Source organism: Xiphias gladius, chromosome 14 (genome assembly GCF_016859285.1).
Source record: "Xiphias gladius isolate SHS-SW01 ecotype Sanya breed wild chromosome 14, ASM1685928v1, whole genome shotgun sequence".
NCBI classification, from domain to species: Eukaryota; Metazoa; Chordata; class Actinopteri; order Istiophoriformes; family Xiphiidae; genus Xiphias; species Xiphias gladius.
In genome coordinates this window covers 21,688,215-21,936,544 of record NC_053413.1, presented here as the reverse complement: position 1 = coordinate 21,936,544, position 248,330 = coordinate 21,688,215, and the positions used below count along the sequence as shown (strand labels likewise).

The window sequence follows — 248,330 nt, the reverse complement described above, 5'->3', positions numbered from 1 at the left end:
GCTGGAACAGCTCTTTCCACATTTGTATAAATTGTAATGTTTGCACTACAATCCCTCTTAACTAGTTAAGCTGACATGCAGAAAAAGATAGTACACGAATTGTAGTTTAGCAAAAATAAAAAATCAACGTTGCCTCGGTAGCGGCCGCTCAGAACTTTTCCACATCCTGACAAAGTGGGCTGGAGGTGCAAGGAGAGATGGGTAAGGTAGTCCCTGAGGGATTGATGTATTCACAGGGATGTTTCCATGTGTGTTGCTGGCTTTTCAGAGGGAATAGAGAGAGTAAGAAGCTACACAGACACGTGGTTTTAGCCTGTGTCTTGGTCTTGTGACTAATATTTTTAAGTGTTTTTGTTTTGATGTTTTTCCTTTGAATTCAGATACAGTTTAGAGAAGAGTGTGTGAGTCTCCCTTTGTGGGGGGAAAGGTGCGGGAAGGTTTTGTGTGGTATTTGAATGACTCAGGAAACTTTGATCGGCTCATTTCTGCTCCATTTGTCAGGCTTTTTACCGCAGACTTGCTTCGAGTTTCATATCAAATTAATAGAGAAACGTCTCCATAAAAATCCTGCTTGAAGGGGACGTTTGTGTTTTGTAGAGAAGGTAAGCGGCTTTGAATTTATGATTTGGCAGTTTGTTTTGGACCGGTATGGGAATATATCACTATGGGATACTTGCACATTTTCAAAAAAAAAATGAAGCTATGCATGTTAAGCCCTCCTTTGTTCATAGACATTAATACTCATTTAATTCTTTCGTCTTTGTTGTTTTTGTTGTGAAATTGATGCAGTATGAGCAACGTAGCACTGGGGGTGTTTCTGGGGTTTTTTTGTTAAATGTTGAAGTAGAAGTCTGAGGGTGAGGAAAGACGAGTTTATTCAAGGACCTGATTTGGAATTAACCAAACTGACTTTCTCTAGGTTAATTTTTTTTTTTTTTTTTATTGTTTAAGTTTTATGTTAAGGTCAAGCTTTTGTGGACTTAAAATGGCAAATTATATATTCTAACAAATGAAAGGCTTCATACCACAAGAAAAATGTTGAAAATGTGAGTTTTGCCAACCAAACAGACACTGACATCTGAGCACATCTTGCAATAAGATTATCAGACGGCAAACAACCTCTGCATACAAATGTATCTCCAGTTTAGCAGTTCTATCACTTGTGTCTTGAAAGGGTGAGTCGTGATAATTTCTTCGGACATTGTTTTTTGGAATGAAACTTTCACCATCTGTCCCCCCCCTGACTTTTAGCATTTGCCACTAACCCTGTGGTCTTTGTTTTAGTAGCCAAGCCTTATACTACTCAGTGTTTTAAATATACATTAAAAAAAATGCTTTTATTTGAAATGTGTATCCTTTAAGATGGAAGACTGTACTTTGTATTAAACCTGTTTTAAGTCTTTGAAGAGTTTTGGCATGTTTAAAGTGGATTTGTGGTATTTATAACTCGTGGCATTCTTGAACTAATGAAATGCAATTAAAGAAATCTATATTTATTACCAGATTACGGTTGTGATTTTTACTGTGTGACTATGTGTGAACCAAAATTCACTGAAAGATGCTGTAGAAGAGATGGTTTTACTTCATAGCGCGGATTAGAAATTGGGGAGATTGGGCGCTTGAGGACAAATAGATCTGACGATCTGATTGTCATAAGATTTTCCATAGCAAGAGGTGAGTATTGGTTCCTCCTGAGTGCGCCTCTGGGGAGAGTGTTCAATAGCGAATAGTGTGTGTATACTGTGTGTGTGTGTGTGTGTCAACGGGGCATGCGCACCGAAGCGTGTCAGACCTGGTCCCGCCTGGTCCCAGAGAAAACGAGGGGTGTGCTTGAGTTACTTGTGAGGCGGCAGCGCATGCGCCCCGCAGAAAATCACGGCCGTCGAGCCTCACACCGCAGCGATTGCAGATCTTACGTGCCGGAGAGGAAGGAGTGGGGAAGGGGGACGAGAGACGGGGGCCCAACAAACACACACACACACACACACACACACACACACAGCCCGCTGAAACTGAGGGATGGAGACCCGGTGTGCAGAGGAAGAAGAGGGCCGATGTGACTCCGACTGACTCCTTTCTCTTCAAGCTGAACCTTACAAGCCCTGTCTGCAGATGCAACCTGTCTGTCATCCCACCAGCCCCAGTAATCCCTTTTTTTTTATTTTTTTTTAATTCATTGCAGCGTTTCCTTCAAGGGGGCTACGGGCAGAGGGGACTACAATGACAACCTGGTGAATGCAGACAGGATGGAGTAAAAACATCCAGCACAACGCAGGATGCGCATCCCCAGCCCGACAAGGAAGAAGGTAGAGCAACCTGGCTGTTTTTCTGGTGTCGCATGTCCGAGATTTTCCGCGGTGCTGTGGATTGATCGTTTCCTTCATCGCCCTCCTGCTGCCGGTGTCGGTGTATAATGGAGAGCTCCAATGGCTCTGGCAGCGACACCAAACCGCAGAACCTCCAGTTGGAGAAGAAGCGACTGAACCGAGCGCCTTCCCCGGCCAGACCTTTCCTCAAGGATGTGCACTCCCGCTCCAACAAGCCACCTGCCATCGTACCCAAATCCCCCAAGCTCAACAAGCAGCAGCAGCAGCAGCAGCAGCAGCAGTCGGTCACAGTGCCCTTAGCCCATCCGAACCGCAGCTCCAGACGCAACGCCGCCGGGGCGAAAGAGAAACCGGCCGCGCTAAAAAGTAACACCAGGTCAACTGTCGCGAAAAAGCCCACAAAGGTGCCCCAGCATGCAGCAGCCGAGCCCAAAGCCGCCGGCAGCAGTCCGATATTCGCCAAAGGCAAGAAGGGGAAACTAGCCTCGGGGTCCCCGGGCCCTCACGTCCATGGCTCCCCGATCCGGGTGCCGACCGGAGCGCCCCTCGGCCGGGTCAGCCAGACCGACAGCAGCTCAGACCTGTCGGACTGCCCGTCCGAGCCGCTGTCGGACGAGCAGAGGATGGCACCGGCCGCAAGCAGCGACACCGAGTCCGGCACCGGCTCCAGTGACCGGGATCAGGTGGGAGCCGATAATCCGCTGCGGGCAGAAGCGACCGAGGCGGCTGCTGCTGCTGCCGCCGCCGCCGCCGCTGCTGCTGCTGCTGCTGCTGCTGCTCCTCCGCTGCGCACAACAGAGGCTTCCGCCGCCAAGGGAAGCATGTCTCAGGCTCAGCCCGCTCCGGGGGCACACGGAGAGAAACACAAGCCGGAGAAGCCCTCAACGAGCGCACAGTTCAAACTGCCAGGCACCCGGGATGTCAGTGAGGACGACCTGCTGCGGGAAATTGAGGATTTGAGATCTGAAAACGACTACCTCAAGGTAAGGCGATGTCGTGTCAACAAGTAGCAGGAGAGGCAGTGGTGGCGGTTATTTGTTGCATGTGCTTTACGTAACCACCGTATTCAAATTTACATTTTAAAGACAGACTTTTTTTTTTTGCTGCATCATTAAATCCCAGGAGCATCTGGTTTCCAAAGGAGACACAAAACTGTCCGGTTAAAGGAAAGTCCCGGGTTTCTCACCACCCCCCTTTTTTTTTTTTTTTTTTGAAGTGTCCTTGAGCAGTTTCCACCTGCTCAGCATCTGAAAGCATAATCTCGCTGAATAAATTACCGAGGTTCCCCTTGATGCCCAGCTGTCATCCCCACGTAGACTCGCTCTCCATCCATCATCTCGCCTCTTTAACCTTCCCGGGCATCACCGTGGATTTGACCTTTGGTGATGGGAACTTTTATTGATAGTGGCTTCACCCTGTGTCTACATCAAGTGTCTTTTTCAAAAAATATTGTTGCCGTCAAGTCACCACAGTCTGTTCTGACAGAAAGACTCAACATTTTGTCCCCTGCCCCGTTACATTTGGGAGATGCGGAGAACCACGTGATGTGAACAGACGGTACACAGGGACACACTTGCTCTCATTCAACATTAGATTTTTCTCATTGAACACCTCTGAGACACTGTATTTAACACTCTGAAGTTAGTGTATCATCTGTACAAAGACATGAACCGGTGCACCGACACCAGCCAGACAACCGTGGGCTGTTTAAGAGGGAAGATACCGAATTTCCAATGTCTTCATTGTAGTTTCTTCTTCAGTGTTTTGTTTGCCCATGTGCCATCGTTCTTTTTTTTTTTTTTGTTGGCTGAAGATCCTGCTTGAAGATTTCATGCAGGATCCCCCTCCCCCCTTCTATAAGTACTCTATCCCCATAAGTTGGGGAGGGGAGGCAAACAGATAATGCGGCAAAACAATCTTGCAGGGTTTTTTTTGGTTTTTTTTGTTTGTTTGTTTGTTTTTATTTCATTTTTTTCAGCTGGTTTCATTCGCATGTTGCTGCGAGTATTATTTCAAACTCGATCGCGCATGTCTGCGTGTCTCTCTCCGCGGCACGGTGAAAATACAAGCGAGTTAATCAGCTTTACTGGCTCTCGCTGTAATGGCTTTATCCCCCAGGACTCGATAACAGTCAGATGTCCCATGTGTGCGGGTTTCAAACGCTCTCCTGCCCGGGCTGTCAGCCTGCCAGCTGGGTCTCTGAGGTGAACCCCCCCCCCCGCACGCCCCAAAATGTCTGCGGGTCCCTGCCACTGCTGCCTCTTAGTCACGTTTATCACGTTTATTTTATCAGGGGTGACACCTCTCCATTTTATTCTAGTATCAATCTATTCTAGTTTGACTTATTCTATTATATTTCAGGTATTTCGTTCTCTTGATTGCATTAAGAGAAGAAACGACAGAAAAGATGGGGGTGGTGTGTGACAAAGGTCGTGAAGGGGATTTAAACCCTTGTTGTTTTCATCCACATCACTCCATCACTGCAAGGAAGCTGATTTTTAGGGCTGCCACTAAACGTTATTTTCATCACAGGATAATCTGCTGCATACTTTTTAGTTAATCAGTTAATTGTTTGGTCAATAAAGTGTCAATGCAACAAAAAAAAATACCCAGTGCAATGCTTGTCTTGTTTGGACAACAGTTGTAAACCCAAACACATTCTGTTTAACCCCTCAAATATAAAATAACCAAAAAAAATTGGAAATCTTCACATTTGAGAGGCTGAAACTAGCAAACATTTGGCATTTTATTCCTAAACGACTTAAACGATTAATCAATTATCAAAATGATTTCCACTTAAATTTTCTGTAAATTGAGCAATAGATTAATAAATTTACTCTTTCAGTTCTACAGATTTTCAAAAACCTGTGGCTACAGGTTATTTGATTTCTATGAATCGACTGACAGAAAATTAACGTGCAACTATTTTGATAGTTTGCTGTAAGCTTCTTTAATGTTAAGATCTGCTGCTTTATCTATTCAATGTCTTTAGTAACTGAATGTCTTTGGGTTTCAGACTGACACAAAAAAAACATTACCTAATTTTATTTAACGTTGTTTAGATTAAGCAATTATTGGATGGATGGTTTGAAAAAGTCATCAGATTAATCGATAGTGAAATTAAGTGTTAGTTGCAGCTCGAAATGTTTTCATTGACATAATCAGCTGATTACTTTTCAAGTGATAAAGTAAGTGTTTGGTCTGTAAATGATCAGAAAGTAGTAAAGCAAAAATGCCATTCATAAGTTGCAAGAGCTCAAGGTGACGTCTTCAGAATGCTGGTTTTATCCGAAAAACAGTTTTAAACTGAAATATATTCTGTTTACTACCATATAAGACAAAAGAACGCAGCAAACCTTCACATTTGTGAGGCTAGAACTGGCAAAAGTTAGGCTTTTCTCCTAGAAAAACGACTTACGTGCTTAATTGATTATCAAAGTTGTTGCTGCTTGAATCTTCTTTGAATCGGCTAATCAACTTATTGTTTCCGTTCTACTGAATTTTTGGAAAGCCTGTGTCTACAGTTGAAACAGTACAGTTGATTATAAATTAGTTAGTTGACAGAAAATTAATTGGCAAATGTATTGGCAATCAATTAATTAAGATTTTTTTTTCCGTTAAAGCAATAATACAATCTCCATAAACATCAGTGATATTCTCTAAATATACCTGCTCCCAGGATGCTGTTCTGTATCTGGTTCTGCTTTTAACCTGCCCATCGATTGGGCCGACCCCGTGCGAGGTCATTAGCTCCCTCCTCAGATAACAATGGGCTCTGTGCCTTTCCAAATGGGGATAGATTTAGTTTTCATTAATTGACACACTCCTCCCTCCCTCCCTCCCCCTTTCAGTATCCAATTGTCTTTTCATCAGAAGCCAGTCTAGCCCTTGGAATATCCATCCCGGGGGAAATCTACTAAGCAAACTGATTCCCCAGGATAGCAAGCAAACAGCTACCCCCCGAAGTAACCAACCAAACTATCGCAGTATCTCAGTACTACAGATGAATCTCTCTCTTTTTTCCAGACTGGGCTGTTTCATGTTGATAGGAGATGGGGAACATGAATGGATCCAATCCAAGAGATAAGATGCTTACAGCCAACTAGTGACGTTGCATCATCAGCACTAAGAGTACTTGCATTACTGGAACTCATATGTAATCATATGATAGTATTAGCATGATCTACAAAGGTATATTTACAAATATTTTACTTTCTAACAGCTTTATAACTGGTACCCATAAAACTGCTCAAAAGTTATGTTGTGGAATGAGTGTACTTAAACGGTCCTCGGTGTCTTGATCCGTTTTTTTATTCCAAGACCTGGGTCCCCAGGAAGATTTACAAAATGACTTTTTGGTGACACCCCATTAGCTTTCACCGTGTGCCGCTCTCTGGTTAAGTCAAATTCATTTATATAAACCAAACTTTGCCGCACATTGTTTTACAATCTGTACAACATACGAAAACCCTATATCCTTAGAGCCTCAGGTGAAAACCAAGGGCTGCGTTGGGATGATAGTGTGCATTGTTTTACATGAACTTTGCTGTGAATTTTCATGATGCTCAGGGGATGAATGTTGATGTTTTTGGTGATCCCCTGATCTGTCCTATAAGGGCTCGACATGCAAAAATTTTACCCTTTCACGTAAGAAAAATCGAGACCTAACGTGCAGAATGCCATGAAATTTAACAGACACATTCTTGCTCCCCAGAGGGTGAACCCTCTCACTTTCTTTGGGTGCTCTTCTTTCATAATCCTCGGACCAAAATGACAGTTTGAACATGATAGATCACAAATTTCAAGTACATACAAACAGGCAAATGTACAGAAGGAGCCAAAGTCTCCTGATTGGCAAGAAAATTGGTGAGCACATTATTTATTTTATATCCCCATGGTCCTTTCTGTAGCACAATTTTTAGCACAAGGCTTTTTGATTCTCCTGGTTTCTCTCCTGGTTTTAAAGAGTTATTTGTTTGTCCAGCACTTTCACATTGCAGGTTTAATGAATATTGCATCCTCTAGGGGCGACTAGAGCGGCTGTAGACCTTCAGTTTTACGTTTCTGTGTCAAAACTGCTTCACAGATATAAAGATCAGCGACTTAATGACTGTGGAGCCGCTAATTGATAATTCTCCTTCCTACCAGAAAAAGTACTGTTGCTACAGAACTGGACAGTTTACCTTTTATGTCAGTAGCATTTAAAGGTAGATGTTTCCTTAAACCTAAACCCAACTCATCACCTTTGAGCATTATACACAGAAGCTCAAAAGTACACTAAAGTACGTCTTTGCTGCTTGCAAAGAAGAATCATAACATTGATTATAAAATAACCATTGCAGTCAGCACTCCTCCTCAAGGGTATATTTTTTCCTTTTCACATTTGTTGCACATTTCACCCTTTAAAGAGGAGAAATTCGCAAGTGTTGGATATCAACATTGTCGTTGAAGTAACAGCTGGGACCTGCTTCCTCTATGTGTCTCAGGATGAAGTGGACGAGCTGCGGGCGGAGATGGAGGAGATGCGTGACAGCTACCTGGAGGAGGAGGTCTACCAGCTGCAGGAGCTGCGGAGGGAACTGGACCGATCCAACAAGAACTGCCGCATCCTGCAATACCGCCTACGAAAGGCCGAGCAGAAGAGCCTGCGGGTCGCACAGACCGGCCACGTGGACGGAGAGCTGCTGCGTAGTCTAGAGCAGGACCTGAAGGTCTGTGAGCGCGTCTCATTGTCTGTATATGCAGTACAACGTGTCTTTGCTTTTTTCAGTATGTATGATTGTTTCTTTGCATTAGGCTCTGACCAGTCAACACTGCCAACAACTTTGTGCTTTAGATTTAACAATTTTCATACCAGAATGTTCAAAGTATCCCACAAGGCAGCAAATTAAACTAATTAAGAAATCATTAGATTTTATGAGAAAACAGATCAAATTAATATCAGTAACAAATGAAAGAAATAAAAGTAAGAAAGAAATAGTCAGTTTAGTCTATAAAATGAAAAAAAGAAAAAAGAAATAAAGGCAATCATCATTTTCCAGAGCTCAAGATGATGTTTTGAAATAGCTTGTTTGGCCAAATCAATAGTCCAAAACCCAAAGATACTCAGTTTACAATTATTGACTATTCACTTCAGCACTACACTGTTTTAAAGTAGTGGTCAAATTAGCAGTGGACGACAGGATTGTGGACATTTGATTGAGTCATTTTTAACACAGGTAATGGCCTGATTTGTTGGTCTAACCCTGTTGTGTCTAAATGTGTGTGCTGGCGTGCCAGAGGAAGCCCATGTATAAATACATAAACGGTGTATCACCTGTGTTGAAGGCACATATAATAAAATACTGTACTCGTTCTGTACTATGTAGATAAATGCACGTGTTTGTTCTTGAAATCAGGTGGCCAAAGATGTGTCGGTGCGTCTGCACAATGAGCTGGAGAGCGTGGAGGACAAACGCAGCCGAGCCGAGGACGAGAACGAGCTGCTCCGACAAAAGATCATCGAGGTGGAGATTTCCAAACAGGCGCTGCACAACGAGCTGGAGAGGACCAAAGAGGTAGAGGGATAATAATGCTCGGATTCCGGTTGTTACAATGTTGTCTCAGGTCACCGCCACACATTCACTTCCACGCACACTGAGCCATGTTGTTATCTCAGTAAACAGTGATTCTTTGGCAAACTTAAGATACAAAATCATTAAAAGAACCCAAGAACTTCACTGATTTTAAGCGAGATAAACAAAACTACCTCTGTTAATGGAAAATAACATTAATTGCAGATTTTTTTCCGGGTTTGTGGTAAATGTATGATGATAATACAGTATTAATGTTGGGAGGTTGGTCAGTACAGCAGTGAAAATGATTATAGTGGAGGATGTAATTACAATGGTAATTGAATTTTGTCAGTCGCTTTGTTGTCTGCACAAGATGAATTTCCAGCCTATGATTTTATGTCGGCCAATTTTGTAGCCTCTTGACTACAAGCATAAGATACAGACTGGGGGGGGGGGGATCTCAGTTAATGTGATGCTATTTCAAATCAATGGCAATCAACGGCCCGATCAGCAGGGTCACTGCAGTGAATTAATCTCATCGGTCGCTTAACCCCCCCCCCCCCCCGACAGCCCCTTCAAAACATTTGCTTTGTGCAATGATGCACCGACTGTCTGAGCAACCTCAGTTCACAGGCATGTCAATTTTAACACCTTACTTAAAAAAGGCAATCACTATTTTAACTGCAAGGAGGTTAGATGTATCCTCATCTGCTAATTGCCTTGTGCTACCTCAACACTACTGATATTCAGATACAGCTACAGGGCTACTCAATACTACGGGAAGTTGTGACCACCCCCTCCGCCTCACAGCAAAACATGACATTCAGTATCTGGAAAGCGGTTCAACACATTCTTCCAGCCACGACTCTTTCCTCCTGGTTAGCTCCAGTCCAAACCAGGTCCTCTACAGTTTTTTTTTTTCGCTGCGTAAACAGTAGTTTGTTTGAACCTTAAACTGTCGTTGCTCGGGTTTGACTCCCTTTATTTACAGGCTAATGGCATAGTCACTATGTTTTAACCAGGCTTGTCTCATGTTGTTATCCTCAGAATGAGTGGCTGCTCAGAAATCCAGTCATTTGGCATTTTTAGTGGTACTAAATATAATCCAGGACAGTTTTTATGAAACAAAAGTTCTACACAATTTTAGATAGTTCAGAAATTTTGCTGGTATCTCCAAAGGTCTTTAACACACAGCAAATATCTGTATATGAATATTTAGAGAAGAGTGTCAGTGTTCCAGGGATATGAGAACCATAGAGGTTTAGTGCTCCCACAAAATGATGTGTACATCGAAAAAAAGTTCATTTTCATGCATTTTGTTCCTGCTGTTGTTTTTCTTTTTCCTCTTTTGAGGAATATGGTTGGGGCTTTTGGCACTACAGTTCCCATCATGCTTTGGGTGATGTAAACAGGGCGTATAACATTGCCACAGAGTCAGTTAGTAGCCGTAGCCGTAGCTGTGAGCTGCACCTGAGCCTATTTGCTGACATTTTGGTTGATCTGCGGTGGACAGACACACCTCAGATTCATGTTGTGTCATAATCAGGTTCAGATTCATTCAGTTTACTTTAAATTAATGCATAAGGAGGACTGGAAGTTTTTGCTCCCCTACTTTACAATTCAGACTGTTATCTATGAACTGTTGTATCACCGTTCCTCTTATGTTGCTCAGTGTAGAGAGTATTCGCTTTGAGAGAAGTGGAAGAAGATCTTCTCACAGGTAATAAGATGAGCGGATGCTGTTCTCAGTGCTGCTCAAGTTCAGCTGCTTAGATTAATCGATTTTGACAACAGCGGGTAACATGCCGTCTGGCAACAAAGAGAAAGTAGGCTAATACCCAACCAGTCAGTATGGACATGGGGCTTTCTTTTGGCAGCTGGTTGACACCGATACTTTGTCACTGACATCATGTGTGTCGCAGTGTCTCCATACAAATTGGCTCAGTTTCTGTTTGCATGCCTCCGTCTGCTCTCCAGCAGGTCATCCACTCGTTGAAAGTCTATATTCTGAAGCCATTCGTGACCTTAACTGTCAGTGCGTGCAACATTGTTGTTTTCGGATGCAACTTATCAGCACCTGACCTGAGCTGCATGTGCTGGGACGGAGACGGAAAATCCATGTCTGGTCTGGATGTGCTATTGCAGCAAATGCAAACTCCAGTTTTTGTTGCCGTCACTCTACTCTGGTGACTTCTCGAAAGAAAATAATGGGCGAACAGTGTTACTGAAGTGAGAGGACACTGCGCATGAGGAGTTTTTTTTTTCTAGCTTGCACAGCAGTTTTAGCATCGGCGTTGGCTCCAGACCCTCAACTCTGAGCAGGAGTGTGATGCGTACGAGCGCAGGATGACACAGGCTTTCTCGTACACACAGATACAGTGGGGGAAGTAGGAGAGAGGCTGAGATAGCGGCTGCTCCAAATGATTGTAGATTTTTTTACCTTCCCCCGAGGTTTGTCCCAGAAAAACAAAAGCTATCTCTGAATCTGCACTTCGATATCACGTGACCCCCCCCACCCACCCCTTCCCAGAAGCGTGTCTTTATGATGCAGCACCCCAACAGTTTCATTATGTTGCATGGAATCCACTGTTTCTTTGTCCAGGATTTTTCCAGGAACTATTAACCGTGTGCTAATTTTAATTTGAATTCTTCCCTTTGAAATTCATAATGCACAGTGGGAATCCGTTTATTCTTTTTATTGTTGATAGCGGCGGTTGATAGGAGTGTTCACAACCAGGCTAAAACCATTTAGTTCGGGATGAATTTAATTGGCCAAATCTCACAATCTGACCCCCTGCTCTTGGAGGTGCTCAGTCAGTGAGCTAAACATCAGTGACATAGGAGAGAGGAGGAATCTGCTTAATGGCAGGAATGTAGTTCAACTGGACTGAAAGGCTGTTCCTTTTCCACTATAATTAGACCTTGTAAAATTGTGACCCAGGCGTAATGTAATGCAGTGAAAATCACAAAGTCCCCCACACTCCTTTGGTTTATAACTGGATTTTAGAATTCCACTCCTGGCACTCCTTTCCTCTTTTAATTTGTTTTCTTAAATTATCTGTGCTAACATATATTCTGAATACAAACAGGCTTCTTCAAGATTTCAGGATGAAACAAGGTGTCGTTACTTTTCCTGCCAGCAAGTTAGTCAGTTATTTATTGTGTCATGCACATACAAGCGCCCAACCCACACAGACTTATAAGACACCAAAAAAAAAAAACATACTGCTGCAGTGGGGAAGCATTTGTCAGACATGAACATAACTTCCTTTGTCTTCTGTGCCAGGCTCTACAAATAAAATCAGCCACATAAAAGGTCTCCTTCCTATTAAATTAAGGACATTTTACGAAAAAGAGTACGCCTAAAATCATCATAATGAGCAATAAACATGAAAAGAACTTCATCTACAATCTCACATGAATCAAATCAGTCACAAACATTCAATTTCTCTACAGGGAGACCAGTAAACCTGCCTGTTCCTATAGCTAAAGGGAATTAGTTCAGCAATCTGTTTTGAATGGTCATAAAAAACCAAAAACCTGTCAAAGTTTTTTACCATGGTGGTAAAAGGGCAACTGACCTCAGATAGTTTGAGCATCTCTGGCCTTTAAAGCCCATCTCCTCCTGTCCCTGTGCCTGTTCTCTGCTGTCAGAGGCTACACACTGTGACTCTGGCCCAGAGCTTGGCACCCCTGCATGGATTAATCCAACAAGAAGGCCTGTTATAAAACATGCTGGCGTGTTTTCCTGCGCTCTGACGGGAGGGGGAGAGGAGGGGAGAAAGAGACAACGAGACAGAGAGGGAGAGTGGCAGAGTGGCAGAGAATGGCTGTAGATGTCAGCCTGCGATACGGCCACAGATCCACACCTTGCAGACTTGATGCTAAACAGTTTGAGAGAGCTGGTTGACAGGACCTTCCGCTGTTACAGTATTGTCCCAAGGAGCGAAATGTCCGCTGCTGCTTCTGTGTGGTCACTGTGACGGCGAGCGGCGAGCGGTCGAGAGATTTTTCATTCCTCTGACGTTTGAAGAAAGGCCCACTGATACGTGCAACGAAACGGAACTAATGAAACGTCAACGTGCATAACGTGAGCGTCAGGTGATTTATTAGGTGTTCCCAGTCCCCTGTGATAAATTCATCTTTCATTACAGCGAAATTATAATCCTTTGTGCACAGCTTTTCCCCGTCAGTGAGCGCATGGTATGTCTAAGGTCAGATTTCTTCCGTTGACACACAGAAGCATCACATGAGGACGATGTGCAGAAAAAAGCCAAAACCTACACATTATATAACCCATTCTGAAGACACCCCTCCTCAGCGGAGGTGTGCTAACTCACACTCTTTCATTTTCCTGGCACCAGTCAGAACATGTATACATTGAAGTCACTTTCTTTAAAGGGTTGATTCACCCAAATTGTCAAAAAACATGTTTTCTTACTTACATGTGGTGGTAAGAAGCCATGTAGACAGTTTTCATGGGGACTTCTGTTAAAATGTAGTTCCAATGAAAACTGTTCACTGCCAGGTTCTGTGGATTATCTTGCATAAACAGGACAGTGTTTCTGGGAATCCACATTGTTATGGACGTTTTCAAATGCTTGTCAGTTTTCTTGTCATTTCTGTCTGTCATTCCAGTTTAAGCCACATAATTTGAAGAGGTCGTTAGTTCGGAGTGGGTCGACGTTTTGGGAAATCCGCTTATTTGCTTTCTTGCTGAGAAATTCATCGACTTTCTGGTCGATTAGTTTCACATTTCTCAAAGCCTTAGGCGATGTATTTATATACATTGTTTTTATTCAACCAAATGTCCAAAAGGAACTGACTGAATGATTAATCAGCCAATCGTTGCAGTTCTAATCGATATCACTCTTGTATCTGTACGGTAAATATAAAGCCACTCTCAGCCGCTAGTTATCTTAGCTCAGCATAAAGACTGGAAACGGGGGGAAACCGCTAGCCTGTCTCTGTCTGAAGGTAATATAATTTGCCCACCAGCACCTACTGAGATGTAGCCTCTAAACGTTTAAAGCGTTAACCAGCGCCGTTGTCTTAATCAGAGTGTCGGCAGTATTTGCATTTTTGCACGCAAGTAAAAACAGGAATCAGCGGTATCTCCAAGAGTGGCTCCGGTCTTGAGTCTTTTGTTATCAGCGTGTCACTACTACAAAGGTTCGCGAGGGGAATGCCTGCATTGTTAATGAGTCACGACAACAACGTCTGAGTGAGAGTCACTGCAGACATCGTCATAGGATCTCGCAGAAGAAATGTCGGCTTTGAAGAACCTCCCGATCCTCCTCTTCTCGTCCCCGCTTCCCACCTCTCCTTCATATTGTACCCTCTCCTCTCCTCTGCTGTGCTTCCCTGTTGGAGGAGTGTGAAGGAATCTCATTGACCTAGTTAATATCTTGTGTCTGACTGCACCAATGGGATGGAGAGCAGGCGTGAGGAGAGGAGTAGCGTAGGGACTGTGCTGTAAGTTGAAATCTACTGCAGTGACACACATCCATATAAAGCTTTTCTTAATTTACGTGAACGGGAGAAGGTGTTTATTTAAAAAAAATATGACTTTTATTCAGGGAGACACTGCATACATACAAAAATTAAAAGATTAAAAGGTCAGACCTGTGTTGTGAAAATATGAAAAATTACTCGACAATATCATAAACGCAAGGAAGTCAATTTTAGAGCACTCCTGAAAAAAACTTGTTTTTTTTTTGCGGTAAAAGTATTGTTTACACTTGATAACAATAATATTTAAATAGGTCTTAAAGTGAATTAGATTTGACCAGGCCAAAGCTGAACGATGCGGTCGTAAAGCATTTTAGCAGCAATGATGTTGCTACCCTCAAGGCAAACTATCCCCAAACCAAAAGCAAAACGGGAAATCACCGATTCCTCATGAAACCCTGGATTGATGTGTTATAATCTGAAGCGGCGTCCTCTGAAGTGTAAAACCCTTGAAAAATGAAATTCCTCCTCCCCGTGGACGTTTTTTGATGCAAATGAACATGTTTCGCAAATGTTTTAATTTACAGAAGTATCTGCCGCTTTATAATCATAAAACCTCCAGAGGCGTTTGCTGTTGAAGCGATCAAAGGCACATCGGGGGACACTTCAAGGCATTTCAAAAACGCATGTGTGGTCATCTTAAATCTTCAGAAGTGATGAGACTTGACTTTCGTTTTTAATTTTGATTTAAAGCACCAGTTTAACGTATGAAAGCTGAAAAAAATGCTACGTCCATTTGGCTTTTTTTGTAGAAAGCCAGTCAGGATGTTTGTCTTTAAGTAGTAAAAATATGATAACTTACTAAATAACAGGAAATATACTTTTTGTAATAGTGATACTAAATAGTTTTTGTAATGTCTAGATATTTTGGACATTAGGTCTTTGTTTCTGAAAGCAAGAAACCCCTGTAAGATGCTTCCTGTATGATCATCTTGCTTGTGAGACACGAAACATTTCTGTTTCCAGCACTGGTACCGTGACTTCAGCCACCTTTTTAGGTCTCTCTGTGAGATGTTTATATCATAAAATAATAATTAAAAAAAATCCCTATCAAGGCCAATGTAATCCAGCATCTTTGCTGTGAGGTGATAAATGAACTCTGACCCAATAATTTATTTGGAGTATGCCTGTTTAATCTGCAGCAGACAGATAGATCACATTTAAAAATGATGATAAAAAAAAAGCCCCATTTATGGTACCGTAGAAGCAGCTCCAGATGAACTGAGGTGTTGCAAGAGCTGTGGTTCTGGGTGTGGTGGTGCAAATGTAGTAAGAATACAGTTGACAAGGAATACTGGAATTAAGTACAGAAAAATATCATCTCATCATCCCACAGTATGCTCATCAACTTAACCTAGATCTGAAAACAGAAGAAGATACACAGTTCGCACCCAATGCCTCTCTTCTCCACTGTAACAAATGGCATTAGCTGTTATATTTAGGCAGGTCGACAGCAGCTTGGCAGGCTGTAGCTCAGGCTGAGTCATTGTGTTTCCCACCTCTCCTTCAAACACAAGGAGCCTACAGGCCATCAGAAAAATAGAGTTCCCGGAAAAATGTTGGAGGCCATAGCCTTGAGTGAAATATAGTCCTCGACAGAAGTGCTTTTGGCCTCGCCAAAGGTTGTAGCGAGTGAGAAGGTGTCGGTTTTGATCTCTGTTGAGTTATATATGAGGAAGGAGTTTGGAACCACTTCCAAGCCTTTGGGATTTATGCCAAGGGGAGAAAAGAGGAGATACAATATGGGGGGGGGTCCAGTGGATCAGATGACTACGTGTAATTTTAAAGGGGTTACTCGTAGACAAACCCACTGATAATTATCATCCATCTCTTTAGATCCCCTCAGCTTTACTTTGATTTATATGTCTCTTTTAGCTATATCTTTGGTCGTATGGTTTGCAAATTCTGCTCTAATTGACCTTGTTTTCAGCAGCAGGCTGCTGCTTTTGTTAAAAAAAAAAAAGCCAGATATTTTCCTGAAAGTCGAGACCAAACAGATCGAAAATGAGAGCGAATATTTGGTATTACATTCATTAGATGTACGGAAACACGACTCTCAAAGGGCAATTGTTTGCTAACGCGCTAGCCATAACAACCGTGGGAGGTGATATGTCACGTGATGTGTGTCTGTCAGCTTTTTCTGGATTTCTACTGCCCCCCAGTGTCCAAAAAAACCCCAACAAATGCAGCTTTAAGTGCCCTGTAGGGAGGTGAGTTAATATTGTAAGTAGGACTGCAACTAATTCTTATTTCATTGGAGCTACAGTAATTAGTCAATAAAATAATGGTCAATCAACAAAAAATGTATCTGCAGCTATTTTTTTAGTTTTCAAGCAAAAATGTTTTTTGGTTCCAACTTCTTAAATTCATGATGATATTCTTTAACATTTCTAATTGTAATGTAGTAATGTAAATGACCTAGGGTCTTGGGATAATTGGCATTTTTTCTGTATTTTTGGACACTTTAGAAAAAAATGAATAATCGAGAAACTAATCTGCAGGTTAAATGATAAATAATTAATATTTGCAGTCCTTATTTTCATTATTAAATGATCTGTCAAATGCTTTTGATTAATTGGTTGTAAAATGTTGTAAAACACTGAAAAACCATGATATGAGACAAAGTTAAGCAGGGAATATTTGCATTTGAGAGGCTGGAAACAGCAAATGTTTGGCATTTTTGCTTGTAAACCTGAACAACAAATTAAAAATTGATCAGTTTATCAACTAATCATTTAATCACTTGTAATTATTGTTGTACTGTGTCGATATCGTCAGATGGAGGAAAGTACGTTAGATGTATTAGTGAACCATGTTGCGTCTTGTCAGGAGGATTCAGAAATCACTGCAGCACCCCATCATATCCAAACTATGCTCATGTAAACAGCAGTTATCACTCCTCCAAAATAATCGTAGCCCGGTCACATCTTCTGTATCAGCCCGCAGTCCTTTATGTCAAAAACTGTGCGTACCCCTGTTCATAGATGACACTGCGGGGTGTGTGTGAACTCAGTGAGTCAGTCAGCGTGGTCTGGCGGACTAAAAGAGTTCATTTGATGTAGCAGGGGGTCAGAGACTGTCTGAGTCACAGAGGGCTGTCACCATGTTCTCGCCAACGGCGGCAGGGTGGTACAGAGCTGTGCCAGCAAGAGAGGAAGGTTTATACAGGAGGCCTAGTTCAGAAAGAATACATGCAACTTATTTGGCACTGCAACGTGGGTATCAATCTTGGCACAGGGTATCGAAAACTTTTAAGCACTAAAAGCTGACACATGCACATCCAGACAATGTTTGGTGGTGCTGCTTAAACTTGCAATGCCTGATTTTTTTTTTGGCCACTTGGAGCAGCAGAAATAAGCTATAAACGGAACACCGATACGGTACAGAAACACCTATTCAATTTGAAATGGCAAACTTGTTATTTACAAATTGGAGATTTGGAGTTGTGGGGTCCTGGAGTTCTGTCCAGGTGACAAATATACATTTAATATTCACTCTCCTTCATATGTCTACTCTTCGTTGCTGGGTGGGTAGGGCACAGTTGTTTTTTTAGACCTTTTAAGCAGAAAAAAAGCTGCCTGCGGAGACGATACTGGAGCAAAATCGTAATGTTTACCCCGATGGGTACTTCTGTACTGACTACAAAGCTGTGAATGTTCTCAAAACGACCCTAGGAATAACGTTTATATATGTCTGTGAAGATTCTCAGTCATCCAGGTCACGGTATTCTGTAAGTGCTATGCGAAGACAACTGGACTTGCTTGAAGTTCTTGAATACGTTTCGCCTCTCATCCAAAAGGCTCCTTCAGTTCTGAACAGTTCTCCAGAACTGAAAAAAACGTTTATATGCAACTAATTTGCAATAACAAATATGTTGGAAGGATCAGATTACATTTTCTATCACCATAATGAGGAAATACTGTTAATTAACATATTTGACACGTTGCTGAAATCCTGAGCCTGAACGTATCAGTAAAATGTTCTCTGACAACGTATTTGTCTTTCGTCAAAATGCCCGATCTTGCTGCACAACATCTACTTCTAGCGACAACAGGATCATTAAACTTTTTATGGTTAGTTAGGCACAGTCTGGTTTACTACAGAAAAATTTTTACACTGACTTCAGACGCAACATTTTTTAGGTACATTTAACCACTACTTCCCCTAACCTTAACCAGGGTGCTTTTGTTGCCTTAACGCAGCCACAGACTGGACTATGGATGCCAACCCCGGTCTCTGGTGTCATAGTGCTGAACTTTGAACGCCCACTATCCACCCTGATCACCTCCCCGCAACTCTGGCACAGTTCATAAAATGTAGCACTTCATTCATTAAAAAAAAAAAAAAGTCAGCGATTGTTGTGGATTGTCAACACGACGTCATTGGGGAAACAAATTTAGTAAGCTACAAACACAAGCTCTAGGGGACAGGTTTGCTCAAGAACCATGACAGAACCTGAAGATCCAGCTCAGTTACAAAAAGGAAATGTGTCACAGCCCTAGAAAATCCACTTTAGCTGGTAGCTGTGGCACCTAATGGACAAACACAAACCCCCTGATGTGGACCACCCCCTGGGCTATCAACAAGTTCAAGTAACGACTCTCTAGATGACTGTGGGCGTCTGCTGCCACCTGAGCTCAGATTTCGTTATCTTTTACAACACTCTGAGGCAGTTTGGTAGTCTGTTGGGATCTGATAATAGCACAGTATTTCAAATCCCACTCTCCTCCTTTATTGGCTCCCCCTCCTACCATTTTCAAGCCACAAAGATGGCATGTGTGCAGAGGCGAAGGCCCCTCCTTCTTATTACCAACCTATTGTGAACCATTTGACACACACAAGGGAACAGTGAAATACTGAGTGGCGCGGGGGTGAAGACAGCCTCATTATCAGCCAGCTGGACAGCCCCGCCATCCTCTTGTACTCCGCTTTTAACCCTCATCCCCCATCCTACACCCTCCCTCAACCCTCCTCCCTTTCAAGCCCCAATCACAAATGAGAATAACGAGAATCTGTTGTCTGGTTCCCATTAGTGAGCAGAGGAAACATGGCTGGAGGTCTCAGATAGACTGATACAAGTCTATGATCTGTTAGGTTTTTATTTATCTGTGGATTGCTACGATAAACCCATGCTTAATGGTCACTGAATGAAAACCTAGACTCTTGAAAAACAGCTTGGTTCATGCTAATCATGAATAGTAGATGATGTTTGGGGTGGCTGCAGTCCCTAGCTAGATGGTTATCATGGTCTGAAGGATAATAAGCTGCTGATAAAGGCTTAATTAAAGCCCGGCAGCCATGGTCCTTGAGGAGGCTGTTCACAGAAACTATCGGACTAAATAAACTTATTGTGTTTTTCACTGTAACACTGGAATGAGATTTGATACAGTGCATTCAATCGTCTGATCTTTGTGATTCTACCAAGGTATTTTTCTGTGTCTACATTATAAAACCCCTGTTTCTTAAGATATGTCTTAAGTTCTAACATTGCAGATTTTTTTCTTTGCTTTTACTTTTATGCATTTAGGGGCATTATTTTATTTTATTTTATTTTTTTTATTATTGAGCCTTTATGAACATGGTCAACTCCCTGTTGAGACAACTCCCTGACTGGCCTTTCAGTCTGTGGACAGTAGCTCCATGTTGGGCAGAGATCACTGAGACGCTCGAGGAGATGGTTCCATGTTAAATCTAATTGTATATTGGATGAGCTGTCAGGAACCAACTACACTGGCCCTGTTCTTTTTAAAACATTTTTTTTTAATATTTTTTGGACAACAGTTGTGTCACAGGGGCATAGGGAGTCTACGGCTGTCACTGTTTCAAAAAGTCATGTTTGGTGCATCCCAATGGCCCCAATCGTAATCTCCCTGGTTCGTGTCCAAGCTGTGACCTTTATGACATGTCATCCCTCCTTTCTCTCTATTAAATTCCTGTCCCCTCTACAGTGTATCAAAATAAAGGCATAAGTGTCAAAGAAAATACTCACATATTGTGCACATACACCACCTCGTTCATTTGAATGCCACCCATGCAGCCTACATCGTAGAACAGATGCCATCTGATGACTTCAGATTTGTGGTAATGTTACTATAAGACAGTTTGCATCTTACAAAGTTGGCAAACCAACCTTTTCCTTATCCATAATTTTGCCTTCGGTGACGTCAAAATGCTTCCTCCCATTACTTCTCAGAAGGTTTGATGTTGTGATTATTTTGCAGCACCACTTGCCAGTTCATCTATTTTCCATCAAGGAAGAAAACAAAAATCCCAGGTTTACCGCTCAATGACCCATGCAAAAGATCTGATAGTGTATTTAACAGACAACCACCCACTGGGGTACACAGCCTGTTACAGATCCCTCTTGATCAAATATGGTGTCTGGTTGCATCAAAGATATGTGAAGACTCCTCCTCACTAAGCTTCTCATTTGAATGGTTATTTCGCCCTTCTGCTAGGCTGCCACACACATCTAGGTCATGGATATCACCATTTTTAAGTCACAGGGAAAGAGAACTAAGTAAATGTAGATGCGGCTGTTGTTAACAATGCTTGCCTTGGCTCACTTGCTAACAACGTCAGCAAACCTGTTCCTCGGGACAGGTAGACTGTCATCACTCATGCGCAAGTGTTACTTGCCAAAATTGAGAAAAAAGCCTGAAAATCTGTCTGCTATAATCAGTTCTCGAGTGGATCAGCTAAGAAAGGTACAGAGGCGGCCTCAGCAGACAACCTCGTGGATACCAACAGTAGCACAGACTCTATCACACTGATCAAATATTTGATTTATTCTCCGCGTTCGAGTGATAGTTTGAATTTCGAATAAACTGTGACAGCTCTAACACAGACTGTCGGGAGGAAAAATTCAGTATTGGTTTTGGTCTTTTGATAACAACAGAAATAAAGATATTCACTTGTATGTCGCTTTGGAAAAATGAATAAATGTAAAGATAAAAAAAAAACAGCTTTATCCTTTAAGTCTCCATTTGAAAGAGAAATTCTTAATCTCAGCTGGACCCAACTGCTCCAAGACAGGTTATGTTGAAAAAAGAGATGATCCCTGTTCTTCACGTGTCTGAGCCAGTGATATTTGTTATGGCAGGAACAGCATGGGAAATGTAGGATCTCTTTCCATTCGAGATTTGTCAACGTTATTTTGCCAGAGGACGCCAGTCAAGTGCAGGTCTCCGATCTTATCTGTCTCCTCTGTACATTATGATTACTGCAGAGCGACGTTTGGCTCTCTCTCTCTGTCTCTGTCTCTCTCTCTCTCTCTCTCTCTCTCTCTGTCTCTCTCCCTCTCTCTGTCTCTCTCTCTGTCTCTCTCTCTCTCTTTCATCTCTTATCTCTGCACATTACACACCACTGGCACGCTGCCAGCCCGTCGTCCCAGAATACTCGGCAGACCTGCTGAGGAGTTTGGAGGCAGATGACATGGCAGCTCTTCCCTCCTCCTGGCCTGTCTCAGCCACAGTGTCATTTATAGCTGTTAGTGTCGCTCCAAACATGAGACGACTACTGTGACACATTGAATTTATTTATTTATTTATTTTAATAGCCTCCTTTTAGAGTGAGGGTGTGAACTGTCGTTGAGAGCGCAGGCTGCTTTAGATGACCTCCAGAGTGAATGCGTTTCAGATATACATTAGCCTCTTTCGGTCACCTGTGTGTCCCTCGGGAAGGCTTCTGCTGAGGCTGCATGCTCTTCTACGGCACCGTCCTGCAGCTCATTTAAACAGTTACACACATTCCCACCCGGGAGCTGCCCACTACAGTCCCCCCGGCTTCACCGACGGCTGTGCGACAACTGTCAAAGGGGAAAAATGAGCAGCTCATTCATTGGTCTCATTTTCAGAGTTGATCTCAAACAAAAATCTTTCAAACCTTCAAGCTATTGTTGCCGCCTACACTTTGCTTTTATTGTCATGTTGGACTTGCAGCCTTCTAGTAAAATGCCTATACCAATACCCCACTTTTGTATAAAAGAGTTAATCCATCTTGTTTTAGAGCTGAAAGGATTAGTCGATTAGGCGATTGACAGAAGAATAATAAGCTAATCGGCTATTTGGATAAGTGATTAATTGTCTCAGTCATTTTTCAACCAAAAGCAGTGTAACAATACCAAATATTCTCTGATTCCAGCCTCTCAAATGAGAGGATTTCCTGCTTTTCTTTGTCCTATATTGTGGTAAACGAAATATTTTTTGATATTTGTACTTTTGGTCAAATGAAAGAAGACATTTGTAAGATGTCGCGTTTGGCTCCGCGAACCTGTGATGAGCACTTTTGACAAGTGTTTAACGTTGAACTGAAAAAAAACCGTCGGCAGAAGGATTGATAAAGAAAATACCTGTTAGTTGCAGCCTTTCTTGTTTTAGTTTTTTATCTAAGTCCACACGAACAGGGTTATCCAACCTGAAGAGAGTTTTCATGTGATATTAACTGATAAATTTGTTCCACTTTTTTGTTTGACCTTTTGAGATATATGCTCATTCACTTTCTTGTCAAGAGTTAGATGAGAAAACTGATACCGCTCTCATCACTGTGTGTTAGTGATGGCGCCGGAGCCAGGAGGCAGCTAGCCTGACTCTCTCTGATGTTTAAAAATCTGCCTACCAGCACCTTTCAGTGTAACTATTTCTTGATGAGAAACAGTTAGTTTGCCAGTCAATTGAACCTGCTTCAGCCTCCAAAACACACCTTAAAGGTTTTCGTTTTGGTTTCCAGCCAGTGTTGGTTTAAAACACTGTTGTGGATGCTTTTCCATCCCTTTGTATCAAAAAATTTAGGGGAAACGCTGACTACTTTACGAGTATGTTAGAGACGTGTTTGCCATGAAAACAATTCGATTCAAAGTTTTAATATTTCACAAAAGCTTGCTGCAATTTAAAAACTTCAAACAGAAAAATCTTCATTAGTCTTCCGAAACCCACATTCATTAGTTTCTACACTGTTTTATAAAAAGGTGTTTAGTACTACAAGTGTTTAAAAATTCTATTTAGTGTGATTTTTCTGTGAATGACAGGTTACACTGTCTACATTGTAACCTTACAGGAAACCCTGCCCGTGCAATAGGAAAAAAAAAACATGTTACAACAAAAATAGTAAGAGCTGTTTGGAAAAGTCTCAGGGCTGCAAGTGTTTTCAAAGTGCACTTGTTCCGTGATGTTGGTTCATCCTGCTGGACCGTCTCCTCATGTCCCTTCTATAACAGAAATATCAATCACCACTTACTCTTTCTGGCCTCTAGCAGTGGAGGATCGGTCTCCCTGATAAACTCCAACACCAGCTCCGTCACAGAGGCACAGGGGGGGGGGTTGCCAGTTCTGCACTTGTCAACCCTCCACATCAGTGAGGGGGTGAAATCAGGCCCACGGCAGCTGACTGTTTATCCTGGCTGCGTCCAGTCTGCCAGATTGCTCTTAAAAGCCACAATGTTTTATGAAATAACGTATCGCATGCAGTTCAGAAATGATTCATTTACAGTACAATCGGGGACTTCCTGTCACTGAGAGACAGGAACATGAACTACAGTAAATGCTAAGTTAATGTTTTTCGTTTTTTTTTTTTTTTTTAAGTTTAAAATGTATCCATTATGTTGAGTTAATTGCACATTTCTCTGCCTGCCCCCCGATCCTGGTCTCGGCCTTTCGATTTCCAGGTCAGATTTTTCGATTGGTCTGTCTGAAACCGTCCGTTACCATGGCAGCCAGTGACGGACAGCCCAGCCAGACGATGGGTCATTAATTGCTGTGAGAAGATTTCCCAGCTTTGCTGCTGTTCACAGGGCACCCGACCAGAGTAGCCTCTGACTCTCTTCTGACGATGGTCAAAAGAATTTATAATGGATTAATACAGGTTTTCTTTTTTGGCTGTACTGGAGTCTGTGTATTCCAGTGAGACTTAAAATGAGTGTACTGGCAGAACGAGCATAAGTGAAGAGTCCCGCAAACAATAGTGAGAAGTGCAAAGGTCAAAACCAGCTTATCTAGAGCAGGGGTTCCCGACCTGAGGGTCAGGAGGTCTCCAAGGGGTATTAGATAAACCTGAGGAGTCTCAATAGGATTTACAGGGAAAGGAAAGAAGACCAAACAGGTTCCGGATAAATAAAATAATGTATTTTTTTCTGGTTTCTTGTGACAACTGGATACCTTTACTTCTTTAGGCTTCTAAAAATGTTTAAAATGAAAGTCAGAGAAGAAAAAAAAACAAATTTGGTGCTACTCGGTACTTATTGACATATGCAAGATGTGAGGAAGAGTCACAAGTAAGTGGTCAGTAGGTACATAGGTCGCGTACCATTGATTTAGAATATAATTAACAAAAAATCCAAAGAAAACATTTAAGTAAATCAAAGTCAGAGGATTATGAGATTATAATATTTCCCACAATCATCTCTAAATCACTTATTAAAATGCATATGCTAATAATTCATACTTTAAATACTTATTTTATTATAAAAATAGAAATAGGTTTGATATTACAAACATTTACTCTCATATATACATAAAAATATACCTACATTTAATTTATAATCCTGTGTCCGTATATTCCTTCATATATATTTTGCTGGTACACTGTACTGACTGAACAACAAAGAAATTTCAGCTAGTTACAGAAGATGATCAATAAGGTGATCGCTTGACTACACGTGACCAGAGTCCATCTTTTTTTCAAATACTTCATCCGTATTTCTTTTTATTTTGAGTCAGTTTCTCCAATCGTCTTAATCCCAAAAAATTAAAGAGTGCTTTATTCATGGGTATTGGCAGTATAGTGCCCGTAGAAACAGCTGCTTGTCACACATTTCATTTCCTTATCGGTGTGGGCTCCGTGATGTGTACAGGTCGCACACTTCGGTAGCCTGACACCATATAAGAAGACTCCACGTGCCCTCCTCCTTATCTGCCTCTGCCCGGTCTAATATGCTCCTATTTCGACAAAGATAACGCAGAATCCTCGCTGCCTCTCCTCTCGCTCTATTTAATCCCCCTTTTTTTTCTACCTCTTCTCATTAAAGGGTCCCAAATATATTGCGAAAGCAGTGTGGCACAGAACTCTTTGTCAGCGGTTACGGGTGCCGATATTTGAATATGTAGCTTCCACTACTGCTTCATGCACTGTAAGACACGCTAAAATAAAAATGCTAAAATGACAGAACGAAAACGAATCCAGCCAGCCTGTGTGTTCTGAGGGGCCCCCGAGGTGGAGCTGATTGTAATTATACATTTCAGAGAAGCCAAAGCTGCTAATGGGAGCGCTCGCTGAAGTATAGCCTCTCCTCTCTCTCTCTCCTGCTGCCTTCTTACCGTGGGATCTGCCGATTCAGCGTTACACACTCGAGGCATGCCAGAACCAGTTTGCCAGCAAGTTAATGTATCATGCATGCCACACACACACACACATATACACACACACAAACACACACGCACACAGTGACTTATCACAAGGCTGATCTTGTGTTAAACTGTTAAACCTGATTCACTGTGGAGGAAAAGGCACTCTAACAGCCAGTTATTTACAGTATGTTTGCTAAATTGCCGAGCCCTTATCATCCAATCAGGAAAATTGCTAATTATTATTAATAGCTGATTACTGTCTCCTGTTGTTTTATTTCAGATCAGCATGAAACAACAACGTTGCTCAGTACTGTACAAGGGATTAGGAGAAAAACTCCTGGGGGAATTTCTTGTCTCACCTAAAAGTTGTCTCAACCTTGTGTCTTTTTGGTTGGTGCCAGTTGGCAGCGTGGCAGCGTGTTTTCTACACACAGCGTGCCAGGCTGCCGGGTCGTTGAGGGAGATTTGTAAAGCATGAGTGAGAGCCGAGTGACACGCCCCATAAAAGCTCCATTGTGCTGCTCTTTAATGCATGTCGGGTCTCAGACTGAGGTCGGGGCTGGCTTAGTGAAGAGGAACAGTATGGGAGTGACCCACCGCTGCTCACACGCGACCTCCTGCAGACACGCACGCACGTACACACACACACATTCATTTACACACACAAGGGCACGCATGCTGTGCTCACGCTGCGGTACAGGATGATATATAACCTGGTAGGTCTCTATAGCTACCAATGGCTATTCCCAGGAGAATGACTGTTTTCTCACTCTATACGCTGCTATAGGACATATAAGTCTTTAGTGGGCAACCAAGAATAGAAGCATTGTTGACACCTCATAAACACACCTGTCAATTCACAGCCTTTATTGCCACAGGCTTATTGCTAAAGCAGTAACAAGGTATATAGTACAGTATATATCACACTGCGAATGGGCTTCTTGGGTCTTTTTTCCTCTTTGTTTGATAACTAGATAACTTGAAAATTTATAATTCGATTTGTTTGAAGTATGGTTGGCAGTTACTCCTTGATCCAATAATCAGTTAATTAGATTTTCGCAATGATACGGATCAAGGACCTTACATATTTTACAATTATAACATTTTGGCCATAATATTATGCTGTATTCATGGAGTGGGAGAAGGTCCTTATTCCTAGGATTTATATAACCGGTTATTCCCATCTCACATTTAGAGCTAGAGAAGAAAAAGCTAACCAAAAACAAAACAGAAAAAAGTGTATTCCAATTCATTGCCATATATATGCATACATATACACTTAAAGTCTTATATTTGTATATATACGTCATTTACACTTGTGTGTATATGTGTACATATGTGCATGTATGTAAAAAACAATTTCATAAAAATAAAATTACAGCAAAAGAGAGTAAGAGGAGAAAGAAAAATGAGAGAAGAAAAAAATACAAATACGGTAGATAAATATTAATGATGACAATACTAGTGTAGCTTAAGAACTAAGGAGAAATCTAAATGGTGAAACATACTCAATCCTTGATTCCCAGCAGCTTTCAAACTTCTCTTGTTCAAGTCTTAAAACAAACGTTAAATTCTACATTACAAAAATATCATGAAGCACATTAATCTAATCAACCACAGGAATTTCTGTTTTCATCCATTTTCCAGTCTATTTCAATATTCCATTTAAATAAATATTTCTCCATAGCAGAGTTAGTTTCATGGTCTACCTACTGAATGACAGAGATGTTTTTCACTGTTCCCATCGGACTCAAAAATCCTTGAAAGTTTTGAGAAAAATTAAATAACAGTATGAAGGTTTCTGAAAAAAGTAAATTGCCTCGAAAATATAATAAAATAAGAACATATCATCCTGCAAGAAACCCAGTCATGGATGTTTTTACTTATATGCCAGCAGGATAAAGTACAGCATCAACATGTGCATTTTTACCACTTGAGGGCAGTAAAGTAAATTGCAAACACAACATTGACTTATTATAATTACCTTGTAAAGTTGTTGTAGCGAAAGTGCTAGAAAATAGTTGCATATTTACAGATCGAACAGGCACAGGGCAACATTAGCTTTCATTTGGAGTCATGTTTGTGTCCATCTGACAAATGTAAATTCAATATACACTCTACTTTTAGCTCTGTTTTGTTCTCCACCATCTCCTGAGGGAAATACCTGACTCCTTAGCCGCTACGTTCACCAGCTAGTCGCTAACTGTGTCGGTGTGCCGTTTATTGCTGAGCAGGTGGTGTACGAGGGGCTTTCAGAATTTTATAACTGAAAACGGCTGCTGCCAATAAAGCCGATGATGAGAGTGAACCAAAACGGTGAAGTTGCGGCTGTAAAAAAAAACAAATGAATGAGCTGAAAGATGCTACAACACGCCGTAGAGCTGAGTGGAAATGCAGGGTTGTATGATAATTCTCAGTAGGTTTTGCCACTACAAGAAGCCCATTCACATTACACACAGTCATTTGATCTATTATTAACATAAAAACTGATAAGTGCAGCTTTAAGATCATGTGTATTAAACCTATGTGATGTCTAATGTTAACCAGTGGTGCGCTTCATTTCGAAACATGCCCATTTTCAAGTTGACCAAATATAAAAACATTCTGTAATGTCCTCGGGTTTGATGTGGTGGAGGTTTCATGTGCAGTCTCATGCCTGGTGTCCTGGCCACAGCTCAGCTGCTGCATTCAAGAGCATGATTCTCTTGCGTCCAACGATAAGGATTTCACATTCACCACAGGGGTTGGAGAGCAATCTCTGGACAGCTACTGATGTCAAGATGCCGGAGCGGTAGAGAGGCCAGAGTTTACAAGATGCCCCTATCCACTGGGGATGGCCTGACATTGGAGTGACCTCAGCGTGCGGCGTCCAGCCTGTCAAACACGTGCACACACTGGGAGTATTATATGAACCCGCGAGTGCTTCATACACGCATGCGGCGGGATGCACTGACAAAAGCACAAAAAAACATGCACCTCACGATCTTAGACACATGTGGGAGACTGACGACTGCAGGTGTAGGCGTGACACAAACACAGGTGTGCACATTGTCTGGGCAGCGCACTCCACTGGGTCACTTTAACTCAGTCAGCTTCGATTGGTTTACGGCTTTTCGAAATATCAATGCCACAGCTATTTGCAGTAGCCTCACTGTAGCCAGCCTGGCGTTTGCGCACCATTTTCAACGGCAAATTGAGTTCCAGTGGGTTGCATGGATCGTATTCGGCTGATGTAGCAATATATAGATGTAGTATATTTAGACCACTGCAGGTGCTGCAAGGCAAAGATTGATCGTCCTTATCACAATAACACGGTGTCGTAAATCATGTTGAAGCCGGAGCTTTAGAAGAAAAAGCTTCCCTGCACCAGAATGTGTCCGTGGATGGAGAAAAATTAAATTAAATGATTCGAAGAGAGTGTTTGACACAACTGCATTCAGTCAAGTGTGTGTGCTGTATTAATTAATTTATTGAAACGGATTACAGTCCAGATTGAGGGCTCATTCATCCCGATCCCACTAATATAATCTGCCTCTAAACATTTCACAGCGACTTATCTCTCTGAGCTCTCCCGCCGGGTGAGCGATATTTATTCTGTTGTGTTGGAGTCTTAGGCTCCTGTGTCAGGATTGAGAAGTGGTTTTTATCTGCATCCAGCGGCCGCCGCAGCTCCTTTTGTGCTCCGCCCCCCCCGTCCCCCGGTCCCCCGGTCCCCCGCCAACCCCTCCATCCCGCCCCCCTTTCGCTGGTCACACCACACTTCCTGTTAAATCCCATTTACCACAGCCAGACGCCGCTCTCTGCGCCGCGTTGCAGTCTTTGAGCAAAAATATTAAATAGGCCAAGCTGTTGAGTACAGATGCGGCCGAAAAGACACTCGCCGTGTTCCCATTCTTACACATCCTCCACCCACAAAATATGTTTTTTTCCCCCCATCAATTGGGAATTTTTCGGTGATGTCGCTATGTGATGTCATGCCGGCACTTGCTCCAAAAGTGCCTCAGTGTCTTACGCAGACAGGCGTGTCCGGGCACACAATATTCCTCTTTTCCCCCCTGAACCCACCAGTTTTTCCAAGATTATGTAGTGAGGCTGTAGCAGCAGGAACAGTGTGTTTTCCCTCGGCGCCAATGTTGCCCATTGAACGCTGTGCTTTTACTCATCTGTTGCATGTATTCCCCTGAGGCTCGGATTGACACTAAGGGACGACAAAACGCATCAGCAAGCTTCACTTCTGTAATTGTAGCAGAGAGTAGGGTAATGCTGGACTGCATTTGTTGACCATAAACAGCGGTGTCACGCACATCTGCGCCGTAACGCGATCGCATGCAAGCATCCTCACACACGCGTGTAACTGGTTTTGCGAGAACCTTCAACTGATCTCTGTCTTAAAGCCAAATCCTTACCCTGAATTTGCCTTGAATTCAACCCTTCTGTGGCCCAAACCTAATCCTAATTCTAATTGTAACCCTGAACTCTCTCCATGAGGCTGCTGCATTGGTAAAGAGGAGGGCTTAAACCTGAAGTTGAACCCTTGTCAACTATCGTTGACAATGTTATCTAGCAGTGCACTGGCTTGGGCAATCAAATATACGGTGGCCCTGAGGCTCAACTCACTGATTCACACAATATAAGAAAACACAAGCAAATAGTTGTGTTTTCTCACTTTGCAGCTTCGATGGAGCGTTGATATTTTTGGTCCTGACGCTGCCTAACCCCTAAACTTCTAACTAACCTAAATCTTCACCTTGAAGTGCTGACACTGAATCCTTATCCTGTCCTGAACCTTGTCCTAACCCTAACCTTCATCTTAAGGTCAAATCCAAAGCTTAAACTTACTTCCACCTCATCCCTACTTTAAACTTAATCAAACCGTAATACTCATCTTAACCTTCAACCTTAATCCTTACCTTAAAATTTAGGCCTTCGTGGCTGAAGTCCAGCTGGTTCTCAGAGGGACAGGATAACACACTAGTGAGCGCACAGACTCACTTACATTAGCAGCCCCCTACATTTCACATGTCCTTCACGGGTGATGTGTGAGGCCAGAGTAAGAGGAAGGAGATGTGGAAGAAAGAGAGGAGAGAAGAAGAGGAGAAGGGAGTAGAGGAGGGAAGGAGTAAGACAGAGTAAATTTAAAAAAAAAAAAGGGGATGAGGGGGTCCAGGTAGGCGGTACAGGAGAAGTCCAGTGAAATACAGACCCGTCAGTCATTCAGTCAGCGAGGGCCCACAGCGCCTGCTTCGGCGCCTCGGTCCCAGCAGTGTAACGACTGTGTAACTACAATCTGCTAATCCCGCAGTCTGGCAGATGCCCAGGGGAGTAAAACCAGCCGTACCAGTACTACGGCCAGCTCTGACACCAGCTGGAGCCGCCTGCCAGCCTGCATGACCGACTGCCACCAACCCAAGCCAACAGGCCTGTGAGAGCACTGCATTCAAATGATGATGGCGAGGGAAGCGAGTGCGCGTCTGTGCCTGTGTGGGCTTATTTCCGTGTGCATGAGTGCAGTTGTGTGTTTAAGTGGAAGAAATGAAACACTGGAAGTGTGTGTGTGTGTGTGTGTGTGTGTTGCAGATTGAGGTTTTAAGGCGGAGCTGCTCAGGAGACATAATCTCATTGGTTGAGTGTAATTGTAGAGCAATAGTCGTGCAAAGTACCTGGTTGTGTCTCGCCATTAGGGCTGCAACTAGTGATTATTTTCATTATCAATCAATCTGTTCATTCTTTTTTTCGACTAATCATTTGGTCTATAAAATGTCAGAAAGTAATGAGAAAATACCCATCGCAATTTCCCAGAGCGGAAGGTGACATTTTCAGATTGTTTCTTTCGTCCAACCAACAGTTCAAAACCCACAGACATTCAGTTTTCAGCGATATAAAACAGAAAAAAGATAACATTTGAAAAGCTTGAGCCGAACAAATGATTAAACAGGTATCAAAATTATTGTAGATTCATTTTATGTAAATCAACAATGGGATTCAGGATTATTGAATTATTTTCATTGCATATCTATGAAATTCTGTTGTGCAAATTAATCATCCCAAGAAAAATTAAATTAAAAACTAACAAATGAGTTATTAGGTTGTTTGTTTTACACTATGTCTGATTTAAAGCAAAACAGTGGTGCACAGTTAATTGCAGTGTTTTATTATAATGTTAAATAAAAATATATTTAAAAATAAAAAACATTTTCTCGTTAATATTGTGATATTGATCCCTAATATCTGGCAAATCTTAAAGGGGAACTCCTTGGTTTTTACACATCAAAGTCTGTTTACAGGTCTAGGGGAAGTACCACTGCATTTGGGAAAAAAAGTTGTATAGCATAACACAACCGAATCTCCAACTAGAACTGTGGACGGTCAAGTTGCATTGTGGGTAATGAAGGCGGCAGCTTTTGGACAGGGAAGACGAATGCGTGGAATAAAAAAAGACGATATCTCTGGTTTTGTTGCATCAATTTTGATCCTTTTTAAAAAAAAAAAAAAACTGTCCATTGATCAACGACGTTGCTGGACTCGTGTAAAGGTCAATAAATGGAAAGGAAGGAAAAAAATAAAAATGGGATTGACACACACCAGTACTGTTCTCACCATGAATGAGGGTTGAGGGTGCGTCAGTATGGCGATACCCCAGCTGTTACAGGGAAAGACCTGTGACCTCTCTATTGCACTTCTGTTCCTCCAGTTGCACTGCTTGTGTGACCTTCCTTTGTAAAATGCTAATCTTATTGATCCTGTACACAGTGATTAGGATTGTGGTTGTATACGCGGGGTCCCGCCACTAAAACTTAAGTCTTCTCTCTCTCTATATATTTGCATTGAGCTGCAACTCCACTCAGGAACATTGAAAAATGTGATCCCAGCAGCGCCACTGACAGTTTTACCGCTCCCGTTCAGCAGCGCCAAATGTAACAACCTGTAATGAAACCATCTATTACCGGTCGGAGGGCTCATGCTCATGCCGTCAAATGGAAGTTTTTAGGTGTAGCTGATGCTTGAGTTCATGAGGGGAGTACGCGATATGTTTGGCAATAAAGCGCCTCAGGTTGTGGCAGTGCTGTTACTAAGTGACTGGCAATACAAATGTGAATAATTTAATTTTCAACTTTAATGAGTTTGGCTGTTTTATGAATATCAGTGTTTTTTCCCTCTTTTTTCAGTTTTATTCTTCTTTCATTTGTTTTATTCAATTATTTATTTACTCCCTTCCTTCCTTTTAAGGTCTCTTTGTACTCATTGTATTTAGTTCCTATGATTTGTTTTCATGATATACATTTTAAGTGTACTTAAAATCGGATAAATGTCAAAGTGCCTGTAATTGTACGGCACTTTATGACATGCTGGAGTTAAAGTAAATATAAGTTTAAAAAAAACTTACACAACATGCTACTATAGTTTGTGTAACTGCAGAAATGGGTCAGACATTGAATGAGTTGCTTCTTGTAAAGTCTCAATATCTCTAGTACCAAAAGAACACCAAACAGATATACGGGGGCATTTTTCGATTGGTATTGTGTTGTATTTGCAGGTTATGGCCCAGACAATCTCTCTGATCGGTTTATCTTCAGTTCCTTTACTCTCTTATCACACTGTTTCTGTGATCAAATTGACTCCTGTACACAGTAAACAGCGATCCCCCTGTTGCACAAGATGCTCTCTAATCCGCTGTCTCCCCAGAGAGATTAGCTCTGTCACCAGGACTGGGAATTAAAGTATGACTGGTGCTGGAGATACTGGCCTTGGGAGTGTGTGTGTGTGCATGTGTGTTTGTGTGTTCATGTGTGTGTGTGTGTGTGTGTGTGTGTGTGTCTTTGTGTTTGTGTTTGGGGGGGGGGTTCGCACATCTTTGGTAGCTGCAAAAAAATTGAGTAAACAATGAATTACAATGTGCCATTGTCAGATAAAAACAATTATAGCCTTGGAGAGGATTCCTGCAGCTGATGTGGCTTAAAAATGGAGGGATTGTAGGAAAAGATGAGCAGAGGTGCAGTTTGCACAAGGTGAACAATAGCAATGTGTCATCACGCTCAGTCGTTTTGACGTGTAACTATTTGGAACATTGAAAAATTGAATTTGACAAGTTAAATATGGGTATGAACAAATCTGTTTACTTTCCTTTGAAGGGAAAACCAGTCAGTTCGTGCTGTGACTAGAACGAGCAACATGTCAAACACATTGTGTAAATGATGCTGGGCAAGGGTCTCCCCAAAGAACTCCATGTACTGTTAACCCAGCCGCATTCAGCTCAAAGCAGATTGATCTTTCTTTAATGCAGAGGTTGAGTTTGGATCAGACACAGAGACTTCAAACACCGTGAAGGCTACGTGAGGCAAGACAGAGAAACTCTTCTGTGTGTCAGAAAGCCAGGGAATGCTTTAGAATAATGTAGGTAAAAGACAAATGAGAAAATATTGACCATGAAACACACCTCAGGAGAGAACTATGCCAGTAAATTTGATTCAGCGCTGCAGAACCCTCATCATCTGAAAAGGCAAGGAGAAAGATGTTGGGCACGACATTCATTTTACAAAACATTCACAGAACTGGAGACAAAAATCTCTTTCTGTAACTGTCAATGCCCATAGTTTGGTTATGTTCGTGTTTTGGTGGCGTTTCTAAGGGGGCGCTTCCTTCCTGTCGCAGAGCCAGCGGCTGAGTCAGAGTCCGCTCCTGCTCCAGGCCAAACAGGCTCATCCTCACACTTTCCATCCGTCTGGCCATGAATGATTCACACTGTCCGACTGGTCTTATTTTGGCCGGCAACAGAGCTTGTAGAGCGAAGAGGTTGCTTTATACCAGGTAAAAATGAGTAGAGAGAAGTATAGGAAGTACATTGTGGGCTAAAACTGCAGCGGCTGAAACAGTGACGAATAATCTTCCGTTCGGAAAAATTCACTTCATTTCATGTTATTCATTTCTCAAGAGGCGATTTGAGGCGAAAAGGTTTGCGAACAGTAAAACTCACAGTTTATTCACATTAATAAACAGCCAAATCTAAAAATGCAAAATGTGATAATGTAAAGTGGAAATAGACAAGTAGCCAGTAGCTAGTTGACCAGCGGTATCCAAAATGATGAGAGCACATTACAGCAAAAAGTCAATCTAAACACAAGTGAGCTGACCTTCTCGTGTACCGCGACCGTTCACAAGTCCTCTGGAATGAAACCAGACTTCCTTCTGTTGGTTTCACATAAAGCCGGTGCAACACATCGGATGGCCTTAGCTGTAAAGGGCATATGTGGGGTCATCAGCCCCTTTCCAACATGCACCCCTTCGTAATGATCTGATCAACCCTGTCTATTACGTTGTGGTGACAAACATAGTTGCAAGGTGGATGTTCAAAGGCATCCTTTTTTTTTTTTTTTTCAGTGAACGAAGCGCTACATTTTTTAGCGTCACTGGGTGGTGGTCAGGGTGGATGGCCGTCGTACAAAGCATAAAGAAAGCATAATAATAAATTTACAGTATATATAATAATAATAAAAAAGGTGAAACATGCTGTAGGCACCACAACTGTTTATTGTGCTGAAAGATCAGATATTTTGGCGGGAAACAACTGAAGCATGTTGCCAGTGAACATTTCACTGGTAAGTTCAGTATCGACATTATTGGGTCTTGCCAAATAAAGTAGTTAACAACATTTTCTCATTATCTTAATAGAAAATGTAATCTGGCCACAGCTGTGTTCCTCTCAAAATTTATTTGCTGTTGCAAATTGGTTCCTGCCCTTTTGACAAAGAGATGTAAACCAGCAAATACATGAAATAGTTAAAATATCGTCATCAGTCTACAGTCAAATCCAAAGGAGGATTTTGGGCTGAAACAATTTGTTTAGTAAACGATTTACCGATAACAGTTTTGATCATCAATTAGTTGTCATTTAGATTCTCAAATGCAACAATTTGCTGATTTTTTTAAATTATAAATTGAATATCTTTGGGTTGCGAACTGTCAATCAGAAAAAATAAGCAATTTGAAGACATCACCTTAGGCTGTTGGAAACTGTTGCAGGCATTTTTCATTATTTTTTTGCATTGACCTGATTAAGCAATTTTGTTTGTTTTTTAAATCAACAGATCAACCAATAATCAATCATCCATCACAGCGTTATTGAAATTGTTAATGGTGGATTGTCCTGTTGAAATTCTCGTGAAGTAGGACCACACTGAAATACGATTACGACTTTGAGATCGGAAATATTAATATCATATTATGCTTCCTAGAAAGGAGCCTGGCTGTGGCTTAACTTAACATCAGGACCTTTAAATAACTCTGCCGGGGCAGCAATCTGTTCCTGGAAAAAAGGTTCACACTTGAAAGCTCTGCACTCTACATTAATATAGGGGGAATTTCTTCTTCTCCCTCTCTCCTCCCTTCATTTCCTCTCTCCCTCCCTCTCTTTCACTGCTTGTCTATCTTGTCCCTGGCTTATGGAGCTGCAGCTGATTCTGTAAGAATCAGACTTGATAAAAATGAATGATTTTCTTCGCGGGTAGGACTAAGCTGGCGTGCAGAAGGCCCTGTTTTATCCGGGCTTTGCGTGCGATGCCTACTGTAGATTTAGCTACGGGACAGATTTCCCCACCGGACGGGCAGATGCTTTCCCCTCAGAGCGCCGTGGAGGCGCCATGTGCCGCTGAGTCTGAGCCGGGATAAGACGTCCGTCGCACCGAGCTCTCAGGGGGATCTAAAGCGCCCCGCTGCATCATACCACAGAGGACACCACAGAACATCCTCGTCATCTGTGCGCTGAAGCATCTCTGAACTTAATACTGAGCAGAATTTACACGACAACGTATAAATCACATGCAGTATCCATTCACTCTGCCCCTCCACGCACTCGCACTAAGACTCGCATGGTAACCAGATGTTGGCCAGTGGTACAGGCTATTACCGTTGCTATGTGTGTGAATCAGACAGTAATTACGTCCTGTGATCTGCAGTTTGTATTAGAGTAAGTGCTTCCTACCTGATGGAAATGTTATATAAGAACTCCCCAGAGATTGGTTTTCCTCTGGCCTTTTGGCAACGTAGATGTAAGCCAACACATTTGTTCTACCGCATTGCTGTTATGAGGTTTCATTACTGATTATTACTATTATTATCATTATTACTGACTGTCAGGTATTGCACATGTCTGTGTAAACTCTGGCATCGTGATATATGAAAAATATCAATTGCATCTCAAAAATGCTTCTTCTTTGCTCTTTTCCAGACTGCTCTGAGGAGACGAGGAAGCAGGGAAACATTTAAAGACAAGAAATCCACAAGTCAGGTAAAAAAATAAAAAAAATCATTGAATATTTATGTTAACGGATACATCAGATATATATTTTTTATTTTTCTTATTGTAAAAAAATCCCATGCAAAGACTGTAACACTGCACCGGGTGCATGTTCCTTTAGTAACAACATCGGCACTTTAATACATTTTGACTCAATCCCATACACACATCATCCTGCTGTCGTAAATACTCACTATAGCACCAAATGTGTCTTTATCCACGGCTGAAATTAGTCCCTAGCAAATGCACTATTCTCTCCTGTTTTAACTGTATATCTGCAACCTTTTTTTTTAAAGATTTTCATCTTCCCTAAGAAGGAAATGGCTTGAGGTTGAGAACAACAGATAGGCTTGGGGAAGTCAGAGAGTTTTGAGAGACAGTGGGATTTCCAGACAATAACATTAGTATTAGTAATAATATAAAACACAGCCAACTTTATTCCTTTAAAGCTGCTACAATCTATATCTTTTTTTATAAAATTCATGTATCAAATGACATGAAATGAAGAGAAAACATGGAAGTGTGAAAGGTGTCGCTTGTTGAAATGGACCTACAGAGAATTATCATCCGAATCGGCAGCTCCACTCGGTTTTACGGAGCTCAATAGTGTGTTTCACCTCACTGTTCAGGTGTCTGGCCTGCAGCTTTACTGTTTTGTCTCTGCTCTCATAGCGTCATATTTGGCTGCAGCAGGCAGCTGTTTTCAGTTATAAAGCTCCAAAAACCAACTGTTCAATGCCACAGTTAGACACAGTCAGAGACGAGCTGGTGGACAAATTGAAGCCAGATCTTTCCCTCAGGAGTTGGTAGACACCAAAAACAAAGCTAAAATAGAGTGAACAATGTACTTATTTTATCAGGTTACCAGACTCACCATTCCGCATCAATGACAATGCTGCTTCATAACTGGTAGATGTGTAAATAATTAACAGTTGCTAAGAAGTTCACATTCAACTTTAAGGGTGATATGTCAATGTTGTGTCCACAACTTCTTTCTGCTGCTCCCAAGTGGTCAAAAAATCCATTATTTCGGTTTTAAATTTTTTTTTTCATCGTGTCATCCTCATCTTTATCACCCTACTAGGAGGACAGTGCAGACCTCAGGTGCCAGCTCCAGTTCGCCAAGGAGGAGTCCAGCCTGATGAGGAAAAAGATGGCGAAGCTGGGCCGGGAAAAGGATGAACTGGAGCAGGAGCTGCAAAAGTACAAGTCTGTCTACGGAGACGTGGACAGCCCCCTTCCTCTGGCTGAATGCTCTGGCGGGGGCCCTCATACCACTCGAGAGGCTGAGCTGCGCTTACGGCTCAAGCTGGTGGAGGAAGAGGCTAACATCCTGGGCAGAAAGATTGTGGAGCTGGAGGTGGAGAACCGCAGCCTGAGGGCAGAAAACGAAGACATCCGGTGTCAGTACGAAAGGGACTGCTTCGGGCGAGAACCCTTCTCCAGCATGCCCTCGTCGCCGTATGGCGGTGACACGCTGGAGTCAGCCAGTGAGCTACGTCGCCATCTCCAGTTCGTGGAGGAGGAGGCTGAGCTGTTGCGCCGCTCCATCTCAGAGATTGAGGACCACAACAGGCAGCTGACATCTGAACTCAATCGCTTCAAATTCGGCCCCAGCAGCAGCTCTGGGCCTGTTGGAGAGGAAGGTAGTGAAGGAGGACTGTTTAAACCTGGGAATGGGGGTAACGGAAATGGCTCCAGTAGCGGGATGATGATGGAGGAGCTAAAGTCAGCCAGGATGCAGATCAATGAGCTGAGTGGAAAGGTGATGAAGCTGCAGTACGAGAACCGCGTTCTCATGTCAAACGTCCAGCGCTGTGACCTTGCTGCACACCTTGGCCTGCGCACTGGCAGCCCTCGAGAGAGCGATGCAGAGAGTGATGCGGGCCGGCGAGAGGCTGCTGAGGACGAGGAGACAGGGCGTCTTCTTCTTCTCCATCCCAAGAGAGAGGGCCCTATAGGAGGTGAGAGTGACTCTGAAGACATGTTTGAGAAAACAACAACCACCTCAGGGTTCGGAAGCATCAAACCCTCAGATGGCAGCGAGCTCAGCGCCACCGAGCTGGCGAATCGCAGGAGGGAAGAGCGGGAGTCATTCAGTAATGTGAAACGAGAGGCAGAAAGGCTCGGGAAGACGGTTGACCGACTGATCACGGACACTGACAGTTTGATCTTTGAGGGCAGGCTGCTGGTGACGACAGGAGAGAGCCTGGAGGGAGTGGCGGCACCTGGATCCAAACCAGACACCCAGGTCCTGGACACCATCAACACTCGCATGAAGGCTTTCCGCACTGAGTTACACATCTTCATGGAGAAGTTGGACCATGTAGGGGAGGGGCTGAGAGAAAGGACAGACGATCTATCACCCATGCCAAACCTCACAGAGTCCAGCAGCTTCCTGTCCACAGTCACCTCCATGTCCCGTGACTCTCCCATTGGCACCTTTGGAAGAGACCTGGTGACTGACTTCCAGGTAAGTTCAGTGAATACACTTCCTGTAACCTTTTTCTACTGCTTTGAAGGTTACATCTTTTGGCACGTTTAGATGTTTTTTTTTGTATCAGAAAAGTATCAGTCACAGAAGGCCAGCCAGTTAGCCATGAAGGAGGAAAAAGTCAATACTTTTTCTTCAGTTGTGGCCATTGCAAACAAGACGTTCTTTTAAAATCTTGCATAACAGCATTGATTAGCATTCAACCTCAAAATCATCCTTCCTGGGTGTCCAGACGATATCGTGCCGCAGGAAAGAGAGGCTGAAGACAAGAAAACATCATGCCGGATGGCTTCAGTGCTTTACCGCAGCAGGAGACAAAATTAAACTGCTTGCAAAATTATGTTAAGTAGCCGACAGAATCTAGATATAGAGATAGTCATGAGTAAACCCCCTGGTGTATATGTAAATGTGATAATTTATTTAGGTTTGATTTAAATGGCCCTAAGTGTGCAGTCATTAGTAGACCATTTAAGGCCAAAATAAACTAAATGTGATCCTAAGTTAACACTGTGTGCAAAAAATCAACTCTAAGTAAAGACGGTGGCAGCGCCATACATCTAAAGCACACACACTATCCACAGCCAAGCCTGACAAGGGGAATCTCATTAAGTTGTAGGCAAACACGGCTTAAAGGACAAGTTCGGATTTTTTCAAGTCCGTCTCAATAAAAGACTTGTAATCATTCCTCCTCTCCACTACTCGCTGTAGTAGGACTCCACTGCAAGAAATGACGGACAAAATCCACAGTCCATCTTCTGGGCAAAAATGTGGTCTTAAAGGGGGAGTGCGCAGATTTTAGACATCAAAGTCAATTTTACGGGTCTTAAGGAGTACTGCTACATATGTGAAAAGAGTTGTATAAAGCCCTTTGTGGCTCCAGAGGGAGCAGATGTTTGAAAATGAAAAAAAAAAGATCTCAGGGTGTGGAGTTGGAGGGAAGTGAGAATTGAGTTACCAGATCTCTGTAAATAACTCCTCATCTCCACGTGAGGCAAAGTGTCGCTGGTCAAGGTGCGTTTTGGGTAATGTAGTCACCAGGTTTTGGCAAGGAAGAAGAATGTGTGGGGGGAAAAAAAAAAGTCGATATCTCTGGTTCTGTTGCATCGATTCCAATGCCTTTTTAAAAACATGTCCAAGTCTGACAATGTCATAGGAGTGCAATGTTAAATCGCTGGAGTACTCTTTTAAATTCAGCCAAAGCTAATATGAGGCTTCAGTCGGTCTTTTTTGCACATATTTCCATGTGTGTTTTTCCCTGTACTGTGTTCCCGGCCGAGCCATGGTGGAGGTAAAAGTCCCACCTGGATGAAGATATAAACTTGATTCGGCTAGCTCAGACCTCTGAAGCCTCATATTAACTTTGGCTAAACATAAGACTACATTTTGGAACAGAGTGAGAACTGTAGATTTTGTCTACCATCTCTTATGGTAGAGCTGCGCTACAGCAGGTGGGGAGTTTGACTGGGGCGGTGGACCTGGCAAATGGCAACACAAGTGCCTGAAGGCGAGCTCAGGGAAGACTGAAACCTTTCGTGGAGTGGAAGGGCAAAAGCGCACCTGATCTTGATTTTCAGTATCAACACAGACCATGAAAGCGGGGTATCCGGATCCTTCAAACTTTTTTGGTTTTACACATTAGGTGTCGGAAAAAATTACCACATGGAAAACTGGCTTGTGGTGGCCAGGCGTTCATAGCGACGTTGCTTTTCGATCCTTTGATGTCGCCTGTTTATATCATTGTGAAGCAGAATTCACCCAGTGCTGGACTGGTCACCCAGTGACAGTGACGCTTGTGAGAGGTTAGATTGACACGAAAAACTCCGAACCTATCCTTTAAAGCCTCAACAGGTAATTGAGTTGGAGAGATTCCATAGACCCTCCACCCCCTCCCCAGACCTTCAGTACCAGCACAGGGTGACATATCTGGCCCCCCTGCTCCGCCATGAGCCACCCAGCTCTACCACACTGGCACCACTGCCACCGCTACCCCTCCACCGAACCCACCGCCACCACCATCGCTTCCCGCTGCTGCCACATTCACATCTGCATCTCCATGCACATCCTCATAGCCAGCAGCCCCGCCTGCCTGCCTCCTTCCCCCTGCACTTACTGTCTGCAGCTGCCCTACTTCCAGTCAGCCAGGGCCAGGGGAGGATCCCTGGAAGGGTGCTTAGGAGGAGGGTGCTTGGTGTGAATGGAGTAAGTACTCAAGTTATGGCAGCTTCTTCCATTTGGCTCGATACGTAATTTTTCGCTCGATTCAGTAAATTGTTGCATGATCAAGTTCGGTAAACAATTTTCCCCGTACAGCTCAGCTACACCATGCTTTCATTTGTATGACTCATTATGACATATAAATGGTGTAGCTGTTATGTTTGGGAAAAACATATCATCACACACACACACACACACACACACACACACACACACACACAGACACATGTGGGTTTGGTTAATCCATGGTGTTGCCAAGGAAACGGGCCACTGAAATGTGTTCACTGACTAAAATAAAAATTGGTTCAACAAAAAAAGAGTCTAAACCAGAGTTGCATGGCGCTGTGTGAGTTGCCTGTGGAAGAACCTCGCTGGCTGGCATCCTGCTTTCTGTCCTTGTTTTATTGCAGCTTAGTGAAAGTCAACATGTCGACGCACTGTGAACTCTTCCGAAGCAGGTTCATTACCCCCGCGCTGCACGATCAGGCAGACGTGTTGGCTGTCTCATCTAAAGTGCCAGGCTATCGTATGGAATGAAACAAACAGCTCTTAAAACATTTCCCCCTACCAAGTGGGATCCACCCGATCTGCCTTGTAGAGATTATAGACGGAGGCTGCCTCCACACTCATTCTATCCAATGACTTGTTTCTGCTTTGCTCCTCTGCCCGTAGGACTCACTGGTTAGTCTGGGTGAAGCTGGGTGGTTTAGTCAAAGCTAGCCACTATACTAACAACTCACACCTGTTTAAAGGAATAAAGCCTTCGTCCATTGAGAATTGAGGACAGACAAGACTATTGTAGGGAACTTTGTTCAACTTCTTCAACAAGAAGTTGAACAAAGTTCCGTGTGATAGTTGTTGTGGAGAGTTAGAGTTTGAGATGTAGAAGGCCGCAGAGCAAAAACTGTGACTGCAGCAGCAAAGGGTAGGGAATACAGTAGGTGCAAATACACTAAATAAATACAATAAATACATTATAAAAAAGATAGTGTATGTGTGGAGAGGTTTTCTTGTAATTATGACTTCTGAATCTCTTCTAGCATCTTGTAATTATTGGATTTGTGTCTTGTAATTGCAAGATTTCTATCTGGAAATTATCTCATTAAAAATTGGATGTATTTTTTCAGGATTATGACTTCTATATCTATATATGTTTATCTTTTAATTAAAGAGATCTGTATCTCTTTATTACAAGACTTTTATTTGGAAACTATCCTTTAAAAATTTGCGGTAGCTTTTAGTTATGACTTCTCATCTTCTAACAATGTTTTTCTTGTAATAACGAGCTCTGTATCTTGTAATTACGTTATTCCTATCTTGCAATTATCTTCTAAAGACCTCACGTTTTCATCCTATTATGACTTCTGTATCTTGTAATTATGTCGAAACATCTTGTAGTTAAGAGAACCTGTCTCATCTCAATATGATTATCTTTTAATAACAAGATATGTATCTTCTAAATACGAGATTTTTGGTGTGTTTGGAAACGTTTTGCAGTTACGACTTCCAAACTTAGTACCATGTAATTATGATAAGCTATCTCATAGTTATGATATGTTTATCTTGTAATAAATCAAGTATCTTGTACCTCCGGTAAAATTCAAAGATACGGATTTTGTGATTATGAGCTTTGTAAGAGGTAACTATCAGATTAAAGTGTTAAATAAGAGATAGGATAGATTCTCTTTAATTTGAGATGTTTATCTTATAATAACAATTTATGTCATGTAATTACAGCATTTTATCTAGTAATTATCTTGTAAAGAGTTTGAAATATTTTCTCGTAACTATGACTTTCGTATCTCGTAATAATGACAAAAGACTTGTCATAATCACACGATATGGCTCTTGAAGAAACCAAAGAATTCTGCACGCTGTTGATAATGTTTTACTCACCTTAGTTATTTTGGTCTTCAGACGTCAGACCATCAGATCAAATGATATGTTACAACAGTTTCTCATAATTACAAGATTCAAAAGTCAAAATTACAGCAAAACTTACCAATTTTTTTTTTTCCTTTGCTGAAGGCTATACACTTTTGTAGATACTTCTTTGACATGATAGTATTAAGTTGCTGCTAACTAAGAAGAATCCTCACACCAAGAAATAAAGTGTGGGCACTGCTGCAAAGGCGAACAGCTAGCATGGTGCTACCTTAAAGCTCGACTGAAGCCTCAAATGCCTCCGGTGTATTGCAAATGCTGTAACGTCTGAATGGCTCAAGATTCAACTTTCTTTAGTGAACTGCTTCTACAACACACACGGCTGTGCACGGGCATGTGTTGGAAACCTTTAGCGTGCTAGCTCTCGCTCTGCAGTTTGCCGTGGTATCTCTCAGCTGTTGGTTTGGACTCATGTATCCCTCATTGCATGCGCTTCATAACAAGTGTTTTGCATTCTTTTCCCCCCCGATTCCCTCTCTTTGTTCCTCTTTGTGTTCCCGCCAGATGTTTCAGCCCATGATTTTGTTCATCCTCATTCTCGTTCTCTTCTCATCTCTCTCATACGCCGTCATCTTTAAGTTGGTCTTTCTCTTTGCGCTTTTCTTCGTACTCTAGTCCGTTCGCTCTTCTCCACACCGTGTAGTCTGTTAGTTAATTTTCCCCCCTCTGCTTATATTCTTTACCCATTTTCTGTTTTATTTTTGTTTGTTTTCCCCGCCCACTTTCTTTCCTCGTCCCCTCACCCTGTTTGTTGTCTTCTGTCTGTTTGTCCACAATCAACCTCACATATTTCCCCACCCAACACCACCACCGCTACTATCTGCACCCCTGTATCCTGCACCTGTCACCCATCGACCTAATCCCTCACAACCATCGTCCACACTCACCCCCTCAACCCCTTTCGTTCCCCTTCCCCACCCCACGTCACTCACAGTCCGGTCAGAGGGATGAGCTGGAGTGGCGTCTAGGACAGGAGCGAGGCGTGGAGCCCCAGAGCCAGAGCCAGGGTGGGGGCCAGGCCCAGAGCAGGGGAGCCACGGGACTCACTAGGTACCACAGGCCCCTGGCTTTAAGAGCAGAGGTCAGTGCCTCCTCCCTCCTCCATCCCCCCTTCCACCTGTGGGACTGAGTTAACACTGGCTCCTCTGTGAGCCCCATACATGGGCCTTCTGTGTAGAGTCTAAAGCATTAATCTGGACTATTTTTTGACCCGGACACTGTTTTCTTAAAATACCTCCCTCAAACCAAAATCTTACCACGTTCTTAAATGTAGAGCAACAAAACTTTTGCTTCCCAGGGTGAGCAGCTGTCAAATGCAGCTCCACAGGGTGAATGGACACTCCAAAAAACAACCCCAAAATTAACGGAAGCATGTAATTTTCAACATACGGATGCATGCACAGCATTTACGCATACTGATAAACTGGTATGTGCCAACCTCACGTTTCAACTTCCAATATTGATTCCAGTCCTTTTTATCTGAAGCAACATGAGGCCAGAGATTGCTTTGGTGCTAAAATCGGTTGCCCACCTTGAGGGACTGAATGTAGCCGATAGCAGCAGAAAGACTGAATTTTATAATGATAAAGAAGCTGTATGTAATGCGGACACTGGCACATCCCTACTACTAAAAGAATGTGAAGTTGTCTGGTCATAGACAAACCTAAAAGTAACAAGATTTAGTCCCAGCACAGAAGCAGTGTTCTGGGGTTTATTTTTGGAGTGTTTGTTTGTCTGTTGGCAAACAACAAAGCGATTAATGTTGCTCAACAGCGAAGCATTTGATAACATTTACATGTACAGGTCAAATGCGAGGAGTTTGACTTTACAGATTGTTTACTGGAGACAAAGGAAAAAAATGAAAAAGGATGAAAGAGAAAAAACTGACAGTCTCAAATCTACCTACTGTACATGTATATAGATGTGTTTTTCAAAATAAATTCTGAAAATGATGATAGCACATCTCAAGCAAAACTCCATAAGGTGTTTTCGAGTATTTTTGCAGCATAAATTAGTCTCATTTTGTAAGTATGGGGGATTTAATTTTTCATACCCTTTCATATCGGGTCTGTTATAATCAGAAGGCTCAGTCCAGCATGTCTAGTGACACTCCAGCCACAGTCACTTTTTGATGCTGAACACGATTTCACTTCATTCACTCACTCTACCTTCACACTAAAATACCACTTCCACAGCCACTGATGTTTTATTTTCAACTTTAATTTAGCATTTTTGTCGTGCTTTTGTAATTTGTACCATATGCCCCTGGACACTTTGTGATTGATTTACTTCTTCTTGGAAGAAGAAAGTAGATTGCATAGAGCTTGGGAGTTAAAAGAGATAACCTGTATTGTACCAATTTGGAAATTTTAGCTCATTTATCACGTCAAATTTGTCGATCGTATGTTGTGTTTCTAAAAAACTGATATGCTGTTGGTCAGTTTGTGGCGTCTCTGTAACAGTGAGACAGTAGCCATGCACGGCCACCGTATATTGACATGACTTCTGAGGCTTATTTATGCACTTCAGGGCTGCAACTAATGCTTGTAAGCTGCCAATTTTTTTTTCAATGAATAGATGACTTGTTTTATCTATAAAAGCCATAAAATAAATTTTAAAAAAAAAATGCCCGTTATGATTTCCAACAGAGCAAGGGGATCTTCAGATGTCTTGTTTTGTCTGACCAACACCCCAGAACTCGAGATATCCAGTTTAATATCAGGTGTGACAGAGAAAAGCATCGAGAAAGCTAGAAGCTGCAGATATTTGACATTTTCCTGTAATAATAATTCGCTTGTCAAAATAGTTGCAGATTAATCAGCTAATCGTTGCAGCTCTAATGCACTCAGTGTATCACGGCTGTGTCTGCGCACAGTGCACTCCGTGGTGGTGCCCTCTGGCACCGGTTCATCACTACCGGCCGTACTGTCATGTTGACTCAGCGAATTACGCGCATGTAAAAGTGCGGCTTACGCACCGGGTGTCACAGTGCACGTGAAGCTCCCGCGCACACCGAGGGAAGTCAGAGACAGCGCAACCACAGAGGGGAGTGGTAACGTTGCTGCAGCACACATCGGTGACTCGGCTGTTTAATAAACCGGCCGTGTAATCGCAGCCTCATGTTTTGTCTTCGTAGAGAAAAATTGCCCGCTGTTACGTAACGCAGAGCGCCGGCAGCTGTGATGTGACACATGACTGTTACAGTCACAGTCATGGCACATGCGTGCGGATTTCTTTTTGTCCCCGTGCTTTCTGCCGCAGCGTAAATCTGTGAGGTGAAATGAATGAATGGGAAAAGCGGCTTGGATATGGCAGGATTAGTGCTGCACCGTGGGCCTGTGTGATTTGCATTTGACATTGGGCTGACAGGGAGGCGATCCAGGGTCAGTACACACGGAACAGCTCGACTTGCAGTTGGAGGGCACGGTAAAGGCCCGGCCCATGGTAGAGAAAAGGGATCCCATTATAAACTGCTGTAAGTCCCAAATTGGGAGTCCGCTCTTTGGGTTTTTTTTTTAGAAAGAAAGACACTCCAGGGATGTCTTGTAAACAAGTTGACAACTGGAGGAGTATTATTACATTCAAAACCATACACATGTGCATCTCATTTCCCTTTGAGCATTTTTTTCACCCTTAGTAAAAAAAAAAAAAAAAAAAAAAAATCAAATGTCCTATTTCAATTGTTGTTTTTGGTATATAAGATTTTATGTTAGTTAATTGCATTTTTTGCGATAACACCCGATACAAGACAACTAACAGCGTATTCGTAATGTTTAGTGAATTTTATTTTCATGGTATAAACCGTTTTTTAGGTGAGGGCAAGTTTTAAAGCTGAGGTAAATGCTTCATATGTCTTGTCAGATTAATGGAGTTCCAGTAGAGTACACTCACTTTCTTAATATATAGCGTCTAGGGGACGACAGTTTCACTGTGCTCTTCACGGGGCTCTAGTCAATATTCTAATAAACCAAATGTACCTCTTTGGTATTTAGTCGGTGTCTTATTTGAAATAGATCTTTCTAGAAACATGCTTATTTGCTCTTTTGTTGAGAGCTAGATGTGAAGATCCGTACTACTCTCTGTGTGTATGCTAAATATGAGGCCGGACCCAGGAGACAGTTAAGCTTAGCTTAACATGAGGACTGGAAACAGGGGAAAAACCAGCTAGCCCAGCTCCGTCCTAAGCTAGCAGAATCCACCTGTCCACCAGCACCTCTAAAGCTCACTAAATTCTAGTCCGTGCAAAAATCTCATGTAAAATTGACAATTATCAAAGTGTTATTTGGTCAGTGTTAGACGTCCTGGTGGCCCGACCTTTGGATAGAGCCAGGGTAGCTCTATCCCTGGTTTCTAGTCTTCATGTTAAGCTAAGCTAACACGCTGCTGGCAGCATCTACATATTTACTATACAGACGTGAGAGAGTCATCTAACTCCCTGTGAGACTGTAACTAAGCGTATTTCCCGATATGTCAGACTGTTCCGTTAAGAGTTGGATGTTGCTAGATGAGGAAATACTTAGTCCAGCCTGAAATGTGCAGCATTAAATTATAATCATTTCCTGAGATGATGCAGAAGAGGTTATAATGGATTCGGTATAATAGATCTCATTTGAGGTTATTCAGTCCTTCTCTGTGAATTCTTTTTTTTTTTTTTTTTTTGCTGCAGAAAATGAAGAGAACAAATATAATCAAGTGTAATCATCTCACACTCAAATCCTTGGTCGTGTTTTAGTGAGGTAACTTATCCAAAGCATTGGTCAAGTAACTGTGTACTGTGCTGTTGTGGGTCCAGCTCCGGGACACGCCGGCCTCTGACATCCAGTTTCGTCTGGATCACGAACGAAGGCTGAGGGCAGCGACAGAGGAACGGGAGGCTGTCGTCTCTCTGCCTCAGGTACAAGTAACGCGGCCATTCACGCCACGTTTGAGTTTCTTTAGACTATGGACATGAACACAAGCCCACCGGTATCACACTTCACTGGTTCTGCTGTCTTTGCTTAACTTCGACAATGATTTTAATTAAATCCTCCACTTGGGAGGGAAGACAGCTCTGGATTTCAGTTTTAATATTCATACCTGTAATTCGTTTTAGACCGAAATTTAAATTACACTGTCTTCAATCTGACACGTGCAATTTCAAGAAAACCCCTTTTTTTGTTCTCGCAGCGAGTCGACCTGACATCGTTCACGTAAACATAAGACTTTAAAGTATGATCAACATGACATCTACTACTAAAGTAAACCCCCAAAAGCAACAGCATGTGCAAGTACAGCTCTTTTTGTCATGTTAAGCAAACAAAGAGTACAGTGTAATTCAGGGCTGACACAAGAATGCCAAAAATTCTCTGATTCCTCCTTCTCGAATGAAAATATTTTCCTAGATTTCTTAGCCTTCTGATATTAAACTAAAAATGTTTGGGCTTTGAGCTGTTGATTGGCCAAATCGAGCAAATCGACATTTAATGGACCAAACAATTAAGCGATAATGAAGATAAGCGGATACAATACAATTGACATCATACATTTTTGCTAAGAACTTTCAATAACAGTTACATTTTTATAATAGAATATAATCATTTTTAAGTAATGATGATTAAGGGGTAAGCTAATCCAAAACCAATAACCCTACACAAACTGATGAGAGACAGCACATCCATAATAAAGGAAATGACAGGATACATGGTTAACATTACTGTGACTTACATGACAAAAGCACCATTAAAAAGTATTAGTATATGACAGTTTTTAATCAAAACTTTTGTCAAGTATGTTTCTCGGTTTTTTTCCCCTAACCCGTTTCACAACAGGAAGATGACCTTTTGCGTCTAGAGGCCCAGCGTGGCGGTCTGGAGCTGCAGGGACTTCAGAGTCACGAGGTGCCCTGGGCCCAGGAGAGGGCCGCGCTGCAACAAGAGCTTCGCCTGTTCAGACGCAACACCATCATCTTCTACGTGAAGCTCAGGTGGATCCTCATGCACTGGAGGCTCAGCCGCAAGGACGACTCCGGAGAGGAGACGGTGCACCCGGAGGTGAGCCCGAGGTTTGATAGGCTGGGTTGGACGCACATTTAGGCGTTTCCTAGTTACATGATTGTGCACAGCGTTTCCCTGCATCTCTCCACTAACCTCCCCCTCGTGCACATACTGCAGGTTTTTGAGGTATTACTGTATTTTTTTTTTTTAATTGGATCAGCTGTGACACCACCCAGCTCCTGACTGTCCTAGTCACGACTTATGAGCTCAGAGCCGGGGTAGTTCAACAAGTCACACGAGGACAGCAGCTATCCATCCTGGTGTTCGAGTTAACCCCGTGGTGGAAAATAGAACCTCCCGGCTGAGTCTCCCAAAACAATCTGAAGATTAGGGTGGTGACGGGGAGATTGTGGGGTCGTACAAGAGCACTTCTGATCGACAACATGAAAAGACCACAGATGTCTTTGAGGAGCAGCAGCCACCAGCTGATTATTTCATTGAGCCAAAGTTCTCGCAACCCAGAAAGCTATGGCAAGGTGCATAAGATCAATACAAAGAGACTCAGACCGAAACATGTTGGGCCAGACATGATGATGTGAGAATTTGTGAAGGAGAGGAACTCTAATATTGTGGGGGAAGCTGAAGAAAACGGAGAAAGTTAGAGAGGGAAAAAATAAGAGAAATTCTCTAACAGAGGAATAGATGAAAAAACCCGAGAGAGAAAACCTTTTTTGAAGTTTCATTTGCAAGTTGTTGCAGCAGATTCTGGGCAGCTGCTCCTGTTCCGTGCTAATTGGAATATTTTTCTATATTCATACATATTTATTTTGATCAGTCGACAATCAGACATTGGCAAAATTTGTAGTGGGAGAATTTCATACCAAGTTATCTTTAAAGGATCTACCTTGTCCGGAATCTGAACACAGAACGACGTTAGACTCTAACTCTAGCTGTGTTTCATGTTGTGTCATCCATTAAGATACACAGATATTCTTTGTCTCAGATGTGTCTCTGTCTCTCATAATAATTCTCAGGTCTCCCCAGTATTCGATTTAGATACGTTGAATGGTAAATCAATTTCCAGGGTTTAACTCCTCTGTTCCTTTGGCTCTTTTGTTGAAGAATTGTACTTTGGCCTGTAGATACTGCGTCAAATGTCAGAATAATCCTCAGTACATGGGTGACATACACTCAGTTACCAGCTTATTAGGTACACGGTACTAATGCAGTCTAATACAACAGTCCTGTATTAAATCCGATCCCCATGAAAGTTATACTGTTCAGGTTTTTTTAAAACTGTTTTACAGAGGTGTTGATTTGGAGGTTGCAGTTTGTGGTGCTGTCGAATTGAACTGACTGTTTCTATTAATTTGTCCACCCTACACTGTCAAACCCAGTTCCTTCTGTTAATTCGAAACAGACTCCTTTTATGATCGTCATAATACTCGATACTGACTTTAACACTGAATCTCAGTTTATTCATGCAGCATCTTGTTAAGAAACCTAATGTGTGCCTGCAGATGGTGCAGCAGTGAGGAGTCCACGCGTACCTTGCTGGATGTCTACCACACGTCCTTGACTTGACATTGAATCCTAACAAAGCATTTAATCACTGTGTGAATGAAATGATGCCTATCAGATTTATATATATATATCCAGTATTTAGTATATATAGGTATTAGCTCTGTGATGGGCTGGTAAAAGGCTGGAGACTCATCCAGGGTGTTTTCTCTGCCTCTCACCCATTGCATGCTGGGACGGGCTCAGTGACTTTGAGCCTGACTGTATCATTGTTGGTACAGAAAAAAAAGGAGTGCATGATTTAAACCACGGCTTTTCATGGCTGTATCATCTGTTCCAGTTTGAGAAGTTGGAGGGCATCCCAGAGTTGGGAGAGATAATGGATCAGGCGGAGGGGGACCCAGATCGCGACGACAGACTGTGTTTGGCACAAACTCCAGGGGACGTCCTGGACCCCAGGCCAATCATCCCTCTGCCGTCACCTGATCAACACCTGCAGCATCAAAGACAGGTACCCAGTTATTTACACCATCTTCACCGGTCTTTAGACGACAGAGAATTTAACTGAACTCCAGCTTCAGTGCCTGCTCTCGGTTGGAGAATGGTGAAATAGATTTTTGTCCATAAAACTCAACACAGTAAAGTTTTTCATTAGTCAGTCTTGTTGCGTTCCTTCAGGCAGATAAACTCACCAACCTGCACACAGCTTTCCAGCTCAGTAATTGTAAGTGGTCTGAGTTTTGTTTCATTTCACTGTCCTTCAGGAACAAAATATTCAGTGTTTTATATTGCTGTGTTTTAAAGGGGGAAGGGATGCAAACTCTTCGAAGGTTTTTCACCTTTGCTACATGTTTTTATTGAGCAGACAAATATTTTCTAGGTTGCAGGTCTTGAGATGAATTATTCCCTAAATTAAATATTGGGTAGAGCTGCGGCAAAATGCAGGGGTGCAGTGGATTTAACGGTTACGTTACAGTTAAAGGGTGTTCCATCACGACGTGATCAGACACACAACGCAACCAAATTTAAATAATTTACAACAGTGTGGCCAGTTTGGGGCCGTCAGACATTGGGGCCCCTAAAATACATCTTAGATCAGTGTCTGCATTAATCCCCACCAGAATACTCGGGCATTTACGCTTCCTTCCTTGATACTTGGCTGAACCAGATTTTTTCTGAATTGGAAAACTACAACTCCAGTGAAATGTCTACTTTTGGCTGGAGAATGTGAACTTTTTTTATTATTATTTCAGTCATGGGGGACGGAGTCTCAGTCATTTATTTAACATGAAAATCTTCAAATTCAAGAAAACATGCGACTCAGTCAAAAATTTCATATCATTTTCCAATTTTTTCCCCGACAGCAATTTTGTGGTAGCTTACATCGTTCAAGGTTTTTTTCATCATTAAGCTTTATTGTCATTTTAAAATTCAGGATTGCATAATTTAATGCAGTTGTAGCCCCTCCATAAAAGAAACGTGTATTAAAATAGAGTTTTAAAAATAAGTTAAATACAATAGAAACACTAAAGTAATGGAAGCTAGGTAGATTACTCTACTACTGTAAAGTTGTAGTGCAAAGAAAATAAGTAGTAGTTACTTACGTGTATATTTCGTCTAGTGAATTAACGTCAAAGTCGGATTGGACATCTACAGTAGCTCCATTTTTAATCATGTGTCTCATTCATTTTCATTGTGCACAAATGAATGTTTGGCAGGCGTTCATCAGAGCTGTTTGGCATGGTATGCAGATGACAATTTTGACCCAAATAACTATTTAGACCAGAGGCAGCAATTACTTTGAGCACACCCAGTTACATGGTTATTGTTCAAACCAACAGAAAAAAAACAAAAAAAAAAACGACTCTTAGCTACATTGGAACGAGACAAAAGGAGCTGTGTTTCTACTCAGACACAGCGTGTGTTGAGATCTGCTCTCGGTACCTCTGTCGAGCACTTTGCTTTCAGTTAAAGTAAAGAAAGTATGTAAGCAGGATTTATCAAGCAGCCCTAAGTGCTCTACTTTGTCTTATATTTAGATTTTTCCACAACATCATAAAAAAGGGTTTGTACAGCGATCTGATATCGTTGCTCTACCCTCTTTGCAGTTATCCAATTTTAACAAGCATGCCCAGTAGACTATATTAAGCCTTATGCGCGAGGGCAGAAATGCAGACTTGCTTTAGTAAGCATTTGCACACATGGCTACTACAGCAGAGCAGAGCAAGCACAGATAATAATTCCTGCCGCCAGAGTGAGATAATAGCATGTTAAGTCGTAAATAGTTTACTGAAAGTTTTCATTGAAGACTTGGTAAGAATTTAGCGACAAAGTGGTGAGGGGAAAATCCCGATTCATTCATCCTGGCACTGCCAAAGTGTTGAAGTATATATAAATACTGTAAATATGGTAGATGAGTTGTTCTTCCACAGTGGTTATGAACTTTCATCACATTTGGTGTAGAGAACTCATTAGAATAAATGTAAAACTAGTAATATTCCAACGGTTTAATGAGGACTACATAGTTCTATCTATATTTCAAGAGAAGCACTTTCAATAGTTTGAATTTAGCAGTGAAGTCATGGAGCAGTGACCCAGTAGCTCAGCACTTTCACTTCACTGCAGAAAAAGGCCCCTAAGTTTGAACCAGACCTACCCAAGCTAACACATGGGTGGGCTTCCTCTGGTTCCTCTGGTTCCCTCCCACGTCAAAATGTGCATGCATGTGAGTTATTCGGAATACACCTGCAAGAGTGCCTTCATATTTCACTGATACTACTTTACCTCTTTGTGCACCAGTGTTGGACATTTTCAAATTCCTGCAAAAAGGCTGTGCACAGCCACATCAATCGGATAGCTTCTATAGTAGTTATTTCTGCCACCATAAAAAAACAAACAAAAAAACAACAAGGTTGTAAGTTCCGCGTCCTTCCTGGGAATTCTGGACTGACGTGTTATGGCCTTTTAACACCTGAGCTCATATTGTTTTCTCAGCTGAGGTGGTGATAACTCGAGGCGATGTTTTACTCACAGCCTCCTTTGTGTTTCACTGCTTTCTGCCAAGACCTGAAGACTCTCCACGGCAGGGCCACCAGAGGCAAACAACCCTCCACACACACCTCTCTGATCAGACACTTCTGGGAAAACATGCTGTTGATTTTTTTCTCTGACGCTCTGGATATCACTGCTCATACAGCCTCCAGCCTTATGAACACCTTAGGTGTATTTGCTTTCTCAAAACCCGTGCATCATAATTGAACCAGAATAAAATCAGAATTGTAGTTGTCCAGCAGGTTTCTGTTGCGTGGTTTTTGTGTTTGCAACCTTCCGTGTGTGCATCTCTTCCTCAGTGCCAGGAGTTGAGAGGGGATAGATGGGAAAGGACAAGCAGAGCAGGAGACAGATGGGAAACAGGATGTTAGAGTCAAATTGATTTATAAAGCACTTATAGAGTAGGTTCATCCTAAAGTGCTCTGAAGTGAAACAAAGGACACATAGAGATAAAAACTAAAGACAAGCTAATCACTCATTTAAAGATAAGGAAAGAACTTGCAGAACTTGCTGTGTGCCTTAGTGTGTTGATTAGCCTTTCCCACACGTGTGGCTTTGCTGTTTTGTTTTGTCTGAATCCTCTCTGTGCAGTTTGGGGAGAACCGTCGGGTGCTGCAGGCCCTGCGGACGCTGCTGGAGGAGTTTCGGGAGGAGCTGCAGGAGGAGGAGGCGCGGCGAGGGCAACTGCAGCAGTCCTACGCCAATGACAAAGCCGCCTGGGAGGTTAAGTGGGCAGAGATGAAGTGCCAGGTTGCCCAGGTACAGATGGCGTCTCAGTGCCCACTTTTTAAAGGGACAGGACACAATCTGGTTTAGAAAAGTACTTGAGCATTCAGGAAGGAGCAAGACGACGGTAAACACATTGTCTCTTCCAGGGATGAAATCCCACTCGGGGCACATTAATAACAAGTAATTTTAGCTCCCTCCTTGCGCCAGTCAATGTCATTTTGAAAATTTAATAATAAGATGAATAATAGCTTGAAAGTTGTGCCTCATGTGTCAAACAAATGGACAGAATTAAACTTATAATCGCCCCTGAACCATTAAGTTGAAAGAAGGACAGCATCCAAGAAAAATACCAAGGAGTCGTTTTCTTGGCGCTGTATAATGGGTATATTCTGTCATTGTGCAAACTAATTAATTCAGCATTGTGCCTAATTTTTCAATGTTCATCTAAGCATTTCTTATTGTACTGAAGACAGCAGTTAAGGCGCTGTCTTATATTCCTAACGGGAGTGTAAATACTTCAGATTAGGAACAAACTGTGCAATTCGGCTGATATGAGCGCATGAAAGCTGATACCAGTCATTTTGTACAGAGGCTGCTGCAGCTCTTTTTGTCAAGATCAAAATTATTTAAATTTGCAAATACAGTAAAAGCCTCCAAGATTACAACTGTTCACCATTTCTCCCAAATTGGGACAATAAAACTCCACACAGACATCCCACACACCAAAAACAGCACACCACTAAAAAACACAAGGGGGCTGAGCTGACGACACGCAGCCCGGAAAGGCCAATTTTTTTTATGTAACAGATCCAAGGGTTTAAAGGCTTGTCAGATGCCAAGACACTGCAAAGCGCGATTTTACAACTCTGGAAAGTTATCACAGTTATAATGCCCAGTATCCCAAAATCCCAATTGTACATAGCACCTGCCATTCATGTCACAGCAGACAAAAGGATCAGTACTAAGTTTGCAGTGAGAGGAATTGAATTTGTAGGATGTGTGCATTAGCGTGGCACCGAGGGATATTGACACCGGGCGTGTCTTTTGGGGTACAGATGAACAATCAACTTGAGGGTTTTCGAATACGTTGTTTCTCGACCGCGTTGTCCGTGTCGGTAGGTGACATCGAAACCCGCAGTGTCTCATCTCAGCCTTATCTGATGAGAAGGAAGCTGCAGCTTTGGGAACCAATAAAGAGGTCTGAGTAGTTGGAGGAAGATTATCTGTTTAACACTCGGGCTTTTAATCTGTCGAGCGTTTACATGGTTGTTATCCGTCCGCAGAGCATAGATTGCTCAGGGCCTCAATGACAACTAATTTACTTTACGTTTCTTCTGATAATTCCATGCTGAGATCTTTTCTTGCTCCACTGTGCTTTGGTCTGATTAAGACTTCAGAAACATACCCCAAATTTGCTGTTTTTTATCCATGATTACTACACAGCCCGGTAGAGCAGAGCAGAATTGGGAATTTCCCTCACCTGTGTATTTATATGTGGGTATAAGTATTCTTTTAATCACTATTACCAGATAATAACATCGTTGCTCAGGCTGCCTCATGTTTCATGCTCTGGCTTGGTCACTTCTAAATAACTGTCTATATTTAATAATGTCTTGGCGTGTGTAATCAGACAGTTTTAAAACCCAATATAGAATAAGACAAGACAAACATTGGTGAATGGGAGCTGTGTAAGCTGATGTTTGAAGCAGCCTCGACTTGCTCCTCACACAGCTCCTATTCTGCAGACTCTGGTCTGTTACATGTTATGTTATGGGATGAAAGCCCGTCTGAAGCTTGCAAAACTCAGTACTGCCTTGAAAAGAGAAGCTTCCAGAGTGGCTTCCCTCTTCTCACTCTTCAGCTTTGAAGATTTCTGGAGTACATCTGAACCCTCGGCCGGCGTTCGGTTTGAAGTGTAAACCACAACAAAACGCTGCTCTGGATTAAATTTCTTCTATAAATGTGTTTGGTTGTTTGTTTGTTCATCCAATACTCATGAAATCACAGACACAGCTTCATTAATTTTGAAAAAAAACCATCTCACTTTCAGCATTTTTAAATCTACGCTGATCAGTCCTACTCATTGTCAGCTCATACATTCATACATTTTGATAATTTATAGTGTGAGGAGTTTGCATGTAACAACCTATGGCCTTTATCACACACCTTTTTCATTCATTCCAGCAGTCATTTTCGATATTTATTTATCATTCGTGGGTGTGTGAGCACTTGGTTGCACTGTAATGTTCTTTTTTTGTTTAATTGATCTCCAAGAACAAATGAATATTATAAATTCAAAAAATATAAGATCAGAAGGGAGAAACATTGGTCATATGTCACGTACAGTATACATACACTACTGTTTGGATTGTGGCAAAACTAGTATTTCCAATGAAAATTGTTTTGTAATTTGGGTGAACTGACCCTTTAAGTGGACCCTTTTTCACCCACACTGGTCCAGATTGTACGTTCATTATCTCTTTGTAATATACTGTACAGGTTGGTATTGACTATTGTCAACTCAACATCCCCGTGTCTTTGCTCTTTGACCAGTTGGAGGAGGAGGCACGAGGCAAGGTGCGAGGTGAAGCACAGGGAGTTGAAGGGGAACCAGCCGGAGACCCCGAGTGGGCCTTGAAGCAGGAGCGTGAGGAACACCAGCGGCTGCTGGCCGAAAGCCACAGCACCTCCTTGGACCTCCGCTGGAAGCTGCAGCACGGAGAGAAGAGGTGGAGCCGCGAGAGGGCAGAGCTCTTGGAGCGCTTCGACCAGGAGCGACAGGAGTGGGACGGCAGCATGAGAGAGCTCCACCGCAAGATGGAGAGGGTAAGGGAATGATAATGAGAAAGAGAGGGAATGATTTAAAAAAAAAAAAAAGGCTGCATTTAGTAGCTTTAGTAGTTTCACTAAAACTTCCACAGTTGTCATGGAATTGCAGATGTTCAGATTTCCATTTTTTTGAGTACTTTAAGGACATCTCATTTCATGTCGGTTTAGAAGGTTCAAATTTCATACTTGCCACCTTGGAAACAAAAACTGATAAAACAATCTCAACACAAGGGCCATTTAGTAGCTGTTCTGGAGCTCTCTATCGTATCACACATCCATTTCCAAGATCAAGAACAAACTTTAAGTCTCAACTTTTGAGCCAATATGGGTGAGAAGTCCTGAAAGTGCTGAGACAGATGGAAATTTGAGCATTGAGTTCCATCACAACTAATCAACTCCATTTATGTAGGAGGATTGCATCGTGTAGTACGACTAAAAGCTACTAAATGGACTTTGCAATGAGACTGTTTCGTGACCTGCTGTTTCCAAGGTCAAGAATGAACTTTCACTCACAAAAGCTGTTGATAATCGAGCAAAAACACCAAACATTGTCTTGTTTCAGCTTCTCAAATGTGAGGTTTTGTTTAGAGCTGCAACTAATAATTATTTTCATTACCAATAATCTGTCAGTTATATGTTTTGCATTAATTGGTTCATTGTTTAGTCTATAAAATGTAATTCCATCACAATTTCCCAGAGCCCAAGGTGACATCTGATTAACCATCAGAAACCCAGAGATTTTCATTTTACAATCACATGCAGCAGAAGAGCAGCAAATCTGGTGTTTGGCTTTTTTGCTTGATAAGACCTAAAATTATTAATATTGATTATTAATTGAATATTAAATCAATTTTCCGAAAACTGACATTGATTTATCATCTCAGCACTAGATTTGCTGCTTTGTATTCAATCATTCATCATTAATGATTGTGATTTGATATTCTTTTCTCTTTTCTTACTTTTTGAATCATTGATGACACCAAACACATAATTTATAGACATCTCCTTAAGCTCTCTGACTTTTTGACGTTTTTTTTCTTCAATTTTCTTTTTTAATTTTATTTTATTGTGATTCTTAAGGCATTTTATGCCTTTAAAGAGCTGACAGTAGATAAACCTTACTTTAACCAGGTAAGTCCCATTGCAGTTGAAAACCTCCTTTGCAACAGAGACCAGGCCAAGATGGCAAAATAGAACTTTAATTTAATCAGGTAATTTCACTGACATCAAGATCTCTTTTTCAAGAGAGACCCGACTACAGCAGAGAGAATAAAGGTGGAGAGAAAAGAGAGCGAGAGATGGAGAATTATGGGGAACTATTTTCAACTATTTTCCCATTTTTATTACAAGCGATGAATCATTAAACCGAAAAGATAATGAACAAAATAATGGGTAATAAAAGCAATCTTTAGTTGCATCCCTAGAACCACTTTTAACTGATAGCTTTCTTCACAAACTTTCCAGATCAAACTAAAAAAACTTAAAGATCTGCAGCCTCTGCTTGATAAGCTATGTACAGTACGTGTGTGTGTGTGTGTGTGTGTGTGTGTGTGTGTGTGTGTGTGTGTGCGTGTTTTTGAATAGATGTGTGAGAGAAATGGTTACAAAGCACCCAAGGCGATTATCCTCTCAGTTGTTTGGCACTTCAGAATTGTCAAGGCAAGATATAGTAAATACTGAGGATTACTTAATAATTAATGTCCTTTGTGAGATTTAATTAGATGAATTTAAGCGTCTCACCTCATTTGTGTCTTATGTTCAGGGCAGGAAGTGGGAACATGCACGGGTTAGTATTTAATGAGTGTGAGAGTATTAACATATAAAGCAGGGAGAGGAACTCTCTGAATACAGCTTGCGTTTACCAGCTCAGAACAAAAACTGCTGATGCACCGGAGACACAGAGCAGGAAGCCGAAATGCATTATTCAGCAATGTTGCAGCCAACTACAAAGCACAGGTCACAAACTGAGCTGCTCAGACAGGCAGGGTGAAAGTGAAGAGTAATGTGGCTGTACCCGTTTAACTCCGAACCTGGAGCAAGGCGCTTAACCCCGAATGTTGCAGGTGCGTTGCAGAGTGTCGAGGAAAACACTCCAAGAAGCAGGGTGGGGAGAGTGTGGGGAGCAGGGAAGGCAGCGGTCTTGGGAAGCTGGAGAAAGAGTAGATGAGCATGCAGGCAGTTGGGCTTTTGAGGGCTGGTAATATATATATTGATCGAGACTCATCATTCACAGGAGTTTACACTATTTTTTGCTAACCCTCTACTTAGTATTTTTCAATTTTTGCTCAGTGGTTCCAACTTGTGATTTTGACGGCTGTAGAAGCACCATTGGACTACATTCTTTCCCTTCAGACCCTCATATGACTCGGCACTCGGTACATTTGCAAGCGGCGTTTTTCACAAGAGTGCTATTCTAACTGCATGCTCGGCTCTGAGAGCTCCGGCTTTTGCCATTGCTGGAGCCAATGACTCAAACTGATAGGGCTTGGGACCTCCATAGTACTCCACACGCAATGTCCCCTTCAGGGGATTCTGGAGTGGCAAACACCTCCACTTCCAAAGAGCCCTCTAAAAAAGGTGCCTGGCGGTCACTGAGCAACTCCTGCCACACACATGCCCCCCCTCCCCCCCAATTTAACATTTGGTAATTAGCACTAAACACAACGTAAAGCTGAGGAAGATTGGATAGTCATTACTTTATAAACTTAAGTGTAAGACAAACTGACATTTTTTTACTTGATGGTGGCGCCAGATGAAAAGTTACTACAATTCAATCTGAGGGGGACATGGGTGTCTGTACCAAATTTCATAGCAATCCATCCAATAGTTGTTGAGGTATTTCAGGCGAGACCAAAGTGGTGGACCATCCAACACTGCCATCTATAGAGATACGCCGCTATTGGGACTAAAAAAGATTAATAAATGAGAGCACCACATTCATTTTCAGAATTCTGATTATACCTCCAACATAGGCAATCAGTAAAATAAGCACAGAATATCTGGAAAAATTATTTAAATTTCAAGAAAGAGACATTTTTCCACAATTTTAAACCTCTTTCCTCAGGTGTCAGGCAGAAGGAACGGTTTATATAAAAGATCTTTTACGTTAAAGTATGTTAAAGTCTGGCTATCCCAGTCTATGTTGATTTCATCCACTGGTAGACAACCTTCAATTCTCTGACTGATCACTTCATGTGTTCCTCTATGTTTTTCTACGTGCAGATGCAGAGAGAGCTGAACAGCCGGCGAGGCGAGGGCATCGACGTCAAAGACGGCAGCTCGGGCCACAAAGGCGCGTTCTCTCCTCATGACAGTCCCTGTCACGCCCCCCGGTCGCCTCGCTCCCCACGCTCCCCACGCTCACCCTGTACGTCCACCCCTGTCCTGGCCCCCGCCACACGCTCTCACTCTGACTCTGAGGCCATGCTGGAGGAGCAAGGGGCTGCAATGAGGCTGAAAGGTCCAACGGAGAACCTCTTCCTGGACGCTTTGTCTCTGGACCCCCTCAGCGGCCTGGAGGTCCCTCCAGCCTCCAGGCTGGAGAGTGAGAAGAGGTTCCCCTGCATGAAGGAGGTAACACACACATCAGTCAAGTCAAGACAAGTCACCTTTATTAATGTACTGCTTTATCACATAAAACCAATTTGCACCAAGGTGCTTCACAAAATAAGTTCAGTATGTTGCACAGCAGGGAAAAAGGAGGCAGAGCTTTGAACAGCGGCACAATTATTTAGGTGTGATGTAAATAAGAGCATGGTTGAAACTAGAGCTGAAATGACGGGTCAGTGAATGCCATTGTTGATCCGTCCGTCACTTTGGTCCAGACCAAAACATCTCAACAATTACCAGATGGATTGCCATATGGACATAAGACATTCATGGGTCCCAGAGGATGAATCCTAATGGCTCTGGTAAGCCCCTGACTAGTGTCACAGTGAGGGTGACATTTTTGGTTTTGAGTGAAATATTTTGACAACTATTGGATGGATATCCACTTTTTTTTTGTCATTCCTGAAATTTTCATATGACGCCACCACAAAGTCAAAACTTTAATGTGTCCAGGACTTTGGTTTATGACCAAATACCCACAAAACTAATGACATTCCCACCAGCCTCAGCTGTACTTAGTGTTCAGAGCTAACTAGCAAATGTTAGCATGCTAACACTCTAATCTAAGATGGTGACCATGGTAAATATTACACTTCCTGAACACAGCACTCGGCTCAAAACTAAGTACAGCCTCACGGAGCCATTAGCATGACTTTAGACTCTTATCCTTGTTTGAGAAATAATGTGAACCATTTGCTGGTTCCAGCTTCTCAAATGTAAGAATTTGATGCTTTTCTTTGTCATATCTACACATAAACTTAATATCGTTGGGCTTTGGACTGTTGGGCAGATAAAAAGAGCAACATGAAGTGCGTTGCTCGTTGGCCATTATGTAATGGAGGTAATGACAATCTTGATTAGTCAATAACTAATGACAGTGTCATTCATTTCAGCCTGAAGTCTTGTCAGTGAAGGAGTACGCAACTCAGAGGAAACAAATAATGTCAATTAAATTTCTAAAAAAAAAGGTAGAAGTTTTTTGTATCCATCCAACTATCAGGAAAAAATGACTATTACTGTAGGTGCTCAAGTGGAAACTCTTCTTCTTAATAGATATTCCTCTAAATGTAAATTTTCACTGAAATGAGTTCACATTGGAACAGATGCCTTACACCATGTTTTAATTTTGGCTGAGAGAAGTATCGTCATTACCAATTGTGTATTCATTATAAACCAAGTTTATTTCTTCTCATTTTACTTTTCTTACACTTAATTGCACCTGCTTTACCAAAATAAATTGAAGTAACCAACAATCTTGAACAATCAATCAGAAGCTTCGATAATCAAGTGAGACTGTAATGAGTTTTAGTTAAAGTATATTAAAAATCTGTCTCTCAAACTGATTATTCAGCATCCATATGTCATTAACATCCAAAAAGAGATGTAGAATATTTGGCATAAATTATGGTTCTAAAATGAGCCCAAAAGCTCTTATAATTTGTATAATTTAGTTTTTACAGGTTTCCCAGTTTTCAAACAACATTCACTGATTTTAGAATGAACTAGTAATTATTTTTTCTTTCTTAACTAATTTATTTTTAACTATTGTATCCGTTGTGTTTCAGGCCCTGAATGAGATTTTGGAAAGAGAAGGTGCTCCTGCGTACCCAGAGGAGGAAATCAGCGGTGGGAGTCTGCTCAGGTAACCTGTGTGAAAAAGCTTCAAGTCAATTTGAGTTCAAAGAGTATTTTAACGGGCAAATCTATTCTTTAAAAAGCTGCTGCATTTTAATAGATGTCAACAGTAAATACATCACCAAGAACTGGTGTGACAGGCTGCTGATTATTCAGCCTCCTGCTGCATTTCTGTTGCTCATACATACTCATCGATCCCTTGGGAAACCGGCTGTAGATTCTAGTAACTGTTACTTGAAGTGACAGTGAGTTTCCCCCAGGGGATTTTTCTGTGGAAGTTTCACTTATTGAGAAGAAGTGATCCACTTACTATGCTGCTAAATAATTCAGATAGTTTTAAAATACTGAAAGGCAATGAGTTGCTTTAAAAAAATATGTACCCGCGTACTTTTTCTGCAGTGGGAATATAAAGGAGATCATGATTGGGTTGTAATGTTTGCTGTGATGTTTGGTTTCAATGTCTCGGTTTATTTTAATGGGCCCTGTGTGTTTTTTTGTGTGTGTGTTCTCTCCAGAGCCAAGTCAGTGTGCTCCATGAGTGACTTCCAGAGGTTGATGGACAGCTCGCCTTTCCTCCCCGACAAAACTCGCCATGGGGATCAGGGCCAGGACGATGTGACTCCTCCTCTGTCCCCAGATGACCTCAAGTACATTGAGGAGTTCAACAATAAGGGCTGGGACTTCCCATCATCCACGTCTGGCCCGGTCCCTGCCCGGGAGGTGTGGATAGACAAAACCTCCGAGCCCCGGGGAGGGGAGCCCGTTCCTGATCCATTCCAGCCAGCCTCCTGGTTCCTCACCACCAGCGCCACATTGACCACCAGCACCCTGAGCAGCCCTGAGCACTGCCACAAGTCCCCGCTGAGGGGCAATGGAGCAGGGGCGGCAGGGGTGGGAGTGGAGCACTATGGAGTGCACATCCTCCACAGCCCCACCAGACCTGGGGCAGCTGAGCGCCCCACTGCCCAAGACCCGGACTTCATGTATACCAAGGGGACCAAAGCTAGGGGTGGAGGAGAGGCTGGGGTGGGAGCCGGCGGGCCAGATGAGGTGTTTAGTAGTGGGAGGTGGCCATGTGGTCTTCTGGAGGGTGGGGGGCTGATGACTTCCCCTAGTCAATCTCCTATCTGCCCTACGGTAGGCTACGCCTCCTCTCTGGAGCTTCAGCTTTCCAGAAACATGAGTGACGACATGAAGGAGGTGGCCATCTCTGTGAGGAATGCCATCCGCTCTCCACCAGGGCCTGTTGTCCGGGAAACTGCCTGCCAGACCAACGGATTCACCACACGAGGCACTCAGACCACCCAGACCATCAGTGTGGGTCTGCAGACGGATTTGCTGAGGAACCTGACCAGCAGCCCCCACCGCTGCCTCACCCCAAAAGGTGGCAGCACGCCCATCTCTTCCCCGTCACGTAGCCTGAGGAAGGTTCAGTACTCCCCTGTGGTCCAGAGCAAGTTTGAAAGACCCTGTTGCTCGCCAAAGTACGGCTCACCCAAACTTCAGCGCAAACTGTCTACGACCAATAAGACCGACCTACCCAATACCAGCCGCGCCCCCACCCCCACCACACCCCAGAAGGGCAACAATGAGTCGGCATGGGCCCGCTCCACCACCACTCGCGACAGCCCCGTCCACACCACCATCAATGACGGTCTCTCCAGCCTCTTCAACATCATCGACCACACCCCCGTGGTCTATGACTCCATGCAGAAGTTCAACAAGTCCCCCAGTCGCTCTCGCCCCACCCCGCCCTCCACCACTGAGCCCAGCCCTGCCCACGGGGCTCTCGCCACGGACCCCAGAAACGTCCAGGAGTGCTTGCGGACTGCTCGAGGGCGCTCACCCAGCCCTGTGCAGCTGATAGTGGAGACGCAAGGGGACAAAAATCCGGAGGTGGTGAGCATACGGCAGGACCTGTCGGCCCCACCAGGCTACACGCTGGCTGAAAACGCAGCCCGGATCCTCAATAAGAAGCTGCAGGAGCAGAACTTTAGAGAGGAGAGGAGGCTGCAGGCTGGAGGACAGAGCAGCCACGGCAGCAGGCAGACCGACTCAGACAGAGGACAGTCTGGATGTATGGAGGTAAATATACAGACGCACTGGATTCATCGCTTCATCATTCATTTGATATGGGGCCCATGTTTTATGACGCAATGATATTTATGACTTTGGCTTGGATTTTTCCTTGTAACAATTGATGATAAAAGGATGTTTGATTGATCAAAAAAAACAAAAAAAGCTAAGCAAGAAATCAACTTCATTATATTGTGCACAATCACTAAAATGTTCATGCTTTTTTCTCAGATCAAAAGCACTGACTGATGCAATGGTAATGTTAAAATATTTAACCTTCCTCAGTAATACTGAACTTTCCTTCAGCTCTGTACATAGAGACTCTTAAAGGTTTCCTCTTCTTTTTCTGTATTTTCTTCTTCGCTGTAGTGACTTCCTTGTAGTTTGGCTTTTATTTTTCTGTGCTTTAATAATCACCAAGGCCTGACCAAATCATGATTCATGATTATAACTGCAGAAGTGTAATTGATGTCTCACAGTTGTGTTGCAAGTGGAATCATAGCTACAAAGTTTGCTTAATTATTGATTATCAGCACCCAGAATATTATGTGGGTCCTGTTTATGAGGCGATTTGATCTTCCATTTACCAAATTAAACCAAGGAAAGCGCTAATTTTACTTGATGAAATCAGCGCTCTGACACAACCGGTCGGGCCCTTTTGACCACCCATTAAGCTGACCTGTGGGAAAAATAAATAACAGATCCATCCAAACCATCTTTCTGGTCATGTTTAAATGATGAAAACAGAAAAAAAAATGCATTCAGCGTACTGTATGTACTGGCACCCCTCTTATTTGGCTCTCAATAGAAAAATACCTATTGAGAGAAAACTTCAGAAAAGCAGGTCATGCTGTATTAAAGCTGTACATTAAAACAATGTACCCGAGACAAATTGTATATTTAAATCCATTACACGTGCAGGGAGCAACATAATCCCACACATGCTGATTAATATGTCCAATAAAATCAGGTTTTCACCAGCTGCTGTTGATCTGCAGAACAGACAGAGTGAGATTAGAGTCTGATAAATGATTTTATGGATGATAGCGGAGTGTGTGTTTCCTGCATTCACTAAGTGATGCAGTGACTTCTTTGGACAATGGTCACAGCTTGAACAGAGCAAAATAATGGATTGCGATGGTACTTAAGCACACAATATGTCAATATTGTAATATAGACCTGAGTTTGGAACATATTTTATTGTTGCTTTGTATGATTTGAATGGATAGATACACACAGAACAAATAAATGTCTGAGAAAAGAAGAAATATCATAAAAGAGCCCCAACAAAACCATTTAAATTTATGATTGGTGAGACAAATGAAAAAATAAATTTGGTTTAGGGATGGGCAATATGAATTCCTTGTAAAACCTTGCATTGAGGTCTATCTAATTTAATATTACAATGGAAATATGTATCATGATACACATAATGTTCTGGAGATTCAATTGAGAAACCAGTCATGGGTAAATGATCAGATGCAAATGTCTGTTTTTAGCTAATTTACTGAATTAGGGCTGCAACTAGTAATTATTTCCAATTAAGTTGCACCAATTTTACACTTTTGTGTAAGATTTTGACAGGGAAGAAAAATGCGTGGAATAAAAAAGACGACGTCTCTGGCTCTACTGCGTCGATTTTGATCCTTTTATAACTGTCGATCACAAATCCAGAGTACTCTTTTAATCGTTTAGTCTCTAAAACACCAGAAAATTGTGAAAAACGTAAATCACAATTCTCTCCAGCTTTCAGTTACACCCTTAAATTTTTTTTTTTTTTCGCATTTTGTCGATCGAGAACTCAGAGGTATTCCATTTACAATCAGCAACAAAATCCTAAAATTTGAGAAACAACAGTAGAACCAGAGAATGTTTGACATTTTTGCTTAATAAATGACTTAAATTGAATTCTTATGTAACTCTCATATCTGTCCGTTCAACATGAATGACAGCCAGTAGCCAGTTAGCTTAGCTTAGCATAAAGACAGCAAAAAATGGGAAACAGCTAGCCTGGCTTTGTCTTAAAGTAACAAAATCCACCTACCAGCACCTCTAAAGCTCACTAAGTCACACTTTAAATCTCGTTTACTTAATCCATACAAATAGCAAACGTAAAAATGACAAGATGCAGTTTTGTACAGGACTATTTCTTGGCCGGGAGCGTTTACGTCCTGGAAAGAGGATGGTGAGGTTGTTCTCTCTCAATCAGCAACGTGCTCCCAGTGCTTTTTGCTAAGCTAAGCTAATTGGCTGCTAGCTCCAGCTTCATGTTGAACAGACAGAACAGAGACTGGTTAGCTTATGATTAAAGTTGTTGCCTGTGTTTTTTCTTCTGCGTTACAAATTGATTAATGGACTTAGCCTAGGGTGAATGAAGTACCTGTTAAATTAAGGTACTTTATCATATTCAAGTAAATAAAATCTCAATTACTATAAAACAGTCCTGTACATTTGAGTTGCAGCATTGCCCACAACAGTATAATACAACCAGAAATATTAAAGAGACAGCTGCCTCGGTAGAAATTATATAGCAAATTCTCTCTCTAGTAGACAGATCTGTTATTTTAAAGTGTATGTAGTCATATTGTCCAACCCTATTTTATTGTATTATTGGCATTTGAATTTTTGATGATCTCCAATACTAGCTGACCAGCCTGTGTGTATCTACACCAAGGTCAACCTCCCCTCAGATCTTGTGTTTTTTCCAGGTCTAAAGTGAATGGGTGTGTGCTTACTGCTCTCTATGTGGTCTGCAGGCTGAAATCAGCCACCTCATTTCTCCTGGTCAACCTCTCTGCCTTTGACATGCCAGACTTATCGTGTATCTCCTCTTCCTCTTTGTCCGATTTTACCGATTAACATCTCCCGCTCTATCTTCCCTCCTCCTCCTCCTCCCTCTGTCTTCCCCTTTGGGCTTTATCTCTCCCTCCTCCTCTCTGTCCGCTGTGCTCTGATCCAGAACCACACTGTCATACTAACAACTCCTTGGGGACTCTAACTCTGCTTGTCTCCGTGATGTAAGTTCCTCCTCTTCTTCCTCCTCTTCCTCTACGACCTTTGGCAGTGGGTTCACCAACCACACGGACCTCTCACCTCACGCCCTGCAGACCTCCCCCTCCTCACCTTGTTCATTAATGCATGCTTCACAGGACTGCAGAGTGACAGTGTGTGAAGCCATCGGAGTGGTGTCAAAAGTCGTGCAATGGCTATGCATCTGTTTTCTTTGTTTTAATGCGCGCATGTTTATTTGATATAGACCATCTTTTTAAGGGACCATACTGGTGTTTTGCATGTTTTAGTCCATTAACCATAAATCACATCTACTGTTTTCCAATACCATAACACATTTTTAAATTATTTGATTTAAATTAATTTGCAGCCAGTGCGGTATGAAAATCAACTTCAAGAGAATTCCATTAAACTGGTAAATTACAGGGAACATTTATTAAGCTGTATTTGTATGGGTGAGGTCCATCGCAGCCGAGAGCATCAACTGTTTTGATAACTCTTCTTGTTACTGACAGCACAGCTTCATAAACTATAGTCAAGTTTCCATCCAAATTCAGTGCAAATTTGAACAGAATTTCCAGAAAAATCAGCAAAAGAAGAGTATTGTTTTTCATCTACTACTGGTATGCGAATATTAGTAGTATATTATGTGTATTATCTTACCAAGACAGTTGGTGGCACAAGTTCTCCAGTCTGGTGCCATTAAATCATTGAGGAAGAAGAGGGTGGAACAACATGACGTAATAAAAAAGAGCACCAGTCAAACCACAAAACAAACAAAAATGATGTGGAAAACAGAAATATGACATTTTTGTTTGTGTTATCTAATCATTTGGGGTGATGATGATTTATCCGCTGCTTCCATTGCACTTTTATGGATACACCAACTTTTCCACCTCAGCCAAGCGTAAAATCTTATTTTGCAATATTTCAACTTCTTTTTTGAATTTCCAGCATTTACACAAACATTTTTTAGAGCAAAAATTCAAATTCTGCACAAAAACCGGTGGATGGAAATGCACTATTGGTTGACAGGTAGTTCAGGATATCAGCTGTGTTTGAAATCATTAACTCATTCACTTTTCTCTACTCACTATACAGGGAATACTAGAGCCGATTTTAAAAAAAAAGCCTAGCTAACTCAGCCTCTAGCCAGCAAGCGTTGGCTGAGCTGACAAGCGAATGTGGCTGCTGACATTAGCTGGATTGGTTCTTAATCTGGGCAGACACTGTGCAAATTTATTGATCTTGTACGTTGTGTTACTAGTCGGGCGCCACTGATTCAGGGCTCAAATCGGGCCCAATCTGTACAATGTCTGCCCATCTTTAGAGACAAACGTGGAAAACGATTATAAGCACACATCAATTTTGTGACAACAAAAACAGTTTTGGACTCTATTGCATTTATTTATTTATTTATTGTCTTCAAAATGTATGATGTTAGCTAAATCTGGTTAGTTAAAACCTGGTTAGTCATCATTTATTGTGTGCTACATTTTACGCTGCATTGTGAGATAATTTTAGTCCACTATTTGGATATTAATAATTCTTACTAAACTTTTGAACAACACTGCAAAGTGGGAAACATACTTATTTCTTATCAGCTAGATTTCGGACACAGCTACTATCTGTTTATTGCACTGATGTGAAAATAATCCCAATTAATATCACATGTTCATGAGCTAATTTAGCCGAGAGAGGTCGAAAGTCACACACTATTTTTTAAGGACTATTTGTACAAATGTGAGACATAACATTACATCCATTTATTGTCAAATGCTGGCCAAGGTTCTGTAGGATATATCCAGGGTAACTAAATAACTGTGGGAAGTTACTTGATCGAAAAAACATAGCTTACAATGACATTAGCCTGCAAGCGTTAGCTGAGCTGACTACTAGCTAACATAGGATGCTGACGTTCGCTTGGATAGTTCTTCTAATGAGCAAAAACTAATTTTGTGATTCCAAAAACACATTGTCTTCGGAATGCATGGTGTAAGTGAAATCCTGGTTAGTGACCATCAACTGCGCACTACTTCCTACACTGCATATTGGTATGATAACAGTCCACTATAAGGATTGATATTTCTTACTAAACATTGAAAAAAACACTATAGACTGTATGTTTACTATATTTTTGACTAATCTCTCATCTGTAAAACTAATTCCCCACCATGTCCTAGTGAGCTAATATTTACCTAGACCAAAAACTAAAAGTTGCACGCAATTTTTACAAAAAATATTTGGAAAAAATTTGAATTTTTGCGCCAGTTATTGTCACATGCTGGCTTAGGCTGCTGGCTTAAGTGAGGTGAGCTAATACTCAGTGTAACTAAATTACTCTGGGTAGATAATTGATCAAAAAATCGTAGATAACATTGACATTAGCCAGCAAGTGTTACCTGAGCTGATGTGTAAATGTTTATTACTAGCTAACGTAGGCCAGTGGCCAAGGCTGGTTCTTCTTAGAGACAAACCTTAAAGACAAGCATTAGGCAAACATCAATACAGTGAAAAAATAATGTGAACTTGAGTTTCTTGTTTTCAAGACCTTAATGTGCCGTTTTCCAATGAGCACTTTAGATTACAAAAAAGATTTTAAGAACAATTCCTGCTCTCTGCACTAGAATAATATGGGATGTTGTGATGGCAGCATTACTTAGACAAAAAACTGAAACATTATTTAAAATGGAATATCCATCTAAAGCAGTTTTCGAGTTTCAGCAAGTTGATTGTCATACCTACAGTAAATAAATTAAACCGGTTTGGCGGTAATGTAAAATATATATATATGATTTGTAATAAATGGGATAGATCCTGTAAAACCACTGGTATGGTCCTTTAAAGCAAACTCACAAACTCAATTCATGTGACTCAAAGACTCATCAGATTGTGTCTTGGGCCCCTTTTAAACAGAGATCCCGCTATATTGCCGTTATGAAGACACCTCATTGTGCCGGCTTTACTTGTTTCCACTGAACCCAACAAAGCCGGAATAATGCGTGCCAGCGTCGTTCTGGAATCAGACGCGTGATGTGTCACACAACAGCGTCGGCGTCTGCCCCCCGCCACGGGGGGCCCTCCCTTTTACACAGATGTCGATTCGGCTCTGTGACTACTTCTGCTGCCGGCTTAAAGACGGAACAGCAATGCCCCCCGTTCTGTGTTCGTACCTGGTAAATAGAACGGTGAGGCAGAATAACGGCGCAACATTCCCGCCTTGAACAGGCTGTATAAAAGGGGCTTTGATTACTGATAGCGTCTCACACTTTCGGACGTTTCAGCACAGGCTAATTGCTGTCTTTTTGGGCTGCATTCGGCCTTATCTGGATTACTCTAACATTGTGTTTCTACCAGGTCTTCCTCTTTCTGTCACCATGTGTGCGACTGGATGGACTGTGATGTTTTCTTGTGATGTTTTTTTTTCACTTTTTTGTCCATGCAGTGCTTTCTTTCCTTTTCCTACAGTTCCCCCTCACCATTTCCTCTCACACTAACCAGACCTCCAAAAGATTAACTGATGAAGACGGCTGCTAACACTCATCACTTCCTGTGCACTCTCACCTTTCTTGGTTATGCTTGATTTCTGGTGGAGATTAACTGAATATTCTGGTACGCTTTGCATGCTTAAAGGAAAGATCCACCTTGGGATACGATACACTTTTATGCAGTGAAATCCTCACCAAGTATTACACTCCTGCAGGTGTTTAGCGATCAAGTGCTGGAAATTAGTTTTCTGGTGGTCCCGCTCACAGATTCTGATATTTCCCGAAATGCCTTTGCAAAAATTTGAGAAAATCATCCTAAATTTTTTACTCATAGTTATGGATTACAGAAATACCAGAACTCCTGGGCTTTAATCCAAAAGTGCTTTAAAATTTTGCAAATTACTTAAAATCAGACCTTTGGACAGACTATGCTGCCCAGTTCGCTCCATTTTTCTAGACAGGGGTGGGAAATTTAAATAAAAAACAACATAATATTGTTGTTTATTCAATATTTTTGTTTTTAGTGGCCTTAAACCCCATTTCTCATAAGTCTGCGGCGAGTTAAACATGACCAGCTAGACAGACTGAGGCCAGGTGAGATACTCTACTATTTTACTTTTACTATTTTACTTACATACTTACACTTACTATTTAAGAAGAAAAAAAAATAATTCAAAAGCATAGAAAAAGGTCAAAAAAGAGTCTGTAGGTGGATATCATGGACAGGGAAGAAACATTTAAAATTAAGAAATTAAGAAATGCTAACAAATTAATCATGTAACTTTGCTCTAATCACGAAAGGGGATTTGGTTCAGCCTAGAGAGAAGCTCTCGATCTCAGTGATTTACAAAGCCAGAGTATTCATCACTGTCAAAGTCCACTGTAGTGTACTGTAAAATCTCAACTCCTACTACGTTTTGCTTATTTTTCATGGCGATTTAAAAAAAAAAATGCGGCCACAATGGGAAAACCCCTTTTTACAAAAATGTCAAAGTGTTTTAAGGTGGATTTTTCCTCTAAGGCCAAAGCATCTACAAGGAAGTCAGGGTTGATGTGAATATGTTCGGGTTGCTTTTTTCAGTAGCCACTCCTGTACTCTGACTTCCTGTACACATTACTGGTGCATGATCTGTGGCGTTGTGTGATTTGATGTATTAGCATCACATAGGGAATCTTGTATTAACCCACAAGCCGCCCATTAAAAAAACGACTTGTCTGTATTTTCCGGTGTGTACGTTATCCATCGGCTGTATTCATGAACAAACGATTTACTGATGGAGACGCCGATTTGACGCAGACGCCTCCCATCATTCCCTTTTACTTGTTCTCCTGTCAGCTCATGAGGACTTCCCGCAGGTTGTCTAACACATCAATCAATGGTGGATCCATCCGTCCATTCGTCGGACTTATTTTTCCCTTCATTTCATCCTCTCACGCCACCACAGCCTGTCTGCCGTGAATTTTTAGCAGAACTAGATTTTGTTGCTTTGTGGGCTCAGTGTCCCCCATCCGTCAGCTGAAATCTCACGCCTGGTGATGAACCATTTGTGAATCAGGCCAGTGGTGTGATGTCCCCGTATGATCGTTCACCCACTCACACTCTGACATTATTCTGAGGGGGAGAGAAAAGAACTCATCCACAGACTCTTTTCTCTCCTCTTATCGCCCTCCTTTCCACCCTTTTTCTTTTTCATCCAGGGGACAAATGCGTAAAGCCCCCTCGTAGCTCCAACGCCATCAAATTGTGTACGTACCCCAGCAGGAAAATTGAACCAGATTTCTAAACCCCTACGTCTGCATCGTTCTGTGTTATACATCTCGGTCATCGTGAAATTGCGCCCACGTGCATAATCCATCGCCTTACAGTGTTAAACTTATATGTCTTTACACACCCGTAAATGCTGTGAACACATGGACAACAAGAAGCACACTGACCTGAAAAGCCCTGATTCAGCTGTATGCTAATTTTCTGAGGCTGTAGTTTGTGGTGGTGTTGCTCTCGACTGAACCCTATTGTGAAAAGGCTGCTTCCTTTGCATTTCGCTGAAGCCGTATGTCATGTGGGCAGGATGGTAGAGATGGACAGAATCCCCATGTTTACAACTTGCGAGCATTCAAGTGATCGGACAGCTCAGGGCGGTTGTATGACCACAGAGTTAATCGTTTGAGAGCCAAAAACTACTGTGCGCTGAGGTTAGACATTATACATTAAATATTACATCCACTGAATTTGGTTTGAGTTAGCTTGAGCAGTGGACTTTGGCCGACATGAGATGTCTGTGTTTGGTTTTCAGGCGCTTCCGCGTGATTAGGCAGCCAGTCAGATATATCAGCACTTTCAGGGGGGAAAAAAAGGTGTAACTGTGACTTCAATTTTTACGTGAATGATATTTACAAGTTGGAAACTGGTAATTATGATCATGTCAATATGACTTGTCTGTGGTACAAGCCCTACAACAGTATTTTTTGTGTTAAAACATTCATCTGAGTCCAGCGTTTCTGCCAGGTCATCTGGTAATTTATTAGCTAAGTTATTCAAAGAACGGAATAGAGGTTGTGTCGTTTTATTTGTGATCTGTTAAAGTTTTGTTTGTTTGTTTTTTTTCTGTTGTGCTGCTTGTGGTGCTGCTGCAGGTTGTCTCAATCACTGACAGTGAAAACAGATGTGCATCAGTAGGCCCTCTGAGCGATTAACAACTGAGAAGCTGGCCATAATTCTTTTTTTCACAGCAGGCCGTTGTACTTGCCATAGCAGGGAAGAAGTGTCATTAGCGATGGCTCCATCAAGTGTCTCGGTGAGCCATGACAGAGAGCCAGCACGCACAGCGCCGGTGCCCTGGGGCTAGCTCACCTACATGGAGTGCAGCTGTTTTTAATGTTACCACTTACACTTGTGCTTTTCCTGCTGTGAAAAAGTCAGTGCTTGTGTGTGTGTGTGTGTGTGTGGGTGTGGGTAAAGTTTCAGCAAAATAACAATTAGCAAATACAAGCCCACCTGTGCAGATGGTAGGACGCAGTCTAGTGAGGCTGAGAAGTTAAAGTGCCAGTCGCTGGTGTGTAGTATCGGGAGGGTTCGCGGCCGTTTCCTTGGTGGATTTCGTTCCAGTTTTAAGTTGATTGATTTGTTCTTTTTGTTTCAGGAGCACCACCTTGATTTGTTTCACGTCTCATCATCCTGGCATCATACAATGTCAGCATTATGTCTATTTAAAATGATTAAACTAGATTTCCACACAGGAGCCCTCTACGACACAGGTAACGGTGTAGGAGCCGTCTTAGTCGATAAAGTAAGTCAGTGGTGCTAATTTGCAAATAATCAAATTATGTGCAACCAATTGATATGCAGTGATTAGGAACACTTTTCAATATAATCCTTGGCAATAAAACACCACCACTAAATGCAGCCTCAAAAATGACCATCTGTCTTAATTGATGCAGCCCTTTAAGCGCTTATTCGGTGATTTGAAGGGCAAAAGAAGTGCAGAAAACTCAGCCGAAGACGTCTAGTCTCCATTTAACCACTGTTTCAAACCCATTTCAGTGATTTTTTTTTCCCAACATGTCTAAGGTCTACGTGGAGCTTAAGATATCGTCAGTAAAATTCTATCAAAGCAACAGTTATATTGCCTTCAGTTTCTACAAAACCTTGAACTTTTCAACCAAATATAGCTGTAGCAACACTTAAGTCAAAAGCATTGAGTTTGATTTGAAATAAATCTTATAGGCTGGTAACCTCATTTTAAAGGTTTACTTTTAAAAAAAAAAAAAAAAAAAGGTTACAGGATCCATTTGTTGGTGAAAAACTGTTTTGCTCTGCAGATTATTTGGCCATAATGTCATCAATAAAAGTCCCAATGTGAATGTCACGCAGAGATTGTTGAGATGTATGATGAAAGGAAAAACAATTCTTCAAAAAATAAAATTACACTCAAATGTTTCATCAGTTTACTCTACTGAAGTTACACCTAACCTCATGGCACGTCATTGTTTTTCTTCTTTTAACAAAAATGTTCTGTGTTCAAAGTGGAACATTCATCCTTTTCGTTCTGCGCACATCATTTAAACGTTTGGCCCTTGCTCACTTTCCTCTCACTCTCTTTCATTCATGTTTCTCGGTTTTAAATCGCTTCCTTCCGCCGATCGGCACAGAAGGATTGCTCTCCCCTCTCTCTGACGGCTCCTTGTCGTTGGCAGGACCTGCCTCGCTCTCCGGTGGCTCCGCCCCTGGACTCCTGCTTCCTGAGACCGGCCCGCCCGGCTAACCGCAGACCCCCCTCGCGCTGGGCCGCCCGCTCTCCCTCCTCCTCCCCCAAGTGGAGCGAGGGCTCGAAGAGGAGGTTCACCTTCCCGCCGCCGGGACACCGGAAGACCATCCTGGAGGACGAGGAGCTGGCATGAGTCCGTCCTCTACCTCCTCCCGCCCTCTTCCACCTCAGCCTAAAAAGACCCAGTACCTCAGAAACCCCCCAAATCTAGAGACTCCCTAAAAAACGGAGCCTGATGTGGGGGTTGGGATCCACCCAGTAGCACCAGCTGACCATCAAGGAACCAGAACTTCTTTTTAGAAGAACCTGGAACGTACTGTAATCTCATCAAAAAGACATAAAAAAAACTACATTTCCATAAGAGGTGCCTGCACACACTTGCGTTAATCATCACCCAACGTGTGTATATATGTATTTAATACATATATATATTTTAGTAACTTTAGTAACTGTTGGTCAGCTGTTGCATTTGTATGACGTTTACACCATTTTTTTTTCTCATCTCTGTTTATACTTTTCTTTTCTATGTCGTTTACGTTGTCCCGCGTCAATTCACGCTCCAACGATTTTTTTGATAAGCGCATTCGTTCATTTTTAGTTGCCAGCCTTTGAAGCTCGACTCTTCTGTTTAGTTTTCAAGGAGAACGCAAGACAAAACGCAAGACAACACAAGCAAGCGAACAGACAAAAAAAAACCAACTTCTGCTTCGTCGGGTCGGAAGCAGACACACGTGATGTCATTTCTGATGCTAATGTCCTTATTTATTTTTACATTGGGATGAATGTTTGGCTCTGTAAACATGTAGAAGATGGGCGACGACCAACTGAATAACCTTATGCATATTTGGAAGGCAGTTGTACAAATATCGGTCAAATATTTGCATGCCTTTTCAACACTAGCATGTACATACGAGCTCTAGTCATTTGTGATCACTCGGCTCCGCTGTGGGGAAAAAGAAAAAAATGTTGTGATGGGAACTCTTGAGCTGTCGTTTTTGTTGTCACATGATTTGCAATGACTAAAAAACAAAAAGTTTTTAAGTAAATTATTGTACCTACCAGATTGTCTTTGTATAGTTGTTACTATTGGATATTAATTACTTTTTCTTTTGACAAGAAAAAGGGATTGTGGAAAAAAAAAAAATGAATGTTTTAAATGCAAAGTCTATGTCAAAAAGTCTAAGGATCTGTAGTCTTATGTAAATAGTAAATGGTAATAAACATGAATGTGTATTTACAAGACTTCCTCCTCCTGTGTGTGTGTTTGCATCTGCTGGTCATGTTTTACATTTATCTCGCCATGATAAAAGTTACAGCTCATGATAGATTATACGCTCTTTCATTAGACCTGAGTCTGTGGTCTTCGCAGAGGCTGATCCTGAACGTGTGTGAGTGTGTGTGCGCACGTGTGTGTGTGTGTGTGTGTGTGTGTGTGTGTGTGTGTGTGTGTGTGTGTGTGTGTGTGTGTGTGTGTGTGTGTGTGTTTGTCTGTGTGGATTACAGAGCAGACCACAGGATTATAGTGGGTCAGGGGGGACAGACACACAAACACACAGTGAATGTGAGTAAGAAGATTGTGTCCTCTCAGAAGTCAAATCCTCTTGCATCATGGTAATACATGTGCCACCTTACTCATGTTTCCCAGCTTGTCACGCAAGATAAAGACCAGTAAAAACAAACAAAAAACCCCGGACTGGTTCATTTAAAGGTCTTGAAAAAAAAAAATCAACCTACTTACCTACCCCTAGTTGTGTCTGACTGTGCAGATTATGAACGCAATTGATGATTATTTTCATTTTTTAGTATATAAATGTAGGAAAATAGAAAAAAAAATAAAAAATTGGAAGTTCACTGGAGGTTCCCAGAGCCCAAGGTGAGTTGTTTAAATTGCTTTGTTTTTTCTGACCATCAGTCAAAAACCCCCAAATGTTCCATTTACAATGAAATAAAACTGACCCAATACGCTCCCAGCCGCTCATCCATAAGGTTGATACAGTGAAGAAACCGGACCAGATTTTGGTTTGAATCAACCTGGGCTATCTACGTGGCTAGAGACAACGACAGGTAAATGAAAATATGTCTTTTTTGCAATTTAGGTGAGCTGGCCCTTTAAAAAACAAAACAAAACATGTAAAACACGTATGTATAAGTTGTGATGTTGCTGCCAGCTGACCGAGAAAAACACCACAGTCCTTCTCCCGGTTATTTGACTCATTTTCAGCTTCCTTACAGAAAATACGTTGGAAGAATTAAATCTGTACGTTCAAAACTGCTGGCTTTTACTGGACAACTCCAAGCTTTTATTGACTCTGAGGGGGAGCGTCTGATGGAGGGAGAGAGGGAAAGAGGGAGTGATAAAGAGGCAGACGCGGAGAGCTGAGGGGCCTCCGTATACCTTTCACAGAGTTATAACGATGAATAATTCATGCGGGCCGACTGCACGCCGGGAGCTGCTGATGGCACAGAGTGGCTCAGCGGAGGGAAGAAGAAGAAGAAGATGCTCTGCTTTTACTTCCATCCGCCCTGAGAGAAACCCAGCACTGCTGAATAATTTACACCAGCCCTGAAGACACACACACACACACACACACAGTGACCTCTGTGGGAGATAAGTCACACCCAAGTACAGTAGCTACCCGGCAGCAAAGATGGAGAAGGGAGAATCTTTCGTCACTTCAAAGCGAATCTGTGACATTTTCAGGAGGTAAAGCCTGAGTTAACGCAGGTGGCACTCAGACTAAATCCCCACCTCGCTACAGACAAACCTCCGCTGCTGTTTATGAACTAAAACCTCTGGTGAATTTATGATTAAACTTTAGTTTTATGGCTGCCATGTAATGCTTTTTTTTAATTTTATTTCTTATGGTTTCGTTTTTTTTAAAGGATATGGCTAGCATTATTTTATATGTTTCTTATTGTAAACCAATTTCATTCTAACCTCCCTAAAAGCGGCTCGCAAATATTTAGTTTCCTTTTTTCAAAAAAGACTCAGTCATTTTCTTAACAGTTGGGTGCTGTACTTTTTAGCAAACATTACTCAAACAGGAGGAAATGGTTCATTTGTCGGGGACTATTCTGAGCAGTGGATCAATACACACGTGGGGCCATGTTTAGTATTTACGGTAGCAGGACATCAGGCACGGGCTATATTCTGTACACAGCATAGAATAGTTATTAGTAAGACAAATTTAATTGTGGGTGTTTTATGGAATTTGTTTACAATGAGAGTATTGTTTTATTTTACTCATTCAGATTTGAATCTTATATGCAGAGGAGTGGACTCGAAACACAAGTCTGATGATTTTGTACTCGACTCGCAGCTGAACTGACTCTAATGGCGTGCGACGTCACATGGAAGTGCTCCCTTTGACTTGGAATGACTTGATATCCTCCCTAAAACCAAGGATTGAAAAGGATGCCGTAAAAAAAAAGCGTTCAATGTTGAATTCAGCTCTTCGTTTTTCCCGACCACGCATATGCTTTGAATCAGCGCAAACGGGAAGCAGAGTCATCTAGATATAAAGACCAATGAGGCTCAAAGATCAGATGGAAACTGTCAACGTCTTTCAAAATTTGAAGCCGTGCAAGGAACGGTGAGTTAAAGCTTCGGTTAAACTATGAGGTGGTACGGCTTAAGATAGCATTAGCTAAGAGCTAGTGTTAGTTACCGAACTTGGCAAACATGAAATCACTGAGGCCTCGAGACGTCCAGAATCAGACGTAAAGTTAGCAGAACAATGACACTGTTATTTAATTCCATGTGACCTGTTTAGGACTTAAAACACAGGACTGTGGAGTTGAGTTAGGGCTTGATTTAATGACTTCACAGCCTATACTTGAGACTTACTTGTGACCTGCAGAACAACAACTTTGCTCCCGTCATTCGTCACCGCTTGATCGCCACGCCCACCCGCACACCTGCTCGCAGTGCCCTCATCAGCTTCCCCCTATGTAAAACCCGCCCTTTAGCCACAGTCCTCAGCCAGAGTTTCTGTCCTGTCATCCTGGCCCCTGCAGTCCAGCCTCTCTCCCCAACCCTGACCCGTTTGAGTCCAAATCTCGTGGATTTTGTTTCAGCGCCCTTGCACTAACCCACATGAAAAGTGCTTCACGAATGAAGTTTAACTGACCGATCATAGTTTCGTGAGACTCATTGCTGTCTTTTTGAGAGGAGTTTCCCTGGAAATGTCGAATATATGGTGGAAAAAGGTAAGAGCTCATCATGCTTTAATTGTTGTGAGAATGTTTTCGACTGGTCTGGATAGGCAAGGATTAAGCCTTTAAAATACACCATCGCACCCGTGGGACGCTTTGGCCCCGGCAGTGTTACCGTGGGTGTGTTTTTGGTCTGCACATTTTCTGCCGGGGTGAGGAAGCCGAGTGGATTCGTGTGGTTGCTTGTTCAGCCAAGGTTTTTTTTCTAAGTTTGCAAAAAGTCTTGGTTTACCCAGAACTTATTGTCCCACGTAAGACAGACAAGAACTAAAACGCTTTCTGCAACAGATAAAAGTAGACAACTTCTTGAAGTCTGACTATTAGTTGGATCTAAGTCATAGTCAAAGTCTGTCTCTGTGAAACCAGACCCTGAAGAGGCACACAAAGTAGATGGTCATCCGTGCTTAGTGTATCCTAGAAACTTCTTTTGGGTTGTAACCCAGTTCCGTTTTGGACGGCACAGCTTTGCAGCGTTTCAGTATTCGCTCGTGCTCTCTTTTATTCGCAGGCGGCATATCTTTGTGTGACTCAGGTGTCGTCAAATTCGCGAAGAGCTTTTCCTCATTTGCTCGTGGCTTTTATTTGCTCGTGTCTTTGCTCAAGGCAAGCGGTGTGCTGAGCTTTCTCAGCCACCGTAACAATGTTTAATGAGCTGCAAAATGCTTTAATCACCGCTAAGATACAGTACAAATCCACAATAGCAGGTAGTAATATCAGCATTTATATTTCTGGAAATGTGACAAATGATTTTCTTTATCTTTTGGAGCACCGGTCTTCACATGCCACCAATTTTTTTTTTTTACATTTTTATGCTACAATATCTACTTCAAAAGAGATATTGGATCTAAAGAAATGTCCTGGTTGAATGAGGGATAAAGTGCTGACATCCCATGACCCTCTTTGTTGAACTCCTAAGAAGATTTTCAATTTAATGCCATCACCTACTTTCCATAATATATTATGCTCCTGAAATGAGAGTGCATCAGACTACCGTTCAGTATTGCACAGTGAGATAAAAATAGGATCTTAATTGTGATTTACTTCTGACATCACCGCACAGTTCATCCCATCTTTGAAATTACACATCACTTTTCAAAGTCACTTGTAACAGATCCAGTTAACCGATAAGAAAAATCAACCGCACAGGCTACAGGATGTTTGTCGGGACAGTCATGGACAAATATCCGCTGATCCAACGTGATTGTTGTGTCTTTGACAGGACACACCAGTCGCCCAAAAACCAAAAGTCATAGGGGGCTCGTAAAATAGTACCAGACTCGTGCAAACGTTTGAATGTGTCACTGCGTCGCCTTCACTGCACGGCTTCATTTCCTCTGACAAAAAGAGGGGTGTCAAATAGTTCTCGTGGGTTTTTGCATGTAAATGAAGCTGCTTCTGAATATCTGCTCTGACGTGTGACTGTGATTGATAAAGACAAAAAGAGCCACGTTTTCTCTCCCCGGCTGGGATGAATAATGCAGCAGTGGCTGTCTGGGCATCTCTGTCAGACTGTTGAGAGCAGTTTCCCCCTCGTGTTCCCAAAACTCTGCGTCTTTGACTAAACAGATGAGACAAGCCTCTGGTTTTCTCCTTTGCCTCGTTTCGTTAGAGTTTTGCAGCAGCTGCTGTGCGAGGACTCAGCTGAGGCTTCAAACCGAACACTGTGGATCGGTGTAAATGGCTGAAATCTAAACGGTGTCACACCGCAAACCAATTTGACGTCACTGTAGGGCTGGACAGATGTGTTTCTCTTGCAGATGGGTCTAAAGGGATGTATGTGAGGACGGATTTTGTTCGCAAAGGATTCTTGTGTAGAAATGAACCAGTCTGATTGATCCCCTTAAATGAGGCTGTAGATGAGAAAAGCAGCCCTTCACTTCTACATGAGACTTTTTGCAACTGAAAATAAAATATCATTTTCTGCGGGACACACGCAGATGTTGTCACTGATGGAAAAATTAAAATCGAGAATGAAAAAACAAGTTTCTGTTAAATGCCAATGAAATCAAGATTTTCTTCCACGACATTTGCCTGAAAGAAGAATTTAGATCAGAAATGTTTACTTTGTTAAACTTCCAACTGTCAAAATTCAACTGTTGTTTCTTGCTGTCACGCATACGTTTACATTTACATTTCTTCAAGATTAATATCAGATTAATATCAGCACCACCATTAAGAAGTTTGGGTTTTCAAGTCGTAACTAATGACTTTAAGAATAAATACAGTAATTTGGTAATAGCTTAATAGATCATTAACAAGCCATTTGTCACAGTGGGAAATACTGTCACCACAGAAATCTCTGACAAGCTCCTTGAGAGAGGAACACACTCTTCTTTACAGCAGCTGACCCACCAGTTTGTTTATTGACCGTTTTAAATTTTCCAAAATTAGCAGTTGTCTCCGACATTTACCAAAGTGTAAAATGTCCTAGTGCATCCCTGACTTTTAAACTGTGTTTGCATTTGGTTGAATTAAAATTAGTGGTGTGGCTTGACCAAAAAAAAAAAAAAAAAAATCCAACCACTTCCCTTTTACTTACTGGTAGACAAATGCTAAACACAGAACCAGAGCGTCAATGGTCCGATTCCAACCAGGGACCTTTGTTGAAGTCGTACCCCTCTCGCTCTCTTTCCCACTGTTTTCCGTCTGTCCCTTCACTGTCACTCGTCCACTGAAGGTGAAAAGGCCCAAAGAAACCAAATGCTTTCATCGACAAATGCCAAAGAGTTTGTCTGGGAGACAGCTCGGGAAGCTCGAGTTAAGCTACTGCTTCCGAGGCCAAGAATGAACTCTCATGTTTAATTGGCACCAATAAGACATGCTTTAAAAATTGTTTATATGCTGTAATTAATGCTTTATTAATGGTTAATAATACATTTAATAATGCTTAATAAATCAGTAATAAGCCATTTTTAAGAGGAAGAGTTGACATGGCAGGCTGTAAAAAATGCCTTTGGGCAGTATAAGTTTAGCTTTTACATTCAGCAGTCGGTGACACCAGTCAAATGACTTTTTCACAACTTGCCAACCCAACTTGTAACCTTTTGTAATGGCTTATTACTGATCTATAAATATTAATAAACAGTAAATAACATAAATAAACCATTAGTTACAACTCGTGCCCTTTACAAAGTATTCCTTATTAAAAATGTGCACTAAGACATCAGGAAAACATTTATCCTCTGAACAGTGAGTGACTGTGTCCTTGTTCACTGGTTGAATGTATTAAAAATAAAGTGACCCGCTGTAAAGACAGTTAAGTAAGTGCATGTACAGTCTGAGGTGTTTAAAGACGCATTTTAAGCAGTTTTACTAAAGTGCACTAGTTCCCCTCGTGTCCCGCCGACAGAGTTAACCTTTCTGAGGCTCCGCGCTGCCTCCCTCAGCGAGCAATCTGTCAAAGATTGGACCCCAGATTGCACATGCCTGCAGCCGTGTGCGAAGGCCTCAAACAGACAATGAGTGACACAATGGGCCTGGCTGGGCCATTAGCTGAGAGGTTGTCATGCCAACGATACAAAAAGCCACTCGCTCGGCTCCGGCAAAAGGTTTGGCCCCGAGGAGAATTCATATTGAGCAAGAGCTTTGCCCGGAGGCCCTTTATGTCTCCTCACTCTCTGTTACATCATTATTCATCTGAGGGAAAAAAAAAAGAGCCCGTCCCGAGGCTCCGGTCGATGTCCGAAGACCAGAACGGTGGCAGCTACCGGTGTGCTCAAGCTGTGGAAACAGCATGGCAGAGGCTTGGTGTGTTCTTTGGGGGGGGATTTTTTTGAAGGGGGGGGGGTTAGCTTCACAAGAAATGCACAATTGTTTCAGTAAACAGACAGTCCCATTGAGTGTGACGACCATATGAACTCTGAACTAAACCAGCAGGGCCGTCGCTCCGGCTGGCGAGGATTCAGGAAACAATGCGTCCAGCGGAGAAAGCACTTGAGGAAAATACTGGACCGGCTCAACGTGAGATGTAGAGAAATATGGCCGGATAGATTTGTAACGGTCAGTGGTGGTGGAAATATTCAGATCCTTTACTTACGTAAGTGTGTCACCACAACAATCTAAAAATACCAAATAAATGTATTTGCCTCTGAATTGGAGCGGAGTAAAAGCAGAAGTAGCAGGAAATGGAAATACTCAAGTAAAGTACAAATACCTCAATTGGTTTGGTGCCACTATTTTATTCTTTAACAATGCAATGTATTTTATAAATTAGTATTGTTTTTGTTTTTTTTAAAGTAGAGTATTTCCCTCTAAAATGTAGTGAATGGAATGTAAATACTTAAGTGAAGTACAAGTGCCAATAAATTGTACTCAAGTGCAGCACTTGAGCGAATGTGCTTTAGTTATTTTTCTTGTTAAAATGTACAAGAAGTGTACAGTGTTTGCTGCCATCGGTTCAGTATAAGAGCTTCAACACTGGCAACCAATGCAAGCCTCATTTTTCGGCTAAATTCTGACCTGTGGTTGACCTCCACCAGGTTATCTCAGCACCTACTCTTCAACATACAGTCTTAAGTGGAAGTTCAGTTACACCATCTGTCTGTCCTTTGAGGAGCAGAAACAAAAAGGCGCCATTCATTTGGTGTCTCCTTGTTTCCTCTTTTGTCTGCGTAATTTGCTCTGGACTTGCCCAGTCGTCTTCATGGCACTGGCACAAACACACACACACACACACACAGAGAAACAACATCTTTGTGTGTCTCGCAGCAGGCCTCTGCCTCTACACACAAGCTGGCGTGTGTAGTGGTGAAACCTCTGGGTAACACACGACGTCTGAGGCTTCAGTCTCTCTCTGTCTGAGCTGGTGTGATACCACATGAAAAACGGAGATAATGACGGCCATAATCCTCTGGAGGCTTGGGGTTGAGGAGGGCTGGAGAGGAGTTACGGTGGATTCACACACAATAATGCCTCGCTTTTCCTTCGAGATCAATGTGGAAAAAGTAAAACGTTTTGCAATATTCACCATTTTCCATATGTATTTTTATATGTCTTATTATTGTCACTTTGGAAGTCACTGTATGGACTTAAAAATTATTTTATACTATTTTATGTACTACACCTACTGTATGTATATAAAGTTACTTTACATTAACCATACAATATTTATCCAAGCACTCTCGCGTTCCCACGCACCCTTGCCCTATTTGTAACCCTGTTTACAGTTTAAAGTAAAAGTTGGACGTCTACATAGACATTGTATGTTGTTGTCTGTTTATTATTTATACACAAATGCATCTATTCTTTGTCTGTAAAAAAATATCTTTGCGTTTGCTCATCTGTGTTTGCTTTGGTCTTGTTTCAGCTGTACATACTGTATGTGTATCTTCCTGTGCATTGTTCTTGGTAATGTGTTTGAGTACAGTACATAGGGATCCACTGGGAACCAGAGTCAAATTCCTCGTAGGCCAATAAAAAAGACCTACAGTACCAATAAAGCTGATTCTGATTCTTACCCTGACCTTAACCATAAACCAAGTCTTAAAACCTAAAATTTTGTGTTTACCATGTACGGACACACACTGTGGAACAAACACATCAACACAGTCCTTACAATCCAAGTCAAATAAAAATAAAAATATATATATTAAATAAATAAATAAATAAATATATATATATATATATATATATATATATAAATATATATATATATATATATATATATATATATATATATAAAAACATTCAGATCATTCTCATGCAAAGTTCTTTCAAAAAGTAAAGCAAAAAGAAAGTGGTAGCAAAAACAATCAAAAAATTCAGGCAAAAATCAATGGAATAGGGAGATTAGAATTTCACATGAAGAGGAAAAATGTTTTAAAATGAAATAAATAAATAAACATAAGCCAACTGATCAGGCTGACCATTCAGCATCCCCTCAAAAGTTCAGTAAATCTACAAGTCCTCACAATTAAATGTTTCCAAAAATGAGAAAAAAGAGGTCCGACAATCTTCAAAGATAAACCCACAGCTTTGCTTCTCTGCGGTTAATTTCTCTGATGGTAAGAACTGTGGTAATTGATCAAGGAGAGATTTTTCCTTAACATGATAACAAAACAAATTTAATTTATCCGGAGACAGAGCAGACGTGGCATGTAAAAGACACAGTGAGAGATGGTTCTAATGTTTTGTTTAGATAGATAGATAGAAAAAATAATGAGAACGTAAAGATAAAGATTGAAAGAGAGAAAAACATGAGAATGTTTCAATGTTTCTAAAATGCAGAGGTCCTACATTTTAGAATTGAAAAAAAAAAAAAATCCCCTTATCTTTATAATGATGGAGCAGTTTATCGTCTGATCTGCTGCTGCCGCTCGATATCCGGCCGACAGTCACTTTGTCGGACTGCCCTCTCAGCAGTGACCGGATCCCCCTTCCAGCCGCCGTCGCTCTAAAGTCAAAGTTTGTGAAATTCAGTCTCCTTAATTCAGTTACGAACACAAAACCGATGTGTGTGTGTGTGTGTTATAGACTGAAATCTCAGGCCAATATTCGAGTGTAAAAAAATAAATAAATTGCCGTCTGATAACTGTGCTGTTCCCCTTTTGATAAGATGGATGAGATGCTGATATACTGATTTCTCTGATTAAACATTTTATGTGTTTTCTATCAATATTTTTTTTGTCTGCCCTGGGTCTGACAGGATGCTAAGGTACCATCAACACGATGGTCATGATTTTGGTTATTTGATTTTGATTGGTAGTGCTTATCTTCATAGTTGCGGTAACGTTACACTGGTGTATCAATTTAGATTCTCTTCAATCACTGCAAGTAAAACACTGACGCAGATCTTTTCCCAACTTTTTAAGACTAAAAGTCCGAAGCAGAACGCATAGTGAATCTCATACTTTTTGGCACTGACATGGTGAAACGTCATGGTACTGAATATTTGGACCTTTAACCCAAAGACCCATCAAAAAAGAACTACTCTACCTGCCAATTATGGATCGATAACATGTCATTGCAATACTGAGTTAACTTTACCCAGTATCACTGGGTAGAAAACAACCCAAGACGAGGGGTTTGTCTTGACCAGTGTTAGCGTCATTTGTGTTGTCTACTCAAATTAATGGTATGGTTGTGAAGTGTTTCAGTCAAGTTATTTTTAAATTTACCCGTCCCTGTTTGGTGCTATGCAGTGGCAGGTATGCGAACCCTTTGGAAGGACCTGGTTTATCTGCCTTAATCGGTCGTAAAAACACGATCGGATCTTCATCCAAGTCACAAGCATTGACAAGTACAATGTGCTTAAGCTAACAACACACATACAATTATAATTTTTCATGGCTTGATTGAACAAACCCATTGAACGTTCACACTGCTGTTGGAAAAAGTAAGTGAACCCTTGGATTTAATAACCGGTCAAACCCCTTTTTGGCAGCAGTAACCTCAAACCAGCGCTTCTGGTAGCTGCGGATCAGACCCGCACAGTGTTCAGGAGGAATTCTTCCACACAGAACGGCTTCAGCTCAGCCCTGTTCTGGGGATGTCTGGCGTGAACGGCCCCCTGAGCTCATTCCACAGAATCTCTATCGGGGTTGAGGTCTGGGCTCCGACTCCAAAAGGTGGCTTTTATTTGTTTGAAGTGTTTGTTTGATTCTGTCGTAGATTTACTTCAGTGTTTAGGCTTCCACCGAGCTTAAGAGCAGACGGCCACCCTGACATTATCCTGTAAAATACCTCGATAAACCTGGGAATTCATCTCCCACCTGATGATGGCGAGCTGTCCGGGCCCATAGGCAGCAAAGCAGCCTGCTCCAGTGATTCCTTTAAGCCGTCGGTTGTTACTCCGAGCTTCTTTTTTACCTGACTGAGCATTCTGTGTTGTGCACCTGGACACATCTTAGCTGGACGCACACCTCTAGGGAGGGTAGCCAAAGAACTAGACGGGTTTGTCTAACTGTGGACTGATGAATACCTAAACTGTTTTAGATGACTTTGTTACCCCTTCCAGCTTCATGCAAATCAACAATTCTTGATCGTAAGTCTTCTGGGGTCTCTTTTTCGTAAGTCACGGCTCATGCCAGCAGACGCTTCTCGTGAATAGCAAGCTCAAAATGTCTGAGTGTCGTTTATGAGCCAAGGTGGCTCCAACCCACACCTCCAATCTGGTTTCATTGACGTTTGCATAGCGTACCAACCTGGATATGCCCGATCTCGTCAGATCTTGCAAGCTAAGCAGAGTAGGGCCTGGTTGGTACTTGGATGGCAGACCGCCCTGGAATACCATGTGCTTTAAGCGTAGGGGCGGCTGCAGCTCAGGAGGTAGGGCGGGTCGTCCACCACCAATCGGTGGTTCGGTCCCCGGCTCCTCCAGTCCGCGTTTCGAAGTGTCCTTGGGCAAGATGCTGAACCACAAATTGACCCCGATGTGTCATCGGCGTGTGAGTGCTTCTATGTGTGTGTAGAAAGCACTGTATGGATGTGTGTGTGAATGGGTGAATGTGGCAGTAGTGTAAAGCGGTTTGAGTGGTCGGTAAGACTAGAAAAAGCTCAATAAAAGTGCAGTCCGTTTACCCTTTGCCATTAGCCGAGAGGGGTTCCCGTACCTCTTCCAACCTACACTGTGAATGTTTGAGTGATGCACCGAGTGTGGAAGAGAACAATGATTCGTGTGTTATTAGTCAAAGTAAATTTTGTATGTTCATAATTGCAACCTAGATGAAGCTCTGACTGTATGTTCGAGACAGTTTCATACATGACGGGTTCGCTGACCCACTCATGCCACTGTCGCTGTTTTGTCATGTGCACATTGCTTTATACAACTTGCAGTAAACTTGTGACAGTTTGGAGCTTGTAGTGTCTACCAGCGGGTCAAAATAACCACAGATCACTAGATCAAAACTACCTACTGGGAGTTTCTAGAGTTAATCCAGTATTACGTCATTACTATAATAAAATAAATGTTAAAGCAAGTGATTTTTTTTTTTTTTTTTTTTTGCGCACACGTCGCAAATGTGACTACGTGGTGGGGGGGAGTGATTTTACATTCTCAGATCGGTTTTATTTTAAAAACTTTTAGGGGTCTACATGTATAAAATTACGCAGTAATTCACAAGCGTTGACTGCAAAAGAAAAATAACTCAGAAACATTAATACAAATACATTTGGTGGCTGAAACACTTTTATTTTCCCGGTCAGCGTTGGCAGGTTACAAAACATCTGCAGACTGCTGCTGTGACCAGAGGACGACGGAGGAGGAGATGGAGGGTTGGACGGCGGTTGGGGGGGGGGTTAAAGAGGTTGTTATGGTAACCACTCCTCTGCTGCTGGGGTTGATGATGTAACACTGCCCATGGCTGTGTGTGTGTCTGGGCTTTTTGCTCCTCGTTCTCCCCACCTACACACACACACACACACACACACACACACACACACACACACACACCCTGCTGCACGCATGGGACATTGAGTGGTGTAGAGGAGAGAGAGAGGGAGAGATGTAGACACAAACAAAGGAAGCCCACTGACTGTACATGACCCAACATTAACAGCAAGATAAGAGCGCAGTCCCTCTGAGCTACTTTTGTAACAACATGCTGCAAAGTAATCTCTTTAAAAAACAGATTATTGTTCCTTTTTTTTCCCCTCTTTTTCAAGATCACTGACGCTTGTAATTTCAAAAGAATCCAGTGCATTTAAGATAAAACAACCCGCTTTTCTCCTCTGTCTCCCATAATCGCCGCTCCCCGCTGCACTGATCACATCATCAAAGCTGTGTCTTTGTGCTCTGTGCATCGTCAGACAGCAAAAGGCAGAAAGCCGTAGCAGGAGAGTGGGGGGGGGAAAAAAAGCTTTTACATCAAACTGTGATGCCATCAGATGGCAGCTGCAGAGGATGAGTCTTGCCACATGAGGGCGTCAAACTGCTGCTCTGCTCGAAGGTAAAAGGGGGGGGAAAAAAAGCAACAAAGCGAATTGAACTCTTTATTTTCAGGTCATAGAAATGTGTCAGGGAATGAAAATATACATCAGTCGTCAGTCAAAAATAAGATGTGCAAAGCTGACTTTATTATTTCAAGATTTAAAAAAAAGGAAAAAAAAAAGGTTCACTTCCTCCTGCAACAATATGAAACACAAAACTACAAGATTTTTAAGAAAATATAAAAGATATTAATTCTGTGTCTAATTTGTCTGATATTTTGGCCCAAACGCAAACCAACTACAGCCCCATATCAGTACGTCCACGTAAATCCACCACTGCTTTTATTTGACCTCTTCAATTGTTTTTCTATTTTCTTTGTCCACATAAAACAACAATTTTAAACATCTCACTGTTGCCAGAATCAATTTCTTCATTCAGTCCCACAGAGTGCACACAAAACACCCAGACGCTGATCCAGAACCAGCAGTTTGTGATTGTCTTCATCTGCACCATCGCACAGTCAGAAGAGGGAAAGAGAGGGAGATGGAGGTGTTTATTCAGGCTGCGGCTTCACATCTCTGGTTGAACAGCACCTCGACCACCTTGGGGTCGGCAAGGGTCGAAAGGTCGCCCAGGTCCTGCTCGTTGCGGGCGATCTGCCGGAGGATGCGCCTCATGATCTTTCCTAAATCGATGAGAGTCGGGAGAAGAGGAGACAGGTGAGGAGGGGAGAGGACGAGGAGGAGGTGGAGCGGGCGCTGGTTTCAAGAGGTGTTGAACCGTTTACCTGAGCGAGTTTTCGGGAGTGCCGGGGCATTTTGAATGAAGTCTGGTGTGGCGATTGGACCGATTTTCTCTCTCACTGATAAAAGGATACAGAAAAGGAATCAATACCGTGCAGGGTACAGCTCGACTGCGCTGAAATTAAACTCCGATTGTGGGCTTCACTCACCTCCCAAAAAGCCTGAGCTGGTTGCTTTCATTCAAACTACTGATTATAATGTCACCTCTGCCTCTTCTACACTTCATTTCTTTTGCTGTGATACATGAATGTTGGTACAAGATGGCAAGTCTAGGAAGAAGCTCTGCTTCTTTAATTTTGAATTTTTTGATGTTAGTTTCCTTTATTTTCTTCCTTTTTCTTTACTTCTGTCTTATTTTACTTTATTTTTTCTGGCTTTTTTTCGGTGGCTACTGTTTTACATGTTATCTCCTTTTTCAAGAAACTGTGCATGGTTTCATTTTCATTACTTGACAATATGTCACTGTAGCGTATATAGCTGCAACAATCAGTCAACTAGTCGACAAGTCGATGGACGGAAAACTAATCTGCAACTGTTTTGATCATGAAAAGGTAGTTTAAGTCATTTTGTAAATCAAATGTCAAATATTAGCTGCTTCTAACTTAAAAATATGAGGATTTAATGCTTTTCTAAGTCACACCTGATAGAAAACTGAATGTCTTTTGATCTTGGCCTGTTGTTCAGAAACAGGACATCTGAAGCCGTCACCATACTCTGTAGGATCGTTATAAGGGGCATTTTTCACAATTTACATTCATTTTATGGAAAACAGAATTAATGAATTACTATTATTGTATAATGTATTTACTGACTGGTTACAGGTTTAATGAAGAATTTGTTGTGTGACTGAAGCTTGTGCTTAAAGCAACCACTTGTCTGTGTGATAGTTTGAAACTGAGGTAGATGTGGTCATGTTTTTAATCATGAGGCTATCATAATAAAGGCATTCTAACTTTTGAACTAGACCAGTTTGTCTTATTATCTATTTTTGGCCATTTATTTGTCAGAATAACTACATTTACTGTCACGCTGCATAACGAACCCTGGAATTAAAGGTACTTCACCCGTAGCTGTTTCTTTCACAACAGAGTCTTTAAATTTAATTTGACATTTTATTTTGGATCTTAAAATCAGATTCTATACAAAAGATAACCATAAACACACAAAAACAATAAAATCGCACAAGACAAATCAAAATTTGCATCATTTTGAGTTGATTTTTCCTCTAACCCTCATTTAAAAAAAAACAAAAACCCTCTGTGTCCGAGCCTTACCCGCCCTCTTGAGCTCCTCCGCCAGTGTGTGGTTAAATTCCCTGCTGTCTTTGAGGGTGACAAAGCAGTAAAGACACTCGCCCTTCAGCTTGTGAGGCCGGCTCACTACTGCAGCCTCCGCCACGGCCGGGTGCTCTGTCAGGGCCGCCTCCACCTCCGCTGTGCTCATCAGGTGTCCTGAAGGACAACAATAACACACCAGGTTATGAGTTTCGTTGGTGATAAACCATAAAAATTTAATATATATAATTCAACAACGGGTTTCAGGAGAAAAAAAAATGAACAGTGTTCTCAAAAGGCTGCGATTTGTTATATCTTAAGTTATTGTTGTGATATCAAATAAAAATAGCTCAGTTTGGTGTTGTAACAACCTTTTTTGAAGGTTCTGTGAAGCAGCAGCATTATTAGACCGTAACAGCTCTCGGTACAGTACCTGACACATTCAGCATGTCGTCTATTCTTCCTGTGATCCAGTAATAGCCGTCTTTATCCCGCCTGCAGCCTGAGAGAGGAGAAAACAAGTTGCATAACCCCCAAAAGAGTCCCTACAGCATCTTTTTCTGCCCCTGAAGAGGCTCTGTGGTATTTTAATGAGCGATCAAGATGTACATTTTTGATATATAATTTGAGTGATAATAGGTTTTCCGGTCTCCATTGCAAGGGTGAAAGATGAAATATAATTTTTGTGTCTTACCATCACCGGTCACATAAAAGCCCGGAAATTTCTTGAAGTAGGTGCTTTCAAAGCGCTCGTGGTTTCTGTACAAAGTGCGCATTATTCCAGGCCAGGGCCTCCTGAATACCTGTAACAAAACACAGGTGACACACCTCAAACACAAGAGAAGTATTACTGCTACTGCTGCCAAATATAAAAATTCACTTAATAATAAACTCATTTTACACAAAGTTAAAAAGTGCTTTACAGTGCTTCAGAGTGCTTATCATGATTAAAACCATTCAGAACGACAATTAATCTGACATTTTATGGAGCTAAATCATGTCAATAAAAGTACACACACTGAAATAAAATAAAATACACCAGAATAAAACAAGATAGAACAAGTGAAATTAACAAATAAAACAGATAAGAATTATTAAAACTACTAGTGCAATCCCATTTACTAGTATTGAACTGCTGAGCAGCTGCATACAATTGCCATTGCAGTTATAAACAAAGTTGCACTGAACTGAGTTGAATTGAAACTTACCAGATAACCCTCAGCCTCACCTTCCAGTTCCTCTCCGTGTTCGTTGAGGATGGTCGGCTCAACCCCGAAGAAAGGAAAGGTCTGAAATCGGAGGTGTGGGTTTAGTGCAGCGTTTGCTCCAGATCGTAACTTGAATCATAATGCTCTCATGGAAATGGCAAAAAAAAAAAAAAAAAAAAAAACGGAAACAATTTACATGAAGAAAATGCTGCATCTCCTGAGCCAATTAAGTTAAAAATACTGACAGATTCTCACATACAGAGGTGAACCCCTTCCTTACCAGCAGGACTCATTGGAGGAGATACGGGTAATGTTTAAAAGTTACACAGAAATATCAGAGTGTGAGGTAGCCGGTGTCGAAAGAGACGCTTTCACTTACAGCAGAGCCAGGTTTCAGCGGCGTGGCAGCAGGCAGAGGAGTCAAAACATGACCTCCCTACAGAGAAATAAAGTACATCATAGTTACTGATGACTGGTTTTACGAAAAACTAGATTCTGAGTGCAAATATATATATATATATATATATATATATATATATATATAATAGCAGACAGCTATTTCTGTCTACATAATTTGATTAATCGCAAATTTGCTACAAAAAAATTGCACCAGTGATTTAGAATATCAACCATAAACAGAATTTTTTATTATCAAACTTTTTGCTGTCATTTCAGCTCTGGAGCGCTGGTTCCGTTTGTTTCTGGGCGTCTGGGGAAGTAACGACACCGCCATGTGTGGTGGAGGTCATTAGGGGACCAACAATACATTTTTGCTCTGGGCGGGCGAACCCAGGAAATAGATCCGGCCATGTATATTCCCAGCTGAAATGTGTGTTCATTACCGTCTCTGTCTGCCAGAAAGTGTCCACCACGGGACATCTGCCCTGACCGACCGCCTCGTGGTACCACTGCCACGCCTCTGGGTTGATCGGCTCGCCCACCGTACCCACAATCCTCAGGCTGGAGAGGTCGTACCTGACAGAGACGAGTGAGAAAATTTTTATCTCAGATGTCCTTATATTCCATCCTTATCTGGCACTCATCACTACTCTCTTTATCACAAAGCCGGTTGGACTTTATCACTGACGAGGAAAGATCATCTCGTGATATTCATCTATAAAGCGCTACTTCCAAACTAGCTCACATCTCACTACAGCAGACAATCCAATAACCTTGGCAGAACTTGTTGCAGATACCATGCTCCTTTTAGAGAATCTTTTGTCCCCCTTGGAAATTTAAAGCTTGATTTTTTTTTTAAATTTTTTTTTTTTTATGACTCTTGTTGGTCTCCTGGCCCTGTTTGTGTTGTCTCCGTATGCTGGTTGTCGGTGGTTGTCTGGCTTTGAATGTTTCTTGTTCTCAGGTTTCTCTGGAAAAATAGATCTTGATCTAAGCGACACTGATGGGATAAAATAATCATAAATGTGAAATCTGTGATACTAAATACATTCCAGATATTCTCCCATGTCTGCCTGTCTGGCTAATCTGGCCTATTAGTTGTGCTGATAATGGAGTCGTTTCATCGGTGCAAACCGACGCATCCAGGCAGATGGTTTTACTCTTTCCCTCCGACATCTGACATTTACCAGCAGTCCTTCACATCTTTTCCGTCACTGATTTGATGTGCTTATTTGCTTTCCTGCTGAGAGTTAGATATGAAATTGAAAACTGATACCACTCTCGTGACTTTACGGTAAATATTCAACTACCACCACGAGGCCATTAGCTTTTAGCTTAGCGTAGCATAAGGACTGGAAACGGGGGAAACAGCCTACCTCCATCTGGAGGTCACAAAAATCCACCCACCGGCATCTCTAACGCCCACTCATTGACACTATATAAGTCTTTTTTAAGAAATATTAATAAAACCCAAAGTGTATAAACAACCAGTTGTGGTTTTAGACTATGTCTTTGCCGGGAACATTCACTTCTTTGTCCCGGAGTCTTGTCGGAGACTCCAGGGTACAGCCAGTCAGGCTGTTCCCCCCTTTTCCCGGTTTTTATGCTAAGCTAACTGGCTGCTAACAGGTTCCTGGTTCATATTGATCATACAGATATAAGAATGGTATTAATCTGCTCATCTAACTCTCTGTGGTAAAAGCGAGTAAGCATATTTCCTGAAATAAAACTCCGTCAGAACTGCAAGGGAAATGTCCGGTTAATGGTTGTCAGCCGGAATAAGAAGAAGCCAACTGAGTAAAGGAAGACAAGACGTTTTTTTCCAGTGGTTTTTTCTGACGAGCTGATGTGAATTCAGACTCGCTCTCGAAAACAGTCGGTCAAGGGCTAATGTCCTGTATTTCCGCTGAACCTCAGCTTGTAAGATGAGGTTCAGGCGGTTTCTCCCTCTCAGTTACAGGTGTCATGTGGGAGTGAATGAATGTTGACGAACTAAAAACCAGAGGTTCCTGGCATCTTTTTTTTTTTTTTTTGGACAGATAACCCCATTCTAAGTAACTCCAAGTAAGTAATTCACCATTTGACATGCGTGAAAAACCGCATGTTCACACTGGTTCCGTCACATTTTTTTTTTTTCTTGCAATGTGGTTTCTTCCCTGCCGAGCAAAAATGTTACATAAGAAGTGAGGTCTTTGAAAACCTAAGGGGAAAACGTCCATATAAAGGCTGGGAAACCCAGATGCAAAAATACACCAGGGCCACCTCTCAGTAGAAGCTGTGCTTTGGAAGTCAGGCGCCTCCTGCAGCGTTTGGAAAAACCTCTGAAAACACATCGAAGGATCTTTCTTCGATCTCAGCAGATGCGGGTTCTTACTTCTGCAGTGGCTCCCGTCCGTACTTCATCAGCAGGCGGATGGCTGTGGGGGCTGTGTAGAACTTGGTCACTTTGTACTTCTCAATAATCTCCCAGAACCGGCCGACGTGAGGGTGGACAGGAATACCTTCAAACTGGAAAGAAAAACAAACACGCACACACACATGTATCTCTCAGAAGATTGAGGAACATCACCATGGTCTGGTTTTCAGCTCCCATTGGGGTCCTCTATGCTAAAACGTGTCTTCTAATGGCACTGTGGTGATTTTTCATCGAAGGAGCAAAGTCTCTGTCCGACTCACTAGCACGCCCGTGGCGCCGTTTGCGAGGGGCCCGTAGGTGATGTAGGAGTGGCCCGTGATCCAGCCGATGTCGGCTGTGCACCAGTACACGTCGTCATGGCGATGGTCAAAAACGTACTTGAAGGTCAGCGATGTGTAGAGCAGATACCCGGCGACCGTGTGGAGAACACCCTGTGCCGCACGCAGAGATAGGGACATGAATGAGGAGATAATGGGTCAACACAGAGACAGCAGACAGCAAAAAATAAGGGGCCTCTCAATGCCGGCGGAGGGGACATGGGAGGAAAAGACAGACATAATTTTATATTATTCGATGCTCTGAGTGGAGTGTTTAGTGTAATGACAACATATAATTCACACTAATGTACAAAACACAAATGCAGTTGTGGGGCTTTCAGAGAAGAGATGACTTTCTAGGATTGTAGTTTTGCCTCTTAGCTTTAGAAAGCCATTAATTCTCTCTAAAGAAAGCAGATTATGTAAAAGCCAGCATGGTTAACATCATTACAGGCTTATCAGAGTAGAAAATAAATGCTGTGATTTGTGGTTTCACTGAGAATTTTTTTATTTATTTATTTTTAAGCCAGACTCTGCGCTTCTGCTCCTAAACCGGTTTCCACCTGCAGCTGCGTCTTACTTTGGGTTTGCCAGTGGAGCCGCTGGTGTAGAGGATAAACAGCGGGTCCTCGGCGTCCAGCCACTCGGGTTCACACTCTTCCGGAGAGTCTCTCATCGCCTCCTCCCACCACACATCACACTCTGAGTCCCATGGGGTCTGAGTGCGACAGAATAGCAGGGAACGAAGCCAGCACATGTAAGCGCTCATCACATCTGCTCACACGGTGTGCCAGATGCACAGGCAACAACGCACCATGTCAGTTTTGAACTGACTGTAATTTACTGTGCCCCTTGGAGGCATATTCTTAATCCAAAATTGGAAGAGACCACTTTTTTTTTCTGTTGTTTTTTTGTTTTTGTTTTAGCCTCGGATGATAGATTAAATGGTCCTTTGTGAGTTGAGGACTTATGGACGCCTTAAGCTGAAAGACTTATGGACTAAAACGTTCAAATGTAGGCTATTCTTCCTAGTTAGTGAAAAGCAGGAGATACAAGGTATGACACTGATTATTATAGGGTGTACGAGACGAATGAATGTACAGTAGCAGTAGACTTCAAACCTCTGGTATTGCAGCTATATTTCCCTGTTTTTCTTAAACATACAGATTTATACATAGATAAAAGATACATTCAAACATAGAATGGTTTGATATGTCATTCATGTATTGTAAGAATCTCAAGAAAGAAAGAACAACATCCCTGTTGTTCTGCTTCGTGACAATGTATACGTGCAGACAGCCCAAAGGGTTTTTAAACTGCTCATGTAATGTTTAAGTAGCAGAATTTTCTTAAATTAAACATCATTAAATTTTGGAGATACGTGGTTTTTCACTGGACAGTAACATTTTATTTTCTAGTAAGGTGACACAGATGATGATGATGATGATGATGATTTTGGCTGGTGATTAGTGTTCTCTATTTGTGCATTAGATGTGAGGTGATTTGAGTTTTTACACCTTTATCTTTATTTAACATTAAAAAAAATCTAAATAATTGTACTTTAACCTAAGTTCCGCATTTAATTATGACATCAAAAATGCATACATAGAAAGGAAATAAATATAACAGTGTGTATTTTATTTTGCTTTGTTTTATTGTTTGATAAGTTTTAATTTAGGCAGTTTAAATGTTACATACAAAACTACCGTCATAACTTAGCTTTAAGTATACAGCTGTAAACCAAAATATTAGGTGTTTGGTAGCTTTTTTTTTACCTGTAGTTTGTTGCATGCAGCTCCACTTTTTGTCCTCAGCGCATGGTGCTTGACGACGAGGCACTTTGTGATGGTAGATGACGCTCTGTGAGGAAATAAGAAAATGTCTGAGAGGCAGCAAAAGGCATACAACCTCATGTCATGGCTACGGAGTGCTTGCGTTGACCCACTTTCCAAGAATTTAAAAAATATCTGGATCCTGTGAGCCCCTGGGGCTTGTGTTGGTTCTCATATGTGAATATTTTAATTTAAGAGCTTTATTTTTTTCCCATCTCACTTTTTTTTCATTTGTCTCACCTTTCCTTGTCAATTTTATTTGTGTATTATAGCCCAAATACAGTATCTATCTGTATTATGAATCTGAACATCACATGACACCCGTGATTTGGGTGTGGAAAAACTCCAACAGAAAAAACTTTCAACAGGAAAAAATTGGAGAAACCTCAGGAAGAGCAACAGAGATAGGATCCCTCTTCAAGGACGGAGCGACATGCAAGAAAGCAGACAGAAGCAGCAATAGGGCAGGTACACAATAGTAAATATAGTAAGGGTTACGGGTTAAAGAGTTTCGGATGTAGTGTTAAAGAGTTTGGAACAAAAATTTCTGTTTCATTTGGAAAAATCTTAATTTTATGAGTAAAAATTTGAATTTTTAACTTAAAAAAACCAAAACATTTTACCATCTACTGGCGTTATCATTTTCAATTTCATCAGCAGATTGTAAGAGTATGCATCCTTCCCCCACAACCAAAAATCAAGCTGTAGTGTCTCAGATATGATAACAGAGCAGCAGATCCGCCAAAACAATGAGATTTAAAAAATAGAAAAATAAAAACGCTAAAATGCTCCATAGAGTTCAGGGAGACTGCAAAGTCGGTTGATAATTCTCTCTGGGTTCTACAGTTTACAAGTGACACCTTTCCCACACAAGTATTCATGTGTTCTCATTTTAATATAAAACATTCATGGCAACTTTAAATCCTGTCCAATTGTATATTCTTTCCCATTGGACTTCATTTTAGCAATATTGAATCATCACCAGATTTAAATGAGTTATTTTGTTTTATTTTTTAGGAAATTTGAAAATTATGCATTTGATTAGAGCAGCCGTTTTAGCTGTGCACGTCCGCTCAAGAGCACTGAGCTAAAATGTGTCAACCCAGTAAATTAAGTCAAAACAACACAAGTAGATGGTAAGAGTATGCACCCTCCCCCAATATCAAAAATCAAGCTGTGGTGTCTCAGATATGACTTGTAATTTACATTTAAAGCAAGAGTAAGAAACGTTTAGTCAAATATTTTAATTTAAGTTTAATTTTCTTCACATAAAGCTTATAAGGTAAAACAAACTATTTTATTACTGTATTTATTTTGAAATGAAACCCCTAAACATATCTACACCCTTGATACTGCCTCCCCCAGATAACCATTCCCAGCATGCTTTGTATCTCAGCTCACATCCCTCCCAGGCTCACGTTGCCACAGGAGACAAGCGGTTTGGGCATCCCTGATGAATCTGAGCGCTTCATGTTGCCCAGCAACCCTGTAATATGAAAACCAGGTGCTGTGTTTCCTCAGTATCCCTGATAACAGCTGACAGGGCTTTGCTGTGAGTGTGTGTGTGTGTGTGTTTGTGTGTCCAGTGACTCATATGCCAGAGTCCCATTAGCAGCAGCAGCGAGAGTAAACAAGGGCGGTTGCTGAGAAGTGGGAAGTGACCTTGTAAGCAGGACCTACTTTTCCCTGCACTTCTCCAGAGCCTCATCCACAATCTGTTTCAGGTTGATCAGCTTCTCTCCTCTGTAAACACCATCTGTATATTACAAAAGGATAGAGGGAGAGAGAGAGGCAGAGAAAGCGACAGATGACAAAAAGATGATGAGGTGCATTAACCAGTAGGGAGAAGGTGTTTAAACAATGAGTCACTTTACAACCTGAGCATCTTTGCAGCCCCTGAGTGCTAAACGCATCGCATCCTGGTGCTGCTGTATCTCCAGACAGTCTAGTCAGAGGTTAAGCTGGACCTACCTGCTGTCACCAGGATGCTGCTCTGGGTATCCATAATCCTCTCACACAGAGACTCAGAGGAGAAACCTGCAAACTGAACGTGCAAAGAGAAAGACAGAGAGAGAGGAAGAGCTGAAATGAGGACGTGTTGTGGAATCTACAACCTTTTAAAGGGTAATCCTGGTCCATTGCAGCTTGGGTCTTATTTTCCTGATTTTATCCATCGCTTGTATTGCAACTACAGTGAGACAAAAAAATGATGCAAAATGACCACAAAGAGACAGAAAAACTACCGCAAAGGGAAACAATATGACCACAAAGCGCTGCAAAACAGCTACAAGCAGATGCAAAAAGACTACAAATAAACCCAAAATGACTAGAAAGAGACACAATGCAACTACAATGAGACATTTAATGATGCAAAATGACCACAAAGAGGGACAAAACATCTTCAAAAAGACTCAAAACAACCACAAAGAGATGCAAAACGACCACAAGGAGATGCAAAACAACTAAAAAGAGATGCAAAACGTCTGAAAAGATAGACAAAACGACCATAAGGATGGCTGCGTGGTTTGTATTTGTTTTGTGTCTCTTTCAGTTTGGGTGTCTTGCTCCTATGTGGGAGGGTGGGGGGCCTTTTACATGTCTGTGCCCAGGGGTCCTTTGTGTCACAATCTGTCAATGTGTATTGCTTATGGCAACACTGTACTCATCAAAATAATTGCTTAGATCATGGTCCAACGGGGCAAGAAGGAAAGAATTAAACAAGCCATCGGTTTAGCCAGATGATCTAAACCACTTCATTTGCAGGTAAAACAAGAGGTGAATACGACTGTAGTGTTGGTCATAGTGCTTCATTGCACAGGAAAACTGTGCAAACTCAAAGTTTAACTAGGAGCTCAGTGTGTAAATTGTCAATGATGGTACAAAGAGCAGTTTGAGTAATAATTTTACTGTTCGCCCCCCCCGTTCTCTTCCAAATAAGTTAAAGCTAACCAAGGATTTTTTTACTTGTTTATCTAGAAATGGAAATTACAAATCAATTTGCTGATTCACATAGTTTTGTTCAGTTCAGTTTCATAAGATTCATAAGTCACTGAGTAGTAGTGTAGTTTGTTCACTTTTTTCTGAGCTTAAAATATGTAACACAACAAATGGAGCTCATTTAGCAGTAGGGATAACATGTTCACTCTGCTTGTACTACTGCTGCACTATACCTTAGCTTCTACCATTATTTCTCAGCTGTTACTTGTGGCCACACTGGCTGCTGAGTTCCCTTTAAAGTGCAGACAGACACAGTGATGATGCATACCGCTCCCTTTCATTACCATGTATAGAGAGGTCACCTTGTTCAGTATTACATAAGGAACCAGACATTAATAATTGCCCTTTGATTGTCATCTGCTGCGTCTCCCGCCACATGTTTGTGTTCTGGACAAGGTTAATAGTTCGCAGAGTATAAAGTTTCAGTGTTCAGGACAGCATTGTGAATCAGATCACTGAGGACTGTGTACTCAGCAAAATGTCACTGCGTGAGTGACATTGGCAGTGCTGTCTGGCTCCATCTATGACTGTATTCTATGCCAACCTAATTTATGATTCATATTTGGAGTCACAGGCCTATCTAAAAAGCTGGCTCTACCCCTAAAGACTGTTACGTTGCTAAGCGATGTTCATATCAAATACGATAAAAACATAGAGCTAGAGACAAGGTCGCTAACACTCAAGTCTGCCAAACGCAGGCCTTTGCCAGCTATAAAATGAACCCACCTTGGAGCAGCCTGGGGATATTTATAACAAGGCTACCACCCTTTGTAATTGATGGGGAAGGTTGAATAGCTAAAATAGTGCTGGCTTGCTTGCCAAACTGCACTGACTGATGTCCTCCCAAGCTGGATACAGCCAGTCAGTGCCTGACCCATATATTCAGTGCAGGTGCTGCTGTGTTCACGCAGCTCAGAGCTGATAACTGCAGGAGCAGGGCAGTTTGGACTAACAGAAGCAAGAGCTCGGGTTCAGCTCATGTTTTCTTGGGGAAATAGGGTCAGAGCAGCAAACAAGGCTAACAAACATGTTGACTGACTGCATTTGAACCAAATTTAGATGTCTCACATGACACTCCATGACACTGCATTAGGCAAACTCAATTGATCTGCTGCTATAAGTAGTATTAAACAAACCCAACTGAATCATGGCTCTTAAACCATCTGATTCTTAAAACCCCATGCTAGCCATTACTCGCGTCTCGTTTCTCAAAAAAAACACTGCAATACTGTTGCACCTTGAATACACGTTATTTGTTTGAGGGGGATTCACTTCCAGTTTTTGATAACATCAAGCTCTTGTTCCTATCAGATTTTAATGTCTCTATTGTAAGTCGCTTTGGACAAAAGCATCTGCTAAATGAAGTATTAAAAATGCAAAAAAATTAAAATAAAAAAAATTGTAAATTGCAATTCCTGTGAAGTTTGTGAAATGGGGGCTTCATCATACCACTTACCACAATGGAGTGAACAGCACCTATCCTGGCACAGGCCAGCATAGTGTAGACCAGCTCTGGGATCATGGGAAGGTAGATAGACACCCTGTCGCCCTTTTTCACACCTTGATCAAGGACAAAAGCACTGCTTTAGACTGAGTAATGGCATGTTGGATATGGGCCAGATTCTGCACTGGATATTCAATATGCAACAAGTACATACTGTATAGAGCCATATCTGGTGGCTTGTGGCATGCTGGTTATGGGCCAAATAACAATGCCAATATTGTGTCACATCACAGAAAATGTTGGCCATACACATATCCTCGGCTTTAGATGATACTTTTACACTTGTAATTTACAGTTATAAAATATACTGAATTTATATACCCAAGATACAGACTGACATGAGAATAAAACTCTTATGATAATGCTATTTTTAATGTTTTGTCAAGGTCAAAGAGTTGGTCTTCACTGTTTGAAGGCGGTTTGACATTTTCTCCTTTGTACATTCTGGATCTAAAAGCCAAAAAATGTTGCAATTAAGAAGTAAAGATCAACAAAAGGCAATGAATTCAGCATGTGTTCTCTCTCTTCATTGCCCTCTAACTCTTTGCCGCTCACAGTTCATTCTGATGACTGAGTGCTTTGAAATATTAACCAATTAATCTACAGATAATATTGTTTAATAATCAGTACCTAAGAATTCCGACTCTCACCCATTTGCTTGAGGACATTAGCACAGCGGCAGACATGGCCCAGCAGCTGGCAGTATGTGATGGTCATGTGGTGGTCAGGTGAATTTCCCTCCCTGGGAAGACAAGATACAAGAGGAGAAAAACACCGAAAAATCTGTTAAAGTAATGTAAAACCTGTATCAGGTTGTATGAAGCTCTGTCTGTATGTGTTGCTTTTTTTTAGTGCTTTCATCCCCCCACATACTGTGCTTCATCCAACTGTACCTTTGCAAACAACATTAAGGTTTTGAGTTCATTGGGGAGATAACCTGTTCCTGTTGTTCCTGTGTCTATATTGGGTTTGGATGTCTGTCAGGACAGTTGTTTTGAAAAACTATGTGGCACAATGTTTCACAGGGCAGCAGACAGCGCGGTAGCAATCCCCCGGTGTGGCACTGAATCCAAAACACTGCAACAACCTGGCCTCAACCAAGGCCAGGAATGGTGAAGTAAATTATTACTCTGATTAAACTCTCTGCAATCATAAATGCAACATACAGTATATTTATAAATTGGCCTGATGATGCGATGGTAGTGCTAAAGAACTCTGATGTATTCTGAATTATTTGGGACCACTTTAGCATTTTAAAGAGCCCACATAGTATTTGATGATCTTTACAGATCTCAATGTTTCTCAGGTTGCAGTGACTAATGTTGCCTTATCAGATCTTTCTTGTGTTATGTTTTAAGTGACCATCCATACAGATATTCCTAAGAGAAAAGACATTATCAGAGAATTTTATATCCATGAAAACATTAGTGCAGAGTAAGGCTTTTTGTATGATAACCACCTTTAGTGACCCTTTAAAAAAAAAAAAAAAGGCACCCAGATGCCTCAGCAGTTAGTAACTACAGATCCATGACCACCGTATCCTAAAATTGTTTGGAAAAAGTGTTTTCCAACAAATTTACAACTTTCTGGCCTCAAATAATTGCAAATTTCGAATCTGGATATTGGTCCTACCACATCAGCAGGACTCACCTTATCAAAGTTTTAAAGATATATTTATTCAAACGTTAACTGGCAAAAATAGAGTCCTCATTTTATTATTCCAAAGTGCTGTTGAGCATTGTATTGCTATGCAAATTAAAAAAACTGGGATTACTTTGTTGACAGAATCTGACCTGGTTTAAATATTAACTAAGACTTTTTATGCATTGGCAATTACACCAATCAGCCACAACATTAAAACCGATAACTGGATTTAATGTTGTGGTGGATTGGTGTATGTGTCAGAGAAAACTAAAATCACCTGCGGAATTCCTCAGGGGTCAATCCTTTGACCTATTTTATTGAGCTTTTAAAAGCTCCCACTGGCTCCCATTATGCAATACAACAAAATTTTCTATTATAATTTTGCTGATGACACTCAAATTTACATATCTGTATCAACAAATGTGTATGATCCCATAGACTCCCTGAACAAGTGCATTGACCAAATAAATGATAAAATGTGTAAAAAAAAATCAATAAATTAATTTAAAAAAAGCATCCTACATTTAAATAAGAATAAAACTATGTTTATGGTTTTTGGTGCTAACGAACAAGACTGAAAGTCAGTGCTCATCATTATGCTGAAAACTACAACCGAAGTGAGAAATCTTGGCTTAGCCATGAAATTAAACCTAAACAGCCATATTGGGACAATAACAAAGTAACCTATTACCACCTTAAAATACAGCATGAATTAGAGAACTCACGTACAAGCAAGATTTAGGAAACCTAATCCATGCCCTTATCTGAAGTAGGTTGAACTGCTGTAATAGGATTTTCTCAGGCCTTTCTAAAAAACCTCTTTGACAGCTGCTGCTCATTCAGAACGCTGCTGCTTAAGATCTAACAAGGACCAGGAAGGCCAAGCACTTTACTCTTGTCTTTTAGAAATACTACTTCTACATTTAAAAATCAGTAAACTGTTTTGGACTAAAATACATCTGCATCTGAGGCCATCTGCCATTAAATCAAAACATGGTGATGCTGCTTTTAACCACTGTGCTGCAGATACCTTGAACAAATTCCAGAATATCTCACACATTAAATACTACTGAATCAAAGCTGAAGGCGTAATGTGTGTTTATCATTGCTTTATATAGACTTTATGCTCTTGATGTGTGTGTGTATATATATATATATATATATATATACATGCAGTCTTCTATTTAATTAATTTTGTGTCATTTGTTCTGCTGTTTTAATCTATATGAATTATATAATACACTTATCCTCTGTATACATTAATTGGTCTGTGCAAATGTAGTTGCTGTTCCTTTTCTTGCCTAAAAGAGAAAACTGAAAACTATAGCTATTGCAGATAATGCATAAATCGTCAGGTGATAAATGGCTGCACTACCTAATTTTTTAGTTGATATTAAATACCCTGTTGCAGGATGTTTCTCTTTTCACTATATTCTGGCAAACACTGAAACAGAAAACACGAAGCTATATATTATAACCATGAAATATCTTGTACATTAAACCAGATAATTGTCACCATCTCCCATGTTAAAACAGTACTAATCATTTAAAACAAAGGCGCAACTACACGCCCCTTTCTCAGTTAACAGTTGACTAAACAAGCAGTGTGGAAGGGATTTCTTTCATGTCGATGCCTTTTAATTGTTGGTTTGATTTTGTAAAACAGTGTATTGCCTTAAACTTTGTGCTTTAGTCACAGGACAGTGTAAAAACAATGAATTTCCTCAACTGGCCCCTTGGAGTTGAACAATTTCTATTTGTTGGTGGCAATTTTACATCTTTTTTGAAATGCAAACATCTATTGATCTCATGGTATCAGCCTGTGTTATCCAGTAGATCCTAGTAGCTGCAAGTAAATGCCAATGTCAGATGCAGTGGCGAGTAAAGTAAAAAAAAAAAAAACACACATTTGATTTTTAAATTCAGGTTTGGTGTCTTAGTTTTCACCGTGTTCTACCATTTGAGATATTTTTCTAGATGCTGTTTAGACCACAGTGTTTTAACAGGTCAAACCAAACCATCTGGTCACTAAATAAAGTATCAACACAGCTGACATACTATATCCTAATCGTATGGTGTGCTGCTGAAACAGGCATGGCAAACACTTGAGCAGATACATTACTTAAGTGCTTTGGTTTAATGCAAACAGTGTTTAGACACTGGTGGTTGGTCTCTACTGTGCTTGGTTACATTGAACCCCTATTACTGCTGAGCTTGCAAAACAACTGTTTCTTGTTTTAAACTGTCAGTGGACTTTTATTATTGGAAGACTCTATCAAGAATTAAGTAGAAGCAGGCTTTGTATTACAACAAAACACCATAGATTTATGAGTCTTGCAGGACTCTTACAAACTGCTGTAACCCTGGAATGTTAAATGTGTTGGATCCAAATCATGAAATCTGGGAAAATTTCGTAACAAATCCTGTTAAATGCTCTCTTTTGATTCTGACAGCAGAGAGACTGAAACAGTGACATTGTATTGCACTCACTGTGGTTTGTTTTGGTGCACGGGGTTTGCACAGGGGAAACAGCAGTTGTTATTGACTAGAATACCTGACATAACTCCAGGCAGCTTTTCCCATCAAAGCCATCATTCATACTTGGTACGCGTCGTTACTTACCAGTAATAGGCAACCTTTTCACCAAGGTTCCTCTCCCTAACATGCCTATCCAGGACATTATAGCATATGTTGGTTTTGGCCCCTTCCATGCATTTGACGTATATGGTCCCTTTTGTCACATCAAAGTTGTACTGCAACATTGGCCCTGTTGCTGGCTTCTTCCAAAAGAACTCATCAGCAACTTCCTTCCAGAAAGCTGGAATAAAGTGATACTTAAAGTAAGTGTTACAGGACGCAGACAGGGCAGACAAACACTGAGAGATACTGCTTAACACATAGGCTCAGATGGAGATGAAATGCAAGGAAACACTGCAAGCTATGCACTAAAAATACAGACGTGTTTGACCTACCTTCGGGATCCTCAAGAGACTTCCTGTACAGTTCCAGATAAGACTTAAAATCAGGCACATGAGCATCCCTCTGCAGGTCACCAGAAGGGTAGTACATTTTGTCCTGAGATTCAGGAACAACCATTGTGGAAGGACAGATGTAGACAGGCCTATATCATCTGACGGTGAGTCAGAAATATGGGTTAATCTGGAGTCACCGCTGATCTGTCTGGATCCTCCCAGGTAAGGTAAGAACACTATAAGGCCTTCGGTACTGAAGCAACACAACACAGTATGCATAAAGACCCACCTCTAATCCCTGAGCAGGAGGCTCTCTCCAGTCTGCTTAGTGCCAGGGCAGCCAATCGGCTCGTAGGGTGCGGCACTCCCACTTTTTTATTGGATGAGCCCTTCCTGGCCTGTTGAGAGCATTATTTTTCCAAGCAAGGAGTTGGAGGAGGCTGAGGAAGAGGAGGAGGTGTACAGTGGGACGAATGCTGGGACGAAGTTTAACAGAGATGATGATGGTTGCTTTCAGGAAAAACAAAAACAAAATAGGGACAGGATACAACACTTGTTGACTGAGAGCTAGCAAAGAAAATCCCTCATTCCCACAATATTTTACTGTGGCAGACTGCATTTCCTTAATTATATGTATGTATATTGTAGTATTTTATAGGCTTTTATTTACTTCAGTTGCACAATACATAGTGTTTTTATAAGGATTTGCTTCAAGAGTTCTTTAGGCCAGATGAATATATATATAACCATTGCTTAACTTTTATCCTCTGACTCTGTCAACATATGTCATTGTCACAATGTACTATATAAATGTCTTTCAAAAACCTTTGAGTGTCACATTTTTGCTTTGTCGTATTGTATTTTCATCCATTTAAAAAATACATGAAAAGAAGGCGACTTAAATTTAGTGTTACTGACAAAAACAAAACTAAAACTAGGAATAATCCAATTACTAAATAAAAAAGGTAATATAAGTCCTTATGTCTATTACAAATAATTATAATGCCTCAATATTTGAAGAATGAATTGTAGTTTTATTTAATACATTTTTTTAATTTAATAACCGGTGAATAGTGTATCCACAAAATATCTTGAAATATTTTCATTTATCCATTACATTCCATCTCCTAACTGCAATTTGTTGTATTCATCTTAATTAACATCTCATTTTATCTTACTATTTGGATTTTATCCTTGCTTTACTGAGAAGCAGTGTTTGGCATTGTTTTTAAGTTAAACAAGAGTTATGACTACATTACATTTCATTATCAAGATATGTAATATCATCAAATATCTGCTGTTTTTATAATTTGGAATATCTGTCCCTAATAAACGCTGGTAAACATGCAACGTGAACTATCATTCAGGTTACACAACATAGCTCAGAGGAAATGTCCAAATGGCTGTTGGCATCGTTTGTTTTCGATCTCAAATTCCAATCTGGGATCGACTGAGTGACGCCATGACTGACGCGACGCCAGACCAACTTAATCGAGCGTGATAACGCTTGTGTTGATGTTGGCCGCTGCTTTCCCGTCCATACTGTAACGCACAGGGACCAAACTTCAAGCCTCAGAATGTTTTTCTCTGCTGCTCTTCGCTCTGCAGTGTCGCAGACGGTATGGTTGTGATATTCTTTATCATCATGGGCAAAAGTTTAAATGCATTTTTCGATAATTTGGAGGGACAGCGGTGTGACTTCTCACAAGGGCAAGCAGCGGCGTAGGCCGCTAAGCTAACTAGCGTTGGGTAACAGTAGCATGCTAGCTAGTTTAGCCTTTTGCTGTCAGACATTTACAAGGTGATTATTCGACAGATGAGCAATACAAAGATGTCTCTATGAACAGTAGAAGTATTTATCTATTGGAATTAGCTTTACTTTGGTCGTTTACCTGACATCGACTCCCACTTTGATATTTGATGGGGCGAAAGTGTGAGTTCTGCGTTTAAACACGTAACTCTCACTTAATGTTGCATCTGTACATGGCAAAGCATTTAAATAACCAGGTGTATTTAGTAAAACACGGCAACAAGAGAGGTGGTTAACAAACCAACATCAGTCTTATATTCTTATATGGCTATCCTCTATTTCAATCGAGTGCCATATAAAGATTTAAGTCAATACTACTAATAATCGACATATTTTGTGATTGTGTGGATAGTTTATTTAAACATGTACCTTTGCATTAATGCTCCAGCTATGTGTAGGTGAAGGCATCCCATGTTGTGATGGTTTAAGCTTCTTACAGTTATATAGATAAATAAAATAACGAGAACAGTCAGATGATGATCTTTTTAATTGTGCAGGTAATTGTGGTATGATTTGCGATCAAAATATGGAAAACAGCTTTAAGAATTATGCATAATTATGTCAAAGGACTTTCTACACTTTTTGGAGGTAGACAATGGTAGTTTCCTGTCAGAAGTAAAACATACCTGCAAAAACTCCCTCTCTTGGGAAGTCAAAGTATCATTCACACATTACCAGGTATTTTATGTCTTCTTTCTCTCTCTGGCTGCAGGCCAGGCAGGTCAGGAGTCTGCATCGGTCTGCAGCGCGTGCTGGAGCTGGTGGCATCTTTGTGGTGAGTTACAGTTTCTTTGCCAATAACAAAGAAGTTGGATACAGAGTAGCCACCAGTGCTGTGTAGTCAGGCTTAATTGTTTAAGATCTGTTGAACACCAATATTGGCTTTCAGTGTTGAAATGGACATTTGATAGATACAGTGATACAGATACAGCAGCTAATGAGGGAACTCGTAATTATTGTATTAAGAATCTATTGTCATTCTGTGAGTGTGCTTAAGCCAGAATCTGTTAGATAAATGGTCCTAAATATTCCTTTTTAATTCTGTCAGGGAGATTTCATTCTGGCTCTTAAATCAGAGACGACTTTTGCATGGGAAAGCAGTGAAAGCACTGAGCTTAGTAAATACATTTCAAATGGGCAAAGAAAACATGCTGTTGCTGGGTCTCTTGAAATTAGATTAAACAACTTGAGTAAATCAAAATCAGCTGTCTTCCCTTCATTCCTTGTTTTTTATTTGGGGGACTGTGGTGTTAATTGCCCATCTAACTTAGTTATTACCTCTCTGAAGTCTGTTGTAGGTTTTTTGACATTTGCCTTGGCGGAGGTCTGTGCTCTGAGTGCCCTTCTAGTTTTTATTAGTTTCAAAGTTAATTCCCTGGTAAATCCAATGTGTAAATTTGATCAATGCATAACTCAGCAATATGTCTCTGCTTCCATTCTTGCTTAAATACTCCCAGAGGTATCCATTTTCCAAAAGCTACTGATCCATCCAGGGAGCTGCCTTTAGAGCCTGTTACAGCCATGCGGTGCAACAAAAACATTACGTGACATTCAAATGTAATGGAAACATGCCATGGTTTCATAGTCTCTTGGTAGTAAATATGTTTTTGATCTGTGATCGGACAAAAAAAAGTATGGCTGAATTGTCTTTGAGTCATTCCTCTTTAACAAGGAATATTTTTGACATCTTTAACGTCAAACACCATTAAATTTCAAGTTGTTCTTTTTCTTAATTGATTAAAGGATATTTGCTGCTCACAAGGGGGCAGTGTGTGCAGAAGCAGAAATAACTGTAATGTGCCTAGTCTTGTCAATGGTCTGATAGTGGCACTGGTTTCTCCCTTGGGGCTCACATGATGCGTTATTCATATTTTATCAGATACTATTAGATTGTGATCATAAGCCTTTTACTCACACATGAAAGTGGTAATTGTCCAGTAAAAAATTAATCTATAATGGCATCTTCACATTTTGAACGCCTGTGAACACAATTTGAAATAAAGTGGTTGATCAATGTTATTTAGGATGACTAAGGATTATTAAACATTAGATGTAAATAATGTTAACTGTCCTATAACAACCTGGTCTTTCTGTTTTTAGCACAGAGATACTCCCGAGAACAACCCTGATACTCCTTTTGAGTTCACTGAGGAAAACCAAAAAGTAAGACTGACATCTGTGCTGAGCAGTACATGTAGGGATGCACTGTTTTTTGTTGTTGTTTTTTTTTAAGCCTGCACCAATATCTGACATTTCCCACCTGTATTTGCTGATTCCAATATGCATTGTTGTTTTAAACTTTGATGCTGATTTCAGATATACCTATCTTATTTTCTTTTACAGTGATAGTTTTATTTTGTTTCTAATTTGACAGTTGTATAGGAGTCCCACACCCTTTTTAAGCCAGTTTCTGTTTGACTAGTTTCATCCAAATTATATATTTTCCTATAGTTTTTCACTTTCCCCCCCCTTAAAAGTCTGAAACATGAAACTGTGATTTTCTGTCCATATTTTGTTAAATGGGTACTTGACACTGTACTAGACAGTAAAACATGAGCACCTCGTTACCAGCAAGATTAAACAAGGATTATTTTATCTTAAAATTCATATTACCTTTTGAAGCTGATCTGAGAAGGTAATGCTTTTATATTAACATTGTTTTACAGTTTAAATTTATCTAACCGTGAATAAATTAAGTCCAAAAAAGCAATGCAATGATTCTGTGAGCAAGTTCACATCCAATGGAAGCTTATCTTTTTTTTTTTTTTTTTTTTTCCTCCTTCTCTTTTTCCCTCTCTTTTTCCCTATAGAGGATTGAGGCAATAATTTCAATGTACCCTGAAGGACACAAGCAAGCAGCCACCATCCCGGTGTTGGATTTAGCCCAGAGGCAACATGGATGGCTTCCCATCTCTGCCATGAACAAGGCACAGTGATTCCTCTGAAATTTTGTTTTACAGCTGTGTGATGACAATTTTGATTTTTCTAATCCTTGAAAAAAATCAGTTGGACAACATTTTATCCAACAGCATACTACATACATAGCATGTCTGGTGTTGTAAGGACTATACAGCACCAGGTCTTTTGTGTCATGTAAGGGAACCTCACTGAATTTTGTAATTCTTTTCACTCAGGTCGCTGAGGTGCTGGAAATCCCTCCAATGAGAGTGTATGAAGTAGCGACATTCTATACGATGTTCCTGCGTCAGCCTGTGGGAAAATACTTCATTCAGATCTGCACAACAACACCCTGCATGCTCTGCAACTCAGACAGCATCCTGGAGGCCATCCAAAACAAACTGGGTAAGAGAGCCATTTTCCATTTTATGGCGGCACACCAATGAAGAGATGGAGGCGCAGATGAAAACAATCTGGTTTTTTTTTATTGTGTATATTTGAGATAAACAGAGATTGGGAACAAACATGTAAATAAACACTTGTCAGTGCTATTCAAACAACAACAAGCTGTAGCAGCACAAGAAGACTGAAGCTGCAAGACTGATATCAAGCCAGATGACTGCTAACATCCTTCACTCTGTGTGGCATTTAATAAAGCACACTCCTATTTGTTTGTTCGTTCAGTCAACCAAATAGTGAGGTTTTATTTTTTGTTATAACTTGCATATAGTGTTACAGCTGTGTATTGTCAGGTGGTACCACTTGAGTTCTGCTGGTTGTTAGGAGATTAGCTACATACATAGCATGTCTTCATTTGTTTCTCCACAGGTATCAAGGTTGGAGAGACTACTCCAGACAAGATGTTCACATTAATAGAAGTGGAATGCCTAGGTGCCTGTGTGAATGCTCCAATGGTCCAGATCAATGACAACTATTACGTGAGTGGAAACGCTGTCCTTACTGAACATTATAACTAAATTAGAAAAATTAGATTAAAGCCTGAAATTAGTTTTGCAAAGAATGTCTGCAAAGAGTGCATCTTTCAGCCCTTTTTCTGAAATGCAACATCTTTTCCGAAATGCAACCTTTTTTCCCTTTAGAAGCCAGTTTAGGTGTGGTACAGTCTAAAAATGCACAGGCTTAAAAGAAACAAACTGGGGGGGGGGATGAAAACCGTGACAGAACTGGAGACCATCTTTTGATTGAATCACACCAGCCGCAATGTCTGTCAACATGTTAACAGTCAAATCCACGGGTACTCAATAGTCAATTCGACATTATTATTACATGACTACTCAGTAGTCATTACTATGTAATTACATGAGTGCTCAGTCATTACTACGTTATTACCTGGGTACTCAGTAGTCATTTTGACATTATTATTACTAAGTTATTACATTACAACTCAGTAGTCATTACCATGTTATTACATGAACTCTGCCTTTATTTTCATCTCAACTACACACCTGTAAAGTATCGTGACTGTATCTTGCCCAATTGTGCCGCTATTTTGCTGACAAAATCTGTCCACAGACAGACAGACACAAACACCTGCCAAATTACTCAAAATCCCCTCTGAGGTAGTTTCCACTACAGTAGGTGTGTCCAGGACCACATTCAGTGCACACACAGAGAGGGAGAGACAGAGAGGGAGAGAGGGGGGGGATTTGTACTTCTCTCTTTGTGAGGACACTAATTGACATTATGCCATCCAACCTGAACCCTCAAACAGACCAGTTCAAAATTGAGGACTGGCCAAAATGTCCTCATTTTCCCCAAAATGTTGTGTAAAAAGTTTTTACACACACACAGAATCACAAGGTGAAATAAAAACAATACCAGACACGCTGTCGTGGCTCATAAAAGTAATCTATCTTAAATTAATAATGATATAGCTGGAATAACAATGGTGTCTCATCCATGAACTCAGTTTGAAAAAGGATTAACTTTAAGGCAGGTGTGATATGAAAAGCTTGCCTTTTGGATTTATGATTTAACATTATGTGAAAATAAAGCTGCACTCAATTGCAGCAATTCAGTTATTGCAAGGTGAGCACACGTGGATCACCCAATCAAAGTACATGTGATTGAGAGGAGAGAAGGTTTCTCTTAACATCAAAAATTGCTGAGGTGTGATCATTAGAGGTAGAAAAGGTACGATGTGTTAACAGCAAAAGTAAGGCATTTTATGTGTATAATTATCACTCAGAAATACTTGTAGTCTTTGGTTATTAGATTAATTCGGTCAAATAATTAAAAGCACTATCTAGCGTTAATTTGGTTGTGTGGGGAAAAAAAAAAAAAAAAGTTTCGAGTCTGTCCTAAGGCAGACTAGCTATACATTGGGTTTGTGAGTTAAAAACAAATTAAAGGTGAGTTATTTTACAAATGTAACCTCTTTAGTGCTGACTGCAGTCAAAATCTGTCAATGAACTGAGCTGACAAGTAAAGCCAGTCCCATTATTTTTTATATTTAGCACTGTAAGAGCAAGTAGTTCACAAATGACTTACTACAAGTTAACAATAAATGTGAATGTGACAACAACCGTCGCCGTATCTAATGCAGTTCTGGGACTCGGTAATTAAGAGCACCAAATGATCTGCTGTTTTAAGGTGCTGTTTCAGCAAAAATGATTGTGATGTCTGACAGTTATTTTGAAATTTGAAAACTGTTATTATTTAAGGAAATCTGGCCATTTTGACTGGCATTGTTTTTAGAAGAAGCTGTGATCACCAAACTCCTTTTAATTGAATAAGTAGCATTTAAAGTATCGCCTCCCCAATTTCCAACCCCTTCTATAGAATTTAATTTGATAGGCAGGACAGGGTCTTCATACAAGTTGAAAGATGTGAAATTAAAAACTGTTAAGACCTTTACAATCCCGCACAAGACCACTAGCAATGGAAAGCAGTGCACTATGCTGCTTTCTTCTCATTTATCCTGCTTTCTTCTTGTTCCCAGGAGGACCTTACACCTAAGGACATTGAGGACATTATTGATGAACTTAAAGCAGGCAAAGTCCCACCACCAGGACCCAGGTACAATTAATTTATATATTTTTCAGTTTCATCTCACTGACATAACTATATGTACGCTGGCTGCATGTTAAGATGTATTTTTTTTCCCCATTTTTCCACAGGAGCGGGCGTTTCTCCTGTGAGCCTGCAGGAGGATTGACTTCTCTGACAGAGCCTCCTAAAGGACCAGGCTTCGGTGTTAGAGCGGATCTGTAGACATTTTCGGCTGTCGTCTGCTTTTTTCAAAAGGAACTTGTTCCCGAATCTGATATTATGTTTAACTCAAACATATTGTGTAAATAAATTGTTCATGTACCTCTGCTCTAGGTGTCAACTTGTCACTTTCAGGGATTCCAACAAGGAGAATGTAATATAATTGTAAATAGATGTAATGGGAGAGATCATATATTTATATTTTGCCCTATGAGAACAACTACAACATTTGCCAGGCACACTGAACAATAGAGCTTGATATATCAATATATATGTATTTTCTGGAATTATTAATAATCTGGTATTTTCCAGAAATAGTTGTATCATTCTGCTATGTCTTTTCCTGGCTTTAGCTATTGCAGGTAATGTCATCCTACGGTTGCTGACTGACATTCGAATGAGTTGACGGTCATCCCGGTCAGTGGAGTCGTTTTCGCCCTCTGCCGGTCTTTGTTGTCCCCAATGTCTGCTGCCGTACCTTGTTAGTATGAACTGCCGTATTAGAAATTTTAAGGATGGAAGCAACCTCACGCTCACTGTATCCCTCTGCCAGTAAAGCAGAATTGAACCCTTCTTTTCCTCCCTCAAAACTTTTCTTTTGGCATGGGTCAATAGTTATTTTTTGATTCCAATTACTTTTGCGGTACTAATAGCACTGTTTTTGCCATCCAGCTGGTCCTATGGCAAGAGGACAGTGATGACCACAGCAGTGGTTTTTATACTTTTTCCTCGTTAAATAAGATTTGGTTCAGGTGATCACCTAACCAGTACCGCATTGAGTAGAATGAGGTGTGCTTGTGTTGGAATTCAACAGACACTGGAATGGAAGTCATACATGTAGAGATACTGATTTCAGAAAAAAATTGGAGTGGTCTCTTAATTTTTTCCAGAGCCGTATCTTTAATTGTGAACAAATAGATGTTTCTTATTGTGATTATCACTAGCTAGAACTAAACTGGAGAAATCTTGAATTTGTGTTTTAGCTAGCATTGATTTAAATGAAGATATTTACAATTCAAATACAATTAAATTGTGGATATAATGGAGGCCACAGCTTAAAGGCAAAAGTAACTTAGGTCTCTTTAGCCATGTTAAATCAGTATTTCGAGTAGCTGTGCATGAATTCCAGTTATCTTGAAAATGTATCCGGTCTTGCTATTATATTATAGACCTTCCTGCACTGCAATCAACAGCATAGCTCCCTTCCTACAACTGCTCCTGTCATTTCCATCCCGCCCCGGTGGCGTTTTCGAGTCTCGCCGGTTCCCCCTCCCCCACTCCGGTTTCCTCTTGCGACTTTCAAGGCTGCTCTGCAACATACAATATTATGCACCACCACGCATGCGCGTAGTAGCTACCATGATGCAAATGTCACTGCGCAACCAATTCAAAGCTGGCCGATAATAAGAATTGGCGGGCCGAAAGGGGGAATTGACGCAATCGGTTCATTAATGAAAACTTTGGCCAAAGTGTGCGGCCGTGCTCGGAAGAAAGAAAGGAAGACGGGGACAGCCATTCCTCCGTCAACCTCAGCCGCGATCTTCGAGAAAGTTCGCACTGACCGCAACACAGCAACGGAAAAGATGACGTCAAGTGCCCATTACTGTTCTCCCTCTCCAGTCCTTTCAGACCAGATTCACACGACAAAAGCCGTCTGCGCACGTCGCAGACGCCACTAGCTGACAAAATATGAAAGCGCAGAGAATACTGTTAACAATAAAGGCGCGTGTTTATTCGCAGCATCGCTAAAATGAAAGTTAAATCGTTTGACACATACCCATCTACAGTATATCCAGCAGACGGAGACCTTATAAGCTCGGTGGGGCTCAGGCGGTCACATGACTGTCCCCGGCCAATGGGAACGACGCTTGCATGTTTTGCTAGGCTTTTCTCGGAGAGGACGGGCGACGAACGGCTGGGATGTTTTCAAAACCAGCGATGAACGTCACACAGCCGTAGGCTACGGTTAACGTCCAATATTTAGGAAATAACTGTTTATATAGCGCAATATTCACATATAGCAAAACCCGAATGAGTCGATTGGAACGTGTAACCTCGATTAAAGGTAAGCGCAAAACAAGGTTTGTTGTTTCATTGCGTCGGATCATGAGGGGCAAAAATCCCAGTTAACGAATAGTTAGCCACCTGGCTACTGCGAGCGGGCTAACGTTAAGCTAACTTGACGTAAACTGCGTGCGAAGATGGAATGTTATGTGTTTGCGTGGGCTTGGTGTAGTTGTGCGCCACGTGCGTTACACACACTGACTGCTTTCTCTGCGCCAACTAAAATTTCACCCTTATCTGCTTTTAATTAGTCGCTGCGTCTCAATCAGGAGTACAGAGAGCTGATAGGAAAATGTCGGGGCGAAGCAGAGTGAGCTGTTTTAGCCCCAGCCAGCCAGCCAACCAGCCAGCCAGCCAGCCAGCCAGCGAAGCTGTGTAGGGCTGGGAACGAACTAGCTAGCTAGATTAAGCGCTGGGGAGGGGGGACGTTGTGAGGGCAGCGGAGGGGCTGCAGTGGGCTTTTGTCTCAGGCTGTACTGTGCTCTCGTGTTGAATATTGCCGTTAAAACATCAAACCTGAACTTGATTTCTCCTCATGTCGTTAACACAGTGACAGCACACAACATATTTACTTGTGGAACCCATTTTAGGACATAAAATAATGAGACCTTACGTTTACTAACCATGGTCAAGTTGAAAATTTTAGCGCTCAACAACATATTGCTGGCTGTGTATTGAAGGCAAACACGAGCGACATTACCGTGAGGTGGGTGGCGGTGTCTGCATTGATCCAGCCAACGCCACTGTTTATTTACACACATCACAGATTCAGACATGGTAGCAATCAAATTAAGCGTAATATATAGTTATGAATTGCCGATGCATACAAGGAACTAGCATAGCTTGAATAACCAGGAGTTTTTGCGCCTCCCAGCCAGTGACTGTGACATCTTGGGGGTGTGTTGCCTGATACAAAAGCTGCCTGTTTTTAGATGGCTGTCCGTGCAACGACCGCTCTGAACCATTAAAACGTCAGCCTGAAATTTCAAAATACTTCAAGTTAAAGTGCTGTTTTTTGTAGAGGCAGTATTTATATACACTTAAATTAATCCTATGAAACCCTCCTGTATACCACAAGAAGTACCAAATTGTGGTAGTATTACCAATATTTTAAATACTATTCTGCTCCTCTCTCTCTCTCTCTCTCTCTCTCTCTATAGATATATATAGATATAGATAGATATAGATATAGATATAGATATATATATAGGCCATGATCAGTGAGTTATTATTTAATTAACTCCATTATAGCAAGAAAACAAGCTTGTTATACTGACATCAAAATATTTCTCTCATAACCATGAAAAAGCAACAGTAAAAAATATGAATCCATGCTCTTCCAGGGCTCCATATTAGATTTCATGTAAAATTAACATTTGACCAGTCACTAAAGGCATTATCAGCCACAGTAGGTGTTTGAATACAAGAGATCGTCTAGATACCTCCAAAGGAAAACTGCCTATTGGCTTGTGAAAATTGAGTCATCAAAGCAAACCAACATTTGGCCATTTGCTGTTGTTAATTTCATCCTGTACATTGTGTGGCAGTTGGGTGGCGGCAGCAGTCTGTGTTTTTTGTCTAATTGGTCAGCACCTATATTCTCTCACAGTACCATGGAATCAAAAGAGTTTTGCATCTAAAACTACAGACTACTACCTTGTCTTTTCCTCATTATCACACCTTAAACCAGAGAGTAGGCGCAAATTCCCAAATTTTTCTGTGGTGGTATACTTTGGCTTGAATGACAGCCTGCTTGCTTTTGGTTTTCCATGACACATCATTAGTTGACATTACTAATCTAAGGCACAGGATTTACTACCCATCATATTTAGTCCTCGATGGACTAGGAAATGCATATGTGCTATAATTACAAAGAGCTTTAGAAGTAATCTTGTTCATTTGACATTTATTATTTCTGAAACTCAACAGCTATTCAACAGATATTTGAAGAGAGCAAAGCTTCAATTTATGTGTTCTCAAAGTATTAAATTATTTATTTATTTATGTAAATACAACGGTAAACATAAGTGTTGCTACTATAGCCCTTGCTGTGCAGAAACTATGGACTGATTTATATAAATATATCCTATTTTTCTTCTGCTAGCATAATGGTGTTTCAGGTTTAATCATGGTGTCTGCTGACAGGGTTGATGGTCTGCACAGCCAGTTTGTAGTTAATTGTATGTAGTGGGATTAGCAGGATTTTCGCTAGTGTAATCTGATTCAATCACTTTACCAAACGTGTTTTATGGGTCTCTGTAGGTATGTATTGTTTTTGTTGCCCAAGATGATTTTGTGCTAATATCCAAATACTCAACTACGGTTCTAAAACACATAGAACAAAAGGATGGGTAAAGATGCTGCAGGTGTACTTGGCAACTGCGGATGCATCAGATGGTAATTTGTCTGAGAATAATTGAGACCTCCCAAATGACTAAAGGTTGTAGTGTGGGAAAAGGGTTAGGACAAATAATAGAAATTGCAATATACCACCAGACAGTTTCTTGCAATGCATTATGGGTATACTGGCATCAGCATTGCAGTGCCTTTTTTGTTGTGTCATTGAAATGTTTTACTTTATGGCGGTTCACTCTTCTGCCAGTTTATGGGTGGGTGACATTGACATGATGGCATATGTGTTTATGTTGCCTTGTGTGTAGAGAAGGCTACATTTCTAAACCTCTTTTTGAGCCTCTGTGGGATTGAAAGCTCTTCAGAATGCACGGTATAAATAGTATGTTGTTGATTTCTATGTAATTTTGTGTTTTTAGGGCTATATTTAACTCATTTGTTGCACTAATATCGTGATACATCTTGTACCTATGTATGGATCAGATTTTCACTCAATTCCTTGGAAAATATTTGATGCATATTAAACATATTTTATTGACTGATATGGGATGTCGCATCAAGTTAGCACAACAAAAAAGGCACATTTATATATATGTTTTATTTCATAAATAGATATCTAGGGCTGCAACTAACGTTTTTTTTCATTATTGATTAATCTGCCCATTACTTGTGTCATTAATCCTTTAGTCTATAAAATGTCAGTAAACAGTGAAAAACGTTGATTTCAGTCCAAGGTGAGATCTTCCGATGTCTTACTTTGACTGACATTTTTTCAGAGGAGTTTGTACTGGTGTCTTGTTCAAAAGAAGTTAAGCTGACTTCGAGGCTTTCAGCGCCGGATTTGAGAGTATTGGGGCAGTGAACGCAAAGGTATTGCTCTGCCCTGCGTTTCCATCACCCTTCTTTGTTTCCATAACAGTTATGTTAAGTTTTACAGCCTGCCATGTGGTTACCCTGTGTTGCTCTGTCCACAATGTCAGAAGTGCAGTGTTTCAACTGACAAAATGAGATTCAACTCAGGAGGTTTATGACTAATATGAATCAGTGATGTTTAGGGGCAGCCCGACGTACATCCTTTTCTAAAATGTCGACACATTTGTTTTTTCAGATAAGGAGCATATTCAGCATATTTCTTTCTGGAATGGCTTGTTCTGGTTATTGTACTTTGACTACTTCTGTTGTTTGTATGGCACATCCACTGTGCTTCACGGGCATCAAAGACAAATGTCAAATGACATGGTGCCCACGCGTGTTGCACTTTAGGTTTGAACCAGTACCTCTCTGACAAAAGTGGTATTTATAACATGACCACTGTACTGAAATACAGTGCCATTACAGTGCACTTTAATACCATTGTGCATTGCTGTACTGTACATGTGATTAAACGTATTGCATAGTTATATGGCACACACTTTAAAAAATTGTGGAATATACTTGGGCTGCAACTAATGATGATTTTCATTATTGATTTAATATGTCGATTTATTTTCTAGATTAATCACTTATTCACTACACATCAGTATAAAATACCAGACAATAATGAAAAAAAACCATTTATGTTTTCCTGAAGTCTACAGTGAGTTCATCAAATTGCATATTTTCAAGGGCTAATATTCCAAAACCAAAAATATTGAGTTTTATATTCACTAAGACAAAAAAAGCAGGAAATCTTCTAACCTGAGAAGTTGGACCTAGAGAACATTTGATATTTTTGCTCGAAATTTAACTTGAATGATTTTTTTCATCAGAATAGTTGACAGTTATTTTTCTGTTGACTGACTAATCGACTAATTGTTTCAGCTGTAGGATACACAGCTCACATATAGCCAGATGGAGGCTGTGCCCAAACATTGAGGCCTCACCCATTTAATCTGGGATGCTGCCACTATCTGTCATTTATATACAAAATTGTTTTCTCTCAAACTCCAACAGGTAACACTCCCTGAGGAGGTGGGGGATTCTGGCAGTTTTGATTGCCTTGTTAGCTTCATCATATTGTAATTTAAAGTGATACTACAACAAGCAATGCCATATGGTGCTGCAACTACTGCTAAATATTGCTTTCAAACTATGTGCCTTTGACTGTCATGGCCAGCTGATTAATGCCACCATTAAATCTCCATGCATACCACATGTATAGGGTGAATTTAACAATAGCCAGTGTCCAAATATTGGTTGACCTTGACTGGTAACCGTCAGTTTCACAAACCAGTTTGCAAGTATCATCTTTTGAAGTCTGACATATTCCCACAGCAGAATGTGACCTGTTGTGCAATATTTTAGTCAGGGTTGGTGTTGGAGAAGTTAATTTTCTCCTCCTCCATTTTTAGCAGCGTTTTATTGGCTGAGTCATTTTGATCGTGTTTTTGTTGCTCCTCCAAAGCCTTTCCTTTCACTATTACCCATCCATATTTCTCTCAGACAATAGATTTGTTTTTATTGCCAACATTGCATTGTAAACAGTTTGTCACTGAGCATTTGTTTTGATGGAAGGATCTTCCCAGTAACACAAATGCCCTGTAATTGTGTAACATTGAGACTAAATACATGCATGATGGAAACTGAGATTTTAAAACCCATGGAAAAATAACTAGCTACTCAATATGTGACGTATTCTCCTCCAAAATGTAGTTGCCACTGGGTCTTGGTTTCCATTTGCTATCTAACTTGGTCTTATGATGTACTATGATTTTGAATTATCTTTGGTGCAGTGCAGACATTATGAAGTCACTAATTTGTTAGTTGATCAACAGAAAATCAGGCAATTCAAGTAAAAATTTAATATTATCCGGATATAGCTTCACAGAAAGTGAGCTATTTGCTTTTCTACATGAAATTTTCAGTTTTTTTTGCTGATAGTGGAAGTAATTTTGAGAGAATTTTTTTTTTCTCTCGCCAGAAAATAATATATTGTATCGTAAGATAATTATAAGCCTATTAATCAGTCAATGGAAGAAGTGGATAAATGAAATGATAATGCCAATACTGATGTATAATTGTTGCCTGAAGTAAATCATGACATTATGCCAAGGAGTAGATTTGGTCAGTTAAAAATATTATTTTCTCCGTCTGTCATGGCAATGATTAGTGCCAACATTCATCCTCTGATCACACTTGGATGTATTGAGTGACAGGTCTGGATGCACAAAAATCCTGATTTTCCTTTAATTTCTGCCAGATCATGAAAATCAGATGAGGGAGGGTCTGCAGTCACATCAATTTTACATGTGCAGTCGACTCAGATGTTCATACAAACAGGAAGAGGGGGAAGTGCCAATAAGCAAAAGAAATACACCCTCAAGAGGTGCATAATGGACAGTTTGATTTTGAAGTATGTACCATTAACACTGTCTTCACAACCTGATGTCCAGTCACAATTAAATGGCAAATTTGCTAAATTATTTTTAAACCATTTCAAGATTTCCCTGCCTGGTACACACTAGCATAGGGAGGACCTACTGTATGTGTAACTGGGAAATACCATGGCTGCTATAGGCTTTCCAGACAAACTATAAGCCTCTTAGTTAGAGACCAGGGTATTGACGAAGGTGCTGTACAGCAGGAACAATTATGCAACGACATACAATATTCCCAATTGTGTGTATTTGTGTATTTTTCATTGCGATGGATTTGTTTTTTAGTTTTCAGGATGGATGGATAAGACATAACATGCTTTGCCATCTTATTTTTATGTCATTAATTTGCTCTTGTGCATAAGGAAATACCAATTTTTAACAGCTTTTATAATTTATTGCATACCTTAACAGACTGATCGATATTTTCCTATCAAAAGTTTTTGTACGTCGTGCATGATTTTTGGTGGTATAAGTAACTTAAGAAAAGTAAATTAAAAGGTGGCAGAGTAGGAAACTGACCTTCACAATGAGGTGGAAGCGGTGGGGTATCAATGCAGATCAGTGGAATGGAAAAGAAAGTTTTAAGCAATTTATCAGCCATTATTCTAAATGAAAAAATAGAAATGCGTATGAATGTCACACATTATGGTCTATAATGGTGAACTCAAACCTCCAGTGTGACGTTCAGTGGAGCTCAATGAATGTTTGGTCTCTTTTTATGTGAACCGTAAGAGGAGTCAGTTAGGGAGGTTCCCCTTATGCTCAAGACTAGTCTCATGAGAGATTTAGCCTAGCTGGCTATGAGATGTTTGGAGTTTTGTCTACTAGGTCTAATTTTTATGTCGTCTTGCAGCATTTTACCAGCAACACAACTGTTATTAATTCTGGCTATAGTAAAGGTATGAAATTATTGCAAGTATATCGGCCGTTTACTCTAGCATAATGCTATGAATGCAGTTCCTCTTTTGTTTTGAGTGATCACACCAGAGCCGTATCATCCGGGAAACCCCCCAAAACGGTCAGGGTTTTTGTTTTACTCTTACTTTGTTTTACCCCCTTACGAAAGACCAGTGCCTGCTTAGTGTTGTCAGTTTATTGCTAATGATCGTTGAGGTTTGTGTAGCTATTGCTTAGGAATCCTTCTAACTTGGTCATGTTGAAGGTAAATCATTCTAGAAGGTAGAGTGAAATTTGGAAAAGTTGTATTAAATGGAAAAAATCCAAAGCACAGAGAGCCAAAGGCATAAATCATCTATTTCCACTGTTCCAGACAGCTTAACTATCTGCTTTGTATCACTTTCACTTCAAGTTGTCAGCCACATTTATTGTGTGGCAGTTCAAACAAGACTGTGAAAAAGCACTAGTGCCGTTTTATGGTATGAAGTGCCTCTACCCAGGGCTGAGCTATCTGCATTTGGCTCCATCAACCGAGTATCTGCGTCTTCGAGAGGCCCAGCAAGTGTGCGTTTTGTGCATGTGTGTGTATCTGTGTGTGAAGAGGGTGGAGCCTCCTGATTACACAACATGTGCTAGCCTTTGCCAGCAGCTGAATATGTGCAGAGCGTTGTTTTTGTTTGGTACGTTGGGTGCAGTATCTCCGTGTGTAACGGCTGATGTTGCCTTGATAATCCACCATGTGCTTTTAAAGACTGTTTGTTTGTTTTGTTTTTTTTTTTTGACAATTTGAGAGTCTGTGACCTTCCTACAGGACTCTGAATACAGCATGATGATGAAAAAGTAAGGATAGAAAGAGGAAAGAAAAGCTAGGATGACAAATTATGAAGTTCAAGGTTTTTAGTTAAAAAATGAGCCCTTAAAGTTTTCCTTTATGAATGATCAATGAAAGAGAGACCAGTGTCTGTTGATAGTGTTTTTTGGAGGGGGCAATTTGACAGTGGGCGTTTGCATTCTTTATTGCCTGGCTTCTTTTACTTTACTGATGCCAAAGAAAGCAGTCATATCCTCTTTACTCTGGCTCTGTTATAGTTCAAGGGCTGGCTCAGAGCCGGGGCCTAATCTCAAACCAGTTCTGTCGCGTTTCGACAGTCAAAGAACCGGCTCTCAGCCAGGGGAACTTGCCGGGGTGGGGGTCTTTTGGGCACTGTGAAGATAAGCATCTTCACATAATTTTGAACCATTATCATTACAATATTTATAAAAATACCACACAAGTTGTTGTTGTTGTTGTAAACAACAAATAACCTCACTGATGAAGTGAGCGCTATGTCCTGAGGTAGTCCTTCACATTTTTTGTTAGTAATTGCACTGTCCACTATACAAAATAACACTGGCGAAGACTTATAGTGAATGGACTTGAACATTAATTTACTTATCCTCCTATAGCCATCTAACAATGTAACAGCGTTTGGCTGCTCACACAAATTTGTCTTCGGTTGGACTTCTGTAGACAGCTCACTTTCCCAGTGGCCACTAGTCAGCTGACTCCCTTGTCGTGAAATTTATTTTCTCTATGGCAGCAGAACTTGTCTCACCAGCCTTCAGAAACTCCTGCAGGTTAAACTGGATAAATGAAACACATTGAAGGCTGATTAACTCTGAAATCTTCACTGTAGATGGACTTGAAAACACTCACTAGCCAAGCAACATAATAAGGCTACAAATAACCCATAATGCAACACTCCACCTATAAAATGCTGTAATTACACTAGTACTCTATCCATTAAAAAATATCTATTGTAATGAATGAAAACTTAATTGTCTAGTCCTGAATTATAGTACAACCACCACTTTTTTAAGTTTCAGGAATAAAATATTGTCTTATATTAGGGCCAATACGATATCCTTTATCTCCAGAGAGGTACAGAACTCTCAGCATTGTATTTTTCTGTTCATTCGGTTTAGGCGCTAAGCAAAAATGCTTAAGTGCTGCGCCTCAGTCTTATAAAGGTAGGGATAACCGTGAATGTAGGCCCGCAAAGCTAGGAGCAACGCTTGTAAAGAGACGATGTAGTCTGCCATTTTTTATGTGCTTGGCACAACCGTTGCTGGGACAGCAGTGACGTATAAAGACGTATAGAATGATGTTATGACGTGGCTCTCTAGCCTGTGGAAAAAGCAAAACCGGTTCTTAGAAGGTGCACAGGTTGAACCAACTCAGAACTGGCACTAGCACCAGCCCAGAACTAGCACCTAGGTTTGCGTTGGTGGGAAGGGGCTATTAGTGACTATGCTTTTTGAGGGCTGAGGACCCTCCTTCTGTAAAATGCGGTAGGTTAACAAGTATTTAATTCATAGGTCAATTTCTGTGTGTGTCTTTTGATTGGTTATGTTGGATTTCCATTTCGGTGTGGCATTAAGCATGCTATTACTCTGACCTCTAACTGTTTTCTGAAATGACAAATTTGGTCAATCATTGACAGTGGTGTGATGTACTGTTCACGCTGCTTCAGTACTATGCATGCCTGTGCTTGTTATCATTTACATATGTTTAGACTAAGCTTAAGACAGCACAGCCACATATATGAAGTTTGTTTGCAAAAGGGATTGCTCACATATTTTGGGAATAGATTTTAAATTGGTTTAGGTTTGCCTGTTATCAGTTAATACATAAGCAAATATGTACAATTAGACTAGTGTAGTTGTTTGTTCAGTCAAATTTGCACAACATAATGACTAATGTTGAATATAATGCTGGCAGAACTAAATCAACATTGAAATAAAGAAGAATAAAATAGGTCAGAGGGAAAGGAGTTAAAATGACTCTTGGACATGTCCTGGATAACATTGACAGATCTCAGCTAGCTTCAGAATATTCTTAAATTGTTTCTTTATGTTTTCATTCCAATGCAAAAGACAGCGGTGGTAAACATCCATGTGATATCAGTATGAACATGATGATGAAACATAATTTAGCATTGCTGATAATGTTTATATATAGTTTCTGTATAATGTAGGAGTATTTGTTTCACAACTGGTCTTGTAGTTTCTCATATCCAGATAAAAGTATCTCTCTTCCTGGCCAGCTCTCCCTCCTGGCTAAAAGACACTGAAAAATATCTATCTATATTCAGAGCAACCTTTAGTGAGAACTGAGTTAGCCCTAAGTTGCTTTGTTTGGTTAACAATTTGATATGTTGTGTGCCTGCAGCTGCTTCACAATAAAAACCTTCCAGTGCGGATAATTGTTATTCAATAGATAAATACATGATATAGTAACTGTTTAAAATTTTACAAGTTTTTTTTTTTTACCATACTGTATATTTAGATAACAGTTGGTACACTGAGAAGATTTTGCCAGTATCAGCAATCTCAGCAACACATGAAAGCAAACATAATCTAAAAACACAATAAAGTAGGAGGTTGCTTTTGTGTTTAAAATGTTTATTATGTTTCGAGACACTGAGTGCACACAAGTGTGAAAATGTGAGGTAGTCAGACCAGCTGTCCATAGTCTGTAATAAATAAATATCTAAAGTGTTAAGATTATCGATATCATCTGGGATAAATTACAGCAATGGTCTCCTGTTTAAATGTAGGTACTGTAAAATGGCAAAAAGATGATAAAGGCTAAAACTCCTGATACAAAGCAATCAAGTGTTAAATTGGCCTCTTTGACTGGCATCGTCATTTAGCCCCACAGCCTCATGTTTTAAATGCAGTGCTTAAGTATCCATATCAACATAGAGAAATTTATATGACTATGCTGTTTCTGAATGAGTGCTGACTATAGAAATACATCAACTCAAAAATGCTAGTGTGGCCAGAAATGGTTGCTGTGGATGAGTAGTTGCCTCTAGGCAAGGGTTGTATTTTCTCTTTTGCTGTGCCTTAAGGCTGTAGTGTAACCCATACTTACTAAAGTAGACCTGAAATGACTGATTAATCAATTAGTTAATTGAAAAGATTATTCGGGAACAATTTTATAATTAGATGGGGGTTTTCAAACTTCTCAACTGTGAATATTTCTTAGTATTCTATGGCCATAAATTGAATTTCTTTGGGATTTGGACTATTGGTCGGACACAACAAGCAATGTAAAGACTACATCTTGGGGTCTGGAAAATTACTAGCCCTTAATATTTATTAATTTAACTAAATTGTCTAAGCTATGCAGTAACGAATGAATTATTTCTCGCTAAAGGTAAAGCTGGGATGGTATTGTTTTATTTTTTATTGTTTTTTTCACTGCTTTATTGGCAAATCATTTTTTGTTTAGTGTATCATTGTGCAACAAGAACACAGGGAGAAGTTTTTTTGAATGTTCAGAATAAGGAAGTAGTAGTTAACCTGCTAAGTGCGTTCTGCAGACAGTATGACTTGTTTATGTGCACCATCATAAAAAGCGTAATGGGGAATACACCTCAATGAAACTGCTGCTAATCTACACACTGCATGACTGTTGATCAAAGACTTTTTGCCCAGTGGTCCACATATTCCTCTCAGTCTGAAGATGGACATGCTGTGTCAGACGTGTGTCGGAGTTTGATGGGATCAACATCTCATCGGACCTAATAAGATGTGGCAGATATAGATTGAGTAACGTCTTGAATCTCATAATGAAAACTGATGCCACTTTTCCCTCATGGTTTATTTTTCAGACTGGGGCCTGCTTGTTGCCCATATAGAACCCAGTGGATGGGGATTCATTGTGGTTGTGACGCCTTGTTAGCTGCTGGTGTTTTGTTTTATAGTCATACACAGTGCTTCTCTGCCTCTAGGAGCTTTAAACACTGCCCACATCTTGTCCTCTGTTGAAAGGAAAAAGGGGTAGGTGTTGTCTTAAGAGAGGAAAATGGCTCTAAAGATGACAAGACAATTTTATTAATTCAATTTGTACAAAATATAAGTATCAAAATATCAGTGTTTTGAGTTAGTGTGTTGTGTTTACTTATTAGTTGGAGAGTAACTGTGTTTTTCCATTAAAAACATAACAAAATGACAAGCATGCATGTTATTTGCAGCTCACTATAATTAGAGCCATTTTGGTTATTTTACTAATTTTGGATTTGATTTTGAATCCTCGTGTCCCCTGGGTATTGACGTTTTTCTTGAAGATTAACAGCAACAGTTCCCCAGTTTTTGGTTCAGACATGTGAGCTTGATGCTGTGGTGGAAATGAGAACAAGACCCACGCCTAGGTCCTAACCTTTGCTCTAATGCCTCCCTCATTCCCTAACCCCTCCTTTTTAACCCATAATCAGCAGTAAAGGCTTCATTGTTCTTGTCCGCCGCTTGGGTATCTGATCATTAACCTACATTCAGAGCGGTGGTAGGCTTCTTAAGGCTCTCAGACTCTTGAACCAGTATAATGGGCGTGTTTCAGTGAGTCTTGAGCTGAGCCTTATTCTCCTGCCAGTAAAGTTAACCCTATTGATGCCTCTCGTATAAAAGCATTAGGCTATTTTATGAAGCTTTTGATTTGTGTGTGAGCCATGCCCGGAGCCTCTCCCTTATAAATTTAGGGCTACTCCTGATTTATGGAAGCTTTTAAGTGATGGATGAGGCTGTGAAATAGCTCAGCACTCAATCTTACATAAGAATACACATTTAGGACACATAAAGTACATTATGTCTGGGTCTTACAACAGCTTAATGCTTGGATTATTATGAATTAAGCTAGAAAATTTGGCTTCCTGTCAGTAATTTTACCAAACTAACATGATTTGTCCTGATAAATTAGAGGAGTATGCTCAATGTACTTTAGAGTGGGCAAAAAAATCAACTTAGTCGTCTACTTCTACAACAGGTAATGCCCATCAAAATAACCAAATTGACTGTTATACAAGCCAGTTTAATGTAGAGCACTAAATAACAAAATCTTAACCTTAAGTGGCTGGCACCTTGACAAAGTTTCTGTGAAATATTGGCAGCAGTTCACTGGTGCCTGTTCTAACATTTACTCACCTTTACTGGCTATAGTATCCCATGCCTTACCCATGTGGAACAGGTGGAACCAGATCTTTGGCTGATGCATTTATGCAACCAAACAACAACTGGAACGAAGGCAAGACACTCTGGTTGGAGGAGGCGTGTTTTGTCTGTCTGGGGTTAGGGTAGAGAGAGGTGAACTGACGCCTTGAGGGATCCAGTGTCACTTGCCGTTTGTTTGTCCATGTTGAAATATGCCATCTCACTGCACTCATTTTGTGCTGGAAATTTTATGCTTATGAATTTGGTGCACAGTTAAGTCAGAAGGATTGAATGTGGCCAAAGAGCAGAACTAGATAAAGCTTATGTGTATTTATTTTTATTATATATATTTTTAAAAGTAATTTGCAGACTTGTGATTTTGGGCACTTGTGCTCGTATGACATTTCACACAGGTATCAAGTCTGTAAATACATACACTAACACCAGACCGACAGATGACTTGGCTTACGTTCATTAGTAATTAATCTAGCATTATTTAATTAAATGAATCATTTGCTCCATTAAATATAACAATAAAAACACCACAAGTTACCAGATTTTTAATTTGTTTTAAAATTGTTTGCTTTCTCTTACAGCACAGCTGCAATGTACAATTTATAAAGACATTAAGAATAAACTCAACCAGCACATATTTATTTTTTAACAAATATAATAAATTGAGTGAATAATTTATCATCAAAAATGGAACTGATCAATTTTCCATCATTTTAACAATGATTTGGATTACTGACATTTTGGACAATTGGGGTTTCCTTTTGTTTTGTCAACAGAAAAATAATTGGACCGGACATTTCTAGGGCACATAACAGACTTGACATACATAATGTGTGGTATTGAATTGTTGCGGGCATATAAATAAGTGTAAAATATAAACGTAGGCTGGTATTCTCTGTGTGTGTGTGTGTGTGTGTGTGTGTGTGTGTGTGTGTGTGTGTGTGTGTGTGTGTGTGTGTGTGTGTGTGTGCGTGTGTGATCACTGTGAAGATGGATGGTTCTTTGCTGGTTATTGTTGCCTCTTCTGCCCCTCTCCTGTAGCCTCTGTAATCGGGCCTTTGCGCCTGGCTTTGTCCTGCCACTCATTAGGGAGTCATTGTCGGAGGAGGAGACGAAGGTTTGGAGTGGATGTGCAGCTGAGATAGACCTCCCCCATGATTTAGCCTGACGGCATACAGGACCACAACCACGTGACTGGCTGTTTACTGTGGCAGCAAGTGTAGTGTGTCTCTTTGAGCGTGGTACAGGATATTTGTAGCAAAAAAACTGACTCCAGCTGTATTGTAGATTTCAGATATTCTTTAATTCTTTAATAATTCACAACTGGTAATTATTTGTACTCCTTACTTTTTGAACCGAGGTATACATTCAGAGATTGTTTTTCTGTAGGTTCCTTTGTGTGTGCAGATGTAAGTGCAGCCACATGGGAGACCAGGGGAAAATCACATGTATTTTCCACATGGTGCGTGTGAGAGCTCACAGCAGGCATTACTCTGACTCTAGAAAAAGATAGTTGGGTAATGCTGCGGCTGTTGCTGGTGTTGGTGTTGGTGATGGCGGCGGCGGTGGTGGCGTACTCTGTGTGTCAGGCTCAGTGCTATTCTTAGCGCTCTTCCCTCCTTGTCCCATCCTGCAGTCAGTGGATCAGGTTACCGTACTGTGTGTGCTCTTCATCCATCTCAGCCACACCACCACCACACACACACTTCACCCCCCTCTATCACACATATCCACACCAGCCCCCATCCCACTTCCAAAAGCCCCCAAACCGCTACACTCACGCAAGGGCATGCACTGAAGCAGCTACTCTGCTGTCAGGGCCAATATGGTCCACCGTTACATGGAAATGGTTGTTATTGTTGTTAGTCAGGAACCAGTGGAGTTGAAGTGCAGGAACACCAGGTTATAAATAAATACAGGGACATCTGCTTCACAGAAGGACCAGCAGTGCAGCCAGCACACTTAACTTGGGATTTCACTGACTTAGATCAGCCAGTGCCGGTGGGTATGTAGAAATTGAAAAATTCAGACCTAGATTTTTATTCCCAAGTTGTTTTCATGTCGAGACTTAAAGAGGATAATTTGTAAACTGTGTTATATTTTTAATTCAGGTAATCTGAAAAGCAAATTGACCTCAGCCCTCATAGCCAGTATGTTTTGGTCATCCACTAAAACTGTCACAATAATGTGGCTACATGACAAACTAGCACATGATTTCAGTCAGCTGGACAGAACGATGAAACGATGGGTTTGTTAATTTAGGCTCCAACTAATAATTTTCGATTAATTTCAATACTGGCATTCTCTCGATCCATCTGTTAATCGTTTGGTCTAAAAAAAATCCAAAAATAGTAAAAAAAAAAAAAAAAAAATTACTCATTACAATTTCCCAAAGCCCAGTTTGGTGTCTTTAATTGTCTTGCTTTGTCCAAGCAAAAGTGTGAAACTCAAAGATATTTAACTTTACTATCACAGAAGAAAAGAAAAGCCGAAAATCTAGACAACTGAGTTGCTGGAACTCAAGAATTTTGGACATTTTTGATTGAAAAATTACTTGCACAAATGATCGATTTTATTCAAATAGTTGCAGATTAATCTTCTGTTCATTAGCAACTCAAGTAATTTATTAATCAGTTCAGCCCTACTATTAAATCGATTGACAGTTATTATTCTAATAATAGATTAATTATTTCAGTCAGTTATGTTAGACAAAAAACTCTCAGCTTTTACAGTGTGAGAATTAGCTGGTATTCTGTTTTTATTTCATAGTAAATTATCTTTGGGTTTTGGACTGTTGTTTGGATACAAAGAAATTTGAAGATGTCACCTTGGGCTCTGGAAAATTACAAGACATTTTTCAGCATTATTACATTTTTTTAGATAAAATGATTATTCTATCAGTTGAGAAAATAATTGGCAGAGGAGTCAATAATGAAAATAATCATTGGTGGCATTCGTTTTTTCTCCTCAGTGACTTCTCCTTGGCGGCTGAATTATTTACCACATCGCTGATGTTTAGACTGAGGGAACCAGCCATCCTGAGTGTCTCTAGTGTCACATTCCTCTCTATAGTAAAGCTCTAAACTTTTTTACAGTCATGATTCTGCAGTTTAATAGTCTGTTTCATTGCTATTAAGTGGGTTAGGTAATTGTTGCTATCACTCAGTTTTCACTGTATGGGATCCCATGTAAATTAATCTGGGCTTTAGTCTCTGTGAATTCTAGTAGTCATCAAGGCAGGGGTTTGAGCTAGACTTGAAAACGCCCAAGGTTAATGGCAGAGCTCGCAAAGGCTTATGCAGCTCTGAGCTGCTCATGAAACACAGTGAATGCGAATGCCGAACTGGCGAGTGCCCAAATACCTCTGTAATTATAGTCACACCCTCCTCGCCTCATCTCTGGGCCAGATTGGAGTCCTGTCAGCGTTTGTTTTCTGGTGTGGTCCCGGGCTGTCCATACTGCTTTAATACCCCCGATACACTAGCCTCTTTACACCAACATGTTCACTGAGGGCTGCTCAATTCACCCTTTCAGCTGGCTGGCTGACAATGCTGCTGCATACTGGCTATCTGCTGACTAATGATGGACCTCTCACTGGCCTCAGCTGTGCAGCAGGGCTGTGTGTTGGAAAAACGATACCTGTCAACACTGTGCTATTACTCAGGATCAGCAAAAGTTGTAAAGGTATTCGAAGAAACAAAATGTTGGATTCCTTTTAAGAAGTCTAGTGATCTTAATCATGGTGATTTAGTGCTTGAAACAAGCATGGATTAACTCTGTCTGGAAAGGCAAATGGCACGTGTAATTGTTAAAATGTGCCCTGCTGTCTAATAAAGCTTAAAAGATGTAATAGTGTTGTAGTTTTTATTTATTTATTTATTTATTTATTTATTTATTTATTTATTTATTTATTTATATATATATATATATATATATATATATATATATATATATATATATATATTTTTTTTTTTTTTTTTTTTTTTTTTTTTTAATTTCCAAAAGCATGATTAATTGCATGTTTAGTCACATAAAACAAAATTACATGAAAAGGGCAGGGCTGCAACAAGTTATTTTCATAATAGATTAATTAGCTGAATTTTTTTCCTAAATTTTTTGATTTATTGTTTTGTCAGTTAATTATCAGAAAATGGTGAAAAAGGCCCATTACAATTTCCCAAGGTCACAACTTAAATTGTTTGTTTCAACAGTTCAAAACCCAAAGATATTTACTTTAGATTGATGTAAAATAGAAAAAAGCAAAGGGAAGAAAATCCTCACAATTAAGAACTGGAACCAGAGAAAGTGTGGTGAATTAAACAATCAATTGTCAAAATAGATAATTTCTGTCAGTTGACATATAATATGAGGGACTAATCATCCCACCTCTAAAAAATATACACTGTATCCAAAACCTGTACATACTATACAAGTTCACTAGGAATGTTCTGAAAATTTAAGATAAATTGAGACTTGACAAAACAGTTACATTTAAAAATGCCAGGTTACAACAGAAGTAGTTTCCTGCTTTTTATGCCACCGCACTGACGACAGCTGTCAGAGGCATTATGCTTTCGGGTTGTCCGTCTGTCGGTCCGTCCATTCGTCTGTTCTCATGAACGCGGTATCTCGAAACACCTTGAGGGAATTTCTCAAAATTTGGCGCACACGTTCACTTGGACTCAAAGATGAATTTATTAGATTTTGGTGGTCAAAGGTTAAAGGTCACTTTGACCTCATGTCCATCCAATTCATGTGAATGTGATATCAAGAATGTCTGGAGGGAATTTAATTACATCAGGCATAAATGTGCCAGATGTAATGAAATGTACTTTATTTTTTTTATTTTTTTTTCTTTACTATTTTTACTATTTTCTGATATTTTTCTGTAATGTGAAGCACTGTCTTATCATTTTTGAAGCATTTGGCTGAATCTGAGCAGATAATACAATTCAGAAATCATCCGGCTACGTCTCTTAGCAGTCATATAATCAATAAACACCAGTGACCCAGTTCCATTGGCAGTCATACATGCCCATGCCATAACACTGCCTCCACCATGTTTAACAGAGGATGTGGTATGCTTTGGTTCATGAGCCGTTCCTTTCCCTCCCCATACTCTTCTATTCCCATCATTCTGGTGGAAGTTGATCTTGCTTTCATCTGTCCAAAGAATCTTGTTCCAGAACAGGACAGGATTTATTTAGGTGTTTTCTGGCAGGGTCTAGTCTGGCCTTTCTGTTCTTGAGTGGTACCAGTGGTTTGCACCTTGCGGTAAACCCTCTTTATTTATGTTCATGAAGGTATCTGTTGATTGTAGACTTTGACAAAGATCTGCTTTCCTCTTCGTCGGTGGTGTTGACCTGGCTAGATGTTGTATAAGGTTTTTCTTCAGCAAGGAAAGAATTATGTGATCGTCCACTTTACTTGTCTTCAGTGGTTTTCCAGGCCTTTTGGTGTTGCTAAGTTTGCCAGTACATTCCTTCTTTTTAATAACGTACCAAATTGTGGATTTGACCCCTCCTAAAGATTCAGCCATCTGTCTGATAGGTTTCTTTTGTTTTTTCAGCCTAATGATGGCTTCCTTCATTTGCATCGACACCTCTTTGGCTCGCATGTTGAGTTCCCATGAACAGCTACCAAATGCAAATTTAACACTTGGAATCCACTCAAGACCTTTTTATCTGCTTAATTTGTAATGAAATAACGAAGGAACAGGCCACACCTGGCCAGGAAGCTGAAATTGTCAGTCAGCCGTCCAATTACGTTTGAGCCGATGAAAATTAAGGGCTATGTATAAAAAATGGCTGTTATTCCTGAACAGTTAATATCATATTTTTGTTAAACCCTTTCAGCTGAACATCCACACTTCAATCAATCACATTTTGATGGCTTTGTTTCAAATCCACTGTGGTGGTGTATACAGGAGAAATTACGAAAATTGTGTCACTGTCCAAATCCTTATGTACCTAACTTTAAATAAGCCTTGACAAACGTGGATGTAAACTGCAACTTAACCGCTTGCTAGAGGCATACAACTGCGACACGGTAATTATAGATTCCTTAATGTGCTGCAGAACATTTGCTTTGTTTATGCCTCTGTCTTGAAGTGCATTAGCTTCTTAAACTTGCAAGACTTGAGGATCGCACATAAATCCTCAATAGGCCAAATAATTGTCCCATGTGAAAGTGATGAGTATGAATTGCCAGATCGTCCTTGCTACCAGGATGACATCTCGCAATTGAAGGCCTGATGTCTGTTATGATCCATTGAGTTGCAGTGGTAGTATGTTTTCAATTTTGCTTCATATATAGGCATGGATTGATTGTAATGTCATGGTAGTCTAGTGTGTCACTGGTGACTATGCTGTCTATAGGACTGAAATGTTTGAGTGTCTAGTCATGAGCTTCATATTTACCTCTGCCAAAGAAGTTATGTAATTGCCCCTGTGTTGGTTTATTATGCAAAAAGTACTGTACTGATTTGCACCGAACTTGGTGAAAGGATGGGGCTTGGGCCAGGGAAGAACCCATTAACTTTTGGGGCAGATCCGGATCATTTACTATGAATTTGAATTTTTTTCCTTTGAAGTCTGGTGCATGGTCTTTGACATTGGCCTTGGCAGAGGTCTACACTCCACTGAACACATCTTCTAGTATACTCCTGTGTCCGTTTGCAGTTTGCAACATTACTTCTGTTCTTCTGAGCCTTTCTATGATAGTTGTAATTTGTATTTTTTCCATTTCTAAGGCATAGTTTACATAGGTTACATTAGGTTGGATAAAAATACCAAACCCCTCGTTAATGTTTCACGTACTACACATTAGGTAGTGCGTTGTGTAGCTTAGCCTCATAGGATTATTGTTTAGTAGTCCCACAAAGACCGAAAAAACCAGACAATCTGTCAAATGAAAATGATCAGTAGTTGTAGGCCTACTAGAGATGGACCTCTCACTAGTACTGGTTTAGCAGCAGTGCTTGTCATTTGAGGATCATAGTGACCCTTGTTCTGTCATTTTTTTTTTTTACCCCTTACGTGTATACTGGCCCACAAAAAATGTGTGATTTTGACTTAAAAAAATACTTAATGTACCATCTAATAAACCCGGCTAAAAGAAATTAAGTTTTAAAAGTAGGCCACCTTACCAAAAACCCTGGATGCTTTGAGAATTTCCTTTTTATGTTGTAACAAAAAAAGTTATTTTCATTAGTGGTTAATCAGCCAATTATTTGCCCAATGAACCTATTTGTTTTTTGGTCTATAAAATATAAGGAATATGTGAAAAATGGCCACCACAGTCCATTTTGACATGATCACGTTACTTGCTTTGTCCAACCCACAGTTCAAAACTAAAAGAAATTCCATTTACTATCATAGAAGACTAAGAAGACAGCCAGTATTCACATTTGAGAAGCCTGAATCACAGAAATTTTTCAATTTTTGGTTAAAAATGACAAGCAAATGATAGATTACTGATTCATCTTCTGTTGATCAACTAATATAAAGATAGAAACCCTCAGAACAAGTGTTGGACCTTTTTATGTGTAGCAGACTATGATGCAATCGGTTACTCTCCTTAATTCCAGCAAAGGGAATCTTGTTATCCTCAACAGCAACAGTAGTATCTTTCACAATTGCATATTGTTTTTTAAGTATTTCATCAAACCACTGCTCAGCTCTGATAGAGGAAACAAACTGCAGATGGGAAGAAATCCCCAGAACTGATGAGAAAATTTGTACTTTACTCTTTAGCAAGGTGGGGCACCCTAAGTAGAAGTGTACAAAAGAAATAATCATGCTAGTTCTCTTGTTGGTAGATTAAATTTTTACCATATAAATTATTGTTATGCTGGAATTGGATGCATATTTAGTGATGAGGCTGTCCCGTACATTTTTGTGGCTGCTTAATCACTTATCAGTGGCTCTCGGGTTTTTTAACATAGAGTAAACTGTGTGGGACTTTCATAAGACAAAGAGAAGCTATTTCTGTTGAATCAGGGGCTCTTCATGAGTTTGTGTGCAAAAAAAGGGAGCAGGGAAAGTTCATTGGAAGTACTTGAGAAGAGTGTCTTATGACTGAAAATCTTCATGTGACAAGATAACTGACACATGCCATGTCAGCCTCATGCACATGTTCAGCTGAGAGTTCTAGTTTCTCCACTCACTGCAGGCTTCCACAGTACCCCCGTTGATGCTGCTGCATGTATTACTATACTGACACAAACCACATCAGAGGGAGGCTTGGTTACACTAATGACTAGGCCAGAGTGACAAGATGCAGGGGGATGTTTTCCTCTCAAGAGTCCCTAAAGCTGTGATTCATGCTGCCTGGTGTAGTTATTTCCTGCCTGTTTACGAAGGTTTGTCTGAAGAAGTGGAATGGAAATTTCAATAAAAATCCCTGATTACTGATCCACTCAACCTACATCCTGAAACACAGCTGAGTTACACTTTGTAGCAGCACTGTTTTACACTGCCACTCCACTCCTCTCTGGGGTCAAGTGACTTTTCTTTACTTAGCTCTTGTTTTCCCTGTGATGCAGACATTTGCTAATAGCCTAGCCTGTAAACAGTCTTCCCAGTGTCTGGTGCACGCACTGTCTGGTAACACCAGCTCTAAAGAAACGCTAAGCCAGTCATGCTCTCAGACTATGATGTGGTAGAGCTGAAATCATTCTCATTGCTGTTGTGTTGTCTTTCTACAGGTGCATGATGACCCTACTGTGCTGTAGCTGTCACAGCTAGTCAGGTGCCGCACCATGGCCAAACCTGGGAGCGACAGAGATGGAGCCATGGTGGATAAGCAGGCAGGGAAGAAGGTATGTGAACACATAAATTTATGTGTTTTGTATTTTCTCCCTCCCATGTTAAATATGTCTAATTAATGTTTACTGCATTATTTTGACATATTTGGCTTTTTTCTGATCTGACCCACATGGATATACACTAAAGAATTAGATCCCAAGTTGAGAGGCTGTTGGAAAACTGTTGGAAACTCCTTTTCCAACAGCTGTTTTTGACAAAAGCAAAAATTTTAAACCTGTCTTGCTTGGAAAGATTCCCTGAGATATCATTATTCCAAGGAGAAGAGAGGAGTCTTCATCATTGAAGCCTTTTTCTCTTGTATAAGCTACACATCCATCCATCCATTAGCTATACCCAGTATCCTTTGAGGGTCATTCATCAGGGTATGGCTGGAGCCAATCTCAGCTGACATTGGGTAAGAGTTGGGGTAAACCCTGGACAGGTCTCCAGTCTATCACAGGGCTGACATATAGAGACAAACAACCAGTCACGCTCACATTCACACCTGTGGGCAATTTAGAGTCGCGAGTTAGCTTAACGCTTAACCTGTATGTTTTTGGACTGTGGGAGGAAGCGGGAGTATCCTGGGGAAACCCATACAGACATGAGGAGAACATTCAAAGTCCTTGGAGAAAGACCACGGCCGAACCAGGGTTTGAACCCAGCATTGAATCCAGCATTATCTACAGTCATGTGGTCATAATTTTAGAAGCTTTGCTTGGTCACAATTAGCATTGAGGGTTATGAGATGCAAAAATGTCAAGCTGATTGACCCTTTGTCAAGTTACTTTTCTTTTGTCAAAAATTCCACTAGTGCTGAAATGTCTGTTTTTGTGTGTGTGTGTGTGTGTGCGTGTGTGCACAGCACGTTTCTGCACCTGGTCACTTCTTACTTTGTCATGGTGACAAGCTTTCTTTCACAAACATTTGCATAAAAGTTTCATCATTTTCGAACTGAAATGTGTAAACACACCTATTTCTCACTCGGTGGAACATGAGGTTCACTAACGCGATTGTCTTTTTTGACGCAACAAGCAGTCTGAGCACCACTCATTAAATATTTACTTATAATGCACTATACTGGCTTACCATAAAAATGGCTTTTTTTAAACCCCCCATATTGTCATACCAATGCTAGTTAATGATCCTTTTCTCCATAAATGAGAGAGACAATTTACATCTGCTTTTATTTTTAAGGCAGAAGTGCCTCTCATCCTAACTCTCCTCTACTTTCAACACTGCCAGACACTCCAGCTTTGCACAGCTGGCACATTGCTCCACTGAGATCAAAGAAGCACCACACTGCAGACATTTTCCTCCTGCCAGAAATGTATTTTCCCGCACTAAAGTGCAGCTCGCTAAAAGTAATGGCCTGAAAAAGCTTTGTCTGCAGATCAGAGTGCAAGAACTCAGTAACTGGAACTGGAAGACATTGTGATAAAATGGATATTACTGGTGTTACTGTTCAGGCCTGTTGCAGTGAGTGCTGTCACTGGTGGCATCCGATGCACATACATGTACTGGAGTGTTTTCCTCCACACCACTAATACCATAATTTTAGTTATTTCTGTAGAATTCAGATAGGCCCTCCATACACATGCAAAGCTAATTTTAACAGGTGCAGTGAACACAAAAGTTATATTCATAAAAAGAGTAGCAGCTGCAAGAGGGAGGGATGAAATTTAACATCTCCGGTTTTCAGAAGTGGGAGTTGTTTTCAGCTTAATAATGAGCCAGGCTTTGGTCACCAAAACAAACTACAACTAACCCTAATGTGGCACTAACTGTTAAGTATTAAAACTGTAGAGACAAGATTGTGTTCAGTATAATGTATGTAGGTTATTTTGAGGCTTTTATTTCATTAAATAATTAGACCTATACTCTTAACTCGATTGTTGAGCAGTGTTACACCTGCAGTTTTGTACTTTTTCTACAGCAAATTTTATTTTATTTATTTTTACAGCTCATTATGTGTGTAGCTCTATTTTTTACATTCTTTTTTTTTTTTCGATTATAACATCTATGTTTGAAATGTTGTTTCCAGAATGAAATTAAAACGGCAACACTTATTATCATTTGGAGGTGAAATGATTAGTCAATTTAATCAATTAGTCAAAGGAAAGAAAAATAATCAGCAACTATTTTGATAATCAGTTCATCGTTTACGTCCATTTGGTGGTTCCAGCTTCTCCAGTGTGAGCATTTTCTACTTTTTCCAGTCTTATGTTGTAGTAAACTAAATGTCTCCTGAGTTTTGGACTACTAAGTACAGCGAGCTATTTGACACCACCTCCTTGGGCGCTGGGAAATTACATTAATTTTTCACCATTTTCTGATGTTTTACAGACCAAACAGTTGATTATTCTGTAAAATAATTTGCAGATTAATTGATGATGAACACAGTCATGATTTGCAGCCCTATTTTCATCATCGATTAATCTTTCTTCTGTTTCTTAGATTCATTGGTTTGCCTTTAAAATGTCACAAAATGGTGTAATATGCCCACAGCCCTAGGTGACATCCTTAGATGTCTTCTTTTGTCCAGCCAACAGTCCAAAACCCAAAGAAATTCAGTTAGTACTATCATGTATGACCAAAAAAAAAAACACCAAATCCTTACATTTATGAAGCTGGAACTCACAAATTTTTGGTATTATTGTTTGTAAATGACTAAAACAAATATTTGGATTTCAAAATAGTTGCAGATTATTTGTCTGTCAGTTGACTAATGGATTTACTAATTGTTGCAGCTCTACATTAAATATTAAAGTAAGACTGTAAAGGACAGCTTGTCTGTCTTACAGTTTTTATTCGAACTTAAGGGAACCCATTAATCTAGTAAGTCTATTAGTATTTAACGCTATTCTGGGAATGCCACTTGCACTAGCGTGAGAACTCTCACACTGCAACAAACATAGTACCATTTTAATATACTTCTTTCTTTCCCGTATTATATTTCTCTGTGTAGATGGGGGGGAAAAAAATAGTCACTCCTGATCTTTTACTCTTCCCTTGGCACCGACCATGCTTTGGGAATAAGATTTTCGTGAGTCATGCAGGCAAACCTGCTGCTTGCAGGACTGAGACAATATGGTGCAGAAACACAACACAGCCTGTAATATAATCCTGTGCACTTTATGTTAGTGTCAGGTTTTAGCAAGCTTTACTCTTTATCAGAAATACTGCCCACATGCTAATCTCAACCCTTTTGCTATCGTGCCTGTTAACGGAGCTTTTTAAATGGGGCTGGCTCTGTGATGACTGTATCGTTTACATATACACTCAGCGCGCGCGCGCACACACACACACACAAAATCCACAAATGTGGCCACACCTTTGCTGTATTTCATGTCTAATTTTTCTTATGTTTTATTTCCTACTCGCCTCCGACAGAGCAAAGACAAGTTGTCCCCTTTCACTAAAACTCCGAAGCTGGATCGGAGTGAATTGCTGGGGAAGGAAGGGAAAACCAAGTCTTCCATGAAGCGCAAGCTCTCCTTCACCACCAGCCCGCCCCGGACAGAGGAGCGAGACTCGGACACCGGTAAGGACTGTTGCTGCTCCTTCTTTCTCCTCCTCCTCCTCCTCCTCCTCCTCCTCCTCCTCCAACAACCATGCTGCTGGCTTGCTGCCATGTCCTCACACTGCCCCCTGGTGGCGTGTTGCTGAACCTTTTCTTTAGGGGCAGTTCCATAAGTCAAAGGGTTTAGATTTGTTTGGCAACAGGAGCCAAACCGGATCATACCGATGAAGTTGTGGCCTGTTGCATTGAATAACAAGACATAAGCCAAGTTTGTTTTTTATTAGACTCTGGTAAAATTGCAAATGGGATAATGTGTAGAGAAAAATAATTCTAAATGTAGTTATGGGTGAGTTTTGGCTGTCAACATTTTAACCTTAAGCCCCCAAACCTTAATATAAAACTAGATAGCCTTCAAGTTCCTAGCTCCTGTCAGCTGTTTTTTTTTGTTTTGTTTTGTTTTCTTTTGTTTTTTGTCTGTTTGTTCAGGATAAGGCTGATGATATTCTATATTTTATCATTGTCAACAAATCCCATGAACAGACCAAAGCCAACAATGAATTGATCTGCCAAACTGTCCGTGTATCCAAAGCCTGATATAGCTTGTTCCTCTGTGCCATCGTTGTCCAAAAACAATTAAAAACACATCAGTGAGGAACACTGTTGCACCGAGTGACATGTTCCTTCACTACAATGCACACAGTGTAGTTTATTTTCAATTTCACATACACTGTCCTGCTGCTATAAATACTCACTAGTGCACCAAATGCAAAAAGATTAAATTAGTTCCCAACAATTGCACTATTTACTAATGTCTAAGAAATGTTGGCTAAAAACCGCAGTGTTCATTGTTTTTAAGAAATTACTTTAAGACTTTAAAAAAGAAATAAATAAAATTATATATTTGTGATATAGCTTTTTTTCAAATGACGTCTTCAGTAGGAACCAGTTGTCTTGGGGACGAGAAATGGACAGAAACATTTTTGGTTTTAATCTTGTTATGGAATTTGTTGACATAAATGTAAAGCGTAAATAAAATTTAATACCTGATATTTTCCAGGCAGTTGTAGGAGGATCTGCACTGATAACTGCTCTGTGTAAAATGCTTCACTCTGGTGCTCAGCTTCACGTTGGAGACATTGTATCTTAATCTTACCTCTTTTACTTCTGTAAATAGGTTCTTCTACTTCTTGTCATTTTGTTAGATGTTTATCTGTATGTTTAAATCAGCTTTGAGACCTATAAATAGTTTATTGTATCATCCAGCTGTAATCACAGTAAATGAAATACAGTAATGCATTTTACAGACTGCATATTTACCTTCATCTCCTCTGCAGAGAAAGCTCAACATAACGATTTTCATTGTGTGGTCCTGCGTCATTCTAACAGACAAGAACCCTCAATTTTGAATACACTGAGTATAATTTATGTTGCGCAGGTTATAAGCCTACACTAGCATGGAGGGTGGTTTTGCCTTCCCAGCAGCCTTTCCCTCGTGGCTCTCAGGTCCTCTGTTGAGCAGCTGTAGGAAGAAGGGAAGTAATGACTCCTCAGACCACCTTGGACTGGATCTCCTCTCCTGTTTCTTGTGTTGCCATGACTCATAATCTGTGTGTGGAGTGAGTCTGCCTTTGTGCCTGTCTGTATTTGAGTACATGTGAGATCCGGAGGGTGAGAGTGAGTGAGCGTTAATGCAGTGCTTTCCCACCCTTCCTCCCCCCCTTGCCCCCCCCCCCCCTCTCCCCTCCCCATCCTCTCTGCTTTGCACTGTAGATGACTCAGACCCAGGCCAGTCGAGTGAGACCTGGGGAGAGAGATTAGTGCCTCCCTGCAGGATATACGCAGGTAATCGCTGCAGCCCGATCCTCAGCCCCCGTGTCCTCTTCAAGTCACGTCGCCCACTTTGCGCTAATATGCTGCTGTAAACACACATACACACATGCACGTGTGTGTGTTTTCGCCCTGCATCTGCTCCTGTTACAGCTCACGCATGTCTGTGTTTAGTAACAACTGAGAGAGATACGAGTGGGGGCCCGAAAAATGCCGTCTACACTTGGCTGGCTTAGAGAATGCTGTCTTTTTTTATTTTTTTTTACCCCCTTTTTCAAACCTCATGCTTGTCATCTGTTTCTCCTTGTGCCCAACAGATACAAGGGGAGGAGGACAACAATGTCACTGTGACAATTAAATTGTTGTTATATATGACTGGGTAGTTTTTTTTTTTTTTTTTTTTTTCCTTCCTACGACCTTTGTCTAAAATCTTTCTTGGTTTTGTTGCAGATAAAGATGGACCAGACAAGAAGAAGGTGAAAAAGGAGGCTGGGGGCAAGAAGTCCCAAGCTCCCAACCTTTTGTTTGGGTATCCTCTGTCGGAGCGCAAACAGATGGCTCTCCTAATGCAGATGACTGCCAACAGTCCAGGTTTGTGTGCCTGCCTTTTCACCTTAACCACATCCTCGATATGGCTCAGAGTATATTTACTGTAGGATGAGTCATGCTTCTGAGCATTTTAATAAGATGACTCTCCTATATTTCAAGGTTGTTTGAGAATAGGGAAATGTCTGATATTTAATGTAGTTGCTTATCTAGAGAGGAAGCTGTTCTGTGTTATTTTTTAAAATGGTTTTTACAGTTATTGAGCTTTTGACAGCTAATTGACTGAGTTTTATGAAATGATCTGAATAGTTGTAAGACAAGAATTAAATCATACCTACAGGAAATACACAAACAGACACAAGTAAGTACAGGTTATTAGGTTTCTAGTAAAACCTGTCTCATTGTGGTTGCTCAATCTTGTGCCATGCTCATTAAAGGAACAGTCTGAGAGGACTGTAGGGTTTGACTTTCTGTGTACTCAGTATATTGGGATGGTAATGTCACCTTTTCACATGGTGGACAACGTCTGTTTTGTTTCCCGTCTCTGTCGGTGCAGATTAGCTGCATATCATGCAACAGATATCTCTCTGCTGTTTATCCAACTTTAGAAATCAGAGCCCTTTCCATATCACGAATTGTTTGACCTCTCTTCGCCACAGTTTCCTCATCTTGTGCAGACTTTTTTGATTCTCCTCCTCTCCTATTTGTTTTTTTTCCTTTTTGTTTGGCCCTACATGTATCAGCTATGTTAACCCTATTACTGTAACCCAATAGTGTAATTGTGCAAATGAGGGTTGACCCAAATGCAGAACAGATATGCGATTGGTATCGATCTTCTCATCTAACTCACAAGAAAGCAAATAAATGCATTTCCCAAAATGCTGAGCTACTCTTTTTAATTAATACCTACTGCAACACACTAAGATATTTAAGCAGAGTCTTTCAAGTTCCCAGTAAAATGAGTTTCACTGTGATTGCTCAATCCGGTCCTTTGCCTAGTGTTTGTTATCTCAACACACGACAGGCTTTTGCTTTAAGCATCAATTAAGCATTTCTCTCTTTCCCTGTGCCCAGACTCTACACCCAGTCACCCCTCTCAAACGACCCCTGTGCAGAAGAAAGTCCCCAGCAGCGCCGCATCCCGACAGAAGGACAAGGTCAACAAGAGGAACGAGCGAGGGGAGACGCCCCTTCACATGGCAGCCATCCGGGGAGATGCCAAGCAGGTTAAGGAGCTCATTAGCCTGGGAGCTGATGTCAATGTCAAAGACTTTGCAGGTACGATGCCACGGAAGGTGATTATTTAACAGCTTTCATCTTGTCTGTATGGTAGCTGTCGATGACGTAAAGCTAACAGCTGCTGATTCGAAGTTAAAATCTCATGAAGAGATAGCAAAAACAGAGATCAGTGTGCACATTACTACCTTCTGTGTATATGTTGTTTTCTGGGAAATTGAATTTTTATTTTTGTTTTTGTTTTTTGTTTCTCTATTTTACCTCTGTCTCCCTGATCTAACACAAATGGCTGGTAACATTCAAAGTTAATTGCAACTGTGACCTACCTGTTACTGTTTTCTGCCGTCACCAGGTTGGACTCCTCTCCATGAAGCCTGTAATCTTGGTTACTACGATGTGGCCAAGGTCTTAATAGCAGCAGGTGCAGAGGTGAACACGCAGGGTCTGGATGACGACACGCCACTCCACGATGCCTCTAGCAGTGGGCATAAAGACGTAAGAGCTTAGAGTAAACCGTACACTTATGATCTTTGATCAAGGTTTTTGCACAGGTTTGGACATGTATTGACTAAATTGTTCAGATCAGAGAGGAAAAAGATATTCCATCTCAATGTCCAGATATAGACATGATTTATTCATCTAACAGCCATTTGAAAGGATAACCTTGATCTATGCAGTGAATTGCCCTGGTCATTTGGGTCAGCAGTGAGTACTTTAACTCCATATTAAACTCAAAGTTACGTCAAAGAAGTACTGTTTGGAAATAGGGAGTATCTAGGGTTGTTGTCAGATACAAAATAAAACATCACAACTGACATTTTGACAACAAAACCACCTTTATCTCAATGTCTGTCTGTTTTGTCATAATGTTAGGTAGGAGAAAGATTTATCTCCATCAAGAGTAATGATTGTTTGTAAATCATTGCAGCATTGTAGAATATACAGTATTTCATTAATCCAAATGTAAATTGTCCATAGCTTTTTCTTACAAGATCACACTGTCAGTTATTATAATGTGTTTCAAATTAGACTGCATAGCTGCATCAAATCAAGTTGTTTTTTGAATAGTGTTTCAAAAGAATGTTTAGGGGTCCTATTGTGTTGAAAATACTTGTTTGAATTAAATTGCCCTAAAGGACATTAGTTGTCACAACAAATCAAAATTTAAAGCTCTGGTTTTGCTTTAGATAGGATTTCCATTTAATAATTGGCATGTTTTCCTACGAATGTGATGTTTGTCTTGACAATTCTGTTGGCCACATCTCTTTTTCAAACCGGATTCTCAGTATTAATTTTTGTTATGTTTTTGTGTAGATTGTGAAACTGCTTCTGCGTCACGGTGGAAACGCCTTCCAGGCCAACAAGCGTGGGGAGCGCCCAGTGGACGTGGCAGACTCCCAGGAGCTGGAGCAGCTATTAAAGGGAGAGGTGCCATTGTCGGACCAAGACGACAGCTCTTCAGGTACGCAGAGGATGCTGCAATGTTAGGCTGACCCTCTTGTTTTTAGTCATCTATTAACATTTTAACAGTAATATTACTGGATGTTCATATCCACTACACTTTGCAATGCGACGTGTATTTGTGTTTTCACTATAGATGAACCAGATGGGGTTTAAAAATTAAGTGTCAGCAGTGTGTTAAGGGCTTTACTCTCCCCAAGGACCTATATGCAGTAGTGGTGTTGGCAGTCTTATGTGCACCACTGAAGATTTCATAATCAGTTTTGAGATTTCTTTTTCTTTTTCTACTGAGGTGAAAATAAATATGTTTGTCATTTGTCACTTTTCTATTTAGCGTGTAATCTTAAATAACTGTTTGTGTGTCTGAAAATATAAAGTACTCTGTTGAAATAAGTCTTCTTCTCTCCACAGAGTCTGAAGACCCACCGTCTGTTAATCCATCCAGCGTGGATGACAACATGGAAGACTCTGATACTGAAAAGGACTCAGATGGCAAACCGGCCACGAAAGCATCATCGTCCGTACCAGGGCTGGATGAGTACGAGTTCAAGGATGAGGAAGAGGAGGAGGATCTCAGTAAAGCTCTCAACGACAGACACATCCTCCGGAGAGAACTACGGCAGCGGGAAAAGGAGGACAAAGATAGGAATCATGTTGCAGGAAAGCAGAGTGGTAAGGGGGACTCCTCCTCAAAGTCAAAGAAGCAGAAGACTTCTCGTGTCCACTGCAGTTCGGATACCTCCAGCGATGAAATGGAGAGCCTTTCAGAGAAAAGGAACTCACCCACCTGCTCTCAGAGCTCAGAGAGTCTCAAGGTGGACACTAGGTCTAAAAAGGACAATGCTGAGCAAAAGGACAAAGGTAAAGTTAAGAGGAAGAGTAAGAGCCAGAATAAAAACAAAGAGAACCAAGAGGATGGGAAAGAGAACAGCAAAACTTTGGTCTTGTCTCTCGCAACTGTGTCCGAGAGCACAGAAAAGGGTCGGGAGGAAGACTCCTTCAAGATGTCTTTCAGTCCTAAAGATGACTCATCCGTCCACCTCTTCCATTTGTCATCCATCAAATCTCCTAAACTGAACCACAGCCTGACGGATAAACAAACACCACTCAAACAAGAAAATACTAAGATGTGCGTTTCTATCAGTGACGGCTCATGTCCAGTGGACACAGTCAAATACAACCACTACACAGACGCAGACTACTGCACTGAAGGTTCCAGCACCAAGGGGTGTAAGCACAAGGAAAAGAGCAAACATCAACAGAAGGACTCTAGTGTAGACGGGGATGACGGTCATTCGAGCCCTTACAAAGATGGCAGCATAGGAAACAGTATAGACAGCACTGAAGGTGCCTTACGGAAGACTGACTTAGACGGCAAAGTAGTGAAGAAGCATAAACTTAAACACAAGGAGAAAGACAAACACAGGAGGGAATATGAGGCAGAGCGGAGCCGCCACAGGCAGAAAGAGGCGAGGAAAGACAGCCACAGGAATTTGGAGTTTGACAGAGAGTTCTGGAAAGAAAATTTTTTCAAAAGTGATGAGACAGATGAACCTCTGCCAGTGAAAAAGGAAGGTGAGGACACCAGCTCGCTTCAGAAGACCTCCGATTCCTCTCCTGTCAAAGATGAGAGAAACACAAAGGAGAAGCACTCCAGTAGTAAAGACAAGAGGCAAAGAGAGGAGCGAGAAAAAGACAAGGCCGTGAAAAAAGAGCGGAAGGATGCTGCTGGTAAAGAGGATAAGGTAAAGGATTCGAAGCTGAGTGAGCGTGACGAGAGGGTGGACTGCCACGGCTCAGGGCGGATTCCTGATGAGTCGCTGCAGAGCAACAGCACGAAAGAAGAGACAGAAGAGAAACCCATAAGTGGGATCACAGCTGATCAAGAACAGCTGGAGCCCTCTGAAAAAGGCTCACGCGAAAAAACTGACAAGAGGCTCCCAGGAAAGGAGAAGGATTCTGAAAAAATGGAAAAAAGGCATCCTGACAAGGAAAAAAAGCACTCTGACAAAGCTGAACCACAGAATTCAGTGGATCGTTGGAAGGAAAAAGAGAGAACATTAGCCATTCCTTCCCACTCGCCTGGAGATAAAAACTACAAAGAGAATGAAAAACTGAAATCTTTATCAACAACAAAAAAGCATGAAGACAACAGGAAAAATAAAGACAAGTTAGACAAGCGTTCTGAAAGGGAAAGGCAGGACAGAGAGTATAGTGTCGGGGATCACAGAGAAAAGGATCGCACAAACTCCGATAAGAAAGGTAAACCTCTGGAGAAGACCACAGATCATAGTAAATCTGATCGCTCCAAAGAAAAGGACTGTGACAGGAAGAAGAGAGATAAAATAAAAGATGGAACGATTTCCTCAAGCTCTAATCTGAAATTACTTTTAGAGGAGAAAAAGAGCTATCTGTCTGAGAACAGCAAGTCCTTATCTACAAAATCAAAGGAGGAGGTCGTGAAAACACCAGAGAGGGACCGCGACCGGAGAGACCGGGACAGAGACTCAGAGAGACACAAGGACAAGGATAAAGACCGGCACAAAGATCGCTCCCAGCAGGCCAAGATCAGCAAAGTCAAACCCAACGAGATGGATGCAGACAAGGCCAAATCAAAAGCCTCGCCAGCAACACGAGACACCAAGCCCAAAGAAAAGAGGCTTGTGAACGACGACTTGATGCAGACCAGCTTTGAGCGCATGCTCAGCCTGAAGGACCAGGAGATTGAGCAGTGGCACCGGAAACATCTGGAGAAAATCAAACAGAAAGAGCGGGAAAGGCTTAAACAGCGACCTCTGACAGACCCAGGGAAGCCCAAGCCCAAAGACAGAACAAAGACTGAACCATGTTTGAGTAAGGAGCTAACGCGCTCAAAAAGCTCTGAAGCCTCTGATGTCCACAGCAGAGAGAAACCCCTGAAGGACGGCACCAGCCCCAGAACAATGTCGCTTGATGGAAAGAGTCTGCCCTCTATCAGCGCAAAGGTCATGTCTGCTGTGGAAAACTGTTTGACAAGATCACCCAGACCAGAGAGTGAACGCTGTGGCCTCATGTCCAGGTCCGTGTCCTTAGTCTCCGTCGCTAGCTCAGAGGATTCATGTCAGGCTACAACATTAACACCCAGACACGTCGAATACGACTCTGACATGAATCTGGAAGCCTCAGACTCTCAACCTGCATTCCTCCAGTCTTCCCTCGTCATTCAGGCCACCAGATCGCCATCTGTTCATGATAAAGATTGTAACAGTCTTCCAGATGTGCCGCAAAGTAATCGGACGCTGCTGTCCGGCAGACACGAATCTCCATACCTCAGGGCTATTCTGGACGAGGACGCCAACTCGTCGACTGAGGGGAAAGCTGTTGAAAGTCTACCCAAATCCAGCCTGCCCGCTGAGGAGCTGAGAACAAGGGAAGCCTCAGCAGAAACAGAAGAGAGCCTCAGTGGTCAACAGTATATGAATTCAGTGGCTGATTCATTCACAGAGAGAGAAGGGAGCACTCCTCGTTGCTTGACACCACACACGTCAAACAAAGATCCTCCGAATAAAAACCTGATTCCACAGTCCAGCGTCTCACAATGTAGTGACTCTCCAACCGGATCGACAGAGCAGAAAGCTCCTCCCTCCTCTGAATCTCCTGTTGTGAAGGACGTCCAGTGTCTGACGGAAAATTCCCAGGCAGAATGTAGTAACAAGGATTCTGATCAACCTTCAGTCCCTACAGCTTCTGTATCGGCTGAACCATCAGTGCTCACAAACACGAAAACCTTCCAGCAGAGAGAACCACTCCCACCCTCTGGTGTGGAGACAGAGATGGGTACCACACAGGTTTCTGACCACAAAGAGAAATCTCTTGAGAACACTGATAGACCAGAACCAGAGAGCATGGAAATTGTTCCCGAAAGCTTCAGAACAGAAGGGATGGGAAGTCCTGTACCGTCCACCAGCTCACACATTCTCAGCTCCACTGCAGGGGAATCTTTACCAGGTTCTGGCAAAACGAACACTGAGTCCAAATGTTCTCAAGAGGATATGGATGTAAATAACCACGACAGCAAGAAATCAAAACCTTCTAGTGACACTGCAGGCCCATGTCTCGATATTCAGATGGAGAAAAAAGACAGCATGCCCTGTGCGAGCCCTGAAAGCAAGGCTGAAGGGACGACTGACGTCCCGCAGAGCTCAGAAAACAGCAGCGGTGTTGCTGTTTCTGTTACAACGGAAGGTTCGTCAGTCGAGGGCAGTGTGGCTACTGAGGGCCCGTCTGAATTAAAAGCAGAGTTCTCCTCAGAGCCGATGGAGGTGACACCTGCTGACGAAAAACCCGAGTCATCTTCAGCTGGAGAAGAGCCAAGTCAAAGCACCGTCCAGCCAGCAGCTCAGACCGACGTCAGCAGCAACACCTCAGGGAGCTCCTCTCCACAGTCTGCAGACCGGGAATCTGATTCTTCAGGGGCTAAGATGAAGGTTCGCTCTGCTGACGAGGAGGTGGACGTCCATGTTCCCCATCCACGCAAGAGAAAGATGCCTAAAGTGTCGAACTCCCAACCTTGCTCTACGAATCAACAGGAGAAGGAGAAGGGACAGCAGTCTCTGGCTGCGATTGTGGACTCTGTAAAACTGGAGGAGATTCAACCCTACCAGACAGAGAGGGCCAACCCTTATTACGAGTTCCTGCACATCAGAAAGAAGATCGAGGAGAAGCGCAAAGTGTTGTGCAGCGTCACCCCCCAACCACCACAGTATTATGATGAATATGTGACCTTCAATGGGTCCTACCTCTTAGATGGGAACCCACTCAGCAAGCTCTGTATACCAACGGTGAGTTTCATCACATCTTTTCTGATCTTCTCTGATTTTGGTGAAGCTGCGTCTAGAAATCCTTGATTGGATGGTTTACCACCAAAAACTGCCTGATCTAATATTAGGAACCAAGCTATATTTGTAGTATTTGACACAAATTTTACTGTTGAAGCTCCGTGCCCCAGCATTTTGGATTCAGAATGAATTGTCAGAATGAGTTGCTGACAATTCAGGTGTAGTTTGACTGTATTAAAGGTTAGGTTTGTTAGATGTCAAACTGTGAAAATTAATTTAAGATCATATAGCAGATTATATCAGCTGTAAACGATGATTATCGTCAATGCTGTAACAGCTAAATGAAACGTTTGGCTGTTGTCGCGTTCATGTGCTCCCTGCTGTAATCTGGCAGAGATGAGGGGAAAAATTAAACACCATCAACAGGGTGGCAACTAATCTTCAGAGAAATTGCAGAGTCACAATTGAGTTGATTTTTAGGAGAATCTCCCAGTTAAACCTCTCTGCATATAATTGGAATCAGAATCTCCGTTATTGGGATCAAAGCTTGTGAAAAATGAGATGTAAAAGTCAATGGGCTGCAGCTGTTATCATGTGAGGTGTTTTCAATCAACATGAGTTTGGCTGCTGCTCAGAACTTAAGTTGTGCTGTGTTCTCAGGCACAAAATGTGATCAAAATATTTTTCAGTTTTAGTCATTTGAAATTTAAATTACCTACAAATACGGAAAGCTGAACATAATTATATTTGATTAGAGATTTCAGATTTGATAAAATGCCGAACCCCAGACCTACACGTTGCCAAGCTGATTCTCCGCCTGTTTTTGAAGTTACTGGGGGCGTCTACGGCAGGTCATCTACATTCAGGGCAGTTTACATAGTGTGAAGTTAATGTTTAATTATAGCAAAGTAAACTAAATACCTTGCAGTGACTGGTAACCTGCATGCTGACTAATCATCTAGACATGAGACTGCAGTGTTGATAAAGTGTTTTGAACTGTTTCTGTCTCCTTTGTCGTGCAGATAACTCCACCTCCGTCATTACCTGAGCAGCTGAAAGAGATGTTCAAACAACAAGAGGTCGTCCGCATGAAACTAAGACTACAGCACAGCATCGAAAGGGTACAGAGTTTTTCACGTGGAGCTTTTTGTTTTAATTATCTGTCATGTTATAGATAGTTTGAGTACCCTTAGACGTTTACAGTGCCCCTTGTAACTGATAGAGAACAAGTTGTGTTCAGCTGTGTTATGTTCCTGTAATCTCTCGAAGGCTTAAATGGGACATTAGTGCTGTAAGCATCCTATACATGTTTTGTAATACCGGTTTGTTTTTGATTAATCCAGTTCCAGATACACACAAAGATTGGATTTACGATATTGATTTGACTTTATTTTCTTCATTTAGGAAAAGCTGATTGTTTCAAACGAGCAGGAAGTCTTACGAGTCCATTACCGGGCGGCAAGAACACTAGCCAATCAGACTCTGCCTTTCAGTGCCTGTACAGTTTTACTGGATGCTGAAGTGTACAACATGCCTCAGGACGTCCAGGTAGGTGACACGGGTACACTACATATATTTCCCGGTCCGACGTGGTCGCTTCAGGCAGTTACTCGATGATACTTTTTTAATGTGTAGAAACTCAGTGTGTTTGACAAGTTATTGTTGTGTGCTTGGTTCACAGAGCGATGATGGCAAAACCTCAGTAAGAGACCGATTCAACGCCCGGCAGTTTATGTCCTGGTTACAAGATGTTGATGACAAGTTTGATAAACTGAAGGTAAGACCGCTGTGATTGTTTCCCACTGCATCTATGGCGTCTGTTTAACATGTATTTTTAACATTCTATTTTTCTCCGTCTTGTATCATTGGAAATGAAATATGTAGAGTTTTGGACTGTTGGTCACAAAACAAGCATCTGAAGACATCACCTTGGAAACCTCTCGTGACTGGAAACATGTTGGTGATTTATTAGTGGTCGTTCATCCCCCAAAACCCAGTTGCCGCCTTCTAGCAAATCAAGGTTACACCCTCAGATTTAAGTTTGAAACTGCTCGAGAGTGTGTCTGTGGTCCAGCGCGCACCAGTTTTTTAATCAGTCCCTCCCTGAGATTATGTAATATTGGGCCAGTTGTTATTGGCACACATGATTATTACAAGTTAGTCAGATCGAGTCGAGCAAAGTAGGCACTGAACCTGCTTCTACCTACATGAATTAGTTTCACTTTTGGTCATACTCCACCCAAGTTTTCCATCAAGATGAGCTGTTTACTTGAACCCTATATGGCCTGAAAATTGAGCTTAAAGCTTTGACTTTTTCTCTCCACCTGTGGTGTCTCATGGCCGGGTACAAAGTATGAAATGGTGCTGCCACAGCCATTGCCTTTCTTTATTACTGAGCAAGAGGTTCTTGTTTCTAAAACACAGATGATAAATAAATCCAGCAGTTTTCCGCTTACTGATAAATAACCCTGATTTTTGCAAGTAGTGATTTGTACATTAAAGAATCATAGTTGCCTCAGTAAATGAAGACAGCCCTTCGAATCTGACAAAACTTACTGTGGATAAAATACTGAGCGTCGGGCCTGGAGGCAGAGGAAAGTTTGGACTGCGGACGGTAACAGCCAAGTGCATGTTTATGTGCCACAGCACCTTATTCAACAAAGGCGAAAGGTAGACATGTTAATCGGTTCTCTCTCTAATAAAATACAGTTTTACACAGCTTATTTAAACACGATTACTTGAATGTGTAAAACATACGTAGCTCCTGGGACAGTTAGCGGTTTGATTCCCATTGTGGCCTCCCTTGCTAAAAGCGTTCACCAAACACCTCAGATTACCGGATTGTTACGTTTCTTTAATTGAATCGACGTTGGTAGTTTCTTTCAGCAGGATTTATCAGGAACGTGGAGATTTCTGTGAATCACACAACAATTGATAGGATTGTCGTGGTGGTCCAGATCAGAGGTTCCCAGCAGTTTTGGCCTGTGACCACTTCAAATGAAGCCATGTTTGTTTGAGGCACCTTGTTAGAAGTAGAGCTGCAATGATTGGTTGATTAAGTGATTGTTGATGGACTGAAAATCAATGGCAACTGTGATTGTGATTTGATGCTTTTCTTTGTCACACATGATAGTAAAGTGAATATTTTTTAATTTTGAACTGTCGATCAGACAAAACCAGACATCTGAAAAAAAAAAAATCACCCTGGTCCGTGGGAAATTGTAACTGGAATATTATAACTTCACTATTTACTTTCATTTTATAGGCAAAACAGTTAATCACAGAAATAATTGAATTAATCAATACTGAAAACAATCGTGAGCTGCAGCCCTAATTCACTCCATGAATGCTGAGCAGTTTGAACAAAGTTATTTTTCCCACTAAGTCCGAGGGGGAAAAAAATACATAATTTTCTGCACCAGAACAAATTTTGTCCTTGTTTTTAAATCGACACCCCCTTAGATTTTTTTTTTTGTCACCTTCTGTTCGTGACAATTTAAACATTTTACAGAAGAAAGGGAAGGGAAAAAAGAACATCGGAACCAGGCGCAGTATAACATTTCTTGGTTTCTGTCTTTAACGTCCATATTGCCCTGGATTTGTTCAGAACGAGATGTGATGGTGATCCATTTCTCCCGAATTCTGGGAAAGGTTTCTGGCAAAACATCTGTTTTTGAATCACATATTTAAGCCTTAGAGGTTTGCTTTTATGCCAGTTTTGCTTTTTTTCAGGCAACCAGTAGGTTTTTACAGAGCTACAGATGGCTTCTTAATAATGACTTCTAACCTCTCAGACTTATCCTTTGATCCCTTGGGTCTGATCTGCAGGAGCAGGGTCTAGATCAGTGATTTCTGTTGCTAACCCTTTTTTTTTTTTTTTTAACAGTGACCGTGAGAAAACCGAAATCAAGTTAATTCCAGTTTTGTTTGAGTTGGGATTGTTTTCAAGGTCAAAAGATCAGTTTAACTTTGAGTGGGAGTGTCTTTGGTTTGAACAGAATTGTTCATCTCTGCCAAAACTTGTTTGTTTTTTGGTTGCCTTTGCACATTGATGTGTTTTTCTTTGTACTCTTTCCTTGACCAGCTCTTTCTTGGAAATGGACATTCTTGATCTAAACGAGAACATCTGGCTGGATAAAGTAATGATGTGATTTTTCCCCTCCGCAGACGTGTCTTCTAATGAGGCAGCAGCACGAGGCGGCGGCGCTGAACGCCGTGCAGCGTCTAGAGTGGCAGCTCAAACTGCAAGAGCTGGACCCGGCCACCTACAAGTCCACCAGCATCTTCGAGATCCCCGAGTTCTACATCCCGCTCGTGGAGGTCAACGACGACTTTGACCTCACCCCGATATGAGCTGCAGGACAGACGTGCTTTGCCACAGCGGCGGCCATATCAAGGGAGACGAGCGGCAGCCCGCACATTCGAGGAAAAGGAAAGCAAAATGTGAAGCACTTAGAACGTGGCGGCAATATAAAAGAGCACTTAGAAAAGAGACGAGTTTTCTCCAGAGCTCCTAAAGTCCAAACAGACACGCCCACCACAAGGACAGCGAGCGTGGACCGACCAGGAAAAAGGGGGTCCAGGCCACATGTGAAGCCCAGGGGGCAGAGACCAAAAGCTGGGCCGGGAGCTGCAGCAAAAGGCAAAAGTGTGGACGACAACCACCTGTAACCGCTCCTCATCAATCTGGGTCACACAGATGAAAGATTTCAATTGTTTTCAAAGTGAGTGTTCATACATTGTGTACAGACTGTGCTCTTATTTTTTAACTTATTTTATACATAAATTGTGCATTTGTAAATAGCCATGTAATTATTGTTTTAAACTTGTAAAAACAAAAAATAATAGATATTTTGATTGTAAACTTGTTCTGTCTCATGTTTTAATGGACCAAAGTTGGTTTTTATATCGAGTGTCCTCTTTGTCTGTGACGTTCTTGTTGTCGTTGGCTTAAAATCTTAAGCATGTGTTGGCTTTTGTTGTGTTTTGTTTTTACTGTTCCTTCCTTCCTCATCTGGAGTTCCACGCCACAGCTGGTGTTTTTTGACTTTGGCAATTAAATGCTGTGCATGCGTTGCGTTGTTTGTACTTTTTTCCTAAAGAGCTGTACTGTGGACTGAATTGTGAGGTTTACTGAAGTGTTCCAGCTTTTTTTTTTTCTTTTTTTTTTTTTTTTTTCCGCCATTGTGTTATGTCCTTTTTGCAGCCTCACTCCTCATATGTTGTCCATTGTGTCTCGCGCACATTAAAGTCTGTTGTGGCTTCCAAGGGAAAAAAAAAAAAAACACATACTTTTACAGTTTCAATGTGAGATCACAACAAATCCTATTTTTTCAACATAATGCCTTTTGAACGATAGTTCTAAAAAATGTCTATTTTAATATTTACTTGTTACATGACTTGTACATATTTGTAATATATAATTGAATAAATTTTATTTGTTGTGAAATTAAAACTCTTGGTTTTGGTGTCATTTATTTTAATGCTGTATTAAAAATTAGAGGTGAAATAATTAGGCCATTACCATTTAACAGGCAACAGTTTTAGTTGTTAATCAAGCAAAAAAAAAAACCAAACAAACTTTCACTGGTTCCAGCTTCTCAAATGTGAGGCTTTTTCTGGGTTTTTTTTTTTTAATCGTTGTAAACTGAATATTTTTGTTTTTTGGATCATGTCACGTTAGGGGAAAAAATGCCTCAGAACCCACCTTGACATTTTACGCACCAAAGAACGAATCAAACCATCAAGAAACAGATTGATCCACAAAATGTTAGAATTTAGCAAAGAGTACCTGCAGCCCTAATGTAGATCAGACGACTACTTTGGGCTCTGAGAAAATGTAAAGGGCGTTTTCACTATTTCCTAACATTTCATAGATGGAATGGTTCATTGAAAAAATATAAAAATTGATAGAACAATTATGTTGCAGCCCCACAAGCAACGATATGTGATTTTTTTTTTTTTAAATTTCAGATCCGTACCAACCACCCAGTGACCATGCCCTCGCGCGCGCTGCCGTTCCCGGCCGGCAGATGTCGCCGCGCGCACCTGCGCCGCACGACCAGCCGACCGGGCTGCAGCTGCGACCGTGTGGTCACCGGTGCCGGGGCTCTGAACGCGCCGACCGCGGCGACGGTTACGGCGAGTCTGACGAGGAAAGCGCGGCGACCGCTGCGGAGCCTGTCACGCGGCAGGTGCGCCGACGGGAGAGACGCCGACCGTTGCTGATGGTTTGGCGGAAGGAAGAAAGGAAAAAAGTGTTGTTGGGGAAGAGGGGTCAGGAGTAGCAGTGGAAAGCTCATTTATGGAAGTACAGTTTTGAGGTGCTCAATACTCCTACTCCACTGCGCAGCTACTTCTCAGATCATTATTTTACCGGTGGAACATTTAGAAAAATGACTTGATCTCGTACTCAACAGTCTCAAAAAGTGGCTGGATGTACCTGCACCTCGACATAAATGGTTCCCCCCTTTGTGCACTGGAGTCGCAGGAGGACTTTGAGTCCATTTTTGCGGCTAATAGGTTTGAGTCAAGTAGAATTTTGAATGCAGGACTTAAACTTAAGATCGGAGGGCTTCCAACCTCCGGCACCGAAAAAGTGAGACCTGGGGAGCAAGAGCAGACAGAAAAAAAAAAATAAAAACCTGAATCAAAGCTAAAACCCTTTAAAGCAGCACCAGGTCTCCTCCTCCTTCTCGTACACGCAGGTTCCCGAGGTACTCGGCAGGTACGGCATCTTGGGAGAACCCGCCTCAGGTCCTCTGCGGGTTCCGGCCTTCTCGGTGTCTTCACGCAATCCCGGACTGACTCCATGGCGGCGAGATCGGGGCTCTGTGGGGGGACAGGTCTTTCCTGTGCTCGGCCTTTGGGCCTGAACGGAAATGCTACTCGTCATTTCACCTTCCGGCAAAACGAACTTGTGTTTACGTTGCTTGCGATTCCGAGGGAAGAGCAGCGGTTGGAGGAAAAAACGCCACCGAGATGACAGTTTTCTTTGGGGGGGGGGGGTTCTAACACGAACCGAACCTTAGAAACCTCCACGGAGGGAGGCCTTATTCGTTGTACCGGGCCGGGTTCCTTTTGGCCGGGTGTTCCTAATAAACTGCCCACTGGGTGTCTCTTCGAAAAGGATGAAGAGACACTACTTTTTTTTCTCTCTTTCAAAACTCCTCGTTTTCTTCTCGGGTCGCGATGATCTCGCATCACCACGAAGCAGCGCACGACCGTCCGCTAACTACGTCCGTCACGTAACGTGTCAGCGTTGGGTCAACTGTCCCCAGCAGCTACTGCCTCAAACGTCCCTTTAATTTGAATAATTCAGGCTCCATTCATCTTCCCATGTGCAGATACGGGAACAATCTTTATCGCGTTTAAACAATTTGCCCCTTTGGCTTTGGTTTCCGTTCACTTTTGATAAAACGGATCACTCTTCCTGGATCGGACTAACATTCAAATGTGCCCGCCTCGACGGGAGGTGTGTCTCCCCCCCCCTCGTCAGGCTGGACGCGGGGCCCGTTTGTGTGGCTTTGATGAGGACTTAGGAAAACACGTGTTCTGACACCTGGGGAGCTGAACGGCCCACCAGAGCGTTTGCGCGGCGGCGGCGGCGGAACGGGGACGCGTCTCAGCGGGAAGCCCCTGCTCGCCCCTCGCGGCTTCCGAGTCGGCCTTTCTCACCCAACGAGCGTCCTCGCAGGGCCGCTGATGGGACCGGAGACAAAGGGGCTGTTTAATGGAGACTGGGCGGGGGAATGTGCGTGCGTGAAGGAAGCCTAACAGATCCCACATGGGTCGCCCACCAACGGGCCGGAATACTTTACGCACAAGACTTTCACGCACGAAGGTCCAGGGAGAGGGGAGGGAGGGGAGGGGAGGGGAGGGGTGGGGTGGGGTGAGGTGGGGGGGGCGAGGCAAAGGGGGCGGCTGGTGGTTTACTCTCTTGGTAATATTTCTGGTTTGGTAAAGCGGATCATTCGCGTCCCGTCAGCCCGCAGGCACTCAGCCGGAGCGTGTGTGTGTGACCTGGGGCCCGGTGTTTTCCTCCGCGGACGTTTGGGGCAGAAAAATGGAGCGTGTGCCTTTAAGGCGCCCGACTGCCTGTCGCTTTGTGCTGCGGAGAGACTGACGCCCTCTGGACACAGTGGACACTTGAGCGGCGGCGGAACACCATCCTGGAGAAGTTCAAAGAGAAAACAGCCTCAGCGCGGCCCCCCCCCTCCAGGAAAGAAAAGTCGTGAACTTGTTACCAGCGTCGTGGTAAGTTTTCGCAAACTCCTCACGTCTTTATTGTGCCGCCGACTTTGCGCTCGACCTTGCCGTGGCTGCGTTTCGACTGAGACAAAGTTTTTTTTTTTTTTTTTTTTTTTTTTTCGTCTCTCCTTTTTTTTTTTTTTTTTTTTTGGTGTTAGCGATGAGCAGGAAAAAAAAAAAAAAAAAAAAAACCCCAGAGGTGAAGAAACGCGTTCATAACTTCGGGAGCTAAATGTCCCTCACACGTTTTCTCTCCGTCATGTGAAATGGAACAACGTGCAGCAACTGGTGCGGTGTGAGAGCAGAGATCGGACGGCGTGTTAAAGAGCCGCATATGGGGGTAAAATATAAAATAAAATAAATAAATAGGTGAAGGAAGCTGATGTTGCCAGATGTGCGTGCTTGCGTGCGTGCGTGCGTGCGTGCATGCGTGCGTGAGCGTGTGTTGTTTCACAGTACAGCGAGCAGTGCTGGCTATGAATGAAATATGACGCAGGCCTTTTAGAGAGCTGATGTCTACATGTCAGAGCTCTTGGTCGCTGTGCGGGACAAAGCCGTGATTTTCGTGACATTTGCAGCACGTTTCCGCCTGCTTTTTTTTTTTTCTTAAACTGCATTTTTTTTTTTTTTTTTTTTTTTAAGGTGTGTGTGTGTGAGTTTTGGCAACTCAGCTTTAGGTGTCAGATATCACACTGACTGTTGCCCCTTTTTTTTTTACAAAGCACACGTATGAAGGGAATTTAAGTAAAAACCCTTTTATCAGATGTGGATTTTTTTTGTTTGAAAGTTGCTTAAACTGAAAAGAGGAGGAGATGAAGATGAAGAAAAAGCAGATTGTTTTTTCAAACTGATTAAATCTGGGTGGCCACTGAGCACCTTGGAATATCAGGAAACCCTCTCCTCTGTTTTACATATTCAAAGCGTTACGCTTCCATCACGCCCCCCCCCGTGTTGTCCTACTGTCTTTCACGCACCGACTTGCAGCTATCAACGTTTTCTCTTGCGGGATTTCAGTGATGAGCTTTTGTTTATTTGTCTTTGCCCCTGATCTCCGAGGTCCTGCCCCTGTGCTCTTACGTTGATGCAGGTGTTTCCAGTGTTGTGCTGGTGAGCCGTCAGGATGAGGCCCGGTCAGCCGATCTTCCCCACTGCCGCCGCCGCCGCCGCCGCTCTCCTCCTGCTCCTGTCGGGACTGTCCCTGACCTCCGGCTGCAACAAAGCCCTCTGCGCCAGCGACGTCAGCAAGTGCCTCATACAGGTAAGGGGCCGCAGGGTTTGCGCACTTTGAACACACTTCCTGAGAGCGCCGGGTGCTGGAAGCTGCACGTACACAGCGACGGCACCGTGAACAACCCCTCTGCCTCTTTCTGAGTCATGACTGCACTGATTTTCGGACTTAAAATCAAAGAAACCCACCCAAACCAGGATGAGCTAGCTTCTTTCTGATCTCGAATAACCCTTTTAATTTGGAATATAATTTATGGAGTCCTGTCTGTTGGTGTCAAACGGTGATTAAACTACACTGAAATGTGGTTTGCGCCTTCGAAACTCCCGTGACTGTCTTGGAAATGCACACAGACTCCCATTCTCTGTGAATATTTTATTCCCTACATCACAGCTCGCAGGCCGAGCTTCACCTGGCGCAGGCTCCTCTGTGTTTGCAGAAAGATAATCTCTGATGAGTGCTGAACTGAGCCCATGAGTGTGATGTTCTTCCCCTCTAGATTAAAGCTGGACATTTTTCTGTGTGAGTGCAGCCAAATTCAGGCTTTTTCATCCTACAGTGTTACAGCTGTTTTGTGTAAACACAGACTGTTATTTCTCCTGACAAGGACACGGATGAAATGTTGTCTGCAGCTGACATCGAGTTCGAGTTAAGAACAGAAGCAGAGAAGTCCTTTTTTTTTTTTTTTTTTTAATAAACTTTTTAAATCTGCGTGAAACTAGCGACAGGGCAGACTGAAAAGCACACAGCAGCGTCCCTCCGACTTGCAGCCGAATTCGCTGGAGGAAAATATGTCTCACTCTGTTCCTACTTCTTTAAGCGCATGTGCCCGTTTTTATACGATTACGTCACATAAAAAAAAAAAACCCCAACGGTTCAGCTGTAGGCAAAGTCGAGTAAAAAAATCTGCCCGAGTTCTGAAGGAGATGGATATTTGGAGCCGAGAACAAAGATGGAATCTGTAGTGAAGAATGCAGATGCATTCCTTCAATAATCCAAGCAAAGCCTGGGAAGGAAGGTTTTCCCAGAGCGAGCTGCAGAGGAGCAGAGATGTGAATTTAGCCCCGGCAAGCGCCCTGCCTCATACACACCTGTTCTGCTGATGCCGGTTAGTCTCGGAGCAGGCTGTCCTGGTAGATATTGCCTGGTAATTCTCCGATTTGACTTTCACGCCAACCCGTTTCGACTTCATCCCTTCCTCTGTGTCACGTTTTCCCTTCTCGTCTGCAGCCCAGTGGGCGATGGGATGATGGGTGGGTGCCCCCCCCCCCAGTTGACACGAACTCTGTCGTGCACTCTTGTTATTTTGAGGAATAGATGAAAAAAGGTGTTGGCCTGTCTTTCCACCACCTGTCAAGTTATATTTGAGCTGCCGCTTTGCCTCTGTCCTGTGTGTGTGTGTGTGTGTGTGTGTGTGTGTGTGTGTGTGTGTGTGTGTGTGTGTGTGTGTGTGTGTGTGTGTGTGTGTTTAGTGGCCCTGCCTCTCCCATTAACATCCTTTTAAAGTACTGTATTTAACCTTGGTGGCCATTTCATCTGTTCGCCCTCAGTCACTGTTTTTTTTTTTTTTTTTTCCAGGCAGTTGAGGTTGACGAGCTCTGAATAGGTGAGAGTGGAGGAAGTTCAGCTCTGAGTGTGAATCAGTATTTTTGTTTGGAAGTGAGAATTGGTATTAAATGGATGGCACAAGTTTAAGTAGAGCTGGAACAATCGGTCGATTGACGGAGCATTGATCTGCAGCAATTCTGCTAATCGATTAATAATTTAAAATGGTAAACGTTCGCTGGTTCCAGCGAATTGTGATGGACATTTTTCACTATTTTCTAATATAATAATCAATTCAGTGGGAATAAATAGCAATGGCTTAATCAGTGACTGAAATAATCACTAGTCGGTTGGTGATGCAGCTTTGTTCCTGTCCAATTTGGACAAAGTAAACCTTACCTTTGCTAAATTGCATGGCCCCTCAAGAGACACTCGCCTTGCCGGCCAGCACAAAATTTTACTTTATTACTATTTCTTCAGTCAAATGTAACTGACCATCAAAAAACAAACCAAAGACCTAGAGGCAGGAGACCAAACGTCAAGTCAGTAAATGAAAGAATGAATTCACTTTGCAACATTAGAAATGTAACAGCCTGTGTTACAAAGGGACAGTTGTGTCCGTGGCCCTTTGTCTCAAGACAGATATTTTTACTCTAAGGGGATGTGGACAGACCATAACGCGTCTGGATTTGCATTGGACGTGTTGCTCAGAGACGACATGCAAAAGACTAGAGCTGCAACTGATGGTTTTGTTTAGTTATCGCTTCATCTGTCAACTATCTTTACAATTACTCGACTGATCGATTTTTAATTTTCCTAGAGCCAGAGGCGATCGATCGACTAATCATTTCAACGCTACGGATTAGAGCCAGTCACAGCCCTCACAGGGTCCAGGTGACGTCTTCAAAGGTCTCGTTTCGCCTGGAGAGCGACTAAAACGACTGACTGATTATCAAAATAGTCGCAAAATTACTTTTCCGTCGATCGACTCGTCGTTTCGGCGCTGCTACGGACGCCGTCGTTCGCCCGTTATCTCACATTCCCGTTTCCACATTTTGCAGCCGACCTGTTCTGCAAATGTAACGTTCTGAGCCAGGGATTTAAGAAAAATGCATAACTTTTCAAACCTATGCACAGAAATGCAGTCTGAGCAAGAAACACATAGCTTCTTATGGCCTTTCTACTGTGAATCCTGCTTTAGTCACATTAAATGATTACAGTCTAAATGCTTAGAGTATATTTTTAGCCTTTTTGGCAGAAACTTATTGCTAGCAAACAACCCACATCTGGACCTCCTGGCTTCAGTTTCTGTAAAAATTCAAACATCCTGTTACCAGCAGAACATTTGTGGCTCCCTTTTTTTTTTTTTTTTTTTTTTCCCCTTCTTTACTTCCAGGTGGCTTACTTCGCCTGATGAATCACTGCTCAGGACAACAAGCTCTGTAGCTTCCGCGACCCCGCCGACACCAACTTGCTAGCTGTCAGGGGCGAGAGCGATGGTGCGTGTGCCGTGAAGGGGAAACTTTTCCGCCTCTAGCCCCCTCTGTAGAAGCTCCGTGTAGCTTGTGATTAGTGGGATCCGCTGTCCGACACTCGCTTTTACGCTCTGCTGCCATCTCAAGTCATTTGTCTGAATTCCCCAAAAACCCCTAAGGGTGGGGGAACACAGGAGGAGGAGGGGGGAGGGGAGGCTAAGGTCAGGAGGAGGTGTGTGTGTGTGTGTGTGTGTGTGTGTGTGTGTGTGTGTGTGTGTGTGTGTGTGTGTGTGTCTGTGGGGGGAGGGTGGTTGAGGGAAATATACAGTTGGGAACCTGTGAGGCGGGCAGAGCTTCACAAGCCGACTCTGTCCAGTCCGGGCAGGGTGGGGCAGCGGATTTCAAAGTGAACACACGGCAGCGGCGGTCGCTTGGGCACGGCGAGGCAGCACACGTTCGCTCTCTCGCTCGCAGCTGAGCTTTGACTGATTACAGCGGCTTCCTCTTCGGAGAAAGGGAAGCCTAATAAGAGCTGTTTAAATGGTTGAGATAACCTCATCCGCCTCACTGAGGAAATTGATGTTTGTACGGCTCTGACGAAAGATTATTCCGATTAGTCTGTCAACTAGTTTTACGACCATTTATTCTGCAAAATGTCAAAAAGTCGTTAGGGAAAAATGCCCGTCACGTGTTCAAATACCCCAAGGTGACGCTTTCAAAGCAGCCTCTCAGATGCTCACATCTGAGAAGCTGGAAGCTGTGAATATTTGTAATATTTGATCGATAAATGACTTGCAGAATGATTAAGCGATGGTCAAAGTGACTGTTGATTTATGTTTTTCGCGATCAACTGTTACAGCAATAGTTGTTTGCAGGCTCAAGCAGAAGATCCTTTTCGTCTTTCTGCATGTCACCGACCTTGGAGGAAAATCTTGTGGCTCAGAGTTTTGGCTAATGTACTGTTTTTGTTTATTAAATTCACTTAGTTTTAGTTGGATTTATATGAAACCAAGTGAGGGGACAACTCACAGGTTTTCTTCTTGTTTTTTCCTTTCAGGAAAAGAGTAGTTTGACATTTTTGGAAATGTGCTTTTTTTTTTTTGCACATGTTGATAAGATCGATGCCATTCTCATGAATATGAAGCTAGAGCCAGAAGACGATTAGCTTAGCTTAGTTTAGTTTACCTTAGATTATCTTAGCTTAGCTTAGCGTAAAGACTGCCATCAGGGGGAAACAGCTAGCCTGGCTGTATCCTAAATTCACTGATAACCCTACCAGCCCCTCGAAGGCCCCGTTCATACCTGGCAATAACAGGGGTCTTGGGTGAGCCAATCACAGGTGGACAGCTCTAAGTGCAGGTGTGAACGCACCCAGGAAGCACTGAGATCCGATCGCTCAGACCACATTCGGGGGGTGGTCTGGGCGGCACGTGGCCACATTCTTTTAGCAGTGTCTACGCGACTGTGTCCTGGGCCACACTGAAGGACCGCCTACTCAACTGACGTCCTCTACATAAGCAGATGTACGTACTCATTCGCAAACAAATACAAGTCGTACAAATCAGGTAAAGCTGGCTCTGTCCGTGACGTCTGAACATTTTGAAAAGCCATAGAGATATATTATGAGTGCGTCAAACATCTTGGGCGATTTGGTTTTCCTGGAACACACCAAGGAGTAGACCCAGTCTGTATTGTTTTGATTTCTTCTCCTCCTCCTCTTAATTTCTGGCACATGGGATGTGCATCGCTGCCTCCTGCCGGTTTAAAAAAACAACAACGCTTTTTTTTTTTTGCGAACGGAAATCACGTACACGTTTATTCGCATATAGAGCGGGGAGGTGCGATCCGATCACAATGTGGCCCCTTGTGACGCATGGGGAGATGGATTCGGGTGCCAGGTGTGAACTGATGCACTCAGAGCCGTCCACTTGTGATCGGATCACCCAAGACGCATGTTAATGCCAGGTATGAACAGGGCCTGAATCCCACTGTTGAACACAATGGGCAGATTATGAGACAACGGGCCCCTGGGCACAGACATGTAAAAGGCCCCCCACCCCCCCCCACCATACGACCAAACCCCACAGATTCAAAGAGATGCCTTTTGTGGTACTTTTGCGTGTCTTTATGGTCGATTTGTGTGTCTGCGTTTATTTATTTTCTCTTTGTGGATGTTTCGTGTCTCGTAGTTTTTGTGTCTGTGGTCAATTTGTGTCATCTTGTACTCGTTTCATGTCTCTTGCAGGCCCCCTGACCCCTCGGGCCGCTGGGCCAGTGCCCAGCAGTCGTGTTAAGTAATCTGTCCATGTTTAACACGTTACATCTTGTTTGTTTAACGCGTACACAAACAGAACTGTAAAAATGACGATTTGTCATTTTAGAGCGTAACTATTTCTTGACTTACAACAGTTTATCCGTCCAACACAACACAGGAAGTTGTTATTGGCTAAGAAATAGGCAGAGCACATAACTCTTTGCAAAACCACAAATTGTTGTTTCTACATTTATGTTTGTACATGGATTACACAAATAAGATACAGCATGTTAATCAGTGAACTTCAGAGGTGTTGGTAGGCAGATATTTTATCTTTGGACAGAGTCAGGCTAGCTGTTTCCTCATTGCCAGTTTTTATGCTAAGCTAAGCTAAAGGTGCTGTTATGTGGACTTTAAAAACTTGGGACAGATTAACAGTTAGCTGTTTTGACCCGCTAGGCTCGGCTAACAGCCCCACAGCTCCAGCTCCATGTATGAGAAAACCTATTTCTGTTTCCATGAGAGGGTTTTTTTTTTTTTTTTTTTAAACATTTTTTTTTTTCTGATTTGTGAAATATGAGATGCATGTTTTTCCTCCTGGGCAGCTGTTTAGCTTTTTTATAACTCCACCTTTTGAGAGTCATAATTACTCATGGGATCAGATCTTCATCAGAGGTTTGGGGATTGGGAGGCTGGTGATTAAGTGAGCTGTGTGTGGTTTTGCAATCCCTCACTGGTGAGTCACCGGAGAGTCTTTTGTCATTGCCAATACTGTTTACGTGTAGGAGATGACTTTCTGCAAAGATATAAAAGAGGAGTGGCGAAAAGAGAAATTAGAAAAAAGAAAGAGAGAAAGAAAACAAAGCAAAAGGGAAGAGAGAGCGAGGATATAAAAAGGAGGAGGGAGGAGAGAGACTGAATGCTTTAAAAAAAAAAAAAAAAAGGAGAAAGGGAGGGAAGGAGGGGGAAAGTGTGTTGTTGGGGAGTGGGGGCGCAGCCATGTTCTGTTCTCCAGGTGTTTTCTTCCACAACCCCCCCCCTTGCAATCGCGGTGACCTTGACTTGGAGGAATGTGCTCCCTGTTCAGAGCGGAGAAAGAGGAACTCTTCTGGCAGTCTTGCGCACTTTTCAGTCCCACCTACACGTTTTCAGTTGTGTTTCCTTCGCTGTCTCCTCGTCCCCAGAGACGAGCTGCACTGAAGCTGAGGAATGAAGCTGTTTTTTTTTGCAGGAGAGTTGTGGGCTCAGCAGAGGTTTGTGCTTTTTTGGATGTTTGCAGCTCTTGCAATAATGTTAACCTTCCTTCCATAAAAAGCAACACGAGAAAAATTCTCTGCGAAGTGAACCCAGTGAACCAGACTTTTATTCACAAATGTTTCTCATAAATCCAGTAAAATGAAAATGCATTTTCAATATAAAAGACCAGATTCTCTGCCACTTCTCCTCTGATACTCACATAACAGAACAAACTGTCAACATATTGTTCGTGGAAATAACATTAGCTTTATTTCATTTAAATGGATGCAATGTTTTTTTTTTTTTTTTTAAATCATGCCACATTTTTGGTCACAGTTATGTGGTTTACTCGCAGCTGGATTACAAACCGAGCAAAGCGGGCGACCACCCAGGGGCCCCAAAGTGTACTACGTGTCATGTGGGTCTACGTAGTTTGATGAAGCTCACATTTTGTCAGAAATTTGCACCTCTGAAGTAGAATATCGACTATGATGGGTCCTCCACGTGGTAGCTTTCTCTTGAAGAGGATCCCCGTGTCCCGATCAATTGATTGTTCAGCGTATATACTATTAGAAAATGTTAGCTTGGGCTTCAGGGAGTAATGATGGGCGTTTTTTTTAAAACTGGTTTTTGTTGAGTCAAAAGCCCAAAGATGTTGAGTTTTTTTTTTTTTTTGTCATAGACAACTGGGAAAACTGGGAAATAATCACATATTTATTTTATTTATTTATATATTTAATACATTCGAGAGGTTGCTACCTGTGAACTTTTGCTTAAAAACGACAATCTTTAAAATTATTGCGAATTAATTTTCCGTCACTGGACTAATCAACTAATAAACAAATCATCTCAGCGCTAGAGAACTGGTTGGGTCAATCGGGGCCCAACAACAAATGTTTGCCACCAGGGCCCCTCAGGATGTTAATCCAGCCATGGCGCTACTAAATGCGTGCGAGCTGCAGACTTGATACTCAGACTTGACTTGACCTGGTTTTGCCCGAAATGAAATAATGGAACAATAATAAATAAAAAATAAAAAAAACGGCATCGGACAGGTCTTTGCAAAGCCATGCAGCTTGAACATCTGATTATTAGGCCTTTGCATTTCAAGGACTTAGGTGTCAGCTGTGCCCAGCGCCTGTTACAGTGCAAAACCATTCAGGAAAAATAATCGAGGTGTTTAAACTCGAACGTGTCAGAACCTGCTCTCTTCGCGAAGACCTGTACAGCAGAGGCCTACAGTATTTTTCGCTGAGTTATCGCAGTGTCTATTCTGCGGACGCGATAACACACTTGGAGAAATACCAGCGATGCCACGTGCAGCGCAGTCGCTCTGTCTTGCAAAGGCTTGTGTGTAATAGTTACTGTACGTGAGGCAAACCTGCTGTTGCTCCTTCTGTTGATGTTTTAATGGTACATCTCCTGTGTGTACAGTATGTCTGAATGTTGCCTTGTGCCTGCTGTGTGATGTATATACTTTTTTTTTTTTTTCTTCAACCACTACTACAGCTACTGCTGCACCTATCAGACCTGGGTCTTTTATTATAGAATGTATTCTTTGTTTAATGTAAGGTGTTGAATGGGTACTGAAACACTTCCCATTTTCTTAAAATTACAATTGTAATTAAAGGGTCAACAATAAAGCTTAAAATTAAAAAATTATAGAATCCCAGAATACTATACCACTGTTTGGGATTTTAACAGGTGGTGGAGGTTTACTTGCTTGTATTTACCCTATTGGTCGTTTTTAATGTTCTGTTTATTAAAAAAAAAAACTCTCTTAACATTGTTTTGCCACCTTGATACTTCATAAATTTTCCTAATTTTATGAAAAATGCCTTTTTAACATGATTTTGAACTGATGACAAGTTTCAGCTTCGATATCAGACTGTTGTCTCGGGGACCCACAGCTGTAAAATGGTTAAATAAAGTAGGATTCCATTCTCTATATGTGATTAGATTTGACAGTATTGTTTATGCAGCACTACTCTTTCTAAAGTATTTCCCAGTAAGTCTATTTGGACTTCCCTTATTAGAGTTTATTGTGTGGTATCAATGCTTTATGGTCATGTCTGTGTTTTGTCACCCTCATCAGCCCAGTTTGTGGCACAGAGAGGGATTACCGCTTCAATAATTTTCTACACGGTGGGTTTAAATTAATTTAGAAGGAAAGAAAAGAACATTTAAAGGAGGAAAAACTGGTTGATTTTGCAACTATTATTATTTTTACACATTAGGCGGTGGGATCTGTGGCCATTGTCAACAAAACACAAAGGATACCCCCAGTTTAGAGCCTAAACAGGTTAAAATATACCAAGAAAGTATCTTGTTGCCATGTATCAGGTCCGTCATCTGCTCCTTGCCTCCATATTCTCAGCCTGCTTCCATGCTTCCAAGCTGCCGCCCAAATTTCTGTTTTCATCAACAATTCAAATAGTGATTGAAGGGAGACAAAATGATTGATTCTAATTATCGGGCTGTTGCAAAGTGTTCTCCTCAATATTTTGGTAACGGAAGTGTTGAGGATCAGTGGCGATTATCTCTGTTTGGTGTCCTCCTCATCGGTCCGTTTTGTCTTTATGTCTTTTTGGCGTTGCTGATGCATGTTTGTGTCCTGCAGGAGCTGTGCCAGTGTCGTCCGTCCGACGGGAACTGTTCCTGCTGTAAAGAGTGCATGCTGTGTCTGGGGAACCTTTGGGAAGAGTGCTGCGACTGCGTGGGTGAGTGTTGCGGCTCATTCATTAGCAACATATTTCAAAGCTGGCGGCGAGTTTGTCGGCACTATTTTGCACTTGGAAAGACTTTACGCGCTCCCATCCGCACAAGGAACACAGTGACTGAGCGGGTTCAGACAGGCAGTTCAGCAGGACACATGGCCGGTGACGAATGCTGATCTAAACATCTGTAAAAGACATTAGTGCCTGCAAAGGTAACATTCAAGTTGTAGAAACTTGAATTAGTCTGGCTTGTATTGGACTGTTGCATTTATTTAAAAAAAAAAAAAAAAAAAAGGCACAATTTAAAACTGAAAGCTGAGGCATGAAATTGATTTCGATGCTAGGACTTCATCATCTCAGAACCAGAATCAGCTTTATTGACCAAGTACTCATACACATGGGTAGATATAGGTAACAAATTAACATTGAGCTATTGGTCCCAATCCAGAAAACCCCTCAAAAAATGATCCAGATTTTCATAGATGCTCATAACGGTGAAAGAAGCAGAGGGGTTATATAAGGGTATCAGGGCGGATCTTGTTGGAAGAGTAGTTTGATTCAGTACAGAAATCCGGATTAACTGTGAACCAGTACTCCATGCCCGCATATTTTGGTACTGGCCACACATTCAGCCGGTTTTGGAAGAAAGTGGGATGTTTCATATAAAGAATCCTGGGATTTAATATTGATGGGTCATTTTTCTCTCCGTATCTTGAAGTTACTCCAGAGGTTCTGTGTAAATGGGATATGTACCTCCCTGAAGATTTTTATAGTTTCAAGTAAGAAAGCTGTTTTTATGTACAGTTGAATATGTTCAGAGTTGCATGCAGTCAGTTAAAGACAGTAAATTAAAATACATTATTAGGCAGTGGGTCATATAACAAGTCAAACTCTGACTCTAATTTTTTTCAAGAATGATTCTGGCGCTAACCTCTTTCCATACATGTGACACAGTTATGTCTCCTTCCTGCTAATTTCTCGAGTCGCCTCACCGCCCGAGCGCTTTCTCCCTGCAAAAAGCCTTTGAAAAATGAGATTGTGGCTTTAATGTGTTTGGCAGTAGAGAAACACGGTGGTTTAAAAGAGGAGTCTGTTTTTTCCAGTGCTGCCGCTCTGATACGAGATGAGTGTGAGGTGAGTGGAGCCAGATACCGAACGTGTCTCTGAGAAGTGACAGTGCGGAGGTTAATGCAAAGCAGAGCCAAGACGGCCGCTGTTCATCAGAGCACAGGAAATTAAAGGAATATTGTCCCTACGAAGTAGCACCCGCAGGGAGGTCTCAAGGTCTTCCAGGAATCAAAGGATGAAGAAGCCGGTAGAGAGGTTGGGGGAGGGGGGGGGCAGGGGGAGTCAGCCTTGCTGAAATGAACTTTGACTTTCAGCCTTTTACCGAGGTGCAGTGGGAGTGTAAATCCTTGGAGATCCAAATCCGGATTTGTGAAAACAGAAAATATTTGGCTGGTCAAAAGTGCCTTTAAGACTCAAATTTAAAGACAGTGGACTCCAGGCCCCCAACCCTGTTCCATAGAATTGTTTTTAGTCATTTTACATCTTCTTTGCATGTCATTTGGTGCGTTGTTCTGTGCCTCGTTTCGCATGTTGGTTTTTTTGTGACATTTTGTGTCTCTTCATAGTTGTTTTGAGTCTCTGTGTAGTTGTTTATTTTGTCTTTATTTAAATTCGAAAAATCATTAAAGGTTGGTCCTGATTTACAATGATGTAGAGTAACAGTTTAAAATCACTTAAAAAGATAAAAAATAATAAAAGATAGAGGGTAAAAGCAAACGATCAATTAAAACAAGTATATAAATACAGTTAATTAAAGATACAATACAATATAAAGATACAAAGACAAATCGACTGAAATGGGTACAAAAAGAAGCTGATTGACTCATGATCATGGATTTGATTTGACCAAGGTCTACCAAAGAATTACTTTTTAGGGTGCATCGTAAAGAGTTCCAGGTGGTTGGAGCATAAAAACTAAAAGCAGATCTTCCACGCTCAGTACAGACTGGAGGGACTTGCAGGGGAAGAAAGCCATTAGATCGAGTTTGATACGGCGCAGAGCACCAGTCTAGCATAAAAGTGATATAAGATGGCAGCCCGCCAATAAGGGCCTTGTAAATAAACAAATGCATATGCGTATCAAGTCTTTCAGAGAGTGAAGACCTATCACCTTTTCCCTACAGGATGCAATGATGAGTTACTATAAACATCACGAGCAATAAATCTAAGGGCAGAATGATAGACAGCATCCAGTGGTTTAAGAGTTTTAGGCAGAGGCATGCCTATAAATCACATCACCATGATCAATAACGGAGGAAAACGGCTCCAACAATCCTTTTTCCACAAAACTCAGGAAAGTTAGTTCTATTTCCAGGCAAAAAAAACAAGGTTTTGTCGTAATTTCTTGATAAAAATTGTCTTTATGATGTTTGACTATGTGAGTTTGTCATCCATCCAGATACCAAGGTATTGATATTCTGTAACTCTCTCTATTGGATCCTTGTACAGTGGAAACATGACGGTTTTTACTACTGTTACTTCTGGCTCTAGAGAACAACACAAACTTGGTTTTTATGTGCGTTCAATACAAGTCTAAGATTATGGAGTAAAGTTTTGAGAACATTAAAAGAATGTTGCAGGTTTTCCCACAGCTAGCTGAGCAGAGTCGGCAATACGATACAATACTGTGTCATCCGCATGCAAATGTTACATGGCAGTTACTTCAAAATCAAATAACATTATTAATGAAACCGGACCTAGAACGGAACCTAGAGTTCCCAAGTTCACTGACTGCTGCTGATCAGACAGGTAGTTCAGGAACCATGCACAAGCATTTGAATTAAAACCCACATTACTCAAATTATGTAGAAGCAAAGCATGATTGGCTGTGTCAAATGCCTTGGAGAGGTCCACAAAGATGGCAGCACAATGTTTTTTCCTCATCCAAGGCGATGATTGTCATTCACAACCAAAGCGATGGCAGAAACAGTGCTCTGCATAGGCCTGAATCTGAATCAACTTGGGCTCAGAACAGAGTTTGCGGTGAGGAAATAGTCCTTGAGTTGACAATTTACAGTACAAGTGACTAGAATTTTAGTTATTTGGATCACTCCTTTCTCCTCCCTTATTCAAGGGGACGACATGAGCAGTTTTCCAAGCTCTGGGAACAACACCAGGAGCAACAGAAAAGTTAAAAATGTGAGTTATTTGCTCAGCAATGAGTAGAGCAGAGAGATGAGGGGAAAAAAAGATCCAAATTGTCCACACCAAAGGATTTCTTGGGATCAATTGTTTGAAGAGTCCTAATAACTACGCAGGATCGAGAGTAAACTGAGAGGCATGATATGAAGTAGTTTCATAATCGTGATTAATAAAATAAAGATTGTAAATTTGAGAAGGAGGGGATCCACTATCCCTGTCATCAAAAAAATGTGACCAGCTGTTGCACAGTGTCTATTAAAGGCAGAACAGATCTCAAAATGTTCATCAAACTTAACATGAGTATGTTTGGGGGGCGGCAAAAATAGCAGTCGTTCGATTTTACCGACCTCCAGAATTTTGCAGGGTTTGAATAAGAGCTAGAGACCGAGTTCAAGTAATATTCAGATTTCGCTTTTCTCATGCATTTATTCTTAACCTTTCTAAATGAAGCCCAGTGGGATGCTCTTTGGTGCGTCTAGAAGGGGACCAAGCTTTGTTTCTTGACAAGAATAAGGTTGGTAGTTTGGGAAAAAACCAGGCACTAGATCTATTTTTTTTTTACTTTTTTTTTTTTTTTTAAAGGGTGCATGCTTACAGTACAAAGTACAAAGAAATGTTTTTGTAAAAAAACCAAAAAAATTTTACATTTATCTAATTTTTGAATCTAAATCTAATCTAAATTTTAACGGGGCCATATGTAAGTGTTTGCTATCGCTACAGAGCCAACGTTAGCTATAGCATTTTTTACTCCTCAGTCTAGAAGAAACGTTGCATGTTGAGCATCAAACTGTGCTCTTTCACTCACTAAGGGCTTTCAACAGCGGTGGAAAGAAACACCAATGTTACCTCTTGCTACGCTTCTATTTCTATCACGTCTTTCCCGCTACTGAAGTTAGCATGTTAGCCAGCTATCCCCGGCCCATCTCGTCACTTTGCGATCGTGAGTCTGCGTAGAGTCCAGTCTGCCCTCAGTCCAACGTGAGAGGAGGAAGACGTAGCGACGCTCAGAGGGCGTACTCTAACCTCTTGACTTGTAAACTCCAGTGATGGCTGAAGCTCATGGCAAGCGACCATCACCACCGCCCGCTACCGGCACGAGAACACACGGCGGCAGAGAAACCTTACATATAGCCTCTTTTTGAGTATGAATTTAATTGACTTTCTAACCAAAACTGTTAACAGTCACTTCATACAGAGGTTCTGGCCCCGGTCCCGTTTCCCTGTAGGCCTGTTCTGTAATCTACCCATGATACTAACAAGCCCGATACCTATCACCCTCTGACTCCGGCAGGGCCAGCCCCTCTGGCCCTGCCCCTGCGAACCAGCAGGCTCTCAGATCAGCCCTGACAGACAGATATTGCCGAACGTGCTGACAAGGGGGCTTTATTAAAGCTCTTCCATGTGGAACACAAACACAAGCATCTGACACTGAGCGATGAACCCGCTGCTGCTGCTGCACAGATGTTATGGCAGCGGAGTTTCCCTCCTGGACAAGCCTTATAATACACTGAAGATAGCCCGTAACTTGGAGCAAGTATATATTTCTCATTTTTTAATTTTTTTTTTTTTTTTTTTTCTTACGGCACTAGCCTTATGACCACTTTGAGTAAGTTTCCACTCTAAACATGCTATCTGTGCTGAACGCTGGCCACTTTGAAGTGTGTATCTGCGAGCGGTTAGAGAAGCCCAGCAGAGGAGCGGTGGGGAGAGGACAGTTTGTATTTTAGAGGAAGGGAGGAGGAGGAGGAGGAGGAGGAGGAGGAGGAGGGGAGGACATGGAGGGGGGACCCATGTGTACGCTTTATCTAAAACAGCTGCTGTGGCTCTGCTTTTAGCACTGGCTTGTAATCCAATTCCTCTGTCAAACTCCTTTCCTCATTAAATGATTTACCCATTAGCTGTAATTCACTTTGACTCATTTAAACGGTTAGAAAGATCATATCTGAGGATGTGGGAACTTTGTCAAGTGATTACTACTGTATTTGGAAATTAAATGAAGTGTAAAAAAGACCCCTAATTGAGACAAGATACTCTTGACAGTCGTGTGGTTTTACAAATCTACCCTTGTGAGCTGAAGTCACTCGTGAGTCGATTTAACTGTTAAACCTGTGTAATTTTAAATAAAATTATGATTTGCAAATAAATTCTCTTCCTTGCCAATGTGCTTCATGGATCGGTCAACCAAATTACAAAAGAGGTAGAAGTCAGGGCTGGAGTTTGCATTGAAGAAACCAGGGTCACGTCCTTGCCTATGGTATACTGTGAGTTTTGGGGGTTTAAAGACAGGAAGACGAGTTTAACTGTAATAGTTTAGCTTTAATAAGGTAACATATTACACATGCTGCATTTTTAAAAGCTGATTCTGGTCTTTTTTCCGACTAAATGTCTTAAACTTTTTAGGCTAAATAAATTCAAATTAGATTAAATTTAGTATTCTCCACCAGAATTGCATAGCTGGCAGTGTAGAGGAGGCCTTAAAGGAAACAATATTTAGATAATTATGTGGGAAGGCAAAAAAAATATAAAAAATAAAAATGCTAGAACAGTTAAATGAATGAATAAAATGTAAAAAATCTTTGGGGTTTTTTTTGTTGTTTTTTTTGTTTTTTTTCCTACTCAGAATATTTTACAGAGTTTGGTTGCTGTGAGGACATTTGACCTTGTAGCCTGAGTATTTCCGAGTACTGGCTGCGGACCTGACCCCAGTGCCATGGAGGCAAATGGAATTTGGCTTGTAGTGCTCACTACATTGAAAGTTAGTTTTTCAGTTTTCAGTAGTGTTGAAATAAACAGTAATTCGGTGGTGTCACTCAGTTTTTACAGGGCCTATTTATTTTTGAAAGACCAGACGTTTTGAACAGTTGTAACTACTTTCAACCAGAGTAATAGTGACATTGTTTCTGGAAATACATGTTGCTGTTTTAATATTTTAAAATGTAATTTTTCAGTGCTGTGAGCGCTACGAACCGAATTTTATTCCCCTCCGTTGCATTGGGGTGGAAGCAGACATCTTAAATAAATATCAAAACCGGCTCAACAAAAACCAAAGCTATCTGAATGGGTGAAATACCCACAGAGGTATGTGAGAAAATTATGATGTTTTTTTTCTTAACCCTGTGGGTGAAGTGACTCTTCTTCCATCTCCTTGTGTCAGGGATGTGTAACCCCAAGAACTACAGCGACTCCCCGGCCACGTCGAAGAGCACCGTGGAGGAGCTCCACCGTCCGATCCCCTCGTTGTTCCGCGCCCTCACGGAAGGCGACGCGCCGATCAACATGATGGTCGTGTCCTTCCCCGTCGCCGAGGAGCTCTCCCATCACGAGAACCTGGTGTCCTTCCTGGAGTCGCTCGACAACCAGCACCAGAATGTGTCCGTGCCCGGCAACAGCATCCACGCCAGCTACGACACTCAAGGTAACGCCAGCTTTCTTCTAAGTTATTTCGGCTCACAAAAAATTGATGACAAGCACTTGTTCACACTTCTCATGACTTTCTCATTTCCATATTTATCCATATATTGAGAGTCACTCTTCACAGGAAGTTGGAGACTAAGTTTTTCAGTGTAGAATAGAGGTTCTCATGGGACCAAAAATTGTGCCCGTCCTCAAATTGGAGCAATAGTGGAATTTTTAACAAAGTACAGTAACTTGAGTACTGTACTTAAGTGCAGCTTTGAAGTACGTGCACTTAACTTGAGAATTTCCAATTGCTACACCGTACCTCTGTTACAATATTCAGTTTAGTCTCAGGTATCTCAAAGAAAAGCGGAAACATACTAACATTTGAAGAAGCCGTAGCCAGCGAACGTCTGGCATTTTTGCTTTTAAAAAATGACCTACCCCGCTCAGTCGATTATGAAAACAGTTGCTGATTAATTTCCTTTTGATTTGACTAATTGTTTAATCAATCGTTTTGCTCCACTACATTTATTTATACCTGCATTTGACCTGCATTTTTACCGGTCAGTTTACCCTAACAGTATACAAAGTAACAATTAGCTCGCCCTCGACCAGCTACAACATTAAAACGCTTCTCACATGTTGATCGATCAGTAATAAAAATCCAATGCTCTAATATAAGGTGAATAATGAGTACTTGTGCCACTGCCCGTGTCTTTATTACATGAACCGAAGATGGTTCCTTCTATTTTAAGAAATTGTCAGGAAATGTGACAAAGCATGAAAGAACCACAGATCAAGCGTATGAGATTTTCAATGGAAAGTAGCGCTGAGACGATGAATTGAATGATGAATTCAGTTTTTCAATCCACCAATAGTTAATCGACAGCCATTTTCAAAGTCGCGTATCAGGCAAAAACACCAAACATTTGCTGGTTCAAGCTTCTCAGATAGGAGGATTTTCTGTTTCATATCATTATAAATGATATTGAAGAAAAATATCTTTGGGGTTTGAACTGTTGGTCAAACAAAACAAAACCATCCAGTGTGACTGACGGACCTGAATTAAGAGAAAGTGGTTTGTCGCCTGCCAGTTGAGAATGTGCTGCCTCACACTTGTTTTGAGTCCTCGCGTCATTGCTTGTGTCAAATCTGCATGACTAATCAAGTTTCTGAATGAGTCACGTGCGAGTGGAGCTACACATGAGAAAATGCATGCTTCGGCTCACATTTCTTGTCAATGCGTAGTTTTCTGGTCCTGTCGGGTCCATGTGTATTTACGTGCACCATGGTAATAAAATCGGGGGCCGACCCAGAGGCTGAAGTAGACTTCAACTGAGACCAGTTGGGGTTGGGTCAGAGTTTCATCGTTTCAGGGCGACAGTGCTGCCAGAAGATCTCCAGTTTAGGGAATTGTAAGTGGGTTGAAAGTGTTGCTCTGCTGCCAATTTTTATTTTCATTTGCGGCTGTTTTTGGCTCCCTCACTCTAAACCAGTGCTATTTGCTACAATGACACACTCGTAATAGGAGCGTTCCCGCAGAGCTGTGCAGTTAACTCATTAAGCTCACCCAAAGCACATGGTCGTACTTAGTTGCAGCAAATTCAGTTCACCCCCTGAAGAAAAACTAGGAACGTTGAGGGTTAAAGGTGATTACTTTGAAATGGTGCTTGTTTTCATGAACCGCATTTACTGGATTTGTGACTCACACCTTCTTCGCCTGTCCCTTTTCTTTTTTTTTTTATTTCAGAAAACATGTGCACAGTGGTCTACTTTGACGACTGCGTGTCTATCCGTCAGTGTAAACTTTACTGTGAGTCAATGGGAGGATCCAAGTACCGCTGGTTTCACAACGCCTGCTGCCAGTGCATTGGACCCGAGTGCGTAGACTACGGCAGCAAGGCTGTGAAGTGCCTGAACTGTCTCTTCTGAAGTGTGGGCACACATTGGTACCAAATGTCTGGACTATACCAGAGGACTGAGGGCAGAGGAAACTATGACTGTTATGTGTTAGCATTGCTCGGTTACCTTGTAAAATACCCCCTACACCCCTCCTCCTACCCCTGCAAATTGTTTTTATTCTGCTGTTATATTTCACTGTATATTTTTAGATATGTTTTCAATAGTTTTTTTTTTTTTTTTTTTACTAGAGGTGTATATGAATAATGTATTTTTACAATTATGGTCTGCTAAACCCCAGTCTCATGCCAAATAAAGAAAAGTTTGGTGACGTGGACTGCTCTGTCTCACAGGAAGGAGTCTGATTTTAAAATATCTTTTCTTGCTTTACTGTATTTTGTTAAAAAGATGTTTAAAAGGCACGGCCTGAGTGGAATAGTAAATGTTTGTCTTCTTTGTTGCCTGTCCCCTGCTCTAATCTTAGCCTAGTGTTGCCTGACTCAGGAAACGCATCATTTCCTGGGGAAACAAAGTTGTTATTATACCATTCTGGTTCACAGGTGTTCCAGTGCTCACTGACCGTCTCATGCATGCGGAGGGGAAAGGGAACGTTCACTGATGCAAATCTCTCACCGCCACACACAAATGCTCTTTGTAATAATGCCAGTGCATTTTCAAAAGGCAGCAGGGTGCCCTATCACTGATTCTGTTCCCAGTTGGCATGCAACAGCAGTTTGCACAGACTAATGTACCAGACGCACAATGAGACCTTGTTTGTCTTTCTTATGATACTGAACCGTGACCTCGTTTTGCCACTGCAGCTGTGGGTTCGCAGCAGATGGTGCCAGCAAAGGTCAGAGGACCAGCGGTTGAATCAGTATTCGGATCCTTTAATTACACAAAAGTACTAATACGGCGAAGTAAAAATGCTCCATTCCAGGAGAAAAGTCCTGCACGAAATAACCTACATAAGTAAAAGTACAGAAGCATTATCGGCAAAATGTACTTCTAATTTCAAAGTAAGAGTACTCGTTTCCCCGTGACATATATCTGATTCTAATTGACATAATTAGATTAATATTGATGCATCAGTGTGGGTTTCAAATGGTTATTAAAATGAAAGTTTAGAGGACAAATGTTTCTTTGGTGGAACTACTAACAACTCAGAGACATCTGAAATGTGGCCCCATCTACAGACTGCTCTTCTGTAATGGATCATGAAGCCACAAAGGTTGGAGACCACTGGTTTCATCTTGGAACAGTGTGGTGTATTTTGTATGCTTGTACTATAATGTATAATCTTAGGGAAACTTTTAACTATGGCTGTAAAATAAATGCAGTGGAGTAAAAAAGTACAACAATTCCCTCTGAAGTGTAGTAGAATTTAAGTGTAAAGGTGCATAAAATATAAGAATATTTAAGTAAAGTGCAAGTGCCTCAATGGAAAGTAAGACCAATGTGTTCCATGCGTCAGGATGACCACCAGTCCCCTGGCTGCAACAAGCACACCGGTTGGTAAAGTACACATGATTCAGAATAACAAGTGGTTTCACCAAATTTAGATCGTAGTTGCTTTTCAAAACATTGTTTGACAGATTCTCTTGCCCCCAGGCTTGTATAAAAGCGAACTCGTGGTTAGGACAAAACGATACCACAGCCTAAACATCTGTCATCAATTCCAGACCATTCTTGGCAAAGAAACCTGCGTAAGACTATACATTTGCGGTCAGAGCTACAAGCGACTGAGGCGTTCTCTTTTGAACTACATTCCCCGCCGTGCACCTGTGCTGCCGCGCAAGCGCAGATGGGTTTATTTAGTATACAGACAGCCGGAAGCTCCACTCTGAAATTGACCGAACGGGATAGTGCTTGGTAAAGTTTCTTGTCTTCTGTGTTTTGCTTGTTCAACGACAGTACAGCGGTTGCTAAACAGAGTGTAGCACCTATAGCTGACTATGTATCCCATGTTGGTGCCGTCCGGAAAACACAGCGGCTTAAATCGTGACGGACAGGCTGGCTAATCAGCTAGCTTAGCAGGTCGGGAGCTAGCTGAAGTAGCGTTAGCGTATGGGCCCTTCCATTCAGAGGAGAGCTTCTACTTTATGACTAATTTTAAGCTAAGTAAGCTTAGATTCAACAGTTCAGAGACTAGCCTGAGTACTATGACAGCAAGTTGATGATATGTGAGTGGTTGCGTTTGATTAGTTTTCCTCTGGAAACAGGACTGAGCAAGAAAATAGTGAGGATAATCTGCCCACAGCGAAGGAAGATTAAGATATCTGACAGACATAAAGACTCTGTTTATAGTTTTATATCCAGAAGTCAATTCAGACAGTTTTACTGAATGTGTTGCTGTTGTTTTGCATCAGTTGTCACATCTATCTTATTGGCACTCAGCGTACTTTCTTGGAAATGATGTCCCGTTAAATTTAGAGTTGTTTCTAGTATCAGTATGTTGAAGGACATCTTCAAATTTCTGTCATTTTTAGAACCGTTTTACAGTAAACAGCAGGATAAATTTAAGCCTGTTTTTTTTAAACACATCAAACCTTTGCGGCGATAACGGGAATTAATTTACGTCCTAAAACGTGCAACCTGACATTTGGGGAGTTCAGTTTTTTGCTTAAATTAACACAAGCAAACAAACAAAAAAGCTGCATCCAAAAAAAATAAAATAATTTAAAAAGTACACCAACTCCAAGCCACAAAATTTGTTCAAAAAGACAACATTTAGATCTCAGTCCAATCTTAATCCGGTCAAAAATGCTTATAAATGGACGCCACGCCCATAGACCATCATCATACAGTAAATCACTTGCCACATGGGCTCTTTGATGAAGCTGTAATTAATCCTTTAACCTTCCCCATGTGATAAACATCTCTAAATGACGAAGGATTCAAGTAGGATACAATGAAAACTCAATAAAAAAAAAAGTCCATTAATCCAAGAGAGTAGGAGCACAGATGCAATAATACGTTAACTATGTGCCTAAAAACGTAATTTAATTTAATTTTAGGTTTATTTATGACATACAGTATATTTTTCTTGATGTCTTTCCATAGTCTGGTCTTCAACATATATTCATTTAAATGTATGTTAATAGAAAACTATAATGCATTTGTGTGGAGATTTTCCATTCACATTTTCTTTAATATATGTGACTTGTGATAAACAAGTCACATATATGATAAACATCTCAGTGATAAACATCTCAAAGCAATTCAAGAAGGTACATCTCAAAAGGTAGAAGTGCAAAGGTAATATGTCAATTTATCAACAATACATCCAAAAGTATCAGCAATACATCGAAAATAGTTATAAGCCAGAAAAAGGGGAACTTTAAAACGTTTTACAAAAAGTATCTTAAACTGGATATATACTCTTTATAAAGTCACTTCAGAAAACCTGCATTTTACTTTTAACTTATGTGTGATGGTTGAGGATACGAGGAGATAACAACAGGAAGCAATACATTATATTTTAATTAACAAAAAAATGTTTTATTTTGGATTCCTGACTGTCAAATGATTGTGTGAACATCCAGCTCACCAGATGAACAAATATCTGCTTATCTACACTGATCAGGGCTGTGTTTCTGATAGTTTCTATGGGTGGCGAGGTGGACTGTAGTTTTGTGTTTGCTGATTGTGGATGTGAGAAGTAGGACATAGAAGATTTGATTCTTTGTGTGGCGGAGCTCCATCTGGTGGGTGGACTTCACTGCTGCAGTTCTTCCGTTCATGCAGTCATCATCAAAATATTCAGGAAAGAAAAAAGAAGAAGAACAGAACAATAATATTCTTTATTAATACAGCAATTTTCAAAACAAAGTGGTGCTTTACATAGTAAAACCAGGATTAAAACATTTCAAGACCGCAATGAGGCAGATAAAATCATTCAATTAAAAATAATATAAAATGGAAAAAAATATCCAACAATAACATAATATGAAAGCAACAGTAATAATAAAACAGATAAGATATGTTGTAAAAAAAACGGTGTGCTGAAATTAATTTAAAAAATAATTAAAAAGATAAGTTTGTGGAGGTGATTTTAAAAAAGATGTCACTGATTTTACGAGCCTCAGATCTACAAGCAGGAGAGGACTACAGCTTGTTGTACAATTGTGCTTTTAACTATCTGCTTTATCTAGATTGAAAATAACGTATCTTGCATACATTATCACAGCCTCTCTGAAGAAATAATTAATGTTAGTCGTATCCTAGCTTAAACATATTTAAGCTTTTAAACAGGATCATTACCAAATTGTGTTACTGCTGTGTTGTGTACAGAGCTGTCTTTTCAGCTCACTTAACTTTAAGTCCCCCTATTTAGTATTTATTAGAATTATATATTATGATCTTACAAGTATATAAGTATCTATTATAGCCATCAAATGTTTAAATACTGCTTATAAATGCTAAATAGAGGGACTTGAAGTAAATTTGTACCTACTTTCTAAAGCCAAAACCGTTAATTGCCATTTAGATTTCCATTTGGTGGTGCAAATTCTCACATTCTGCTAAGGCAATGAGTTGACTTTGTTTTGAGTCTTCTTGTATTGCTGTTAATACATTTGTGTTGATTTGACATGCTGTTTATTTAGGTATAAGCTCCTTAGGTATAAGCTCCTTCTGTTATGCTAAATAGGTATTAGCAGAGCCAGAGTGTGTGTGTGCACACACACACACACACACACACACACACACACACACACACACACACACACACACACACATATATATAATAAATCAAATAAATAAATCAGATAAAATCAGATAAACTGATTGAGATTAAGATCCCTTTGAACGTGAGTCCTCCTCAGTACAGCAGAGGACACATGCACAGAGGAAAAACATACAGTGCAACAAACATAGTTCAGTCATACATACGATTGTAGCAATTACTCAAAATATATCTAAAACAACTGCAAAAATCTCTAAATAGATTAGTTAAAAGTTTAAAAATCCTGTAGTAACTCATTACATCTCTATGGTGAAAAGGACTGGAACGCTGGTTTTCCAGGTTCAGTTCATTATATTGTCTTTAGTTCAAATATGTTCTGTACTACTATAAATCAACACAAAAATCAACGTGAATAAATAAAATTTAAAACGGCGAAAAACTCACAGACGTGGCTACTGCCTGTCACAGAAACAACACCTGGATATCAACTGAAAATACGTAGACCTGCTCTCATTTAAGCAGAAGGAATAATGAAAGAAATCTTTGTGAAAACTGATCCACACTCCGTCGAGATTATCTGAGTACTCAGATGCTGGTTTGTATTTAGTCAGTATCTTAAATTTCTGCTCACTGCAGGTTTGATGGAGAGGTGATGTGCCCACAGCCAGAGGAGTGATAAGGCCAGAGCAGCCATGACCGAGTGCTTCTTGCCCCCCAGCAGTAGCCCCGCTGAGCAGCGCAGGGCTGAGCACCCAGGGGGCGTGGCCCGCACCCCCAGCTCTGAGGAGATCAGCCCCACCAAATTCCCCGGGTTGTACCGCACCGGCGAACCATCACCACCTCATGATGGCCATCATCACGAGGCGCCTGATGCCTACGTCTCAGATGATGACAAAGAGCACAGCAAGAAGAAGAACAAGTTCAAGAAGAAGGAGAAAAGGAGTAAGAATTACATATTATGTGTTGTTGACAATTACATGATCAAATTAAATGGACCTTGTAATTTGAACATGAAGGTTTTTTATTGACCTTTGGAAATGGCCAAGAATGACAAACAATTCCTAGCACATGGTCACTTACTGGACATTTTGCGGACCTTTGGACAGGAAAGCTATAGAAAATTTTCAGAAAAAATTATACCGTGTGCATCGGTTTGAGAAGAAGTTAAGGGGACTTCTAGTAAAAATGTTGGTTATAGGAAATGTTGAAAATGGCACACGGATATATTTATTTTTTGGCTAATTGCTCCAAACTAAATTCTTGTTTCTGCTGCAGATTCGCACTGTACTACACTGTATAGACACCTTAATTATGAGGTAATATTTTTTAGTTATGAGATAATATTTTTGGCAACATTGATTAGCAACAAGTATACTTGGTTAGTTATACTTGTTATAGTTATACTTAGTATAAATAGTATAGTAGTATAACAAGTATATAAATTATACTTGGTTGAAAAAAATCCATTAATCTATTAATTCAGTCAAGAGGTAAATGTTCATCATTTTCTTGGTGTGTCCAACCCACACTCTGTGTTAGGGACATAACACAAACACAGTATAACGATGGGTTTGTCATGTTATTCATGAACTGAATACCATTGTAATGTTGTTGAATGCCTCCTCACTAGTAGCAGTTGAGTAAAGAAAGAGCTTCACACTTTTCCATCCTATCGGCTGTAGCAGTGAGAAATTTTCCTTTACTGACAATGTTTTTTCTCTGAGTGTTTGTCAGGCCATTTGTTCACTTTGTATCAGGATTTTTCCATGTCTGTGTTCAGCTCCTACCCCAGGGTACGTTGGGAGAGAGGAAGAGATGGACAGTTTCAGAGCACACCCAGACAGCCCTGTGAAGGCGTGTCTCACGCAGCACTGTGATACAGTTCCTGGTCTGGGGGAAACCCAAAGGAGAGATAAATAAAGGAGAAAAAAAAACAATGAACAGGCGACTAACTGTCTTTGACACTAACCTGTAGCTGTTTGCTCTGAGGAGAAATATTTAAATTGAGCTGGTTGTGCAGAGGAGAGGCGTAAGGTGCAGTGGGAGCTATGCTAAATTTGTGGCTGACCTCTTTTCCAAGTCCCCATTCTCCCTCTCCTTTGCTATCTACTCTGTCTCACACATCTCTCCTCCTTTTTTTATTTCACTGCTATCATAGTTCTGTCGTAAGAGGAGGCTAAGGAAACGGGGGTGTTTCTCCCCTCAGATCTAACCCTATTTCTACCTCTTCTCACTCTTTCTTTACTTTCACAGCGGAAGGCTACGCTGCCTTCCAGGAGGACAGTTCCGCAGACGAAGCAGAGAGCCCGTCCAAGATGAAGCGCTCCAAAGGAATCCATGTTTTCAAGAAGCCAAGCTTCTCCAAGAAAAAGGAAAAGGACTTCAAGGTGAAGGAGAAGGGCCCCAAGGAGGACAAGGCCAAGGATAAGAAATCTAAGGACCTCACGGCTGCAGACGTGGTGAAACAGTGGAAGGAGAAGAAGAAGAAGAAGAAACCAACAACAGAGGCAGAGCCAGTCCCAGTGGAGACCCCCACCTTCAGGCCAGTCTTTGGAGCTCCCCTGGTTGAAGCTGTGAAGAGGACAGCTCTGTATGATGGCATTCAGCTGCCAGCCATCTTCAGAGAGTGTATAGACTACATAGAAAATTATGGCATGAAGTGTGAGGGCATCTACCGCGTCTCAGGTATAGAAACCTGGGGGTGTTGTTGATTTTACTCCATCTTGTGAAAAAAGTTTTGGAATGTGCAAAAAATGGAAAAAAAAAAGTGTCATTTTATCTAATTCTTTTTATGTGCAATTGATCAAGGTATGAAGTCCAAGGTGGATGAACTGAAAGCAGCATATGACCGTGAGGAATGCCCCTGCCTGGAGGAATATGACCCCCACACGGTTGCCAGTCTTCTGAAGCAGTACCTCCGCGAGCTGCCAGAGAACCTGCTGGGCCGAGATCTGGCCCAGCGCTTCGAGGACGCCTGCGGTCGGCAGGTGGAGGCCGAGAAGGTGATGGAGTTCCACAGGTTGTTGTCCGAGGTGTCGCCGGAGAGCCGACTTCTTCTCTCCTGGCTCATCACACACATGGACCACGTCATCGCCAGGGAAGCCGACACCAAGATGAATATTCAGAATATCTCCATCGTCCTGAACCCAACCATACAGGTCAGAGAGGGAGGATAGATAAAGCAGAGTAAATGGAATTTGAGATCAATGGAAAAATATAACAAATGAAGGAAATGTTCAATGTTGGAGAGAGCAGTAATTCACCTGCAACAGGCAAACTAAACGTCAAAAAGAAAAATGGGAATTGGGGTCAGGCTCAACTGTACCTAAAAGATAAGAAACCTTCCCTTAGCAACAAACCAAACGAGTTTATTGGATCAAACAGTCAGTTCATCTCAGAAACCGCGGCCCACTTTAGTGACGCTAGTTTATTCCCACGGGGTAAAATATCTGCGGCTGCTCCACTTACTCTGAACCAATAGCAGCAGTAGCCACAGCACTGTTTAATAAACATTTCTTTCAATTAACGAGTGGAGTCCAGAGTCAGTTTAATCAGGCTACGTAAATATGCAGGAATTTCTGTTGTGAGAAACTGGTGCGGAGACAGTTCACACTGCTGTATGACACACATGATATGAAGACTACCTCACATGCACTGCAAGGCTACATGCAGTTTGTGCAGTGCTCTGTAGCTGTATGCTTTGTCTTTACTTTTTTTTTTTTCTTCATTTTGTGCTTAGATTGGAAACCGTGTTCTTTACATGTTCTTCACACATGTGAGGGAGCTGTTTGGAGACGTAGTGCTGAAGCCGGTGGTGCGACCGCTCCGCTGGTCCAACATGGCAACAATGCCGGCGCTGCCTGAGACCCAGGAGAGCATCAAAGAGGAGATCCGACGACAGGTGGGTTCAGTCCTAATGCAGCCTATGTTTCATTTTTAGTCAGTTAATTAACTGGCAGAATTGATCGATGGAAAATTAAAGGAATGGTTTGACATTTTGAGAAAAATCTGCTTATTTTACTTCTTGCTGTGAGAGATAACAACTCTCATGTCTTTGTATTCAATATGAAGCTAGAACCAGACATGAGACAAAAAAAGAAAAAAAAATCCAGCACATAACCCTCTGTAATACCACAATTTGGCAATTTTACCCTGTGGTTTTTGCATGGATTAAACAAACCAGATATAACATGCTGATTGGTAAGGTTTAGAGGTGCTGGTAGGCAGATTTTTCTTACCGTTGGACTTTGGATAGAACCACACTCAGATGCTGTTCCTGCATTTCCAGTGTTTATACTAAATTAACTGTCTCCTAGCTCCTGGCTCCTGCTTTATGATGCCGTTGGTAAATTGTGTACATATACTGTAAGCGTAGGAGAAATATGTGAAAATTCTGAGTCCTCGTTGCATTGGGTCTATTGCTGTTTCTAAATTCTCTAAAATATTTACATATCTTTTTATAAGTAGGCAGATGATAAATTGTGATCCCTTTACATAGGGATTAAAGTGTTAGAAGGTAGAAACATAGTAACGCAGCAGGAATTTAGCAAAGAAGGCTTGTTCCGTTTATAGTACATTGTCTTGTCAGCAGTACATCTTTGCCTCATTTTCTCCGTGTGCCAGGACTTGATGTTTTGTCACCATTTGTTCCGGAAGTTCATGCCGTTTAGTTTATATGCCAATGCATGAGTCAGACTGCAATATAATCAAAAACATCACTTGATCCTGGGGAAGACGTTCTTAGCTTTACATCCTTGTTGCAGGAGATAAAATACCAACAGCCTCTTAAATGTGACTCTAGCAAAATATTATCGGGCTTCTGTGACTTTTACAATGAAGGATGAATGGAAATTACATGTTTGAATATGATTGTTTGCATATTAAAAGCAGGAGGATGGAGGATGTCTTTAGTTTACGGTGGATGTGCTGTGTTTGCTGTCAAAATAAATCTTTTCTGCTCAACTGTTTCCTGTGCCAACCTTTTGTTGATTGTCATTCAAGGATCAAAGGTTTGTTTTGCCACTAAATTCTGTAACTGTTAGAGACACTAAGAGTTATTATTGTGTGTGTGTGTGTGTTTTTAGGAGTTCCTGTTGAACTGCCTACACAGGGACCTGCAGGCAGGGGTGAAGGACTTGTCCAAAGAGGAGCGACTGTGGGAGGTTCAGCGAATCCTGACGGCTCTTAAACGTAAACTGAGGGAGGCCAAACGTCAGGTAAGTTGTGTCTGGATATTATTTGTATGTTTGTCAATGTTTTTTTTTTTTCTTCTCTCTTTTAAAATTTCGTTTAAGGATGGATTTAATCATAGGAATAATCACATTGCAAGCAGCTGTCTGTTCAGTTACATGACTAATGTTAATTTCCGGTGCTTGTTCTGCATTTCAAACAGGCTAAAGCCCATAAAAATGATGGTTAGCTGCTCTTGTTTGGTTTAGTCTAGTACAAGAACACCACTCACCATGGCCACAAAAATGACCACTACTACACTACTCCCTGACTACTAAAGTCTGTACAAAGATTAACAGATATCCTGTTGGACCATTTGTATTTGGAAAAACCAGAAATGTCTGACCATTTTTCTGTCTTTCTGCAACTTTGCTCTGCTGGCCTTTTAGGAGTGTGAGAGTAAAATAGCCCAGGAGATAGCAAGCCTGTCAAAGGAAGATGTTTCAAAGGAGGAAATGACTGAGAATGAGGAGGAAGTTATCAACCTCCTCTTGACACAGGTGAGTTATTCAAATAAACAAAACAATACACATTTATAAAGGATACGCTCAGTCCAAAAAAATGCCAGGAAAACTGACACGAGAGCCTGAAATTGTTTTTAAAAAAATCCTACTGAAATTTTTCTCTTCATAAATTTCCATGTATGCCAATCTGAGGTGGAATAATTTTGTGATTTCCCCACTTCTTCTCCATAATCAGGAAAATGAGATTCTGACAGAGCAGGAGGAGCTGATATCTCTCGAGCAGGTGCTTCGTAGACAGATAGCTACTGAGAAAGAAGAAATCGAGAGACTGCGAGCAGAGATTGCAGACATACAGAGGTGAGAGAAGACTGAGTTCGTTTTGAGTATGAAAGCTGGTGTAATACGATGCACAACGGACATTACATGCCCTGTAAGTCTGTAATCCAGCAATGTTTCCCTCAGTCGGCAGCAGGGTCGCAGTGAGACAGAGGAATATTCGTCAGACAGTGAAAGTGAGAGTGAAGATGAGGAAGAGCTGCAGATGATTTTGGAAGATCTCCAGAAGCAGAATGAGGAACTGGAGGTGAGGAAAACATTCAGCAATTACTTGCCGTTAAAAAATCATCTTCGTACTGAGAATCTAGAAACTGGATCTGTGACACAACTTGGTGACTGTCATTTTGGTTGATAAGAAAGTCAGACCAATCTCAGCATATTTCACTCTCTTTTCTCAATACACTGTAATAAGTTTTTTTTTTTTTTTTTTTGGCAAATTAAGGTGAATTAGTTTCCAACTCGTGCTTACCCTGTTGTAAAATAGAAAGTAGCATAATTAAACTTTAGACACCTAAAAGCAAAATCCTTTTGTTGCCCTGTAGAACAAAAACACCCACCTGAACCAGGCCATCCATGAGGAGCAGGAAGCCATCTTGGAGCTCCGCGTCCAGCTTCGCCTCCTGCAGAGCCACAAACTGCAGCAGGAACTGACTGTCCAGCCGCCGGCCGAGCAGGCGCCGCCAACGCAGCCGAGCCCGGAGGCTCGCAGCGAGGAGCAAACCAAACGCTCCGTCGCGGCGCCAGCCGCAGGCGCCGACACGGCTGCCTCGGCCAATGGAAAGGCAGCTAAGGATCCATCGAAGCCCTCGCCGAGCAAAGACAGGAGAGACACCAACATGTGAGAGGTCAGCGATGTATTTGGTAGCTTTGTGCGGCTGTATGTCTCCGTCGCTGGTCAGTTGTCCTGTAGTGTCACTCGTTATCCACTGGAGATTTCACATAGCTGGATCTGTGCGTCCATTACTAATTGTGTCCACCAAGTGGCAGCCATGTAAACATTGTCTATGTCTTTGGCGTTCTTACTCTCTCAGCACAGATCAATTACACTGTTTCCCATTTTGCCATACCAAACACAAACACAAAGGAACTAAGAAATAGAGTAGCTGCTGTATTGGACAACTGGCTACTAGTGCGAGAGACGAGGAGGGACCATATTTTCACATCCACAGTGCCACGCCTGTATGAAGGAAGAACAGAGGGGGCATAAGGCATGAAGGGATTTATAAAGCAAGTGAGGGGCTGGAAGAGAGAGTAGATAACTGAGTTTATTTTTACAGGTAAGGGCTTAAGAAAAAAATCACTAGATATAATCTCAATCTCAGCCCTGTAACTCGTTTTGTCCCTTACCTAGATGCAAATTTGTCATGTTTGGATAGAGACCACTGTGCCATACCTGAAGATGCCAGTCAGACAAGTTTCCCCAGAGAACCACTAACACAAAAAGCTCTGTGAATAATGAAGAATTTACGATTGGTCTATCTATATATTATATATTTAAGTGGTATTCTGAAGAATACAAGTGACTATTCAAGAAATACATTGATTTTAAATTACGGCTTTTTAGTAATATGTGAATATGTATAAATATATTGTAGATGCTTTCTTTTCTTTTAACAGCAGTGGTGTTGCACGTTGCAGCTGACCAGTGGTTGAAAACATGAACGGCAGACAAATTCGCAGAAAAAGTACATTCATCACTGCAAAACGTAGACAAGCACCCTGAGGCAACATTGTGTGAAACAACACTGTTCTCTGTAGTGCAATCATCTTTTCTGTTATCTCTGCCTCTCTTGCACAAACAAGGAAACATGGGAAATGTTATGATGGCATAACAAATCTGTAGTGATGATTTTTTTTTTTTTTGTCTCCAGAATGTGTGCAGAGACACGCAGGAGGCCTACTTAGTTTTGTTGTGTATTTGATCGTGTTTTTTAACTCTTGATGTGTGGAGTTATTCGTGGCATAAGTTGGCAGTGGGTGAACACAACATTAGTCAATCATTTCATTTCACAATTGATCCATGACTGTTGCAAAGTACCATCAATAGCATGGCCTGACTTACTTACTGTATATGTATATTATTGTAAAATTGCAAACATACTGTATTTTCAGCTCTTACGTATTGTCATATGTTTTTTGTTGTTTCTTTGTTTTGTTTTTTTAAATTAATGACCCGTACGAAGTATGCTAGTGTGACTGCATCTGCTTTGGTCACGGGCAAATCAAAGCAGTGTCATCTGGACTCATGATTCACCTTGTTTATTAATCCTGTGACTGAAACAGATAAATGCTAGAATGGGCTGAGAAGCATCTCACAAGGTTATCTTCACATTGTTCCAAGCTTTTGTAGCTTATTGTTGCAGACAGCATAATGCTGTGAAGAATAAAGTGTCAATCCGTGTAATTTATCTGAATTTCTGTCTCTTTCTTTGACAAAGCCTAATTTTTACCTTTTTTTAAAACTCATCTATGTTTGACTGGAAGTGTAGCCCATATTTAGTGCTTCCCATTTTCCATTACACATTCTCTGTATACTTTTCCCTCTCGCAGCCTAATGAGGCTGTAAATAAAACCTCTGCATCCATTTTGAGCAAGCGAACTGTGTAATTGGTGGGTTTTGACTCAGAATCAAGGCTTCGGTATTGAAGTTTTTTTTTTTTTTTTGTCATTGCTTTAACTGGTTTCCGATTTGAAAAGTAGCCGCATCAAGTGGAAAAAAAACAGCCAGAAGAAGACCGGATATAAGCAAATTTTGTTTCAAAATTAAAGGATACTTTTAATTTTATGACTGACTTGAGAGAGATGTTCACATGGCGTGGTGACCTTTTTGCCCTGGTGTCTGCAGTGGGGGAATATAATTAAGAACATTTTCAAATACTTGAGTATTACCTTTAGATCCTACTTACACTCCACATTTCATGAGGAAAATATTACACTGTTTACTGCAGATAATTTATTTCACAGTTTTAGTTAATCGGTATTATTTGTTTTTACATTAAGAGATAAACTTAACATACAATTTTGAATGCAATACTCTAATGTCTTATGGAGGTTGTTTCGTTTTTTTTTCCTCCCATTGTAGTTTCTCTTATTGTAGTTTTAAGTAAAGGATTTGAATATGTCTTTACCACTTGGTGCTTGGTTGTTGTATTTTGTCTCTGCAAGCTAAAATGACTATAACCAAAGGAAAACTGTTTTATGGAGATAGTATTCAGTTACATTTTAAAATCTTCCTTTTCTGAAACACTAATGGTTATTTAATAGACAGAAATGGTATGAATAGTTGATCTCTTTATGTTGTTTTTATTTTTTGTGACATTACTGTATAACCATATTATCATTATTGATCAGTAGTGGAGGAACTATTCAAATGCTTTACTTAAGTAAAAGTACCAATACATCAATATAATAATGTTTCATTTCAAGTACGAGTACTTCATTTAACTACATAAGTAAAATTACAGAAGTATTATCAGTAAAATGTACTTAAAGTATCAAAGTAAAAGTACTTGTGTCATTCCTGTGATCTGATTCCATCTGACATTACGAGATCATTAATACTGATGCATCAGTGTGTAAGCAGCATTTTACTCTACTGTTGGCTCAAGGTGGAGCTAGTTTTATCTACAGTATATACAGTTAGGTGGTTGAGTCCAGCAGTACCCAACCTAGGGCCTAGACCCCTCCAAAAGTTCACCAGATAAGCCTGAGGGCTCATGGAATGATAAGTGGGAGAGGTAAGAGGAAAAAACTAAGACAAAAACTAAGAACTAATAAATTAAAGGGGAAATGTCCCTTTGGTGGAACTGATAGCAGCTCATATACATCTAAACCATGACCTTTTTTTGTAAGGGGTCAGAAGCTCAAAAGGGCTGAAAATCACTGGTTTAATATTTAACAATCCGATCAGTCTTTCAAACTTATCAAAAATTAGATCTGAAAAGTAACCGGTAACTACAGCTGTCAGATAAGTGTAGTGCAGTAAAAAGTATAAAGTAGCATGCAATGGAAATAGTCAGCTATGGCTAGAGTACAGAATTGTACTGAAGTACATTACATAGTTACTTCCCAAGACTGTTATTAATTCACTACGATGTCGAGTGTACGGTGGAGGGGCCATGCGTCTTTTGTTTTGAAAGTCATCGCCGGAAAGTGTGTTTGCCACCAGTGCAGCTTTGTCAGTGGTTTAGAGCTGATGGTCAGTCCGCCTGTTTGAGGGGCTGGGCTTCCCTTCTATCCAAGAAGAGGAAAAAAAAAAAAAAACACACACACACAAAAAAAAAAAAAAAAACAGTTTCAAGCATGACGAGACAAAGACAGTGACTGAAGTACTGACAAATAATGATTTAAGAACTTTCGCGACTCACCATGGCCATAAGGGAGCTCAAAGTTTGCCTTCTAGGGGTAAGTAGCAGATGTTTTTTTTTTTTGCTGATCCGATTTTTGGGGTAAAATTCCTCTAGCCTGCCGCGAGTGTGACCAACGGAGCGACAACATTTTGACGTTAACAACACACTAACGGACGTTCGCGTCTGAAAACTGACACTGTCAGTCCAGCTTTTTTTCTTTTTCTTTTTTATTAACAACTGCCCCGACTTTACCTCGTTGTTCTTCGTCCGAAAAACTCGGAAATGTAACTCATGTCGATAGGTAGCTGACCGAAAACCAAACAGCTCTTCGACCGGTGGGCGCAGCAGTCATTTTAGGCTTGTTTTCTTAGCGCACTGCGTCTCACTTTTCCTCTTTAAAACGACTAAATGTAGTTTTTTTTTGTGTGTGTGTGTGGTTTTTTTGTCAAACACACAAAAAAAAACAAAACATTTTTTTTTTTTAACGGTCCAGACAGTTTATCATCCATTACGTCATCGTCAGATGAAACCGCAACAAGCTAGCCGTTCATTTCCTGCTGCGTTAGCAAAACAGCCCCTCTGTATAAAACCGTGACAAGGGGATGGTCGGAGGCGTTTCGGCTGCCGGCTGCCAGCTTTATCAATGGAGGAAAGGGGAACCGGGAAACTTGCGAGAGCCACACGACGTCTACCGGGGCCTGCGCCGACACCGCTTACCGATGTCGTGCGTCTCTCCCCTGCTCGTGTGTACGGCGGAATTTTTTTTTATTTTTTTTTAATTCGTGCCTCGGCTGCACGCAGCCAGAGTGAGAGAGCTGTCAGCGGTGCTTGGGTCACCACGTAGGCATGCAAGATGCCTGAAATCGAGCCGGAAATGAAGTAATTACAAAACAGAGTCGGGGCCCGTGTTTATGCTCCAAAGTATTAACCTATGCGTAAAAAAAAAAAAAAAAAAAGGTCCCCACTGAGTGTGAGCAGTAACACATTTATCCAGTAACTTCCAGCTAAGTGCAACTTTCGTGGGAGACTGATCACATCTCACACACAGGTTATTCAGTGGTTTGTTATTCTGCAACAACATATAGAATTATGATTTTATTTTATTTTTTTTAAAGTCAATTTTATTTGTGTGTAATTTTTAAATCTCCAGGAATAATTAACACGGGGAACGAAAAACAGTCTAATCTAAAAATATTTACATAAGCGTATAAATATACAAATAGGGATAAAATAATAGGAAATTGGTTGAAATGGAAACAAAAATTCTGCAGTTGGCAGACAAAGTACACCCAAAAAAAAAAAAAATCACATAATTAGAAATTATTGCATTTAATGCCATAGTTAAGAGTGCAGACAATGAAAAGTCTTAGACAGTGATTGCAAATTGCAAAAGTCCCATGTCATGTCAGATGTCATTCTTCAACTGTAGTAGTTGTAGTTTCTTTTGAATAGTATCTATTGTGCTTCTTATTCATGTGTGTATGTGTCATATTGTATTGAATCCTTGTTTTTTTTCTCTCTCTCTCTCTCTCTTTCTTTTATGAATATTTAGTGTGTTATGTGTGAGATGTCACGTGACAAAATCAAACCAAACCAAAGCTCTTAACTTTTTCGTTAATGAACTTGTTTTGTTAGTGACAGACACAGTTTGTTGTCTTGAGCAGATAAGTGATATTGACTATAAAAACAGAGCCCGATGCAGGATTCATGGATTAACAGGAACCTACCTGATGGGTCAGGCATGTGACCAGATAGTTGCATAATCAGTGGCATTCAATAGTGAGGGCTGACTCTGCTTTACAGGTATGTATGTTCAGAGTGCTATGAATGACGTGTTACCCTTTTTATTTTTTATTTTTCAGGACACTGGAGTCGGGAAATCCAGTATTGTTTGCCGATTCGTTCAGGATCATTTTGACCACAACATCAGTCCCACAATAGGGTAAGAGGATTGCGGTACAAATCACCAAAGACCATTGATATCACCTCAAGTCCTAACTCAGAATCTGCAACAATCTAGTGTATTTCAGCTACAGTATGTGTAATGTCAAGTTAAGTGACCTTTTTCATGATCAATTCAAGTGTCAAGTCAAATCATGTAGTAATAATCATAATAATCATAATAATAATGAAGTCAGTGTGCATACTGATACTACTGCTACCTACTAGTACTGATTTCTAGTCATCAGAAAAACCTGTCAGACTTAAAGGCTACAGCGCGAACCATTGATAAGCAAAGCAATTTTCTTTGTGGAGCGAACGACGTTACGTCTGATGTCACAAAAAAGGATTACCCCGTTTTTACCACAGACAAAATAGAATATGTCTCAGTTTCTTTGGTTCATTTAGCCCAAAATAAAAGCAAATATTTTATCCACATAAATGTAAATCCCACCATCAGTCTAGTTTGACGAATGCTGTATACATATATACATATATTTATATACACATGTACATATGAATGCCCGTACACAGGTGCCGGGTCAAACATCTTTGTTCTCAGTGTTACTTGTCTCCCGCTGACTTACACTGATTTTTTTTTTTCATGTGTCTTTTAAAGAACATGCTTAGAAACGAAAAGTGAAATGCACTATAATTATCCACAGAGCATCATTCCTGACCAAGACAGTGCCATGTGGAAATGAACTACACAAGTTTCTGATCTGGGATACAGCCGGACAGGAAAGGGTGAGTGCATCGACAACCGGAAACTCTTCACTTGCTAACTATCGGCTTTCAGATTTACCCACATGACTCTATGAGTCATGTTTTTAAAATTAAGTCGATTTTCCGATTTTGTATCAGGAGGCTAACGGTCACACAGTTGCTTCACTGTCAGGGGTACCCATGACATGGAGTTATAATTAGCCGTGAAACAGGATTATTCACACAGTTCATAAGGTCATGAGAGTGTCGTATCATCATACTTATTAATTCGGGGGGGGGGTTCGTGTGTGTGTAGTTGAAGCTTCTCAGACTTGCTTACAGCTGGGAAATAACAGCCTCAAAAAGTATTTACTGCTTGTGTGTGAAAATATTACCTTAAATCCTCTGTTACTGGGGTTCAGTGTTCTCTTTATCTGTGGGACTAATACTATATTTATCACACTTGACTGTATTCTTGATCTGTCTCCATGATCAACATCTGAGAACAACATAACACAGTCAAAAATTTGAATACACTACTAATATGAAGGTTTTTGGGGGGTTATTCGAAGGGCTGTTGTCTCCTGGTCCACTGGTTGATCGGTTGAATATGCTACAAATAATAGCTTTTTATGTTTTTTTTAATAACTCATTTAGGCTAATAAAGCTGCCAGGTAGAGTGCGCTCGGTACTCCGTGGGCCGATTTAGTTAATCTGGAGATAACGTGCAGATGTTTTTTTCCCCCACAACCGATTGGTTGAAGAGTATGTACGATTCCAGTCGACTCAGATTTTCTTTGGTTGACTAAGGCCCTAGTTTTTCAAGGGAATTATGTCGCAACGGGTTGAATAACAAAGACGATGTTATTTTGATCACGGCCAGCATGCAAAATTAAAGACACTCTGTTAAGTTTCTGAGCAGAGGATGACATTTCTGATTACTGCAGTGGTTGATAATGCACATCGACAGTTGTTGCGTAGTGCTCCACAAAGGTAACAAAGTGGCAATATAGAAGCATAAAAGAAGACTGTAAGGTAATTTTAACAATCCATGTTTTGAATATAGCCCCGATCGATACAAGATTTATCAGTATTTGAGATAATGATAACAATATACAGACTGAGAATAACCCTTATATTAACCCTTACATTGTTTTTTTAAAGAATTGTGACAAAGACAGATACTGAGTGGTTTTAAAAAAATCAATTTGTTAGTGCTCTCTGGTGGTCAAAGTATGTAATGGAGACACTGTTTCTACATTACCTTGTACCTAGTGTGAACCATTTCTGAATTTCAGTATCAGCTAACATATTCACCGATATGTCTACATTAAGCACATATAAGATGGTTTATCAGATTGGCTCTAGTGTTGAAATATTAAAGAAGGTTTTAAAAAAGGTTTCAAGAGGAAAGAAATGCATTTAACCTGATTGTTAGATCTCAAGGATGCATAAAATGAGACTGGTGAGAAGAAATGTTGAGAAATGTTGAATCTACTCTAAACAAAACTGTTTTACATTCAGCCTTTCTCCACAAGGAAAGTTTAACCACAATTATTTTTTGGGTTTTTTTTTCTCAGAATTAATTACAGGTTTGTTTCCAACTAGGCTTTACACATACCGGGAATTTGCCTTGGTGTTGTGGTGCAAAATGGTCAAAATATAAGTAAGAGAAAAAACGAGTACTGCAAAGGTCAAGAATTATAAATACAAAATTGAAACATATATAGTATATATTTAAGTGACAACAACTATACAGCATTTAAAATGAAGATGATGGAACAACATTTTTAGTCTTGTGAGTCGGTTTCACATGTGACATTATTTTAGTTATAAGCGACATGGAGTGTTTTTGAGGTAATTTTTTTAATGCACCTGGGGTGATATTGCTGTATGACTCTGCTATAGAAATAAGGTTCGGTGTAATAAACTGCTTTAAATGTGATTTCTTTTTTAGTTTCACTCATTAGCTCCGATGTACTATCGAGGATCGGCTGCAGCAGTTATTGTCTATGACATAACTAAACTGGTAAGAATAACACAACACTCATCATGTCTAAATCAGTGGACTGACAATAATTTAAACCTGGGTTTTGGGGGGGGGGGTGACATGGTCAGTGGCTTAAAGGTTCAGAAGCTGTTGGCAGAGTCCCAGGAGCCAAAATGAATAATGAACAACCTTTTTTTTCCCCCTTAACTAACTATTGGTGAAGTCTTCTTGAGCAACGCCCTTCACCCTTAACTGAACCAGCGGAGCTGCTGTACTGTTCAGCAACTCACTGGTGTATTAAATGTGTGTAACTGAAGAAGCCGCTTTCAGACTAAGAGCCTGACGTAAAATTCAATTACTTTTCCATCCCTCTGGGATGCTTTGCTTCCATAACCTACAAATGCCATTCTTTCCTGGTCTGTTAATGGAAACTTGTCTGAAAGGCACCACCTAATGCAATGAATATGTGACACGACTTGAAGAGAATGTGGGGCACATTCTCATAAAGTACCTATCCCAGAGTTGACCACGATGCGCTCTCGTTGTCCAGGACTCTTTCCAGACACTGAAGAAGTGGGTGAAGGAGCTGAAGGAACACGGTCCAGAGGACATTGTTGTAGCCATAGCAGGAAACAAGAATGATTTAGGAGACATCAGGTGGGCCATTTTCTCTTCTCTTTGATATTTTATCAAAAGAAAAAAAAACAGCTGCTTTATAGGGAAATGTAAGTGACGCTATGTACATTAAAGAGGCGCTTTACACACTACTAGCTATTAGATACTATAAGGCTAATTGAATCTAAAAGATGAGCTTCCTTCCTGTTCAGTGAAAATGTAATTTTTCTTCTTTGTTGCTTCATTATTTGCTCCCACACATGGACTACAGTCTCAGTTAGGACTCGTGTTCGACTGCATCACTTCCTTTAAGGCGTTCCACACAGCAAACTCTTCCAGGTTTAGCGAACGAGGTGGCCTCATTGTTGTAAAAAAAACAAAACAAACAAAGTCACCTTCTTGTTATACCTGTTATGTAGCTTATGTTGAGTACATGCTCATGATAATCGTTAATGAGACTATAAGACGACTGCAACAAGGCATGGAGGCACAAATCAGTTGAGGCTCTAGGAGCAAAATTATTTGGTGCGCTGTAACTGTCACTGGCTGTAATTTGTTCTGTACACACTCAGGGGCTTCATTAATCAGAAAATATTAAGTTCAATGTGTTTTTTGCCACAATATTGATAAAGCATTAACACACACACACACACACGTTCAAAAGCAACAGTCAGACCATACAGAAACAATAAAACAGAATATAAAAAACTAAACAAAGACAAATGAAACAAAATATAGTTAAGAAAAACAACATACAAACACACATGTAATTTCATATTATTTTATTTTAACCAACATTTTTTTAAATTCTGTTGGAAACTTTGGACTGCAGTATGCAGTATCTAATTCAACCCTTGCAACACATTGATAAAAGTCACCCAACGCACTTTCCAGTATCTTTTTGAGACAATCATCTTTGACTGTTTTGCCTAAGGAGTGGTTTTTTTTTTTCTCTACTGTTTTTGAGTATTGGCCCTGCTGGCCAGCTTAAATTCTCAGTGAGTTTAAACAGAAGCACAGTAGTGGATTTGTATGCAGGCTCCTGTTGGGCATTATTTTTTCTGTTTGCTTACACTACACTAATATCAATGAAGGGAAACTGCAAAGTTTGTTTTAAGAACCTTTTTTGAATTGTCATGCAGCGAGCGGCAAGAACAGCACCCTTTTGGTAGAGTTTCAGTCTTCCAGAGCAAACTAGTTAGAGAAAAAAATTTGATGTTCCACGGAACCTTTAACTGTGAACTCCACTCTGAGTTTAGTGTCCTTTTCTTTTACAGGGAAGTTCCTATGAAAGAAGCTAAGGAGTTTGCTGAATCAATTGCAGCTATTTTCATCGAGACTAGTGCCAGAAATGCTGTCAACGTTGAGGAGCTCTTTCAGAAAATCAGTAGGTTCCATGCCTCTTTGTTGGGGGGCTTTTTAGAAAACAGGTTTGAAAAAAAACAAACAAACAAACAACTGTCGAAATGGAAGCGGCAGACACAAAGATGTCCTGACTTTTGCCTCTAGTGTGGCCCCAGTTTTAGAAATACTGGACCCCACATTTCCCTCGATACAACTGAGTACTGTCTTTCCACTCTGCCTCCCTAATGCCCATTTCTTCAAAATCCTACACCTACAATTTGTAAGGCTGGGTTTCTGTTAAGGAAACTAAACAAGTTTTAGGACATATAAAATTGCTCCGCTTGGAATAATGATTTGTATCTGACACGGTTTTTCAACAAAAAAGTAACTTTCCCCTTCAGCACATACATTATTCTGCACAGTTGAAACCTCAAAGGGCTGTTACAATAAGTACAACGCATTTTTGACATTTGTTTATTTATTTATTGATTTATGCATTTTAATCTTGTAAGTTTGGAAGTATATTTTTTTTATTTTATGGATGATAGTAATGGTAGTAAGGATAATGACAATGCACTGACAAATAACATGGCATGACTGCTCTGTAAATTACTCTGTGCTGTCTTTAGGTAAACAGATTCCGCCCCTGGAAAATCCTGAGGTGGACAGCAACGAGTCCTTTAAACTCACCCGGCAGCCCTCTTTGTCCACCAGGAGATGCTGCTAGCACCAACAGCAACCGATGAGATTACTTCCTTCAGCACCAGGGACCCCACCAGCGCAGCACATAGTCCACAATGCACACAATGTCTTACTCAAGGGAAAGACAAGACAGTGGACGGAGAGATGTCAGCTTGAACATGCGGTCACCTGCAACGTGAAACAGAAAACCTGCCAACAGTATTATAAGGGTCAATGGACGTTTATTTCATTTAATTGTAGCAGTTTCAAGTCTGATGAGGTTAGGAAGCAGAAAGCCCTCAATTTGTCCCCCTCAGGTGGTGTTTTGCCTGAATTGCATTCAGATTCTGTGGCATGATACAAAGCTCATTACAAGTGGGCAGTTTTATCACACAATCTATAGTAACTTTAAAATTAAGCACAAATTAATAACAAGTCATGTGGCTGATGTGCTCATTAAAGCTGGGTTTTGGTTGTAGATGCAACCACACTTTCATTTCAAGAGTCAACTGCATTGTACTGCAGTCATTGCACTGTGGCTCTTCGATGGCACACAATAAATGAAAGTTTTTTTTATATGAATTCTCATCAAGACTACACTTGTCCTTTTCGTGGAGCTTTTCACGTTCATGTATGTGTCAGTCCTGTATAGAATTCCTTTAGAATATTTGAATAAGAGGTTGTTAAGATCGAACCGTAGACGAGCATTCAGTTGTATAGCTCAGATGGAGCGGCTTTACACTCCACTTTGTCATGTGTTTTCACACGGACTTGCTGCGTAAGGGTTTAACTGTAATGCTGCAGAATGAACAGCTTAGAGGCCTAAATTGTAATTAGAGTATGACACCCCCCTGTTGAAACACTGTGACCAATACTAGAATTGTTTACATGGTGATTTGTTAAAAATGTTTTCTACATGCTGAGTTATATTGTCTGAGATTTCACTACAGGGAATGACTGTATACAACTGCCAAACATAAGAAGTATTTTTACCTGAAAAGGGTTTAAGTTTACACCGTTGGGAAGAGAAAAGACCTGCATGCATTTTACTCTAAACGTGTCTACAGCCGTTTAACTTCCAAAAAGGTTGAGTTGTATATACTAACCAAACTCTAAAAGAACTGTGGGAATATAGACCTGACTCTTGCCTTGCAAAACAGCCCAAATGTGTAAAACGAGATTATGTATTTTGTGTGTCGCTGTAGTGCCCTTGGATTTGACCACTTGAAATGTATAACAGCACTTTTGCATACATTGACCACAGTATTAGTTAGGAGTTACTTTTTAAATGTTAAACAGTCCCATTACACCATAACAGTAGTATTCGTTAAAAGATTTAAATGGATATGACAGTTAACTTCGATAGATACAACATGGTTTCCTACTTTAACAGCATTTTAGTTCCACATTTCAGTGGCTTAAAGAAAACATGTTTACATTTGTACTTTGTCAGTTAAAAAAAAAGTAGAATTTTATAATTCCATTAACCCACTTTTGTGGGTTAATGGAATTATAGTCTCATTTTGCCAATAGGTACTGTTCTCTGTATGGAAAGTCAAACCAAACTCCATTCACAAATCTACCAATCATCGTGGCTTTGCTTACTGGAAGAAAAAAAAAAATACAGTACATTCCTGCCAAAATGTGATGTGATCCGATATTTTTTTTAATCCTTAGGTTTCCATGGGTAAATGTGTCTCACATATGATCCACCAGGGATCTTGTACTACAAGCAAATGTCAAGCATATTTCTACAATCTTCCACCAAAATGTAAGACACTGATTAACTGAAACTGAATTATGAGGTGCTTAGTGGGTAAGATATACAGCACAGTATATCAAATTTTACCAGCCGATTGAGAAAAACTTCATAAAATGCATTTTTTAACAATGCAATCTGGCATGACATTACCTGCGTACAAGAGACATTGACATATTGAGAAAATACATTTTATTGAAGGTTACAATTTGCCATTTCCAACAAATAATATATGCATTGCCACACAAGTGCCTTTTTAATGTGTTTCTAAGCAAATGTATGACATGGCTAAAAAATACATACTGCTAGAATAATGCATGGATTACTATTCTAAATCGGTACAGACTAACTGTACGCAGTTGACTAACTGTCAACTTTGAGACTACCAGTTACCTGCAGCAATCCTTATACTGTATGCCTTAGTCATGCTTCCCTGTATCCTCTGTAGACCAGATTAACTTTTGTATATTAATCAATGTAATAAAGTAGTAATTATTCTATTTTTCTGTTTAGTTTTTGTGTTACTAGAAAAAATATGTGTTCTCAAATGTGCATCAAAGAGAACAGAGCACTCTTAGAGGATTAAAATAAGGCTGCTCTGATTTCATAAGTTTTGTTGATAGAAACCAGAAAGACGAGTGAGAGAAGAGGGGACTCAAATAACAAATGTCATGACTTGGATTAACTTCCTGGCCTCATGAAAACTTGGTCTTCATTTCCACTTAGCCACCTTGACACCCTAGAAACCAAAAATGACACAATTTGGTTGCAAAGTATAGGAGAAGGCCTTTAGTCCAGTCACTGCAAACCACATTATGTGTAAAAACTATGCCTTGCTTTGTCCACTTCACCCAAAACAGCCTAAATTTAAAATTTTGCTCTCATTTTAGCCCCTATGTAAGAAACTCCTCCTTTGGAAAAGTGATATCACTTTCCTACAGCCTTCTAGCTTTAAACCCAAAATAGGAAACACTTAACAAATTAGTCCTGTGTTGTTTTTGCACACATGTGTTCAACATGACCTTTTGAAAAGCTGTGAACAGCACAAATCACATGCAGAATGGAGCATTCCAAAGGGTCTTGTTCAGTGCACTGCAGTGGATTACCCCCTCAGCAGCTTACAGAGGGGAGGTCTACACTTCCTGTCACGAAGATGGGTTTAATGGTAGCCACGTTTGTCAGTGGTGTCTGAGAGGGTAAAGTGAGATATTAATAGGACAAAGTGCGGAAACACTGTTATAAACACCAGGACTCCTCCCCAATAACAATTTACCTCTCATTTTCTTTTCCTTTACATTTTATTCCTTTAAAGGCTCAAACTCACATTAACAGCATCACAAGCTGGGGAGAAAAACTTTTTGGAATTTTCCCTTCTGCTTCATTACAGTCAATTTGTTTTTTTTTTTGCTGCCAGCCTCTAGCGACCATTAGACAGACTGTCTCTTGAGGCTTTTCACTTTTGGCTTTAGCATTCAGAAATGGCCATCAAACCTGTTTCATTGTCTATGACTACAGTCGAGACAAATCTGAAACTGATCTTATAGTTTGACCTGCTCAGCAATGATAATTGATACACAGTATGCTCTATGTTTCCAACTCTAATGGGAGTCCTCGAAGTCACACAAATGAAAAATATATTTCTCTGTATACTCTTTGTTTATCTGGCTCTGTCAAGTCCTACACCTACATTTCTAATTTCTAAAAAAGGAAGTCTTTGTGAGCAATTTCAGCATAATGTGTGCCTTTGAAGAGTGTATGCAAATAATGTTCTGATTGACAGCATGTCTCTTGTTCTTATGAGAGGGTACACAGTGTTAATAATAGTTAAGTGTGGGAGAGATGGAATAGAAAAGAACCTATTCAACTAAATATATTACTTTAATGAACAAGAAAGTGGTAAATCGTGCTTTTGACACTGTAAGTAACTTCAGGTAAATAAATCACATTTATATTTTATGCCTTTAAATGATTAGCTATATAATCGACTGACAGAAAGTTAATTCGTTTTCCAGTTTTTATGTGATTATAAACTCAAAATCTTTTGGGTTTATGACTGTCAGACAAAATGGGGAAATATGAATGTGTTAACTTGGACTTCAGGGAATAATGAGGGGCATATTTCACTGTGTTTTGACATTTAATACACTAAACAATTAATTGATTATTGAAGAAAATTATTGTCAGAGTTATCGAGAGTACAGATAATTGTTGGTCGCAGCCTCACAGTTCTCCTGTGATGGAGTAGTGCGACCTTTTTTCTGTTTTCTGTATGTGAATTACTTGACACAGAGAAAAAAAAAACAGAGTTGATATGCTAATTAAGTGATGCAAGTTTCTCAGAAATTATTAATTAATCAAATCATGTAGACCCAAATTATATGGAGTAAAACCTGGGGATTTGGGGCCCCTGGGTAGTACTGGAAAAAAAAAAGTCTATAAATAAACAAGGAGGCTGCAGTTCTTCGATACTAAATACAGTTAAGATAACTAGAAAGGATCAAATCCTTTTATAGGGTTTTTTTTTTTTCCTCCGCAGTATAACTGATTCACTGTACTACCATTATCACATCAGTCGCTGAACCACGAGGGCGCGCAGCAGCGTCGTGCACCCGCGCGTTCAAGTATTTGTACCCACATGCTCGTTCGCAGAGCTCAGTCAGCGTTTGACTCAGTGGTGGCAGGGGATCCGGTACTTCCACTTGTCAGTAACTCCCCGATACAGAAAGCAAGTGCACCCCCTCAGCTAGAAAAAAAAAAAAAAAATAAAAAAAAAAATGTCAAAGTTGGATCAGATCCTAATTCTCGACCCTCCCTCCGACCTCAGATTTAAAGGTAGGTGAATGAAAATTTCTTGATCGGAGCTGGGAGCATTGCCTGGTTGAAACGATTTCACACTCCCTCAAGCCAATTTCGTTGCTAGCGAGCTAGCTAGCATTCACCGCCATTTTAAGTTAGCCAGGGACGAGACGGGCCGCTGTATCCTCGCACTGTAGTGACGTGGATAAGCCGGCGTGGCGTGCTTTTTGACGGCCTGCCACTAATGACAACACCTAGCAAAGTGGTGGAAGAATGTGGGGCAACTGCCTGTGGTTGTAAAACGGAATTAAAGTGAGCACCGTGTTTGCAGTATGAGCTTCTATTCTCCTGTTGTAGTGTTAGCAACAGTAAACTGTTGTTTCCTTGGGGCTCATCCTGTTCCCTGAAACGATTACCGCTCATAATCCGGACGTTATATGGAAGTACATTAACTCCTTTTTTTCTTTTTAGCGAGAAAATGAAGCGTCCATCCCGACACACCTCTTTCAGACACTTTGTCATGTAAAGCTGCTAAAGTGACTGACAGCTTGGATGACAAACTTGGCTAACTAATGTACATTGTAACGTTAATAAACTATAGTTTTCAGCAACATTAGGCTAACCTGTCGTTCCGTTAGCTGTATATACTCAGTAAAATATGTAAACGTGTCCCGGACAACTTTTTTTGTTCTTCACAATCATACGAAACAAAAGTAATTCACACATTTGATCCCCACTGATTGCTTGCCTGGCAGTGATTTCAACGATGTGTCATTTAACCGTTGGGTCACGTCAGCTAGGCTAGCCTGCTAATGCGAAAGTTGATATCTAACTGGCCACTTGTTAGCTACTCTCCAACAACAAACTGTCTTTTACATTTGACAGACCTGTGAACCACGTCTCAGCACTTCAGAAATTCACAGATGTAGTTAGTTTAAGTTTGTAACATTTATATGGTTCAAAATGTTGCTCTTTTTATTAGCTAAGTGGCCATTACAAGTGATTGGGATGAGCGTAAAACTGAATTATGCTTGTGTACAAGTTTCAGTGTCGCTAGTGGTACTGTAAAAGAGTCCCAGTAGCTGAACTATTTATGACGACCATTACTCATTTTGAACCTGAATTCTTGTTTTCGTCCATGTTAGTAATCTGTCTCTGCTGCAAGCATTATAAGGCACCGTTTTATTGTTGCTGAATGAACCACTGTCTTGGAATCTTTCAGCCCATTGTTTTGCTGATTCTAAGACTCTGATTGTTACTTAGGACTAGGTATGAGTGGATACTGGCTGTAGCCTGGACTTGACAGGATTGTTAGAAATGTCACCAGTTCAAATACCAAACCCGCAGGATAGCTTTGGGTTGGGTATAGTCATTGAGATGTTTTGGTGATGAGGTGTCCTATGTGAATCTGATTTGTCACATCTTTACGCACCACCAAGTTCAGATCCTTGATCCTGTTGATACTAAAACCTATGAGCATTCTCCTTATTTGTCGAAGTGGACAGGTTTTTCTTTCAAATCAGGAAAGCGTTTTCTTCTGCATCTGTTAGGTTTGTGGCTGCATCAGCAGGTGCAGAACTTAAAATGAATAGAGTCTTCCAGCGAGATGCAGACACTTTTTGCATATAGGCATGCCACTTAATGACAGTGCAAGGGATAGAATAAATTAAGCTCATTTTGATTTAAGACTAAAACCAGCTCGTTAAAATGTAGCAGTTAGTAGTAATGACTTTAAACTATCTGATCAAACTTGTGTTTCATTTGTGCAACAGGTTACTGGTGCCTTAAAAGTCAACTTCTTCATTCAAACTGTTGAAAGGCTAACAGTAGGTGTCTGGCTGCAGTGGTTAACTCAGTTTGTTTTGGATACATATAGGTTTTAAAGACGGTCAAGAGTTAAACCTAATTACATAAATAATTTTTTTCTTTAGCCGAACCTTAAATTGATATTGATGGCAGAGACGTGGTTAGTCATCAACTGATCACGAACCTCTTTATTTCACTTGATTAAGAAGTTCTGCTATAATTAGACTTATTCTGATTACTGATCACATGGTTTATATTTTCCCTCATCAGATTAAGCCTTTACCCTGTTGTGTATGAAGGCTAAATACAGTATGTTATGCAAAGAGTTTGTCCCTTTCCCCCCCTTTCCCCTTATTGTTTACCCTTGGTATGATCCAGCATGAACTTAAATACGAGTGTGTTTAAATCTAAACCAACCTGCTACATTGAAAGAGAAAGGATCCGGTTGCTTGTACAGGAACACAGAGAAAAATGAAACGGTTCATGTTTGGTCTTTGAGAAGCAATATGAGGAGAAGGAAGATGACCACAGCTCCCATACTGTCACAGAGACAGAGCTAAATCGGTCTGCGCGTATCTGAGCTGGTCTGTTTTAGAGCCTCTGCTGGGATTCCTCCAGCAAGCTAGAGGGGGCAGCCCTCCTTTCCTTGGCTGATATTTTTAGAGTAGGCCTGGCCTAGGGGACCCTAACTCAGCATACACGGAACAAGATGAGAGAGACCGTGCTAACGCTGCTTGAGCAAAGGTGGGATCTCAGAGTTAGGCAATGGATGCAGGCTATGTGGGTGTACATCTGATGTGTACAACTGCTTTCCAGTGTTTTATCTGTTTCAGTCTTTGTTTTAGCAATGCTCACACTGTATAAAACACACATAGTTTGGAAAATTGTCTGTCAAGATAAAGTTATTTTTTTTTGTAGAAGCAGTTTATCAGTTGTCTTAGATTTGTGTGTCTTTATTGAGTTTGTGTGACAGAAGAGGGTTTTAATAAATAAATTGAGTCAGTGTTTTTACCTCCTTAGTCATTCTATTTCAAAGAGCAGGTGCTGCTCATGATAATTTTGTACTTGTGGTGTATTATCAAAAAGTGTCTGTTTACTGTTTGTCCCACCAGCAGGTACAGGACTTCAGAAAGGCTTCAGGCATGTCCAAAGTCAGGAGGAATAGTTGACAGGCTTAGATTTTTGACAGGCTGAAATGATCATGTCTGCCATGTGCTTTTGATCAGCACCAAATCACATTTACTTACTTTAATGCTTAACCCACCAACATTTATTTACATGAGCATAATTGCCAGTTTCTTTCATTTGTGTTTACTAGGGGTGGGATGGAAATAGATATAACGTCTTAATAAATAAAGTTCAGCGTAATCACTCTTCCACAAGTTTATAATATTGCATCTTTGTTACAATAACCAGGCATGGTGATGGCAGGAAGAATCTCATAGTCTTTGCCTCTTGCTTCATGAAGGCTATACAACAAAATAAGATGTTGGAAGCAGTGGTTGCTGGTACAAATATCTGATGTTACAAACACAGAACCAGTGACAAGGTTTTTCAGGTTCCCAGGAATGCTTTTGTGACGCACCTGTGTTGAAAACAACACCCAAGTCATCACCATAACTCTACATGTTAACTTTAGCTGGGTGGAGCTCCAATCTGGTCATGCATTGCTTCTTATCTCTCCGACTAATGGTTGTGAAGGAAGGCTGAATGTAGGCTTTGTGAACCCCAGAGCTCCAACCAAGCTGTAGAAAGTAGAAAGGATATCCTGAATGCTTTTATTTCTTAGACTTTTTTTTTTTTTTTTTTTTTTTAATGTTTTTATATAAGAAAACCATGCTAATGAGTTAAAACTTTGGAAGAATCATCATCACATTGTGAATTAGTTGACCCTTTAGAAAAGTGTAATTTGTGTTAGGACTTTTTTTTTATGCTAGTCCTGCAGGTCAGGGCACAAGAGACACCTGATGATTAGTCTGTAGTATGTAAACGTTTATTTTGGAATATCATACAATTAGCTTAAAAGACAAATTGAATAAAGGAAATATTGGAACCTGGCAATTAGTGAGTATAATATTGGAGACTTTTGCACAAAAATTATAATTTGTGTAATGATGACAAATTTGGCATTCATAAAAACCTAAAACACACACAGGGGTTGTTTTTAAGGTGAAATAGCCAGAGTACAATGCATTCAGAAGGTAGTCAGACCCCTTCCCTTTTTTTCACATTTTGCCCCCCCCCTCATCATTCTACACTCAATCCCCCAAAATGACAGAGATTTAGGGTTCTGAATGCTTTCTGAGTGCCCTGTATAACCTCATCTCTCAGTCCAAAATCAAAATAAAACAGCATTTTAAAAAAGTTTTAAACCCGAGCAATCAATTTTGATTGTCAATCATCTAACAATGTGCACTGTTCAGCAAATAGAACACTAGAGCTCTGTCAATTCACAGGACCCTCTTTAGGATGCGTCCCATAAAGGAGGATCCCTCAAAGGATCTGAAGGTGAAGCTTAGTCGGGCCTTCCCACTGAAAAATGAGTTGGTCTAGCCTCACAGACACAAAAACTAATTTTTCCTTTGTGTGACCCCTTTGAGCTCAAGATCAAAAATTGACAAGTATATCAAAAATTTCTAAATACCACTGGTAATTTTTGAGACAAGTTCCATGAAACCAAGGTTTATAGTAGAATTTATGGCATCAAAATAAATACTTGATGGAAAATTGGCAAATACCGTTGCAGGTAAAACCAGTAGGCCTCACCCATAGAACCCATGCTGTTGTCAGTTAACCATGCATCATGGGACCTGTTTTTCTTCCATGCTCCCAGACTAATTATGCTGATCGAGTTTGGGGTACCTCTGATTTGGCTCCAGTGATGTTTTCCTGGCATGTCAAAGCTGGATGGTGCTGACCATGGTTAAGGACGTAATTTGAAGCCAGCTCTGTCACAAGATGGAGAGCTAACTATTGATCTCCTGATATATGACCTGATATTCATGAATGTCTCATGCTAAGCTCTGCATTTACAGGTAGTAATACCCGTCCATCAGTGTTTATGAAATATTTTAAAATGCATTTTTAATATTACAAAAGGCAAGGAGGGCCATATCTCCGTAAATAATTGCACAGTTTGTCTTACAAATGAATTTTAAGTCGCTTAAAAGTCTTAGTAATACTCCCAACAGAGATAATCCTAGGCATAAGCATCATTAAAATTAGACAAATAAATAAACACTAGAAGAAAAGTTTAGATATATTGCAAGTCATAATTGAATTAAATATATCAGTGTTGCACTGCCCACTGTTTCTTCATCAATCCCGTTTTTAGAATATTTAAAGTTTCAAGCCAAGGAACTCAATATTCAGTTAGTCTGCTTAAAAAGGTAGGCCTATTTAAGTTGCAGCCTGACAGTGTTTTTTTTTTTTTTTCCAACAAATCTTTTTAAAGTTCTTCTTGAACCGTGGCACTGAGGTGTAACTTGTAATATTGAATGTTCTCTATTTCTGCAATTTCACTTTAAACCTGTTACATATTTACCCTCCACAGTCTGGTATTCTAAATTTAGCCAGTTCACTGAAAAATTATTTCATTCAGTCCTGCTTTGTTGCAACTAGTGCAGGATGTGCTGCCAGAAAAATGTCCTTAAATGTTCTTTCAATGATTAATCACAACCAAAACATGCCCATTAAAGCAGAGGACTGCACTGCTTAGTATATTTTTATAAGAAAACAGTTACTTCTAGAATATTTGTTGTTGCTTTGTATTTTTATTTTGCGTACCCACAGAAGGAGAAATGTACTCGAGGATACAGAAATGATAATGCACTTTTTTTGGTCAATCTGTCGATCAGGTCCTTTCACAGATGTAATAACCACCAACCTCAAACTGAAGAACCCCTCTGACAGAAGAGTGTGTTTCAAAGTGAAGACGACGGCACCGCGCAGGTACTGTGTACGGCCAAACAGTGGTGTCATCGATGCCGGAGCAACTGTCAACATCTCTGGTAAGTTTTTCTAGAGACTTTTACAAAAAAACACATTTAATCATTGTCTTGTGTTCTGTAAGGTCAGTGGGCACATTGCACCTTAGCCCAAAAAATTTGTTGTTGATTTGAAAGAGACACTGGAAACCTGAGAAGCAAATTGGGTCAGAAAGATGTAGCAAAGTTTGGTCACAATTCAACAAGGCCATGTGCTAAGTTAAAGCTGAGGTGTAAAAGACCCAAGTTGTAATTTGTTGAAGCAGTTTTCGTCTAGTTCACACGATTTGTATTCTCATTGTGGCCCAACTAGATTTGTGTGCATATCGGATGGGGCCAGAAACTGACCTGTACAGCTTTGTTAAAACATATGCTGCATAATACATCCTTCAAAGACACAATGGGGGGGAAGGCTCAATTCCAAAAAGGAATTACTATTGAGGATGACATCTTAAACACTTAAAACAGACTTGACAGGAAATATCTGTAAATATCTCATTTCTGTTTAAGCAAAACAACTGAGACACATATTTTGAAGGGTTATTTGCTACATTTATATTCACAACAGTAATCAAGCCATAATGCAATAAAGGCAACCAGGCTACTTAAATGGTGCCCAGGTAAACATTGTCCTCTGACTTGACTGAACCATGCCTTTTCTTACGTTAAACCAAGTTAGTTTAATTCATATAGAATAAATCATTAATTAAAGGGTCAATCATAAAGCGTGATAAAGCATACAATCAGAAGAGCCATAATCACAGACAGTTATGTGGAGTCCTCAGTTCTTTGGTTGTGTTATTGAAGAACATTTTATCTATTTGACTACCTGAGTCCAAAAAAATCAACATGCTGATTAATCCAAATGTCTGCAGGTAAGTGCTGACTAGAAGCAAAGGTATGGGGCACACCACAATAACTTTAGGTGACCGTCGCACATCAATTCCTCAACAGCGCCCTATACCCAACTGACGGCTTGGTGCCCAAAAACGGAAAAAACATCAACCGCAGTTTTATCACAATAGTCGCACAAGGAGGGCCACAAGGAATTACCACAGTAGTGTTGTGATAGAAATATTGGATTCAAGGTTAACTACAACTGCTGCATGTAAACTGTAGCATGAAAACAGGAATATTAATGGACGAGTCCTTAAAGCACCCGGGGTAAATATCTTAATTGGAGAAATGCCATACTCTGATTAATGCTGATAATTAGATTTTTTTTACATGTAAATGTAGCTGCTGGCAAATTAGGTTTTCATTCTGATTTTTAAAATCAAATTAGCCTTAATCTGGCTGCTGTAACTTGGTTTTTATAGTTCGTAATGGATTTGTATTCAGGACAGTTGCCTTGCATGAATTGTCTAACAATGTTTCAAGTTACTAAAGTAAAAATGTTTTTCTGAACGGTGGCTGTTAATATTAGGTTTTCTATAGCAGCAGCTTGAATTCATGCGAGTTGCAAGGTACTTCAGTGATAACATTTTCACAGTGGGGATAAAAATTGTCAGTGTCCCCAGAAGCCACTCAAACCACTGCTGCAGCATACTTTTCACTTCTTTGTCTGTACAGTATGTTCCAAATACTATATTTATCCAGGATATGGGTAAATAGAGTGTCACTTGTATAGTTATTGAGCTGCTTTGAAAACATATCACCACTGGAGTCAATTAGAAGTGAAATTATTTCAAGCTGACGACAAACACAGTTCTCTATGGAGCAGTCATTCATCAAGGCTACACATGGATTTCTTTGATTAGTGCAGTATAAATTTAGATGGAGTATCAACTTTATTGGACAATGAGCATGGCAGTTTATATTCACTAGATTAAATTTGTAAAATAAACACCATCTGCTTGAAATTGAATAGGAGATTTCAGAATTAACTGATTTTTATTATTTATTTATTTAAAAAACACAACAATTTGACGTTGATCATTGCCACATTATATAAGGAAAATATTAATGATTGGCTTGCTGAAGTGTACAATCATTTAATTTATACAAATTAACATGGGTATTGTGTCATCAATGGGTTTAGATATACGGGGGTCATTATGCTGAATGTTTAGGTAGGCTTTTTTCTGTGTACTGTAGGGCTGCCTTTGCTCTAACATTTTAACATACAGGTAGGTCCATAAATCTTTGTACAGTATTTCAATCACACCTTGATGCCTTCGTTTGTTGTGTTGGTAGACGGAGGCAAAATGACATAAATTGTGTCACCGTCTTAATACTTATGGACCTAACTGTATCTTTTACTCGTCATTCACAGTCATGCTGCAGCCCTTTGACTATGACCCCAACGAGAAAAGTAAACACAAATTCATGGTGCAGACGATTTTTGCCCCGCCAAATGTTTCTGACATGGATGCATTGGTAAGTGATTTATTTATTTATTTTTATTATTATTTGACTTTACTTTTTGCAAAGATGATTTATAAATGTGTGTGACAAAAGCACACTGTAGCAGTCTTTATCGTACATGAACTGTTGCGGTTACTCACCTAGCCCCCACAAAAATAAACAAACCAAAACAGTAGCAATTAACACAGTTGTCAAATACAAAAGCTGTCTTTACTGCTGCAAAAACCCACTGTTCACTACACTTTACAGTAAATTATGGCCTCTTGTAGCATGAACTGCTCAGTGTGTTATAGGTAATAGAAATTGAAAAGCAAAGTGTAAAATCCCCTTTTATTTATTTTACTTTTCCATTTTTTATGTATTTAAAACAAACATAGATTACTGTATTGTTTTTTGTTGATAAAAAGAACCCTATTCATAAATGTTAATGCCTCAGAAAGTATCCCCACTCTCACACATTTTGACACTTAAACATTGCGTAGGACTCATTGAAAACTTTTCATCAATATTTAACAGCACAAGCGTCCCACCACTTATTATACTTAAGTTTGTACTCATTCACAGCAGAAATTGGAGTTTGGTCATTGACTGTGGCAGGGTTATTGTCATTCTGCTGGGTTACTTAACCAGCCAAGGCTCTCTATCCTTGGAGAAGGCTGTTGCGTCAGAAGCTCAAACAAATTAAGATGCATTCTCCAGTTGTCCACTGGAGGACAGCAAAGGCCCAGTCAGTCAGTAAAACATGCACATACCCTGTAGTCCTCGTCATCAACTGGCTTGTCTTGAATGAAAAGCAAGATCCAGGAAGTGTAAAGGAACAAAGGTCTGACGTGTCCTGATAAGAAAACTGGAATCTAGTAAGGTTACTAATTTATCAGATAAATTAGGTCCATGGCATTGCTCTGCCCTTTTGGAATTCTGTTTTCTACCTTTCACTTATGACACCGGATATTCCCTGTACTCGACCCCGAAGTTATTCTGTGCTTTATGAGCACTTTTAATTACAAGCACGTTTGTCATTGAGATATTTGCTTTGTGATTTTATACACTCAGAGTTAGGGAGCTGACTTTATGGAAATTTGTCATTCTAAAAATATGGACCTAAAATCAGTGGAAAAATGTATATCTCTGTCTGTTTGTGGCTGTTTGTGTAGGAAGATGTGTCTGAGGCCATAACTGTTTTTTAAATTAAGCCGTGCATGTTTTATGTTTATGTAATTGCTATAGATTCAAGGCTGCATTGCATGTGAATAATATGAAGTAGGTTGACATGTGTGCATGTGTGTGTGTGTGTGTGGATGGATTCCAGCTGCTAGCAGTTTGAGTTGATGAATAAGAATCCCATTTTTCATCTCCACCAGTGGAAAGATGCGAAACCCGATGATCTCATGGATTCCAAGCTGAGATGTGTCTTCGAGCTGCCTTCTGAAAACGATAAAGTGGTAAGCGGTGCTTCTGCACATTAAAAACGGCTTATTTCTGCATAGCTTTAATCATAACATGAAGTTTCTTTTTTTTCTCTACGAAGGGCTTATGTTGAATGTTTAACTTCGAGAATTGCCAGAATAGCATGTTTTTTTCCATAGAAGCAAAAACATTGGAAAAATCCACTGCTATAATGTGAAATTGGAAGAACGTGCAATGCCAGTGGGAAAACTGGCCAAGGCATCCTGCATCATGTGAAGAAGATATAAAAACCTTAGCACCATACGTTCTTCTTATGCAAGTGCATTTCTCTTATTTACGCACTGTATTCAATAAATTATCAACCGTTTCCTTTCCAAGCCACACTTAAGTACTTAATTGTGTCATGCTATGTCATACGTCAGTTTTTCAAATGCTGAAAATTTCCTTTGCCTGGCTGATCTTGAGGATAACCATCGTGAAACTAACTTTGCTGTCAGGTGATCTAACCATCTGGCGACTCCGGGCGTGTCAGAGGTGGTAGATAGCAGTCTAGATAGCAGCATCAGGAATTCGGACACAATTGGGAAAAGGTTGAAAAATTGAAACAACCACCAGAACTACGAAATAAAATTGAATCGACATTTAAGTCCGGCTTGTATGTAAACACTGACATTCAGCATAATCAAAATTCATCCTGTATGATATGTAGATGTTGTGTTATGGGATGCGTGAATTCTTTGCGTGCACCTTGTTGTTGTGGAGCACAAGAACCACAGTGGGTCGGTGCCTTCTGCACTGCATTTTGCATCTTAGCGTCTAACATCCCCTATGCTGTCTACATCAAGCCTGGGTGTCAATTACAGCTACAGCTGCTGTGAAACTTTTTCAAGGTGCGAAAAGAGGCTGAAAGATATAAGTAAGGAGTAAACAGTGATGCTTATGTGAGTGTTTAGTAGCTGGTTGCTCCTCCACAGACTATATGGTAACTAACACTCAAGCATGTATGTGTTGAACTAATCAATACTAGTTCAGACTTTATATCTTTTTAGAGGTTTTTGAACACATCCATTGCTACAACTCCCGAGAGTTTACAACACTTTCATCAACTCGGCCTCAAAATGACAATATAGCTGAATTAATACTTTATTTTCATCACGTTACAAAATTTCCAAAGATAGGATTAATTGTAGGGCTATTAAATTGCATTGCATCAGGTTTTAGTTAACTGTGAACACTGGGAGCTTGTATCAATGGGCCCTCGGCATAATCAGGATTTAGATAAGCAGTTCTGCTGGACAGCTCAGCAGGCCCTCACAGTTCAGGTGAAAATGCCCCCAGGACCAGCCAGATTTAGCTTACGCTAAGCAGCTACAGTGTGGATATGTGGACTGCTGAGTCACCGTGGTATCTGCTCTTTGCTTTGGCCGTGTAGCATGAATGTAATGTGTAACATGTAAAGAATTTAACTTTATAGGAAGGAGATGCTGTGTGAGGTGTAATATAATGCCAAAATGCATATTGAGGGTCAACATATTTGTAGTCTTTATTATAAGTAAGTTTATTATAAGTATTACATTTGTGTCTAGTGTTTGTATCTCCAAGTATCATAAACTGAAATACTCATAGCTGGTAGCAAATACTACAAAGTTGCATATCAGAATTTCTTGTGCATCAGGCATCAGGTCAGAAACTGAAAGAAACAAAAATCCCAAACACTGTTGACCACTTCTTTTACCTAATGAGAACCAAAACGTCATAAATAAAGTGAGTACAAGTGATTGACTGTGTGCAGGGTTTTTGTTTTCTTTCACAAGTACTGAAATGACATCAAGTATTTGGTCTTATTTATAATCTTGTTTACCTCTTCAATCAGAGAGTTCTTGATTTTAATTAACATCTTGCCAGTCTTGTACGGCTGCTCATGTTTTAGACAACATTTAGCTAGGGCTGCAGCTGATTATGATTATTTTCATTATTATATTCATTATTTACATCAACAAATTTATGTATTATTAAACGCTTGGTCCCTTAAACATCAGGAAATTCTAAAAATAATTATTGTTGTCGTCGTCGTGGTCGTCACCTTGGGTGGTAGGAAATAACATCTTCAAATGTCTTGTTTTGTCCAACAACCGTCCAAAACCCAAAGATATTCAGTTAACTATCATGTTAAGACCAAGAAAAGCAACAAATTCTCGCATTTAAGAACCTGGAACCGTAGAGTGTTTGAAAGTTTTGTTTGAAAACTGGCTTAAACACTTAATCAGTGATCATTCAATTTTGAGTGATTGAGTGTTCTTTTGTTAAATGAATGACCAGGACTTGTAGAAAAACGTGTTAATATCCCTCTAAGTAAAGTTGACAGCTTGGGACATTTGAATTTCATCAATTGGAATTTTTTTGCATATTATAAATTCATATGACAGTGTCTTCAACATGAACATGAGGCATTTTGGTGCAGTCCGAGATGAGAAAAAGGTTTTTAGGCTATTAGGGAAAGTTTGAGTTAGGTCTACAACTATGGAATGCATTTATTAAATTCGTTCTGACCACAAGAAGTTATGAAACGATTGTCACCTAATTCATAGTTATTTGTCGGGTAATTCAGAATTCCTTCCTTCAGGATACCACAAGAGGCAGGGAGAGTGCAGTTGAAGTGAGTGAAGAAATTAACAGAATTCTCTCTCTCTCTCTCTCTCATTTGATGGGTTACATCACACTACTCAGGGATAAAGTGACTGTGTGAATAATGGCAGTTCAAATCTTGCTAAAATGTGAACTTCATGCAGGAAGTACCACTCATTGAGGGGAAGAGAGAGGCAGGGGCAGACAAACAGGTAAGAGTTCATACTATAGTCAGGATTCCCATGGTCATGGAAACAGCTTGACATTTTAAAAAGTGTTTTCCAGGCCTGCGGATGGTATAAATGGAAAAGGGCATATACATGTCCATAGTGGATCAACTCAGAAGAAACTAGAGTTGCCTCAACAGCAAAAAAAAAAATCAATTGCTGTTAATCCACTTTCAGTAGGACAGGAACAAAACAATTTTGCTCAGTATGGGACCTGTAAGAATAATCCTTTATGTTCAAGATGTAATTTTGACTGTTGTGGCTTGTGTGTAGATTTAAACTTTGGAGGTTTTTATTTTCCAGAATTATTTAGAGGCTTTAACAATGTCTCATTCTCAAATTGATTTTATCAATGTTTTTAATCAGTTGTGGCCCAAATGTGTTGTATTCTTGTTTTCAGTCAGCTTCAATAACATAGTTGAGATGTGCCTGATTCCTAAAAATCATCCGAAAACACAGATGCGTGTGATATGTTTTGAATGTGTAGAAAGTTTTGAACAGGAACAGAAATCTCGAACATTTAAAATAAATTAATTTATCGGTCACGTGCACATTTAAAGAGGTTACTTCCCCAAACAAAAGACAGAAAAGAAGACAGAAGAGTAAATCGTGCCTATACTGTGTACGTATGTTGAATCAGCAGGGATAATATTAAATGAAAAATTGATCTACAGGAGAATAAATATTTGAAAGAAAAAGCCTTACTCTATTATATTTTGAATTGTCACCTGACTTTTATGTTTTTCCTATACATAAATAAATAGATTTCTACCATAAATTGGTGCATTTAAAAATTCACCAGAAGGCAGGAAATGAAGTGTTTAACGCTCAAAGGACCCGCAGTCGTCGTCACAATCGTTTAAACAAAACCTACGCCCATGGTTGATAATATCTATCATAACAAAACTATCATAACAGTGTTTTGACTTAATGGGCTTATACAGTGTATGTAAATGCTTTCCTTGGATTTAGTCACCAGGGAAAATAACATCATATCCTGTTTGTATATTGATTGCCAGCTTTTATCTACAATACAGTAGTTGTATTTTCATTACAAAGGCCCCCCTCCCAATTTCCCCATGCCGTCTTGTTGTCTGCCCCACAAAACGAATCCACATAAAACATGACTTGTAGAGGGATGCATTTCCTCCCTGGTCTCTTTGATCTGACAATGTCAGCTTCTGGGCTTCGGGACAACACTGCCTTTCTTTGGCACGGGCTCCTGTCTAGAGGCTAACCTCCCTACTTAGCTCAGGGCATGCTGGATTTCACTTCAGTCGTTCTCTCCCTCTCCTTTTTGGGGCAGAATGACGTGGAGGCGACCAAAGCAGCCCCGGTGATGAACTCAACTGCAAAGGCTGACCCGACAGCAGCCACGGTGCCTGCCGCTGCCTCACTGGACGATACGGAGATGAAGAGAGTGCAGGAGAAGTGCAAGGGGCTTCAAGCTGAGATGAACAAGCTGGTTGAGGAGAACCGGCAACTAAAGGTCAGATGTGTTGAAAAATAATATCGATATGATGAAATATTGTGGTTTTGTTGTACTTTTCATTCTAATGCATTTTATCTGGGATCAAAATCAAGAGAAACAAATTAGAGCGACTCCGCAGTGAATAACAGTGGGCAGATAACTGATCTAATCTCTCCTCAAAAGCATTAATGGTGTTGCACTTGCTTGTACATAATATGAAAAGTGACGGAGCTGGAAGAACACACAATAATAAGCGACTATATTTTGAAAAAGCGCCGCAGAGAGAGGTTTAAACCCTGCTTGCTTTCACACCCTCATGCAGCAGACCAGTCGCCACCGAAAGAGAGCGTGATTGTTGGATTGTCTGTTTTGAAAAGTAACAAAACCTGTTGGTGTCAGCCCCTCAATTCTGATCAGAAAAAAAGTATAGATTGGGAGAGGGTTTCAGACGGTCCAAAAAAATCTGACCGGGACATGGTCTGGCCAATCCGATGTGATTGCAGTGCCTTCTGCATCGGTTACACCTAGAATTTTGTTTTCTGTATCCAGATGCAGATCGCATGTTAAGAACAGGTGTAAACAGCGTCTTTATGTTTATGTAAACTATTTCAGTTCATCACACAGTGTTTGAAGTCCTCTTTGCTATAGGAGCGTTAACATTTGTGGACATGCTTACTGAACACCTGTAGACTTCCCCTACATTGCATTGATCTTTTTTTTCTGCTCTTCTGTGGAATGCTTTCTTCATATCGTCTCATTTGTTTTACCAGGAGGATGTTGTTATAATGAGAAAGGTACCCCGCTCAGACCACATGACATCAAACTCAACTAGCCTCCTCGGCCGAGAAGCCACCACCGCCTCCCTGCCCTCACTTCTCGTCGTCATAGCAGCCATCTTCATCGGATTCTTCCTAGGGAAGTTCATCTTGTAGACTGGGAGATGCATGCCAGCCGTATCACCCACCCCAGCTCCGGAATCAAAAAGGCCTGGAAAAACCAAGAAGTCTTTCTGTTGACTTTGCCATATCATTGGTAGTGTGGCCTACAGTGAACACATCTGTACAGCATCATTTGAAGGCGTCGCCTTTTTTACAATCTCACACGGTTAGTACACACAGAGAGTTGAGAAAAGGCGACAGAAAAGTGATTGCTCCCTTTTTTTTGTTTTCTGTTTTTGGATGGCTGGATTATACAGGTAATTTGGCGGGACAATGAAAGATGTATACTAACAGTCAACATGGAAGATGCACCTAGAGGGAACCATGGGCAAGAGGCAGTCAAAAGATTTGTTTGTTTTTTTCTTTTTTCTTTTTTTCTCTCTGTTGTTTTTAATAGGAATTGAATGGAATGTTAGGTGTCTTGTAAATGTTGTTTTAAATCCTTTTAAACAAAAAAGGAAAGAACTTCCATCAAAATGACCTTGCTACCAGTTGCTGGATTGCCTCTGAAGTAAATTTGTTCAGTTTGTAATTTCTACTTCTTGTCTTGGAATGTTCAGGTCCAGCTGGGGATATAGGTGCCTCCTTGTACGTTTCTGTCCTTTCCTTTTCCTCTCAACACCAATGCAGACTTTATATTATTATTATTATTATTATTATTATTATTATTATTATTATTATTATTATTACTACTACTACTACAACAATACAAAGAATATATTCCTTCTGAGGCAAATATTGACTGAAATAAGGTCTCCATTCTTAAAATCCTGTCCCATGGTATTAAGCATTGAAGAAATAAAAATGACAAAATGTGGTTTTGATAGCAGTCTTTTCCTGTGTCTCTCTTCAGTGATACACCTCAAATATTCATTATTTGATGCCTTGAAATGAGTTTACTGTGATTGCGTGCCAAGTTTCCCATCAGTGTGGCCACCAAAATTTGTAGTGGATACTTTTTTCTTTTCTTTTTTTCCTCTCCTCAGCACAGCATGTGAGCTAACCATGTGTTTTAAATACACTCGACATTTTAGCTATTATTATTGTTTTCAGTTAAAAGTTGCCAAGAGTCACAAAAGTAAAAAATGCTTCTCGACCTCAGACATCTGCTGTTTTTTATGAGCTTGAAATGAAGTTCGTTTTCTATGTTGTAGTGTAAAGTTATGTTATTACCAGACACGACAGCGTGGCTCGTATTGTTTTCATCGTGTGTGTGTGTGTGTGTGTGTGTGTGTGAGTGTTTGAGCATGTGTGATCAATGCAAAATGTTGTCCAGGAGAACGCCTACTGTAGTGGAAACTACCACCAAGGTGGTCTTGAGTAATTTGGCAGGTGTCTACATGTCTGTCTGTGGATGGATTTTGTCACCACAATTGCGTCATAATCCTGCAAGAAGTTGGAGGTTTGGATCTGTTCTTGATATTAATTGAATGCAGTTAGAAATGGAAGAGAGTTTTATACATTTTAATGATTTCATCTTAAACAAAATAGGAGCAGTTAATCATTACTTTTGAGGTTGTTCCTCCAAGGTAATTTTATACGTTGTTGGTACATTATGGCATTCTGGATGACAAAATCTGCTGTGGTCATTTGGCCCTAAACCTAACTCATTTCAGCCTGACGGGTAAAATACAGAACCGTTTATACAAGATGCTTGATTTTCTCCAAAAGCGAAGCCTACAATCATTTAATTAAAGCATAAAGTAATATGATTCATGCTGACTCCTAGAGGACAGGGTAAAAATAAATGGGAAAAGACCACTGGATTTCTTTTTTTTTTTTTTCTTTCTTTTCCCTCCTCCTCTCCTGCTTGGCAGTAAAGAGAGGGAGAATTACATGCTACATGCTTTACTGTGACTATATGGCAGTGGTGTCAGACAAATGTATATGAGGAAAGAGGAGTTATAATTAGGAGGCAACTTCTTGAATCTCAAACAATTGGGAGAAATGTCAGCGAATGCTAGCTTATCACACGTGAACTAGCATTGTGTATATGTTGGCCAGTAAGAAGTAGGAAACGGCAGTACAGAGATGCCAAAGATAAGTTTGAGAAATGTTACTCTCAGTATACAACATTATCTCTAAGTTGTTAACCAAAATTGAGGGATGTTTATCAAAATGAGAAGTAATAGTGCTTGATACCTCTTTACTTGATTTTTATACTTTTCTAATTTCGGACTCCAAATCTAGTATTGGTTGGGCTCTTGTAGGAATCATTTACTGAACAGACATATTAAATAAGAAAATTTTGAGCGGACTTTGTGAAAGGAAAAAAAATAAAATAAATAAATAACCCCTTTTTAGGTGCTGTAATGAATAACCCGCCAGTAACCCACATTATACTAACTGTCTTAGTTTACAGCTTTAGAGGTTGGTGTTCAAAAAAGATTCCACACGCTTTTGGACCATTTTACACTAACACGTTAAAACGTATTTAGTTTGGAATTCTCTCTGGTTTGAGTATACTTCATTTTTTTAACATGCTAGGTTCTCAAAACCTGCTTAGTATGTATGTATGTGTGTTACTATGGATTTGGGACACACTATTTAAATTTATTTTGTCATTTTAAGGTAAATGGCTCACAGCTGCAGTAGATATTTGCGATGAATATAAGGGAGACGTCATGTATCACCATTGTGCATCAGAAATCCTCAATCCCACTCTCCCAACTGCCTCCCCCTCGTGCTTTGTTGCTCCAAAAGGGATTTATTTCCATTTATTTAGTTATTTATTTTTGCTTGCTTTTCTGTTTGTGAGGAGGATGCTCACAAGCTCACAAGCCCGCCTGGGTTTCTGTCTTCTCCTGCGCGGCTGTTTGTCTTTCCCCAATATTTTTGTCCAAATTTCTTTTTTCTGTTATGGTTTCTGTGCTAGTAATCGCAACAGGCACATTTCAGTTTATCCACCAATAGCAACCTCCGTTGCCACACACAGTGGAAACGTGGGATGTCAGAGAATATAAAAAAAGAGTGAGAAATAAGTAAATGAGTCGAAGTACGTGTTCCTTGAGAGAACGTGGAGACACCCGAAAAGTAAATAAGTACCACTTCACAAAAGTCCTATTGCACTGGACATCACAGAATGATCCAATGATCTAAAAGTGTTACCAGTATGAAGGCGGACTTTGCCTTCAGCTGCCCCTGTAGAACTGTTCAGTGGCCTCCAGCATGGGACTGGTTGTCCTTGGCAGCTTCCACGCATAACTCCCTCATACATCTACTCCCTAAATCCATAAAAAATTTGGCGTTTTAAATGCACTATTGGGCTCCATAGCATCTCATAAAGGGATTAAAAAAAAAAAAAAAAAAAAGTTCCCTGTTGAATGTTCACTATGTACATTATACAAAATCTACTATGTCCATAAGAAACAGGAATGTTACTGTACATAGTAGATCGACGCTGAAGAGTATCAAACCTTTAATCTTATACATGTATCCAGTTACAAAGACATTTCCGGGAGCCTAATAAAAGGTTCTTGAGTCTGGGTACACCGAACAAACTGGCCCTAGGAAAGTATTGTCAGTCAGGTTTCCCATGGCAGGAACAGAGTATGCTGTGGTGGCCCGCTGGCGCTTTCTCTGTTGAACACAGTTGTGAAAGTTTATGTGATCTAGAAGCACGCAGGTAGGTTCCCAAAGCAGGTACTGGTCCACGATCCGGACGGTGATGGGAGCGACGACATCTTCAGACTGAAGACGGCCCCTGCGACCTCTTTGATCCCACTGGGGGACAGATGGGTGGTAATACTGTACTACAACTCGATGACCGTATTCCCAATGGAGGTATTTTGAATTTATTCCACTCTCAAATTCAGAAACCACCTGGAGGAGCAAAGAGCACTAATATATTCGTATTTTCTTTTCACAGATTCCTCACGGGAAGACTTATTTAGGGGGCCACACATCTGGACAGGTAATATGTGGCCTACTTTATCTAATTACCAGAATCTACCTGTTGTCCCAGTTTTTCACTGATTACACAGATTGAATCCACTTATTCCTGTAAGATCCCTGTGGTGAATTTGTTGAGGGGTTTACTCAGTTTTATGAAATTGCTAAAGTTCGTCAAATTGGAAAAAAGCATGGAATAATTACCAAAGCAAACATACCTATAACAATTCCCGATTAGACTTCCGTCATCTTTGTCTTTGATATGAACAACTGCTTAAAAAACAACTTGCATAGCAGAAACACATCCCACACTGTAAAACCTAAGGGAAACGGAGGACCAACAGTATTCAAAGATAAGAGTAAATTAAAGGCAGATGTTGAAACAATGGCATATTCCTGCATTTTTTCCCCCCAGTAATGTCTTGCATTGAAGGAAAGTCTTGTTTACTGTGAAAATTAATGATAGTATATCATTTTTTTTTTTTTTTAAATCATGGAGTTAGGCCAAAACTAGCCCCCCAAAGCAGGAGCTGAATGAATGTATTTGGGTCTTTTTTTTTGCATGCATTCCTTCAACCAAGGACAGTGAAGCAGGTAACACCCACGAGGTGCCATATTATAATAAAATGGATTTATTGTTTTTCAAAATTTGTGAAAACAAAGCTGCACTGTGATATAGTTAAACAGTGTAATAGCTATGGATTACACATAAGACTAAGTTACAATCCAATATTCTCGAGTGACGGTATGTAGTGGAATCGTATTTTACAAAATTCTGCTACTCCAGTGACTCAAAATAAATTGTAATTTAAAACTGACACACTTTACACATGTAAAGCTAGAACATAATTAGTTCCATTAATTTGGTTTAATGTGGTTTTGCATACATTTACCATACTGATATCAGAAAATTATTCTCATTAACATTTAATTGACTTTAGCCAAATGTCCAAGTCCTAATAGTCCTAAGTTGCTATATTCATTTTTCAAATTTTACAGTTGTTGAGGCAACTCTAGTTTATATGCCAGTTTTCCAGGTAGAGAGTCCCAATTTGAGTACCACATGATTTCAAAATAGCCCCAGTGGAAACAAGGTCAAGTCTCGACCGGAGAAGATGCAGCTATGGGCAGGAGTTATTTGCCTGCCGATGAAAGAGTTTTATTGTATCCAAAATAACAGTATGATCTTTATGTGGAATAGATGACATAAAACTGCTGTGGAGTTCAGGTTATATTTTAAGAAATTGCTTCAATATAAGTACGGTAGTTCCCTTTTACTGTAAACGGTGACTCACAAGCATACCTCCTTGAGACAAGGAGCTTATTGTCAAAGAGTTTGTTGTAAAAAGACATTACCACGCATGAAATCTTTTTTTTTGTTTTGTTTTGTTTTGCATTACCAAACCAAGAAATGACTTGATAGTTTTAGGTAAATACACTGTATAAAACATAGTCTCAGGTCTGTGTGGATATAGACATCTTTGTATATTTGTGGAAAACAGACAAGTCGGTCTTTGGTTCCACTGTAAAGTGCAGTTTCTGTGGTGCAGCAGTGTTGGAGTCTTTGGTAGCTGGGGTAGAGTTCAGAGGATCATGGGCACCAGTCTTCATCCTCATTCTCATCGGAAAGGGAAAGTTAAATGTTTACATTTGTTGTTTTGGAAACCAAGTCTCCTAGTCCGCCCTTGTGTCTTTATGTAGAAAAAGCACCAACTGCTCTCTAGCTTTGCCAGAAAAGGAGCACAGACGTGACGAACGCAAACAACGCCACGGTGGCGTGTTTCTGACTGGCTATGTGCCATCCTGTGCAGTCGTTGTGGTGCAACAGAGGCCTGTCGCTGTCATCCCCTCGGCTGTAGTCAGACGGTTGGCTGCTTGCCGAGCACTGGACCAGGGGCATCTGGTAAGACGTGGCTCGCTTCTCTGGCTGGTCCGGACTGGAGCCGTCGCTGGGACGCTGGCCGTTGTAGAGCAGGTAGCGGCCGTGGGCGTCCTGCTCCATGCGGAAGAGCTCGTACTCTGTATGGGGGAGCCGGATGCCTAGCGCCACACAGCCGTTTGTTATGGTGACATCCTGCTCCACCCCCACCTGCCAGGACCCCTGCACTCCACACTCGTTACCGTTGAAGACGTTGAGGAGGGAGGTGGTGGCCAGGTCCATGGGCGTCACTCTCATGTGGTTCACTAGAGGAGGGAAGACACAACAAGACCTGTTGGCTCCAGTCGCAAGTGATGTAGCGGCCAGGGTGACTCTCACAGGTGCAACAGACACCCCGAGACTCTAAACTTTAAACTGGTTGAGTCAATGAAACAATGGGCCTCGTGTAAAACCACTTGTATGAACGGATGTGTTCTTAAGTGGTACGTACGAGTGATTTAAGAGAGTTTGTGTAATGACATCCATGACATCTTTGTGATGCGAACTTACCAACAAAAGCTAATTTTAGGCGCATTGATCATGCTAATGATGTAATGTCACGAACGCACACCTCCTCATGAACAGGTGGCATTCATCAGGCTGAACTTTGTTTTTCTCTACTCGTTGTTACAGCTTGGGTCTTAGTTTTGATCATTGTTTCTACTGATTATGATAACATAGTACTCACCAAGTGAATTGCAGAGATTTGGGAACACAACAAACCATTTTGTTTAAATATACAGCGGGTGCACATGAAATTTGATAATGATCCCTTATTACACAGGCAAAATATGTGTGCAACTACAGTAAGTACAGTAGGTCAGAAGTTGAACCAAGACATCTGTCTCCAACTATGATGGACATTACAACCTTTGTTTGTTACCATTGTTTGTATGATCGACTGACTGCTCCTGTTCCTTGCCCTTTCGAACTTCTTTTTTGCCATGTTGACAAGTTCCCAAATCTTAGCATTGTACTCACTAATTAATTGCTATCATAACAAATAGAGACGATGACCAAAACTATGCCACCAAAAACCAAGTTGTAATAAACTGGAATATTCCAGTAAGGCTTCTGAGTGTATTTAAATTTAAATGAGTCCAAAGGTAGAATAAGGCTCTGAGCTGGTAGCTTTTTTCTTTTAGTGTCAGGTTCTCGAAAACTACTCATGAACAACCCAAGCCTCGCAAATATGAAGTCACCTGGACTTAGATTGAACTCATTCAGGCGACAGTTTAAAAAAAACAAAAAAAACAACCATTCAGCGTCATCAGTGCTGCTAAAGGAATAGTTTGACATTTTCTCTCATGTCTGTACTTTTAAATATGAAGCCAGGAGACGGTTAACATGGCTTATCATAAAGACTGGAAACGGGGAAAACGGCTAGCCTGCCTCTGTCTGGAGGTGACGAAAGCCGCCCACAGCCGCTCTAAAACTCACTAACTAATAGATTATGTCTTGTCTGTTTAATCCGGATTTAATCCCGCAGTTACCTTCAGACAGAGTCAGGCCAGCGGTTCCCTCCTTTTTCCCATTCATTATGGTGTGATAAGTTCACCATCTCCTGGCTTGTAGCTTCATATTTACCGTACAGACATGAATGGTATCAGCAGAAATGGCTGGTTATGCGCACTGATCATAAAAAGTGACAGAAAAATATTAAAGGGAACAATATAGCTGCACTATAATAGGGGAAATTGTTGATGTTATGACCAGAATAATTAGGTAAGATTGCGTAGTTTAGCTTCTAAATACATACTTGTGACAAAACTATATCGTATGATCCTATGGTTGATCTGTTTTGCGTTGGCGAGCAGACTGGTCTTATAACGAACTCAGCTGAAATGTAAATGTACCAAACATGTTTTTAAACTGCACCAAGCAGACAAGGTGTTAACGCAGCCTGAAGTCTCCATTAAGAATTCACGTCAAAGTCACAAACTGTAGGATGAAAGAATATCGCCCAGTTACCTTTGAAGACAAAGTCTGTCCCGCCCATGACTCGAGTGGAGTGAAGCCCTCGGCTGTAGCGTCCGCGGGCGTAGATGGTGAAGGTGGGGTGTTTACAGACGGGGTCGGAGTAGTGGTAGTAGTGGCCCTCCCAGGTGTGGTTGTTGTCATGGAAGATGAAGTGGCGGGTGAGGAAGAGGACCTCAGGGCGGACTTCGCAGCGCTGGCTCACCCACTGGCCGTACAAGCCGATGGTCAGGTCGGCCCGCGGCGGCAGGATGGGGGGGTGGAACTCGTCAGAGCGGTAGATGATACGACAGGCGATACACCCGTGGTCGTGGTTCTGGAAATAAAGGGAGGAGAAGGTATTACAATGAAAGGAGCTTCTAGTAGTTTAAAGTAGTTACTCATCAAAATGCGATAAATTGAAGAAAAGCTCAATAAAAACTAAAGTTAAATGAAAAACTGTAATAAGTGTCAGCTTTATTTATGCAACACTTTTTGATGACTTCATTTAGAATGTATAAGTTGTATACAAACATTTAACAAATAGTTTTACACACTATAATGAAGTAGTACACAGCTTAAAGAACGTGTAAGAACAAGTGTTTAATGTACAGTACCTTTGAGCAACTGTGATTTGTCCTACTTTATATTATCACATTATCATAATCTGTTTACAGGGAAGCCTCCGCTTATGACTGCCCGCAGGAGGAGTTATAGTTGTTGATAAATACATGAATAAAGAATCGTATCTTCTTACTACTACATTATAGTGAGTTTAAAACATTTGTGAAATGCTTATATACTGCCTATAAATGCTGAATAGGGGAAGTTCGAGTGTTACCCACTTTAAAAAAAAAAATTTTTATACAGCTTATCAAGAGAATACACAACAAAAAATATAAATTAATCTTTAAGAATAAAAAACAGCCACTACAGCAGTTAACAGCAGTTAAAAGTAGCACTGTTGGGTGTTGAGTTGCAAATTAAATTTAAGGACACTTCATTAGGAAATTGAGTGAGTGTAGGACTTGAAATTTTCCAACTTTGGTACCCCCTTGTGATAGTATCAAGAAAAGACACACGGGCTGAAAGCCACACATTGACTGCACCAATTTTCACCAGGATTGCCTCATTTTTCTACCAGCAAAATATATGCAGAACCATTTTAAAAAAATGTGCTATGTAATTACATCCAAATTGTAAACATGGTTTTTTAAAGCCAGCAATTGAGTCTTAAAAAGTTATCAGTGGATTTTTAAATTGGCTTAGTGGTTTGCATTGAGTGTCAGAAAAAAAAAAAAACACAAGAAACGATAGATCAATGTGGTAATGGACATTACCGCCAGACGGATACAGGATTTTTAGATGCAGGTAGTGATAGATATTTTAGAGAACAATACATTGGCCGTTTTTATTATATCAAACACATTATATAAATATTTTTGATGAAGATAATTCAGTCTGCGTTAAGTGATATTTGGCCACTTGAGGACAAAAACAAGCTGTGAACACAATACACATCACCTTTTAAGTTGATATGGTGTAAATGTTAGCAAGCAGTTTCCTATTTATACATCCAGCAGTTATGCAAGGGTCTTAGCATTGATTTGAGGTTGTGTTTCTGGCAACCTGGTGGATGTAAGTCCAAATATTCACATTCTTTTGGCTCTGTTTTTGGTCTCTACCGACTCCTGATGGAAATATCTGGCTCTTTAGCTGCTAAATGCTCCACTGTGTTAACTATATTCTACCGCGGCTAAAAATGACGTTGATGCAAGTGCTGAGACTGAACCAAGACGTTACAAGATGTGGGCCGTAAAACCAGAATTTATGTCGAAATACAGCTTAAATTGAAAAGGAAACATTACTTTAATTGTTAATTAAAGTTATTAGCACAATATTACTAGCAAGGGACTGCAAACAGGAGATTAAAGCACTGTAGGATCTCAAAGTCACACAATATACTAGAGGGGACGTTTTACGGTGAAAAATAAACTTGTCAGTTCTCTCTGTTGGAAACTCTAAATGACCTCCAATAAAATCTTTAGCCTTTCTGTATTGCAATTTCTTGTTATATTAACTGCAATATACACTTATTGCATCTGCAATAACCCAATGCGATATATTGGTTTAACTCTAATTGACAGGAAATAACAGCAAATAGGTCACAAAAAACCCAAGGAACCAGACGTTCACAGATGAACCTGAATAAATAGGCTGTTGAGGCTTTGAACTGTTAAACTCAGATTTCTAGTTGCCGCTCAACATCACTGTATGAAAATCCAGCATGTTCAATAAAATCTGTCAGTTCTGAGCGCTTTTTAAATCCATCCTCAGTATATTGTGTCATGAAATTCACATAGCGGACGACTGGCATCTATTCAGAGGTGAAGGAGGAAAAACTATTTCCTTCAGTCTGAACCTCTGGAGTCTTGGAAGCAAGACAAGGTTCCAGCATTTTCTCAGAGTGATCACATCATTTTACAGTAAAAGACAGATGTCTGGTCAAACAAAAGCCATGAAACAGGGAACAGCAAGTCGAGGGTTCACGCATGTTAATGACAAAAGACGGTATGTAAATCCATTAATGAGCATTAATCATGGTCAGCTCACTTCATATCTGGTTTAGTGGAGCCCTAGAGCAGCATGTGATCATAGTGTCCACAGACAGGACAGCTGTGGGTCTCTGGTTGCAGAAAAGACTTGAGGTCCTGGTGGATTCGGAAGCTGGAAGCCTTCATACTGTATTCCACACAATCCTTTCCAAAGACCATCTCCAGGGAGGTGGAGGAGTTTTTGTTATTTGAGGGTGGTCAAAATTTAAGACCCAACTTCACCGACCCAATCACTCTTTTCCCAGACAACATTATGTCTGCATGAGATTTATGGGGAGTTTAAGAGAGAGAAGAAATGGAGAATGGTTAAAAAAAAAAGAAAAGAAAAGAGGGAGGAAAAAAAAAAACCAAACAGGAGTATCACTACATCATATAGATGAGATAATCCCAGTGCAGCTCCATAACCGCCTCAGAGTGAGAGGCTAATGGGAAGACTAGAAGAGAGGCCTCGTGTGAATCCAGAACTGTGTGTATGACAGAGTAGTGTATTTTTGATACACTGGCGTATATCTTAGCACGTAGGCATGAGTAGGAAATATATATGTAAAGGGGAAAAAGACATAAAGTGAGAAAAATATGTTTGCATATATATACAGCACTACCGGGGAAACGTATGTATGTATATATGTGTTTGTAGCTAAAAGAACTAAAAGGAAAGACTACCAACTTTTCTTAAAAATGTATATTCAAAAATGTTCTCTACAAACTGCTGGAGTCTGAACATCATGTTTATTTGTTCTTACTGTATGTGTGCCTCGGTGGCAATTTTAACAATAATTACACTAAGAATATTAAAAGAGCAGGTTCAACACTTTGGGGAAACATGCTCACTCGCTTTCTTGCTGAGAGTTAGATGAGAAGATAGATACCACTCTCACGTGCGTCTGTTAAAAATGAAGCTTCAACCAGCAGCGTGTTAGTTTTTTTCACTTTATTTTCTGCTTCATATTCAACAAACACATGAGAGCGGTATCCTCTTCTCATGTAACTCCCGGCAAGGAAGCCTACATGCGTATTTCCAAAAATGGCCGCTCGTGTCTTTACGGTTTCAGATGGGTGTGTTTGCCTTGGCTAAGAAAGTCTCTCATGCTTCAGCTCTTGGCGTTGGTGGTTGCAGTTTGCTCGCATCGCCTCAGCTCCATCTTGGAGCCCAGGTAAGTATTTCTTTCGGCTCTAAAAGCAAACAACAATCACAGCCAGCGTTAAACCGACCTCTAGGCTTGCAATCAGTTTCGCATTAGCACCTCATCCTCCCTTGATGTCTATGCTTAAGTAAGCTCCCTAGGGATGTTTTGGCTTGAACAGTGACTTGAGTTATTGATCAATCATCAAAATAGTTGCCGGTTATTCGTCTGTGAACTCACTGGATCAACTGATTTATCATCTCAGCCCTACAAAGGGATAAAGGCCTTCATGGCCAATACACGGAAGTGCTGCTATGATAAACTTTAACTCCATTTGAGTTGATTTAGGCACAGACTTGATGTTCACTGTGCAGTATTGTTGATGAACGAACAATGAAACCAGAGGGTTCACAAACTTTTACTTTATATTAAACTGGAAATCATGAGTAGGTAGGTTTCCTTGGCAAAGAGCCCCTACAATGTGTGACTTGTACAGGCTTGTGTTGCTATGAATTGTTGGATACAATTTCTGCTGGAAGCAAAGTATTTTATGCCCTTCCTGGAATTGAAGAAAAAAAAGAGGATATGAGGGAGGATATTGCTGCCTTTGCGTCATATAAATTACATTTATTCATTTCATTTTTTACTACACTGGGCAGACACTTTTGTCTGAAGCAACATACAAATTAGGCACAATCCAAGCCACAGTAGATTAAGGAGAATTAGAAGTGAATTTCACTTTGTTTGGCAGCCATCTTTCATTTCGGCATTCTGGGGGATTACCGCCATAGTTCAGAGGAGGACAATGTCCAAATGCCAACATTTTACGAAGAACAGAAACCACATCATTTCAAATGCTTCTTCGGAAACCTGTTGGTGATAGCATAGACACTCAAACCCATGTTTTTCTATGTTGGTATCCCTTAAAGCTAGACCAGCATCTTTCCTGTAAAATGACTTATCAGGAATTCATTATAAAGAATTTTATCTCAGAAGGGCTGGCTTCTTTGCTCAAGTTTTAAATGTAGTTCAAGGACTGATAGGATCGCAAAGAAGTAGCAAAAGACAGCATAACATAAATCAAACTCAGGAAATCATAGTGCATCATCACAAATGAGTCTCTGCATGAGGGATAAGTGTAAAAACATGGCAGCCACTGAAAAACTGAAACACTTTACCAACAACAACAGTATGAAAACACAAATCCCTTCCTAACACGGGTCATTATCAAGTGTTCATTGATCTGCGGTAACGCAGCAGCGAACCAGGCGACAAAAAACACAGGGAAAAACTTAAAAACAAAGTCTGCGGCCTTTCCCTTGCATCACTGCTGAGATCCACCCAGTAACCACAAATTGCTGGCACCAGCAAATGTTCTGGACTGGGACCAGCTCTGGGTAACACAGTGTAAGATTAATGGACTGGATAGTCACCATGGCAATAAAATAATCCCTGAATAGAGGCCATTACAACCTCAGGAAATGGTAAAGCTGAGAGTACTCTGTGTAGGAAGGAGTGAGGTATTTTCTAATAATGTTCACCAGACAAAAAAAAAGATTTAAAATATATTTTACTCTATTTGTTGAGTTGAAGACCAAAAAAAATGGACCAAAGATATAAATTACCCAACATTTTAATTACAAAATGCCTGTAATTCAGGCTTGTATTATTATAGAAGTATATTACCAAGCTTAAAAGGTTAGTTCAAACTAATTACAAAATAACATTTCCTCACTTGTCTCTACTGGGATCTAGCCATTCAAACAGGCCTGGGTCTACATGCTGAGGTTTTGAGTTATCTGCATCAGAGATTTCCACTTCCACCCACATACAGTAGAGGCTGATATAATTTCATTTATATTTTCATTTGCTCACATCATTAAGAAAAAAAAAAAAAAAAAGCTGCTACATTCCCAACTTATATTCACCAGCTGGTTGCTTACTTTGTCTGTCTGCCGCTGGGTGCATAGAGCATAGCAGCCAGGTAGCATAGAGTCAGAATATGAGCGCGTTTATGACTGAACCAAAACGTTAAAGCTGCAGGTCTTAAAACCAAAACAATGGGTGAAAGAAGCTAAAATGCTCCATGGCGTTGGTGGTGGGGAGGGGGTTGTAGAATTGGGTAATAATTCTGTGAGTTTGTCACTACATGGACACCTTTCACATCAAACAGTTATTTGAGCCATTGTTTATACATAAAAATTTTGATTAGTACAGCATCTCCTTCCAGAGAAAAATGTCCCAGTTACTGTGGATAGTCAAAAACACACTGAACAGTTTATATTGAACTACTTGTTGCCAAAAGAAATCATCCAAATGAAAACTTCACAGCATGTTCTTTTGATTATCCACAATAGGCCGGACACTGTTTCTGGGAAGAGATGTTGTTGTTGTTACTTTTTTTAAAAGTAATTTTTAGATGCCGTGAGCAACACAAGTGGAATTTCATTCACCTTCATTGAAGTGGCTTGGCAGCAGATCTCTTAGACATGTGTATCTCAGAATCTTGGTACGGCAAACGTAAACTATCTGAATCATCGGCGGTGATTGTTACCATAAGAAGCAAGTATGTAAGAAGTTTCCTGTACTCGCAATTTCACTTCAGTAAAAGTACAGAAGTGTTGGCAGAAAAGTATATTAAAACGATTCAAAAATAAAAGTACTCATGCAGAAAAATGGCCCCTGTAAGCGTTATTATTTTATTATACTGGATTATTACTGATGCTTTTATGTGTAAGTAGCATTTCACTTTTTAAGTTGGTCAGGTCTTGCAATGTTGAATTAATTTTAGAGTAGTTTATAACAATTATGAACCCATTTTAAATTCGAAATGTAATTGGCAACTAGTGCTATTATATACACGCAGTTGAGTAAAAAGTACAATATTTCTCTCTGAAATGCAGTGCTGTAAAAGTAAAGAGTAGCATAAAATGGAAATATTCAAGTAAAGTACAAGTACCTCAGACCCTTTACTTAAGTACAGTACTTTAGTAAATGTGTTTAGTTACTTTCCACCACAGTGCATGGCTAGATACCACCAAAAGTGAGCTGCTAGTTTATTTGTTATTTTGATGAGCTGACCCTTTAGGGCAATGTTGCAATTATGTTTGACTATAACTGCAAATATAAGTGAAATCTCAGCTCCACCAACACCCCATTGTCCCTTTTATTCAAAAAAAAAGTTGGAGGAGAAATACAGCACATGCAGCGCTTTGATTTGAGCCTCAGGCATGCATGAAATCAGACCTGGTATGTGCTCACTGGAATAATTCATATGGCTGCATAATTCCAAATTCTAGGAATACCACATGTTGATCGCTCCCAGAGATAGAGCGGGTTTCACATTGAGCCTCTGTGGTCCAGAGGGGCTAAAAGAGAGCGGCTCCGGTCATTACAACACCACAGGGGAGCTCGTCTGATCACAGCTCCTCACTCCACACTCTGTTTACATTCTGATCAGCAACACCAAGCCCCATCATCCCCGTACAAATGGATGTTTATTTAGACAGCAGACCCGAACAGGATTTCACTGTAATCTCTTTGGAGGGTGACAGTGAAAACAACACTCTACGGTTTCATCCAGCGGGGAAACTGCTGTTCAGCAGTGTAAATAGAGAAATTACATCCCGTTAGCACAGTGGAGGAAAGAAAGGGCTCTTTCTTCGGGCTAGATTTGGGAGATGAAATCAGCATGTTCAGAGTTTCTGGTTTCTACCAACGCAAATGTTTAGTGTATACGGGTATGAGGCCATGATTATTGACATACACACTGTTACTTAATTAGATTTTGATCAAACAGTATTTCAAGTTTTATTTGGTGCGACAGGTAGGTGGAGATCACAGATTGTATCACAAGTTCACTTAACACTTGTTAGGAATTAAATGGTTTTTTTTTTTTCTGATCAGTCCACCACTCTGATACCTCATAAACAAACTGTAAAGACTTACTTTCAAATATCGTTTTATCCAGGTGAAACGATATTTGAAAGGAAAGTTTAAGCTCTTTTATGTGTGTGTGGTCTTTGCAGTGTGGAGGCTCGACACAGCGTGAGTGGGGTTCACCAGAGGTTATTCACTGAGCCTCAAACTCGGGTCAGAATACAAAACTCTGCCTCCGGCCTGGTCATGTGTTCCAACGAACACAAAAGGCAGTTCGTGGGTGGAAAGGGTCGTCCTCCTGGTTGCTGCACTAGTGACTCGTACTGGTAAGTATGTCAAGGAGGGTACTTGTACAGTGGGAGTTCTCAAGCCAAAACAACCTTTGTGAAGGTCTCTTTAAATGCTAGACCTTCAGGCTGTGTTCATACCTGGCATTAACACGTCTTGGGTGATCTAGTCATAAGCGGACAGCTCTAAGTGCAGGTGTGAGTGCACTGAGATCTGATCGCTCAGACCACATTCGGAGGTGGTCTGGGCCGCACGTGGCCACATTCTTTTAGCAGTGTGTACGCGGATGTGTCCTGGGCCACATTGAAGGACCGCCTACTCAACTGAAGTCCACTAAGCGGATGTACGTACTCATTCGCAAACAAATACAAGTCGTACAAATCAGGTAAAGCTGGCTTTGTCCGCGATGTCTGAAATTTTTGAAAAGCCCATAGAGATATATTACGCGTGCGTCAAACATCTTGGGCGATTTGGTTTTCCTGGAACACACCAAGGAGTAGACCCAGTCTGTATTGTTTTGATTTCTTCTCCTTCTTCTCTTAATTTCTGGCAGACTAGACATGGGATGTGCATTGCTGCCTCCGACCGGTAAAAAACAACTATGTATTTGTTCTTTGCAAACAGAAATCATATGCACGTTTATTTGAATATAGAACGGGGAGTTGAGATCCGATCACAATTGGTCACTCGAGACTTTGCTTGGTAGCAGCAGTTTTAATTGGTAAAAAGAAAGAAACATTTACTGTAAATGCCGTCCTTCCCCTCACATCAAACAACCATGAATCCTGCATAGTCACTGTAAGTTAAAAAGGTACCCTGTGGAGTTTTGGGCCACTAGTAGCTTTAGGGAGCAATTCTAGTCTACTGATATTTGGTGGCAGTATCATGCACAAAAACATAGCAAAGCACGGTAAAGAAAAAGACTCCATGCAAAAATTGATGTAAAAAAAACTGGGTTTGCAAAATTAGGCTTCGCAAATGTTTTATGGGGGAAGGAAATTCATTAAATCGCATTTGTAAGACCTTAAGGATACACACTGAATCCAAATACAACGTCACAGGCCAACTTTAAGTTAAGGTTAAGTATGTAAATATCTACAGCATTGTTTCCCAACCATTTTAGCTTGTGACCCCTTAATAGAAAGAAATTTCATTTATTTTCCCTCTTTCAGACAATTTCATTTGAATAATTTTCGACCCGAACAGGTGAAACTAACCAGCATTTGCCAAGAAAGTAGCAAAAAGTAAAGACTGGTGAAAAGTCTAAAAGATTATGCGGAATTTTTTGTTGTAGAATTAGGTTTTTTCTTGTTTCCTATCCCAGTAATCATCTCACAACCTTTAGAAGCATTCGTCTTGCAACCTTTTGCAGGGGGAAAACCAATACTCTACAAAATTCCAGCAGCACTGAAAAAAACTTAGATTTTTGTTCTTCAAAGAGCCCAGGGGCCCACTTCACCATCAACCCCCTAAATGAGAGCTGACATAAGGGACCGACCTTGGCGTTTTGCAGGGCGGTCTGGTAGCTGGACGGCTTGTAGTACAGCCTCTGCGACGGCTCGGTGTGGATATCTCCTAAAAACAGCTCCTCCACCAGGTGATCCAGGTTGTGATGAAGGTACTGCTTCTCTACCCTCAGTAGCTGCAGCTCATGCATGGCAAAGTTAAGCTCCCTGGAGCAGTCGTAGCCGGCCTCCTCGCTCCACAGCTCGTAGATCACACCTGGCTCCCAGGGGCCCTTCACTGCCCCTCGGCAGCTGTGGTTGAGCCTCTGGCTGAGCTCTTTAGCCACGGTGGCTGTATGACACACCATCTGGACACGGTGGAGGTGGTACTCTGCCTCTGTGCCGCCGCGGATGATCCAGGAGGCCTGGCGTAAGCGCAGACGACCCCGGATGACCAGAGTGTAGGTAGGTTTGGTGCAGTGGTTGTCGTCATAGTAGAACTGGTGAGCCTGGAAGGTGTTGTTTGCGTAGAAACTGTAGGAGCGTGTCAAGAACTCCGGTCCTGGTCTCACCTCACAGCTGCAACAGAAAACAGAGGAGTTCAGAAAACAGTTTGCACATCAGTCATTGTTCATGACCAGTTAATGTTCACAACGTGTACACTGGTGTTTGTGTAAGATAGCATTGTAGCTGAAGATAGGGTCTTTGTAGAAACTTAAACTTGTCCCAGAATTATGAATGACAGCGTTATGGGCAGTGATGTGTGAATTTACTGAGTCTTTGGTAAGTGTCTTACTTAATGGAGCAAAAAGGATATACTGGCGGTTTGCATGTTTTTAGCCTGCTGATTAAACATTGCAAATACTTTACACTGCCATTGACCGGAGCATATAATTTGCTTTAAGGTGGATGAACGATTTTGTTTCTACCTCCCAGGCAGCCAATGCTTTTACTTCCTTCTAGTAAAGCGGGAAAATCAATTTGCAGAATATTAAAACCTTTTTGGAGATCACTGTAAGCTGTTACAGTAAACCTGTAGTCCACCTTAGGCCAAAGTTACATTAATGTTTGTGTGGTAGTACGTCTGTGCGGTTGACAGCAGGGGCCAATTTGAAAAATGTTGCTCTGTGGTGTATTCAAGGAACCTCAAAAATTCTAGATTCAACTGTCAGTTGGTGCTAAGCATTGCATTCACATGCTATGGCTTTAAAAAAAACAAAAAAAACGAAATGCAAAAAAGAACACCGTAAAAACAAAAACAAAAATTATCCTGTGAGTATGCTCATTAAAGAAAAATGGTTTTCAGATGACATGAACTACCACAAATGAACCAACAAGGGATTTCAAAGCACTTTCAAAAGAGCGCCTGCTCTCTCTCTCTTTCCACAAAGACAATCACGAACCTCTTCCTAAAAACAGGACAGATGTTGATGTGGTCATATGTTTGGTATGATGGGCCAGAACATGCACAAACACCAGTATGGTCTTTTGAATAGAGTATCTATGTTATGAAGGGCCCATATAGCATCTATCACCTAAACTATTTCAGGATACATGTCATGTTTTACTGCCCTCAAACTTAAAAGGGATGGTTGCGTTAGATTATGTATAATGTCAAAACTTCCTGCCATCCTATAAAAATGATGTACAGAAAACATAAGGCCATAAATCCATAGTCGTTTACCTGGTGGACACCCAGTGACCCTCTACATTGGGAGGCATCTGCACAGTGATTCGGGCTCCGTTGTGAAGGTGCTTCAGCATGTGTTGACACTGGGAGTCTTTGACCGACCGGCCGAAGGTTTTCTCCAGCGAGAGGCGGCTGGAGCGGCCGTCTGAGTAGAGAAGAGAGGAACCTTCAGCCCAGCCTGCGGGAACAACAACGGCAATGGAGAATTTTACTCAATGGAGATTATTCATTTACTTGGTCATTTAAAAAAAAAAAAAGAAAAAGGGGGACGATTGTTTGAAAACAAAGCAATATAAAAAACATAAGGTGATTTCAGGGATTCAAAGAACGTCAGCAACTTTCATGATGAGAAAGCAGAGATGAGAATGAAAGGGATTAAGAAGATAATGATAGTTTGTTGACAAGGATTCAAATAATTTTCTTGTTTAAAACATGTAAGTTCTTGGTCTTTATCTCATTATCTTTGAGTAAGAGGTATGGTTATGTGTGCACACTAAAATCCTGTAAGTATATGATAAAAACAATTTAAACCACAAACATGACAAAAATGATGTTTAAAGACAAAGTTGATGCTTGAAGTGCCATTCAGTATGTTTCAAACTCAGCTGTTTGCCAAATTGAGGCTGAAATGTTAAATATCAACTAAAGAATCTGTTTAATTTGGCGGAACTTTTAGATCTTTACGTCCTAGTATGTGAAGCACAACTCCTGTCAAGGCGACTAATTAGAAAGTTAATTTTGTTCAGATCAAAAAGAAAAAGAAAGCTGGTCTTTTCAGTTTGAAGTCCGCTCTCATGTTTTCAATATGCCATGCCTCTTTGAAGTGCTTAGAGGGTTTAATTCAGTCATTTTAACTCGTGTCATCACTCAGGGATTACAGGGCTTCATCGGTGACCTCCAACACCTGGTATGAGTGGAGTCTTTATGGGTTAAAATGAGCCGATCGTGTGATGAAAAGGCAAAGCTTAGATGCCAAACTGGTGACTTTCTGCTCGCACATAAGACTTGAACAAAACACAAACAAACTGTGACATCAAGCTGCAAACAAAGTGGACGTGAGCAGCGTCGAAATTCGAAAAAAAACTCTCAGCCCCCATCCTGTCCTCGTACCCTCGACGCACCACATGAAATAAAAATACCTTCAACAATGAGCTGAGCTTGAGGGGATGAAATATCGGAAATGAAAGCATTTTCAAAGCCTGCAGCCAAAGAAAATCCTTGAAGTTCAAATTCCTGGGAGGATTTATTCCATCTAATACTCCAATATCATCAAAAACTACCTCGAAATATGAATACTTTGCATCAAATTCTTTCTATCAGACCCTAGTTGCGGAGTGGAACCATTTCACGCCAAGGAATGCCGCTGCGGTCGCTCCTGTGCTTTTAATTTGAGACTAATAACACCAGTGGGGGAACCAAAACATCTGATTAAAAGAAGCCAAAAGCTCCATGAAGAACAAAGCCTGATCCAGCTGTTTAACACCTAGTGAGGCAGCTCCTATGTGTGTCAGCCGAGGCTCGTGTGTAAATCACCACATCACAGCGCTGCTCACTGGAAACGCTGGACAGTGGGGGGACTTGATCCCCTGACTCAGCTGGTGGCATTAGTAACGCTGCTCTGCTGGCTGGAGCCGTGTTGAAAATCAAAGACAAGGCTTCATAGTTTGCTGCATACGTGTTTGCGTGTGTGTGTGTGTGTGTTTTTTGTGCGTGTGAAGCCTTTTTTTTTTTTTCTTTTGCACCTGCAGTTGCCTTAGACCAGGGGGAAAGACCCTGAGCGGCTGCCAACAGCTTGTTTTCACAATGAGGAGCGCAGAAACTACCAGTGTGTGTGTGTGAATTTAAAAAGGAAACCTGGTGAGATGTGTAATACAAACACACTTTTGACCAAACTGTCGTTTCTGCCGGTCAAATACCACCGCAGAGGGTTAACGGCAGGTTAATTTTAGGGTAGGACACACGCGCACACGCAAAAGGCACAAAGCAAATTCCATATTTATATAATGAAAACAAATGCGTGACTGTATGCGTGGAACAGATGTACTCATTCATTTTCCCCAAAAGTGAAGTGTTAAAAACTACAGATACCAACAACTAAGGCTGGATAGTGTACAAAATGTATCGCATCACCAACATAATGAATCAATTGCTAACCTAAATTTGTTCATATTGCAGTTTCCCAAAGCTGAAACGATTAGTAATTTAATTCTGTCAATCGACAGAAAAATGACAACAATGTTGATAATAGAGCCATCATTTAAATAACTGTTTAAGCAAAAATGCCCAAAATTCACTGGTTCCAGCTTCTCAAATATGAATGTTTGCTGACTCTCTTTTGTGTATTCTATGAATGTCAGTTCAGCATCTCTGGATCCCTTTTGGCCAAAACAAGAGATTTTCAAGATGTCACCTCGGGCTTTTGATCAAGTTTCATTATTTTCTGACATTTTACAGCCTTAGCAAGTAATCTACCCATCCAGACAACAATTGATTTAATTTATAATGAAAATAACTGTTAGTGACGGCCAGTCTTTTTTCGGCAGAGGCTCAACCAGCAGCTGTCTGCCAACCACATCTCACAGTCTTCCACAACAGACGGACTTATCACCACAGGATCTAAGTGTGGCGCTTCAGTCACATGACAACAGCTGGCCATATTTGTGGGGGACATTGTTGACCCCTGTCTATGAAGACGGCTGAGGGCTCCAGAAAAAGCTAGGGAATGGACTTTGAGGCAAGATGTTTCTGAAAAAAAAATAAATAAATAAAAAAGGCACATTTTTCATTACAGAGGTAAATCTGATTTTTATATAGTCTTGATATATATCTTAGGTCATATCAGCCCTATAAACGGGATGCTAATGATGATTTTTGACATATGGGATTTTTTTAGTCTTGATTCCTAGCTACTTTATGAAAAAAAAAAAGATTTTGTTTCAAATTGGCTCACACACAAAGTTAACCGTGTGGACTAATTTGGGGGATTTTGGTCAGAATTTACACCACAACCTGACGATGAGCAGCTGAAAAGATTCGGCGCCTTGAAGTTATGTCCAGACAAGTGACGTCTGCTTTACAACAGGACCCAGGTGTAAAGGAAATGTATTAAGTCACAGGAAGAAGCTGATGGTAAGATGGTGAATTATCACCTGACATTTTGCTGCAGCCTTCTAGGGGATTCTGAGTAATGTATGCCACTGTCAGCAGAGATACAGTGGAATATTTTGGATGCATATAAAGCATTTTGGAAACTTGGTCTGCAAGCACTCGTGCTGCTTAACAAAGCAGCCCTGAAAAGTTTCAGAGACCCTATAATCCAAAAACGTCTCTCCCGTATCGCCAATATTTCGCTAGTTTCCTTCCACAGCGTTCAAACAAACTGCGGACTTTCCTTTTCCGCCTCACTTAAATGGACCTGCAACGTTGAAAAGTAAACTCTAATATCTGAATAACTTCAAATGATCCATTATCAAATTAAAAATAGTTTAGCATGCCTCTTATTTTGCTGTTTTTAATGGCAGATATGGGTAAATGAAGACCTGCTATGACTGACGTTATCCTTGTTGATTCTATGTTAAGCTGTGCGGCAGCAATAGAGCTGATCCAGAGTCAGCTGCATCAGACCAACACCAGTTTAACAATCACTTGTGGCTTGGTGAAAACACAGTTACAAATCTTTTTTTTTACAAAGAGTTATATCAGATCAAAGCCAAAATTGACCCGCTCTGAGCAGAAAACAAGGAAATAAAAAGGGAAATGGCTGAAAGGAGGTTACGCGTAGCCTGTTGTCAAATTACTTCTTAAAAAGGAAGCATCATACGTCTCCTTTTCTATACATTTAACGAGTGTTTCAGGTGTGAGTAGTGGGAGTTTCTTCCAATATCTTTCATTACCAAAGAAAAAAAACCTCCTCCCTCATTAGGGCAATAATCAGAATGGCTCGAGTTGAACCCTCCCTGGTCCCTTGCTGGCGGTGGTGGTGCTGCTGCTGCTGCTGCTGCTGCTGCTGCTGCATTCCCAAACTGCTGCTCTCTATCGAAATCAAAGCGCCCACATAACTCCCAGAGCCCTAAACCACAGAGAACATTTCCAGTTGGCCCGATCCCACTGGTGAGGTAACAGCGCTGGGACCCCTGACAAGCGGAGAGACTCCACATCATTTATGGGAAGAGAAAAAAAAAAAAAATCCAGAAGTGCCAGAACAGAGACCAGACAAAGGACTGTTCATTGTGTTATCTCAGAATTTGGCAGTGAACATGCAGGACTCGAGGGGGTTAGAGAAAATAACACAGGACTTTTTAAGGACTTTAACTTTAAAGTAACTAAATACAGAAGTGGGAAATAACTAAGTACAGTAGTATAGCTTTAAAGACAGTGCTGGAGTATTTCTGTTTTTGGGAGGACTTCCTATGTCCACTTCACTGGATTTCAGAGGGAAATATTGTTCTTCTTGTACTCCAATCCACATTTATCTGACAGCTGTGGCTGTGAGTTAGTTTGCCCAGATTAGGCTTCTACATTCAGCGCGTAGTAAGGTCTTAAAATGCTGTTTTTGTTTTGGATAGCAAGCGTTTGTACTTAGGCTGAATGCTAACGTCAGCACACTAACATGCTCACAATAACAATGCTAATCTTCAAAACTACACTGAACTCCGTCCTCTTGGCGCCGTGGATATCGGGCACCTGATTTCATGACAGTACATCCAATAGTTTAGTTTGAGCCTCAGGACACAGTGTATTTCTGGCAATATCTAAAGAGTTGTAACACACTTACATGTACCACACGTTCGTGGAGAAACAGTTTCACGCAAACAGAGTCCATCCAGTCTCACCTCAGAGTCCATTTAGTAGAGGTTCCGGAGCTGTCAAGCTTTTTTTCTGAGGCTTTTTGTTGCCGTGGTCGGAAATGATGTTTGAAACTAAACTTTTGAGACAACGCTGACAAAAGAAAATTAAAGCGAGTCAAGTGCTCAGGGAATAAATGGAAATACGAACAGATGCATTTCCATGACTACTGGCAAACCCCATCTACTGATGAAGACCATGCGATATGATCAAAAGTTCCACAACAGTCACTAAACTAACTTTGAGGTTTGATTGTTTTTTCGTCGGTCCTTTTTCTCCAACATCAGCACAGCAAGAATGAAGAGCATTCTCCCTTTGTGGTGTTGCTATTTTCAGGTTGCGCGAAGACTTTAAGGTTCTTCTTCCACCTCCGAATGAATCACCACTGAAACGCTGCCGATACAGAGGGGACGTGCTGGGCTGCATAACAATTAGCACCATCTGTCTTTCCTCTGCTGGTATGCTTGAACTTGTGGCCACCCTTTTTCCCTCTGTTGCTGCAGTTTGACTGCATTAGTCCAGTTTACATCGATAGGATTTTGACTTTGACCCCCCCCCCCCTCACATATGAAATTATTTTTCCAGTTTTCTGACCGATGCCTCTGCAGTTACAGCACTGATTGTCTGGCCTTGTTGGAGCTCTGTTAGTCGTCTCATGTTACTTTGAGAAGGTAACTGGTAACTGGCATTCAACCTGACGTGACCAAAAATGACAGCAATGTTTGTAATAGAGCCTGAATAATATTATCAGCCGATATCGTCTTGTATTAGCATTGGAGTACTTTGGAGTTTGTTTTATCTCTTTTGCTTGAGATGGTTTTTTGTTTTATTTTTTAAACCTCACTTGCAAAATACCTTAAAAAAACAACAACAAAAAAAATCTTTCATGTATAATATTTTGTGTTTGTGGCTGGAGCCAATCCCAGCTGACATTGGGTGAGTGGTGGGGTACACCCTGGACAGGTTACCAGTCTATCACAGGGCAACCTTTTCTATGAAGTGTTTTTACCTTTTTTTTTGTTGCCATGGTCTAGTATTTTGTCTGTTTTCTTTGCTGGCAACGACCAAAATTTGAGAGAAACTGACACATATCTTCAATTCCAACTCTGCCACCAAAGGAAAAAGAAAAAGAAAAATAAAACCACCAGGATGAACACGGAAAGCTGGAGGATAAGCTACTACTTGAGCAAACAGTTTGATCATTCTCGTACATTTTACAATTGCTGAATATATACAGATGAAATAAAACTTAAAAGACCCTATTGAGGACCAGCGGAAGATTCATATCGGGGAAAAGGTGAAGTACAAGCAGAGGCTGACTCATGTGAGTTTATTTCCTTCTGGGTGTCTTTTTTAGAATTTGCTGTTTCACTCTCCTGAGGCTCAATGAGGTTTTCCCCCCCAAGTAAATTTACAGCACACACTAATCTGGGCTGACAGTGCATTTTCATTGCCGCTATGAAAGGCTGCAATAACACACCACTTAATTGAACGTTAGATTCACTTAAACACACTTAAGGATAAGTGGACTCCGAAATATCGTTTTATCTCAGCCCGGTCATTTGAAGTCGTAGCCAAATGTTGCCTTCCACTGTCACTGGCAGCAGATGGATTGGGTCAACTGGAGTCCCATAATCCTCTGCTGCTCAGACAGGGTTTTCATCAGGAATGGATGTTTTAAGTGGCCCTTAACTCATCCAGTGCTTTCATCTGCCCAGTTACCTCGGGGAAGCTTTTTATTGCCTTTTAGCCTTCAAACACGTACATCACAGTGACATAGGGGATAACTTAGCCAGAAATTATTATTATTATTATTAGTCCTGTCGGACACACAGACAAAAACACCCAGCCATGATGGTAAACAGGTGTGCTGAGGTGAACAGAAGCATGTCAGGTTCTTACCTGACAAATAAGCTGCAAAGAAGAAGTGAAAAAGATTTTTTTTTTTTAAATCCATTGGGATCATTTGTATGTATGTATGTATGTATGCATGTATGTATGTATATATTACACACTCTTATATATATATTACACACATATATATATTACACACACACACACACACACACACACACACACACATATATATATATATTACATATATATATTACATCTCTAAAAATTAAAATCTCGTCCTTTGTGTTGTGGCTAAGTTCTGTATAACAAAGGTTCTTTCATAGGCGTTTTGTTTTCCATTCACATGTGGAGTAAAACATTTTTCTTCTGGAAACATGAACTCCTACAAACCTCCCCACTTGTCGCACCGCACTCAACATCACTTCAAGAATAATGAATCCCACGAAAACATGAGAAAAGTTTCTTACCCAAAAAGGCAATGAGAAGCAGTGCGGATGACGGCCCCATTCCGCACTTTAGGGGGGTTTAAACGAGCTTCACTGGTCACACTGGGGAGCTTAGGTTTTTCCTTTAAGCAGCGTCCTTGTTTATTCCGACACAAATCCTCACATTATGGATCCAAAGCGTGGCGCAAACACTCCTGTGATATTCGCGCATCATAGGAAACACACCTCCGGTTCGCTAGAGAGAGAGGGTGAAAACAAGACAGCCAAAAAAAAAAAAAAACACCCGCGGTACCTGCGGTTCTAAACGAAGTATCGTACACTGAAAACAAAGGAAAGACCGAACTTTTTCTACTGGACACGCCGAGGGGAATTAAACACTGTATCACTGAGATAATTCAACGTGAAAGCGAGACGGCTCGGTTGCTTTTACGCGCGTCCGCCGTGCGTCCTGCGCCCTGGAGGAGCGTTTGTGAGTGTGAAGAGACTGGAACGGCCTCAACCCCTCTGTAGGGATTTTGTGGGCGTGGAGTGTGTGTTGCAGTTCTCTCCCGTTAGGTGCCCACTGCAAAAACGCCCATGTGCTTAAGGTGTGTTAGTCAACTGTTGAACCTGGAGTGGGGTTTGAAGAAAAGCCAGATTTTGACTTCCGAGGCTCACTTGGTCAGGGACATTTCCCCGACGTTTAAAAAATACAGGCTGCCAAAATCATAATTCATATTCCCGTACCAAAAGAGATATTGGGATATTTGAAAGTTATCTGACTGACACCGAGATTACATTGGGGTGGCTCTAAAAAAAAAAAAAAATGTGTTTAAAAAAACTAAAATTAAGTACCACAGTTATGTCCCACTGGATCAGCCTCTAACCTGAATATCTGAGGTGGTTTCTTTTTTCTTGAGGGGGGGGGGGGTTGCTTTAAAACTCCCAAACAACACCACTTTTTTGAGCAGAAGCCCAAAATTGTTATTAAATTGTTGTGAAAGTCTTTGTTTCACATTCCCCATCCTGGGCTCCTCTGAAAGGTACATTTTTGGGGTGAGTTTGCAAAAAAATCCGAACTGGTCTAATTGATGAGGAACCAAACTTACAGAGGCACAGACGTGGTAAAACGTGAGGGTTTTTGTGCTCGGTGTTGTTGCAAAACAAGCTGCTGTTGTTGCAGCAGTACTGAGTTAAAATGGTTTACACATCCTAAACGGGTGGTCGAATTAGACTTAAACTTGTGTTACTTGGAATTAACTGACGGTCACGTTGTCCAAAGACCAAACTGAGCCTTTACTGTCGAGTTTTCCTTCATTTCATTTGTTTCCAGCAGCCGCCTTGTTAT

General features: G+C 40.8%; 9 protein-coding genes across 12 annotated transcripts; 7 read left to right on the top strand and 2 right to left on the bottom strand.

Annotated features, from left to right (window-relative positions):
- Positions 1 to 7,825: 7,825 nt before the first annotated feature.
- Positions 7,826 to 75,990, top strand: LOC120799040 (microtubule cross-linking factor 1). Its single transcript, XM_040143878.1, has 14 exons — positions 7,826 to 8,038; positions 8,726 to 8,884; positions 36,953 to 37,012; positions 38,106 to 39,494; positions 44,608 to 44,754; positions 48,466 to 48,567; positions 49,481 to 49,702; positions 51,507 to 51,677; positions 54,809 to 54,976; positions 57,500 to 57,772; positions 60,998 to 61,348; positions 62,950 to 63,026; positions 63,535 to 65,104; positions 75,787 to 75,990. The coding sequence occupies exons 1-14, from the start codon at positions 7,841 to 7,843 to the stop codon at positions 75,988 to 75,990; spliced, it is 5,091 nt and encodes a 1,696-aa protein (XP_039999812.1). The 5' UTR covers positions 7,826 to 7,840.
- A 13,882-nt stretch (positions 75,991 to 89,872) lies between these two features.
- acss2l (acyl-CoA synthetase short chain family member 2 like) lies at positions 89,873 to 107,556 on the bottom strand. The gene is made up of 18 exons (XM_040144013.1): positions 107,304 to 107,556; positions 106,954 to 107,149; positions 103,338 to 103,429; positions 102,640 to 102,743; positions 100,158 to 100,230; positions 99,867 to 99,942; positions 98,130 to 98,214; positions 96,935 to 97,072; positions 96,298 to 96,468; positions 95,996 to 96,129; positions 94,065 to 94,197; positions 93,602 to 93,658; positions 93,223 to 93,303; positions 92,709 to 92,817; positions 92,448 to 92,516; positions 92,015 to 92,191; positions 90,725 to 90,799; positions 89,873 to 90,622 (listed from the first exon to the last, which is right to left on the bottom strand). Exons 1-18 carry the CDS (start codon positions 107,425 to 107,427, stop codon positions 90,495 to 90,497), a joined length of 2,022 nt encoding a protein of 673 aa, XP_039999947.1. The 5' UTR covers positions 107,428 to 107,556; the 3' UTR covers positions 89,873 to 90,494.
- Positions 107,557 to 108,757: 1,201 nt separating this feature from the next.
- Positions 108,758 to 115,351, top strand: ndufv2 (NADH:ubiquinone oxidoreductase core subunit V2). The gene is made up of 8 exons (XM_040144723.1): positions 108,758 to 108,922; positions 109,826 to 109,888; positions 111,214 to 111,276; positions 111,924 to 112,040; positions 112,248 to 112,416; positions 112,840 to 112,949; positions 114,974 to 115,050; positions 115,152 to 115,351. The coding sequence occupies exons 1-8, from the start codon at positions 108,881 to 108,883 to the stop codon at positions 115,243 to 115,245; spliced, it is 735 nt and encodes a 244-aa protein (XP_040000657.1). The 5' UTR covers positions 108,758 to 108,880; the 3' UTR covers positions 115,246 to 115,351.
- A 1,307-nt stretch (positions 115,352 to 116,658) lies between these two features.
- On the top strand, positions 116,659 to 157,536 carry ankrd12 (ankyrin repeat domain 12). 2 transcript variants are annotated; one of them, XM_040144702.1, is made up of 13 exons: positions 116,659 to 117,307; positions 138,607 to 138,720; positions 142,100 to 142,250; positions 144,000 to 144,071; positions 144,507 to 144,647; positions 145,677 to 145,880; positions 146,191 to 146,333; positions 147,153 to 147,300; positions 147,711 to 152,119; positions 153,139 to 153,237; positions 153,521 to 153,664; positions 153,798 to 153,893; positions 156,284 to 157,536. In XM_040144702.1, exons 2-13 carry the CDS (start codon positions 138,661 to 138,663, stop codon positions 156,467 to 156,469), a joined length of 5,853 nt encoding a protein of 1,950 aa, XP_040000636.1. In that variant the 5' UTR covers positions 116,659 to 117,307; positions 138,607 to 138,660; the 3' UTR covers positions 156,470 to 157,536. The 2 variants fall into 2 exon arrangements, with proteins under 2 accessions (XP_040000636.1, XP_040000637.1); XM_040144703.1 differs by lacking the exon at positions 144,000 to 144,071 and having other exon boundaries at positions 116,660 to 117,307; positions 156,284 to 157,535.
- Positions 157,537 to 158,629: 1,093 nt separating this feature from the next.
- twsg1a (twisted gastrulation BMP signaling modulator 1a) lies at positions 158,630 to 179,663 on the top strand. The gene is made up of 6 exons (XM_040144704.1): positions 158,630 to 158,843; positions 160,111 to 160,372; positions 161,454 to 161,624; positions 170,722 to 170,821; positions 177,183 to 177,443; positions 179,178 to 179,663. The coding sequence occupies exons 3-6, from the start codon at positions 161,487 to 161,489 to the stop codon at positions 179,357 to 179,359; spliced, it is 681 nt and encodes a 226-aa protein (XP_040000638.1). The 5' UTR covers positions 158,630 to 158,843; positions 160,111 to 160,372; positions 161,454 to 161,486; the 3' UTR covers positions 179,360 to 179,663.
- Positions 179,664 to 181,069: 1,406 nt separating this feature from the next.
- ralbp1 (ralA binding protein 1) lies at positions 181,070 to 192,450 on the top strand. Of its 3 annotated transcripts, none has more exons than XM_040144183.1 (10): positions 181,070 to 181,198; positions 184,650 to 184,955; positions 186,267 to 186,698; positions 186,822 to 187,171; positions 187,753 to 187,914; positions 189,098 to 189,229; positions 189,632 to 189,742; positions 189,942 to 190,063; positions 190,169 to 190,289; positions 190,585 to 190,884. In XM_040144183.1, exons 2-10 carry the CDS (start codon positions 184,706 to 184,708, stop codon positions 190,882 to 190,884), a joined length of 1,980 nt encoding a protein of 659 aa, XP_040000117.1. In that variant the 5' UTR covers positions 181,070 to 181,198; positions 184,650 to 184,705. The 3 variants fall into 3 exon arrangements, with proteins under 3 accessions (XP_040000117.1, XP_040000118.1, XP_040000116.1); XM_040144184.1 differs by lacking the exon at positions 181,070 to 181,198 and adding an exon at positions 191,663 to 192,450 and having other exon boundaries at positions 184,706 to 184,955; positions 190,585 to 190,887; XM_040144182.1 differs by lacking the exon at positions 181,070 to 181,198 and adding an exon at positions 191,660 to 192,450 and having other exon boundaries at positions 184,706 to 184,955; positions 190,585 to 190,887.
- Positions 192,451 to 194,282: 1,832 nt separating this feature from the next.
- Positions 194,283 to 203,289, top strand: rab31 (RAB31, member RAS oncogene family). The gene is made up of 7 exons (XM_040144487.1): positions 194,283 to 194,446; positions 196,254 to 196,333; positions 196,998 to 197,079; positions 198,995 to 199,066; positions 199,578 to 199,684; positions 200,920 to 201,029; positions 201,616 to 203,289. Exons 1-7 carry the CDS (start codon positions 194,411 to 194,413, stop codon positions 201,711 to 201,713), a joined length of 585 nt encoding a protein of 194 aa, XP_040000421.1. The 5' UTR covers positions 194,283 to 194,410; the 3' UTR covers positions 201,714 to 203,289.
- Positions 203,290 to 206,030: 2,741 nt separating this feature from the next.
- On the top strand, positions 206,031 to 221,866 carry vapal (VAMP (vesicle-associated membrane protein)-associated protein A, like). The gene is made up of 6 exons (XM_040144021.1): positions 206,031 to 206,258; positions 211,886 to 212,038; positions 214,290 to 214,393; positions 215,743 to 215,823; positions 219,947 to 220,129; positions 220,882 to 221,866. The coding sequence occupies exons 1-6, from the start codon at positions 206,201 to 206,203 to the stop codon at positions 221,041 to 221,043; spliced, it is 741 nt and encodes a 246-aa protein (XP_039999955.1). The 5' UTR covers positions 206,031 to 206,200; the 3' UTR covers positions 221,044 to 221,866.
- Positions 221,867 to 224,484: 2,618 nt separating this feature from the next.
- On the bottom strand, positions 224,485 to 247,466 carry LOC120798448 (protein APCDD1-like). The gene is made up of 5 exons (XM_040142687.1): positions 247,025 to 247,466; positions 239,850 to 240,033; positions 238,219 to 238,744; positions 228,830 to 229,151; positions 224,485 to 227,124 (listed from the first exon to the last, which is right to left on the bottom strand). Exons 1-5 carry the CDS (start codon positions 247,062 to 247,064, stop codon positions 226,661 to 226,663), a joined length of 1,536 nt encoding a protein of 511 aa, XP_039998621.1. The 5' UTR covers positions 247,065 to 247,466; the 3' UTR covers positions 224,485 to 226,660.
- Between the last annotated feature and the right edge of the window lie 864 nt (positions 247,467 to 248,330).

Bases quoted from the DNA above. Each gene is read 5' to 3' on its own strand.
- LOC120799040 (XM_040143878.1), top strand. From the start codon at position 7,841: ATGGAGGAGATGCGTGACAGCTACCTGGAGGAGGAGGTCTACCAGCTG. The intron at 49,703-51,506 runs GTGAGCCCGAGG...CATCTGTTCCAG, and splicing joins AGGAGACGGTGCACCCGGAG to TTTGAGAAGTTGGAGGGCAT. The intron at 54,977-57,499 runs GTACAGATGGCG...CTCTTTGACCAG, and splicing joins TGAAGTGCCAGGTTGCCCAG to TTGGAGGAGGAGGCACGAGG.
- acss2l (XM_040144013.1), bottom strand. From the start codon at position 107,427: ATGGTTGTTCCTGAATCTCAGGACAAAATGTACTACCCTTCTGGTGAC. The intron at 93,659-94,064 runs GTAATGAACACA...ATTTCTCTGTAG, and splicing joins CTTTCTGGCAGACAGAGACG to GGAGGTCATGTTTTGACTCC. The intron at 93,304-93,601 runs GTAAGTGAAAGC...CTCCGATTTCAG, and splicing joins CGCTGAAACCTGGCTCTGCT to ACCTTTCCTTTCTTCGGGGT.
- ndufv2 (XM_040144723.1), top strand. From the start codon at position 108,881: ATGTTTTTCTCTGCTGCTCTTCGCTCTGCAGTGTCGCAGACG. The intron at 112,041-112,247 runs GCACAGTGATTC...CTTTTCACTCAG, and splicing joins CCATCTCTGCCATGAACAAG to GTCGCTGAGGTGCTGGAAAT. The intron at 112,950-114,973 runs GTGAGTGGAAAC...TCTTGTTCCCAG, and splicing joins AGATCAATGACAACTATTAC to GAGGACCTTACACCTAAGGA.
- ankrd12 (XM_040144702.1), top strand. From the start codon at position 138,661: ATGGCCAAACCTGGGAGCGACAGAGATGGAGCCATGGTGGATAAGCAG. The intron at 145,881-146,190 runs GTACGATGCCAC...TGCCGTCACCAG, and splicing joins CAATGTCAAAGACTTTGCAG to GTTGGACTCCTCTCCATGAA. The intron at 146,334-147,152 runs GTAAGAGCTTAG...GTTTTTGTGTAG, and splicing joins CTAGCAGTGGGCATAAAGAC to ATTGTGAAACTGCTTCTGCG.
- twsg1a (XM_040144704.1), top strand. From the start codon at position 161,487: ATGAGGCCCGGTCAGCCGATCTTCCCCACTGCCGCCGCCGCCGCCGCC. The intron at 161,625-170,721 runs GTAAGGGGCCGC...TGTGTCCTGCAG, and splicing joins TCAGCAAGTGCCTCATACAG to GAGCTGTGCCAGTGTCGTCC. The intron at 177,444-179,177 runs GTAACGCCAGCT...TTTTTATTTCAG, and splicing joins CGCCAGCTACGACACTCAAG to AAAACATGTGCACAGTGGTC.
- ralbp1 (XM_040144184.1), top strand. From the start codon at position 184,706: ATGACCGAGTGCTTCTTGCCCCCCAGCAGTAGCCCCGCTGAGCAGCGC. The intron at 184,956-186,266 runs GTAAGAATTACA...TTACTTTCACAG, and splicing joins CAAGAAGAAGGAGAAAAGGA to CGGAAGGCTACGCTGCCTTC. The intron at 187,172-187,752 runs GTCAGAGAGGGA...TTTTGTGCTTAG, and splicing joins TCCTGAACCCAACCATACAG to ATTGGAAACCGTGTTCTTTA.
- rab31 (XM_040144487.1), top strand. From the start codon at position 194,411: ATGGCCATAAGGGAGCTCAAAGTTTGCCTTCTAGGG. The intron at 197,080-198,994 runs GTGAGTGCATCG...TTTCTTTTTTAG, and splicing joins ATACAGCCGGACAGGAAAGG to TTTCACTCATTAGCTCCGAT. The intron at 201,030-201,615 runs GTAGGTTCCATG...TGCTGTCTTTAG, and splicing joins GGAGCTCTTTCAGAAAATCA to GTAAACAGATTCCGCCCCTG.
- vapal (XM_040144021.1), top strand. From the start codon at position 206,201: ATGTCAAAGTTGGATCAGATCCTAATTCTCGACCCTCCCTCCGACCTC. The intron at 212,039-214,289 runs GTAAGTTTTTCT...CGTCATTCACAG, and splicing joins AGCAACTGTCAACATCTCTG to TCATGCTGCAGCCCTTTGAC. The intron at 214,394-215,742 runs GTAAGTGATTTA...CATCTCCACCAG, and splicing joins TTTCTGACATGGATGCATTG to TGGAAAGATGCGAAACCCGA.
- LOC120798448 (XM_040142687.1), bottom strand. From the start codon at position 247,064: ATGGGGCCGTCATCCGCACTGCTTCTCATTGCCTTTTTGG. The intron at 240,034-247,024 runs GTAAGAAACTTT...TTGTTCCCGCAG, and splicing joins GCTTCTCATTGCCTTTTTGG to GCTGGGCTGAAGGTTCCTCT. The intron at 227,125-228,829 runs GTAACTGGGCGA...TCCCTCCTCTAG, and splicing joins GACAGACTTTGTCTTCAAAG to TGAACCACATGAGAGTGACG.